The sequence below is a fragment of the Aspergillus tanneri genome (assembly GCF_003426965.1).
Source record: "Aspergillus tanneri strain NIH1004 chromosome Unknown AapTan_4_pilon_pilon_pilon, whole genome shotgun sequence".
In the NCBI taxonomy this organism is placed as follows: Eukaryota; Fungi; Ascomycota; class Eurotiomycetes; order Eurotiales; family Aspergillaceae; genus Aspergillus; species Aspergillus tanneri.
Genome location: NW_022984631.1, coordinates 4,274,066 through 4,499,170, shown reverse-complemented (window position 1 = coordinate 4,499,170; position 225,105 = coordinate 4,274,066). Strand labels below are relative to the sequence as shown.

The window sequence follows — 225,105 nt, the reverse complement described above, 5'->3', positions numbered from 1 at the left end:
ATTTATGCATTCACAGGAAAGTCACGAGTTTTAGAATGTTTGTAATGTTTACATATCCATGGATAACCGCAAAACCGCGGTTTTCCAAAGTGAAAACCACAACCGCCCACAGTGCGGTTTGCGGTTTTAAATCAGCCCCAAAACCGCAAATTTGCGGTTGTGGTTTTGGTTATCCGCGGTTGTCCATGGTTTTGCCGCAGTCTACTCCTCATAGAGGGGTTGGGCAGACAATCCTTCTGAATACACTCAATTCTCACCTCCATACCAATATCCCATATAATCAGACAATTAAGAGTCTCATTTGCTATACGTCTTTATATATATAGGTTATCTTATTCCACTATGTCAACCATTCAAGATAGCACCATTCGCCTCAACACCCAGGAGGACTGGATGCAGTGGCAGACGCAGTTTGAAGGCCTAGCTAGAGGCAAGGATATCTGGGATATTGTTACAGGTGAAGGAGAGGAGTTACCAAAGCCTAGAATGCCTAATAAAGAGGATTATCTTCCTCCACCTGCTAATAGTACTCGAAATGCCTCCACAGGGTCCCATGCGGAATATTAATTGGCCTGGACAATTTATCGAACCAAACTGGAGGAGTATAACAAACAGAAAGCAGAGTTAAATAAGATCAGGGAATGGATTCAAAAGACTGTATCACCACAAGTCTATGAATTCTGCTGCATTCCTTCTGATTCCTTGAACAACTGGTATGACAACCTAAAGAAGAATATTAGAGTTAATAAGTTTAGAGTTAAAGAACTGGCTCGAGAAGCTTATTTAAAGGCTATCAAGACTCCAAAGCCCAGGGACATTAACACCTGGATAAACAATTGGGAGTTAGCCATGCAGAAGGGGATAAAGGTAAAGATTGTAGTTGCTACTTTCTTAACTAATTAAATTAAAGACTTTCTAAATACAGTGCGATCTTTAAATCCTTACTAGATAGAATCTTATTAGATAAATAAGAAGCAAGATATTTAAAAAAAAAAAGCCTCTCCTTTAGAATAGTCGCGCAGGACTTCCGTGATAGTATAAATTAAATGGGATTACCTTAAGGCAAGATTGCCAAGGGATTATTCGGTCCCACCTTTGGAACTTAAGACAAAGGTAGTAATGCCTCTATCTCTGGAACTTATAGCAGAGATAGTAACAAAGATAAGGCACCTGCACCAGATACTAGGAGGTCCTGAAAGCGGAAGCAGAGGACCGAAAGCCGTGGATTACCGAAGGAGTTCAAGAGGAATAATCCGGGATTATCAAGACTGGTAAAGGCCTGCAGAGCTTGCGGATAATAGTATAATTAGAAGGATTATTTTTATTTATTCCCTAGAAAGGCCCTAGAAGGATATTAGGAGCGTTCTGAAGTTAGAAGGTTGGTAAATCTATTACTAAAGGATAATTAAAGCTTTGCCAAGCAGGTGGAAAAAAGAAATAAAGTAAAGAACTTAAAAATAACTAAAAAAGAACTAGCATCTTCTTTCTTTCTGTTAGGAGCGCTCGGAAGCGCGATAGCTAGATCCTTAGCTAAGATGCTTAGTCAGGTGCGAAGTGTTTATATTCGCACCCACGGGCCTGAACTCTTAAAGGCCAGCGATTAGTTCTGCAATATATATAGCTTTATCTTCTCTCCTATATAGACACTCCCTTTCGCACCGTAGCACCCTATTTAGCTTGTTACCAACCCCTATGCATAACAGTTCTAATTGCTTACCCTAATAGTAACCTGCTGAAAGGAGCACTATGGCGCCTCGACACGTGCAGCGTGCTGGCTCCCAAGTTAACTAAAACACCGAGAATTCTATTAACCCTGTCTTAGAGAATACCGCATCTATCCAAGCACAACCCGATGCTTCGACGAATCCTGGCCTAGCTAAAAAATAGTTAAGGAAACAGCTGTATTACAAGGCAATAGCCCTTAAAAGGGGCTACTAAGTCTATAACAACAAACAATTCTTTATTAAATAGTAAATTTACCGAACTCCGGGACCAGATATACTAATAAAAGCAGGAACTTAAGAGATTACACATGGAAAATAAAAGGAGGGTATTATAAAAGCTTATTAATTATAAAAAATATATCCAAGAAAACCAAAGTATAATAATTTTATAGCCAGAATCTAATATAAGTATATTTAATTATAAAATACTATAAAAACCACACCCCAGCCTATACTAAAGCCTATATATATATTAAAACTACTAGCACCCCCAGTATATATCTTAGAATATATAAAAAAAAAATATACAGGAATACTAGATATTTATCACATGCATAGAAACCTATTTTAAATAAAATTACTACTACTTTACTAATAATATAATAAAAGTAGTGGAAGGTACAGTATATTTATATATAATATTTATCTATTTATAAAGGTAACACAAGGAGGAAGTTACTAATAAACCTACCTAGGAGGACTTTTGTAAATTTTTACTACGCTAATTAAACAACCCTGTTAACCTGCAAAGAGATGCGAGCCAACGCTACTATAATACTAAATAATAGGATTATTAAAATATACAGGAATTCGCAGCTTACCTTAACTAATAGGAAGTTTAGCTCCTAGAAGTATACACAGAAAATTAACAAAAAAAATTACCTCTGGACAAGAGTTAAGCAAGACCTGCAACATGAAGCGCTTAAATACCCTAATAAACTAGAGATATATAAAAGCTATATTGCCTACCTTTAAATAATTAAAGATTCTATACCAGGTCGACGCAAGGAAATATTACAAGCGAAGAATAGGAGAAGCTAACACAGCTTAGCTATATAATACTAGATAATCAACCCCAGGCAACACGGAAAGATAACAATCTTCTAGTTAACAGGGCCTAGACAAGCTATAAAGAGGTAATAATCGTGCCTTTAAAAAAAACTCTAATAGGTCCTAAGGTTATAAATAATAGTAGTTATATAACCCTAATATTAAATACTATATTTATAAAAAAAAAAAGGGATATATTACACCTTAATATCCTAAATATACAAGAAGGGACGACAACCAGGTAAAAAACTAAGTGGCCCAGTAATACGAGTAGCTGCAGCTCTGGGCCTAAAGGAGGAAAAAATCTAAAAGATAATACTATTAAAACTATAATTAAGCTATAAACATAAAAGTACACTATTCCAACTTGTGTGTTAATTAACTTAGGGTGTTAGGCTTTTTTTATTAGCTAAAGGTTTATAGATATACACCTTCTAAAGCCTGTAATAAGCCTATAAAAAATAATAGTACTAGATAGTTACAATATTTATTACTATAAATACTACAGGCTAAGGGCAACCACCCAAGATTGCCACGGTGTTTGTAGAACAATTAAAAAAATATTTAATATAATTAATATAAACTATTATAATACAATTCTAGGATACCCTTGGTTAAAAAAAAAAGACAAACCCAAACATCGACTGGGAATTAGGAATATAGGAATACCGGAAAATACCTCTAAAAAAAAAAAAAAAAAAGTTAAAATAATTAACAAAGCAAAGGTAAATCACACTTTAAAAAAAAGAAAACAAGTCTACACAGTGTATATATCTACAACTAAAAATAACTAGGTTAAAATTTATATAAATTCTGTAATAGTTAGTAAAGGAGTATAAATACCTGCAATCTACAAGGAGTTTAAAAATTTCTTTTTAAAAAAAAAAAATATAGGGATTTTACCTGTGCATGCAAACTATAACTATATAATTAATATATAACCGGGAAAGGAACCTCTATACCAACTAATTTATCCCTTGTCTAAAAGTGAGCTCGCAGTACTGCATAAATATATTAAGGTAGTGCTAGAAAAGGAATAAATTTATTTTTAAAAAAGCCCAGCTAGCGCACTTATTATTTTTATACTAAAGTCTAACAAAACACTGCAACTCTATGTGGATTACTGCGGTTTAAATAAGATTACTATTAAAAATTATTACCTCTTACCACTTGTTAGTAAAACTATAGATTACTTAGCTAGTGCTAAAATATATATTAAACTTAATCTAAAAAATATATATTACTATATTTAAATTAAAAAAAAAAAAGAAATAAATAGAAAACTGTATTTTATATAAAAATATAGTTACTTTAAATATACTATTATATTATTTAGGCTAGCTAATACCCTAGCTATATCCTAGTCCTATATTAATTATATATTAAGCAACCTATTAGACTACTACTATATTATTTATCTAGATAATATTTTTATATATTTATAAAATAAAAGGAACATATTAAGCATATTATTATAGTTTTAAAAAACTATAATAATTTAGGCTATATACCAAGCTAAGCAAATGCTTATTTTATATAAAAAGTATAAAATACCTAGGATTTATTATTACACCTTCAGGCATTTAAATAAAGAAAAGCCGTGTGGCTACTATCCAGGCTTGGCCAAAAAGCTAATAACCGTGCGAGAGATTATAATATTCCTGGGATTTACTAATTTTTATAGATATTTTATTAAGGGTTATTCCTGCATTGCATTGCCGCTGACCCAGCTTACCTAAGGGGAGCAAGGGGAGAAGTAAAAGGTAATAGTTTTTAAACCAGCACCTTAAGCTGCCTAAGAATATAAAAATTATATTTAATAAACTAAAAAGTATATTTTTAAACACACTATTATTATTTTATTATAACCCTAGGAATAAAACCAGGGTAAAAACAAATGCGTCTGGTTTTGCTATAAGTATAATAATTTTTTTATTATAAAATAATAATAAATAGCATCCTATAGCATTTTTCTTATAAAAAATAACTAATTCTAAACACAGGTATAATACGCATGACTAAGAGTTATTAATAATTATTAAAGTATTTAAAGTTTAGCAATATTATTTTAAAGGGAGCAGGGAGCTAATAGTGGTAAAGTCTAACTATACTAATTTAAATAGTTTTATACAGCCCATATTAAAGCGGCTTAATAAATATTAGACAAGATAGGTTAAGTTACTAAGTATATTTAATTTTTATATTAAGCACTAATCTAGGGTAAAGAACCCTGTAGATACACCAAGTAAAAGGCCAGTGTAAGGGGCTAGAGCCCCTCAGCCTACTCGGGCCCTCAGCCCTCGTGTTTCCTTTCTCCTCGCCTGCCACATGATTAGTATATTGATTAGTACACTCTATCATGTGACTTCCCCCCTTACTTCGCAATCGTCTCATCGCTGTTTCCTCTTCTCTTTCCTCTTCGACGATTCCTTTTTGTATCCACCCTAGTTATTAGGTTATAGAGGTTTAGCCCTTGACATTAGGAATCGTCCTTGTCTGCCTGTCTGCCCGCTCGCCTGCCCGCTTGTCCGCCCGCTCGCCTGCCTGCCTGCTCGCCCGCCCGCTTGCCTGCCTGTCCGCCAGTCTATGGGAATATCTTTACGATGTCCGACCCGAATCCACTCCTCCTGCTTGTGCAGCAGCTCCAGCAAGAGCTCCAAAACCAGCGCCTTGATATTCAAAACCAGCGTAATGAAATACAGCAACTACGTGCGGACCTTGATGCTTCCCGAACAGATGTCCACCAGCTTCGTACGCAGCTTCTTTCCGTCCAGACACCCAGATCCCGCCTGCCAGATCCGCCTCGCTTTAACGGTAAACCATACACGCTTCGCACATGGCTCCCGTCAATTAAAGCAAAACTTCGATCAGACCAGCTCGTAGGAGCTGATGCTTTTGACTATGTATGGGATCGACTAGAACAGTCTCAGCAAGCTTCTGTCCTGCACCTCCGCCAATCTGCCGAAGAAAACCAGCTATGGGATCCTGAAGTTATTTTCTCTTTTTTCAGCGTCTATGCCATAACCCACGGGAACAGCAGGAGGCTATTCAGCGCTTTACTTCTATACAACAGAGGGATGACGAATCGCTTATCGCCTACCTTGCTCGTTTTGAACGACTTTCATATGAAGCCAATGTAAACTCATGGCCAGATATATCACGTGTTACCACGCTACACCGGGGGCTACGGCCTAATCTCCGTCGAATACTAGAAGACTCGAATAATTCTCTCTTTGATCTTCCCTATAATGAATATATTGAACTTGTCCAGAGTACCGATCGGCGTACCCGTCCTAGTCCAAAATCAGCCCCGAAACCAGCTTTGACCCCGAATACAGACCCAATGGATACTGATCCGGTCCGAGTCAACTCAGTTAAAATAAACCCCAATCCTGTTCATGTTGGCTCTGTGAGAGTAGCCCGAGCTGCTTCGCCTGTTTTATCTGATTCTTCTCATGAATCCACCACCTCTGACCGCCGCCGTTTCCGACTTGCGAATAATTTATGCCTTTACTGCGGTTCTAATGATCATTGGATCGCAGACTGCGATGCCCGCTCTACTTTGTCTGATACTTCCGAGAAACCTCCGAAAAAGCTTACAGCCCGCGCCAGCAACCCGCCTCGCTATTAGGCCTCCTTCGGAGGCCTTATATAGGAAGGGGGAGTAGTGTAAGGGGCTAGAGCCCCTCAGCCTACTCGGGCCCTCAGCCCTCGTGTTTCCTTTCTCCTCGCCTGCCACATGATTAGTATATTGATTAGTACACTCTATCATGTGACTTCCCCCCCTTACTTCGCAATCGTCTCATCGCTGTTTCCTCTTCTCTTTCCTCTTCGACGATTCCTTTTGTATCCACCCTAGTTATTAGGTTATAGAGGTTTAGCCCTTGACAGCCAGATTATCTACTAAGTATAAATAAAGTAAGTAATATATTACTATTTTTTATATTATAATTAAAGTTAAAATTAGCTATGGGTAAGAGTTATTAGGATAATATATATAATAAATTAAAAACTATATAGGCAGGAATAATAGCACTGGATACTAAAGGCAGGTTTAAATAATTAAATAAAATAAGCTTTAATATATATATCTTTATAAAAAGTATATATACCTATATAAATAAAAATATACCTGTAAATAAGGACTATACTGCTAGTATTACCAGAATTCTAGATATTTAAGTGCCACGGATCTATATTTATAAGGTTATTAAATCTAAATTAGCTTACTCCAGTATTAAAAAGTCCATGGTAAACTATTTATATAAATTGCACTAAAAAGAATTGTAAGGTATATAATATTAAGTAAAAAGTTAATTATAAGCTAGGGGATTATAGTAGTCCAGCCTAGGGAATTAGTAAAAATAGCCTACTTAGGTACCAAGGTCGCGTTTATATACCCAGAATTCCTATGGTAATATATAAAATTATAAAAGTAAATTATAATAATTTTTAAAAAGGACATTTTAAAGGAAAACACACCTTGGAAGCTATTAAATATAAATACTATTAGTATAATATACATAGTAATATACTAGATTATATAAAAATTTATAATATTTATTAAAAATTTAAGTATATAAACACATACTTTATAGCAAGCTAGAGCCTTTGCTAATACCAAAGCAGCCTGGGGAAGTTCTAACTCTTAATTTTATTACTAGACTACTACCCAGTTTACCGAGTATATTTATTAGCCCAGGGGGCACAGAGAGTTATAATATAATATTAATAGTTATAAATATTTTAATAAAGTTTGCACTTTATATTCCTTATAATAAAAATATATCTCGGTGCCAGAACTTATATATTTAGTTTATTAAAAGGTGGTACCTATGTTTGGTAATCCAAAGTAATAGGTATTAAACAGGGGCTTGCTGTTTACTAGTAGCTACTAGTTAATACTATATTATTACCTAGGATTAAAGTAAAACTATCTACTGCGTTTTATCTGCAAACAGATAGTTAAATAAAACACTAAAACTAAATATTAAAGTATTACCTGCGAGCCTATGTAAGTTTCTTGCAAGATAATTAGGTTAACTAGCTGCTAATAGCACAAGTTATATATAATACTGTGATTTATTTATTTATAAAAACAAGCCTATATAAAGCATTAATGGGCTTTATTCCTAGCCTAAAAATTAATATTAATTCTAATCCCACTGGCCATGCGCTAGCAGCGTTGGAGTGTATAATATAGCTTAAAAAAAAATAATCCTTAGTTAAGGATGCGCTTGAAAAGGCGTAAAAAGTTATAATAAAATAATATAATAAGTATTAGATTAACAAATAATTTAAGATTAGTAATTAAGTTATACTACAGGCAAAGAATATTTTTATAATATAACCTAATATAAAATTAAACTACTACTAGCTAGGTTTATTTTTTATTATTAATATATAAGGAAACTAATTATATAAGCTTTAACTATTACTAAAATATTATTATCTGTATCCTATTTTTTATATATTTTTGTTGGAGCTATACTATAAATAACCAGGTTAATAAAGCCGACCCCCCGCCAATACTAATTAACAGCGAAGAGGAGTGGGAAGTTAATTAAATTCTAAAGAAAAAACATAACAAAAGTAGTAATATAAGCTATTTAGTATAATAAAAGGGCTATCCACCTAATAATAATACCTAGGAACCAAGATTGCATGTTAAAAATACTAAAACCTTGGATATCTAGCTTACTAATATAATATCTATTACCTGATAATATATGCGCTACATGGCTAAGAGAAAATAGTATTTTATTTAACTAAAATAAAATAGTATAACAGCCTAATAATACTAACCTTCTACCCGAAGAAATAACTTAACCCTTAAAGGGGGAAAGGACCGCATTAATAAAACAACCCAGGCAACTGGGAGTTACAGGAATAGGAGCCATGGGTGAATATAATAAAGTATATTTAGGGACAAGTATAAATATACTACTATTTATATATAGTATTTAAGGTTTTTAAACTATATATCTATACTCCCTTACTAGCCTAGCCACTCTCTTCTGCGCAGCAGGGTAATAAAATTAGGGAAGTTTAATAAACATGCAATGTTTAGTAACTATAAAAATAGCTAAAAAACTAGTAGCAATCTCCAGAGTAATACAAGGGTGTTACTGGCCAGTATAATAAATATAGTTTAAATAACCTGGCAAGAAAACACACACTAATATAGTATCTTGCTCTAAATAAATAAAATAATAGTGGCACCAGGGACTACCCCCCTGGGCCAAAGGCAAACCATTCGTATTAATATAGACCGGCGCAGGGGTAGTCTATACCTGGACAACTAAAGCTGCTAATAAAAACAAAGGGGGCGATAAAACTTTCGTATAAATTAGTAATATTATCTTATATAAATACACCGGACTTACCAGACACGTCCGGAGAGGATAATTCGACTCCGTCCAGCTTGCCAAAGCAGGAGAGGATGGAAATCCCTCCTATTCTAGTAAAACCAAGCAGGGCGCAGGTGTGAAAACAATATCGTCTTTAGAGAATAAACAAGGACAAACTCTACAAAGAAGGCGACAGTGTCGTGGGGTGGATTCTTTTAATAGAGGTAATAAAGCTTTGCAGCAAGCCATCTGCAAAAATATCTATATTAGTAAGCTCAAAACATGCGAGAAAGCGCTGGAGAAGCTGTTACCTTTATTAGCTAAGGCAGAAAAGTGCGCACGTACCGCAAGAAGTTTAGTAGTTTAAAAAAAAAAAAGGAAAAAAAAAAGAAAAGAGAGAGAGGAAGCAAAAAGCTTAGATTTAATAAAAAACTAAGCTTAAACGGCGAAAAACTGCAGTAAATAAAGTAGAACTATTACTATAAAATAACTACCTGTAAAAATATACCTACACTTACCCAAGCTCCAAGATATTGTACCAAACATCGATTAACTATATAAACTATTATAAAAAGGACTTAAGGGATTAGAATTTATAATATATTACCTATTATAACGCATATACTCATACTACAGTCTTTAAGGCTTCGAGGGCGAAGCCTCTTGGAGGGGAAGATAGTATTAGGAGTGCTTGGAAGCGTGATAGCTAGATCCTTAGCTAAGATGCTTAGTTAGGTGCGAAGTGTTTATATTCGCACCCATGGGCCTAAACTCTTAAAAACCAGCGATTAGTTCTGCAATATACGTGGCTCTATCTTCTCTCCTATATAGACACTCCCTTTCGCACCGTAGCGCCCCATTCAGCTCGTTACCAACCCCCACGCATAACAAGACAACCATAAGATTATCTTTTATTCAGATGGATCCCAGCTGCAAAGTGGTTAAAATGGAGCAGGAATCTTCCTCCAAGAAAATAATCCTTAAAATCAAAAGGCTTGGGCATGGAATCTAGGTCACGAATATAAGGTCTACAACGTGGAGTTATTTACTATTTAAAAAGCATTAAAACAAGTATTTAAAACTATTTAAATTCCAACCTTAGATATCTACATCTTTTCTAATAGCCAAGCAGCCTTAAAAAGGCTCCAATCAGCGGATACCAACTACAAGCCACACCAAAGAATCTCTAAATGGGCAACTAGAATTAAGGATAAGAATATTAATATTCATATTTACTAGGTTCCAGGCCATCAAGGAATTTTTGGAAATGCTAAAGCTGACGAAGCAGCTAAGTATAGGATAGAATAGACAAGTAAATACCACAAGTGCCCTATCTTAGATAGCCATTTTAAACGAGAGCTCAAAGCAAAATGCCTTGATGATTGGGATAAAGCGTAGGAAAATACTAAGAAAAGTAATTAATACAGGGGCTTTAATTCCATAGCTTTATGGAAGCCAAGCCCCCTAAGGCTTTCCAAGCAGACCTGGTCAACTATTATCTAATTAAAGCTAGGGCACCGTCTTCCATAACTCTAAGCTGTCTATCGACATTTACCCAGCCCTCGGAATTTAACAAGCTTTTTGGGATGAACTCGTTATTCGGAATGGTGCCTGTAATAGCAATGTATGCATCTGCAGTAACTATCCGCCTAGTAGACAGCTTAACCTTCCAAGTCTGTGTGTCCGTTTCGTACTGCGCGTTGTTAACTGTGACCTTTGTCAAGACATTGATATCCATCCGCCGTAGAAGTGATAGCACCGTTTTCTGAACAGGCTCAGTCGCCCCGTCCAGGAACACCTTTGTCCGAGACACCAAAGTAACCTTCTTCGATCCTGCAGCTTCAACCAGTTCCCCGGCAATTTCGACTCCCAGGGGGCCCGCGCCACCGATAACAGTCCTCCTAGCGGATTTTAGCGTCTCCTGCGCCTCATGTATTGCGTTCCTCGTGTCCTCGAACGCGGTCGCCTTGAACGGGAGTTTCACACCCGCCTGTCCTAGCGTCGCAGGCGTCGTGCTGCCGGACGCGATAACGGGGTAATCAAAGACAAACAAAGCAGCAGTATCCTTGGTCGAACCTGCAGACGTAGCAACTGAAACCGACTTGGTCGAGTAGTCAATCTTGATCACCAGTCCCTTGACGGTGAAAGCGCCGGCGGGATATTTGCGGAACGTGTCTGGGATGGAGTGGATATATTTGCTTGGTGGCAGGCTCTCGGGCTTGACGAGGAACCGGGGAGCAGCGATGTTGAAGTAGTATTCATCCGAGGGGTTGATGAGGGTTACGGCGGCTCGGGGAGTTTGTCGAAGGAGTTTGTGGCTTACTGCGAGGCCTGCGTGGGAGCCGCCTAAAATTATCACGGAGACGCGTTTGGACATGGTGATGTGGTTTGATGTTCGTTGTTCGTCGGTAATGCAAGGAAGGTGCTTCGTTTGTTTATTCATGAAGTAGATAGGCTGTGTAGATCTCAACAGTAAATTTATTGGGGATCATTCCGCGGAGGGACATCAAGTTGGGGCTAATCTCGAGAAAACTTTTCGGAGGATCTCAGTAGACCAGAGGCTGCACAAATGTAGTGATAATCGCCAACCATTTAATTACCCTCCTTTCAAGGGTAGCTTTCAAAATGTCCTGAGCTATCCTCGAACCCTGTGATCCCCCGGCCCAAAGACAATAGTATGACTACTATCTGTGTAGAAATGCAAAGCACTAAAGAATATCCTGCCTACGACTGAATTTTCAAACCCAGGTGCCCAAATGAGCGACAAATACACTCCCTTTAAAGCCATAATAATAGGCTGAGGCCCGACCGGACTCACAGCCGCGCACGCCCTTCACCTGGCTGGTATCGACTTTGTTGTCCTTGAGCGCCGGCCCGCCATCGTTGAGACAAGGGCGCCAGTCTCATCGTCCACCCTCATACCTTCCGAGTTCTGCATCAATTTGGCATCTTAGACAACTTATTACCGCGCGGCGGGGAATTGTTTCATCATCTCTCTATTACTGCTGATGGATATGTCTTCAGTGAGGGGAATCGATATACCCGGATAAGTGAGAAGAGTCTTCTACAAAAACTGCACCGTACCACGTCCTCCTGGATTGGACATTGTGACCGATACATCTATTTTGTTTAGTCACGCCCATGGCCCAGTCGCCTTCCACCGCGTCGAATTAATCGAGATCATGTACAACGGCCTCCCTGCAACCGCTAAAGAAAAGGTCCTAACGGACAAGAAACTCACGGACATTACAACAACCTAGGATGGAGTCATCGTAACCCGCGGACGGCAGCACCTTCAACGGCTCAATCGTCATCGGCGCCGACGGCGTCTACAGCAAAACACGCCAAATAATGCGCGACCTTGCTCTTAAAGAGAACCCGACACGACCATGGGATTCCCAGCAGCCGTACACGGTGACATACCAGCTTCTTTTCGGGTCATTCCCGTCACCGTCACCAGCTGGTCAAGGGTACGATGTCCAGTCGAAGGGGAAGGCGATCACGAACTTTAGCGGGCCGGAGCGGCGGTGGTTCTTCCTGTATAAGAGGCTACCGAAACCAACGAGCGAGCGAGTGGATTATACAGATGAGGACACCGACGCTTTCGCAGTGGAGTTTGCAGAGTGTCCGCTGACAAGAACGGTGAAGGTCAAGGATGTCTGGCCGCGAATGTTAGGGGCCGGACTGACGAATCTGGATGAGGGGATTGTCAAGAATTGGAGCTTTGAGCGCATTGTACTTGGTGGTGATTCATGTCACAAGATGACCACGCATCTAGGGCTAAGGTTTAACCACGGTACCCAGGATGTGGTTGTGCTGTGTAATAGCCTCCGGAAGGCTATTCGGGCAGCACCCAGTGGGGTTCTCGATACTAAGATCCTTACCGCTCTCTTTGAGAGATACCAGGCTGTCCGGATGAGCTCTGTGCGCTCGCTTAAGGGGGATGTACGAGGATGCACGCGTGGCATAATGTCTGGTACTATCTTCTTTCGCAGTACCTGGCGGTTCCAAACGTGGTTGAGGACTTATTCATGCACTTTGTTATGGCACCGGAGTTTCGGAAGGGGCAGTTACTGGATTATGTAGCCAAGGAGGAGCGCATGAGGGGAAAGATTAGTTGAATATATCCTATGAGACCAATGCGGGAATGCACTACGCAGGGACGGACATGGACTTAGAGATGGACGAAGTTGTAGCTCTTTTCCAGGTCAACCTTTTTGCTGTCATGCACCTGTGACAGATTTTTGTGCCACCTCTTCGTTAGTCACCACGACGTTTTTGCCGTTGCGGCTGCTGCTACGTCATACGTCATTCTTCCATGGTGGTGAGTAGCAACTCAACGAAAGACCTCCATAGAACTCACTTCTGTACCGGAGATACAAGTTGGACTATGTGAAGGAATCGATTGGTCGGTGAGCAGGAGACTTACAATAATAGGGGAGGTTTGAACTTGGGCATGGTGAAGATAGGGCTTGTAGCTCGGCGTGGTCTAAAAAAACCTCGGCGTGGGCTAAAATTCTGCCCCGAGACTCACCGCTCTTTTTAGACCACGCTGAGCTTATGCCAAGAATAAACTCATCATGGCCTAAATAATTAGTCAGTATTCTTAGGCCACGATAAGATTTTTAAAAGATTTTTAGACCACGCTAAGCATATGCACTAGGGCTTAATTACTATAATTAATAAGGTGTAGCCCTAAGAATATTTTGTACTATATAATACAGGGTATCCACTCTGCATATACTCTGTATAGGTTGACCAAACCATAACAATGGCTGGTACCGAAGTTCGGGAAAGAGTGGTAGAATAGATCAACAATATCCCAATCCAGGTATGTGTATATATATTTATTATATACTAGGTATATACAAACCCTATACTAACATACCTAATTATCAGAACAAGGTGCAGGAATCTCATAGAGATGATTCTAGTAGTATAATTAGTACTAGGTCTACTCCGTCAGATCCAGGAGATATATACAGGAACAAGAATCTTTTACACAATATAATGGCCTACAGCGGGTTAGTGTATATCTAATATATATATAATATATACTAAGTCTATATTAGGAAGCAGCTACTTTAGATAGTGTTGTCGTTGCGCGAAATACTAGTTATAAAATTAAGGTTAAAAAGATTTAAGAATATCTTTTAATACCTAATATCCAGAATAGCAGAGAAGGTATTTTTTATTTTATTTATAACTGCAATCCATTTCCATCCTTAAGGAATCCAAATAATTTCTCTAAGAAAAAAAAAAATAATATTTTTACACGGCTTATATTAAAGGTATATAGAGTATATATCTGTTTTATATTATATTAATACTTTAAATAGATTTAGTTTGCAAAAAACCATACAGGGGCTGCAAAGCTCGTTAAAATAGATCTTCTAAACAAGCTTAATAATAACAAATAACACAAGGCTTGGCATAGATCTTATATATATGGTTCGGTAAAGGCCTGTAAGCGGGTCTATAATTATATGCTAAGTATATCACAGGTATATAACCAGGTTAATCTTAATTTACTTAATAAACAGCACTTACGTTACGCCGAACCCTTTTATCCTTAAGTAATTAATTAACTAATTAAAAAAGAAACTAAAGATGTCTTCTATGCTTTTATAAAATATTGTGGCAGGATAGGTCCTTGTAAATATAAGGTATAAAATTGTAAACACCACGTAATATTTTATTAAAATCAGGTATGCTTTAGGTAATATACTGTATATATTAAGTATATACTAATTAACCCAGAATTATTTTCTTGGTTGCCCCAAGAATTTAGATATTAACCTTGGTATTATGCTTATCCAGTTCAATAATTTGCTTAGATTAATAAGACTTATCTTCAAGTTCTTATGGAACATGGAACAGGCCTAAAAATAAAAGAATATAATTTTATTACTTAGCTAATATTCTAAAAAAAAATAGTGTAGTAAGTATATTTCTAGTTTTATATATTTATATACTAAATATAGGATTAATCTAGCTTAAGTATATACTTACTATACCGGCAGGCTTTACATTCCAAAGTGTAAGGTTAAATTTGACTTGTATATTCTAATATCCTGGTAACAGTTTCCTTTTTTAATTTTAATTTATTAATTAAATTATATTTATTTTCCACCACCTCCAACATGATTACCTAAAGATATTGCAGATAAGGTGGTCCAAATAATCTCCTAGTATAATATCCTTAACCTAACTGTAAATAAATATATTTACTCTATATATATAGCATATACTAAGTATCTACTTTATTTAGGACAGTTTATAATCTCTCCACAGTTTACTAATATATATAATTAATTTGGTCCCTTAACACTACATGTATTATATTAAAGTCTTAATATTCAAGATAAAGTTTAAGCTTTAATCCGAAAACAGAGACTCTTAACTTATCCTAAAGGAACTGATATTGCTGGTATAATAATAGCTACTGCTTTTAGGTATATGCTTAGCTAATACTAGGGGTATTATATAAATATACCTTTAACTAATTAAAAAAGAATAACCAGCAATAGATATATAATATTTATTTTTTTAATTATATATTTTCTTATTATATGCTGTAATATGCTCAGGCAAGGTGTTTATTAATATTAAGTATATTAAAATAAACCTTTATTTAAAATAGTTAATAGCAAGACAAATGTCTTTTAATTTCTGGGTGGAATTTATATATACAAGTATATATTAGTATATTTTTTTAATATTACTTACTAACTTGCAAGTACTAGAAATTAATACTTTATATATATTTTTTTAATCTGAAACACGCGATGCATATACTGTAATATTTTTAAAGCTATTTAAAATACTTGGAAATATGGCTTGCTTACCTATACAGTTTCCCTATATTTAACATGTAAGAATAAGATCTGGACTATAACTATTAATATTGTAAAAAGCAAGCACAGGTATATAATAAATAAATATATCCGTATTTACACCCTTTAAGTATATTAGGTCTTGGAGATTATTTGTATATACTAGATATATCAGAGTGTCTAAGCACCTTTTTTATATAATTATATTCTGCCAAACTCACTTAAAGTGTAATTTTTACTTAAAATATAAGGACCACCCTGCAAAGCACCTACTTAACAGCCTTTTAAAAACACTATCTAAACCTAATTTGCTTAAGTATATAGACTATATATGCAATATATATTCTAAGACTAAATTCTGGCTAGAGGAAAAAAAACAGCCGTGGATTTTAAGTACACTAACCCTAAAATAATTAAAAATATAGATTAAACACTGGACATATACTTGGAAACATACCAGAATTAGTAAAAATAGTTATTTTTAAGATAATTAAGGTATTGGCCAGAAGCAGTCACTCCTGGTAGCTATTTTAAAGTAAAGTATATCCAAGGTAGATATAAAGTATAGTTAATAATATACTAACTATATACTTAGATTACAAAGGTTTATATTTAAGGCCTTTACTTAGAATAAGATATAGATTAAGGAGGGTATTCCACCTTTATAAAAAATCCAAATAAATGTTTAAAGGCGCACTAAGATTATTTAAAAGCAAAGTATGTTAAACTAAAGGGCTGGAGCCTGTTTAATTTCTCTAGCTAATTACTATATTATCCCTATTACCCTTATTATCCCTACTGTCCCTATTGTCCCTATTATCCCTATTGTCCCTATTATCCCTATTGTCCCTATTGTCCCTATTGCCCCTATTGTCCCTATTACCCCTATAGTTTAATATAAACAGTGTATATACTGTTTATATACCAGGCTAATACTATATATAGATTAACAGCAAAAAAAGGCAGTAAACTACCAGCAGAAGAAGCCACACTTGCCATGGAATCCAGGGAATCTATATAATACACCTTTTTAAAATACAGATAAAGTGGCCATGCAGGATACTAATTCCCTATTAATATCTAGCCTTAATACATACTTATTTTATACTAGGTATATACCTGCAAGTTAACAACAACCACTTAGCACTGTAAAGTGTTGGTAAAGATAGTTTATTAAGACCCTGTTAGATTACCTGCTGTGTATATACCAAACATAGACCCTTTAAAAAGTTTAAAGGAGCTTGAGGGACTTAAGAACAAGAGATATAGTTAAGCAATTAAGGAGCTTGAGGAAGAGGTAAAGGGGAAAAAAAAAAAAAAAAAAAAACCCCTGCAAGTGCAGAGCATATACCTAGTAAATATATAGTATATTAAAAAAGCCATTTTAATTCCTTAAATAATAGCTAGACTAGTATTTGCTTTACTTATTCCTAGACTTTATAATTTATTTTTAAAAACCAACTTTATATACCCTACACAGTCTCTAGATAACTTGCAGATCCTTCTTGCGCGGCCGGCTGCTTCCGCTACGTGCTACAAGTTCTTAGAATGCTTAGTATAAGGGGGATATGCTATATTTACCCTTATAACTTTTTTAGTAAAGCAGCTTGCGCTTAGGGGCAGATAGTGGGTAGTATTTAAAGTATAGGGAGATTTCACTGCATATACTTAGTATATTATAAAAAGCTTAGTTCCAGGGGCAATGCCTTGTAACCAAGACCTTACCCAGCCTCTAGGAAATATTAGATACCAGGGAATATATAAGTAAATACCTGGATTATATATAGGACAATGAACTCAGTCCCAAACTGCTAAGCAAAGTGTTATTTTCCTGGCTAGTAGTTTTTAGTTATATACTATGTATATAATACAAATATATTTTACTTACGCCAGCTGCTTAAGGAAGTTATAGTAATCCTAAATAATACTATATATAGGACCCTTACTAGCATATATTAGCCCTATGCCCAATATATATATATATATATATATACAGAGGGGAGGATATACCCAGGCTCTTTTATATAACAGGCAGTTCTCTATCCTCTGCTAAGGATCTATTATTTTAAAGCGCTGTTAATTATTAGTATATACTTAAAAGAAGCTATATATCTACTAACTTTTTACCTGCAATGCGCTCAGCCTGGGGAATATTAGTATAAAAGGGATTAAAAGCTATAAATCCTTAGTATTTGCTAGACCTATACAAGGAATAAATAACTTACTGGCACCGGGATAGGCGTTCCAGATATGGCGGCGAAGCTATGGAATAGGTAGTATATACTAATAATATGCTAAAAAACACGACCTATAGTAATCTAAAAATAGATAGGCTGGCTATATATTTAGTTACCATTAACTATAATATTGTATCTGCGAGGTTGTTAGCCTATATTTAATATATACCAGGCATGTTAATTACTTACACTATGCTATTAATACCTAATAGTTTTAAACTAGGAGTTAGGGTATTTATAAATAATTAGTATATACTACATATCTGTGGGGGCCCTATACTCTTGTTGTCCGCGGTGGTCACAGGTGTGCGGGGGTCCGGGTGTGGGTGCTAAGTAGGGTTTAGATTTGGGATAGGACCTGCATATGTTAAGCATATATTATAAATATATTAAGTAGATACTTACCGTGGAAGTAACCGTAGTCGGGGTGGGGGTTCACCCCCCCCGTGACCTCTGGATTATTAAAGTTTTTACACGAAAGCTGTATTCTCTGCATATTAATAGTATATGCTAAGAACAAGGCCCCTAAATAAAAACTAAAATTATTAGTGTATTCTGACATGCAAAAAAAAAAAAAATTAGGTCACAGATTGGTAGTATATGCACTGGGTATACAGAAAAAAAAGGTTACATAAATAGTTGTAATTATATACTCTGGGCATACAGAAAGGAAAGGGGAGAAGGAAAGGTTTTAAGTCTTCTAGTTAAGATATATACATAGTATATGCCAAGAAGGGACATGTGATACTTACTTAAAAAGGGGAGTTTAAAAAGAGAAGAAGAGAGAAAGAATAAAGAAAAAAAAATTAGGTCTTCTAGTTCCAAAATAAATGCAAACGCGGCCAACATTTTTATTACCTAATTTGGGTGTAGGATCATTCACAGTGTGTTGCAAAATCTGCCTCTATTGTTTAATATAGTGAATATGTTGATTATATATATTAATAATGTAATGAATAATCTCACGCAGTTTAATATTTTAAGCATATGCTCAGCATATGCTCCGACCGGGGACTAACACTAGGGCCAAAAAGGTTAGCATGGTCAAGCTACGCTGAAGGGATTCAACATGGTCTAAAAGATACGGAAAATTTAATTTTAGACCACGCTGAGCCCATGCCAAGAAAAGGCTCACCGTGGTCTAAAAAGGCGGTGGCGGAGGTGGCAGAATTTTAGCCCACGCCGAGGTTTTTTTAGACCACGGCGAGCTGGCACCCGGTGAAGATAAATGAGTGTGGAGAAAAGATGCTCCTCGGAAGATCTGTGCCCCACTTCGGGAATGACGTGGAGATTTGACTGTTCCCTTGTTCGTTAGCAAAATGTCACATAATTGAAGCTTGGCTTCGGCGAATGATCTTTTCATCGCTTTAGAGGTCGTGTTCCTCTCCTCCTAGCGCTAGCTCCACTTCAAACAAACATATGGATCATCCTGGACCGTCCTCCCCTAGTCCGGAGACCTGAACTATGCCGTCGAGGGTCTGTGATAGATGCATCCGGTAACCCACTGTCCCCTGTTAGTCCAACATTATACAACTCGCCTATCCAGATCACGCACAACGTCTGGTAGCTCTTCCATTTCCCTCTAATGGATGCTAAGAACTAATGCATATTGTCAAGTACCACCAGCCGGTGGCGTCACACTTCAAGAGCCCGAGATCGTCCTTTCTCCGTTAGCCTCCCTCCCCACTCCTGCGGACCCTGCCTTTCCTGAGCAGTCTCTCCGTGGAGTTCCGCCGCAGGACGCTGACACTAGCCCTTCGTGTTCGAGCTACCTGCATTTCTCCTTACCCCAGGAGGAATACCTGTAGGTAACCTTTTCTCATTACCCCAGAGCTAAGCTAAGCTCCGCAACTCCTGCAGCATTGAGAGCTTCTTTGATATTGCCCAGGATGCGAATCCTATCTTTTCGAAAGAACGGTTTCTCCGCCGCTATCGGAGCTCGCTTTGCAGCCAAGATCTCATCTCGGCCATGGCCATCATTGGTGCAAAACTGACCCAGTTTGCCATGAACGATGACGGATCAAGTATAGATGCCGGGCTGGACTCACTCCTCAGCTCAAGCCTGCTAGAAGATGACCTGATTGGAGACGCTCCATCCCTTGATCAGTTCCGCAAAGCCTATGTACTGGCCTTCTACGAGTTCCATCAATTCCCAGGACACCACTCCTGGCTGCGTATTGGTAGGTTAACGCGCATGGCCTATCGTATCGGCCTAGACCGACTTGATCATATCCGCGCGCTCTATCCCGACTGGAGCACGGTTAGCAATGAAGATATCCAAGAATGGCGAGCGCTATGGTGGCGTATCTACCGACTCGACACATACTCCAATCTCGCCTCCGGAACACCGTATCTAATTGACGATGCGGCCATCAATATCTTCTTTAACGTCAGTCAAGCAAAGGCTGCCTCCCGGGGAATATTCCTGCCTCCTAACTCGGACGGTCTATCTGAACTCCTTCCTGCCATCACATCAGACCCGGAGACCTTGCTAAACAACATTCACAACATCACCGTCGCCACCATGCGCCAGGCCGGTCTGGTCATCCGCATGCACCTGCTGCGATGGCAAGAGGGGATAGTGGCACATGTCGCCAACGTCGAGCGACAGCTAACTACACTTCGTCTTGCCCTTCCGCGGGGCTGGCTCAACCCCCGACGCAATGCGTTCGCAAACAAGACGCCCATCGACCACCATGCAAGGCTAATCACTGTCTTCCATCTGCGGATGGCACAATTGCTCCTTTCAGTCGTGGACTGCGGTCAACGACGAGCAGATGACTGGCATTCAAGCTGGCAGCGCGTTCTTGAGACGTGTCAGGACATTGCCTCACTGGCTGGTCAATGGGATAGTACATTCTGCCTCACTGTGGACCCGGCAATCACGTTTACCATTTTCACGACGCTTATCTTCCTTGATCTTCATAGAAAGTCGAGGACAGTGCCACATAATAGTCTCTACTCTAGTATCGACCATGACGTCACTGTTCTTCATTTACAACTCAGGCATTTTGGAAACATCTGGACGCAGGCGAGGCTGCTTACCTGTAAGTTGCTGGAGTCTGCCCTAGTATAGAGCTACATGCTAATAGATCCAATACAGTGTCGTTCGAAAGCTTCAGTGAATCCGTGTCTGGGCCGCTTTCCTACAATCATCTTGCTTTGATCCTGTCGCGCTTCGAGGCGCCGCTGCATCCAAGGTGGTTGCAGTTTCTTTCATCAGCTCGGTCTGTTCTCGAGGCTTGTCAATAATATAAGCCTAATCAAATCGTCCATTGTCATATTTTTTCCAGTTGTCAGGCCAAAACACATTCTATGAAGTTCAAATTCTCACTGAATCGAAGAGGCGTTCAAGCCCGTTATCACTAATTCTGGTATCATTTTGAACATTTTGCATATCGAACCATAGAGATTTCGTGAAACAAGTTATATGAGAATAGATTTGCACTATCAGTTTATGCAACTTACGTAGTATTAAGCGCTATATTCAGCGAAAGGAATAATTCCTACCCCATAGCTTTAGTTACTGGGCGCCACTCGCCTATGGTAGATATGTGTTTGCGGCACCCAACCTCCAGTAGCCCCGGGGTCAATTGACAATTTCCTGAAGGTTCTTCCGTAATACAACAGGGGTACGTACCCTTTTCCAATAACCAATAACCCTTACGTCGCTCAACCATGGCATGGGCCATCATTCGTCGAGAGCAGATTGTTCCTCGGACCAACTTGGGTAGTAGGGAAGATCAACAAGTGGATACTGCATGGTGTTTCAAAGGTTAACGTCAAAGGTAGCCATAAGCATCACTGACAAAATTATGATCGACAATGAGCTGTTTAAACGGTGCAACATGACCTTGAGAGGATCCAAGGACAAAAAAAGGTTAAGCTAGCTCAATGGCTATCCTCGCAGCCACGCTGGTCAAGTCTTGTCCATCGCCACCACCAGCATCATTTTGGGCACGTCGTTGTTGCCGACTGTTTGGACTGTGGTGAGTCCATTGTGCATGTATCATCCATGTTTTTGGATTATACTCCTAGTAATTCCTATAGTGGATGCCGTTTTTGTCATCCTCTTTCCCCTGGACCCTGGGTGATGACGTGATCCACAGTATAAAGTAACTATATAACTAAACGAGAGCTCCCATGGAGATATCGCAAGACATCTCAAAGACTCTCAGGTCATAGAATATAACGCCGAGACTCCCCGGCCTCCAACTGTTCCATATATTAACACCCAAGGTCATATCAAAAAAAAAAAAAAAGGTCCAACTTTCTACCCTCGCCGGAGCTGCCAGCTTCGCTGTATCGCATTTTGTACGCGCCAGTTCTCGCATCCCACTCTGAAACTTTTTGAAAGCAGCTAACACACCATGTTTTAAAGGTTTGTCCGTGGTATCCCCAATGAGCGGCTCAGAGCTCGATCTTTCCAATGCGACAAAGTCGAATGGTCATCCTCTGAGTGAGTAGCACCACCTTCGCGCAGACCATCTCCACATACCAGATCAACGAGGAATACTATCCTAACGCATATCCAGCTCCGACCCCTCCATCTTTAACCTCTACCCCCTCAACCAGGACAAGATCCCAAGCATGAACCTGGAAACCGCGCGCGTCTAACCTAACTACATCCGATGAGGAGTACACATTCGACGGCGTTGATGTTCTCCCGGGGTAAGTAGGTAATTTTCCTACACTGGAACACTTATACCTAACAATGTAATACGCCAGATCCGGTTACGAATACAAGTACTTCGTCAGCCACATCTACGGCTAAGGCTACAAGCCGTAAGAGCGGGTCGGCCTAGAGTACTGCGACCCCGACTGGGGATGCGATGGCTGTTCTTGTTGCAATGATGTGTGCGCTAGGGGCAGATTTGATTGCTGGTGGGGGTATAGCTTGAATTAATATAAATCGTCCTGTCCGGGGATCCCGAGCCCTATCTTGTGGAAATACCAGGGATCACAGTATCTCAACCAACCGAGTCTCTTGCATTCCTATCGAGAGGACTTCGGTGCTCTACATCAAGGTACTCTGCTAACCAAAGGATTCAAGAGTATTTCCATGACATGTATGTAGCCTGTTCTATGGGTTTTATGGGTTTTATGGGTTTAGCCGTTGACGACCTCTCCACCACCCGGGATATGCATCCATCGCGCAGTCTAACTTTTTCTGCAGATCTCTCGACAAGAAATACACAAGGCCCTTTATATCGGCCTCTAACTCTCGAGTTGCGGCCTATAACCTCTTCCACAGATGCTCTGGATTTGTTTCATCCGCTCAAAATAAATCCCGTTTTTGGCCGCAAATTATGCGCCAGCTCTGTCTCATCAGACGATGGACGTGAGTATACTTCAGCATCAATAAATACCCTAGACCTTATAAATAGAGATCAGCAACAGAAATTAGCTCCCCCGGTGCCTTTGAGATGCCAGGTGAGAAAGTGGACGAAAACATCTTGCATGTGCTTGTACAGTTTAGGAGAGGGGCTGTCATCGTTGGAGTTATGCAAGACACGAGTGTGGTGAATACGGCTGCTGCGGTGATCGAGATTGTCCAAAGTGGCGAGAAGAGGGTGGACCAAAGTATGCATCTCTTAAATTATGTACTTTGCGTTGAAGGGGGCAAAGAGGTGGAGCTCTCAGTGAGGAACATGAGAAGTTTGTCTGGGCGTTTGAGGGGGGACTGACTGGGTTTTAGGTCAAAGGGAAGTTGAAAGAGATGGTCAAGGGTGCTTTCACCTTAGTGGATATGTATTAACAATATTAGAGGTCAACTATTGCTTGACCACCTACATGATACTACCTACGTAAGATGTATCAATGCGATCTGCAAGGCCTCGAAGCGGACAATGTTGTTGCTATACGATTTACACTTGATCAAAAGTGAACCCATGAGACTCACAATACTCTTTTGTCATACTATTATGTTTTGTTACTTATGTAACTCATTATTATACCAAGCGTAGTACCATTACTTGACTCTGTGTGTCAATATCCGATCAGCAGAGGTGCCAAACTTAAACAACCTTCTCACCAAGAGCTGGCCGGCGTTCAGGAAGTCCAGGCGAGAAGTATTAAGGCGATTGGTGGTAAAAAATACGGATAACTCATGAGAACGTTAAATCAACAAATTGATCATCTTATATGTTCTGGTACACAGCCACCCACCTATTCGATTTGACCATCGTAATGAACCTTGAAAGCTGCATGCTTGTTACTACACGCTCAACCAGGAATGTCAGTTCACTTACACATTGGGAAGGCATAATAGCTCGTCTCATCCTCCATCATATAGCTGTAGAAATGGAACGGCCGCGGGATCTTCTTTAGCTCTCCTTGAGGCCCAGGAGCACGACGCAGATTTTCCAGGCTGCCGACCACCCGCAGCATAGCAGTTAAAGCAACCTTGCTAGCGTTCTGGCCCAGGCAGGTATGTGGGCCAACACCATAGTGGATATAAGACTCCATGGGCCGGTCGAGATGGACCTCGTTCGGGTCGGGAAAGACGTGAGGGTCCCGATTGGCATCAACCTAACACTGTTGTATCAGCATCTTTAACATCGCACGGGCATTTCCAAAACGTACAAAGCTCACGAATATTTTATCACCAGGGTTGATGTTAATTTGGCGGCCTTGCTCCTCGAGAGTGACTTGGGTTGTCGACTCGCGATACGACCCGAATATTCCATTAATACGAATCGCTTCCATGCAGTAGCGTAGTAATTTGTCATCCGACTCAGGCGAGTCTTCCTTGGCAAAGCGATTGATAGATGGAAGATGCTTTCTGCCGTCGTCGGAAAGGTAGTAGTCCATGATCTGTGTAAAGACCTGCGCTTGGTTGGGGACCATGGCAACTGCGGTGGGCAGGATCTGGGACCAGGTAATCTCCGATGGCCCCAAGCCGGTTTCCAGCAACCGCCTTACCATATGAATCCCATACTCTCTCATTGGGTATTCATTGGAGCGGAAGCCGTCAAATAACGTTGACACGAGGCTGGTGGCACTAATTTTCTTGACATTGGCTTCGACTACCGCGCCAAGTTTCTGAGCAGCCTCTCGAGCCTTGTGTCGCAACATGAAGGATTTGGAAGGATCGACGTCAAAGAAAATTGCTGTGAATATAGCTGCCATGATCTGATACATCTCGTGCTCAGTGAAGATACTATGGGGGTGCTTTTGGCATTTGAGCGGAAGGGAGAAGACGCTCGCCGCGAAATGGACGTGTGCAAGATTTCCAACACTGGATCGCGAAATTAACCATTTGATGTAAAATTTCGAGGAATGATAGAGACTCACTCGCGGGTGATATCTACTTGATTCACATTGCCTAGGTTGCATGACTTTTCCGCCAATAACCTTCGGGTAGTAGCGATGTAGAATTCTTTGACGTGCTTGTTCCATTGGTCACGATAAAGCGACTGGCTCATAGTCTGGCGCTGGCTGCCATGGAAAGACGTGTCTCCGGAGAGCATAAAGTCGTATCCGCGCTGGCCAAATACGTACCCAGTTGCCTCGCCCCAAGTGACACGGAACATATCCTTATCACCGAGGATATAACGGACATTGGGATAGGCAAATATGTTGATCCGGGGAGGAATGAATGCAGGGCGATCCCATGAGTAATCTTGCTCCCGCCCCAAATCTGTCATAATAACTTTGTTCTCGCTAGGAATAGTCATTGGATAGTGAGCGTAGATCGAGTCTTGCTTGAACCAGTTGGGAAAGGCCCGTAACGCAAGCTTATAGAATACGCAGCCCTGGTTGATGTCCAAATCGTAGTGGGACTCTTTGTAGCCCCAGTTTGTCAAATTGTGGGAGTTGTAGTCAATCTAACGATGGGTTCAGCTTTCCTCCTTCCTAGGAGGCACAAGAGCCACTCACAGTATAAAATCTATCGCCTCGGACAAGAGCCACCGCATCAGACAATACAGCTCGTGAGACGGTGTAACTCGGGGCAATCCCGACCCCAGGTACCATTGGCTCCTTAGCCTCTTCTACCACTATACCGGGATAAAGTTCCACATGATCAGGGTGATCATAGAGATGACGAAGTCGATTCGCAATCTCAGGGTCAGAATTGATATCTTCAAAGGTTTGGTGAGGCTTTAGTCCAAAAAATTTGCGGAACTCGTTAAGTGAGGCAACTCTCCACCGTCTGGCCTGCTCTATCCCTAACATCTCCACTGACCGGAGCACTTTCGGGATATGTCGCGCTCCAAAGGAGCCGGAAACCTCCTCGATTGCATCGGTCAGGATAGCTACCAGCTCCTCATCTTTGAACTTACCATCCGCCTGGCGCTCCAGCTGAGCAAACGTGCGTTTTGAAGGATCTTTATCGAGACTCATCCCATATTTGTGCATGGCACTGGTGAGATCCTCCACGGATGCTTCCTCTCCCCGTTTGCCGACAATTTGTTGGTAGGCTTTTTCTGTCCAAGCCTCATCCCTCTGACTGATGGTTGAGTGCCATCGATAGGCAAGGTCGAATTCAACCGAGCACTGATTTCCGAGTCCAGAAGGGGTTGTCTCGTGATCCCCCATTCTTGCTCGGGGGTCCAAGCACCAGGTACTATTTACTCGATTGAGATTGATAATTGTACGCAGATAATCGTAGAGAGTAATATTGATGTATAGGCCACAGGTTATCAGTCGCCCCGTTTGAAATAGTTCGTTGTCATATTTCGCCCACGCTTTTTTAGCGTCATCCTCCGTAAGATGTTCGGTTTTTGGTTTAGTAAATCGACCGTTTTCATTGATAAGAACCAGCTGTTCAACCACATAATTATGGAATCGATTCAGCATTACCAGAATAACACCGCATGCAGCCGGCAGGGCCTGGAGTCGTGGTTCAGAAAAGCAGTCCGGCTTCAACCGTCCGCCTTCAAACGTCCGGATCATGTCCTGCTCTTCTTGAACGTCTCCATATAGAATAGACAGGTCCAAATACGATGAGGTCTTATTCTTATTTTCATCCCGTGGGTCGGTTTGAAAGATGTCTGGTATGGTCAGTTTATATAGAAGCTTCAATCATAATTGTAGAAACACACCGTGGATAATCAAGGAGGCCCAAGTAAAGAAAATGCTCGAGACTTTGTTTGGGTGCGGCCTGAACTGATCTCTGGCCATAACGCTATCAAAAAGTAGCCCTGGGTCTGGGAGATTAGGTGGCAGGGTAGATTGTGGACGAGTGGTACGAGCATATTCTGTGTTGGCAGCCCCTAACCAGGGAAGGGTGGGACTGTTGTAAGACCCATCCGCACTCCGGTAGGCATACTTATCACCGGCATATCTATCGCCCGTTAGAAATTCCGAGAATGAGTGCGATCGCAGAGCCATCAGACTAAGAGTTCTAAGCTTACGAAAGTGGAGGGTGAGGCAACGAGTCCCAAAGTTCTTCGAGAAACGAGTTGGTCAACTTCACCCGCGTCTTAGAGTCATCGGGGAGTCTACTGACAAGCTGCGAGGGATTTCAGTAATAGTCTGTGCAAGGCAATCAAGAGATAGGCACCTGAATGACATGTTCCATGAACATCGTCTTATCATCTATTAGTTGTCCGGTCCCCTTTGTCTTCTTAAGACGTAACAGAGTGTTGATATCTTTGATGCCCAGGCTTCGAAGATCTGCCCATAGCCCGCTATTGGTTTCATCCTCGATGTAGGTGCCATCGCCTGTCTCTGTGGGCAGCGGGCGACGAGAGGCATGAACCAATTGCCTATATTTCTTGAACGCATCTAACAAGCCCTCCTCGTGGTGCTTGTCGGTCACTGACAGTTTACCGCTATGGTCGCTTTTCTGCACACCATTTGTCACAGCCTGAGGGCGACTGCTCTCACCTCCACTGCCCGAGGAAAACTTCATCTTGGAAATTGAGTCTCCGTACCTTTCTGCAGAGTCTCAATGGTATTGGCAAGTTGTATTGCTGACAGTAAGATAATATATGAGAGGGGCTTCCGTGTGGTTTTTATTCCTTATGACCCACAATTCAGATTGAGGTGCTTACCTTGCGGTGGAAGCGTGCGTTGTTTCGCCGACAACAATCTAGTAGTGGAGGCGTCAGCTTTGCGTCATGGAGGGGGGCATACATACGACAAACAGAAACATATCCCTGATGTATGATTCGCCTCGAAGTATATCAGTGTAGTAATGGGCAACCAATGGTGTAGCCCCGTTTGGCTGTCAGAAGCTTAAAGGCTAGGAGACGACCGAACACGGAAAGTTCTAGACAAATAGCGATTAACGATGTTACCATATGCGAAAGTTTGAGATTGCCTTTATCCGGTTTGGACGGCCCCGTACCAGACTTGGACCGCTAGTAGAAGGATCGGAACATGACATCAGCTCTTGTGTTTTAAGTTCGATCCGTCGATTCCTTAAGCTTATTTTGCCCACAATGTAACAGCATATTTACACACCGTGGGACTTCAGGAGCTAATAGGCTTTTTTTAATAAAGTTGGTGTTGTATGCTATGTCATACTCATGGGGTCCCACCACGGGACGTTGAGGCTCCCGTTTCGGAAGACCAATCGCTCACTTGAAGTACCGATTTCGCTAACCGAACCATTTCCGCGGGATGTAACATGGTGATACCTGCGGATACACCACTAGCGGCAGGCTGAGCATTACATATAGCCCACGGTTCAGCAGTGCCTGGTTCAACGAAGCCTATAAAGTGCACGTCACATGCCTGTTCATGAAATGACACCCACCGTCCGTATAATGTGATCCTACGCAAAACACAGGGCTCACATCTCCACGGAGAATTGATAGGGAATATCGAAAGTTGCAAACAAGATGGCCAACCCTGAAACTAGCACTGGTCCCAAGGAGTTTGTCCTTTGTTTTGACGGGACTGGGAATAAATTCCATGGCGGCGTGTCCGATAGTAATGTCTTGAAGATTTTCAGGGTGAGTTTTCTGTCCCTCGATGGTCACGGACACTGCTTACCCAGCGTGAAAGATGCTGGACCGTAACGACGCCAGTCACTGCCATTACTATCAACCAGGTATAGGAACCTATGTGACCTCACCGTCACTCACGGACAAAGGAAGGCTGGAGAAAATAAAGTCGGCGTACATGAAGGCCAAGGACTCGGCCATCGGGTCCACTTTTGCAGAGCATGTCATGGGGGGATACAAATTTCTCATGAGATACTATTCACCCGGTGACAAGCTCTATTTTTTTGGGTTTAGCCGTGGCGCTTATGTTGCACGCTTTCTCGCTGAGATGTTGGACTATATTGGACTTTTGGAGAAGGGAAATGAAGAACTAGTGCGATTCGCATGGAAGACATTTTCCAAATGGCAGCGGCGGGGCAGAGATAAGAAACACAATAATGACGAATTTAAGTTTATGGCTGCATTTCGAGACACTTTTAGCCGGCCAATTACCCAGATAGAGTTTCTGGGTTTGTTTGATACTGTCAATAGCGTGCCCCGATTTGAAAACCCGTGGATGCAGCGCAGTCGATTCCCATACACGGCACGCACGTCTGCAAAATTTATCCGGCACGCAGTGAGCATTGATGAGCGACGAGCAAAGTTCCGGCAGGATCTCATATCAGAAGTCAAGCCAACCGAAGGCCACCAGCACTCATGGTTGCATCAGCACCTTAAAAAGCATGACTTGTATCTTAAACGTCATCACATAATGCACAAGGGGCAGGGTGCAGACACGAAAACTAGCGATGAGTCTGGGCAGCAGGCTTCTACAATCTACCGGCCTACCCAACGCATGCGTCGTACAAACAAGGGTAAGCCGCAACCAATCCGCCGACAGGCAGATAGTTCAGCAGTTGCAGCTGGCGCCTCTTCCAAGGAGAGCCAGTCAGACTATAGTTGGCAATCAGCTGGTTCTCTTCTTGAGTCTGGCATAGGCGAGGCCAAGACCACTTCCAATCACGGAGACTATGAGTATGTTGAGGACGCTCCGCAGGATATCGAGGAAGTTTGGTTTCCAGGAGGCCATGCGGATATTGGTGGTGGCTGGGCACTTGATAATGGGGAGCATTGGGCCCTGAGCCATGCTCCACTGGTCTGGATGGTGCAAGAGGCGCAGCGGGCAGGGCTTGTATTTAACCGAGGAAAGATGGAGCAGTTCGACTGTTGGGATGAATCTTTTGAATCTGATCTGTCGGCTCATGCTGTCCAGGAAAAACGCGGTAATCAGGAAACCGGCAGCGAGTGTGAAGCCAGCAGCAAAGAAGGCGAGGTTGACGAGTCGGGTTTTTGCCAAGCATTGCGTTCGTCTAGTACGGACGGAAAACTTCACGACTGCTTATCAATTGGAAAGGGAGTGCCAACTTCGTCGGTCTTAAGCTGGAAGATCATGGAATATATGCCTTTTCGACGAATGGATCTGCAGCCCGATGGATCGTGGAAGCCTATCCGGTGGCCACTTCCCTGTGGCGAGGTACGCGATATTCCCGCTGATGCCCAGATCCATGTCTCCGCTATTCGTCGAATGCAAGCGAATCCCGACTACCGGCCTGGCAATCTCATTATTGGGGGCGGCGGCAGAGGTGTCAAGAAGGCAGCAGCAAAGTATGGGATCGGCGAATGGGATATCTTCAAGTATTCTGGCTCTCCGGTTCGAGAGACATATATACGTAAGAATAACGGGGGTAACACGGCAGGGGCCGTCAGTGTTCATTAGTATTATTCTGTTTCAAAGTCTACTAAACCCGTGGGAGTGCTTATCATCTTCCTTTCATGGCTAGGTGATTTGCTTATACGATGAACACAAAAAAAATGGCAATCCTGACTTGTCCCTCAGCAAACTCTACGATCCCTTTCCACTTCGTGTTTAACATTAGTCAAGACTTGATAAATAAGATTATCGAGCAATTTCAACTAAATGTGCAAGTATAATGCGTGGCCAATTTCCCGGGCCTGAACAAAGGCAATGTATGAAAGGGCAGCTGGACTTGCGACTAGCCAGCAATGTCGTCCCTTGATTGACATAACGCTTTGAAACGTGCAAGCTGAATTGATCGCCCCTTTTTGGAGGTGGTGGGTTCGATTCCCATCGGCACCACATTTACTACCACAGTTGAATCACTTCCCACAATGATATCAAGTCTCGTACATCCCACCAACCCATATTAACCACACCGCAGAAGAGGTACTGATACAACCAATGTTGCAGGAGATTAAGTCCTGCATCCAGGGAGCCAAGAATCAACGGGTAGACAAATGCGCGGGCGACTTTAGCCGCCCATCATCCAATATAATTTGCCCCAAAAACATCCGCCCTATTCCTGTCTCCCCCGCGTTACTCGTACCTTCTGGTCTCTTACTTATCCCGGAACCATATCTACTAGCAACCTCACAGTAGAAAGCACCCCTAACACCTCGGTCAAACATCACCTGTACCATGATCACTATGGATCAGGGCATCAAGCAACCTACTCGGAATGGGTATCCAGCCTACTTAGAACCCTAAAAAGGGTCCAGGAAAGCATATAACCGAACAGACTAGGAGAAACCTAGTCGAACAGTACGGTCCAAAATAGAACCCCTACCGTATATCAAATCTACGGAGGAACCTGACACCGTAGTGGAGAAGCTTATCTCACATACTACTAAAGTGGTCGACGCTTGCACAACTACAGCGAATCCATCACCATACTCACGATGGTTCTCTCCAGAGCTAAAAACACAGCAGTGTGGGGTTAGCAACACGCGTTGGAAATGGCAAGACAGCTGTGCGCTGAGAGGATGCCAGAACCCTTTCTTGCTGGAGTTATTTAAAGAAATGCGTTAGAAATGCCGAGTGTCGACAAAGGCCATCGAGAAGGCGAAATCGACCTGCTGGAAAGAGTTTCTGGACAAAGCTGGAGAAGGTTATTTGTGGAAGGCAGCATCCTACGTGGGGCCTCGGGAGGCATATGTCAGCATTCCGGCATAAAAACAAGGGGTTCAAGAAATAGCAGACAATAGAGAGAAGTCTGTGCTATTTATGGATACATTCTTTTCCAGGATAGAAAGTCTGTTTGAAAAGACGTGGGAGAAATAGGTTTGGTTACATTGCTGCTTATCCTATGGTTGGCTGTGGGTTACACTTACATCATGTCCTCTGGCAGCCTAGTAAGTGTTACTCGTTCGGGAAGGAATTTCACTTCCTTCCATTTCTTCTTACGAAGTATCATATTTGCATTATATTACTACTCTTGCATCACTTAGGCTAACTTTCTATCACCTTTTTGCAAACATTTGTCTTTCTGCAGCATTTTTCTAGTTCATCGTTTAAGTAGATACACGTTTCTACATCACCGCGATCAAAATAGGTCAAAAGGAGCGCAACTGGCATCTAGGCTAGCAATTGGACTAAAGAATGCAGAGCTAAATGTTGAGATGCAATATCAGACGCGACAAACGTCACTTTTCGACCATAGCCTAATCCCCTCAGATCAGGATGCCCTCAAATTCCACCCAGCGGCTTCATTGCAACTACGATTTGGATATCCACATGAAACTGCAGCACTACAGAGAGACTTCTTGATTACATCGCCCTAAATAAGCCGAAGCACCTATTAGTCCTCAAAACTCTCGAGAAACCGACCCAATTGCTTGTTAAAGCCTTCGTAATCTTCAAACCCATCGCGATGGCTACGCGGTAGACGCCTACACGGAATTGTTCAACTGGCAGGCTGTGTTTAGCTTAATACGAGATCTATCTTATGCAGACGGCTATGAATGGAATTGCGCCATTTTTATGTGGTTGTGTTTCGGTCTCGCCTTCGGGCGTACGTGAATATCCATCAGTTGCATGAACTAGACGCGCACTCGCATTGGAAGCTGTTGCCAGTGGGGGATTGTTGAAGTATTGGTTTGGCTGCTTGTGATGATTATTTTTTTGCATTTGTTTTTTTTTTGCATTTGTTTTCTTTGCATTTGTTTTCTTTGCTTTCCTTATGTTTTAGGGCTCAAGATATGTTAATGATTAATTAGGCGTCTGGCGCAGTCGGAACGATGCACGATTGGGCGAAGCCAACCAGTGGCACAAACGGGAATGTGGGGCTTCACTAGGCGTGTACAAACAGATAAGGTTTATCACAACGTTGAAGCTAGTCGTCGAAGACAACGTCAAGGGATGGAAAAATACGAATTGGACTGGTAAAGGAAAGCAAGAATTGGTATGCATAGACATACCACAGAGTGTTTCTTATCACTTCGTTTCCGCTCACCCTTTTACGTCCCTATAACAGTAGGACATGGATTCTGAAGAATATCGTGTGACCAAAGAGTTTATGATAGAGACCAAGCTTATACTTAGTGGCGACCTTTTTTTTTTTTTTTATGGGGCGTATTATTCCAGAGCAACCGCCCATCTCCTTAGTCCATTTTTCATAGCAGGAACACTGTTATTACGTATTTCGCAGCTTTAAAAGTCAATTTTTACTATGCGCGGCATCATAACGTACATGGATTGTTATGCGTGGGGGTTGGTAACGAGCTGAATAGGGCGCTACGGTGCGAAAGGGAGTGTCTATATAGGAGAGAAGATAGAACCACGTATATTGCAGAACTAATCGCTGGCCTTCAAGAGTTCAGGCCCGCGGGTGCGAATATAAACACTTCGCACCTGACTAAGCATCTTAGCTAAGGGTCTAGCTATTGCGCTTCCGAGCGCTCCTAACAGTGTATTGGCTACAGTCGTTCAAAATGCAACGAGGAGAGGGGCGTACCCAAAGACTCCGAGAGAGCCTGCGCGGTGTCTATGAGCCTGCTTGCCAATGCACTAGCGTCTTCCACCCTCATGAGTCGATTGGAAGTTAGGATCTCAACCGTCAACTGCTCTTTTGTCGTAACGGAGCGAACTAGTACTTGATGGGAAAGGTCGATCTTCGCAGTCCAAGATGAATCGTTACATATGACTCCATCCAGAGAGAGAGGAATAGGCTTCTTGTTTCCATCGAGATGGTTTATCATAAAACCGAGCTTCGTCCGCTGTGGCCAGTCCGTGCTGTTGGCGACAATGTCGGGAAGATCCAAGTAACCATAGCGAGCCACTTGAGCAAATTGACCATGCAAAGATCGACACAGCCTGGACACTGTTTCTGTGCCGAGCAGGCGTACCCGGAATGGGTTGATATTGATGCAAGGTCCGAGCATTGACTCGACCCCCTCTAAAGGGATGTCGCGCGTGTTCATAACAACACCAAATACAACATTATCCGTCTGTGCCAGCTGTGATAGGATAATGCTGAGAGCTGCATTCATCAGAGTGGCCACAGTGAGGTCCTCTGGGCATGTAGGGAGTTTCCCACTAGCAGATTGTTTAATATCCTTCGGAATCTCGTCGTTGCAAATATTAAATAGAAGCGCTGGCGAGGTCATGGACGAGCCTTCGAGGTTTTTCCGCCAGAACTGGAATGCCTCCTGGTTTTTTTGACGATCGCAGGTGTATACGTAATCCGCGAATGGTGTAGCAAGCGGAAGCGTGGGTGCCGTTTTATGGCTATTGTTATAGTAGGATGAAATGCATTGGATCATAATAGGAAACGAGTAGCCATCATATTGGGCATGGGAGAGACGGACCATCAACGCATGCTCTACCTCTGAGCTGGAAATTAGTGTGAACTGGACAAGAGGCTTTCCCGATAGAGGCGACAAGCTAAGGTCAAGGTCCGATCTTGACTGGCAGAATGCTTGCAAACTGGCGTCAGTTTGGATATGACTGAAGGTGACATCAATCTCTTTCAGCACCACCTGAAAGAAGCTATCACCGACCTTTGTGAACACGGTCCGCAAACTAGTGTGTTGAGACACCACAACTTGGCAAGCAGCACGTAGTTGGTCTGGGTCAACCTTTCCATTCAACATGAAGCGAAATGACGAGAGAGTCCATTGAGTAATGAAAAAAACTTGGGATTCCGTGGCAGGGACGATGTCAGCTATTATATTCCCAGATCTAGCCTCGTCCAACTCTACTGGAAGTTTGAGCATAAGATTTTCAGCGTCCACGAGGGAGAAAGGTCTGTACTTGACCGTGACATCGATTGGTGGTCTCTTTGAAACGACATCAGCTAGATTGCTCAATGTCTGGTTTTCCAATATATCTGCCAATGACACGTCAAGTCCCTCCGACCGTGCGATGGCCGCCATTTTCATCGCATTAAGCGAATCACCCCCCAACCGAAAGAATCCATCGTTTACAGTAATAGTCGCATGTTGTAGACCAAGTACGGATGCCCATAGATGCTGCAACCGCCTCTCTGTCTCGCAATTTGGTTCTCGTCGGGCCTCTGCTGCCCGAACGTTTGCCAACATGTCCAGAGTCATTGTACCAAAGATTTCTCGTAATTTTCGTCGGTCCTTCTTTCCGGTGGCGGTCATCGGAATCCGGTCAATAGGGACGAACGCGCTTGGCATCATGTAAGTTGGTATTCGACTGCTGAGTTGCTTTTCCAATCCAGAGAGTATCCGTTGCACGGTAGTCTTCATGTCTCCGTCGCGTCTAGTGTATCTTTTGGCAGCCAGAAAGGCCACTAGTAATGGCCAATGGGCCTTTGTTGGTGTAACAGCATCGACAATAACGGACATCTGAGCGTTGTCGGCCAAGCTCTGCTCAATGTGATGTTCTACTTCGCCGAGCTCTATGCGATTCCCGCGGATCTTAACCTGCTCATCTTTGCGCCCAATAAAACAAATACTTCCGTCAGGTTCATACCGTCCCACGTCCCCTGTTTTATAGACTCTCTCAGGTGGATTGCTCTTCCGAAGCTGTTGAAGCCAGACGGGCGCCGGAATAAAGGACGCGGCTGTTGCCGCCGGGTTATTGATATATCCTCGACCGATACTGGGACTTTCGATCACCAGCTCACCCACCGCCCCCACAGGCACCAACTTGTTGTGGTCGTATTGATCCACTATCCAGAGCACAGACCCACTTCCATAGCCTATATTTGTATGGCTGGCCAATGGGTGTATGAAACTCCTCACTGAGGATACTGTTACAGTCTCGCAAGGACCGTAGGCGTTGATGAGATTCACCCGGTCAGCCCAAGTGGCAATGTGAAGCGGTGTCAGTGGTTCACCGCACAGAACCAAGTGGCGTAGGAAAGGGACATCGCTGGGTTTTAGCAGGCTGGTCAGCGACGGAGTCAAACTCGCCCAATTCACTTGTTTCCGGACCATAAACGCCGCGAGGTTATTGTGGCGGTCAAATTCGGACGGTATACAGATACATCCGCCGAACATTAAAGTATAAAGAATGTCGCGGTTACTGACATCGAAAACATAATTCGCAAATTGTAATACCCTTGACTGGCGATCCAACCCGAGCTGTTGTTGATTTGCCTCTGCCCTCAAGTAGAACGCACGGTGTTCAATAACAACGCCCTTTGGTTTGCCTGTCGATCCTGATGTGAATGCCACGTAGACTGGATTGTTTCTTGTTGCGGCTAAACCTATACGTTGCTGCTGAGAGCTATCGGGCTTTGAGCTAAATTCATCCTCTGACAATATTACCGTCCGTAGGCCAAGCCTCGCTGCTATTGCGGAAGTATTGGCCGAACAGACTATTAATCCTGCTAGAATATCCTCACACATGCTTGCCAGTCGAGAAATGGGGTAGGAAGGATCTAAAAATGAATAGGCTCCTCCGGCTCGCAGTACCCCAAGAAGAGCAACTACGGCGAATTTGGACTTTTCAAAGCACAATGGCACAATGGACTCAGGACCGACTCCCATAGTATGAAGATGTATAGCAAACTGGTACGATAACATGTCCAACTCGCTGTATGATATGATACCATCCCAGGAGTCCACAGCTGAACGATCAGGAATTTGGAGACACTGTTCGAGTATGGCATCATGGACACACATCCAGTCACGGGAAGGCAAGGCCGGATTCCACCTGCTCAATTGATCGATATCGTGAGTACTGCAAAGATTCAAATCACCCACTGGGACGTGAGGCTCGGCACAAAGTCGATCCACCGCAAGCTTAAATGTTTCAACCAAACTCAAAGCTTGCCTCTCACATATATGTAAAGTACTGAATTCTAGGGTGGCGATATGCTCTGAGTTACCCATCTCAACCTGCAGAACTATATCGATATCCTATATTCCGGCGTCAGCGGGGTCTTGCGATCTATAGCTTATCCACTTTAGGAGCAAGACTATAACCGGCACGAACCTCAAAAAGCTGAGAAGGTGATTTTGTTGCACTTAACTGCGCAACCTGCTTCTGTACTAGGGCGGTGTTATACTTCGTGTTGAACATGTCCTTCTGACAACACCATTCATCCCACGAATTGCCTCGGAAACAAAGACTGCAGGTGGCACGGTTGACCATGCTTGCAAATGATGCGGAGCTAGTCAATTCGAAGTCACAAATCCATACTTCGACCTCGCTGCCATCAGTTCTTGCGTAAAGAAAGGAAATATTTTCGGAAGCAATGTATAGTCCAAGGACCATGGCCCATGCCAGCTGAAGAAATGGTGACGGATCTCCAGACTGCTGACACATTGCATCTCCCAACGTTGAAACATGACGCTGTCGCTTCTGGGTCATTGGAGTAGAACTTAAACGTGGGAAGAGGCAGTATCCGCCTAGATGGCGATGTTCCTCGTCATGTAGATTCATGGTTCCGGTTGGAATATAGAACTATCCAAAGAATATTGAGTCTATAACTTGATATCAGCAAGCTCGGCCGTCATCCCAAATGATCTTTACTTCGGTTAGATAAACATTCACCTAACGAGAAGCAATAGTCTAATATACCTTGTTCCTCTCATAGTCTTGGCCATGAGAAGGTGGACCATGAATGAATGTGGACGATGCATGCGGACGGTATGCCTGTAAGCAGAATGTCTAAGCGTAATTCTATTTCCTAATGAGGTATTTACGGTTCATGTATCAGTAGCATCCAGCTATGGTAGCGGCTACCTCCGGTGCTTCTACTGCAGAAAGTAGAGCCGTACTACATTTTTTGACGAAAACGGGTAACTACGGGGTTAAGGTTGTGTGCATGGTCGATCTAACATGGACGAATAAAATCGCTCGAACTCCACCACATTCCATAATATGCAAGCCTCGACACAAAAAAGCAAAGTACGGAGGAAGTTTAGTTGTTTAAAAGTTCAGGACGTGACACAAGCAAGGGGACCACGGCAACAATATCTCTATCAGCCTTGTGGTAATTGATGTCAAGTAATTAGAGTATTAGTAATTAAACAAGAGAAAGCAACGGCAACACTGTAGTTGAAGCAATGATTTGGAAGCCACATGTCACTATCGCTTCCGAGTGGGGCACGAATGACGCCTGGTATGCATCTAGCTAGAGTTGCATTCGGTGCATATCCTGCGGACCAGGGGGGTGTCAGCAACCGCCCGCTGCGGATTGCGATTTCGGCGTTCACAGTGGAGAATCCGCAGCTTTAGTTAGATTCGATGCGGTTTGTATACGGAGTAATCCGCACAGCAGCTGGGGAATCATATTCTTACTAATCATAAATTGGGCTCGAAATCATCACATTTTATATAACAAGTAACTTTATCTTAACAAGTATATAAAAAAGGAGCCTTAGATAAATAATATACGCTAAAAAAATTAGCAATTTTCCATGTGGTTTGTCACGGACCTGACCTTGCTATATAGTACGCTGAGATTTGCGCCTTTTTGGCTGTGGCGTAGTGGTAAAGCTCAGCACCACTACGCAGTCGGTCTTAGGTCCTCACATGGTTGGAGAGAAAAAGAATACATTACAGGGAAAAATACACTATATATATGTGGGCGGTAACTCCGAATAATTAGAGATAGGTGGTGCGTGCACGGTTATAGTCAAAGTTGCTTTTCTTAGAAGAAAAAGCGTGTGAAGTGATGAAATAAGCTATGTAACTTAATCTAGCCATGGCTAGATTAGATTAAGCTGGATATATTTACATTTCTCTTATAGTAATGGAGGTTCAGTCATTAATTAGGTTGCGGTAGGTGTCACGATCCTCCCAATCGGGAACATTCGATGATTGAGAAACAGCTGCCCCAGGAGCAAAAGACTAGGATTCAAGGACAGCGTCCTTGAACTGTTCTCGCTTTATATAGTCAGGTCGTACAGCGCCGTCACAGTAGGTATAACTAAAGGTGATCATTAGTTAGCTATGGGTACAGCCAATCACTTCTCCGGAATTACCTATATTCTATCTAGCCTTATCACATCTAACACCTTTCACATCTGCAGCTGGTAATTCTCGTCCACAACAATAAGCAGTATACTCCCTCCCCTGGTCATTTTTATTGTCTTAATAATGGTATGCAGATTTATATAGATAGAAAAATATATTATTTTTTAAATAGTAATATAATTTTTATTTATATGTAGTTAATATGGTTTTTTAATGTTATAACTTTTTGGCTCATATAGTCATGCAAGAGCGATAATTATTTTTAAAATTTTGATGTGCGTTATTTAAATGGTAATACTGTGTATAGGATTTTTCAGACTTGCGGATTTGGTTGAAACCGCACCGCAGAATCCGTTCGGATTCCCGTGGATTCTGCGGATCCTGCCTCATGCTGTTCCTCCGTGCAACTCTACACAGTATGTGCATCCCTTGGCCGCACGCGTAATTGGTTGTGGGGCTAGTACCAGTCCATCCAGATCCCGTTCTTCCCCTTCTTTTAGTCTCGCGCCCAGGGTGTCCTTCCCCAGCTTCCTCTCATGCAGCTCAGGTTTTCTTCTGCGCAAATGTGCCGGTACGCAAACCGCGATGACTGCAACCGAAAGATCGCCGCTTGTCGAGAGTAATTCAGCTGTCAGCGAACCGGAAAATGGTGGACGGAATTCCGAAAGGTCTTTCGGATCGAATCAGCCTGTCGTTCTAATTATCCTTGCGACGTTTCTCGGTAGTAGCGATGCCCTCTCCTGCAATTAGGAGTCGACTGACAAGAAGACACAGGGGAGTTCCTTGCTAGTGCCGATGAATCACTCATGACTGCCATATACACCACTGTGGCCTCTGAGTTCCGTAGTCTCTCGCAAGGGTCATGGTTGCTGGTAGCATACAACTTTGGATACTGTATTTCCTCTCCCGTGGTCAGTTGTGTAACCATGAAGTTCTCCTAGCCCTTGGAGAGGAGACCACTGGATCACTAATTCCTGTCTGCTGTTGAGTAGTATGGCCTACTCGGAGATCTCTTTGGACGCAAGAATATTATCATTTGGTCTTTCTGTTTCTTTTTGGTAGGATGTATTGCCTGGTGCGATCTTTGTGCCCATGTCGAGCCAGAGAACCTGCTAACTTGTTGACAGTGGAGCCAGTACATCTATGATCCAATTAATCACGGCCAGGTTTCTGGCTGGACTAAGTGGCGCAGGCGTAGTCTCGTTAGTTGCGGTCATAATCACTGGTAAGGGATTCTATTTGAAGATTTCTGGACGACTCAATGTACTAACATGTTCACAGAACTTGTTCCTCCCAGTGATGTCGCGATCTTTCGGAGCTATGGGAACACGATCAACATAGTCGGACGCAGCCTGGGAGGGCCCATTGGAGGCTTTCTGTCCCAGGCGGTAGGATGGAGATGGTACGTGTTCCTGCAGATGTATATCGCCTACAGTTTCCTTGTTTCTAACTCACCATTCATTTTTGGAGGTCATTTTACGGTCAAGTTCCGTTGGTATTCATCTCCATTCTTATCATTGCTCGCCAAATGCCGTCTTCGCTCAACCAATCCAGAGAAGGCCTTGATTCCACCCGGGCAAAAATAAGGCAGATTGATTTCCTCGGCATCGTCGGTTTCACCGCTACGATCTTTCTATTTGTGATTGCGCTTCAAAATATTGACTGGGGTGGAAATCAACAACCACGTCTGTTTTATGTCCTGGGAGGCACTTTCTTGGGGTCTGCAATTGTCTTCCTTTCCCTGGAAGTATACTGGGCCAGGACACCGTTGATACCTGTGAATCTAATGAAAAGAATGTTTGGAAGCTATTGCATCTCGCAGCTACTGCTAATCACAGGTCGCAGTGCGGTAAGCCTCCCTCTTTTCAACCAAGTCCAACTTCCAGCCTAACCTAATGATATAGCTCATCCCTACCACGGTTCCCTATTTTATCCGAGTACATAATGCGAGCGACTTTACCGCATCCCTTGTTAACCTGGCCGCTATGGCGGGCGTGCCTATCGCATCCTACCTCAGTGGCATCTGGATCAAGCGGTAAGTTTTCCTTCCAGCTTCCTGTTCAGATACCGACAATCGTCCCTCCTAGTTTCATGAGCATTTTTCCTCTCATAAGCCTCTTTATTATAGCACTGGCCGTTACAAGACGATGGGGCTCATCTCCGCTTGTACGATAGCATTGGTATATCTGCTTGTTTTCTTCCGTTGGCGATACAGTTGTAGCCCGTGGGAGGTCTTATACCTTCTCCCATATGGCCTTGCAATGGGCGTCCTTTTTACAACCCAGTTCAGCGGCATGAACGCAGAAGTACCGACAGACCGTGTGGGGCAATGCATCGGCACGTATTATCTGTTCCAGCAACTTGGACGCATCCTAGGTCCAGTTTTCGGTCTTTCCTTGACGCAGCAGCTTTTTAAAGGCAGTCTGTGGAAGAGTCTGGGCCCAGTCCCCAAGAAACAAGAGGTAACATTGACGATCTCTCCATCGCACACACCCGGGATATAGATCCTAACTATTGGCTACAGCTCATCCAACGCATTTTGGACGATGCGCGATTCGCAATCACACTCCCTAAGCCGACACAGCAGACTGTCCGCTTGAGCTATCTGACCGGATTCCAAGTCGTACCCCGTATGTCTATTTTGGTGACTCTTACTTATGATGTGCTAATTATCCCTGCAGTCTTCGGTACACTGTGTACAGTTCTATCTTTTCCGCTGATGATACTTGATTGGGAGCGGTCATAGAGAAAACCGAAGGTGTAATCATCTCACCACGGCTTATCTAGTCACTACCATTAATATTTGCCGCCTCTTGCACTCAAGGTGGCGAATGTCCAAAGGATTGATTAGCGATGGCCCAGTGACTATATGCTAGAGAATCCAAACGCTAGACCATGGATTACATGGGTAGCTGTCAGTGGAACCATGATCTGAGGTTAAAGTTAGGACTTGTAGGAAACAGGAACGCCACTCAAAAGGGGTTAGTTTAGCACGCGTAATAAGCCACAAGCTGTCAAATAATAGGCTATAGTTCTTAGTCAATATTTTGAATAATCACACTAAGCACCCGGAGAGGGCGCTCCGACCTACGACTTGTTTTCAGTTTCAGTCTTTAAGTTAGGGTAATAAACAGATCAAATTGTATAGCGGGGTTTTCTTTGGCATAGAACCTGACAATATATGACGCGAAATCGTTTTGGAATTACCACCCCACTTCATGGATAGCCTGAAATTTTCATTGTATCAGCCACTGGATAGAGTTTATAGGAAAATCATCAGAGGAATGGTTCCGTTCAATTAATATCCATCTAAGGTCAACAGCATGGAGGATGTAAATGAGATAGCGAAGAGGACTTGCAAGTTTGTTGGATATGAAAATACAGTACGCTACTTATGTCTTTGACCTTTGTAAAGAAATCCATGGGACTATAGTACAGCAATTTCTTTCCCCACATGTCAAACAATGTGAGAGAAACCAAATAACTGCTGTAACAGACTGTAGAGCCTGGCACTAGATGATAAATGGAGGCGGGCTCCCTGGCGACTGCCTGAATTGTTCCCTACGCTTCCCTTTGCGGACCCTTTACAGAGCTCATCTGCTGTTTGCATAACCGTGCTTGAGCTAACCGGGTTATAGTAAGCGGACACCGAGTGTCCGATTTTTTGTCGCAGCATCACTAACAACTGTAAATTCCTCTATACTATCTACATTATCAAATGGAGGATAATTCTTATGATAGGAGAATTCTTCTGGCCCTTAATCGATTCAGGGGGGAGCAGAGCAAAAAATCGGATACTCGGTGTTCCCCGATTGTGGTACATTAGTTAGCAGCTAGTGGATGATATGGGCTAACCTGATCCAGCAACACCTTGCCTAGGTGGCGGGTTCTAGCAGCCGCCGAGCATTCGACAAGATCAATCCAGCCAATAATAAGTCTCAATCTCCATACCAAGAAACACTAGTCAAATAATATGGCTATACGTGGCAAGGATCATGTGATTAAGGAGGGGTCAAAAATGCTAACAAGAAGCGAAAGAACATAAAAGAAGAATAATCAGAATAACTATCAGAATAATCATTATAATCATCAATATAATCAAGTAGAGCCCAACCAGCTCAGATCATTCAAATAAGACCTTTTTACCAATCCTACTCTATTTCTTATTCGGGACTAACCGAATATTTGACATGTACTTTGGCTAATAAGGGACCCACAATAAGCCTCCAATCCATCCCCGAACTAGTTTAGATACCCACAGGCGCGGAAAATAAATGTTATGAGGAACCAATCAGAAAGGGCAACATTATACAAAACCCACATTAACAGGTAATTGACAAAAATATTAACTCGCGTTCCGTGGCGCACGGCCCGAAGTTCTCCACATTCCGCAAACAAAAGTAAGTTCTGTAACGACCTCGTCACTGTTGAGGCATGAAGGAGTCTGGGATTCAGTGGTAGCCGTAGCACACCTACCCATACCGCTTTGACGCTGAAAAGCGGTGTGGGTAGGTGTGCTACGGCTATGACGGTTACAATTCAGTTGCGCAACTGAAGGTTTTCGAAAGCTAATTTTAATTATCGTATTGACGTAATACGTTATAAAATTTTCTGTCGACCAAAGTGGGCCAATATTACCCATTATTCAGCATCCGCTCGGTCCGACTTTATTCCTTTGTTTTCACCTTTTTTCATCCAGCTCTCCCAGATAGATTCAGATAGTTAGAGACCTTAGAGACCTCATTTTCTTCAATGCATATCCATATCCTTATATAATCGGTGATACTAGCTCATACGCGTATTCAGCTGACCGACATTTTCGAAGTCTGACTTAGATGGATGTTTAATTATATTTTATATTACATTATTTTCATGAAATAGTTGTTATCCCACCATAGCGTAATTAAGTAGTATTTGTTGTGGAATTCAGGGGAAATGATGCGCAGGGAGCTATTCTATCAGCTACAGGCCAACTAGCCTAACTAGGAAGTAGATGTCCTTCGGTGGAAACACCAGGAATCACAGTATCCCAACCAACTGAGTCTCTTGCATTCCTATCTGGGTGCTCTCTTCCAGATCTTGGGTGCTTAACTAACTAAAGGATTCAGGGGTTAAATCAGTCGTCAGATACTCCGCACCGCCAAGTTGGGCGGATTATAGTGTTCTGTAATAGTATTTAAAGTAGGGTTGGTATTTGGGGGTGCAAAATCCGCAACCGCACAGCACCGAACTGCAGGTGCGGCTTCAGGCCCTACTCGACCCTTGCGGTTGCGGATTCTTGACCAAGGAGTTAGCTCTGGTCTACAGTAAAAGCGGGTAGACGCTACCTATATTCTCTTATCCGACCTCTGTCTTGTATTACCCTCCCTGATGTATACACCTATACTACCAAGATAGTAAAAAATAATAGCGCCTTGTAAAGGGCTAGAGCCCGTTTGACCTCTCGGGCCAATGTCCCTATTATCCCTGTTGTCCCTACTGTCCCCGTTGTCCCTATTGTCCCTACTGTCCCCGTTGTCCCTATTGTCCCTACTGTCCCTGTTGTCCCTATTGTCCCTACTGTCCCCGTTGTCCCTATTGTCCCTACTGTCCCTACTGTCCCTACTGTCCCTTTTGGCCCTGTTGGCCCTTTGGGCCATTGGCCCTCGATCCCTGTCACGTGACTCCCCATCTTGTTTGTTTACCGCTCATTTTCCTCTTCCTTTCTTCCCTCCTTCAACGATTCCTTCTTGTACATAACCTATCTGTAGGTTCTACGGGTTCAGCCCTTGACAATCTATCCACTAACCAAAGCCAGTTTGGTCCTAATATAATATATTCTCCTCGTTGTCTTTGCATATTTTAATTCCGACGATTACTAGCATCCGGAAGTATTGTTCGATACATGGAGAAAAGACAGTTACTAGTAAAAAAAGAAGAAATTAGTATAAATATTAATAAAAATAGAGATTTATACCGAGTAATTATATAACCCTGGCTGTGTATATAATAGTGCAAAAGCTCTTTACCATATCCCTGGATTATTCCCTTTTCTGCCTCAAGAAGAAGTGCTTGTAGAATCTGCTTTGTTTAAAGTTGCTGCTGCTGAGCGCCACGTACACGCTGTAGAAGACCAAGCTTTGTACAGACTCTTTGAAAAGTACAGGAGCTAATTAAAAAGCCTTCTTTATACAATACATAAAGAAGCTTTTTTTTTTCTAGTCCAACCTGGAAAAAGAGCACCTGAATGCAGCATGTAGATGGGATCCAAGCTTTTTGTCCTGTCCTGCCTTTTAGCACCCCATATTTGAAGACGATTCTCCAATATACTCTTGGCAACTTGAATACTGTGCCTTTTTTTAAGATAAGAAAGAATAGCATCAACTGTTTGTTCTGAATTATAGAGAGAAAGAATATCAGCCTTGTACAGCACAAGATTAATGGATTTGCGGCCCATGTTTATACCTGGAGAAGAAAGAAATGTCGTACGTAGTATAGTCCCATATAATATACCATATCATTATGCAACTAGATTAAGTAGGAAGGCGGTTAGAGGTGCGGTAGGAGGACTCAACGACAAAATTGATTTCTGGGGAGTGGCCTTAATGGCTTGCCGTACTCGTGGTTCCATCCCGCCCCTTTCCGGCCGTAAACATGGAATCGGTTGTTGTTTATAATTCTGCTATACATATAGTCTGCGCTTACATCATGCCTAGACGCAAGCGGTCCGTCGTAGAACCTGTTCCTGACGATTACCAATATTGCTCTCGCTGTAAAACAATCCGTGAGGTCCTTGACTTTTCACGCGTTGCTCCTTCAGGGGCGCAAGCTTCTAAACACTTCGCAACATGCTTTACTTGTCGTGTATGCCCAGCTTAAAGTAAAAGGAATACCACCGTCATAAGATGCTGCATGCACAGCTTCATGGAAGACCGATCCGCGAGTACATGTTCGACGACTTTGAATCCCCAGTATCACCGCTCGCGGATGCAGGCTTGCCCCAAGTGTCACTTATCCCCAATACTCTTCATTTTCTTCAACTCCGACCTACTAAACCAGCCTCTTAACTATCACGGTGGTGCATCGGCGTTTATCGGTGACTATGTTCGCTGGCGCTGTGGACCGTCCGCAGGAGATAATATTCGGAAACTCCAAGAAGAGGATATCCCGCGAATTAAACAATAGGCCAGACAAATAGGATCATGCTTCGCCCCCGAGAAAACTGAGCTTCTTCATCTAACTGGGGAAAATGGAACACGGTAAAGAACCGCTAGTTATAGAGGAACGGCCATTCAACCCTCAGCCACAGCTAAAATCCTCGGATTAGTGTTTGACAAGAAGATGAGGTGGAGGGAACATATACATCAAGTGTGTAAACGAGCTACAGGGGTGAATATGGCACTGGGAGGGACAAGATATCTCCGCCCAGGACAAATGAGGCAATTATAGAAAGCCTGCGTGATACCAATTGCGGAGTATGCCTCTACAGTCTGGCACAGCCCTCTAAGATGCGTTTGAGAGCACTCAACTCAATTTAAAGATCGACCTTGATTCAGATCCTGTCTACGTATAGAACAGTTGTGATAAAGTAATGATTTGCATCTTAGACGGTTGCCTAATGTGCGGGGTTCACACCCCCGAGTACTTCACCTCTTTTCCTGTATTCGAGAGAAGAGTGCGAGTCAGCCGTCCAAGCAAGTATGATAGTTATCGTGGTCTAGGATATCAATATATCATTCCCTATATTAGGCAACTGGTTTTGGTCCTAAACCAATTACCCGTTTGCGGGCACGAAGGTCGGGGGTAACCCGCGGGTAGTCAAACGTATCAAGCACCAATACATGCGTACATAAAAGTAATGAATCAGCAGGTGTATACATCTAACGTGGGCACCCGCCAAGGACCCGCGGGTTTATGGACTTGGGTTTTGGTTCTGACCCCATTATCCGTGAGCGGGTTTTGGCCAGGTCTAGGTATGATGGTCCGAGTTTAACAATGCAGCTATGGAGTAGTTAGCAGACATCGTGTTCGGACCTAATTAGTCTAAAAGGGCGGGGCAATAAACAGCGGCACACCTGCCTAATCCCACCTAAAATGGGTTAGCTATATTATTAAATACTCAGAATTCGTAGACTGTGGTCTACTCAATTAATTTCAAGTGGGATCGGGGCATATGACCTGCTTATATAACCAGGTTGGTGTTCAAATTTAGGTGGGCAATTGTAGTATTTACGCATTAGCTAACTCTGCCCACTGTCTCATTCCCAAACACAAGTTTTGATTAGTGTGGTCAGGCTGATTTCTTACACAATCATTTGGGTCTAGCTGATCCAACACCAGCCCGAAAAAAAAAATAATATTAATAAATCAAAAAGCCTTGAGCTCCATCATTCGGTGTTGTCCCACCCCTGCCACGATGGCTGAGAGAAAGTGTCAAGGAGCAGACTGTGCAAATGATGCGGGGACTTTACAGTGCCCGACATGTCTGAAAATAGGCTTGAATGATAGTTTTTTCTGCTCTCAGGATTGCTTCAAGAAGAACTGGGTTTGTTTACGTCTCTTCCGAGTAAGACATGAGGCTGACAGATCACATGGGGTAGAACCAACATAAGGCTCTACACAAATCAGCCCAAGGCAAGACACCAGATGGCATCATCCACAAAATCATCCCTCCCAAGGTGGTCACTAAACTTGATCCAGTTACCGGACTTTATAATCCTTTCCCGTCCTATTCCTTCACCGGCCCGGTCCGACCGGTCTATCCGCTCTCAGCAAAGCGCAGCGTCCCAAAGTCGATCAAGCACCCGGACTGGGCCCAGACCGGGATACCCAAGGGCGAACGACGCTTGAGCAGAACGAAGATTGACATTTTAGATGCCAAGGGTCAAGAGGCCATGCGCAAGGTCTGCCGACTAGCTCGAGAAGTACTGGACATCACGGCCGCAGAGCTCAAGCCGGGCATCACCACCGATTACCTGGACGAGGTCTGTCACAAAGCTTGTATTGAGCGGGATGTAAGCGCCACTCCCTTTAAATTGACATGGATGGTTCCTAATCTGACCAGTCGTATCCTTCGCCCTTGAACTATAATCTCTTTCCCAAATCGCTGTGCACGTCACCAAATGAAGTGGTGTGTCACGGAATCCCCGACCAGCGAGTCCTCCTCGATGGAGACATCCTTAATCTCGACATCTCGTTATATCACGACGGCTATCATGCGGATGTCAATGAAACATATTACGTAGGCGATCGAGCCAAGGCGGACCCCGATTCGGTCAGAGTAGTGGAAACGACACGGGAATGCTTGGACATGGCAATTGCTCTCATCAAGCCCGGCACACTAATCCGAGAGTTTGGCAAAGTCATCGAGCAACATGCCGAGTCAAGAAACTGCAGTGTTATCAAGACCTGGGGGGGCCAAGGTATCAACACCGAATTCCATCCCCCGCCGTGGATCCCTCATTATGCCCAGAGTAAGGCGGTGGGAACCTGCAAACCCGGAATGACTTTCACCATCGAGCCCATCTTGACGCTGGGAAGGCCTTGGGAAGTCTATTGGCCGGATGATTGGACCAATGCAACGGTTGATGGTAAATGGACGGCCCAATTCGGTGGGTGCTGAAACACTTTCACGCTTCGGGTCCAAGGCTAACAAACGTGTAGAACACACCTTACTTGTTACAGAAACAGGTGTTGAGGTCTTGACTGCTCGAAACAAAAATTCCCCAGGTGGTTCGATACCGATGCCGACTACTACAAATGGGATAGCAGAAGCTTAGGGTGCATCCATTGAATAGTTTGGCCTTAGGCATCGTTCAGACCTCGCTTATCATATACCATGACAAGTTTTAGGAGTGGGTGCCAACATGAGTGTGAAAGTGCAAAATCCGGAGCTTCTAGAACCAAGGGCGAAATTACGAATAGGTATCTGGTAGAGATTTGCCATTCGGACGTGTTTCTTACAACCCGGAAGGTATCGGTGGTTAAAGATGCCTGGGAAACACCATTACTGTTGACCAGAGGTCCTATCCTATGCCGTCCATCCTCCCCCCCTTAAATATAGCCTGGTGCCGCGTGGTAGGGAATCGGCCTAATCCTAAGTAACGTAATCCACAAGAAAGCGATCCACCCCAGTTGGCGAACCACTTTACAACTCCTTCATTTCTCCATCATTTCAATCATCTCAACTCCACAACCTACAACACCATGGATTCTCCGGCTCGGCATAAAGGTAGAAAGGTAGAATGGAACTAGCGATACAGATATTTCGGAAAGGCCAGTTTAAAAGTGTTTGAGCCACCGCTAAGGTATACGATGAAGCATCGCCTACGTGGACGCGTCGCTTATGCTGATTCTATTTCCTCGCTTCGAGTGCTCACTCAGAAGAAAAAACACTTCTAAATTCCATTATTTCGTCGGACGATATAGGACTTTCATTACCAAGAAATTATTATGTATAAAACCACCTCGATTTCTTAACTTCTTTTCTTATTATTATTTAAAATTACGTGTCTAAACCTTGCTTTCGCTTCTAAAGATAAAGCCGACCAGTGGATTGCGCGCAAAGCACGATGTGGTATTTGATTTCTTTTCAAGGGGAAGTGCTCGGCTATAGCCTGGTCTTAGGACTCAGCTGCGCAACCTACAATTTTGAAACTGGTAGCTTCTGAGAATCAGAAGAACAAATCCTGGCGGGCTTCACCTGAGAGGATCTGTGACGGTGCAAAACCTATAATCTCTTATTGTCTTGGCTGTTGGATCAAGTTCTAAGTGGGAGACCAGAGGAGAGTGTTGGCTTAGGGCACAATGAGAATGCCTGTCCACAAACTGGGCCTCGGTTGAACTGCCGAGTGTAGCGGTGGGCTTCTTTAGATTCCTCACATTTGCGTAACACGACTACTTGTTATGACGTGTATCCTTGAGAAAATAATAATACAGGTCCATGACCTAGTTAGCGAAATGATAAGGCCTACTAAATACTCGCAACAGAACAGCGAAGATATCTAATGCAGCGGCTGCCAGGCAAGGCATCCATACTTCCGATGGATTAGTAGCGTGGCTAAAGTAACGCTGCAGGCAATAAGAGACAAGGAAGGTTTTATCATAAGACTCATACACAAAGTCTGGAAACTTGCTCTCCGATGTGGTGTTGCTTGACAATTTCTTTCTCGTGGGGTGTTGGCTCCGAGGAGACAAGATGAAAGACTTTGTTCTAGGGGAGATGAGCAAGAGACATAGTCTTGCAAAAAATGAAGATTAAATTGCGATATATCTACTGTCCTTTGAGGGTGGTCTATTGATCTAGTGCTTTATGTTTACATGAAAAAGTGTGTTTTGAGATTTTATTCCGGCCTGAAGTGAAGCCTGATCATCACCAAAACCTTTGTTCTTACAGCGCAAAGGTCCCAACAAGCTCACTTCAGAACTATTTCGATGGCATTGGGCAGCTTCTAACAATAATCACAATAGGCGCATGGTCGTGAATGAAGTGTTTCTCGAGGCGGAATTTGGAAGACATTAACGCAGACAGACAAATTACGCCTTACTCGATATTCAAAGCACAATGGTTCGTGGGCAAGGTAATATATCATTTCTATATCCATATGGAAAGAGAGGATATAGTTAAACCCGTGGTAAGAAGAGAATTACCTGGCCCGAAGTGAACTAATTCCCAACCTAGATCCGCCAATGGGGCAACACTCAATTCTTGAACGCTGGAAAATTCGGTTTATTATTTTCATGAATGTTCACAACTTTCCCATCACTAACATATGTCTCTAGATTTATTGTTTCGGGAAATGTACACAGTAGTACTTTGTATTCATTCGTTCTAACAGTTGATAAGAAATGCAATCATATAGGACCATGCTCAAGATTTCCGTGACCATTCAGCTGATGCTCTCATCGGTCTCAAGACGATCCCTCTGCTGCTGTCCCAACCGGTGGCGAGGGAGCAGTGAGCCACCTTGATCATTGCTTGGACAATTGGCCTCATCGCCTTATGGCAGCCATCCGTGGTGGCTAATAGTGTCTTTGCTGCTCTATGTTTACGGTGCGTAGGTGGAGGTCTGCTGAGCTACGACAAGATGATTGCATTTTGAACCGTTGGTAAGGGATGAGTGAACTCGTTGACTCTCTGGACAATATAAAGATTCCGACAATTAGCCCACTACCGTCAACCACATGTCACTGAATAGGATTTCCATCGTTAGGTCACCGAGCAACACGCCGCGTGGCGGCAAAACTCCATGTCTAGAATGGTATCGAGGGGTTTTCTATCGCAAGTCTAGCATCCTTATAACACATGAATTGTGTTATTATCTCTAGAAATAGTCTAAGTATTTTCCTTTAGTATTTTTCTCCTAAATCATATCGTGACATGACGACAGAGCCCAATGCCAAACGGGGAAATTTATGGGTGGTCCGCGACTACGATGCTCAAGTTGAGTTTCTGTTTCGTGACGTGATGGCCTTTTATAAGGGAGCATCGGATCCCGACTTCCAAGAACTACAGTCAGAAGGGGAGCCTTTTATCAGTGAGATCCACGTGGAAGTCAGTACTGGTTGGATAGAGACATACGTTAACGAAAGGAAGATGGTCAACCTTGGTGACGATGGGAAGCCCCATTATCCAGTATTCAAGGAGCTCAGTATACCTCCACAGGCAGAAGTTTTTATCGAGGGTGAATAAAACCTACTTTTGTCAGGAATCAATTGACTGATTTGATTATTACCGTTCCAAGATGTTTCATTACCATTGACACGATGGAATTTGAATCTATGCAGCTTTTCCGCACGAACATAGGATAGTCAAGGAACACCACATCGGAGAGCATGTCTCCAAACCTCGTGTAGGAGCTTCATGGTGGAATCTTCCTGGACTCTGATTGCGTCTAGCGTTACTTTGGTCACGCCACTTAGTCCATGGCCGTCACTGTTTCTCGTCGGTCCGTTGCGATTATTTATAGGTCTCATCGTTTCGCTCACTTGATCGCGTATCTGCACGATCATAGCCTCAATGATGCACATCAAAACAAGTGGCCGTGTCGACGAGGAGGTGGGTAGTTGAAAGGAGCCGATGGCTAGGCTGGGTAGTTGAATGGGAAAGTGTTCATCAGAAATAGACACCCCCATCTTCAAGCGGATATCAGTCCAAGTTTTGATGTGCTGCAAGATTTGGTCATATGACTCGACAAGGCACAGATAGCCAGATAATACCAGCAGTTGTGAAGATTGGTCTAATTCTAGTGGGGCCGTCATAACCCCTGTATCCGGTCGAGAAAGGATGTCGATCAGAATTTCTGTAAATTGGTATGAGAGATTGAATGTGCGATCTACCGCAACTTTTTGATCGCGCTGAGGAGAGTCAGGGCCGCTCGTCCTCTGTCCTGTAACTTGCTCTACTTCAATAGCAGCGATTGACAGCTTATGTTGGTGAAGCTGCATGTTAATATCTGAGAGTTTACAAATCCAGGATGTCATGGCCGGGTCACCAATCGAGTTCTTAGGTGTAAGTCCCATATTGCAAGCGTCCCGAACGTCACAGTGGCTGGCCTGGGGCTGATGACCGCAGCCAGACCCTGTATTTTCACTGCCAGCATTTGGAGTAGTCCCTTCCTGGTATTCCAATCCAATGAGCTGAGTGTTGGTTTCGCCGCTGAGGCTCTTTGGAGTTGAATTTCTTGCCAGCGACAACCGGTGTCTGGGTTGGTTTAGAGGCACTTCCGAGTAGGGGGCCGATGGCATGGATGCAGAAGTGGTTAAAATATCGGAGTTTGGACCAGGGTCATGGTGCTCGCTCGCATGTTCCTGTTCGGCTCGCCCAGCACTAGCGCCACGACATCAAACTTCTTCTCGTCTTTGAGGATCAGGCTTTCCCCACCAGTATTTACGCATTGGCTAATTGAGATGGTATGTTCACCGGAAGGTAGTGAGGGGACCCAGTGTGAAGGGCTAAAGCCAAATTTATATTCAATCTAGCTAGGCCAATTGCAATCTATCAAAAGCTTGAAGAAACATGAAGAATATGGGAGTGCGTGATGAAAACAATGTTCGCGGACGCGTGCTTCACGCGACCATGACCAGGCCCTGGCCTGTTACAGTATCCCCTCCCTCCCCTTCAGGGGCTTAACAATTGTAATCGTATAGCTCCTGCGCGGGTGCGGCGCGGTGACGTGCGCTGGGACTGACGCTTGGGCTGGGGCTTGGACTGATGCGGGAGCTTACGCTGAGGCTCGGATTTGCGCTGTGGGTCGGATTTGGGCTGGGACTTGCGCCGTGACTTACGCTGGGAGGGTCCGTCGTAGAGATGTATGGGGCCGTTGTTTGTTCGCATATCCTCATACTTCTGTTCATAATCATCCAGTGCAGAACAGTTTTGTAGTACCCGGATATTGTGCCACGTGAGCTCTGCGTATCCAGTCCATTTTACAAGGGCTATTTGTGTCCCCTGTGTTTTTGCTGCCAGGGTTTCGTCAACTTGCCATTCGGAATGGCCATCCACTTTAATAGGGGGTGGCTGGGTGTCGGCAACGACCTATGATGGTAGCGGATCGGTGGCTGCTGGCCGTACCAACTAGGCTGACCGTTAGGAAGGGATTTTCCCATGGGAAATCGGGATGGGATTCCCTTCCCGTAAAATCGGGACAAATTTTTTGAAAAACTGGGGAAAGGGAATATCCCATTCCAAGTCCCTTCTAATGGGAGCCCCTTCCCGAAAGCCTTGGCACGGGGTGGGAATGAAAATGCAATTCCCAAGGGAACTATGGGACGGGACTGAAACTTGCCCGGGATCCCGTATCCCGTCCCAACGGTCAGCCTAGGTTATTCGCACAGCGAAAATGCGTTCTATATGTGAGAAAGGGTTTTCCATCAAGCAGTTGGCAGAGATGAGTTGTATGAGGCCGAAAGTAAAAGGGAAGGATCTCGTAGGTCTCGCAGAGTTAAAGAAATTCAACTGTTTTATAAGCTGTATGGCTGTTAAAGATAAGTACGCGTTTTTCTCCTTTTTTTGTACGATCTTTGGTCTCCTCGTGAAATTTTTGAAGCCATTCAAGCATGATTTCATCGATTATATAACCTTTATTTGGCCCTACCCGCGGTAACGTGGGAAGTAGTCCAATGTAACAGGCAATAAGTAATGTTACTATCCTGGATCAACCACCACTCCTTAATGGAGAGATTCTTTGGTTCACCCTTCAATACTTTACACTTGTTGATCATTACGTTCACGATTCTGTAATCTATGACGCTTATATCCAACGAGTACTGATATCATCGATGAGCCTAGAATGTTATAAAAATCTCTGTGACCAGAACTAGATATTCTCCAATTTCTTCCATCAGTCTGGATCGTTCTTTCACGACCTCTGCAAATTTATCGTGAACTCTTCCTAAACCAGTGCACACCTTCCCCTTCAGAACCCATCGTCATGGCCGATTATTTCCACAATTATCATCTCCGCAGACCCTTCTATGCCCATCTCACACAGTTGCATAAAGGTAATGGTGCCGGTGACTGGCATCGATGGTTAGTCGCCGCTGCTACACGCGAGGACATGAAAACATTTTTTAGAGGATTACAGAAGTATGCCCAAACTTGCAACGCAAAAATAACCGACGTGGAACCCATCAATCTGGCGTGGTGGACTTTCCAAGCTAGGGAAGGCTATGATGTAAGGGAGCTTGTTCGTCAAATCTACCGGCTCAACCCATCTTGGTACAACAACATCGAGGAACTGAACTCTAGTCGCGGTAAAATCAACGTGACAATTTTGAGCGATGCGGGGGGAAGAGACTGGCCGATACTTCCTCCCCAGGACGTTTGTCTTGATTGCTAAACCAGTGAACTGCCTAGTAACTATTATTACATGTATCCTTCAAACCATGTTCATTTGTATGATTTTTCTCTTGCTGCAGTAGATTTAAGCCTGCATGACGCTCCCGAGCGGGACTGTTCCCCATGGTACAGTGGAGTTGTCGGCGAGTCAGGACCGTCTGCGCCCCAATATTATTGACTTAATTGGTAGTAAGATTCTCTGGTGGTTAGTTAGTTGCATAAAATAGGTGAAATACCGAAGCTTCCCTAGCTAGCGAGGTAGCGTTTAATGTAAGATCATGACAAGAGGGAGGTTTACTAATACTAAAGTGACTAAATTTAGTTAACTACCGTACTTCACCGCCCAACGATCGGAACCACCAAACGATCGATTTTGTATATGTTATTGTTTGATTATTGGGGGGGTCTGAAGTGATTGTATTCAGAAGGATTGTCAGCCCAACCCCTCTATGAGGAGTATTGGGTATATATATTCACATGTCCCAATATGGACTAGCTTTATTCTGACAGTAACATGGAACCGGAGGATGTTGCTAAATAACTAGTAATGTTTTATGACTTGAAGGCATTACTGGAGAAAAAGTTAATAGAATTATACTATATAAAGCTGTCATTAATGGACTCAGAAATTACCGTAAGATGGACAAGTTAAAGGTACTTGGCAAAGAAGGAGGTGTTACTATTGATAATCTAGTTAACCGGCGAGGGACCACATTTCACGTTTTGTTACCTTGAGCGATTTTCGTAGTGTAGTTGGATAGATTGGTTGGTTACCGGGAGAAATTGAGGACAAATAAAGACTTCGGCCGAGTGTAGTGGATGATTAGGTTCAGCTCGTCGAGGAGATCTCGCACTGGGCTCCGTTGTTGCAATGTTCCAGATGAGTTCTGAGTGGACAGATCAAGCCTTGCACGACCAGTAAAATGAGTGACCTCGCATCTGACGGACGTACCAATGCCTGGCTAAGAGTGAATTAATATATAAATACTACGATTCTGTTTCTACTTTTAGCTCTTATACTACAGACTCCTTCCATCCACACCTTGCTCTTTTTAATCATTTTTATAATAGTCGCATCGGCAGGGTCGGAGCTTCGACAACCATGTAGCACGAGCATTATATTCTTTAGAATTACATTGGACCGTTGCAAGAGCAGAACTGCATTTCTCCTCTAAAATTAATATTTTTTTAACTATCTGCACGGTTAACTTTTCTTGGACAGTCCCCGAATAATTTTAGAGTTGCCTCGCCCTTGAGGGTCCAATGGACCCCGGCTTCGATCACATTTATCGCCACTCGGATATTTGTTTCCCGGGCAAACACCATGTTCCGGGCCTGAATAATGAAGAAGCGTGCTTCCAAACTAAGCCCTTCCGCTTTTGCGCTCTAGCTGCCGTAAAGCAAGTTTGATATACCCATCCAGGACAATCACCCCAATCCCCATCTCTGTAGGATGGCTGGCTGCACGAATGGACTGGTTTGCTCAAGAAATTCTAGTTTATGAAATGACTGTAGTAGTTCGGAGACGACGTATGTCCATTGCTTGGAAACTTTGGTGTAGGTGTATCTTTATGGCATGGCAAGATGATGTGCTTATATATGTAGCGGAATCGGTTCCATCCGCTGCACAGAGAGAGTTTTATTCGTTGAATTCTGGTGGGCTGCATAACGAAGTTCAATACATGCTTTGCTACTAGAATGGCACAGAATGGTGAATTACATTATTCTAAGGTAATGCCTCGATTATTGTTGGCCCAGGGGATCCTGTTACAGAGCCCAGGAGAATGTCCCACTCAGAAATATCCGGGCCCGACTATCTTCCCTATACAAGTGGTATAACAGCTGAACTAGAGTAACTAAAAAAGTATTATGTATGATATATAAGTATTTATCCCAGCTAATGTTATTTAAGATGGAGCCCTAAGATGATACTCCCCCGCAATTTTCCCTCCATGCCGATGCTGTGACCCACATGATACTATTACAAAACCATGCTGTATCTCTTCATCCAGTAGGAGGATGTATTGAGACATAATCCCTAACATACCTGTTCGCTACGACAACGGTAGGCGCTGCAGACGTTGCAGAATATCTCTGGAGGAAATACGGAGGTTACACTGGTGACTAGAGCCGCGGCAATAGAAGTAAGCTAAAGAATTAACTATGTACTGCTCCAGATACAATAGTTAATGAGGTTTGAGGGTCACGGGCGGGGTGAGAACGAAGGCAAGACGAGCGCAATCGCCCGGCCACTTTCAGTCCCTAGTATACTGTAATATAACGGGCATATGGGAGTTATTGTTAGGCATTCCTGGTGGCATCTGCTGCCTGCAATGCCTTCTTCACGCATTCCAACATGCTATGTTTTTCCACCATTCCAACTGAAATGCGCACTAGCGTCTCGCTCAAACCATGGCTCGAAGCCCAGGTCTTCTCCTGCTGAAGAACCAGCTGCACATAGGGATAGAGATAGGAATATCAGCTCCAAAAGACGGTCCCTTGTAGAAGGGCAGGCTATCAAAAAAGGCAGAAGCAGCAGCGACGGTGTAAAGTCAACTGTAGAGAAAGCCTCCATATCCTGGTGTGAAGTCCTCAGTTGCGGGTCGCATGACATATTGATAATTTGTCTTAGACCAGCACACCTTCGGATAGTAGACTGTAGCCAAGGTGCTCTTGGCATCACTCGTGTAAGGGCATAGGAAGTCAACCACAGCGGAGGCAGTGTTGTTTTGCTGTGTAAAACGCTCGAGGTAGCCCCGACTGTTGAGCTCGAGCCGCATCGCGTCCGCGAGATACAGGTTATTGGTATATTCGGCATTAAAGGCATTCTTCAATTCCGGGTAGTGTGGAAAGTTAGAGTTTAGGAAAATGCTGTGTTAACGTGTTAGTTCTCAAGCCTGCAAAGTTTAGTCCCCTGAAGGGGGATTTGGAGACTCACCTGCCCGCAAGAACATCGGCAAACCCGTTGAAATATTTTGAAAGCGAGGTCACAACAATATCTGCAACATCCATTACATCCACATTCGCAAAGCTTCCGATCGTATCATCCACTACAAAGATAAAATCATACTGGTTGGCCAGTTTCCGTACACGTTTCAGGTTTGAAGTCCGCAGCATTGGGTTATTCGGGCACTCGCACCATACCGACTGGATCTTCTGACCTTTGCGACTCTTTTCAACCAATAATCTCTCCAGTCATCAATATCGCCCTCGTTCCAGCGCTCAAAAACCGGTGCGGGACATTCATAGCCTCAATCATCTTGATGGTAAGCTCGTAGGGAAAGCCCAGCATCATAATATCAGAATTCCGCCATTTCGGTAGTGCATGATGAACGTGGTAAATAGCCGCCATTCCTGACGGGTAAAGAACACATCGTCGCTTTTTGTCGCGCTGTGCTCGTCCAGGATTAGTGGGAGCACGGTTTAGAAACTCGGCCACTCTCTTCCGGATTGTGTCATAGACTGGCAATTCAGCGGAGGGGCTGTTTTAAGGTGTTTTGAGACTCTCATGATTGTGAAGTCTTTCCTGAGGCAGAACTGGCCAACCGGGACGAGATCCCCGTGCCGGTGAGTCGCCAAAACGTCATTTTTACCTTGCGAAATTCGGCGGGGTGCACGACACCGTACAGTCGAGGAATAAAAAGAACGTCCTCGGCGCTGGATGCATCTTGGGCCTTGTTAAATTCCACCAGCACAAGCGATACATCTTTAGGGTTCGCAGCATTGGCCGAATGAACTCTTTGAGAAGTAATAAATATCTTGCAGTCCTCCGCCGTCTGATAGTCTGGAAATAACACCAACTCTTCAGATGGGGCTATAAATTCCCGTCCACATTTGGCAAAAAGCTATCTCTCAAGCTACATTAAGAAAAACCACAAAAAATAGGGTTTGCAGTCACATACTGCTTGGTTATATTTGTGTAAGTGCGATCTTGGATATCCATTTGAAGAGCGTTGGCAACACGAGGCTTTCCTGCTCCATAGTCGCGGACGTCGTCCCATGTAGGGAAATGGACGGATATCGCATGATCTCGGTCAGGGATTGGGTCACCAAGAGCTTTTAGCTGGGGAAGGGCAGACATTTTGCGGGAAGTAAGCAGTGGCGCAATGACAGACCTAAAAAAAAGGAGCTGGGATGACAGAGACAGAGAGGTGTGATTTGGCCCACGGACAGTGTACTTATGACTACTATTTATGCTGTGAGCGAGCCAGAATAATTGCGAGATTGCCACTATTTCCGCGCCCAGCAGACGCATTCTTTTATCTATGATTGCGGTATGCTCCGCCTCCAGTATAAGTCGTACAGCATTTTCGATTTTATTGTCCGAAACTGGGCTGTGAAATAGAACATCTGAATGGTAGACAGGCATGTCTAACACCTCATTCTGTTGTCGTCGCTATGCTCCAGCTTCCGGTATGGCATTGCGAGGGGTGCTAATCGTCAAAGGGATAGATTTATTTTGGACTGTGGCATTTAATTAACTCTTGGTGACTGTCAAGCTACATGAATTATCATTCCATGAGCACGCACCGACCAAGAATCACTACAGTATGCACGCCATTGTTCAGCAGACGCCAAGGGTTAGGGATTGAATAGGCGTTGTACGATCTTTCATGTTAGACCCCTTGGCGCTATCCACAGCTGAGTAATGTACTGCGGAGTAAATACTTTAGGTCATGTCGGCCAATCACCTTGAGGATCTTCTTGGCATCCAAAGTATTTGCTGAATCAGCTGTTCGTTTGCGGCAGGCAACCTTTTCATAACAAGCACCGCCCAACACTATTAAGCAGGTAGGTTATCCTGATGGGCCGGTTTACGTACCTTTGGTGACCCAATCTAGAACCGGTCGAGTCGATGGACGCTGTTTAACGTTAATGGCTTTACACAGGTCGTAAATTATAATACTTCCGGGGCGTTCCGAGTACTAGTGCACGGCCCTCCCAACTATGTACTCGGGGTAACTAGCGTACCCGAGGATAGGGGTCGATTAGAGATTTTCCGTATACATACCTGAAAGTACATTCCAGAAATTTGCCCATTGCTTCCGTCTTGAACAAGAATTCCTCAGCTTTGAGGTCGTCAATCGATTGCATTGACCACAAAGAAGCTAGCAGGACTGCGAGAATTATATATTCAGAGAAAAATCTGGGCATGAAATGAAGTCGAACTTTACAAATACAACAAATTTTATTCGTGAATCGTGTTAGTAAGCGAAAAATCTTAATTTATTCATATTCGTGCCCAACAGCTGCTTAAGTTATTCATCGTCGAAGAAAATTCTTCGTCTCTCTACACCTCTGCTTTCTCGCTTATATTGTATACTTACTATATTAACAGCTGCCCCATCCGTCTTCTATCTACTACCAGGACGGGTTGTTTGCAACCTTAATCTCGCCCCGCTATACTTGGATGAAGAAGAGCCCGCACGACCAACGCGATGAATGAGTCAGTCTCGTGGACAGTACAAGACTCTGGCGTAAGATCGTCTACCCTGACGGGTCTGGACAGCTTCCGCTCCATGCCATCGCGACGTGATATACTTATTCTTGCAGAGAATTGTGCGCATGTTTGCTTTTGGAGGATCAACACTTGTATTATCTATTTTTCTTTCCGCTCTGGGAAATTCAGAAAAGAGGATTGGTTTTTCATGTCGTGGACTCTAGTCGGCGACGTGGTTATTAGTTTATCCATCAGTGTGTATTCGACCGCGCGGGGCGCAGGCGGTTCTTGCTTGGGATCATTGTTGATGGCAATGAGTGGATATGTCTTCGCACCTGTGACAATTTCTGGTTGTTGCTCGGAGCTAGCGTCGTTGGAGTTTAGCCCCAGGTAAGTCCTGGCATATCCAACAGGTTCAGTCTCGCCCTGCAGCATTAACCGATTATCTCATCTCCCCTCCACAGTGGCGCAGATGTCGGTCCGTTCAAAGCCGTGGAAGAATCGGCCATGGCGCAATTAATGCCAGCTCACAATTACAACGTGATCCTCTCATGGTACTATATGCTGGGCTCCTGGGGAGCAATGATTGGGACGTTGTCGTGTGGCTGGTTGTTACAGTTGCTCGAGGATCAAGGCTGGGGAACAGTAGATGCATACCGCTGCGTTTTCTGGATATACGCAGCGATGGGACTAGTAAAGCTCACCTTATCGGTCATCCTTAGCCGAGAGTGTGAAAGCCATTTGACCCAAAATAAAATAGCTAACAGTGAGAATGAAGTACACGACCAAAGTGATAGAGAGACTGAACCACTTCTCCGCCCCAGCGATAACTCTCTCATCCATGCTGAGGAGCCACCCACCCTTATTCCTTCAATGAACGCAAGCACAAGAAACTTCGTATGGAAACTGTGCTTTGTCCTGATCCTGGACAGCATTGGAAGTGGTCTGTCTAATAATTCTTGGATGGCCTATTACTTCAACCAGAAGTTCCAGGTCGAACCTGGGATCCTAGGCTCCATTTTCTCCGGCTTCAATTTTCTGACGGCGCTGTCTAATGTGCTTGCGATTCCTTCCGTAAGACATATTGGGTTAATTAGAACCATGGTCTTAGGTCATACTGTGGCATCCACTGCGCTTCTTTTACTTCCTGTCCCCAGTCAACTCGCTGTCGCTACCATCCTGCTCCTACTTCGAGCAACCTTTATTGATTTCCATCAACCATCGCGACAGACCTTTATATCTCAATCAGTGGGGCCGAAAGAGCGAACTGCAATCCTGGGCACTGTGAATGTGATCCGGACCCTGGCTCAGAGCCCGGGGCCAGTGATCACTGGGTTCCTGGGGGATCGTGGCAAGCTATGGCTGTCATTCTCACTGGCGGAGGAATCAAGATAATGTACAATATTCTGCTGTGGGCTCTCTTTACTGATCCTGCCGAGCAAACCACTTGAATATTCCTCAACCGATTTTTGTAGTATGAAATTAACGATGTTTTTCTATATACGGTAATAAGGTTTAGTACTGTGCTGTTCCTAGTGGCTTAGGTTGGAAGGGGCCGTCGACGTCCTCCGAAGAATCTTCCTGTTGCTCGGCCTAGAGAGACTTCTGGTATATCTCGATATCCATGCGTTGTACTGGATCAGAATTGGATTTGTACTGCCAGAGATTGAGACATCCATCACTTGGCCGGGGGCGTGCTACCGGAAGTATTCCAACTTTCTAAGCGCCGTGGTGGGTCTGCCCATAGCGGGGGCGGGGCTCAAGGCCGGTAGCCTCCACTGCACATACCCGCGACTGGCTCTAAGCTCCCCAAATGTATCGATCCGAAATTGGAAATGGAATGCAGGGGGAAGGCACACCAATAGGCTCTATGTATATCCAATTAATGGTTCTGAACTACGTCACACGCTAATATCTGACATATGATGTATTCGTCCCTAGCAGGCAACCCACACCGCCTTCGCCTGTGTTGGTGCTTCCCTCCAAATGAGAATTTTACATCCAACTTTTCACTTTTTAAGCAGGCTTTTCAACGCCACAGTGGGACAAGATAATAAAGCTATTGAAAAAAGCATTATTAAGGCCTGCAAAGCATATTCGTCTTAAAAGGCGCAAAGATCGTGGTCATAATTCTAGGATAACGTTGCCAGTGCATACCTGCGGGATGATTTTTATTTTAGCAGAAGTGCGGACGGAGTTTACCACCATATCTCGATTTTGAAGGACTGAAAAGTATTGACTGGGAATGGACTGAACAAAGATACGGGGAGCAACAGACACCAGCAGTTGGACATCCAAAACACACTACGTAGTATGTCTACCGAAGTGATTGATTGATGCACTTGTTATAAATATGTCCGGGTAATAATTATCCTCTTTAGCTTACATGTTATAAGCCTTATAACACGGATGAACAATGGACACGGTTAGGCATCCCCCAATAATATCCGTGGTGCTTATTCGGGGTATTGTAATACCGAATGATCGGAGGGCTAGTATGCTAAGGCTTCCATTGTTTAGAGCGAATCAGTCAGATTATATTTTTACTTTCAAACCTAGTATTCTGTAGATGCATGCATACGTACTCTATACATGTGCGCAAACGGAGAGATTATTACCCGTCCCATCTCTCCTGACTCAGAGATGTGACTTACTTGGTACCTAAATAGATTAGCTGTTAGGTAGTTAGGTGGTAATTTCCAATTTCCATCCCGAACGAATCCCACTAAGTATTTTATTACGCCACCTAGGATAGTCTGGGTAGATAGACAATCGATTGACCAAAATTTTGATTTTTACCTCGGGAATAGAAAGAAAATCACAGGCCTACCTAGTACCTACTTAGTAGATTAGCAGGTAGGAGGATGGGTCTCGGTAAAATATCTATCTAGTGGGTACCAGGCGGTTGAAATTAGTTCCATTCATATTTTGTACGGAGTAGGGGGGTCGGAATCAAATCAAATCATGAGATGATAATGATGATAATGATCAGAGTGTGATTTACGCCTCTGAGTTAGTCAAAAGGATGGTGATTAAGATTTATTTGTCTGGATTATAACCTAGAATTAGTACTCTACGTCGTTGAGTAGGTTAAATGCATAGTTCAGTGCTGTTAGGTAGGTAGGCACTGTTGGATTGATAAGTCAAGGTAGCTTCTGACAAGGCAATACTTGTTAACTAATAGTACTCCGTACTTTCTAACTACCCGTGGTAGTACTGCAGGGGACGAGAAACCCACTTCGTAGTCACTGTTTGTTTGGGCTGCGGCGCAGGTGCGAGAGGGATGCCATCGAGACTAAGATTTAGTTTGATTGGTGTAGATTGAGAGAGGTACTTTGGTGATTGAGCACATATATCCGGAGACAAACCTTGAAATTGAACCTACCTAACAGAGCACAGACGACAGAGTAGGTAAAATACGGAGTAATATACGGAATACCTAACTGGCTATGATAAATTTATTCGGAACGGAAGACTGTCCATCCGGCGATCCCCTGAACATCAAACTAGTGGGGACAATTGGATCCACTGATATGACAAACTGCGTCTCATCCTCCCGGATGCACGTTAATATCTACTACAGTAAATAGTCGCTATACGCATATAATTCGGAACGCCTCGGATGCCTTACCGGGGAAGTACCTACACTGAATAGAGTACTAAGATATGCAGTTTTATACTGCTTGAGCCATCTAAATACACCTATCTTCTTTAGTAATGCAATTTAATAATATATAAGAAACTATTATAACTATATAATCATGTGGCCGTAAGGCTATTAAAAAACTACCGGGTATCTGTCTGTTACTGAGCTTGGAATTTCATGATGATGAAGGCCTTTTTGTGGCGTCTAAGAAACAATAGCCTCTTTATCTGCATTAGCTCGTTGCTCTTCAGAGAGACGGAGCTAATAGAGGCCTTCAAGGGCCTCGAAAACGGACATATTTGTAAAACCTCCTAGGTATCATTACCACCGCCTTCTTCTTTATTTACAGTAGAAATCTAGCCTAAAATAACGCTACTACTTTATATTGGAGGATGATTTTAGATTGAAGCTTAACTGAACGTCAGATTCCAGGCTGCAATAAGACAAAATCTCGAATAAGTGCTTTATTCTATTGCAATTCAGATGCCTCAAGCGCCTTCTTATTTGGTTTATTGGGACCGCAAAACGGCATAAATCACGACCTCGTTAAGGAGATTATGGAGGGTATTCGGAAGCTTCAACCGTCAAATTACATTCAAGAATCTATGGATATAAATTAGTTCTCAAACCCTTCTGATTAGGTGGGTTCCGATGATCTTTTGGATATTGTTGATATAATCACAATTAAAGATATCTTGAGGTGCGTAGGTGTTTAGAATATGGCGCATTGCAATCATGCCAGCCGCTGCATCCTCTGAAAGGCTTCCATCTTAACCATGTATCTTCCTATGCTTTACATTTCTGCGTAACTGGAAGCGATTAAGCCGTACATTACTAAAGGCAGTCATTGCTTTTTCTGATAGAGTATTGGCCAGTACTTTGCCTTCTCCTGTATAATGTCATGTGATATAGTTATCTTATTCTCTGCTCGCCGTATCCACCCAAAAGGATTGTTTCAGTCTCCGGCCATTGTTCTATGACGTCGTTCGTTCTTAATTTGATATTTCGCTTACTTTTTTATTCAACTTCCCATACAAATGTGCTTATACTGGAATCTCAAGAAGCTTATTCAGACTATATCCCTTACATTCAAATGCTAAACAGGCCAAAAATCCAATCTCGAACAGCTCATAAGACAGCTCTATGAGCTCATTATTTTCTGCACCCGCATTATTCTTACCAGACTCTGCAGAAGTGGTTCCGCGAGACATATAATCGCGGCTTAATCTTCCTCTATCTCTCGAATTCTCTCGTCTAAATACACATCCCGTGATACTGCACACAGAGTTTGTAGCGGTGTTTTGAGCATTTTATATGAAAAATCATATTGGCCACGTACTCATATGTCTATATAGGAGATATGCGTATATCGTATGAGCTTATGCCGAATATTCACTATATATATAAATTACAGTAGGGAGGGCATAATGTATATATTTATGATCTTTATGCTATTGTTCTTATTGTTTTTATTGTTCTTATTTTCCAGGTACCAAGATGAATATAAACTCCTCTAGAGACGAAGGATCAGGATACTTGTATAGTAGCATCTGCATCAACTGTTGAACTCGATAGCGGGTCCACATATACCGTCCACTCCATTCCAATTGAGCATGGACACTCCTAATCAAAATAACCTGGGTATTACCTCCTCCAGTATGTAAGTAGTGCTCTCCAGACTGTAAATAGGTAGTGTACGGCGTAGTATTCTAGAGCCTATTGTCGACTACTGTATGTAGAGGTTCCAGTTTACAACCCACCAACAACAAAAACGTAATCTGAGAGTGGGCCGGGCCGTATTGGTCGATCACAATTTGTCCTGCCTCGCTGCCGCCGTGTTAGTTGGTAGTCCACCACTCAGCCGCTGAGCCGGTGCGGTACCCAATGTCGCGGCGGGAATTTGCACGGCTTATGCAGTGCAGTGAGCTAAGAGAAGGAAGTATCCACGGGCCAATATTTTTGATCTAAGTGGTAATCCCTTGTTGGTTTTGGCCCCTCTTCCCTTCCAATCGTCCCTACGTATCAATATCACTGCCTCCCTGAGTGGCCAGGGTTCCAGAGCTTAGCAATTCAAGTAAAATCAAGGGTCCCCTAGGGAGGTAGTAGGTACGCATTTCGCATCGATAGTTGTCTTGTCTCGTACACCGCGGATTCTAGTTTCATCTGTACAATACCGTATAGTTCGACTTTCCATCACACGGCTAGCTGGAACGGGAAGAGTTCTGTAGAGAGGCTCTAAACTCAAAGTAGACAGTTTTTTTTAAAAAGAGAGGAAGGGTGGAAAGCTCCTCCGCAACTTACAAAGGCCGGTCCCAATCTAGGTCCATGCGCATTCGAACCTCTGTGGAAATCGAGGACTTTCCGTGATCATCGTGTACCGTGTGCATGGACTGGTTGGAAGGCCTGCGCTGTACGAAGTACATCTATTAGATTCTGACTTTAAACAACGAAGAGATCATTCTTCTGTATCGGGGATTGATCGACTCCTCACGAATAGCGTCACATCACATTCCCAGTACTGGTCGGTTGCATGATGTCGACTGAATTTAAGGACGGAGTAGGTATGCTAGCGAGCACTAGGCGCTAAGCGTCTCGACCGAAGTGATAGCGTTACCAATTCCGTTTCGCTTAGGTAGGAACGGAATATCGTAAGGTCCAGATTGTAGAAATGTGGTAATGGAAATAGGGGGTCCCAGTGTACTCGTATGAGGCACTAATGTAGTGCCAAACGGTTCCCTACGTCATCTACACAAGGACCTCTGCAACAACAGTGGTACGTCATGAGCGATGATATACAGACCAGCACTGGAGGTCAGTCAGTACTGCTGCTCTCTACTACCTACATAGTATATACTCTGCGCATACATTGAAAGTACTATCTAGTAGTCCGCCTACAGGATGGCGATCGACAGGCATCCAAGGCAGCAATTATCACATTCACAGTCCATCCAAATTATAAATTAATTATCACTACCCAATACTAACTGCCATACGAATGGATTCCCGTTATGCTTTCTGGGCAGAGTAAATCGACCCCTCTCACAATCCGCTTCCTGAGCTTTATAGCCGCTTTTGACACTGCAAGCATTTAATTATATATATGCTTGATATATATATGGGGTATGCAGAGCCTGCAGCCCCATTGGGGTAACTAAAGTAGTACTCTGCATGTAGGTAGGCACTGATGAGCCGGTGAGGTATTTACGTTGATGGATAGCATAGCCTACTGACCTACCCAGACAGAAATTTCCCTGCTGTTAGTTGCAGTGCTACGCACATGGTATTCCCATCAATCTCGTCCCAAAATTGCCACCGCAGTGCCGAATTCCCGGTTGATAATTGGTCCCAGACTTGGACCATTGCAGAAAAGATAGTGGATTGGACTTTTCTCCGCTAGAAGAAAACTAATTTTCCGGGTCAGAAGATGGAATGGATAAGAATAAGATAGACCTCGCTCCCCTGTTTCGCATTGATTGACAATGTGTAACATCGCGTTAAGACTCGAATCCTTTCTGTTTCCTCATGTAAGTCCTTCAAAGCTGGCAACCACTGTCCGGCGTAAAAATAGATATATCAGAGACAATATGAAACAGACCACGACTCTCCACCTCTACATCTCTTTCTGTGATACGCAGGGAAACAGTGACAATCCAAAGATCGCGTCAGAGACAAATAAAATCAGATCATAAACATATAATATAAATGAGTGAGTAGATATTAGTAAGTCGTGCATACAGAATCAGCCACCAGACGCGATAGAACACACCATGAATAGAGGGACTAGAGTGGAATAGATTTTTTGAATCTCCTCGAGTTCCAGGACTGGATCCGCGCAGCAGAGACTAGTTCCATCAGAACCGGTCTCTACGGTTAGAGGGGGAGCAAGTCCGTGAGCTGCCATTGGCTATTTGATATTCATTCGGTACGAGACTCTCAGTCCTTTGGTGTGCAATACTCTGAGGCCACCCTTCCCTTGTGGAATACTCGGTCGGCCTTACGATGTCTGATTTGAGGGCGGCTGCTTCGAATCAAGTCTGCAATGCGCAGGTTCGTCTACAATGCGTGGCTTCTCACGATGAGACTCGTAGTCTCTCCTTTAATGGTGCATAATTAATATGGGCGTTGCGGTAACACTCTTCAGCTAATTGATAATTCTATCTAAACTAGTACATATCCCACCACTCTTAAAGATCTGGGCCTTAGTAAAGAATGACTCCTCGGAGTCATCAATTTCCTCCTCACCACGGAGATCATCCAACTGTGTCTTCGCATTATGGAGAGGGGTTCGAAACTGAGCAAAACAGGGGCTATTTTTATTGTACACTTGATTTTATTCGATGATATTGATCCTGGTAACATAATACCCCTGCATCTCGTCATGACTACGATCATGGTCCCTCTCGGTGAGGCGAGTCGCCGTTGATATGGGATTGTATATGGACAGTTGTAGCCGGATCGTGACAACGTGCGTGCAGTGCAGATTGTATGTCGTACTTATATCCGTGCATCCACGTTCATTGAAGCAGTCTGTTCGATAATATTAAGCCAACTTAACATACATGCTGCGAAGAACCTGCTAAGTAATGGAAGCAATGCTTAGAGGCCTAGTTAAATCGTAGCAAGTAGACTGAAGAGGAGGTATGGATTTCACATTATGCACTGGTTGCTCGAAAAACATGAAGTGCTAACTCTACAGCGAAGAACCGTGACTTGGTAGAACCGTCTGCCATGAAATGGATGGGATGGAAATCCAGATGGAGAATTTCTCTCCAGGGTCACGCAATTCGGTGGTCAAGAACTAGTATGTTTGATGTGGGGAGTATTTCTAGCAGGGTTTGCAACAGATATACCATCCCTATGCGTTGATACTGCAGGATGACAAGATCTCAGGGAGGGAATGCGACATAGGACACTCTGGCTGATGGACGGGGTTCTCAGCCGTCAGGCCCGCCATCAGGGAACGAAGATGTAATGGACGACCAAGACTCCAGTGGCGACGAGATTAAGGAATCAGATGAAGAGAGGGACTAGCAGAGGGAGATGGGTCTAGAATTGCAAGAGATGAAGGATAAAGTGGAGAACGCGTCAGCCAACGCGACCTACGTAGGTATGGCGGTGGGATAGACAGTCTGTTGCATTCATTTCCCCATTCCTAGTCACATTGTCCTTCTTTCTACTCCAAGTTTACCGTAAGGAGTCGACGTGGACAATTGTCGCTACAGCTTCGTCAGAAATTAGGGTTGTGTCACACATCAGTTCACATGCCCATTAGCACAAAAGCAATCAAGGCATTAATACTGCCTCCTAGGTAGCAAGGTTTGTAGTATCCGATCCGCGACATATACACTCCACTAGCAGGGATGGCAGTAGTCAACAAAAAGATAAAGAAAGTTGCCGAACTGCAGATACCATGGCTCTGTCTCCGCGAGTGAACGGAAAGTAAATTGTAATATAGTATACGCTGGTGTAGGAGACGGCTCCGGCAGTGGTGCAGGTATCAAAGAGAAAGAGCTGTTCCTTCTGGCGGCAAAGATAGACTGGCAGGATGGGACTTTCCTTTGTTGTGACAATAGCGAGCCCTTGCTGGAGAAGTAAGACAAACCACAGGACACCAGTCACCACAAACAGTGCAATGATCTGACCGCTATTCCAATAGTATAGCGCGCCTCCGAAGTTGATGCCTATGACGAGAGTGGTACAAGCACCAATTTTGAGGTCACCCCTACCCAGTCGAACGTCACCAGCTTCTCCCGTCTGGTTACCCCTGGAGCAGGATTGTTAGGAGATAACGAACACATAGGTCGGTATCAGGATCGCGCTGAAAAGATAGGTTGATATAGAAGGCCCAGCACAAGGTATGTATATAGTTTGAAGCCGCAACCAATGACCGTGTCCACAACCTCCCAAACGCCCCCAGGTATACCGCTGTAATATTTAGAGTCAGTGAGATGCAATGAGGCGTGGATGGCCACTCGCGTCAAACTCATGTAGGCGGCCTCTCACAATTGGTTGTGTTCATTGAGATGAGTGCCAGCAATTATTCGCCCAACAATTTCCGCATGCACCTTCAGTACCGCGCCACACAGAGCGAAGGCAGCCATGAAGATAATAATGGAGCCGATGTAGAGACAATTGGCATCGAAAAGGACATAGAGCTTCCCCAGCAGTTGGGCCATGGCATCCCTCCGATCGTAGAACTGATGTGTGGACGGTAAGGATGATACAGGCACCTCACGGAGACGGAAAGACGAATCCAACCGGCAGACAGTGTAAATCGGCGACGGCATAGAATTGATTCATAGTCGCCTCAAGTGACCAAGTCGGCATGATCACTTTCCCAGATACTAAGCATATACGGGAACAACGTTGGCCACCATGGTACTGTCCAAGACATAGAGGAAGATGGTTGTCAAGGTACTAATGATTAATAGGAACCACTACATAGTTGTCAACTAGGTATTACTATAAGGAAGTATACTTGAGATCACATACGGAAGCGCCAGTTATGGTCCTAATATCCTCTGGAACATCATTGGGCTCTCTAGAGTGAGATTGAGCTCTCTTTTCGGTGTCAGAGTACAAGTCATGCTACACATACCGATTGAGGCTATGAGGGGGGATGGCCGCTGGGAAGCGGGGTCCGGCCTTTGCTTTTGGAGGTGTGCTCATGGGCCATTGTCCGAGTCTTTTAAGGAAAAGAGAAAGGAAGAGAGAAGGAAACCACAGCAGAAACAGGCGAGGTGGATGGATTAACCCCAGTGTGCGGACAAGTCAGTGAACGATAATGAAGAGCTATTTCTCTAGTGGAGGCTGAAAATATTTAGGGTACTTCGCTCTTCACAGTTTGAAGGATCTACCCCATGTCTCACCGACGTTCGTCGGGTTACCCACAATCCTGAATGTTGAACGGCGAAAATGCTTAGAAGCAAAACAAACAAACCCTGCTATACCTGAGATCAGGGGAACAAGTCGGATGTCATCCATTGTTGGCGTAGGGAAGAGCGTCAGGCTTCAGGTCTTCTGGAGTGCGAGCCGTAATGTTTCACCCTCAGTGTAGGCGTGGGATGGCCTCTGTCCAGCCGGCATTGGAAAAAAGGTGTGTCTTGGACTTATTGACAGACATCCAAGTTTTTTACGCTTCCGACTATAGCAGCTGTAATATAGTAGGTGGCTGTCGGAAGAAATAGTATATTTTGTTGGAAATAGGATGCCTAAGGCACCTTCGTATATCCTAGTCCGCAGCGAATGATATATCACACTCAGGGGCTAAGGGACACGTAGACATAAGGAAGCGTTGGTCTACACTCACTCTCGAAGATGGAGATACTTACCATGCGATACTAGATCACACGATAGTTTCAATATACTATCTAGTCACCGCTATCCTAGCACCTCACAACATACCGTCTTTCCCCTACACGCTTTAACATATTTAGTAATTAACGCGCGTATATGTAACTCGCTGGGAAATTAGACTATTCCAGCCTATGCTGATTATATTATTTCTTGTAAATATATATTACCCTGCGCGGCTGTTTTCCATTGATTTTCCAGCAGCTGTAGCGCAGTTTGCGTGCGTGATATAGAGGCTTATTAATAATAGTCTCGGGGCCTATTACCTGGCCGTTCTTGTATCTTAAGTCGATTGTTGTTGGCATCTAATAGTATACCTTGTTCCCTGCATGACAGCGCATCTGCCGTTTATTAAGCCTGCAGGTTCTTTTAAAATATTCCAGATTGCGATGGTTTGTTACAAGCCGGAATCGCGGTAGGCTAAACTCCGATTCCCACTCCACAAAATAATTAATAATCGTGAGCAGCCCCTCGTCGCGGACCCTGTACCTGCATTTAGCTAGTAAATTCTTTTTTGAATAGTACGTGCAGCGCCGTAGCGCGCTGTTATTGTTATACTGTGTTGTGGAATTCAGGGGAAGTGATGCACAGGAAGCTATTCTATCAGCAACAGGACAACTAGCCTAACTAGGAAGTAGATGTCCTTCAGTGGAAACACCAGGAATCACAGTATCTCGACCGAGTCTCTTGCAGTCATATCTGGGTGCTCAACTCTCTTAAAAGACTGAGGGGTAGAATGGATCGTCAGATACTTCCGCACCGCCAGGTCGGGCGAATTACAGTATTTCCGTAATATACTGCGACAAGATTCCTCCCGTTGCCCAGTTAAAGGTATCTGTTTCCAAGCCTGTATCACTACGCTGGCCTGGAGATTCTCTGTGTTAGAAATACTATAATCCGCCCGGCTTGGCGGTGCAGACTATTGTCAAATAATATGGCCGTTGGTGGAACAGAATCATGTGACCAGATCGGGGTAAAACCCCCACGGAGCACACAAAAAAAATGATAAATCAAGAATAACCAAGAAGAATAATCAAGAAGAGCCCAACCAGCTCAATTCATTCAAATAAGACCTTTTTACCAATCGTACTCTATTTCCTCTTCGGGACTAGCCGTATATTCGACAACTATTTGTCGAGGTTACCGCTTATCAAATAGGCCTAGCGCCATAGTAAGCGACCTCCCACACGGGTGAAAGCACTTTCATCTGAAATAGTCAAGAGGGTCAATCAATATGATCAAGGATTCATGAACCTGAATGTTGCTCATATCTATGAGCCCTGATAGTACTCCTTGTGGAATCAACCCCTGAATTCTTTAGTTACTTGAGCACCTAGATAGAAATGCAAGAGACTCGGTTGGTTGGGATACTGTGATTCCTGGTGTTTCCACCGAAGGACATCTACTTCCTAGTTAGGCTAGTTGGCCTGTAGCTGATAGAATAGCTCCCTGCGCATCACTTCCCTGAATTCCACAACACTCTGCAAGATACCAGCTAACTGGCTAACTAAGTAGATCAACAAGACCTGAATATCCGATAGCTAATTTAGGGTCAAAAAAAAAAAAAAAAAAAAAAAAAAAAAAAAGGGATGAGTGGTGTAGATGGGTCATTAGCCAATCCGATGTGAGCAATATTGTCGCTGATTGGCGCTGTCTATGAGGCCATTACCGAACCATGATTACCACTATTTCGAATGTCATAATACTAGTTCATGTAAAGTGCTCCACGATCTTTCAGCTGAGTCTTGCAAGTGGAGCCCGTTCATTGTAACACCTCGCCACTGTTTTTCAGCTGTACCCTGCAGATGTAGTGGATATGAATATATATCCCGCTACTAAGCCCGGCTGATTGCACCATTCTTCATGAATCCATAGAGAAATTCGTGAAATTATTTCCTCACGATGAAGTATCCTCAACCAAGCCGACTTGAACAAATTCACGTTTCCCTCGAAGAGGATGGATATGAGCCAGTGGCAACCTGCAAAGCAGAAAGAGCTGCATATATTGAAAATCAGGAGAGACTTCAATCAAGCCTCCTACAGTTGTGTCCCGCAGACTTATGGCCCAAGAATGCATATGCGGCCTGCTGTCCCCAACCGGTTCTCGTTACTAGCTGGCATCAGCAACAGTTGGCCGAATTGCACACAGCGTTAGTGCTGTCCATCACGGATATTGTTAACAGATGGTGGACGGACCCTGTGGCTCGATTTCCTGAGCGTATGCCCTTAGAAAGCAAGGAAGAAGACCTGCTTCAGGTATGTATGTGATCCTGGTCCAAGTTAGATATCATTAACACCACTTTCCGATAGTGGATGGATGCTCAAGTTCCCCATCTCCTGCCCTTATATAAGGAGTGCCTGGGTTCCTGGAGGCCGGACTTCTTAATCGAGCTGGACAACCGCCAAGGCGATCTCCCAACGCTGGAAAACTTTCGCATCAGCGAAATCAACGCAAGGTTTTCATTCAACGGCTTTATGTTTCTTGCCTACGGACAACAAGCGCTACAGAACATCGGTATCTGCGATGGAAGCAATGGCGTTATTGGAGCTGCGGATCCCACAAAGGTAAATTATAGCAGGAACCTAAAGCAGCTTCCTGCTTCTACTATAACTATTCGGGCGGATTAGCTACTAATCAGCGAATAGTTTCTTGATGGCTTACTGCGGCTCTTCCGCCCGGGAGTTCCCTTGCACATCCTCAAAGGTGAAGAAGCCGGCATGGATATCCATATGTTTGTGGATTTTATGCAGCGCTATAGGGGGCTCACACCTCGTTTTATCACTCCTTCAGATTTAAGATTATTGCCCGACTCCCAGACAAAGAGTGGCTATAGGCTTTGCTGCTTGGTGGGCAGCAACACACATACCGCACCTTCATATCCCACCTTGATAAACAGTGAGGGAGAAGTGCTGGAAGAAATTTTCCAAGTCGGTCTGGAATTGCATCAAAGAGAAATTCTTGCACTGCAGCCCGAAATGCTGCGTCAGATTAGCCTTAGGTGTTTCAACGATATGCGCACGGTCTTGCTCGTCCACGATAAGAGGATGCTCGGGATTGTAAAACAGGAACTTGACTCCTTGGTAGCAAGGGGAATTCTAAACCAGAGGCAGGCGCATAGTCTGGATAAAGGCATTCCAGAGACGATTCTTCCCGCGTCATTGGAGCTTAGACAATTGCTTCAACAATGCAGAGACTTCCCAGACCTGAAAGATGAGTACATTCTTAAGCCGATCCGGAGCGGCAAGGGCGATGGAATTGTCTTCGGCTGCGATGTGGGCCCTACTGAATGGATATCACGCCTCGAGAGTTTGAGCTGCATCCAGCCGATTGCAAAATGCAGCTCTTGCATTATCCAACGGAAGATTGATCATCATTTATACGATGTGATGTTGAGGGAACCCGGGATCAAGAACAAGTACCCCCTCATTGGAACATATCACTCGATCCACGGCCAATACCTCGGCCTCGGGGTATGGCGTAGTAGTCCGGATCGGGTATGTGCGATTAGCCATGGAGGCGCGTGGATGTGTTCAGTCATGAGCTGCGTCTAAATTTGTTCTAGTTCTATGTCCTCGCTCTGTGCCTTCGTTCCCTTTTTCTCTTACAGGCCCTTGTGTTTGGAAGTTCGCATATTTCTTTCGTGCTCCTCTATTCCATATGTCGCCTGCTGTAACGGATCTGATCTTGCTAATTATAGTACGCTGAGCTGTTTGACCAGATGATCATCGATTTACGCCTTTTTGGCTGTGGCGTAGTGGTAAAGCTCAGCGCCACCACATAATAAGACCATATTGGTGGTATCCGCAGAATTTCAATAGAATTGTGCCTAAGGTGGTACGGGTGTAGGTGTAGGATATTTAACCCCTTGGGATCACATTAGAAGTCTGATTTAGCTTTAATCAACCACATCAGGGTACATCCCTTGGCAGCCGATCATACGGGTGAGAGGCGACGGAGTGAGATGTTGTGGAAGTGGAATATCCAATTTATATAGTAGCCACATGCTAATGCATCCCGATAATAGTATCTGTGACGTTAATACCTTGACATGCATAGCATCTTGCCAGGATGAGGCAACATGCCACATTAAAAAGGTTCCAGTATAGATCCAATGGGTGTGGCCGTGGCCCAACGGGTTTTCCGGGCAGCGCTAGGCTATTCGCGTCATCATGTCATCCGGACCAGATTGTGGAAGTGCTCTCTTATCCGACTATGTGTGATGAGGCTGGAAACTAGCAATCACTCCTTGCTACACTTTTTACTAGCTGTGTGGAAGATCTACTGATCGCGTGACGTGGGCTGTAAGGTCAACGGACCCTACCAGTAACAGAGTGCGTCATTGACGGGGTGCCATCCTTAGGATTGTGAAAGGCTATCATGCTGAGATTCAGCTCGTTCCGACACTCTCTGCAGTTCGTGAAACGTATTGCCTTTGCACTATATAGTGGTTGCCCTGGTTCAGTTTTAGAACAACTTCAGGTATTTTTCTATCTCCTTCTTACATGCTCTGTCCGAGAGGATAGAAGCTCTTCCTATTCTACTGTTTTCCTAACGACTACCAATAATTAAAACTATACGGCTATATTTGACTTAGTGCTCTTCAAATTTTTCCCCCTTCCCTTGACCCGGTTGCGCTTTGAACTTCGCTCGCATAATGCAACGCTTTGTTCGCAATATCAAGAGCGCCAATTTAATGGGCTCGCGTGCTCGTACGATTGGACTATTTCCTTAACTCCTAGTTGCCATGGTGGTATCGATTTGACTGAAGAGTTTTCTGCTGACATTCCTCATTTGGTGACAAGTGGCCTCAGCCCTGCCAATCACCCCAGGCATTCCAGCGATATGGTAACGGTAACAAAATAGCTCATCCAATAGGCCCAACCCAGGGTGAACGCCGCAGGGTGGTAAGAAACGTAGCCGCCCACTGCAAAAATGCCGACGGATGACGCCAGAGAAATCATGGTAATATGCCACTTGGACAGCGAACGATGCAGGTCCGTCTCGGCTCCATGATTGATGTCGGTCTCCAAATTGGTGCTGGGTTCAAGGGTCTTTTTTTGGTCATCTTCTTACTCGAGTTGCCTGGAAGCGGATAGAGCGATAGTAGGAGAGGAAAGGAGAAAAGGTGTATCATACTGAGACGACCGGCATGATGCGCGCGTGGCAAGGATTCTCATGCGGCAAGAAGTGTGGAGTCGAGGCTTACATCAAACGTGGAGGTAATTGAAGTTTATGGAAGGCTTCCACCTTCCAATTGTAGAGCGTTATCGACTCGTCCTATATCAGTGGAGACATGGTTACCTCGTCGATATAACAGTTAAGATTGGGCAAGGGATCCGTGTCCGATTATTATCTGGATTTGTCCACTGATAATGGCAAATGGAAGGCCATAAACCCTGGACGGCAGTACTCTGTTCCGGAGTATTCTCGGGTTTGGCTACCGTGAGATGCTTGCTTTGATAAAATAAGAGTCTCCGTGCCATACCTATGAGTAAGCCGGATGGATTGCTCAGTACATTACACGTGCAGGTTATTATGAGTTCAGCCACATTCTTTGATGTAGTGCCTCTCTTTCTTATCCCTTAGATCACCTCCTACTACACTATTTCATATTATTTAACGATTATGCCGTTATAAGTGCCCTATCTATCGAAATTTGAAAGGCCGGATGGTGGCTAAAGTTAAGAGAACGTAAAGGAGCTAGGCACTTCTGCTAAGGGGAGGAGGCTCATATAGAATCAGTAACATTGAAGCCATCTCGACACGATCACTATAATTTAGGGAAAAGGGGTGCAGGAGAACACTACATCAATCATACGCATGTAGCCTACTAAAAAACCGTATTTAATAGTGTCTATATTGCCTTAATTACTATCTAATAAATGCACACATTCTTTCCCAGGAATAGGGGCAGGTCCTCGGGGAAAATGGCCCGCACGGTCCCAGGCGCTCGGATGTATATATTTCCATATCAGGATTTGAATGCAGTAGACAGCAAGATAATAGCTTCATAATTATAAAGAGATCGTGGTGAGAAAGATACATTTCTGCATTTTCATTACAGGACGTAGATATCTAGTAGATCAGCATCTGTTGATTAACTGAGCAGTTCAATCTGATGGATATCTTGGCATATATTTACGACAGACCAGATAGATATGTGATCATTGAGGACACTGATTATATTCAGCGTTAAATGTTGGATCGTGCTCATCATCGATGACTAAACCCGGATCTGCAGGCAAAGACAGAGGGCGTGTCTGTGAGCACTGCTGAAGCAACAAGATTATCAATATATAATGTCTGATAAGCTTAATCTGACCCTCAGAGAAAGTAATCTTTATACCTAGGAAATGTCTCAGGTTGGCTGCCACTTTAATATTAAATTTGAGTTGCATTGTATTTAGCAGCCTTTCAGCATCTGCTTTAGCTCTGCAATAATAATGAAGTCACCTACATGAGCAGCCACATATAGATGTTTGCAAGATTGGTGAATCCGAAGGCCAGGATTATATTGAAGTCCAAAGCCTTAGGATTATTACGGAGACGGTCATACCATACAAGCGCAGAAGGCGCAAGACTGCATAAGGCGTTATTTAGCTTGCAAACTGTAGTGTTATATTCACCCTTTTGGAAGTCGGTAGGTTAGCGCATGTATATCGGAATATTAACTTTGCTATTAAGGAATGCCGGCACCACGTCTGCCTGAGTAGTATGCTAATTTTAATAAGCTGCAACGGCGAATAAGATGTTCGTTGTTTGAGGATAGGCTACTAGTAAGTATGTCTCCTCATAGTAAGAATTTAACTAATTTTTCATGTACAACCTAACGTGCCTTGCATTTGAATGTACCGTTAATTAGGTCTTTTATATATTAGACCCAGTGTCCAGGAATAGGCTTCAAGCTTTTATAAAGGTATAGATTGCTTATTAATTAAATCCCATGCCTTAATCTTTTCTCGACAGGAAGCTTCAAGCTCGCAAGTATAGCTATCTATCTTTATTAAGTGGTTTTATTAGCTCCTGCCAAGTATTCGGGATCGGGGAAGGATTTGTTTTATAAGTGGATGTCGTAGCAGTAGAAGTAGGGGTAATCCTACAAATAGAATAAAGCCTTTCGCAGGTTAAACCCAGTCAGATTTTCTATTATCCTCCGCGGGAGAATCCCCCATGAGATACAGCACTTCTTGCGCGTGATTTTCAGCGTTAGGGTCTGGAGGTATGGTATGTGTTTGCACTTGCGGGATATTTATTTACATTGCGGAATTAAGAGTATGCGGTTGTTGTATAGGATATTCTCGTTAAGCCTGCTTGTTAAATAAGACGTAGCAATTTCGGATGAACTTATTTGTCTCCTTGATATAGTTAAACCTTGTAATTAGTCAGAGAATCGCTGCCGATGTAAACGCCTTGAGCGCCACGGCTAACAATTTACTAAAACCTTGATGCCCAAGGTCGTCATAGTCCCAGACACAACAACAAAAGGGTTAAATATTAGCACTCTGCGGAAGCTTACTAAAAAAATGCAGAATTATGTATCAAACGAGGTGAGGATTTAATATCCAGATTGGTAGACACCCTCCTGGAATTGAGCGTAGTAGACGTAGGAATATTATTAGTAATATAAACTGCGTGTTGCATGGTGTCCCACCTGTGTACTCCGAGCCCCTTGAATTGAGGAGAATCGGGCCTCACGAACAGCCAGCCACCCCAGTTGTTGGCGAAGGCGAGTCTGGGACCGTCGTCTTTCGCGATCTAAACCCGACTTAGAAAGAACTACTATCTAGCGTGGAAAAGTGATTACTATCAGGGTAGACCCACATCCTTGGCACTTTTATAATAAGTATATCAGTGTGCTAGATTCAGCAAAGACTATTCATCGTTTCTGGGGAGACCAGAGATAATTTTGGACGGCTGTGGAAGAGGGTGAATGAGGATTTCCCTAGCTCCAACCATAATATCTCGAATGATTGAATAACTTTAGAATTGTTATTTAATTAAATCTGATATAGAAATACATGGACTTGAGCGCCTAGCGGCTTGGCACCCTGCGGGGTATTTCCCCTGAGGACCTGCCCCTATTCGTAGAAAGAGTGTGCGTTCATCAGATAGCATTCAAGGGAGTTCAGATACTATCAAATACGGTCCTTAGGAGGCTACGGGGGGGTAGCTGATATAGTGTTCTTCTGTCCCCTTTCCCCTGAATCATAGTGATCGCTTCGAGATTGCTTCAAATCCATTGTTAACACAGAGCTACCTAGCTATGGCGGGCTGAGCTACTATTAGTCACAGCAAGATCTGCAAAAATTGGCTGACATTGCCACCACTAGTTAGTGCTAAGATCCCGTAGATCATATGCGCTGTAACCACATATTCCTCTGCAGCGGAAAAGTCAAATCCTGGTCCTCGGAAAAAGCTTGGGGTGCAATTGAGTACTTAATTCCAAGTTCTACTGCCTGAAATGTAGTTGCCGAGTCATTATTCCAATGACCAATCCTGACGAAACAGAGAAGCATTTAATTACCACCAGCCTCAGCTGCGTTACATAGCACGTACCACCAAGTCCTTAGATTTGACAAGAAAGGAGCCTAGGTTGGATTTTCGTACCTTACAGAAACTAGGTTCAATTAAGTTTTTGCATTCAGCTGAGTGGGGGATGTCTCAGAAATTTTGGCGATCTCTGCCAATGAGATTAGGGTATCGGCAACTTGTCATTTGTTAGTTAACGTATTCAACGGCCGAGTCGTCCACATGGTCGAGATATACGTGTAACACTAACGGATTATCCATCCATGGCTGGCGTGGTCAAAAAGCATCTCAATTACTGTGCGAACAATAGTGGATGCCTGTCAATCTCGAGCTGCCATAGCTTGCAATAGAACGTCTGCCTCGATGTTCTGTGTCTACACACTCAGCTTGGCCGGGACTTAGAATTCATCACATGCAGTATATTCCCGTATACCTTCCCCAATAAGTCGTTCGCAGCAGTATACCCACAGCTGCCATAGGTAACTCCAGCTGAAGGATCTACACTTCAGCACCTGTACTGGCGTCTCCATCCAGCCACTCAGTTTTATGCGTATAATTCTTTGAGCTTACCGTACAATTCTGCAGGATCCCTGAAGAGCAGTGGAATCTGAGTTATGCAGAACAAGCGACGTAGATGTTGCATCCACAATTGGTGTAACCTGTATGGAAGCCGAGAACATAAAAGCTTTACTCTTCCCGATATCTTGACTTGTACCGTCACTCTTTGTTTGCCCGACTAATCGAGCAACCCCGGTCTGCTTTGTCGTTGCCACCATGATTGCTCTTAATCAGATAAGTCTTTTCTATACAGTACTTACTGTCGTCACAGTCGTTATTGCGGCCATCCCTCGTACGGACTATGATGTCATTGTCGTTGGTGGTGGTCCGTCTGGTCTCAGCGCGGCTAGCGGCCTTTCCCGTGTCCTGAGAAGCGTCGCGTTGTTTGACTCGGGCGTGTACCGTAATGGTCCCACCCGGAACATGCATGATGTTATTGGGAGTGATGGTAAGTATCTCTGTCACATGGTTGGAACAGCCCAGCTTAAACCCAGTGCGTTCCAGGTGCTGTCCCCAGCGAATTCCGCAACAATGCCCGCAAAGGGATTTCCAGATACCAGAAGACCAGCTTCATTGACAAGAATGTGACCTCAATCGAGAACAATATGGACGGGACATTCATTGCCACAATTGATGGTGGGAAAACTTATACAGCGCGCAAGGTCATCTTGGGCACTGGGATCAAAGATGACATTCCAAATACACCCGGTCTCCAGAAGGCATTTGGCAAGGGGATCTACTGGTGTCCTTGGTGTGATGGTTACGAGCATCGTAATCAGACAATGGGTATCTTAGGCCCTATGAGTGAAATCTACGGCAGCATCCGAGAATTGCATTCGACGCTTAACAAAGACATTGTTGCTTATGTGAACGGAACCGACACTGCAGAGCAAAAAGCCAAACTGACGAAGGAGCACCCGAACTGGCAGAATGTCCTCAAGGCATATAACATTCGAGTGAACAACAAGCTCATTTTAAACATCACACGGACCCAGGATGGTGGTCAGCATCAGGATCCTGTGACCGGGCAGATGTTTGACAAGTTCCGCATTTTTTTCACCGATGGCAGCTATGAAGAGCGGGATGCATTTATCACCAACTTCCCAACGGAGCAGAGATCTCACCTACCCTCTCAAATGGGTCTACAAATGATAGGTCCAAAAATTAACACCACACGCCCGGGCTTGAGGACTAGCCTTGATGGGGTCTGGGGAGTTGGCGATGCCAATAGCGACGATAGCACCAACGTCCCGCATGCCATGGCCAGTGGAAAAAAAGCAGCTGTTTATTGTCATGGTGAGCTCCTTATTGAAGAGACAGTATATATGTACTGCTAATTAATGCACTCTAGTTGAATTGGCCCAGGAAGAACTTGACGCGGACGCCTCTGCTGTGCAAGGTAGATCGATGCTTTCGCGCAGGGCTATGGAAGAAGAGACTGAGAGAAAGATGGGTAGTGATATTGAGGATCTGTATGAGAGACTTCGTCGTGCTTAACATGTGCGCTATTCGTGGCGAGAGCAGAATGAACGATTGCATCCATAGCCCGTCGAACACAATGCGGTTGCGTTTGGGTTTACATTTTGAAGTTAGCAGCAGAATCCAGAAGGTTTTAATGCAGTGCAGCATCTATGAAACGAACTGGACATATGTAGTTTAATTGTAGATAGTAGCCACTTGACCTAGACAAACACAAAGCCCTCCAGCAGATCCAGACAAGGTGGAAGAAAGCTGAACTCCATCATCCAATAACTACTGTCACCTAATCAGATAAGCTTCATTCAAACATCTCGGGCCTCCATATAACGGGCATGACATGCCGCCTGCAAGGATGGATTGTTAATCATCACGTACTAGGCAAATGGCTGACGGAACTGCATCATCTCCCAATTGTCAGGTATTTAGATATATCCATACTGCCTATATGTTTATAAGCTTTAGCGCCTTGGAGCGCCGGGGACCATCTGGCTGCTTTAAGCTAGGACAAGATATTTAGCCAAATTAGAAGACTCGTTTCATTCGGTCCCCAGAGTAGGAGAACTGCAGGTAGCGAGCTGTGTCATCGCGGTGGTAGGCATTGAAGCTGCTGCTAATGGCGTCGAGCTTGATGCGATCGCCGTTCGAAGTGATGCTCTTCAAAGCATCCCGTCCCGCTCGGTCCAGCCTGGCGGCGGCGGCGCACGTAGAGAGTATGGGAGTCTATGCCCTAACTATTTGGTGAGCCGTAGTATTGGCATTTCAGGTCGTATTTAATATTGACATCTAGCTTTGCATACAGCCAAGGCAGTCAATAGGGTTTAAAGATATTCACAAAAAGCCGTTTGCATAAAACTAGAGCTTATAGCAAACGTTGTCTCTCTTGCAAACGAATGGTTTATTGACTAAGCTGGCCGAAAGATGAATTGGATCCGAAGACTGTGAAATGGCATGATGTTATTTAGCTCAGTATAAAAAACAGCTAACAAAATGTAACCTTTTGTGATGTTCGGGGATGCCCTTCCCCCCCCCCGCCCCGAAATGCAACTCTAGTGCGGAGAAAATGTAACAGAATATTAATATTTAAATGAGTTTAAGCACCAGATGAACTTGAAAAAAACAAAAAAAAAGAAAACCTATTTGCCAGAAAATTGTTAAATAATTAATCATCTGCTCAGATTTGGTAGTCGAAGCAAATATGAGGTTGTTATCTCTCATAACAAACGCTCTTTTGCCCATCACTGTGGTGTCTTTTCCGGTCCAGTCTACTGGCGACTGGGATCTGGTGCCTCTCCCACCACCATTGAACTGGGTGGCGGGTCCAAGATTGTTCCCAGCCAATGTTATTGAGGGTTATAACGCTGATTACCATAAGTACGACGCGAGCAGTTGGGAAAACTATGTTTTAGAAAAATGCAAGAAATTTCGTGATGGTACATCTACTGTATCATATTCTGGTACGGAACAATGCCAAACTTGGCTGAGAAAAATAAATACTGACATATACTGTTCATTGTAAATAGCGATCAACAGCGGCCAGCCGAAGGAACGTTACTGGTTTGGATACTGTTTCCGGGGGGGCCCTACTACTCCAGATGACTATGCGAGGGATTCTAGTGCTGATGGTGTGGAGGATACAAGAGCTCACTCAAACAAATCGCAATAAAATAACTGCGATATGCCGAAGATGCTGAAATATGACCCAATGCCTCCGAACTGCTAAAGGTAAGGAGTCATCAAGCCAACGATTTACAACAGAAGAACTTGATGTGTGATATTGTGAGGGACTTAATGGAGTTCGAGGGACTCGTGTATTTAAGAATTTCAACCCCGAATCCGAAGCCTCTTGCCCTACAAAAATCGATGGGAGACAACATCGTTATGTATTGCCGCGAAGATCTCGCTCCTACGCTTCCTTTCAGCGCTCATCCCTTTTTTTCCTGCTTATCTTACTACTATGCTGCGTTTAAGTGCCTCCTTTTTTTTTTACATCGCAATTATCTTATTATTTTCAACTTATCTTGCTTCTATGCTTTCTTTAATATATTTCATCATAACCTAACTTAGTATTCCTATCGCAGCTGGTGCTGCCCTTCTTGGTGCTGTGTGTGCAACTCGGTTGGTACGTTATAACGTGCTATCTAGGATGTACGATTACTACGGCCGTGACGCACCGAGAGCAACTATTGAATAACATGTCTATTCCAAGTATTTTTACCGCAGGAAACAGGTACTGTGCAGCGCAACAAAGACACTAGTGCTAATTTTGGACATATATTAATATAATTCTTAAATCATTACGAAAAGAAAACGAATCCCGAGGCGGTAGACGCTTCTATACTTCTGGCCGTTTCTGCCCCACCGCCTGTCGACCGACAAGCATGCAGACAAGTTGGTATGGTCTTACTAACAGTGTACGCGGGACGAGGTGGTTGTTGGCGACGAAACGATGCAGAGGTTGGATACACGGGCGAGATTAGGAATGAGGTTGAATCAGATTTTTCAATCACGTGTCCTAGTCACGCATTTGTACCTAACTGCCCCGACGGTTGGCCCAGCCGTCGGAATGGAACCTTTTGCGGCACTCGGCGTAGAGCAGAAAGATCTGGGTATGAATACTCTGTTCGCGAAGCACGATTCTCTATGCGGTCGTGTGCCGCATAGATGGGTACATTTAAATGGACCTTTGTACATTACCGTAGGTCATGAGCACTGCTTCACATGGCCATGGATTGTTGCATAGAAATGCGTGCAATTCACTGTAGACAAAAACGTCGAATCATATTCCGCATTCTCCGCCAGTGTTGTGGAACTCAGGGGAAATGGGGCGTAGGGAGCTATTCTATCAGCTACAGGCCAACTAGCCTAATTAGGAAGTAGATGTCATTCAGTGGAAACACCAGGAATCACAGTATCTCAACCAACTGAGTCTCTTGCATTCCTATCTAGGTGCTCAACTATCTAAAGGATTCAGGGGTTGAATCCATCGTCAGATACTCCGCACCGCCAAGTCGGGCGGATTATAGTGTTTCCGTAACAGGTAGGATGGCGGATTAACCAACAATGGCTAAAGAAAAATCGGGACGAAAATTACAGCGTGTATGGACTTCCCTAAGAGCAAGAAACCATGGTTGCATCGAACATGACTTTGCTAATTGGTCGCCAGATTTGGAATTGGAATCCGAGACCATAACTGACCACAGTTTGCAACAGGCATTTTCTTCTTGTTATCGCCCTTGCTGACAGGGCTTTGTTTGATATCGAGTCCCTAGAAGACCTCGCTGAACTTGACCTTTGTGGCTCAGGCAACTCTCAGATCCGCTACGGTGGAAGGAAGACGCTTTAAATAGACCAGTTTTTAAAAATGTGACTGGCGAAGGGCCACAGGAGGAAGCACTGCATAAGGAAAGACTTTGCCACTTCCTCCGCCATATTCTTATCACGGCCGGGTACTCAAAGACAGCCACAATCCATGATATTCACCGGGCGCTTGGTAAAATGGGGATAGGAAGCGCAGAAAGCCGCCCCTCTAAGACAAGACGACAAAATGAGTAAGAAATCACAACTAAGGCGGGTACTACTACTAAATGCAAGGATGTAAGTAACATCACCACATTAGAGGTCCTCCCTGTTAGTAGAGCCCGGAACAAAGCGCTCGCCCTGAATAAAGATTTGGTCCACAAAGCCGGGTTTGCTACCGATAACCTCGCTCTCTTCGATCTCGCTCATGTCAGGTCCAACATCCACGTCATTTAGTTCCCCGTCACTCGGCCCGATATCTTTTTTTGTACACTCATCTATCTTCACCCAATTAAAGACTGCTGTGATCCAAGTCCAAGCGGGATACATCCCAGCCAACAAGGTACCACCGTGATCAAGCCCCACGTATCGAACATATGTCACATTCGTGCCTGCGTCGCAATACTTATGATACAAGTTATCAGTGTCTTCGATTGGGGCCGTGATATTATCTTTGGTGCCCTGGAAAATGTAGAGCGGAAAGTTGGGAGACTGGCCCTTCTCTATGTGGTTTCCCATCGTGCCATTCGTATCAAGGATTTCTTTGAACTTATACAGAAACTCGTCCCCATGTTCGAACCACGAAGAAACATTTTCATTCGGCGGGATTTTCGGGGAATAGAGCTGGCACCTAGTGCAACGTTTCTGGGGGCCCAAGAAAAGGGATCTTTTATCAGGCCGGATATCATTGCGCATGTGCTCATCGACTTCGGGAAATGCCCTCATCACACCAAGCATGGCCCAGACATTGAGCGGTGACTGTGTGCCGTTAACGTTAATATAAGTATTCGTAATGTTGGGAGGAGGCCCGCCCATTGCCGCGCCGGCAATATTTAACTTGGGCGCATATTCGGCGTGCAACTCGGAGGCCCATTCTGTGGCTAATGCACCACCAGAGTAGCCGAACATGATTGCTCTGGCAGTACGCTTGATACCAGTAATGTCTTTGGAGTTGAGTGCCGCACGGATCGAGTCAAGAGTATGGTAGCCGCTCTGAGGGCCGACAGTGAAAGCGGCATTAGATCCCTCATAGTCAGGGATGTTCAGAATCGGCCTCCTCCCCAAGAGCCCTTTGTAACTCATGAGATATGGAAATACGAAGGACATTTGCACCTGGTTCCACATCGCAGCGGCGAATCCTGCACCTCTTTGCAGCCCGTACGAGGGAGAGCAGTTGACGTCGGGCGAGTCATAGGCAATCTGGTACGAGAGGACCCGGTTTGGGTTCGGATTTTCGGGAATGATTACCGTTGTCACAGACGTAGTTAGGTCGAAAGATGCATTTCGAGTTACAAACAACAGTTGATATGCAGTGAGTGGACTCTCAGCGCCAGGGATCAAAGATGGCAGGCTGACTTGTCGATGATCTAGGATGTCACCCTTTAGATTTCCAGGAATCATCTTTCGGCTTGTAAAATGGATCCTCATCTGGCAGAGTTGGATTAGCCACTGAGGTTAAAGCATGGAGGAGCCCTAGTACGAGGACTAGGAAGGGTGGCATTATGGCCAAGATAATAAGCAATCGAACAAATGAGAATTGAGGCGTTTACTGATTATTTGAAACAAACTTATATATAGAAAGACAATGAATGCTATTGTATTATTGTGGACTTGCAACCGGGAGAGGGATATAATGGAGGAACATCTATTTTTTAATCCAAGGGCTTATTTAACGAGAAAGGGCTGGAATGCAACACAAATTACATTCTTAGAAAGTGCAATATAATTAACATTCTTACAAACTCTCTATTTCTTTCCCAATCAGTTGGTATGCCCTACAACTATAGATTTTTATGCAGCTACTATGTTACACAGAATGTGATCCTACATTCCATGTTTATTCATTCTCCAGCATTGAACACGACACTGTGGCGTGCTTTCACGTCTAATTTATAGCATATCGATAAGCTAGAATCATTTGCTCCTAATAAAGGGAAAGGGGAGAGAAACAATATTTCAATATTTACACAAGTCACATTTCGCCGATAATTCCAATCGATGTATGTTGTGGATTCAGGGAAAGATAGTATTTGAAAGGAGACAAGACGTAGATTGAGCAGTATCTTACCTGAATAGTTACAGGAAAAGGGAGAACTCTCAGGGTTAAAACCCCCATGCTTGCCAAGGCGCTAGCTATACACCAGCTGTACGCCATATCTTCAACAATGTAGCCAAATGATGTTTCGAATCTGTCTGTGGAATTGCTCGAGCTATCTGTTCCTGCCTCGTACAGGGGCCCCAATATTATACCACAATTCTGATTTCTGGGTCGCTCAGTCCCATATTCTTGTTCAAGTTTTTGTTGCTTTACTCCAATTCCATGACACTGAGGTTGACCCAAGATGGTTATTTTGGCTGAAAATTTCTGTCTGTCCCTCGGGCAAGTTAGTCGTTTGTTTGTTTTTCATAGCGCAAGCCAGGGCGGCGTAGATATAAACTACTCTATACAAAAGTCTAGCCCGTGGTAAATAATATATAATCCCAGGCCATTACAATATTGGCCTAGAGTCAATGGTATAATCGGACTCGCAATATAAGGATTTAAGACCCAAGCAGAAACAAAAAGATGACAAGTCATGCCTAAATATTTAAAAATTTCACCAAACTTTCAAGTCTCTGTGTTAGAAAGCCATTCGTTATCGGTAAGACCTTATTTAATTATGCTAAGAATTCCCTATAAACCCTAGACGCATCTTTACTATAGTCGCAGAGAACTGATTTGGAAATATATCCGACTCCTGAGTTAAAAAGATTATCTTCTCCGGCTGGTTCAACTTCATATACATATTTTTTACAATTCAGATCCCTAAAGTGAGTGAGTAACTTTGTCAACTATTAAATCAGGAATGGCACATACTCAAAAAGCTCACAGGAAGCACCGTCATTAATATAAAGGGATCCCACACTTTCAACGCTGTTAAAAATTTTCTCAGCATTATGAGCCTCGCTACTGAAAATATTAAAACTTACAGAGGGGTTTTCAGTCTCCAACAGTTGCCATCAAGTTGTACTTCCTGCCTGTAGCCGCCTCCATCAGGCTTACTGTAAAGATAGCCCTAGGACAATCTTAGCCAAACTTATTAGCAGTGTCAAGGATTAATTTACCGCTTCGTCACAGAACCGCGCAAAGGCAGAAGGCAGCAGTGCTGTACCAAGAATAACAAATAAGAAAGTGCGCATTGTAAATTGTTTTCGGAAGATGCTCGTAGATAAGTTAGGATTAAGATTAAAATTATATCTGATAATGATATCTATGTAAGTAGGGAAGAGATTTACGAGCCAGAATTTATAGAGCAGTTGACTGAATATTAATTGACGCAACGACACGTCATTACTTCTGCACTCGGAAATGTATTGTTGCTCCATAAACGTCACATCACTCTTTTATTATTATCCATCGAGGCAAAATTATGGATATATCAGTCAGGTCATGATGCAATTAGGTGGGAACAAATAAAGGCTAGAACGTTGCTATACATATAATATAATACTTAGCCAAACTTAAATATTTAATGTCTCTCTCTCTTCTTTTTTTTGTTGTAGATATTTTCTGACTTAATGGACATGTTAGGACACTAGAATCTAGTCAAATTTACTCTGTTAATATATTTTATTCCAGAAATAATGCTCTGGACTTACACTCTTAGATTCTTCCTTGACTCTGCGCTAGTCCAGAGTTGACTACGCAGGTTGAATCCTACCAAGCAAGTTTACCTGTTCACGTTATATGGGATCGATATTAACCTTTTTGTAGATCATAGTCTGGGTGTCATCGACATGGTTATAAGAGTCTAATTAAAGTTAGCAGTATAAAAAAAATTACACTGATAATGAGGCTTGGTCTTAAATAGCAGTCATAATCAGTCCACAGCTTTCCGCACTTCCCGCAAGATTTTCAGCGCCTTTTTCTTGCTTGGCAAATAACAGTATCGCAATAAACTTAATTTAAATAGCTATATCTTCCTATATAGCATCCATTAGATACGGCGCGATTTGTTAACAACTGAATGTTTCACTGACATACTGACTTGCCTAACGTAGTATTGAATGATGTAATGTAGCAGCTCTTGTCATTTAACAGGTCAGTAAAATACAGGAAATATTGTCGGAAAATAACCTTTCTTATCTTCCCTAAAATAGGTTAAGTTAGTTTGGCACTAGGGTTAAAGTCTTCTAGCCATGTGTCCTGCAAGTTGTTTGACTCTGCTTTGTAGATCAAAGCAAGTGGTAGAGATGAGCCATCTGCGCAGATGCACGCACTAAGTGTGATGAACTGGCGGTTGCCATCCTGACTTGCCCCAATTAATTGTTGCCTTTGGAGCGCCTCGATAGAGATAACATGCTTGGTCGAGTGAGAGACGCCAGTTACAAACCCTTTTTTGTTATAATTATAAATATTTGAGGTGGTGACGTACTTTTTGGTATTTTTTTTTGGAGCTAGCTAAAAATCGTTCGTTCGCAGCGACAATACAAGTTAATGCATAGCAACATAACAGCGCATGAAAATCTCAAAAAAATCATATCTTACTAGGTTGAAGAAGTAGTGGATACCTCGAATTATCGGCGACCTTTCGCTGGTAATCTATGATGCGTAGATACACACTTCAAAGCCGGGACTGGTCTCGCTTGCAGAACTGGGATATCAGTGCCTTACAGTGCCCCCCACCGCCTTCGGCTAGGGGGTGCACCACACCGGTAGAACAATTCACACCGATAGAACAAAATTGATGCTATTCCCATTATCTATCGCCTTTCACCCTGAGTATCTACCCAAAAAACCTGATTATCTTGTAGCGCTGCCACTGCTGCGTCGGATGATATAGAATTCTCCCCTGTAGGCGCCCTGGGTGGTGGTTTACTATATAATTTTTTCCACTGTTTATCCAACTTTTTTTTCTCTTGTATAGCCTCTTTCTCCCTCCTAGCCTTTATTGATCGATTGGCATCTTTTGTACCGAGTATACCAGAGTCACTAAGCTTAGGAATCTCCCTCTTGGTAATTTGGCGCCTCCGAGGGACTTGTATCTCTCTTATTTGGCTGACTGTATCGCTTATTATAGCAAGCTCCTCTGCTATTCTTTTATGATGGTAAAACGCACGCTGTAGACCACGCTGGAGCTTAGGAGTAAGGCTCTTGGTATTAAAGATCTTCGAGAGCTTTCTCTGGTTTTTTCGAGGTCTTGGACACTCTTCGGAGGGGTGTTTTCCACGCTGGAAGAGGAGAGATTCGGAGGTGGTGTAGTCTCCCCATATGCGCGAAGATCGGGCATAGAGAGCTCTGGTACTGGAGGAAGTGCCTCTTGAAGCTTTTGAATAAATGTAGAGCCATCTGGAGGGAATATACCACGTTCCTTAAAAGAATTTCGGATAATTTACTGGTTAAAAGTCTTGTTTCGTACGTTAACAATATCCGCAAGAAAATCCGCTTTACTTGCGGGTAGCCCCCCCCACTGAGATATAAGGTTATTTTGCGTGCGAAAATGCTGTTTATAGGCAAGAAAAGGCTTGCCATTAAGAGGCTGGCAAATATGAGTTGTATGAGGCCGAAAACAAAAAGGAATACTTCTCGCAGAGTTATAAAAATTTAACAGTTTTATAGGACTCATGGCCGTCGAATATTAATACTCTTTTTTCGCCTTTTTTTATCCGATTTTTTGTTGCCTCATGAAATTTTTGAAGCCATCTAATAGCAAGTTAATTATTAATATACCCTTTCAAAGAAACACCAGTCCAGAAGTCTGGTAGATTAGGGTAATTATACTAACTTTCTATAAACCTTTCACCCTTGAAAATAAACAATGGCTGCATTATCCACCCATCAGCAGCAATACATTTAACCGCAGTAATATTTTTAGCATAATTAAACTCAGCGAGATCAGGGCATCTTCCCTTTGTACCAATAACCTTCCGAGCTTTTCCCTGGCCAGGTTGGAAGCCGCATTCGTCGAAGTTATATACTAGGTATAACGGGAGACCTTTAACCACATTTGCAAGCTGATTATACCAATGCTGTAGATATCCTATATTCTCCGCATTAAGTTGCTTTTTATCCTTTGTTTTCTGCACCACAGGTCCTAATTTTAGGTGCACCGGCAGTCTCTCCTTGAAGCGATAGGGCCATATTTTACTAACTTTATATTCCGATCCAGCGCGTGTAAGCGCTCGATTCGCCCACTCCGCAAGCATCTCAGGGGTAACAGGAAGATATAAATCACGCATACAAGTAATCCACTAAATTAGAGCTTCCTCCTGATACTTATCAAGGGCCTTATTTATAGGTGTGTGGGCGCTGCGAGCCTGTTTTCCCTGGCGGACTCGGCCACGCAGTTTACTGTATGGAACGCCATATTCCCGCGCGATTTTCGCTAAATTCGGTTTTTTTTGGACACGAGCCGCTTTATAGGCCTTAATTACACGTTGCTCAAGTTCTCCAGTCGATTTAGGCATACTGGGTGGATGGGAATAACCTCAAGAAGATAGATGGATGGAATTTTGTTCTATCGGTGTGAATTGTTCTACCGGTGGTGCACCCCCTAGCCGAAGGCGGTGGGGGGGCACTGTAAGGCACTGATATCTAATGGCGACTTAGCTTGGTTTTTGCTGACTTCACCGCAATATTTTTCACCATCTGGGGAGTGGGTGGGATTTCACGATTACTAAGCTTATTTATATGCTCGACAAGAACATCCTCTTGGGCGCTGCTGAGTTTCTGGCGCGATTTAGAATTCGCGTCCTGAATTGAGCCGGTTTTCCACTGTAGCGGCGCCACAGAGTGCTTTTGTCTATATCATATTTTCTAGCAGCGGCAGCATATTTAGGCGGATTCTGCGATTTCAGATCTGCAATTGCTTGTTCAATACGGCCATTGTGATCCATTTGTGGTTGAGATAAAAAGGAGGAGTTGTCGCGACGAAATTATTGTATCATGCGTCGTGTTGTACCACTAGTCCCAACACGTTTATCAGTTTCCCCTCCCTTGGCGCAGGCGTGCCCCCTCCTCCAAGGAGGATAACAGACCAGTTAAGTCCCACTTTCGACACCTACGGCAAGCCATTGATTCCACTCCACAATATCGCAAATTTTGATATTTTCTGCCGGCAGACCTCACCAGAAATATATTGACTTGCTTGGTTTCAACTTTTGCCTACTAGTCCTAAGCAGCGCGTAGAGGTGCAAGCCATGCTTAGGTGCCATACACATGGTCCGTACGGCTGGACCTGCTGGTGCTGGTGCTGATGTGCGAGCAACTGGGGCGGTAAAGGGTCTTGCCAAAACTCGCGATATTGCGGACTGGAATCAATGGCTTGCCCTACAGCACCGGAGCGCTGCGGCGCTGAATTTCCGTGTTCCGCCACAGCCTGCAGGGAATCGCACTAGAGAGGAAATAAAATTACAATCAATTCAGTACGTGGGGACCTGCTCCTTGATTTCATTTCATTTTCATTCCCTAGATAATCTACGCCCTGTCTGGACAATAGGACTCTATTGTTCGACCTCTCATAGGCACAAACAACATCCTGGAAAACACGCTGGCAACAGGCTTCAACTATCCTTATCTGGGCGCTCACCTGGAGCAATCATCAGTAGAGCAAAGGGGTATCCTTCCTCGTAGCCATAAGATAGAAGTGCACCAAAGAACTCTTTTTTAAAAAAAATTAGAAAATCAGCAAAATCGTATGCAGGTATAATCTAAATTGTGGATATATAGTAGTACACTCACCATAAAAGTCAACCTTGCCGTCCTTATTTGTGTCTGCCCATTTCATAAACTCATCTGCCGCCTTCTCCTTTCCATCAAATAATTTCTCGGCTATTTCCTTCTTGCTCAGACCCACTATATCAATCATTAGCGGTGTTAACAGAGTTTAAGATTATTAACATGCCAGACTTCTTTTGTTTCTGCAATCCATCATCCGCAGTTTAGTATAAACCCTTTTTAAGATGGAGTGGGTCTACGACGTTGTACATACCAAGGAATCCCAAATATCCATCAACGTGTATATAAACCGGCAGAATAAAATGCTTCCTATTAGTTAGTTAGCAAGAAAGAGGAAAGTAGAGATGAAAATCCTCAGAGTAGTATCTCACCCAGACAACTTTCTTTCAGTCTTGTCAGACATTTTGTAGTAAGTCACAGTCGATAAATGTTCCTTGATTTTAATTTGAATTATAATAAAGGGAGGATTTAGTTTGTCGAGAGCCAGGCTCCCAAGGCCTTCTTATAGCATTCTCATCAACAGTTTGGAATACTGTCGGCCTTCAGACAAGCTAGATTTATTGGACCATTGCTGAGACAAACAGATAGAAACCATTAAAACACGCAAACGGAAGCTGCACCTCTCTACTGTGCAACACTGTCTTGCATATGCACAGCGCTGCTCCTTTCTTGATATACTCTCGAGAGAAATAATCATTTGTTTACAGAACTGGTGACATCAAGATGTAGTAGTATTAAGCCGGAAATGGGGTGGCACTTGCATTATGGGTTCTAAATTGTGCAAATCCTTTTGGTACCATAAAGTGAATGGAATGCTTTATAACAGATCCAAAGCAGAAATATGTCACCAGCATACAGAGAATGCAACGTGTTTCAAGGGTTTGAAATACCACCTCACCACCAACCAATCACAAGTCATCGTCTCCAGTAACAGTGTCTTACTCGGGTATCTGGTATTAATGCGAAACTGGTAGCGGCATTCATTTTCAGGATCTGTACGTTTATAAATTGCCATGTTAATGGTCAATAGAAGATGGACAGATAAGACAATGAGAAATTACGGGCTTAAGATGGCCTGTAAAAATTTGAACAGAATTAGACCACCGACGAAGCAAGTTTGGATAAAAAAATAGTACCATTTCTAGCTAATAGGCAGGGACATTTTTATAACATATCACCAGCATAGAACTATTGACTATTGTCACCCTCAGCACAAGCTTGGTTGCCATTGTCTCTGTAGCCTAGCATTTTCGTATGGTTTGCCTGCTCCTAGGATTATCCAGACTTCTAAGAACCCTAGCCTAGTTCCTCAGACGGCTAACCATGTTCCTAAGAGCTTAGAACACGCTCCTTGCATATAGGATAATCTCTGGAGCGGAATAAACCTTTATGGAGCTTACGTCACCCCACTATATTTGTAGAGAAGTGGATATGGTAAGAAACAGAAATTCTTGGTCTATTTAATACTCTGAAAGAAAACAACTGCGCTTCTGCTTTTAGTATAGATGGTTTATTAGCTGCAGACTTCGTCTAGGAATGCGGACTGTGCGTAGGAGAGGCAACGAGTAAGGTTACAACCTATTTATTAATACAGAGTATAGCAGGCCAATATATTCCTTCTAAACCCATGTTAGAAAGCCCACCCCGTGATTTTAAGAAACCTATCCTCCTAGGTTATGTGACAAAAGGAATCCAATCGACAAGTTATTTTTAACCAATTGTCACATAGGCTTTCGAACAGTGAAGATTAAGAGGTTAGTGCAACCTTAGTCCTTACATAGTCCACAGGTAACATCAAGGCATCAGTGCCCATATCCAATGAGCTGGCTCGCCAACTTCAACGTAGACCAAAAGCGGGAGGTTCTTCGACTGGAACAGGTCCCGCACAAGTAGGTTGCCATAGATAGTGACATAAAATAATGGGGAGTGTTATAAAGTGTCCGGCCAACACACCGGGATTTTACCCCCGGTGGCAGTGAAGTCACCCATTGTGTATATCAAGAGGAACCCCCAAACTTGCACATCATCCCTTGGCACCTTTGTTTAGTACATGCAGTCCTCTAATTTGCTCGATGGGATAACTGGGGCAGATTCTTGTTCACTGCCTCGCTCTCCTAGATTAACCAATTTATCCTTGCAAATAGTGTCAAGGCCTAGGTTGAACCTTTCCTGAGGCACCAAGTCTGCTTTATCCACTGTTGATCCCGTAATGTAGAGATTTCCCACATTTCCTGTCCGATATAATTCTTTCTTCCTTCGTTCTCTACGTTTGATGTTTCGTTGGATCGCCACCTTAGAATCCATCCATTTTACCAAGGTGTATAGGACCGTCACAAATAGAGGAAATCAACTTATCATCCTCTATGTATTTAAAGGTTCAGTATCGTGGCTTAGATTAGGTTTCACCCTCACCAATCTGCGATGAGCAAAGGTAGAGAGTATTGAGGCAATAAAAAAAAGAGAAGTCAGTCGGACCATTCCTCACTTAAAGTTTTGCATCGCAAGTGGAGACAGGAAATTCCGAGGTTACTGCTAGCTACTCAACAAATGGCACTTCGCAGTCCACACATACGGACAAAGTGCCAGACGCCCCCGCTCCAACATGCTACCTTTGGGCCCTGAAAGGAAGATGTGCAACGAACCAAATTAAAGCCGTGGAAGACGGAAGTGCCAAGATTAAGGACTATATTATTATTGACCCTAAGCAGCCTAGTGGTGTTTGCCCTTATACGCCTACATCTGACACACCCACCTATCCCAGATTATCTGGCTTCCACTTGCTTTCTGATCTCTAATAGGCTCGAGGCTTGTCAAGAAAAATTGGTCACGATATATTTACCTTCCATCTAGATACCTTGGTTCGCTTTTGTTCCTGTTCTCTTTATCGATCAGTTATTTGTAATAGGTTTCAAATATCCTTCCACAAATGCAAAGGCTTGAGATATTTTATAGTCCCTTACAGATCCTATATTAAATACTAATAGTGTTTTTTTTTAGCAGCTATGTTTCCTAGAACTTGAGATTGTACTATAAATTTGCTTCCGCTTTTGTACTGCTATTGTCAGAAAACTGGGGATTTACGTAAAACAACAAGGCATTTAATAATACACGTGTGACAAGCGGTATGATTCCATTTCAGTTGTGTGCGTTACAAATTGGACTCATTAAGTTTATATGAACATGTCCACCAGCTATCAATGCATGATATTTCTTGCTAGTCCCCATGATGTAGAGTGACACAATATGCACTTAACTAGATTCATGACAAAATCTGACCCTATCTCGCCGTTAGAATCCAAAAGACGCGTGAACTGTTCATAATAAGCTAGTGTCCGTGCTTCTCAGGCAGTGTAGCTGATAACTAGATCTCGAAGCGAAGACTTCTGAGTCAGTTCATCTCGTCTGGTATGTATGTGCATAAGTAAAGTCAAGAAGATCAAGGATACGAGATGCATTATTGTCCTCCTGCGAGAAATTGCACAGGTCTCGGTGAGATTTCAGACATTGCTGTTGCAAAGGGCCAAAGGCTCAACCAGATACCATGTTGCAGATATGTATAATTTGGCGTGAAAGAGAAGCTCAGGATCCGAAGAGAGCGATGCAGTTTTGCCTGGGAATTTTAGTGACCGGAACCGTTCCCACAGCTGCTCGTAGAGAGAATCAGAAATTACCTCGACTTGAGGGGTAGATACAGCTCACTCCGCCAGGTCATCCCAGTACTTTATTGTCATGTTCTTCTTTTTCTTCCTGTCAGAAGCATTCCAACCATCCCCGAGGTTTGGTTTAGGGATTGGCTCGGACTTTTCAAGTATAGGCTCAGGCTCTTTAGGTGTAGGCTTAGATACTGGGCCTAACACGCGTGCGGCAAAACGACCCACCCTCCAAGAAGAGGCGTTCAATACTTCAGTCTTGTGTGTGATTGAATCTGTTCTGATTTTTCTCCGACAAATGTAAAGCAGCTTACATATAACTCGCATTTCAAATCTAAAACCTCACTCAGATTCGAAAATATGCCCTGTTCAACCAGACAGCAAAATTTTCAATTATGAGGATAAGAAAAGGAGACAGAGAAAGATAAAACATAATCTTCAGTGCATACGACTGTACAATTATTTCATGAGCAGACAGCGTAAGTGGAAAGTTAGCGGCGATTGTCTGGTTGGAGTTGCTGCCTATAGTCTTTGTTAACACAGTTGAAAGATGCAAGTAAAAGAAAATACTGTATGTGACAGATCACCGCAGAGTCTGAGGCCCCATGACAACTTGCATACAATTTGCATCAGGTTCAGCCAGCCTTCGAAACAGACCCATTCATCCGTAACCAAGTAGAAGAGGAGTATTCTTTGATCCACAGCACGCAGATTTTATAGCGCTACCTTCCGTCCCCTCTATTGTACTGTAGAATACACTTAAGATACACTAACTAATCGATGCATAGTGTGGCTGTACAGTATTAATTGATGTTTAACATTTATTCAAGCCACCCTTAAGGCTAATTATACTTGTCAATGTTCATTATCTGTAAGAGTATGAAAACCTGCCATTCTGGGGATGTGTTAAGATATTTCTTATAATGATGTTCAGGTCTTTCATCAAGTATTTGCCTGAATAGCTCATAACAAATGTTGCATATCAAGTGTAAACCCCTCAGAAGTTCAGAGCAAACTTTAGATCACTTGATAGCCACTAATTACTCATACCACTGGTGGGGAGGTTCTTTTAGTACATAGCATCCATATTTTGTGGCTGAACTAATTAGTAGCTGAGATGAAACACGCATGACTGTCATTACTTTTAGTGGAGGCTATCACACCTAATGCACTGCGCAACGGGCGATCTCGGCATCTTTTGAAGCTCCTATAATATCTAAGAAGAATATTTTCTCGTGCACATCTTAACCTATCGGGTCTAAACCGCGTGTCTACTTTCTGCTTACCTTGCAGGAGAGCTTATGGAGGATCATATTGATAGGTCAGTTCACATTTATCTTTCGCCCAGTATGAGGAAATGTTCGGGAATAGTCAAAGAGTGCAGGGAAGCGTCAGTTTTGAAGGAGCTGTGCATGTTGCCATAATTCTTCTAAATCCGTTTTTATATTAATCCCAAATATTATGTACCAGAGAGTCTGGTTAAAAAACATTCCAAAGTTTCGTAGCCGTAAGCTTCCATCATCCATGGCTACATAATTTGCTAATACCCTGTTGATATTAGCTTAAAGATGCATAGCGAACTTCTCCGAATAACTAGACAGACAACGTTTCCTTTTCGTGCGGCTGATCTGATGCAGGCCCTTGTGCTACAGCGGGGTTATGCCATATACCACCTAACTAGCGTTAAGAATCAAACTGCAGATATGCAAGTCGGTTCTCAATGCGAATGTGCTGGCACCTTTGCAACAACACCTCTTCCATCTACCTGCATATGCAGTGTGACCTTTCCAACTTATGCTCCCATACCAGATTCCTCCCGTCCGCAGTTGCCTTGTGTGTGAAGATTTCTAACCCGCTGAGCTGAACGTATCTTTAGAATATATTCCGTAGATAGTGGCAGAGAAGAGAGAACCAAATGCATATAAATATCGTTTGTTTTCCCATGGTAAATCTGAACTCGGACTACCAAAACAAGTTGAACTTTCGTACCACCAACAGAATCAACATAATTCTTAAGTTTTTCGAACTTTCCGTGACTCCAGCAACATGTCTCACCAGCCTATTGTTCTCGAGCTCATTGACTTAATTGACCGTAACAAATGGCAAGAGACGTTCGAGGAGGCAATTAAAAAAGCCCGCGAGGATCCTAACGCTGTGGACGATTTGAACAGCGAAAACATAAAAGACTTGAAAAGCTTCTTCAAGTTCATCGATTCCTATGTGACGTGGATACCCATGACTGCTGCGGATAGAGATATACCGTTAAAGAAGCTCTCCATTTTTTACTTTATCCTAGACAAGCAACCAGTAATAGACTTGCAGACGAGTGTTACTGAGAAAAAGGATGAGCGCACAGAGCTTTCAGACTGGGTCGTCAAGTTTGCCAACAGTCTTGGAACTCATATGGACAGTCCTGATTCTATTTCACCGAGCAGTATTAAAACATTCCGGAACAACAAAGACTACTCCCTACATGAGTATATTCCCGACAACTGGCAATCATTCAATGAATTCTTCGCCAGACGGGTGAAGAAGCAGTACAGACCAATTACCACCGAACAAAAAGCTATCGCTAGTCCTTGTGACGCAATATACGATGGCCGTTGGTCAATTGCGTCGAATGGAGAGGTGACATTTGCAAAGAAATCCCAATCTATCAACTTCAAGGGCATTACGTGGAAGATCAGTGAGCTCCTAGATGATAGCCAGTATAGAGATGAGTTCAATGGGGGCGATTTTATGCATGCATTTCTCTTGCCACATAATTACCATCGCGTGCATGCCCCAGTGGGTGGAAAGGTGGTTGAAGTGAAGACGATTCCAGGTAATGTCTACTTGGAGGTAGGATCGAAGAAGCATGAAGGAATCACCCCGATCCGACGAATGCCATCAGGAGATGGCAATGATGTCGATGCTCAGGACAACCCTGGCTATCAGTGGAATCAAGTTCGCGGGCTGATCGTGTTCGACACAAGCAAAGATACCGATCTGAATATCGGATATGTGGCACTATTTGCTGTAGGAATGGCACAAATTTCGTCAGTGGTAACTTCAGTCACAGCTGGCGATCAGGTTGGAAAAGGGGACGAGATTGGACTTATAAAATATGGGGGGTCGGACTACGTGCTAGTCTTTCAGAAGGACAAGATAGATTTCAGCAAAGCACAGCAAGTGTTTTACCCTATGGGTAAGTCGTTGAATATATATGGGAAGTAAATTGGCACAGGAAGTTTTTGCAACCATTTTGGTATGGTTATCGTATGATTTTCGGGTCTCTGGCAAATATTCAATTCAATTTAATTTAATTCAAAGTTCTGATACCTGTTGCAGCCCAACTTTGAGACGTTTAGCTATGCAGGCGCTTCACCAATGAAGCAAGAACTCGAGGTCCTTTAACGCCTGTTCTAGAAAGCAAGGCCGAATATGATAAACACCAAACCTAAGGAAACTGTTATGACCATTCGCTCAGGGGAGGGAGGGATACATACGTAGGGAGCTATAGTGCTCCTCTGCCAACCATTCCTTCCCCTGAATTCCACAACAACAACTAACAATCAAATAGTGGAAAAAAATATTAACATACAACAGCCGGGATTCGCTGGTGGTCACCCACCCAACTACTAACCAGCCGGCGTGTGGTTTGAACGCGGTCGCAAGTCGGGTGGGTGCCGCCCGGGTGAGCTAGCGGGTGAGGCCGCTTTACCGTCGGGTGAGCCGGGTGAGCTTGGGGTGAGTGCACAATAGATGGGGTGAGCCGCTCACCCTCTTCCTCACCCCCTCACCCAGCTGAAAACTCTAATACCCACTATTATGTTAGACCTGATCGAATATTGGCTACTTGATCAAGATCTTCAAACGCCGGCACTCTTGGCAGCTAGCATAGCCAACGAAAAACTTGCAATATATTGCTGCCTGGAGAGGCAGCATTGGCATAAGTTGATCAGGAGTCGGTTTTCGGAAGTAGTGTTGGTCCATTATGATAAACATTGCAAACACCGACGACGCCATTTGTTTTGATTCTCTACCCAATGGCCTCCTGGTGCTCAAGACTGCCACCTCGCCCCAATAGCTTTATAAATTAGCATTCAAGTGTTGTAATTCCTGTGATTCAGTCCTTTCTACAAATAAGGTGGCTGACGTTTAGGGTGATTAAATAGGAGAAAGCGGCCAATCCAGACTTAGGATCTTTAGATATTAATCTAAAGCAATATGTTTACATTGTTTGCTAATTTGCTTTTATTGGATGTGGTGGAATGTAGTTTTAAGCAAATAATTATGGCTGGCATATTATATATTTGTTTAAGAACAATGCGCTCGATGCTAGCCTTGTGTAGTTAATTTACTCAGTTAAGGCCGGTAGTCATCCCTCCAACAATAATTACCAGGAAGTCTTTATCCCCTATATCTTGATTTTTAGTAATCACTGAGGATAGCTTAGAGAGTAGAGAATTAGTAGGGTTTACTATATATATGGCGAGGTAAATCAGTAGTGATAACTGTAGAAAGGATTGCAGTTGGCTGGTTGGGCCCTTCCGTTTAGGCCAATAGTGCATAAAACACTGACTTCTGATTCATTGCTTCGGATAATAGGAAGGAAGCGACTTGCCAGAAATTGAAACTAAGAATATAGTATTAAACTTCATACATCTTTTATATACCATCAATCCATTGCCACTGCTAGAAAGAGCAAACGATGAAAGGCACACTTCTATTGTCCCTTTTTTCTAATATATTATTTTTCGTCGATTAGAAGCCGGGCACTACCAAGGAATTAGACTATTGCGCTACACATTCACTGCTATATATATGGGCTCATCCGTGAAGCAATGCATAAAATTCTCTAACACGATGCTCGGTAAAGAGCTTTAATTCTTACATACATCTCCACAGGCATGTCTTATGTATTCTCGACAATAATAGACCAATGGGAGACTACTTTTCCTCTTGCGTTGCCTCCCCTTCCAGCTCTCGAATTCGACGCTGAGCCGAGTCGAGCGACGTGGTCAGTGATTCAATCAGGGCCCCCTGTGACTGAATTTGTGTCACCTGGGCTATCTGAGCCCATAGATTAATCTGCTGTTGAACTTGGTGGAGGGCCTTCTGTTCGATCTGCTGCTGGAATTGTTGCAGCATCATTTGGACCTCGTTCAATACCTCCTGCTTCGATTCACTCTGAGAGAGCCGTTCCTGTTGTTCCAGTTCGGCCTTGAGTTGTGCCACCCGGTTTTGATACTGCAGGGAATGTTGCTGCTTCTGTGACCGCAGAAGATGATGCTGAGTCTGACGCCGGACTGGAATCATCGCTTGCGGCTGGCCCCTTGTACCCAGTGGTTGGTGTTGCTGGGGTCCCACGACGTTGCTTGTATGGTCTGACTGCCGGTATGGCGGGGTGGAGCCAGCAGGCAGCTTTGGAGGAGTTCCCAGAGACGAGACCTGCCCGGTTATGCTAGGTCCGCGATCAACTTGGTCTTGTCTGCCTTGCTGCAGTGCAGTGGCTTGGGTAGGAGGGTAGTTCATGTTTACTCCAATCAAGGGAAAATAAACAGCAAAAAGAGAGAGAAGTATTAAGAAAAATAGTGGTTTGATGTGGTTGAGAGAGGTGGTGGACTGCGATATCGCAGGCTGGGGCTTTTCTGGAGGAAAGTGAGGAAAATCTGGGAGAGAAGGAAAAGAGGGGAGGGGGCCGGGATTTTATAACTTCGATTTCGCTTAGTTAGGTTACGATAGCGATGACTCGCAATAACGGAACTAGCTTGCGATTGATGATTAATGCTGACAGAAATCAGAAGAAGAGTTGTTCAACAGGATGGTCAAAAGCTGTTTACCAGGTGGTCAAGAGTTGCTCAACAGTGTGGTCAAAAATTATTCAACAGGATGGTTAAAAGTTGTTCAACAAGGTGGTTAAGAGTTGCTTAACATAGATAAAAGATATTTAACAGGATGGCTCAAAAAGTGTTCACGAGGTGGTCAAAAGTTATTCTACAGGGTAGTCAAAAGCTATACAACAGGGTGGTCAAAAGCTGTACAACAGGGCTCAAGAGTTACTCAACACTGTGATCAAAAATTATCCAACACGATGGTTAAAAGTTGTTCGGCGGGGTGGACGAGAGTTGCTCAACTGTATGGGCAAAGTTGTTTAACAGGGTGGTCAAGTTCAACAGGGTGTCAAGAATTGCTCAGAGCATGGGCAAAAGTGTTCACGCATCTTCTATTTGTTTTATAATGGCAGCATGCACTACGCACTAACAGATGGGTAACTGCCATATTACCTTTGTCTGAAGGCATCAATGTGTGGAGTTGAAGGAGGGCGCCTCATGCTGGTCCTCTAGTCATCTGGATGAACACAGTACCAAGATAAAACTCGCCACCTCTTACACTAATTATATGGTGGCGCTGGTTTGCGAGGTTGAGAATGGCTTCCTAATGCTGCATTTCTAGAAAGCACCGGTATTAATGTGTTTGACCAACCCTTTTGGTAGATCAAGGTGGCACTTTACTAGCTGTACTCTAATTTAGATGTCTTCATAGGACAAGTTCGAGATCTTTAAAAGACCGAAAGTCATAGGGGGGAAGCTGCAATCTACATAGCTTTTTCATCAACTAACAATTTCACACCGACTCATGACTTAGAGCCACCATCACTCAAATGGATGTTAAGGAAGAACTCCACAATCATCTACATCTATGTCAATGGCAAGATGAGATTGAATTTCTCTGTTATATCTTATATACCATCATCACCCCACAGGACGTAAAATGTGGACTTTCAAGTCAGGCCCTGGACTTGTTGTGCTTTGTTGAAAACTTCATAAAGGCCTGTAATATTCCTGATAGAAAGCTAAAATCAATGCTTTCAGAAGACGAACAAGCCAATTTGAAACGCTCCCTTCGTAAGGCTAAAAAAATCCGACATTTAATTCGGGGACTAGATTTTCGGCCCGTAGATCTTGCGACGCATCAAAGCTCGGGTCTGGCTGGAACCCAATATGGACATCAAGCTGATAATATCGGTCGCTGCGGCCACTAAGTGCTGTTGTTGTACACAGCTTCCAACCTTGGGCTCAACATTACAGGGTAGAATACTCCAGATTTTTAAAAACAGGAAAAAGATGCACAGCAAGTGGTGTTTATATAGACTGCAATAAAATATGTCGACCAAAATGGGTCTATATTACTGATTATTCAGCATCCGCTCGGTCCGACCTTGTTCCTTTGTTGACCTTTTTTATTCAGTTCTCCCAGATAGATTCAGAGAGTCAGAGACCTTACTTTCAATATAGATGGATCCTTATCCATAGATCAGTGATACTAGCTCATACGCGTATTCAGCTGGCCGACAAAATAAATGGGGTGAGGCGGTACGACGGGTATCGTCACCTCAGGGTTCATTCAAAGGACGAATAGCCAATAGTAGCATGCCAAGGCAGATGCTACGGTGAGGCAGAACTACCAGCTTGGTATTATCGGGCGGTTGCAATTGCGGCCTTCCCGCCTCCCATCGTCCTCCAGTTTGTTGCGCTCTCCGCAACGAATACTCAAACTCTCTCTTTCACAGTTATCCTCGCTCCTTTGGTGTTACACCGCAAGGTCGTATTTTAATGCAGGCATGGCATCGCGCTTAAATCTCTGGAGAAACGTTCTCCGGCAAAAGCCCACCTCCAGAAAAGCCTCCAACATCTCATATATTTCTTTACCACTAGACATACCTATAGAGGAGGAGACACTACCTCATTATAAACATGAGCATTACTACCCAGTCACTATCGGAGACGTATACGAGACCAGATATCAAGTCGCGGGCAAAATTGGCTATGGGGCGTACTCAACCAGTTGGCTATGCCAGGATCTTCGGTGCGTACTTTATTATAACTAACTCTAGCAAGCTTCCTTTAACAAACCACTATGTTTAGGGACAATAAATATAAAGTACTGAAGGTGTCCACAGCGCTGCCAAAGTTCCCTACTGCAACAGATCGCGAGCTAAATATTTACGAGCATCTTACGAAAGTTCATTCTACTCACGGAGGCCAATCCCTAATCCGTGAGCTTTACGATTCTTTTGAACTTCAGGGGCTAGTCGGCAGACACTGCTGTCTAGTTCTGCAACCAATGCACATGACGCTTCTTGAAATGATAAAACTCAATCCACGGCCGTTTGATCCACCCCTGCTTAAAATGATAGTTAAGCGACTTCTTTTAGCTCTTGACTTTTTACATACTGAGGCTGGGGTAATTCATACAGGTACTCCGATTTCGTTTGCTATCGCGCAGGAGTCTAATTGCTAACTGGATCTAGATCTGAAGACCGACAACCTGATGCTCAGTCTAGAGGACAACACCATGCTAGTTGATTTCGCAAAAGCAGAAGCCGAGGATCCTAGCCCTCGGAAGCAGATAGACAAGTGTCGTATTATATACAAGAGTCGAAGCTTCCGCCGACCTGCTGGAAATAAGAGCTACGGACTCCCGATTCTATGCGACTTTGGTGAGGCGCGGATTGGCAAAAAACAAGAATCTGGCCCGTTTGTCCAACCACATATTTATAGAGCACCAGAAATTATATTTGAAATGCCGTGGGGGAATGCCGTTGACATTTGGAATCTGGCAGCTTTGGTAAATACAGTGCTTGCGTATTTGCCATGCCAAATTGCCTTACTGATTACTCGGGTAGATATGGGACCTTTTTGAAGGGGAGCATCTCTTTGGGGATATATTCGACACCAAAGGTGGCCACGATCCATTTAAACATCTGGCACTCATGGTTGGCTTGATTGGGCCACCACCGAGCGAATTCGTCAAACGTAGTGAGACGACAGAACAGTGCTTTGACTCTACCGGTAAGCGCCCTCTGTTGCGTTGGAAGTTTATTGTAGGCTTGGCCACAGGTATGGGGCTAATACACACGTAGGCTCCTGGGTTGCCCTTGAAGATGCAACTGTACCATCGGTCTCCCTGGAGAGTCTGGAGAGGCGACTCTCTGGACAAGAGAAAGAATCTTTTCTTCGGTTCATGAGGTCAATGCTCAAGTGGCTGCCAGAAGAACGGAAAACCGCAAATCAACTGCTCCAGGACCCATGGTTGCTATAGTATTCTAGTCAAGCCTATGTTTGCCTAGTTTTAGGCACCAACCTCTATCTCCTGTCCTTTATTTTTCTTTTTTCTTCCCGTCACTTGGACACGTTTGTAATAAATGAAATCTCTTGAAAGCCCAGGTTCAGCTTGGTCCCTAGATCCGTAAATCAGTCAGCTACTAATGTGGTTAAGAGCCTAACACTGTGGCTTTCATCCATTACATCAACTCCAAGGACGGAATTGTACTGGAATATATTTTGACTGACGTCCTACTTTTAGGCTACATAGCGAATCATTGTATGTGAAAGTCCATTATATAGCAAACCAACTAAGCTAAGAACCTGAGCTCAAAGAACTGGGGAATAATAGCACCCTCTGCCTGCTAAAGAAGCTTTTCAGACTTGAACAAAACTAGCGCGCTTTAAAAGAGGGTAACCTGTGCCGGCCTTCTAGATTTGTCAAGGAGTCGACCCCGCCCAGGTAGAAGCCAGTTTGGCTCCCTACAAGGTACCACACCTACTCAAATCCAGCAGAGCTGGACTCGGATGGTGGCTTTTGCTTGTAACGAAACTTTGAGGTCCCATCCTCATGAAGATGTCCCGTTCCTACCCTCTTCCCTTCTTCATCAAGAAACTGGACCGAGATAACCTTGAGCGGGTCGGTTGGATCCTTGTGCGATTTGTGGAGCTCTGTTCCTTGGATCGAGGCTTGCTTGATGCGGGAATCCTGCAATTAATCAGTTGAATGAACTCTACAGAGGATCAAGAACTATGGCTCACTCGTGACTCCTGTTCCTTACAGTATTTGTCGACAAGAGCCATGTGTGTCGAATCCTTGAAATCGCTCAGTTTGACCTTGCCGACATAAGATATAAAGCGGCGGGCGATAGTAGTCATAGTGCTCGGCTTCAACAATAAACAGAAAGGATTTTGAACAATGTGTACTAATAAGGGCCAGTATAAGCAGATAGAAACGAAAGAGGCGACGGAACCGTACTGTATATATAGAGAAGAGTGGGGTACTTCTACACCCTACGGTTGCATTACAGATGCTAGGTGCTTCAAATTACGCACCAATTAGACAGTCATGCACTCTCACAAATCATTTTGGTTCTTGAACCAAGGGGTTTGATGTATCTACAAAAGTTTTCGTTGGGGGAATGAGGGGTGCAATTGAGCGGTAAACGGCCTGCTGTCATTTGCCACAACTGATCTCCACAGTTCTAGGATCAGAAATTAGTAGAGCTCTTCCAGCCAATACCATGGTTACTATGCACTAAAAGTCGCTTCAGACAACCAGGTCGACAAAATGATTGGCGTGCTACGCACAAGGCTGAGTAAAGTGGCATGTACAGAGTCTAGGGAGGCATCCTTAAAATGGGGGTAAGATGATTGATTGGATCATAAGGTAGCTCCCTATGAGGTGTAACCGTGATGGTGTACGTACACATTTCTCTATAATTGACATATCACTAGCACCGGCGCGTAACCTAGAATAGGCCCCATTACGGTTAGCAAACTGGGCAAACGTGCGGCACGTCTGTCAAGTGTTTAAGCAACAAAATTATGTTGAGTATTTCGCAGATCCAGATTTTTTTCTACAGCTGTTGCAGCTCTCTGCGATAGTCTGGGATTCGCCAATCCACGGAATCTAGGATCGTTTCGTGATCCGGTCCTCAAGGTATGGGGAAGTGCAAGAAACTTCAAATTGCATCCTTATTGTATACAGTCCCCAGACTGTATGTCAAGCTTGCCGCTGGCAATTACTGGGGCCCTCTTAATGGCAGATTGCCTTGGTGAACGCCGACAGAGGCTAGAAGAGATTAAAAGCACATTAGCGCTTAGATGCTCCAATACGGGCCATTTCTATTAAAACCAAACGTGCTAAATTGGAAAATTATGACAGTCAAGAAGTGTGGCACTGCGAGGATGGGTTGTTTACACACTGTGACTTTGACACCACACCGAAACAATTGCGCTCAGGCCCTGCCAGGGCGAATTGTACTTGATATTCGATAACAGCGGAGCTGCTAAGCTCCGACCCCGTGAGTGCCTGAGGCAGATACGATATTGCAAGAGTCATGTGACTCATAACACCCCACCTTGGTGGGGATGACTGTCTCTTCAAAAGCTTCATCTGCTGGGAATGCTCAACAACCGGAGGCGTCTCGACAAACGTTTCGATCTGTTTATTGCTAGTACATATAAATACGCGTTTTGTTCTCGAAAAAAGAATTATACGCTACACCGAACCAGCCAGCGGTTTTTCTATGTCGAATCAATGTCCACATCCGATCCATCAATTATCCCCTTGTTATCAGATAACATCAGGGACTATGCGAAGGAAGCTTGGAAAGAAGCCCAACCAGTCGCCGAATCTTTACCCAAACCGAAACGCAGTACGATTGCACGGTTCTTTGCCACAGATGCTTGTGACGCTCCCATACATGCGGCTATTTTGGAATATCCACTGAAGGTGAGGGTCTTATATAAAGGGTTTATAGATATAGATTCTAACAGCTGATGTAGGTGCAGTTATACCAAAAGAATACTAGTCTGCCGAGGGAAATATCGACCTATAAAAGGGGAGGTCTTGTCGTGTTTCCTGGGAAGGCGCTTGTTGGCCAGACCTTTACAATAATGATTCCTCTTCACGTATGTGGGGAGGTCACAATTGAGGGATTGGCCTTAGATACAGATCATTACTACCATATTCCCAGGGAATGTAGTATCGACGTGCCCGGAGGTGCAAAATTAACAGTGCTGGTCATATCAGATTTTTCGTGATGAGTTACTGAGAATACAGTGCTATACTTATATGTTCCCTTCATCTAAAGAATTTGTATTAATACACCACCCGAATGTTTCATTTCAGTTTTATTTTATTGACGGTTTGCATGGTAGAAAGGATATATGAGATACTGCACAGTGCTTTACTTAGTGGTATCCCCTTACAGGTCATAGTAAGTGCTTTAATACCACACTCAAATACTCGAGCAAGGCTCTCATAATTCAACTCCACTCCACTGGCAGAATGCATCCTCAAATCCTCGGGCGGCATTTTGGTAATTGATCGAAGTTTGGCAAAAACTGTTCTCGAACCCACGGGCGATATCATCGTGATTTGGTATTCCCTGCGCGGTTTGATGAAATCTATCTCTAAGGCATTGAGGGACATCCTCAGAGCTTGAGTCTCCCACGGGATGATGGAAAACATTCTCAAATCCTCGAGCGACATTCTGGGAGCTGAACTCTCCTCCTGCACCTCGGTAAAAGGCATCCTCAAAGCCTTGAACTACAACGTTATATGGCGTACAGTGAAGTCCTTCACCATGTGTCTCGGTTCTGACTGATGAAATATTGCTTTGGTCTCTGCCGTCTGAAATATTCATGATAGCTGACGCATACGCAGGGGATTGCTGACTGTCTACTCCTGTCGTCGTCGCTCTCGTGTTAGTCGATGAACAATGAATTTCGAGGGACGAGGGTTGGCTTGAATTAGGTTCTCCGGTTGTTGACCCGGCAAAGGCGGTAATTTGCTGACTAGCAGCAAGGGGCAGCCTCCATGGACTAGTATCTAGGGTATTGTCAATACCAAAGGGACTAAGTAGAGTCATACATTGATAATTGTACCGTTAGGTATCCCCCGATGCATTTCTGAAACTAAGGGCGCCACACATGGTCCACAATCGACTGACTCACCCGGTGGTTGAAAAGAGTTGACTGATGGTTCCAATGACGGGACGTCCTGCGAACCTAATTGCCCTCTAGCCTCATAATGATTAAAAAGATTATTTCCGATTAACTGGATGTCGTTTGCTAACAAATCTGACCGGGGGCTGCGGCAACTGGAAGATACCGACTCCGAAGAGCCTATTCCACTATCTACCGCCGCTTCGGATGTATTTGTTGGGCCGGAGATGTTCATACGATCTGTGGTAAAAGTTAGTCCCTACTTCTGCGAGTCTAAATACGGCATGTATATTACCAATCTCATCGTTTCGGGCTCGGAAGTGGAAATCCTGTGCACATTCTCCTTGGCTATAAGTGAAGGAAAATGCACTAGACCTCTTTCTGGCTGTCTTGGCGGTCGTTGAATTGTCATGCCAACGGCGCTTTTGGCCTCTCCTTTGAAGAGGCGCTTTCTGCAGATGCTGCGGTACTAGCTGGGTTGTGCAAGAATGCTAGCCTGTGTCTGTGGGACGCGTATGCATTATACACAGCTTCAAAGGCTTTCTGCAATATAGATCGATATTTATGATTGCACATTAGTGCTTCATACTCATTTAACGCCTCGATCTCAATCTCTTCCATCTTGGCACGTTCGAAACTAGGGGTAACGTCGCGTTAATAGTCGACCTGTACGTTATTAGGTAGCCACTCACCTGTTCGCAGCGTAGGTAATAGGGAATTCTAATATAGCCTCTCGTCGCTCAAATAGTGACCACCGGCCCCCATATCGTTGAAGCTGGGAGCATCGCTTGCGCTTGCGACTTTTAGCATCCCCCCGTCAAATTATGGGAGCGGTATGCTTGATCTACAATGTTCCTGATAGCTTTAGTAAGGTATGCCCTTGATTTACTGTCTCCGGATTCAGGTTCGCCGAGACGGCGAGCCTTATTCTTCTCAGCTTCGCCTTGCAGTCGTTTTTTTTCTTCCTGAACAATGTCGTAGAGGATGAGGAGTATAACCCTACGGCGAACAGGATTCATCTTAGATGCGTTTTCAACTTCCTCGATGTCGCTTAAACAATACTCAACAAGCTCAGTGTCTGCGCGGAAAACCTTGAATCCCCAAAACTTAGACACTGGTTCTAAGATCCAGTCATAGAGGTGTTGTGGAATATCATCTCCGGTCCGACAGCTCCAATTCTTTGTAAGTTTCGCAAGATGAGAAATTTGCTCCGCTGAAAGGTGTTTTTGGTTTTGCTTTCCCAACTTTGGAACCATGCCTTAGTTGTGTTTGTTGGATCGCTCCGACTGTGTACTCTGGAAATCAACTTTGCACGGCACGAGGTGATCAAATTTTGAGAATCAGAGATCTGTCTTAGCATACAAGCAGCATCCTTATCATTATTAGTAGGTTAAGTAGCGGGAATTCTGCCATTTTAACTTACGAAATCGCCCGCAGACTGCACTGCTTCTGCTAGTTCTCTAATTTTAGTTGGTATCACAGATTGGGCCTGGTTTAAATAGTAAGTATGCTGTTTAAAGAAAGCCACCTCCCTGCATAACATACCGGTGAGCTATTACTATTGCCCATTATGTATAATTTAGGACGCTTGAAGGATGTGGACTACCTAAACATCGATGGTGAAGATTGTGAACGTATGGAATGATTAACCCCGCACTCAGTCACTCAGGGGGAGATGTTAGAACTTAGTTAACTAGCCCTTGTGGCTTAACTAATTAGCTCCCTCACTTAGTCTAGGTCGATTTGCGATCCCGTCATGGGATCAATCCAATAGCCAAGCGTCTACCACTGCACAAAGGGTTGGATGATCATGGGGGGAAGTTGGAGGGGGGATGCTTGGATCTAGCGGAAATAGTATCGCTGATACTGTATCAGCTTCCCTAAATGATATTTTTACATAGCCAAAGCTGTAGTTAGCTAACTTTTCGCATGATCTCTTACATTTTTATTTCAATCTCTCCTACGTCTACGAAATGCACATAGAGATGTAAATGTAAAATTAATTATCTCTTTTGTCAAGAGGGTAACTTATAACTACTTTATTCGTATAAGTAAGCTCCCCGTCGAATGTTATTACTTCTGGCGCTCGTCTAACCCAATGAACTCTACGGTTATCTCTGGCAGACTGTTCTCAGCTGCTTAAGATTAATGCGCTCTAGCGTTAGAATTTTTTGACTGTTAATTATATCGTTTGGAAGCCCCACGGTTAAGCAATATGATTTTATAGTTTTATATGCTATTGTTCGTCTACATTACTGATATAATGGTAAGAGTTAGGAGCCTCAATTACTAACCCATTTGTACTTAGAGTAGATATATGAAGGAATAGGCGGTCATCCATAAGTATCGCCCGAATTCTGATACTGATACCTCTGTACTGCCCCCATTGCCAGGCTGTGATTGGGCCATGTAGTGAGGGATTAGATGACCGTACTTCTTTACTATGACTCACCTGAAAAACGCCGGAATCATTTTTGGGCCAAGATCTCAGGGGTACGAAGTGATGGCGCTAGATCATCAACTCTTCTACTCTTACTGGAGCCTTGTCTGATGCCATTATGAGTCCGTGCATAATTTACGCCAAGATTCAGAAAATGGTATCCCGTAGGTTTTGCTGATTTTTTAGTGGTAATAAATACCCTGCACTCTGAGTGGTCAGTAGAGTCACCGCTTGTTAAATGTATTGTCAAATTTGTCGAAGTGAGTGCGTACACTCAAAATCATACGGGTGTGCCGATAAACAAACCTGCCGGCAGAAAAATGGTATCCGATAACACAGAATCCAGCATAGCAGCGCTTAACTAACGGTAGCAATTACTGGGAGCGGATGGTGACGCACGGGAAGTGTTTCGACGATCGCCTACGTACGATATGCGTCACCCACAGATACCAGCTCAATTAGCGGCTTATGATAGGCGCTGGTGCCTAGCGAGTCTTGTTTATGGTCCATCACTCTTAACAAATTGATGAGAATTTAGAGTCCGCACTATCCAACCTTGGTTCGAGGATTCGGTTTGACAAAGTTACACTGTGTAACTATTTTCGGTATTAGACATAATTGTAGTGTTCCGATTTTTTTCAGCTTGACTCGGTCTCTGTATGCGATAAATGGCTTAAACAACACCGTGACACAATGTCGACCTTGTTTTAGTTTAATCACGGTCAAAAAGATCTATATAGATATTGGTGATGACCGCGAGTCTGCTTTGGGTCTAAGAAGACCTAATGGCTCAAATCAGCGGAAGGTTTCTGTCAAAGCCCGAGGTATATTGTCTGTTTAGTAGCTCAGCTTATTCCCATAAAGAGCTATGAGTCCCCTCCTTGCATCTATATTATCTTTTTGGGGTTGCCTTGGCCTATCACGTAAGGCTGCTGACCCGTGTTCCCAAGGTTTGTTCATGCATTACTGATATAGAAGTAACAATCTAATCAAGTCACAGATCCTCTAGGCTCTCAGCTAAAGGATGGGCAGACTGAAGTGGATGGACGTCCTGTGTTTCGCAGACACTACATAAAGGAAAAAGTTGGGGATAGCCATTATAGTATAGTGCGTCAAGAGAGTTGGCGCTATTTCATCAATCTCACGCAGGAAGTGCAAACTACTGCATTCAAGCTAATAGATGTTGAAGAGAAGGTGCTTCTCGAGTCGGAGCGTGGTCGTCAGCTATTGGAGGATCATAAAATATGCAATCGTCTCGGGTGTATGAAATAAACGAAATACCGTTTTGTTTTACTACGTTTCTTCCAAGATAATTAGAGAATCCTGCGCCCGAGTCTCGATTGCATTTTTAGTTCTCTCTATACCCGACAAGCCATTTTCGTCCTTTTTTTAATCATGAATACTTTGGTAAGGGCAGGCCAAACCTATTATATCTTCCATACTGCATATATTGGGCCTCATATTAGGTCCTGCCTTTTGTTTTAAATTCAGGTTTTCATCATCTATGGCCAACAAGTCGCCACATGTGAGAGTACAGTTTCGTCTCTAGGATGCACCTACGCTAGATTGTCTAGACTTTCCCGGTTTTGAGAAGATTTGGACCGACAACTATCTAGTATTAAAGAGACAACACCCATGACGTATTGAAGAGTGCCAAGGAAGCCAGCCGCTTGCTTCTGTGAGTGATATACTAAGCGATCAGGGGTATGTGATGCAGTGCTCGAATTTCAAAGACCCGGAAAAGCCAGCTGTGTCGGAGGGACGGCCCCAGATTTACTTCACCTACGGTGGTGAATCTGTATACAAATTCAGCAGTCGCCTATCTTAGATGGCACATGTAAGTTGACCATGTCCTAGCTATGTACGCATGAAATTAATCAAGGCCCAGCACACATATCACTACATATGACTGCCTGAAAATACCAGTAAGGGGTAGTCATATAGTTTGGTCGGCATCGTGTCCAGCTCGAAGCTCAGGCTGAAATAATGTAACGTAGGAAGGGGCTTGGTACTCGTAAGGTATTCGATCGCCGGTGTTAGAGCTGGACCTCCGGAGGAATACGGATGGTAATACTAGGTGAATAGGGCCATACTATAAAAAAGCCATGAAAAGCAGTATGTAGGAGAAATAATTCTATTATTCTCAAATAACAACTACCTCCTTTCTCTCGTTCTATACAACATTCTCGAGGTGGCACCGAGAATGGCAACATCTGGCCCTAGTGGCATTCTTCTTGATACTGATTTATCTCGTTTTTCGCTTTTCTACTTTAGAATGCTCTAATTGCCGGTTTATATTCCAGGAAGTCGTCTGTTCTTTGCAGGTCAATATCCTTATTGTTGATAACGATACATCTCCTTGTTCCATGTTTCTTTTTGAAGCATCCTGTCAGTGGCAGTCATCCTGGGTGCTTGGAAGGGGTTGGAGGGCAAGTCGAAGACAGTGACAAAAACTGCGTGAAGCTGCTGAACGCAAGGTCAAAGAAGTGACAGGAGTTACTGGCTTATCATTCCTTGGAACTGCTCAGACAAAGTCATCGGATACTGTTGAAGTTGATGGGATACACCATTGGGTCCAGTTTACATATATTGCTACTGTTTATGGGCAGCCTGGCTGGAAGGAAAGAGAGTACGCCTAGAAGGAGATGGACGTCAGAATCGGGTGTGGGCAAAGAAGGATGATGTGCTGATGGATCGGAGTGTATTCTGTGGAAGTCATCTAGAGACTATCCTTGAGGCATTTGATGCCGTGGATAATAATTTTCACATTGGCCGCGTCGATTACAATCACCATGACATTCGTCCGCTAAGTAACAAGCGGCCCTAGCTAACGTTTCGCTCCATTTTATTGATACTTGAGTCTAGCAATATCAATCCTGTTCTGTCAAAAAGTCTCTTGAGACTGTAAATTGGTTATCACTGCCCCATTTGCGCTTATGTTTCTTACAACTTTCGCTAGGGTACTATGATGCGACAGTAGCGTCAGATCAAACTATACTACACTTTCAAGCAACGCTAATTTGCACTATGCATGTCCCCTATATTATAATAGACAAAGTATAATAGCTTCCATATTTACATTAAACTAACACAAGAGAATATACATAGGGTGGTGAAGGACATATTACTATAAGTTGTCTAATCTGTCTCAGGGTAATATTTTGCCCATTCGAAGGCGACGTTTCATATTGTGTATAACTAGCCGTGTCGTTAATTAGTCATCGAACTTTGGCCATGGAACACGGCAATGTTTCCGTGGGTACAGGGGGTCTGGCCTTCCATTTCAATTCCGCGCATCTGATGGAGCATTTGGGTTATATGTGCATCCGTGATGGAGAACCTCGGGAAGAAGATATCACAGAAGTTGAAAGGGTCTATAATGAAAACCCAAAGCATCATAAGGGATGTTTCCAGTATTGCAAAGGTGGGGTCGAATGTGAAAGATTCCTTAACTCCGGCAACCAGGTATATCGCTCCTACCCCAAGTTTAAAGACATCCAAAACTAATCTTTTGGATAGATTCGGAATATTGTCGAAGGTTTGTTAAATATGCGTTTTCCAGATATCAAAAAGCAGGGCCCTGCTATTGTTGAGTTCGCTGGCACGCGAGAACAAAAAGGAGAGTTTATGAGAGCACATCCATCATGTGAAGCCGTCTCTGTCTTCCGCCCACTGAGGGAGCCTGCGTGCTGGGATAATGGACTGTTTAAACTTTATACCTCTTCCCATCACCAGACCGAGGTACAGTTCCAGAATACTGATAGCAGGGATGCGCATGAAATTGTTGTTGGAACCGATGAGGTTTTGGTCATTTTCGGTGGGCTCCACGTCCAGCCGTCGCCGAACAGTGGGACACGGATGGTTTGGCAGGGTTTCTCAAAGCGTCCAATGCTAAGTGACATCTGGTCTCCTCTGGCCCTGCCATTTATGAAGGTCTAGCGCATTGTTTGCTATCTGATATTCGTTTAGGATGGTGGAATCGTTCGGTTGCCGGACGGTAGTGTGGGATCTCTAAGAAGAGTTAGCCATTAAATTCAATGTATAGCCGGACATTGTTACCGGTTGCTGCCTTGTAAAACTGCAATAGCCCGTAAACTCGGTTGTTAATTTCACAGCAAGACCTTGCAGATCAGCATATGCACCGTTCTTTAGAAGCCGGATAGTATTCCCTATCTCCGAATCATAGAAATGGGGAAATTTTGGTAAAACTGGAACCATCACTGCAGAGATTCCTGGTATGCCGACTTCCCGCTCAATCCTGCGAAGCTTTTGGCCACATTCAAACCAGCCACGGGCTTGAGATGTGTCAGGAAGCTGGTGCTCGCGGATAAAGGTTCTGCACAGGCCATGATTAGGAGGGCGCCTAGAATGGTACCATTTGTTGGGAGGTATTCCTGACGAGTGTTCCAGCCAATCCTCATAAGCTACTGATAGGAATCTCATAGCTAGTAGGCGCTGGAACAGCTCGCTTATGGTTGGATTTCGACCCCTGTTTGGCCTCTTCCGAAGGAAGGTAGTCCGCATGTCTTGTTGATCTTCATATAGGTTGATCTCGTCAATAAGGGATGTCTGATCCCTTTCGAAAAATGCTACTAGTTCCCCTATTTTGTCGGATGCGCCATTTAGTATGTCACAGGCTGTGACAGCTCGAGTGTATTTGGCCCCTCCAGCCATGGATATCCAATGGGATTTGGTCCTTAGTGAGGAGAAGAGGTGAAAAGTGAGCCTATGCAGGTGTGCCGTAGGAGTGGGGGAGAAAAAAGACTGGGAGATGGTCTTTGGAGAGGGAGTCGGGGAAGATGAAAGCTACTTCCGGTACGCTTGCTGCTTCCCATTTTCAGCCTCAGTACCTACCCTCCATGTCATACCAATTTATCCACTAATGAAACCGGTCACAAGGGCTGTGGAGTTCTATAAATCTAGCCAGTGGCAAGGCTAGACGCGAATTCAGGAGTAGATCACGCTGGCAGGTAGTATCAATTTTATGGTTCCGGCGCACTAGTACTGGGCTAGCCAGGCTAGAACTGTCTTGGAATAGTCTTCCTACAACATCACAGCCTGCAATAGGTTAAACATTACCACCCATTTGCCATTTTTGTATGCGAGCCGCAGTGATTCTCTACGCAATCCGATTCCCGGGTAAATGAATTTATGGCTAGCTTTTAATAGTGTGTTTATGATCACTTCTTGGAAGGTAGTATTTACGGAATTCCAGATGGGCCTATTATTTTCCAGTGGCAGCGTCGGTCCCATAGGACAGGCATTTGCCAGCATAAGATTTACTCTTTGATCTCCCTCTGAAGGGCTAACAGATTTTTACAGTGGGGGTGGCGCTTGTAAGATTACTATATTCCTCTTCTTTCCCATCTAATGCATGCGTCTATCCAGGCTAATGTGTAGCATCGCATATAGACGATGTTCCTAGAATTATAGGAATCCCTTCTTGCTATTATAAATACGGGGAAGGGCATCAGTCTTGTATTTACTTGTGTACGGGCTCAAATCCCCAGGCAATTTGTCAATCATGGATCCTATGCTTAGTGTGTCCTCTGATAATGCGTTTTATGTCGTGACTGTCATGACTATCTACGTGTAATTATTTTTGGGGGCAAAAGTTACAATTCTATCCAGGTGGAGTTATTCCCTTGTCTTTTTTGCCAAAAAGAACGTCGCCTAGGAATAATAGTATGTGAGCCATTTTTCTTCCAAAGATATGCCGCTGACTTCTCTAATGATTTCTGGGGCATTAAAAGAGCAGGTGCAAAAGGCTCGCTATATGGATCAACAGTTGGAATCCCTCCGACAGGAAATTGAGCAAGATATGAGTCGAATGTAGGTACTCCTGTAAAGTTATAATTTCCCGCTGACTTGGTACACAGCGAATGAACTTACGCATTTAGCTTGTAAGTAGCTAGAGGGTGAAAGCCTTAAGTTAGTTTCAGATACTATCATTCCTTGGAATTTTGATGTGAGATATGCTTACTGATCTATTAAAGGATCTTGGAAACAAAAGCCAATCCTAACCGTTCAAGATATAAATCAAGAAATTCTCAGGCGTCTACAAAAATTGAAACACTAGGAATAAGTGTCTAATCCAGTGTTGCGAATCGCAACCGAGACCCAAGGGTTCTTTCCAAGTGTAATCATAGAGGTGCATTGTGAACACACGGTTTGCTAGTAGATCCGATAGTATACACTATTTCCTTTCTTCCCCCCCCCGGGGCACGAGAGCAGGATTTAGACAACCACAACTTAAATAAAAGTTATGAAAGTGGGAATAACTTTCCTAAGAACGCTCTAGCATCATTATAATGGTATAGGAAGTTTGGTTTGTCTAATTAAACAAAACCCACCAGCAAATGAAACAAGAAGGACGAACACCAACGGCCCCCCAATACCCACAATTTCTAGTCTATATTGGTTAGGTGTAATGTAACCCGCTGGACCATTAACTATGTCACTCTATTCAGTCTAGCTCTATTAAAGGGAGAACCTATCATATATTGAATCCTCGTTAGATCCAGCATGGTTTATTTTAGTAGATGGAAGTTTTGTAGTGTTTTTGCAACATAGTTTCTACTAATATTCCTTTGCTCCCAGCTTGAATCTTCTTTTCCTTACTTTTCTTTCTCTTACCTCTTCTCTTTATCATACACACTCACTTATATCTATTCCATATTTTTCGTTTCAATAGTTCGTGATCGTACGTTTAAATAGTACTTCTTGGATTTTATATTGTTCAAAATCACGCAAGCAGAAAGATGGAACCAATTTTGAGTTACCCTGTGGCCTATACTAATGAAAACCAGCGCCCTCAACTACAATCATCTGACTCCTTCGATCCAAATCTCCTTGACACCCATACAATGGGCCTTACATTCAGAGAAATCACCATGAAAAATATCCAAAATTTGAAACAAGATACCTGCAGCTCGCTTGCAAAGTTTCTAATCAATATCATTGAACCAAGCAAGAAAAGCCAGCATCCATACAAGGGCGGATACTCTACAAAGCCAAGTTGGTGGCCGACTTGGGTTCCTCATAGAGCACCAGACAATTTAATTAAAAAGGTGAGAGTGATGCACTGGAATGCCCCTCCCTCCACTCCCCGTCTTTTTTTTTTTTTTTTTCATAAATAAACGAGGGGGAGTAAGAACCAGAGTAAAAGAAATCAGCTAATAATGACAGAACGGGTTGAGTTATTGGCCCATATTTTTGTAGAACCATACCTATGGCAATTAATAAAAGTGCCGCTCAAGGAGGAAATATTTGATTGCAAACGGCAGACAGGTTTCAAACTAAAGAGCGTGATTTTGGAAGATATATTCAACGTCACTTCCCAGTATCATGGAAATCGGCATAGTTATAATATAAATTGTACGTGGAAGTGTATGCCTTCATCCACTTTATAAACTGCTGACTGATATAAAAAGATGAGACCGCCGAACCTTCATCTATTCCTGTCTCACTAGGAATGGCTAACCCTGCTTGCGAGTTAGCCTTGTTGAGGGAGGAGGAAGGAGCTCCAAATGATATAGATTCTCTGGAACAAAGGAGTTATTTAACCTACGATGAAGGTATGTTGTAGTAATAGTTTATGTGTAGTGGCTAATCAATTACCAATAATTTAGGACCCATCAACTTCGAGCAAGTGTCTACTCCTCAGTTCTTACCCGACACATTGAGAGAGCAATTCTTTCTGCAATCCCAGCCTGAATTTCTATGCTCTTCTTGCTGTGATAACTTTCGCTCTTTCCTCTTTAATGGTCAGCACATAGTTTATGGGAACTTTCCTTTGTTATCATGCTGCTGCTGTGAAAATACAAGCGGTCTTGGGTTAATTGTGAGTGACCAAGTCTAAGTAGAATATATAACTAACAAGTCTCAAGATACCCGCTCCACAGGCAGCCAAGGTCATAGAGATTCGTGACCAGGGCAAGGAATTGACGCAGCCGTCGCAACGAAAAAGACATGTTGGAAATCGCCACAGCTCTGGACATTTCACAAGAGAATAAGGGCTGCTCACTCTTTAACAGAACTTATCATACGAATATCTATCATAAGTTATTATTCACACTTCTGCCAGCCGATACTTGTGGCACGCTTGCTAGGCACCTGATTAGCTGCTTTTTTTATAATGTAAGTCTGGAAGCGTCGTTGTTGGAAAGGATTACTTGTTCAGATGAGCCATTAAAGGCCGGTAAGAGCTCTTTATTAATATAATAATCGTGGACACTTTCTTATATTTTGACAGACTCTGTGGCAATATTGAAGTCGATATTTAATCAGGTCCCTTTTAGGGACTTGCATGCGTCGATACAAACTATCCGCCAATTATTCAAGGAGAAAGACTACATATTAATATGTATCATAATTGATTCGTGGAAATTAGCATTTGAAGGCCCAAGAAAAGGTATACAGTAATGTTGCAATATTGTCTCTGCGGTTAGCTGATTAAGTGCAATATAGCAAATATAGCTATTAAAAACAGAAAAAAGCGAGAGGATGGATGTGCTCGCTGTCATACACAAGTGTCGCCTGAATGGAGGATGGGCCCCAGCGGGAAACGAAACTACTGCAATGCATGTGGATTGAGTTGGTCCAAAAAAAGACAATCCTCCTCCAAGAATTTGGTATGAGTATCTGTGCCTGTTTATTAATGAAACGGGGCAGCCCTTCCACTACTGTTCCCTCCTGCCTAAAGAGTTGCTGCAATTTGTCGTCGTAGGTTGTGGCTTGCCAGTTTCTCGCAATCAAACAATAAGGTCGAAGATATTGCTATTATTTTAGTTTCTGAACTATATTGTAATTAACCTTGCCTTCTTAAAAGGACCGCACTCCCCCTTATTCCTATAGGATTAAAATACCGCTTATCTGTATCACGGAGCCTTGAAAAGTCCTGTACAATATGCATTAAATAAAAACTCGTAAGGATTTCCTCCGCAACATAGTGGTTCTTTGTGCCTTTGGATGCTCTGAAGAGTAATCTACATAGTGCACGTAATGAATTAATTATACAAGAATAATTAACAGCAACAGAAGAGGAGGGAGGACAATAGAAATGCAAACAAGCCAGAGGCCCATATAGTTGTCTGTACCAATTTGCATCCCCGCAATATTAGGTGCGATGTGTGATGGTGCAATTACTCCAAAAGAACCGTCCATGGGTTGGTCATCAGCATCATGCTGTAAGATCCCATGTGCCATACCTCCAACTGCAGGCTGATTTGAATGCTTGACATTCATTCCCTCCTGGATTAGGTCTTCAGCCATTGTCTTCTGATGCTCCGTTATATGCTGCAGCATGGACTGCAGCAACAAGGCTGTTTTCTCCAAATCTTGGAGGTGGTCATTGTAAACATCGGTTTCAGACTGCGACGAAGCTTATCCATTGGTATACAGGCCATCTTAGCGTCATAAACAAATATTCTGTACTCTCCTATCAGTGAGTATGAATAGGTATCAGTCTTAGAGACGGAATTTACCAGATTTTCTGCCATCCTGTCCTTGATAATTTCCAATGCTTGTGGAATTTCTCCAAACAAAGAAATAGAAGTCGCACCTGAAGTGGTTATCATTGTATATTATTTATATCTGTAAAGTGCGAGGTCACCTCATCTGCATACTGTCTTTGTCTGGACTTAGTAAAGCTTGGCGTTGCGGAACCAAAGGGGTTTGCAGTATTGATCTAATAATTGCCCTGGGAATGGCCTCCCTCAAGGTTATTTGATTAAATAAAACGACCTACTGGTGAAAATAGAACAAAACGGCACCGGATGGTCATTTACTGCAGCCTGTCTCCTGTCTACTCATTGGGATAACTTTGATTTTTCTGCGCATTAAGCGAGACAACTGGAGTTAATACTGTAGAACTTTGAATTGAATTGGTATGTTAGAAATTCAGAAGCATGAAATAAATAAAGTCCGCCCTTTCTTCCAATTAATATTAACTGTACAAGATTAAAATGGCTTATCCATCTTGATATGTTCACTGTATTTAGAGAGTCAATCTGATTGACGGTTAGTTGAATAAAAGATGAAGCTCGACCTAAGACTCACTTCTCCATTTTCGTAATCCAATCAACCCTTAACTCACTGCAATGACCAGCTTTGCATCCCTCGCAGAGTTGACTATTGTGTGGACCTTTGCTATCACCGAATGATGAAGGCTTTTCGACTACAACACCACTCCATTTTTTGATCCAGTATGTGGCTCTTTCCGCATATGATTCGTCCAGAAGTGGTCGGCTGAGGCTGCCGCATCTCTTGCAGCGTTGATGGTACACTCTTGCATTATATTTATGTCCGTGATACATGCGTATTGTGATGGCGATTTTCTTGCTTGACCATCCGTTGGAGCTACATGCGCGGTTGTGGCATATAAATCGGCCCATGATGTGGGTGTCGCGATTATCAGTGCAGCCTTTATCCTCATCGACATTGTAAAAGTTGAAAATGAGTCCTTCTCCTGCCAGCAAGCGTACTACATCATCGTGGAGTTTTGGATACATGGACCATCTCTTGACTGGTCTTCGTCCTCTGTGGGGCATGTCGAGTATGGTAGAAGTGTAGAAAAATGGGTTATGAGCTGGGCGTGAGATGAGAAAGTCAGAATCTCATTGAAGCGTCACTTTAACAAGCCTTAAAGAGCTAAGTGCGTATAGACATGAAGGGTGATTTTTCTGGACGGGGTTCTTATTAAAAAAAATCAAAGAGGGGAAACGCTTGCCCACGCCCATATTACATCTCGCTTAAGGTACACCTCAAGCTGATCATAATGCATGCTACGCCGCTCAGCTGAAGGCGGATGCATTGATTGGTAGCTATCCATAGTAGCATAACGCAAAATGTAAGGATTGTATATGCGGCGCAGCTTCTACCCCGCCCAACCAACAAACAACACAACATACAACCTGGATGATTATGTGGAGATCCCGTTCGTCGAGTCTGGTCTTTTGGCTAGGCCTTGCCGTACAGCTCTCAGTCGCTGTCCTCACCTCCCAGCGTACCTTGACGTGCTCTTAACTGGCCTATCGCAATGTACAGGCCGAGAATTGGGAGTGTGGCATTGTCCATATAGCTACCACCCTTACGGGATCTTTCCAGGGATCTATGCCTTGTATTATACATATGTGTAGTTAGCCTGAAAAGATTGAAGCTCTCCAGGATTTCTTTTTTTGGTGTGTTGGAGGCCACTCAGACCAGGGTGCAAAAAGAACGAGGCTATTACGTGTCACCAATCCAAGCGGGCGCTTTGGCCTGGTGTCCCCCATCTTTAACGCCAGTAACAAAAATCCGCTACAGTTATGGTATAGTGTAGCTCCTTGAAACGGTTGTGTGCTTCATAAGTGATGTTTACAAAGGCAATGTCTCTATCTGTATTGATATCTATATTTTTATTTTTAGGTACAGTAGTTGGGAATATATTATAGATTACACGAATTTCAGGCGTGGTATTGTTTTCTATAGGTCTTTTTTTTTAAATCTACTTCCGAATAATGATTCTTATATGGAAGTGACCTGCCCAATATAAACGTTAGTGACAGTAGGATGGTTGAGATATAGTTAACTGGCTCTAAAGGGCCATTTGTATGGGAATACAAATTCGTCGCTCGCTGGCTGAATACTGTGAGCGTGATGCATCTTTGACCTCCACTCCGGCCCGGATTATCTATATCTTAATGAATCGAAGTACTCCAGATATATGTAATGTATAAAACACTTTTAATGCAGCTAGTGCATTACCTGTACTGAAGAAAGAACATACACGCCACTGAAGATGAATCTAAAGGTGTAGATCATCGAGGAGATTTGCCAACCGACAATTAACTTGTGCCTGCGCTGCATGACTCATAACGCCCGCATCAGTTGGTCGACGATTTGGTATGTCCGACCGAGTACCTTTACTAACTCTAGACTGGCCGTTTTTCTTCCTGTCCTTTCCCCGAATTTTATTGACAGCTAAATCCGCGGCAATCATTCGTTGCGCAGCACTGGGTATATCGTCAAGCCACTGTCGTGTGAGAGCATCGTGTGATGAACCATTGCGAGTTTCTGTTCTGATAGTGTCGAGAAAAGTGCAAGAAGAAAACGAAGGACCTCTTGGGTCCAAGGTTTCACTGCTATCCAGAGGTGGTGTAATTTGACCATGTTCAAAATGAAGGCTGGGATGGGTAAAGGTCGGTGGGGCTTCAGGGGTATTTACATCGACCTCAGCGTCGCAATCCCATAATGGGGGAAGTACAAGAGGGGGGAAAGGAGTGTTGGGAGCAGAGATTATCCTCTCTCATGTCACTGACGGGTGCTCGTCGAATGCAGACCGCGTTAATATCCATTCTAAGAACAATGCCGGGGATTGACAGGGAAGCGCGTAAATTTGTAGATCAATGTTGGTCGCAAATCAATATGATCCTACTGGATTAGACGTGTAGTGGAACGAAATCGATCGCGCGCAGGAAGTCGATCGGTCAAACCGGACGTCATTAACACACAGTGTCAAAAATTTTAAAGTTCACAGTATACCCCACATCTGGTCCATGACACCTAAATTGCTTGATTCGTGTGCAGTAATGGAAATGGAGCTTTAACAAGCTCATTTACTAATATGTGTGATAGGCCTAGTAAGACATGGAGCTACGAGTCTGTCGCTCATTGGTCAGAATTGTTAGGCAAACGTCATGCTGTGTAATATAGAACCATGAGGTAATGGGCATGTGCTCTTGTTGGAACATCGGGAATTCGGGATATCCCTCTGCTCCGGATGCCGGTCTGCACTGTCTTAGTCAGCATCTGTTATGTAGTTATTTAGCCTAGTTCGTGGGTGCCTCCGTACCCCTGAATCCCAGACTCCTTCATGCTTCCAACAGCTCTGCTGGCTCACATGACCAGTATGGGGTGTTGGAAGCGATTGCTTGTTCTATTGAACGGGTGGCCGCAGGGTGGCCGCTACTAGTTAGTTAACTTACTAAAAGCTAGCTTACATAAATGATGACTAAGCGAGGTCGAAACAGGCAGGTGCCCATGCTTGGCGATATGCTCCAACATGGGGTGCCCGACCGCTCGAACGAGGGCGCCTCATCGGTGTGTAGTCAGAAACCAAAAAAGGGAGGAGGGGGTAATTGTCAGATTTTCGGGGTTATCCTAATTAGGAAATAGAATACGATTTTTGAAAGAGGTCTTAAATAAGCAGTTCTTGAGCTGATTGATTCTTGTTGTTCCGCTCTTTTTTTTGAGTGCACAGGCCATTTTCTGATTAATTATTCCTTTTATGATCTCTAGGTTTCGACCCCATATTATTTGACAGTAATGCTACGGTGAGAACTAATTCAGCCGCTTAGAGCTTTGTACTCCATACTCTGGACGATTTGCTTTGCGACGATGCCCGTTCCTTCGGTAATAGTACAGGAGACGAATATCGAGTTTCCTGACATTACTCCCAGCACCACGTCGGCTGGCCTGCATCAATGAAGCGAGACCGTCCCCCGAGAATTGGAGAGCCGGCGTGTCTTAAAACCGGTTTAGATTACCACTAGTTCCGGTCGACTATTGCGGAGTGGCCCAACTCTCCCCGACTCCAACAAAGCTCAGGGGCGCTGTTCTTGGTGCTCGCGACGACTTTGTTCTGTGACAAATCGCTATGGAGGTCATACTGACTTGCTTTTTGTGCAGACTGCCACTGAATCCTTCGCATACCCAACACTATGTGCTTCAGGAAACAGTTCAGAATGGGATCGGGGCCGGGAAGTTACTACTGCGAGACCGTATGAACGAGTTCAATTCCCGTAGCTACGATCTGCAGGCACTCACCGTTCACTGCGGGTGCTGGTCGATCGCTGAGCGAGCTCTACAGCTTAAAAGTTTCAGCCAGCATTGGCTTGATCGTTTCTCAAGATATCTGTTTAATCTCTCTCCCTTCCTTATTCAAATTCCTTTCGCCTACCAGGCTGGTGACCTAGATGCGGATCTCTTCGTGGTCATGGATGATAATGATGAGAGGGCTGTTAGTAGAGGTCAATTTCCGGTTCCTTTAGCCCCTGAGCTCACTCAGAGAATCTATGACTTCCTTGATCAAGAGGAGGACGTCGTCAATCTTAGCGAGGTTCTGCGCTATGGCCCCAGCCCACGTCGGTGGAAAGAACTTGGTCGCAAATACGACCTGGAAGATGGCGCAAACTGCGAAGTTAATGTGCGAACCATTGCCAAGAAAATCATGCGGAATCCGCCAGGTCGTTATCCCCGTACGGCAAACTATAGGACAATCTGGGATAATGTGCGAATGGTTGCAACGGCTATGGAACAAACCGTCAATCTTGTACAGGTTCCAAGACATATGTATGTGCCCTACGCCGCAGTCTTGGATCGCAGTCTACCAAAACTGGCCAAAAGATATGCGTTACCTACGAAGGATGTGTCTCAACTCACTTTCACGTTCGATGGGTCCATTCTGTCAGGCATTATCCTCAATGGGATACTCGTTGGCTATAAGGGCCAAACATGGAGTTCTGTCCGCGTGAACAGCATTAAAGGCCTCCATATAGCGGCTGTTGGTGGGCGATTTGTTGCTATTCAGGTCAAGGATTCGAATGGCTGGCAGCTACAGTGGCATGGCCTACCCCCAACAAATGGCACTTTCAGTCGCCTAGAGTGGAAGTCATCGAGGACGGAGCTTCTGATATCGTACGATGTGAGTTCTTCTTATTCTTCTTCTTTTTCCTTTTTTCTTTTCTTTTTATTTCTTTTCTTTTCTTTTTTTTTTTTTTTTCAGCAGACATTATCCCGTTTGATATTTTCAGCAAAAAAACTGACATTCTAGAAGGACAAGAAGATGATAGAGCTAGCCTGTCGAATCGATATAGACCAACATGTCCTTTTCCCGACGACCCAAGTACCTGTAGACCTGTCACTTACCCTGTCTTGCCTGTACGACCGCCACAAGCGAAGTCATGGTCTGTATCCACTATGGACTTTCACCACAGACTTTCGACAGGTCACTGCTGTCAATGCATACATGAACCCAGTTTGGGGACAATTTGCTGTGAGCGCGTTGGAGTTTGTCTGCAAAGATACAGTTCACCTACTTGGGCCGTCAATCACTTCTGACGTTAAACTCTCCTTTCTGTTGTTGCCCGACGAAACTATTACTACTGTCTCCGTCGGCAGTGCTCCGGACGATGGCAATCTGGCACTAACAGTGGGTTGACTATGGTCTGCAACGTCGTGGTGTGAACTGACCGTTTAGTTTACCACAAACAAAAACCGTTCCGTGACCTTTGGTGACCCGTCCGCTGAAATATCACATTCAGTGGCCAATGTGGCCGGAATTGCGATAGGAAAGGTAGGACGCTTAATACTTTTCTCTAGCGAACTTTACTGATGGAGGGAGTCTCTTCTGGATCACCACATGTCGGCCTTTGGAATTTTCCAAAGTCCCCAACGTCCAGTTGTGCATCCACTTCGAGACAAAGTGGCAGGAAATCACCAGTATTGGACTTCAACAGTGATACCCAGTATCCCCCCATTCATGGGCTTGCAGTCAACTGCGCCCCTTAATGCGATCTCTATGATACAAGCTTTCCAAGCCACGGCGCTAGGGCCTGTTACCGGTCTTCTGCTGTTCTACCGTGACCGTTGCCCCTCGGCTCTCGGCGAACTTACCATCAGATCTGCAACACATACCTTGGAACCTGGTGAAGATATCCAAGGAATCGCTATTTCATATCTTTCTGATGAAAGTGGCCACCGGATTTATTGTATTGAGCTTTTGGTAGGTGGTCGTTCAATCTGTTTCGGCCTTCGTAACCCACGGTGCTTTCTGGTCAGAACACAGCGAAAGGTGAGTCATACAACATGCAAAAAGGAATTAAAAATATAACTATCGGAATATATGCAGGACGCAAACTTTCTTCGCTGGACCTTCTCAGACCGTGCAAGTTTTCTCGCGCTTTCACCGACTGCTGTCTGAGGCAATGCACCCGGGATCTGGGGAAAGATGGAGCAAATATTTGCTACCCATTTAAAAAGTCTTCAATAAACAAATATATAAATATACAAACTTGGGAGGCGCAATACTCAGAGCATACAATCCTGCGGCCCCCTTTATTCCCCAACAAGAAAAGATAATAACAGTTAGCCAAAGAAGAAAAAGAAACATATGTTAACTGTGTGCGCTTTAGACTCAAGACATTTAGGCAGGAATATAATGCTATTCATGGCCACACACATGTCTATCCCATCGATCAACGTATGTATTATCCTAGGAGTCAATCAAGTGGGAGTAACCCAAGTCACGACTGTTGTTGTGGACAACGCTGGCGTAGTAGTCGACACGTAGACATATTTATCATGCACGATGCTAGAAAATTCTTCCCAGTGATTGCTTGGGTTTAACGCAAAGTGGCTTGGCGGGAAACATTTATACCACTCTTGATCCGATGACCGAGAAACCAACTGGCTCGGTCGTATTGACTAAATATGCCACTAGTGTCTCGTTGTTGCCAATCTTGTTAGGCCGTACAGTTCTTCCAGGTGGTATTTAGAGGAAGAAAGCCCATTTGAAGAATAAACCAGACAGTGTCACCAATAGAGCATTAGTGACTGCGGGTGGAACTTAGTAACATCATCCGGTATTACTCTAACGGCCCAGCTTGACCCTTTCCTGGCTGGACTGGCCCGCGCGGGAACAGTCTGGGAAGAGGTGGCTATGTCTGTCACACACTTTGACGATAGGGCATATGATGAGGCACTGGCTTTTGATTCTGAAGTTGATGTACTAATTGAAGATGGTGAAATGGCTAAAGTCGACCGGTTATGCCAAGGCGTCAACCACGATTTTGACCTCCAAGTAGTTTCAGACTTCTGAGGTGTTTGAAGAGTAACTGAACCCACTACTTTAGATATTGAAGAACATGTACCACTGAAAGTTGGTAAAATAGAACCAGATTGACTTTGCCTGGAGGTTTTACTCCAGGGATGCTTGGGAAAGCCAGGTAAGAATGAACTGAAAGCCGGTGGAATATGGTTCCTCTGGTTCCTGTGAGGCGAGGGCCGAAGAGGCGTAATACCAGTCGCGTAGCCGTAGGCGCCATAACACCTGGTCTTGGGTAGAGGATGAAGGCGTTGCACTTGGAGCGATCCTAAATACTAGCGTCTGTAGGGTGTACAATATCGATATCCATACAGAAGTAGATATCTTTCCTTGTTTAGCCTATACTTTTGTCCAAGTACGAGGTGCACATACCAGCCATTGGTGATTCACCGATATGTTGTTTCCATAGCCAGTATACTGTGTACAAACTACCAGCTTGTAGCCCTTCTGGCAGTTTAAACATAGGGACGCTGGCACCCGAGCCTCCACAGTAAGGATAGGAAACTAGAACTACATCTTGTAAGCAACAACATCTGCTCTTAATCAGGTTTGTATGGCATACAGTCTCCTCCGACACCACTTTGGAATTCCAAAACTTCGGACAGTGTTCTTGTATCTGGTGACCTCGGCTCCTGGGTACCGTACCAGCTCATGATACCCTTCTCTTTTAGTGCGTTAGATTCTCTCCTGAATATCGTGGCTTGATTATAGATCCCGGTAAGCTTTGAGGCGTGGCCAGCCCTCTGCTTGAGATGAGTCCTGCTGATTAATTGGGCAAAACGTCGTTGAAAGGGAATGATCCACCGCCCAGGTTCTGCTCGACTTAGAATTGTCCGCACCTATTAAGGCATTAAAAGACACGTGAATCCTAACAGCTGTTCCAAAACTTACTGAAGTTGCGGACGTATCCATGATGAAAGACATTGTTGTTCGTGTTGATAGCCTCAACTCCTTCAACCTATAAGTTTCGCTAGAATCAATAAGCCAATCACTATTGTATATGAAACTCGACGTACCCATACTTCAGCCCAACTTGGGCTGACACAGGTAGTTAAAAAAGATAGGCAGTGTAGAGAAAAGGTCGCATCACGAAGTACTTGAGAATAGTTATTTCAAAACGATAGGCAGACAAGGACACATTCAGGGTCATATATATATAGATTCCCTTAGCCTCGGTTTGAATCCGCCTGGTCCATGCGGCTTGCGGGCCTTTTTTGGGTCGCGGATTAGTGGCAAAACTACTTGTCTTAGTGTGCAATACATAAACTATATGTTCTTGCATTACAAAGCCTGGCACGGGCTGAACAACCATTGACCATATGACGCTCACAAAATAGACGTCTGCACAACTATTCCCTTACAGTAAAGTTACACCGGCTCTGTCGAAAACTGTGTCCAAAAAGTCTCTTTGGACTCAAAAGTTCTCTGCGAACAAGAGAAGTAGAGATATCTTTTACTGTGAGCGGTGGCAATTACAAACCAAGTGAAATACCAATTTTGTCACTAACTGGGGAGGAGTGAGTAGAAGTAAGTGAATCTGGTCTAATTATTAGATGGTAAACACGAAAACAAGCAGTTGACGAGATATAGAGGCCAGGCTACGTGTACACAGTGATGTACTATTTCACTTCTCATCTGCTTTAGATCTCACAAGCAATTAAAGAAACTCAATTTATTGTAATTTGTCACATAAGCATATATAAGCAATGTATTTAGAGTATAAAACACGAAATTGGATTTCTGTCGTTGTTTCAGCTCTAGTGTTTGAGCAACATTAGATCATGCCCCCGTCATCGCCACCGTTGGCTTTAAATCCCAAGAGTTGAAAGTAGCGCTGTTCAGAATTATGGAGCCTTGCTGTCACTTGGACCAGCATGTCCTCAATCATATGGAAGATTCGGAACATGTCCTCCTGGAATTGCAGCAGAGCTTGTTTGGACTCCTTCTGCCACTGGAGTTCGGCTCTCAGGTAACTGACATCATAAACAAGGTCCTCTAACTGTTGCTGAACGTCCATGGATGCTCGTTTCGATCGCTGCAGACGGGAAGGGAGCCTCTCAATGTTGGATGAGGTTCCGCCATGGCGGAGGATTTCATGATCCACGGGAGTGATTTCTTCGGCAATCGGATCAAGAGAGCGACGAGGGAATTGATTCATTGTTCATAGAGTCAGAAGAAACTAGAAATAAAGCTCGCTAGTTATTGTTGACTATTCCAGGGTATATTAGTTGGGGAATTGGTGTACTTTTGAAGACCTTCAGGGCGGGTATTTTCCGCTTGCGATCTGGTTTGGGGTCGCAAGTCTAAGACGTCGTGGAATTAGCCTGCTTCATTCCTGCAGAAGCTGCCGAGTAATTCTATGTTAGGACTTTGAGTCACACCACCGACTATGTATAGAGAGTAAGGCTTTGCATGACACTAGGTCAAGAGTATATGCGGTCTAGCTAATCCTGCAAGTGGCGCATGCGTCAATGTATGGCATCTCACTGAAGCTCGATACTATACTGGCTATTAACTCCAACAATCACTATGTTTTATGATAGGGCAGTCTCTAATATAGCCTATAAACCGACTACTTTCAGGTAGATCATGTACAGAGAAAGATTTCTTACTGTTACTATGTGATTGACCGACATAAACCGGCTGTAACTTTCTATACCTAACCACCAAAAGTACAAAGACGATAGGATATTGTGCCAAAGCTATGCCTTCACCTTTTAATACCAGTCAGACCCCGGATTTTTGTGAGTTTGCCGGTGGTGTGATTGAGCCATCGCGGCTATTACGGCTCTCATGTGACAAAGACGTGCCAGACTCGCTTAGGAAGCTTTCGGTGTCGGAACCCCAGCTGCAGTCCGAACAATGATCCTGAGATGTCTCGTGGAAGGCCATCTGCAGGTACCGTACCGTGGCTTCCCGCGCGTTTAACGTAGACTGAAGCGTGGAGATCAGCTCGCGTTGCCGCTCATTCTCAAGGAGAATTTGCTGAAGGTTCAACGGGCTGAAATCGTTGCTTTCAGTTTTAGTTATAGCCCGTAGCAAAGTCTCATTGACTGAGTATTGGCTCTCAACACGACCCTCCAATTCTTTAGCCTTTGTTCTTTCCTGTATCAGGTCTTGATGCAGTACCCATTGTTGTTCATTGAGATGGTTCAGGCTAGACTCGTGTTGCAGCCTCTTTTTCTCCAGTTCCGTGACAACTGTTTCGAGGTAGGCGCAATGGTCGAGTGCTCGCTTGTTCGCTGCTTGGTCCTCCCTGATCCTGAATTCCAGGTCTTCTTGCCTTCTTCTTGAGTTCTCCTCCCGCTCAAGGAGCTTCCCTGTAGAAATCCAGACGTCTTGGATCCATTGTCGGATGTGAGAATCCTTCTATCATTAGGTATGGTGAACCATCTTCTGGGAATAACTGACCTTACCTGATCTTGAGTCATCTTGTGTACGTGGATCTACCCACAGAATCGTGGTCCAAAAGGCTTTTAATGAGCTGTAAAGGACAAGGAGCGAAGCAGTGTGTAGTTTTAAAAAAAAAAAACTTTGGTAAGATGATTTATTGAAGTGCGTGCTAATTTGCCTAAGTGTTAATAGGCGGATACGGGCCTAGAGTCAGTATTCAAGTGGATTGTAGCCGTGAGAGGCCGGTGTGTCATGCATGCGGACCGAATTGGGGATGTGCGGGATCAAAAAGCTCGCACAGGTCTCCATTGCCGTAGTTAACTAAATCATGATATGCCAACGGGCGACTCCGAGCTGGGTTTGATTATTTCCAATTCGACCAACATCGCGACCCCGTTTGGGTACGACGCACAGGCTCCTATTAGCAAAGGAGTTCAATGCCCTAAGTTCGAATTCAAAGCGTCTATAGTCCCAAAACATCCCAACTGCACATCAGTTCCTCGAGCTAGGAGAGTTATTTCTCCACTCTTGTTAATTAGAGGACTTGACGTAGCATCCATCCTGAGTCGAAGAGGTAACAATGAGAAGATGAAGATCACTCAGAGATACCAGGACAGGTGAGCCGCGGATATTAGATGTTCCTTCTTCCAGCCGCCCATGTGATTATTCAATAATTATTGTATTAGAATTTTTTTTTTTTTTTTTTTTTTTTGCCCTAAGTGGATGATGGTAGTGACCCATGGCGATCATAAAACACTTGATCTGGATAGGAAAGTTAGTTTAGTTTTTAGGGGATTTTGCTAAGTCTGTTTCGTTATGCGAAGATGCGACCCAATGATTGACTAATTAGTTAACCAGATTTAATGGCTGGTTTTGCAGGAGTGTCTAACTCTGTAAGCTTTTGGATATTATTGTCTAGACATAAGGCTGTTCTAGCAAACCAAAAAGACAGAAATAATTACCAACTACATCCTTGCCGATTTCACAAAAAATTAAAAAAAGAGTTGATATTTCTAACAGTACATAAAACAAGCAAAATGATTTGGCTTGGGACAACCTACACTGGACAACAGGTCGCTCCCAACGAATAACCCGCGACGGTCCAACCATGGTACGCGAAATGAGGAATGCCACACACTATCTAAATGGTGGACTCCACATCCCATTACGCACAACAGCTAAAGCTGCACTAACCATCTTCCCCCCTCTTACCCGGAAGAAGTTAGCCAATACGATATTTGGCTCAACGAGGAGGAAAGGGAGGAGATTACAATAGGAATGTCTGTCTCCTCCCCTACCAAAATAGCGGAGTAAATGATATGTACTTCACTTAAATCTACTGTCAGGGGTTGGATGACCGGGCCGACCCGCTAAATGAGGCGGGATTTGGTCAGTTCCTGGAGTTAGAAGCTTAGGAGATTGGGTATGGCTTCGGGAGGAAGAATTAAATCCTTAATTTAAAGCAACAACTAACGATAATAGCTAATGATGCTAAAAGGCAATTGATGTGGTGCAATCAGCTAACAATTAGACGCTAGATGGGTAGAACGATTAATTAGTTTGTGGATGGGGAATGACGGAAAAACAGTAGCCCCTCTTACTGAATGTGTTAGGAGCTCGTATTCTTAAGGATATGCTTTCGGAGACTCGGCTGAAACTAAATGCGAAAGGTAGTGTATTCCATATTTTACTGAGGGTTAAGCAATTAAGTAATCATAGTGATCGTCCTAGATGTTATTTTTATATCCCTGGTATTACTGGGTTGAAGTTAAATGTAGAGAGTATGTGGGGTTTTCAAGCCTCTTTCTTCCATTAGAAATCAGAATCAAGCGGCTCATATTCTTATCCTTGGTGCCAGATATAGAAGCCTAAACAAAAAAAAAAAAAAAAAAAAAAATAAGAAAATTTGACACCTAGGGAGGTACAAGCTTAGGGCATTTGATTCATTGGGTTGTGTTGTCAGAAATCTAGGTTGCCTGGCTCCGTGAACGAGAAGAGACAGGGCGCTCGATACGTTTTGCCAAATTCCCAAATTTCTCCATGGCAAGCCGTTCACATTTCACGACCTCGTCTAGCATCTCAGCCAGCCCATCAACCCTACTAGACATATTATTAATCTTTTCGTGAAGACCATTAAATGCATCCAAAATGTCCTGAGTTTTTGCTGCAAAACCCTCCACAACGCTTAACCCACGCTCTACTCTTTCAGAAATAGTGCCAACATCTGAAATAATCTTTTGGATGGAAGTACCAAAATCGTTAACGTGAGAAGTTCGTGCCGTCGGCATGGAAGCCTCTCCAACACTGGGCGTTGAAAAATTGTCAATGTTGAAATGTTTATGGGCTGTTTCATCGAAACAGCCGGAGAAAATTTCCCGACACTCGCTAGACGATTTGCCCAGTTAGTATTAAAACATAAATAGGTAATCAACTATTGTCCCTACTTAGGTGTTGTAATGGTATGCGCGCTATCGTGACTGCATTGATTCGTCAACCACGTCCTGGGCACTGGCGATGGAAAAACAGACTTTGTTCCCCAACCCTTAACACTTGCCTCTCCACGGCCTAAACATGCATCTTCACGTCCGATGGCAGTAGCCAACGAAGGGCAGTTAAAATGTGAAGAAAACACAATGTCGCTGCCACTAACAAGGCTATTCAGGTAGACGTTTTCAGAATTGCTAAAAGTATTGCCAGACTCAATACTGAGGACTCCGTGAGGCGACAATATATCGTGATTTAAGTAGGGGTTCAGATCAAGGTCATCCAATGGTTGGTTTGGTGCGGACATATTCGGGATACGTGTTCTGACCGAAACGGAAATAACAGAGAAGAGGTGATCAGTCCTTCGCGCAAGTGAATTTTTAGCGTCAAATGGTGCTTTAAGGGCGCTTTATATATCCTTCACAAAACATAGTGGCTTATAGATTTCTTAGATTTATTTGACAGGGGTCTTCTACTCATTTGACAGGGGTTATTATGGGCTGATAAAGTCAGTGTTACATTCAACAAGATAACTGTTTTTAAATGACCTAGAGTGGAGCTACTAGTTAGAGCACGGGTGATCGCTTGGTGGTCCGGGCTGACTAACACGTTACTAAACGGATAGACATGGAAGCTCCCGAGACACCGATTTCCACGCTGAGACTAGTCACATTGACACGTTAGCGTGCTGATCGCCAACCCTGCTAATGATCTCCGGCACAAAGGGCCCCCACACCGGGTTTTGCTGGAGATGTCCTCCGCCGACAAGACTCGACCCAGACAAAGATTGCGTTCCCGTAACGGTATTGCAGCTCTCCTTGGAAGAGAGGGAGGGTGAGCCGCCATTTGGCTTAAATTAGCCAACTGACCAATGATAGGTTAATATAGCTCCCTGCTCACCCTGGGTGGTGGTATTGTTCTATGGCTGAAACACCCAGCAGCATCAAGGGTCAGGAGGCAAGGCGCTAGGAATGGACTCATTCGGAAAACAAGTGCCTACCTCTCTGCTTCAATTGCATGATGGATTTTAATGTTACGGAAGTATATAGCTGCTTTGTAAAGGGACCTGGATATAAAATTGTATAAAGCTCCGCCAGGGTTAGCTGGGGATAGGCATCTAGCATTCTCCCAAGATGCAGCGAACGGATGATATTGGCTGGCTTAGTATAGGCCTTAGCGAACGTGGGAGGTTTACTATTTTGGATCATGGCCGCTTAGACCATGTGGTATCCGAATTGGGAGATCCCGCAAACCAATATCCGGCGTTATGTGTATACATCGGCGCCAAAGCCAAGGACGCTTGTCTTCGACAGCTCTATCAGTACAACAACATAAAACGGCATGTTTCAGCGGCTGAGGTAAAGCTACGGTACGACATGGGTTCATTGGAGACCTCACGACCAGTGTTGTTCGCAGACGGTGGCCTGGAATATAAATCTTCTACGAGCTCCTCTATGATAGGATGCGTTAAGACGGAGCGCTCCATCTCGTGGGATTCTCCCTGTGCAGGGACAGTACTACGTAACATCTGGGCTCGCCTCATTTTCCTCTTCGCAGATGTTATTTGCCTCTTCGCAAGCGACTCTGCTGACCTTGCCGACGTGGCTGATTTTCTGCTTGAATGCCTACGTCTGCAGTCATCTTCATCATTACCGGTGGCGATTCGGCCGCGGATTATAATAGTGACAGAAGCCCCTTGGAGCGGGGAGAAGAATATATGGAACAAGTGGAGCAGTTCCATTGCAAACTGGACAAGAACAGTCCCGAGACCTTGTCGGAGTGCTTTTCTGCGATCCATTTTATGCGCCTGGAGCGAAGTCATCTATCAGAGTGTGCTCGCTATGAGCGCCTGCGCGTATTGATTACAGGGCAGTTGGATGACATGTACACTGTCCGGAAAGACCATGGAGCTATATTTAATGCGACCCATCTGGTAGCGCTTTTCCGGTTGGCACTTCAGCACACAGCTGAAGATATCTGCCGGTCTTTTGACTTTGTGAAGGCAACTAGAGAACAAAATGAAGTCCCCGTATCCTCGAGCATGGCCATAGCACACTACCTAGACATAGGAACAAAGGCAGGTGTCTACTATGAGGAGCTGGCCCCTTCGATCTCATCGGCCCTTGTCATGGATCACTATGTCCCAGGGATGTTAGGTATGAGTCAACGTCTCCTTGAGTTCGACCGATGGGCTGATGCAACAGCATAGCGCTAGAACCTCGGGCCGTTTTCCAGGCGCTTTATCGCTCTGTTGTCTTCGATGCGCTTCAAATTACCCCCGTGAATCAACCATATAGAACTATCGACGAGCTTGCGGGTATGGTTGAGCGCAACATGGTGGAGCAATTCCATAAACTCGAGAGTACCGGTCAATCATCCTTAGAGTTCCGACGCGAGCATCTAAGGGAATCCAGTGGAAGGCTCTGCCGGATACGATCAAACAAAATATGTCTCGTCTGCCTTCTCAGGGTTGCACAGCATCGCCTAGATTGCGGCCACGCAGTCTGTGACCTATGTGCTCAGTTATTTGGGTCACCTGCCGCAGGCCTGGAATATAGTTTCACAATCACGGCCTGCCTTTGTTGTCTGTACCAGAGGCCTCTAGTAATAGATGTCTTACCTCCAACGATGAACCCTACCATCCTAGCCATTGACGGTGGCGGAGTCCGAGGAGTTATTCCTTTGGAGTTCCTGAATCTTATTCAGGAGAACCTTGGTCTTTGTCCCCTTCAAGATCTTATCGATCTTGCGATTGGAACAAGTTCAGGTATGACTTAGTAAACCGGGAATTTTTTTAATCCATCATGCCCCCTTGCAACGAGAATGCAGGAATCGACCGCTGACCCGAACTAGGGGCCTGAGAGTATCCTCGGCTTGTTTAATATGCAGTGGGATATCAGGAAATGTGGGGCGGTCTTTGATCACATGGCACGTCGTATATTTCATGAAAGGCGAAGTTCGGCATTTGCGCGCGCATCACAGGCTATATTCGGAAGGCGTTCCTTTTTCGGAACCGTCCACAAATGGCTGTTATGGCTCCTTTATGACGGCTGTTATGATGGGAGTGTTTTCGACACGGCTCTAAAGGAAGTTTACACAAACAAACGCCTATTTGACAGCCTTCGCATGGGTGATTCTAGTACCACACACCCAAGACTAGAGTGGGTGTCGTTGCAACGAGCATTGCCAGAGAGACAAGGTCCTTTGTGTTTGGCAACTTCAACAGCACGGAGAGCGCCGGCCAAGAATGTGGTAAGTCTGGGACCCATACCTAACCAGCTTAGTAGTTCGTTTGGGCACTAATCGAAACGGAAGGGTATGAGATCGTCCGGCCAGCACATATAGACTCAGAGCCGTTCGTATGGGAAGCGTAAGTAGGTTTGGCCGTTTATTTTAGAACAACCCTAACGTGAATTGTCTTAGCGCGAGAGCTACCGCGGCCGCCCCTTTGTGAGATTAACCTTCCGCCATTCCTAAAGAGTAGTAGACTGACATTTTTATAAGTTTTTTCCCCAATCGATATTCGCGGAATTGGGTCCTTCCAAGACGGGGACTTAGGGATAATCTCGCTGCCGATATCGCACGGCGGTTAAGCCGCCAAATCTGGCCCTCCCGCAAACATCCCGCGCGACTTCTCTCTATGGGTACGGGTATTACGGATAGACCACGCGATAGACCACCACATTTTCGGCATGTCTTCCAGGATGGATTCCTGCGTCGAGGATTCGATGCTTGGATGTCCTCCATGGACACGGAAACAAAATGGCTGGAAATGATGGGCCAGCTTGAGGACGCCCACAAGGAAGACTATCTTCGGCTGAATATACCTCTTCGCGACGTACCTAGCGCTATCGATACGATCGAGGTGATGGAGGAATACCGGAATCTTGTAATTCTTTCCCCGGCAGTGCTCGGATGGCGCGGGAGGCGGCGACTGCGTTGCTTGTGTCACGGTTCTATTTTGTTCTTGAAATTTTGCCGGAAGATACTATGGCTCCGTTTTGGTGCTATGGGACCATACGCTGTAAGGGTCATGCTAAGCAGGTGGTCGATGCACTGGTGCAGCTGCATCCCCATGATTTGCATTACACAACCGACTCTGAAACCATAGGTCCACTTAAGGGACTAAGCGAACTCTGTTCAGATTGCGGAAGGTACTGCCGCCCGGTGTCTTTCCTCGTCGCCCATTCAGAGAAGGTGGTCAATATTTATCTACAGACAAAAGCTAAAAAGAGGTGGAAATTAAGCGGATTCCCCGGCACGATGGTATCGTTCGCTGCACGCCAGCACTTGGATGCACCATTTGGAAGCCCTGATCATGGTTGTTTGACCCTGCTCCCATGTAACAGCTGCGATGGACTTGGAGGACCCACTCATGGCACGAGGCGAAAACGATCTTCGGGGAGTCCCGGGGCAGTCGGTACAAGAAAATCCGCTGCTGTGAGGATCAGGAGCTAGCTGGAGCTAGTCCGTAGCTGCATTAGACGGAAATCAGTCAGAGCTAGCGTTGGGGATGCATTTCTTTGTAAGATCGCGTGACCACAGAATACCACAGCTGGTCTTATAAAGGTTCCTAGTGGTACAAATTGCAGTAACTCTCTCCCCATTCTTCTGCAAATCCCAAGTCGTATCTCGATTAAACTCCCCAGCCTTATATATTTTCCCTTCTCTCTCACAGACGTCAACAATGGGTGGTCCCGATCCTGATGGAGCTGAGCGTCGATCGTTCCAAAAAGGAGTCGCACTTTGCTAGGCAAAGCACATGACCTTGCAGCTCTTCGCCAAGCGAGGGTCTACCTTGTAATCGATCATCCGCGCGCTACGGTAGTCTACAATTCCGTCGAAGGAATACAATGGCCCCGTCTGATGAAAACTTCGTAAGTGCACCTCCTTACTGTTTGGTTATTTCAGCTGACAAGTTGTCAGGAGAGCAGATACCCAGACGTCCACCGGCTATCATTCACCGACATGGAGCGGGCAAGGGAGATTCCTGACACGGAAGAGTTAATGTGCCTGCTGGAGTACTGCAAATTCAGGTCCAAATTACTGAAAGGGATCAACAGACGGGTGAAGAAACGGCAAAACCCCTCTGCCCCCGATACATTTAGCCATATCCGTGACCACAGCAACGATTAGTTGAGCGAAGTATTACTTAGTCTGCGAACCCACTTTGGACCGCAGCTTAGTCACGCTTCCAGACTTGCAGGGAGGAGGAAAACAGGCGGCTCGGTTGATACCTAGGATTGCATGTAATGGGTGGTAGCCAACTGAGACACTTGGCCTCTCTTTTTTAGTGCGCAACCGATTGGATTGAGTCCGTTGAAACTATATGCTGTGTACACAGTATTTCCTTATCACTTCCATCTACAGGCCCATATAGGATGCCTTTTGGGTCTCAAGCTACTCTAATCTCAGGAGGCTTTTGACAGTATTATCACCTGGCATCTTCTTACTCGTAATGATCTTGCATGTAGAACATTAATTGCTATGGAATTATTCAACTCCGCAGAAGCATCTGATATTCATGTAAATAGAGCAGTTGGCCAATAATAGCCAGATAACTGGCATTGCAAGCCAGTCCCAAATGAGCTCGCAAAAATAAGAGGTATAAGACGCAGAAGACTGCTAAACAGTATATCCGATATTGCCCAAAGGAGACCAATATGGACGACCAACCCTCCAGGATAAGCAATCTAAACCGTGCGTCATGGAGGTCACAATGTCGTAATCGTCTTGCGCAGCACATCTGTAAGGTCACATCATTGTATACTCTGGGCTTAACTCATTGTCATTGACAGGGGAGAAGCTCGGACTGCGGCTGAAGCCCTCAGAGGTACGATTAAAGTCGACTGAAGAGTTGCAATACGCATGGGAGATCGATGATCCGGAGCTTGAACCCCTGTTCGATAAGCATTTAAGCAAACATTCCGCCGGGGTATACATGCAATTATGCCGCGAGGTCGGTCAATCCTTCCATGCAGTCCGATGCAATAATATTGATCAGGTATAAACTGTCTTCCATTTGCTTGTCTGTTATATTTTAATAACTAATTGGTTAGCGCCCGCCACCAGCTCCCCTATCTGTCCAATATGAACAAGTCATGGCTGAGAAGTTTCAGCTTATTCAGAAATTAGAGCAGGTAGAGAAGGACAAAGCAGCACTAGAATTAGCGAAGGCCGAGGCCGAGGATGAAATCCAGGTTCAGAAGTCTATTATTCGAGAAGCACAGATGACCATACATCTACATCAACAAGATATCCAGCACTGGATGACGGTGGCTGAATACTATCAATCAAGCTGCATGCAATGCTCTGAGGCGCTAGGGCAATTGATTGCTTTTGCGCAGGGCATTAGCACTGAACTTCCATCTCAACTCACACAATAGGAAGGGTTTTTTTTTTTTTTTTTTTTTTTTTGTCCATCATCATAGTAATGGAATGTTATTTAAAAGAAAACAGGAACATGGAGACGGTAGAGCGGAAATGTACTCCAGATGTGTAGGATGTCACGGCAAGGTCAAGATCAAGTCGTGGGCCCACGACCTCGAAGGGATCCCAGATCACCTGATTTCCAGCCCTAGCCCTATTTAATCACGTGACCACACATCCTACACCTCCCTCCCAGCAACACCTCTAGAGATAGCTCCTCAAGTTAGTTGTTTCAAATATGAGTCGCCCTATGTTCTGAATAGATCTTGTTTCATTCAATTTAGGGTTTAGGACCGTGACATAGGACTAGCCGAGAACGGGACATTATTACCAAAGTAGGTGCATTGTCGAGGAAATCTTATATATCCAACCTGCCTAACTAAAGAAGAGATATGTGGCAATTATTGGGATCGATATATTTCAACGAGCCTCTTTACTGCAGCCACTGCGACGTAGTAACTTTCCATCCCAGCTAGTTCAAACTTCCAAGGCCCAAAAGTGCGGGCTGCAATACCGGCCGCTGTGTACTTGGTAACAGGTGACGGGTTGCCATACCGTGCACATACCCGGTACGAATAGTTAGAGCTTGCTGGACACCTGTCAAGGCGTATGCGAAATGAAGCAAATCCAGTAGGCGTATAATGGTGAGAATAATTTTAGTCGCCCGCATGGTCCTTTGCTAGGTACAAGCGTAGAGTGAAAGTACGTCACACCCTCGCTGTAGTTCAGCTGCAGCTACCTCTGTTGGGCACATAATGGCCCGAATGACTTTACATCTGCGGCCCCATTCGTGTTGCGTGCCTAAATAGTGCCAGCCGGTTGTTATTTCTGGTGTTGCGTGCCGAATTGGTGACGCGCCACTATCTGTTGACAGCTGATGAGATATGCAGGACTCTGGGAATTAACATGGTCCAGCAAATGCCAGACGATGAAATATTTTTAATATTCCCCAGAATGAAATGGTGTTCGTTCCTCTCTCCAGTACAACATATAAAGACCGAGTCACAGCCGCAGTTTCCTCCTTTATACCAAAAACATCAGTCAATAAACGACAGACAAGAAAAAAGATAGGTATGATGCCAGTTATATATTACCTATTATATACTGATGGACCTCCTTTATTAGTAACAAGATTGTAATCTGTTTGACTTCACACTGACATGCCCAAGAGCAAGAAGCGTACCCGGGCTACTCGCCGGAGAAATACCCGGCAAGAGCCTCAACATGAAGAGGCTGCAGAGAACGAAGGGCAGCCCACAGGCACCAATAACGATGAGGACGTCGATATGGACCGGGAATTGAAAGATTTGGATTCAGACTTTGAAAAATTATCCGACGATGAAGCCCCAACCGCACAAAAACGTCGTCACAAGAAGGCCAGAATCGATGGTTGGGCACAGGAGATCATACAGGACCTCGTTAAAAAAAGGGGCGGACATTAAAAGGATACTTCAATCTGAAACGCCAGACTTTTCGAAAATTGAGCAGCTCTTCCAAAAACCAACCAGAGGATCAAAAAGGCCAATATTGAACACAATGTTTCCCCGGAACGAAATCTTCTACCTGAGAAGATGTATCGAATTACGTATGACTCATGGTCAGCTTACATGGACTCGGGTATGGTGGGGATGACCCCGAGAGTGGATGGAAAGCATATGATAAGCTGTATAAATCTTTCTACCTGATCAACCGTGGAAATTCTCTACCTGAAGACTGGAATATTCCCCAGATGTTACCATACAGCGATTTGGGGAACGACCGGAAAGCCTGGGGCAGCTTCCTGCTATGGATGATACAGACTCTGCAGTTGAATACTCGGATGACTCCGAATCTGATGAGTCAGACTCTGATGAGCTGTCTGGAATAAATGCACTGGAATCCAGGATGAGGAAGGAGTATACTGCGCTGGCGCGTGGAAGGGTACTTTACTGGTGGCCAGTCGGCACAGGGACCCAGATTTTTGTCCGGTATGGCTCAAAAAGGAACCCTATATACCGCGTACGCGCGGGATCTTCTGAGCCCTACGACCCGCAAACGGCAGAACTAGTCCTGTCCAACACTCGTGGGAACTCGAAGTCTACTCTTACCACGGATGGTATACTCCAAGAGGTATGGAAGTATTCCCGCGATGACGTTTCCGATATTATAGGCGTAGGTTGGAAGGTCGAGGACGACGACGAAGCCAATACCAATGCCCTGGCATTAATTCGACCGCAGCGATACGCAACCTACCCACAAAGGGTTCTGGTGAAATGGAAAGACGGGAATACTACGCTGGAGCGTCGAGGATTTGTTCGACGTATTGCCAACGGAAATAGCTTCAACGGAGATCGGATGATCTATCTAAAGGCAAAAGAGCTTGAAAACGCTTACTGGGGATACAATGTCGAGGAACATTGGGATCATGACTCAGACGACAGTCATGATGAATCATCAGATGAATCATCGAGTCGTACTTATAGTTCCCGCCCTAGGAAAGCTCCCTCCAAATCCAGAAGAGGCGTTCGTAATGTGGAGTCCGAATATGAAGAAAATGACACGGATTCAGACACTTCCCTGTCCAGTCTTGAGCAGGCACGGAAAACACGCAGGTCTAGCCGACGCACTAGGACCAGGAAGTCCAAGCCTCCAAATAAGAACGCGGCTATTGATGCTGAGATTCGCCTCCTGACGAAGGAGCTCAACCGGCTCCAAGTTAAACGTCAACGAGGTAGCCGTGAGGACCAGACTGTCTCCCGGAGTCGACGCCGGAAAAACCTTGGTTAGCAGTGCTATAGCTAGATATCGACCCAAACAAGTGACATATGATCGGGAGGGCTACTATTTTATTCACTGTCATGCTTCACATGTTCATTGTCGGTTTGCTTTACCACGCACAGAAGCAAGGAAGAAGCGAGCGCTGATGCCAGCCATCTTAGTGCAAACTTGACCGAGGTGGAGGGAAACACCGTTATATTTATTTTAGTTTTTATGTTTATGTTATTTTTGGGGATTCCTTTGCCTTTATTTTGCAGTAGTAGGTACTTCTTTGGATTTTTTTTTTTTTTTTTTTTTTTTGCGTCGCTCAACTTTGATACATTTAAAATGGAGGGAAAAACAAGATGAAGGCTTTCAAGGAAGCAATTGTTTTTAGGCAGGAGACAGTTTCAATTTCAATTCCGCATTTTATTTTTTGCACACAAGTACGTTCAATACATTGTAATCTTTCCACTTCCCCTGCTTGTCGATGTTGTCTGTGTACAATGCTGCTATGGCCCCGAATGAGAATGAGGCTTGGCAACGAGGTTGTGTAGAGTCGGTTAAGTTTGCGGGCGGTTCACGTGGGGGTGGCGCTGAAAATACTTCTCCCCTTCCTCCCCTTTCTCTCACTTCGTTTCTGGGCAAAAGAAGACAGACTTCTCACTTAACGTCTCCCAGTTGGACCAAACTTGATATCGGAAATTTATTCCGGCAAGCTGAAATGTCGGGCACAGGTCTTAGAGACTCTAAGTTGAATCCCACACTTTTATCAACGCAAGACCGACCTCGGAAGACGAAAAACGCATGATTGATCGACATGTCCGTATTCATGTTGGGAGATGGGTTTCTGAGCAGAGTAGACACGGCTCAGCCACGAGAGACTTGCCAACATCCCTGTCCAGATATTCCGCAGAGGCTTCCCAAGTTATGCCTTCCGACCAATACGATAAAGGTGTAGACAGGAGTCCCCAAATACCTATAATACAACATCAGCCGATCCGTCTACCACCATGTTCAGCATTGGTATCAAATGTCCGCATTTTTTTCAAAACTCAGGACAACAGCATTCGTCATGTCCTTGTCCTCCTGATCCAATTTCATCTTTGATTTGCAGTCCACCTAGCAGTCGCAATCCTCCATCCTCATTCCACCGAAAGTATCCTTCTAGCCCAGCGCCTTTAGCTGAGTCAACATTTGCTTTGTCATCTCACCTTAGTCCATCAGATTCTGTCTATGTTGGAAGATCAGTTGCTTCGCCTCTGCATTACACCCATTAATGCAGCCTATGGAATACCGTTCCCCAAGAGGACCTCAATAAGGGACGATACAAAAAGCAAAGTTTTAAAATTGATAGTGGTAAAAAGATAGTGACACTTTATAATTATGTAAATAGAATCTCAATAAGATGCAATAGCTAACTACAGTATTAGTAGATTTTCCCCTGGTGCCTGTAGCGCATGTGGTCATGGAACTCTAAAGATCACAGTCGGAAGCCTTAGATACTATATTAGAGCTTACGATAGCTATTGCTTCTGGAGTTGCAGTGCATAGCATACTGGAATTATTGATTTAAATCTTGGGTCTGGGCTGTTGGGAGTGGAATTGTAACAGTCCCAGAAGTGACCTTTCCACTTAAAGGGCCAGGTCTCTCCAACTTACCAGGGCACCCCAAAGATAGAGTCTTCCTTCACCTAGCACAATACAGTGGGGTGACCTTCTTGGCCTTTTATCTATATTGGTTTGGTATTCGACAAGTGAATTTCTCCGTCTAAAGTTCTACCTAATCTTGTCTGAGAATACGGCCAGGATAAGGTAGCACATGACGGCGATAGCCTCCATAAAACATAAATGAAAATTGTTAACATCCGACCAATATCCGTTCGTCTGGAAAAAGACCCTTCTAACATGACGCCATTGGCTGCCTTCCCTTTCTCTTTGTCCGCCACGGATGAAAACACAAGAAAAGAAACGTAAAACGAAAACAAATACAAATGCACTTTGGAAACCCAAACTTTACGGTCCCTTCAACGCCCTCCAGCCCGGGCGGCTTTATCCGCTGAACGAAATAGTGGTCGACGGTTCCATGGTTCAGCCATACAAGGCCCACCAGTGCTATGTGATTGGCGAAATTCTATGTCTGACCAAGTATGCCCATGATTGCAAGATCCATACTTGCTTGATTAGGTAGGAGATCATTTGAGCAACACACATAGTGGCACGCTACCCCTCAACAAATGATTTTTCAGCTACTGAGGTATCGAACTCGACCTTCTACCGGCCCCTCATTGGGTTTTCTTTTTTTTTTCGGCATGTGAATGTCTCCACAAAACAGTCTACTTAGTATTATCATCCGTGAGTATAAGGATGGCCTGTAAACTATTCTGATACTCTCTATAAGGAGAAATTTACTGGACACCTATTCTAGCTAATACCCCATCTTCAAGTAAAAGGCATTTCGAGTATAATGCTGATTGACCATTCCTTTCTGTTTTATTGCTCTATATTCGTGGTTTATATACTCCACGATGTCGCCTATGTTATAAGTACTTACCAAACTCACTTTCTATTAACTAGTTAAGGCAAAGGAGATCTTCTCCGGTATCTAGTGGGTCAGAAAAGTTTTAACCTTCCCAACGCCTAGTGCGAAAAATATATTGCCGATCAATAAAACAGGCCATTGCTTGATGATGTGCCTCATTTAGTCGATAAGTATCCGATAGCTCATGGACAATTTTTTTGCAGACCTCAGCCAAACAAGTCAAATTCCGCGTCAATTCATTTATACTTTTTTTTTTTTTTTTTTTTTTTTTTTCCTTTTTTACCCTTCACCCTATCTCAAAGTGGAGAAGGTGGACCGGGCCGTCGATTCCTAATAAAGCCGTCTTCAGTGGTTGAAACTTGCCGCCTGGAAGTACCGAGTGAAATATATTCCCTCCTTCATGCAAAATCACAAAATAGGACTTTTAAAATTTATTCCAAATGATATGGTTGTTTTCGCCTTTAGTATGCATATCCGATCGCTTCTTGTAAAGCTGATCTTCCAGCATACAGGGATAGCCCCCAGCAACAGATGCATCATGCATTAGTCCCACCAATGGGTGAGCTAGTGTAACTAGGCCAAACTTATTTTAACCCCTAATTTTACTCGACCCATGGGTCGTTATGGATGCTTCACGTTCAACTCTAATTCATTTCTGGGAAATGGCTTTTATTCGGCAGCTTTTTGTCAGCTTCTAACACCCGTAAGCAGTAAACAAATGTCGATCCGTATTACTAGAGACAGCCTAATTGGCTCGTAACGTCTCATAAAGGTAGCCGACAATTATCTAGGGTTTTCGCTCCTCAGTAAATCGGGACTCTGTATTCTAATACGCATAGCGTTGGAAATGTGTTCCGATAGCGAAGTAGTTCAACCGATGTGTAATTTTCAGGGTGGCAATGGTGGAGCCAGTTGAATATTGTTATTTGCCATTAAGTGCCGTCGCATCCGGAGACGGCATTGTTGAACTCAGAAATATCCTCCCATCCCCGGGGATTATAACTGTCATGGCTTGTTTCTTCTGTTCACACTGACAAGTCCTTCACTGAATCCGTCTCCCTGTTTGGCCCTTTGCACATCGGTATTTTAGTGAGTTATAGAACCTGTCCTTTGCTGCGGTTCTTTCGCTTTTACTGCCTCGATGTTATTGTACATTTCCGTCGCACTGGGCTCCACTTTTCTGTTTTTGGTCACCCTGCCATATGTCTGCTACGGTCGAAATATTTGTATGTTGTCTACACTCAGCGCAAGTCCGATATTTTCCATTGTACTTATCGCTCTTTGCTCATAGGGTCGTTTGCATGATGCTGATCTAGAAACCGACCGTACCGGACGGACCGTTCCGCTTGGTCTGCAGCAACAACTTCCATGAGTCTAAGAACATTTCCCAGGGCTCAGAGTCCAATAATGACCAACTTGATCGATTGTTGCTTTCGGCTTCCTGATAACTCGACATCCGGATAGGAGTGGAATATGTGATTGGCTTTGACTCAGTTTGGCTCCTTTGTCGGGGGTGAACCCAATTCTAGAAGTGGCTACTTTAACTGATTAATGGGAAAGTGTTGCTGCACGTACTACCTACCTGAAGGGTCATTATGTGTCTTATAAATAATGTCTGACGTATGCAGAAATTCGCTGGGATGTTTGGCTCTCTTTTCCTCTTCACTTCTTTGGTGCTGTAGACTAGAGAAATATTGACCGATATTATTCTCATCTTAGAATTTATCCTTTATATACAAAAATAGTAGAATGTCTTCTCCAGAGAGAAATATTCCATATATATACTAATGAATGATGTACATGTATCAATGGCTCCTGTTGTGAATCAGGAGTCGATTAATAACATTTAATGGTGTTCTCTCCGCGGTAAGAAGAAGGCGATAATTAATACTCTATCCCAGGCGTGGTCAAAACAAGCCGTGTAAAAGCTTCTCTTGCCCTCTTATAACTGTATACTACCTCGGACATATCACGTATGACTGACTACTGTTATATCTTATGCCTCCAGGAATTCAGGCTAGCAGGACATGTAGTTAATCATTGAATAATTGCATAAACTCAGATAATTACTTGATGACCTAAAACCCTTAATCACGTAATTGTCTTCTTTCATAATATCTTCACTCTATGCGAAGCTTAAGAAAGACAATGGATTTCCCCTACAATAGGCCTAAAATTCTCCTGTCTCTGCAGATTCTCCTGCTTTCTGTTCTGCTGGACTATCAGGCTCCAGAGTGCAGGGACTGAGAATAGCATGGCTAAGCGGAGACTCGCTATAACCGTCCTCACCAGAAGAGGTGCAGCATGGAAAGTCCACTGGTAGAATTTTTTTCAGGCGATATTGTTGTCCGAAGGTGTGTGTCGATCTGCTCAATAACCGAATCCAGATCAGTGGCAGTGTTTACTGTCTCTTGATTTAATAAGCACGTTGTCGTCCAGTTAAGGTGGCGGAATGTCTCAACTACTGCGGGGAAATCATTAGCAATAGTTGTAGCTAGAGCCACCAGTTGTCCTTCATTAACCCTGCTATTGTTGCTGCAAGACAGATTAGTCTCAAGGCATTCACGTCGAGATAGCTTGCTGAGATACATAAATACATACACTTCTCTCTCGACTGTTTTGGAACAAACCAGAAGAACCCCAAATGAAAGCCTAGATGCTACCAATAGCCACCTCCTAGCCTGCCTATTTTCCTTTCGAAAGCGAAGTTTCCTCAGATTCCGAGTGTTGTCATCAGTTCTTTCCCAGTCACAGTACAACTCCGCTAAAACAAAGTTGATTGCAAGTGTGTCAACCCGTTGGCTTCGTTTCTGTGGCGTCTTTTGGCCCCTTATTCGCTCAACCTTTAACAGGTGCACGCGTCTGATAACATGAAGATATTGAATAATCTGGAAAAGCCGTAGTCCAACTTCCTGGGCCATATTCAAAAGAGCCAGTGGAAATAGGGCGTGATGGCCATTTGGGGAACTACTCTCAGCTCCGCAATTCCCGGCCATATGGGAAAATAGTCCGTATTTTTCCCATGTCGGAAGAAAAACTCGAAGGAAACCAGATGCGCGGTCATCGATAAGGTCTTTAGGTTGCTGAATAGTATTACTACCAACGATGGGTGTAACATTGGTTGGACTCAATAAGTAGGCATTAGGACACTGGAACCGGAATATCTCTAATAATGATGGTTCCGGCAAGACGGGTTGACTCGCAGCCATTGTCAAAGATCTTGAAGCTTGAGCAGTTGTGATGGATTCATAAAGTTGTCTTTCGATACGAGTTAACAGGGAGTATAGTACGACTAAATACTGCTTAAGCGCCCGGTCTACGACTACATAAATTCGCACCATTTACAACATGCATTGGGAGTCTGAGCCTTCAGAACACAAGCCAAAACAAAATGCGAGGGGCACCAAAATTAGGGCTTAAGCCTTATGGAGCTATCGGAGCCTTGTTGACCACCCAGAACCAAGAAAATCTAGACATTGATCGCCGCGTTCCAGTTTCGGTCCGCAAGGAGGAGCCATCATGGTATGCGTACGAGGATTCGCTGCGAGCGCGACGCTAACCGTAGCTCTCCAAGAGAGATGCAGGTGCAGGACGGCAAAGGCTGGGCATCTGCGGCACCGTTTGGGGTCGCAGATGGCCAGAAACCGTGCCGCAGTCCCCATCTCTCTACGTTCTCGGATTCGAATAGAATAAAACACGCCCAATATTTGCTTTATAGGACCGAATTAATTGTTCCCGAATTGTCCTCAACTTCCATCTAATTACATCGTCATCTTAAGCTTTGGATTTCACATTGCGTTCTACATAGTTAGACGTCGCCAACAATGTCCATCGAAAAATTGCCCACGGAGCTGTTATGGATGATTATAGAGTACAGCCAGGCGGGCGGGAGCTTAGTGAACATCTCGCAAGCTAATCGGAGAATTCGAGCTCATTGTGCTCCTTACCTATTCCGCACACTCAAGATTTCCTTCTCATTGGCTGGATTTGAATGCTTACGTCAAGCATCCAAATCCTGCGTTGCCCAGTATGTGAAAGTGATCCGCTACGAGGTGCCGGAGCTCATAGACCCTTGTCAGTCGCCAAATACCCACAAATTTTAGAGATACTGATAGATAGGCAGACATTAAAGAATGGGATTATTTTTGCTCCTGTGTGTACACGCCATCTGAATACAACCGAGACCAGAGAGAGCTTTGCTGGAACTTCCGTGGCGGAAAAGTCTCATATAGCATGATATACCGCTATTTTGCTGGTCTATCCCGTGAGCAACAGCTTATACTTGGGGGTATCGATACTAAAACATTCTGTGAATGCATTCCTCGCTTTCTACACTTGCAGAGTATCGAGATTCCCTTTGTTAATAATACTATAAAGCCGTTTCGCTGGCTTGCGGGGCGTTTATTTGTCGACTGGAGAGATTCGTTTCCTGCACACTTCGAAACCATTATCGACACTATGGTAGCAGCTAAGCGCAACGGAATCCTTATCCGGAATTTCAAAATATCCGGATTCTACTCTAAGATGTCTGCCACAAACCCTGACCTATTTGCGAAGGCGGCGGAAGCACTAAATGAAGTTGAATATCTCCAACTCATTGATAGTTCTAGCCTTTTGAATTTTATGAGAAAAATCAATTTGCCTTCTCTCCGCCACCTGGAGCTACAAAACTGTTGGCTTTCGGTTAAAGACCTCGAGGAATTTTTCTGTGCACACGCAGGAACACTCCAGTCTCTCCATCTTCAAGAGACGTGGTTACCAACAGAGACAATCTATGATTGGGGTATTAGTTTGTGCTCGGGTACTGTAGGGACGATTGTGGAGGGATTATCCACTATTCGGGAGTCAGGGATTTTGAATAAGCTAACCATCAACAAGAAAAAAAATGTGGCCAGTACGAATATACGGAGTTGTTTGACGGAGTATTGGCTACACGTACTGTAAGTCAAGGTGTGGAATTAGAAAGGTGGTATTATTATTGATGTAAAGCAGACCCTGGGAAGTGTTGGTCCAACTGTAATTAATGGAGCAGTGCCTGCAATGTAAGGATAAGCATTGGACTTGTGGCATGGAAAGTAGGCCCAAAGTGTGACGGCGCTATACAACCTGAATATATAAAGCGAGAACAGTTCAAGGACGCTGTCCTTGAATGCTACCTGACACAATGCATGATGAGCTAGATCCGACTTCCTCTCTACATCCGGACTAGGATCATAATAGAACAGACAAGGTAGCTTAATCTCTATATAGGTTTACTTAATAACCACTTAACAATAGTTATATTGCACGGAGGAAATAATTACTTGTTAAATATTTTATTAATAAGCAGCCTCCCACTAAATATATATATAACAGGCAGATATACGGTACATATTCCTTAAAATCATAGAGATCGTCCTATATATTTAGCACCATGCCTCCATATATTACGTTATATGGAGTAGTTTACCTTTGACGAATATGGAAATTTAGATTGGTATCTCCACATTGTGCCGTTGCGTCGATATTTAACAATCTTCACCTCCACAAGTACCAACCCCGACTTTCACGCGATATAGGACAGAAGCTTAAGCATTACGGCTTGATGAAATAATGTTAAAAATAGTAGATGGAGCACTAATTGTTGCCTTGCACGCTGTAGATCTAGGTACAGTACACTGGATAGAAGGGGAATCCCCTATTTTGTAGCCAGCTATTCAGCATTGCTTAGACAATAGAAACAGACCCAGATCCATTTTATTGAAAGCTAAGGTCCGCTAGTTAGCTATTTTAGGGCGACCCCGATCTAGACCGGTGAGAGGCACACATACAGCAGCTGCGCTCGCTAATGGGGGCGGGAACTGCAGAGCCCCCATTCAGCCGATGCTTCACGATATCCACCGGCCCGACAGTGATGGGCTCGCGGAATTCTAGGCTCTACTATTTTGCGAACCTCTTAGGGGTCGCGCCTTAGTCATATTGCATGCCCCGGTGAAGGTAAAGCAGCAGGTGGATAACAGCATGAGCCTGGCTTGTATATAATCCTTGTGACCGTCCCCGTCGTACAGTCATCCTGTTTATATTATACCAAGTCACAAGATGGCCATCAATCAATTCAACATAGCCACTAAATCTGTCGAGAAGATTTACACAGCCGTAGTTGGTGGTGTAATCAGTATTCTCGTACTCTACAACATCTTTAGCCTCATGCACACTAGGTTTTCTGGATCACATCGCCTGGCCACGTTCATGTACCCAGTACCATTCAGAAGTATGTTCCGGATACCATCACCTCTTCATCTAATCCTCGCGATAGCCTATTTAGTGGGAAACGGCGTCTGCAACTTTATCGGCGTCCAGTCACTTTCAGAAGCAGGGTCACGTGCCGCTCGCCTATCTTTGATTAACCTCATTCCCATGTTCATCTCTGGGGGCTATGAGTTCGGCGCTCGTCTTCTTGGCGTGCCTCTTCAGACATACGGAGCCTTCCATCGAACTGTTGGCCTTGTCGCAGTTATTGAGGCCACCATACATGTTTTGATTATTGCACAAACAAGATCAATTTCAACATCTAATACCATGCAAGTCTATGGTGTCTTGGTATGATATCCCTATTCCTAGTATCTATCTCAGCACGACTGACTAACTGTAACAACATGCTGCGAGTATATTCCTTTCCCTCATAGTCTTGCCGTTGGTGAAGAAAAAGAATATATGAAGTCTTTCTGAGGATGCACCAAGGTTGTGCCCTTGTTGTGCTCTACGCGATTTGGCAACACACTCGTCACATACAGAATAGCAGCGCTTGGGCCTATCTTCTTGGATCTGCTGTCATTTTTGTTCTGTCAATTGGTGCGCAATTCATCCGTGTACTCTTCCGTAACATTGTTGTTGGGAGGAGATGCACAACACTTTCATTGAAAGCCTATGGGGAAAGTATTGCTCGTTTAACTCTGACTCTTCCTCGGCCCTGGGCTGTGCGAGCGGGGAGCGCGTTGGATTTGGCGCCCCATAATCGGCCTATTCTATTTGGCGCAGTCTCACCCTTTTACTATTAGCTGGTGGGAGGACAACGACATCGGCAAGGCGACTTCTGTCTCCCTCCTTCTACGGTCACGCTCCGGCTTCACCCGAAAGCTACTCGATCGCCTTGGGCAAGAACGAGAATACACGGTTTGGATCGATGGTCCGTTTGGTCCCGCATCAATCGGCCCATGCGGCTTTGGTGGGCAGATGGGAGACTACGGTCATGTATTTATGGTAGCGACAGGAATCGGGATTGCTACACAGCTGCCCTACATCAAGGAGCTGCTAGGAGAATATCGCAAGGCGCGCATCCGGACTCAGAGGATCTCCCTCATTTGGCAGCTAGATGAGGAAGGTGACTGGAGAGTGCTCACGACTGGTTACAAATGCTGTCAAGCAGGATGAGGGATCTGAGTATGTTATATAAGGGGGCCCTTGCTATTTTGTTTAGTTACTAACGTACAGTCTACGACACATTGGAGCCAGCATCAAAGGGAGACCCGCAACGCTTTGGGTATCATGACTTGATCAAAGTCCATAGCGGAAGGCCGAACTGGGAACTGCAACTGTCATCTGAGATAGAAAAGAGAAAGGCAGGATGCTCGTGGCAGGTAAATTTTGCAGCTACCAGTCAAAGATCCAACGCTAACCACATTGCAGTATCTGCTTGTCGCCCTGTCGAGATCAGATGTACTCTGGTAAGAGCGAATGCGGAAATGTATAGATCTCTTCGAGCAGGAATTCCAACCGTGGACCGGGAAAAGTAGGTGGTGGTCATATCTTACCCCGTAATCGGACTATCAGGTGGAAGTCTTGTATAGCATATCCTCCTGCGTCTTTTGCCACAGGAATATGCGCGGAACAGCAATAATGGCGAATTTGGCAACGTTCTGAAGAATATTCCATTATTATATTTATAGCATTTCAATAGAGATCCCATACAAGTTGCTCAACAACACCGTTCATCCCATCTCAAGCCCATTTAACCTCAACTACTACTAGTCATCTAACTAGCCGCAGGAAGCTGGCAATAGGGACAAGCCTATTAAGGTAAATAATTGTACCGTGGAGGTGGTAATGCCCCAAACGTCAAGCAACCTATACGGTCTCAAAAACGGATACATTGTTCTCTTCTCATCGGGGCATACTGGAGAAGATAGGAGCCCCGGTGAATTGTTGAAATAAACTGGTCTGAACAGTTTCAGGTATCAAATCCCCGCCCTCATTGAATCTTCCACACAACGCCGAACCACGAGGTTCTGCAGTTCAGACACTTGAAGGTTGTTACCCAAAACCCAGAGGTGAATTAGAACTATCCATTTTACCTTGGGGCTTGTTACTACGATCTTTCTTCAATAGAGCCAGTTGACAAACCCAGTGAATACGTCAGGTTCAATAGACTGGGGGTGGACAGTTCCTGTATTTTTCGATGTAACGATCTTTGAAGTGCTTATTGAAATATATTGAGCATTCACACAACAGCTCTATGTGTATGTCGACAGGAATGAGTTCTTTTCCCACTTCAATATGGGCTATTCCGCCAGCCAAAGTCCTGTTGTACTTTAGTTGAAAACATCTATTTTTAAAAAAAATTATTTGCACTTTCTATCTAGCGATTCCGACATTTTCGTGAGGTAATTGTATCCTGGGGGAAAAATAGACAGCCCACGAAGAGGCCCCTAAAAATTGGTGGGTCCTTTGTGGATAATGGATACTTGGACATTGGCTTCTGCGACCCCAAATGGTGACGGCACCTAGGGTAGGAGACTGTTCTCCAAAAATGGAAGGAGTCTACGATTTTGTACTGGTATGACTAAATACAGTTATGAATTTCTCAGTAGGTCGTTGATTCGTATGATTTCTACGCACTTCGAGGGCTATTATTGAAGCCATAGTACAGGCCAGGGACCAAAAAGAAGAACTCTTGGTCTACGCCTTAAGGATCGTTAGATAAGACTCTAAAATTCAACTAAGAGTTGTCCTACGAAATATACTTAGCACTTGGAATGCTGCGAATTATTTTGTAAGCGACAAGCATGCCGTACCATGATGGGGCCGCACCAAGAGTCCAAGACCAAGTACATCGCCGAGAAAATGGGAGCTAGTGGAGTAGATTTTGAAGTGGTGCGCACCTTGTTTGTTCAGCATTCACCTTTGGAACGACATACTACCAGGTCCGGTTTTAACCGGCAGGAAGAACGTAATCCTCCCGATGAATGGATAAAGGGTATATATGGCCACAGCTGAAGCCGCAGCCTAGCCTTGCGCCCTGGAAGCCTTACTACCTCTTGTACATAAACTTGGTCCGAGCCAATACGTCATTAACATTGCTGACCTGCAGACTACAAATTCAAATTATGTCAACGGCTAATAACACAAAACGATCCACTACCCTGCCTACATCCAGGAAGGATTTACACGCCTTGCAGTCTCTCAAACGCATTGATGAGAATGAGGACACTAGCAGTCTGAGTCATCTGCATGATCGGGCTGACAATATCCAAAGCAACAGTGACCAGCGCCACCCGCTTAATACCGGCCACGGCTCCTTCCAAGCGGCAGAACTTCACAGCAAGTACCCCCACCTTAATGTGAACAAGTCTCACTCGGCAGAATCGATACCTGCCAACAGAGGTCGTTTTCCGGTGAAGGTGGGTAGTTGTGACAGCGCTCGTGTGGATGGGCATACTTGGCCCAAATACCAACCATTCTGGGAGTCTGATCAAGCTGGCCTTTCCATCATTGCACATGACAATTCAATTGATCATAAAATCGTGGCGATAAAGAAGGCAAAGCAACAAGCCAACAAAAAGCAGCGTAGCCAGCTGCATAGCGTCAAGCATGACAATATTGTCCAGCTTCTGGATGTGTTTTCAACAGACTCCTCGCTTTATTTGGTATATGAGTCACTTGAAATCTCCTTACACAATGTCCAGGCGGCTTGTCGGGGAGAGCTTAATGAAGTAGAGATGTCAATTGTTGGCAAAGAGGTAAGCAAGTCACAAACAGGAATAAAAAGAACCTGAAGAAACTAACTGCATACAGGTACTGGGGGGGCTTAATTACATTCACAATGAACTCGGCCTTGCCCACGAACATGTGGATTCCAAGAACATTCTTCTCTCCTACAACACATGCCGCATAAAGCTAGGTATGTAACGCGAACAGATTGATTACAGCTTGGGGATAAGTTTTAACTTCAGATGTACTAGCAAACATTGGCAATTGTATTTTGGGTGGGGGGGAAGGAAAGAAATCTAACGATGTTAGGGCTGTAGGGGCTTTGTTGGTTGATCTGAAGGAGCCTGGAACGAGCGGCCGCAATCCCGGAACCTTGCAGCTGGCAAGACCCCAGGACGTCAGTGATCTGTGTAATGAATTTATCCAACAGTCTGCAACATTAAGTGCAGAGGCACTCCTGAAAGTAAGCATGCCTAAGTGCTCTTACCAAGCACTGCTAACAAAATTAGCACGACTTTCTTCTCAAGTTCCCAGGAGTTGGCCGCATGAGGATTTTCATATATCGAGCATTAGATTGCGCAACGAGAACTCGTATAAAGGATTTGCAAGTTAACGTTTAGTTATGATTGATTACTAGGTTTTAATAAACTTAAGGCATATTACAAGACACAGAAGATAAACATAGCTTCTATAGGAAACTGATGAGTGAGGGGAAAACACAAAGGACGGCTATAAGGGGACTGCCAGTGCTATCGGCCATTAAGGGTTAAGTAAGGCAATCAGCCACGATAATTACCGCTAAGATAAAGGTCTGCCATTTTACTTTGGAGATCAGCTGGTATACCAAGTCGAGGGCGGGAGAAAGACTGTGTGTCGGGGCCCAGGTCGAATCCTGCCTGAGGCACCAAGTTTGCTGTATTCACTGTTGATCCCACAACATTTCCCACACCTCCTGTATGATAGAATTCTTTCTTTCTTTCTTTCTTCTCTACGTTTCATGTTTCGTTCGATCGCCACCTTAGATATAATTCATTTATTTTACTTAGATGTACAGGGTCATCACACTGTGTTTGTCCAAAGGGGAACGAGGGATTAGGGCCTCTGCAAAAGACTGGGTGCAACACTAAATGTAGTAAGATTGGATGCGTAGGCTCTATGGTATAGCACCAGACACTCTAGACTTAGTGTCCCTGATCACATAGGTTAAGAGACCGTGAAGGTTCAAACAACACAGTCAAAGGACCCCCAAATTACGGCCATAGCAGGAGCAAGACCCCTATGGTCATCTATGTACAGTATTGTAAAGTTATTACTAGAAGGCGGCCGGTCACAGAGGGCCGTGGGCATACGAGGGCCGCGGGTCACAGAGGGCGGCCGGTCACAGAGGGCTGCGGGTCACAGAGGGCCGTGGGCATACGAGGGCCGCGGGTCACAGAGGGCTGCGGGTCACAGAGGGCTGTGGGCGTACGAGGGCCGCGGGTCACAGAGGGCGGCCGGTCACAGAGGGCTGCAGGTCATAGAGGGCCGTGGGTGAACGAGGGCTGCGGGTCACAGAGGGCGGCTGGTCACAGAGGGCTGCAGGGCACAGAGGGCCGTGGGTGAACGAGGGCTGCGGGTCACAGAGGGCTGCAGGGCACAGAGGGCCGTGGGCGAACGAGGGCTGCAGCTGACAGAGGGCGGCCGGTCACAGAGGGCCGTGGGTCACAGAAGGCGGCCGGTCACAGAGGGCAGCCGGTCACAGAGGGCGGCCGGTCACAGAGGGCTGCAGGTCTCAGAGGGCTGCAGGTCATAGAGCGCCGTGGGTGAGCGAGGGCCGCCGCTGACAGAGGGCGGCCGGTTACAGAGGGCCGTGGGTGGTCGAAATATTCATAGAGATTTAATTGGTCGCCAAAAACGGTCCGCAGTAAACTGGAGCATAACAAGCATTTCAGAGCTCTCTAGAAGTTAATGATTTCTTTTTCTTTTCTTCCACTATATGAAAAGCCCTCTGTTGCAGCCTAGCTACTGGGTTCCTTAAAAAGACGAAGAAATTGTTTCAGAATGAGTATCCATGGCGATAGCCCACAAGGACAATATATGAGAGAGCGCTATGAGCATTTCAGGGGTCATGCAAAGGTTGGACTTGAGCACCTAGAGTTTGAAACCCCATTGTACGGCTCAAGGGTTTATGATCAGAAAAATGTCAACAGACTAGTAAGGGTATTCGAGCTCGAACAATGTTTGCGGCTGGAACCCGCCCATCACATCGTGGCTATCATTGACAATGAGACCCTACAGCAAGCTGTGACTTTGAGTGATGTCACCGAGGAGCAACTAAGGGACGCATCTAATCTACCGTGGCTCTTCCTGCCAGAAGGCTATCGACTTTCCTGTCTATACGGTAAACACCGTATAGCGGCAGCAAAGAAATTTTTACTTCCAGGAGATAGGTGGTGGTCTGTCACTCTATACGGAGGTAGGTTTTTCATAGGAAATAATGTACAGCATACAATATACTCCTTGCTGACACATAGCAAGATCTCCCAGAGCATGTGAAGCAAAGATTAATAAGTGAGGCTCCTAATGCGAAGGAGTATGAATTTGGGGATATCTTCCGTAATCTCCGACATTACCAACTTGCTCATAACGACGGAGCCATAGGGGTTTGGAAATCGAGATTGTCTAAACGCAGAAGTGAAGATCTGGAACGTCTATCGCGTAGATGTCCGATGATAATCAGGTGCTTGGACCGGCTGCTGCCTTTTTCTGGTCTCTGGGCAGATATCAGCTTCACAGCGTTACGACGGTTGGACCGTGTGAAATGCCCAAACGTAAGTGTCCCGCTAGGTTACAGATCAGACAATAATTCAATTATCGCATGTTTAGGAAATCATCCACTATTTGGACCGCATTTATCGGATCTGGTCGTCCCTGTTTCCGGAAGGTTTAAGCCACCATGTCGATTCCACGTCGGTCCGATATGTGCAAAACCTAATGCCACAGCAATCAAGCGCAGATGGCAAATTCATCACTCACCTGATAGCTAAAGGCCGTTTGTTTCCCTCGTTAAAAGAGCCCGAGCAGCGGGATGGCTTGCTGCGGAAACTCGTTGCCATCCCAGGCAGAATATTGTCTCTATATTCACTAGCCCAAGATACACTCCTTTTGGAGTCCTGCGCCAATAGTCTTCAGTGTCTTGTCCCGGGAGGATTCAAGGACTTGAGATACGCTCTGCTAAGCAGATTTAGCGGGGGGGGGAACACTTGGCCTGTTCAAGTCGCAGAAAATGCTACTGAGCAAGTGACAGTGGGTTATAGTGGTAGTCCAGCTACGTATCAGGAGCTGCGAGCATCTTCAGCTTACGTGCAACTATGGTTGTTTGCAATACGATATATAGAGAGCCTGGCCGACACAAAGCGGCCAGGGCCCCCGACGAGAAAATTGATTTACAAATACCGCAGCCGGCTAAAATAGAGGCAAGGCGTCGTCTAGCCTTTTTGGCCTGTGGGCTGGGATTTGACTCCGATGAAATTCAATCTATCCGCTTGCAGAATACAATGAAAATTATCACAAGGGAGTTTCTTGTAGCGAACCGCCCGAGGGAGCTCTACAATTATCCTCAGGGATGGGAAGAAAACGGTACGAGGCGGGTGGTTGACATACTAAATCTTCCGCGTGTTAGAAGCGACTACGAGACCATTATCCCTCCATTCACCGTGGATAGGTATAGCGAGGCATCAAAGAATGGACAACGATGTGGGCTGCCTTCCCGAAGGGAGCACCGGGAAAACTGTGAATTCTTGTACGTCCCCCAGGTATACAGCCCAGATCAAGCCGTGGGGACCTATCCGTCTACGTTCGCTATTATGCGCGATATATTCTTCAGTTTCTTTGGGGCCAGATTATTTCCATCCGAGTTTGTCTCCCCTTGGTGGAGTACTTCCCCATCTTTGTCTGAACCGAATCTCTCCTCAGAGAATGATTACACACAGGTGGAAGAGGCAAACAACGCATCACCTACATCTTCAATCGACCTGGAGTCCCATCCACCAGGGACGCCAACACAACTAGATAAAGATCAAGGGCAACTATCTGTAGAGAATCAGAGCATGCCGCCAGATGTAGACATGGGCCAGGCCTTGATCCTACGGCCCCCGATGGCCCCGGGTTTCGAAGATGAAAATGGAGTCGCTCCACTGAATCTAAGAGTCTGCATGTCTCATCATAGGGGGGCAAAAGAGATCTTAAGCATGTGGAGCCAGTCTCACAATGGAAACCTAGCGGTGTTTTACTTTTTTAAGTCACGGGAATACTGCAAGTTTGATGTTCAGGACATCGAACTACGTTCACATCTGGAGTCCTTCGTATTCTCTATCGCTAACGACCACCACTTTGTCGCCATTGAGGACGGTGCACTCATAGCAGTTAGCCCAGTACAAGCTGTGGAGGATATAGGACCAGGCCAAGTAGTCCTTGTTTCGACGGATCTCGAGCATACAGAGCCACCAATGGTACACTTCTGGGATTATATGTGTTCTTTTGACCCAAAAACAGGGAAAAGGCATGCAGAAGAAGAAGGCTCAAGGCCTGAAAAAATGCGCAATCGTTCGACGCAGCACAGTGAATAGCCGTATTCTGTGCGAAGGGCACATAAAATGGCTCCGCTCATTTGCTGTTAAGATCTTGAATCTCATGATGTAGCGCTAATCTCAATTTCATCTACCATTATCAAGTACGATTTGTATGTTTTACAACAGCATGCTTAACTAGGCATTCCAAGCCCAGCTAAGCGGGTCCAGTAAAGGAAGCTTGGCTCTTGTTGTATAATTCCGTTGTTAGAAAAATTCTAACCGTCAATATTTGGCCTACACTACCAATAATCTTATTGTTCCGAGCGTAAAATATTTGTTGGCTCTTCCAGGGCCTAGCCGTTTACACTCCTGTATACCCTGATCAAAGCAGCCCATTTCTACGCGCGTGTATTGCCAAATCCATGAATAAAAATTCGAAACGCAGCACGGGTCCTTTCGATAATGCACCCTCGCCGCAGGCCGCAGACATTTCCAGGGTCGTACTATCCATGCAGGCCTGTTTGTCCAATCTTTGCTAAGACCAGGTGTAAAATAAAATCAGTCAGTAATATGAAATACAGTTCGCTACTGCCTTGTTACGAGACTCCGTCAACCGCTCCAAAATCAATGACGCTTTCCGGAGAATCTCTTAGCCTATGACAACATATTTTCTCTTCCGAGATTGTCTAATTAAGTTACAAGTAGCTCTAACAGGAAAGTCAGAAAAGTTTATATTTACACATAGTCATTTGGATTTGAAACGTGCGTCATTCTCCACCCTGCGTCATTTGCCGTGCTGCCTCTGGAGTGCAAACTAGCTTTATCTGTGATATACATAATATGTTCATCAACCATTTATACAATATGCAGAAGCTATGCTGTTAAGAATATATTTTTCCCCTCAAAGAGCCCCCAAGTCAACAATATTTGGACGATGCAACCACACAGATATATAAATTAGCGGAATCCTTCTTTTGACAGACGATACTTCGGACGGGTATGTGTCCTAGGGCCGGCCAATTTTCCTGCAATGAAGAGTGGGCTTGCCAGACCTAAACGGGCTCGCAGTATCGCATCTGTTTTCAGGAAAGTTTCTGGTGGGAAAAATGGGGGGAAGAATTACGTTAAATGTGGTTCTCCAATCAGGACCCGAAGGTCATTATGGCTCGTTGCTTCTTTCTACTGCTTGCCATTGCACTATTGTGTCGCGCTCTGATCCAACAATCCTACTTGGGATACCAACACTGGGGTATAAATAGCCTGGACTTTCTGCGCTAATTTCCATCTACTAATCCAGAAGTCTAGTCCTCCTGTTAGTACTGTGTACTTACTAGACTTCCCACTCACCCCTCCTAAAAAAGAAAGCTTTTGGGTGGCTCCTTATCGCCAGCGGAAAAATGCCCCGTCCTTATCATAGTACGCTCCATATATCTTGAAAAAGCTACACTTTAGACTTACAAGTGCCTAGAATTTTGCAATCGGAGTTCTGTTTCTTCCATGTAAGCGAGAAGAACAGACTCTTCACCGTTCATGCCGCATTGCTCCCGCTTTTTCCAAAATCGATATCCGAGTCACGAATAGTCCTCACAGGAAAGTCAAGAAGATCGAAAATGTGGATGAAACTACATTCGGTTGTTGTTGTGAGTTCGTATACACCGGCGACTACTCGCTTCCCGCCCCATTTCCACGGCCAGTGAGGACGCCGAATATAAATCCGACAACGATGAAGAACCATCTCGGAAGGCAGCAGAACAATGGACCCCAACTTATCTTACCGGAAATTTGTTTCATCCATCAAAGTTTCCTGCTTTCTGTCGTCTTGCATTAGAGAGGCTTGATGTAATCATTGTTCGCGAGGCTTGCCCGAATACAGATCCTGCGGAGGACTACACTAACCTCTTCCTGGCCCACGCTCCACGTTTACCGCTTTGCCTATAGGTCGGATTGGGTCTCATTATGTGCACTGTCACTCTACTGAATTGCAAACATACTGGCCAATTTTACTCTTTTCGAAGAGCGGACAGGAGATGTTGTGAGATTGCTGAGTTTTGTATTTGAGGAGAGCGAATATATGGACAATCTTCGACATTTGCTACGAGACTATGCAGTGTGGAATGTAGGAATACTTATGAGGGATGTTTGTTTTCTTCAACTTCTCGACAGGGTGCCATGCTTGGAGCGAGATATATTTCGCTCCATGTGGAAATAATACTAGATGGGACTAGCACTCTAAACGATTAGACAGCTACAGTATATCCAGTCTTCAGCCTCATTAAATTTAAACTTGGCAACCAATCTATTCCAACAGGCGCTCCAGAGCAATGTGGATCTGCGGGAAAACAGACGGTCCTCTCGAGGCCATTACGCCCTTCACGCCGGCCGCAGACCTTTTTGGGGTCGCACTATCCATATTTACCTTACCGAACGATCAGTATATTGTCTCGCAGCAGCAAAGTAATTTCCTCACTGCCATCTCGAGTCATGAAATCTATCGCGAGTACAGCATATCGGTCAGCTATCTTACAACCGAGGGATGTTCCATGAGAGCTGCAGCGACACATTCATGTCACAAACTCCTTACGTACATTACTGTAGTGGAGCGGAGTGGATCTCGGGCTCGTGCGAGACGCCATCCGCGGCCCTGTTAAGGTCTGCAGCTGGCGACCTGTGGTACTGCGGAACAGTTCATGTACGCTTTGCTGCGCATATATATTGACGTTAGAATCAGTACAGTGCAAAATCCTACCCCAAACAACGCAGACTTCCTCCATTTCTACATTATTCTGTCTCCACACAAATGGCTCCCGCAAAAAAGCTAGGTTCTCCAGTCGAATTACCAGACTGTAGGCGGACAGTTCTCCCCAAGAAGCTCTTGCCATCCGTGTCTTTCCATGATGATCCCGCACGGCCCGAGTTCGTTAAACATGGGTCCCCATATGACCAGGTGGATAGAGTCTTTTTTGGGCTGAACCCTCCTTGGAATAACGTCCATGCCATTGAATTCAAGGATGGGTTTCCTGTTGGCTTCCTCATTCACCAAAAGGTTGAATCAAAGAACATCCCCCTGGATCGCATCAGACAGGTTTCACATAAAAATGTGTTGAGCCTCGAGGAAGTATATTTTCTAAAAGGAAATATTTACTTTCTCTATAACCAGTGGGGAATCACTCTAAACGAGATCAGACAGCTATCTCCAGTCTTTAACCTCAGCGAGGTTGAGGTTGCTGTTATCTGCAAAGCTGTAAGGTCTCTTAGTGGATCTTATTCCTTACTCTTAAGCTAAACATTTGCAGATACTTCAAGGGGTTGATCTATATCCACGAGGATTTGGACACCTGTTATGGAGACCTTACATTGTCCAATGTTCTTATTACTGATCAGGGTGACGTGAAGATCGGTATTTAACCTTCACTTATCAGTACTGACTGAGGGCTAACACTTGTAGCGGGTATTGGCAATAGCCTACTTCAGAAACCCAATCCTCTGGGTAAAGCTAGAGACGTTCAGGCGGTCTGTCGTATGGCTCAGAATCTTCTTACGCCTGAGAAAGACGTCAACGTACGCGGCACAACAGGACTTCTTGCTCAAGATTTCGCTGGTGCTCCACCAACAGCAACGGCAAAGGGCCTTCTTCAGGTAAGATTGAGTAAAAACAAATTTGACTTTGCTGCTTATCAGTTCTCAAGCATCCATTCCTAGAAGTTAACGCGACACAATGGTGCCTCCGACCGCTTCATATCCTCTGTAGGATAGGGAAAGAGCGAAAGCATGAATTGGAGAGTAATGAGCCAGATACTTTTTCAGATAATTAGAACTCTTTCCTTATCTCAATGTTAAATTTATACCAGGCAACCAATCTCTTATGTTAGAATAAATTTACATGATGAATGTGGTTTCCATAACTTTATCTTATGATCCAAATCTAGCGTATATATTTATTCACTTGTTCAGCCCTGGCACGTAGCTTTCTACCGCATTCGTGAAAATTATAGGTACCTAAGCCTGTACCGTATTATTGTATACTGAAACCAAGGGGAAATGCTCACGGAGAAGCAAATAACTATCTCGGCGTTTCAGTTTACTTGGGAATATGGCTGCCATCCATTGGGCCAACTTCACGTCGATCACTTGGGTGATGGAGACAGTGCTCACCCATGGCTCACCCGTAATATCCCTTGCGAATATAAAGATTGAAACGGTCGACTTCTAAGTCCTAAGTCCAGACTCCTTCGGTGATTATTGAATGCTAATGGAAAATGGAACTCTCTCAGGCCTCAGATAAGGTAGAAAAAGTCACGTCTCTCCACCGAAGCGATACAACCTATACAATTGAAACACGCTATACACACATGCTTCTTGAGGATATTCCATGGTTCTACAATGTACTCGCTGGTGCTGCGCATTGGGCATTACTCGCTGGATACTTAGTAGTCCCTGGCACTTTTACTTCACTGCAGCGATCCCATTCTTTAAAGGAAGACTTGGAGAAGACAGAAGCTGGTCAGGTCATTCTCAATACCATTCAGAATCCTCCGTTGCTCGCGATTGCGTGCTTTTTCATGGTACTTGGTGCTGTGCTCATGGCCTGGCTTTCATGGGAGCGAAGAAGCAACTATATATGGCTTATTAACAAATTATTCGTGTAAGAGACACACCTTCGCAGAAAATTACAGCAATCACAGCTAATTATGTATTCTAAATAGTCCAACTTTTCTCAATGCGTTAGCTGGATTGATCACAACGCTCGTCAATGTCTATACTGCACGGGAGGGCGAGTGGTCAATCATGGCCGTTCTGACAACCATCGTCACGGGACTTTCTGTCTCCGGCTCCCTGGCGCTTCTCATCATCTACCAATTCGGGAAGCTTGAAAGTGTCAAGAAGGAACATGAAATGGAGATCAAGGCTGGCTTCCAGAGGGTCAGCCCAGGATTCCAAGGAAGCTCCTGACAGTATCCACCAATGTCTCGGCATGTAGGCAGGTGGCATTGGAAAGGACACTAGAGGCCGATGTACTAATAATGGCAGTAAATGCTAAACGCTCCGAAACTTTTTGATTTTTTTTTAGTGAGGGAAGGGGGTCAGTTCAACCGCTGCTTTCTGTCAGTTGTTTGTATCTTATCATGATTCGAATCACTTTAGTCCATATATGCACATTTTAGAAAGTCTGCACTCAATAGTTTCTATAGGTAGCCAATATAATGTTACACAGCTGAGCCATGTGTAAATCAGACGCAACGTGCCACAGTAGCATATGTCGATCAGGCCGTCATTTTTCCAGACTCTCAATTATTCAATACCGCTATGTCATGAGCAGGCAGCGCATGGGGAAGTCGCAATTTCCTAACTCCGCAGGTGGGCCTGCCGTACCTAAGTGGCACCGCAGCTGTTGTGAAGTAGCCGAGTGCGTTCCCAAATCGTTCCGCACCCTCTTAGTACCCTTAGAAAACAATGACCCTTAACAACTTTTGGAATCCAAAATCACTATTTTTCGTATGCAAACCAGTTTTCATGTTGCAGCCCGTTTTATTTTACCATAAAGTAAAAGCCGCCAGTCCTTTTACTTACACTAAGTTGCTCCAGTTCTGCACCCAGAATATTGCCCTATGACAGTGCTACTTTCTTTTTGATTAATAAATTTATACTCCAGTGTTGTCAATATTCTCTTTCTATCAAGATTCTGTCAAATAGCCTCTGGACAAGACGGGCTCGCAGCAAATCTTAATGCAGTAATGTCCTAGGCATTCCTGAAAGTAGCATTTTACCATATTTCTAGGCTAGTATAATAGCGTGGAGTTTAGGTGAATAAGCACCAGCCCACCACAATGTCCTGAATAATTAAGAACATACAAGTCATTTTGAGACTGACGGCTAGTCTTCGAAATTGAACAGTTGAATATTGTTACTTCCAAATTATGGATACGCGATGTTGTATACCTATAGTTCCTACGATTAGACGAAATGAAGCGCAAATACGTCGGCTATGCGGTTCTATATAGAAGTGTATGCATGTTTTCGCTACATGAAAAAGAGAAAATAAGGCTTCTATAAAATGTAAAATATATCTTTTGTGGTGAGTAGTAGCTTTAAATCTGTGGAATTTTTGACCTGAGCTCTATACTGCGGAGAAGTATAATTAATTTCCAGCTGTTGATGCAGCATGCTATGTACACTCCGAGTAGTTTGTTCTATTGCTTGCGTCTTCCTTAGGCTTTGCTTCGATATTAGCAAGTTCTGTCTTCAGGAAGTTGTAGACGTCAAGCAACCTGCTTGATGGGACCATCACTTCGAGCCCTTCAACTTGGTACAAGAAGGATGTATCCTGCAAATGTTTATATAGATAATGGACAATGGTCATTCTCCGCCTCCAGTCGCGGCTTTTAAAAGCAGTTAATAGTTGAAGGAATTCAATTGCGTACTAAGGGACGCATAAGTAACTAGAGATTTATATTGTACATATAGGAAGATAGGGTACTCACATTGAGGTCTGGTTTTGCAGCGGCTCCAGCTCATCTCGAAATGAGAATTTCGTGGAATCTTTGTTGTCTGTGTCGCTGTCGTAGAATATCTAACTCGGTAATGTTTAGCCTTTATTTAATCTCCCTGGTATAGTAATGGCATAGAAACTGCTTACCTTGACACAAAACTCATTAGTTAGCACTACCATAATGTGAACTTAAAGTTCCAGCTGGAAATTCGAGCAATGGAAAAATATTTTGACTAGGCTGGACTAAAAAAAGATTATTTTTGGCACTGTAGTCTTTAAGGAAAAACCGATCCAGAGAGGTCTAACTGAGAGCTCAGCAGGTATTTAAGCACTTTGGAAATAGTAGAGTAAATAATTGTTGTTAACCTTTGATTTGTGCCGGGGATTAGCAGGTTTTACCAGCTTAGAACATGGCTTGTGATCATCGTCTTCGGATACAGTGGGTCCCGACCTCGCTAAATGTGGCGGGTTACATATGTATAGTGGGTTAGGCCTGCCGTACCCAGATGGGCCCGCGGCACGTCGTACCGGTCACTAACGTAATTGAGATGGATGCGTCCTCAAATAGCTCCGCAGGCTATTCTTATGAAATCAAGCATGCATTAGAGAGCGATGAATAAAATGACTAAAATCAGACTTACGGATCAGTATTATGTTTAGTCGACTCACTAGTATAGTTTAACTGGTGACCCGACGTTCAGGCCAAGGCATTCATTTTCATCGTCATGGCCTCTAGCAGTAGGCAATGGAGGAGATAAAAGCTAACTTTTACTGCAGTAGGTTGGCGAATTGGAAGATTGTAGCTAGCTGATATGATGCCCCAGGATACAACTCTGTACAGTGTAGTGGAGGAATTCGGGGATTGGCACGTGACTTTTGTATGGATAGCGATTACCTTAAGTCCTCGTTCGAAGAGGTAATAGACAATCAACAACCTTCTCACAGACCACGGGACGCAGTTGCGTAAAGGGCATGTTGTCTTTTTCTCCTGCCAGGAACTTGTGGGCTCGGGGCCCACAACTTCTGAACTGTCTAAGATTGTCTCCTTGACCTACTCCTTCGGAGTTCTACCATTTCCCTCTCATTCAACAGATTTGCCAAAAGCTTACTCTTCTTGGCTTCAGTTCCCGAGTACCTCATGGAATTTGCCCTACTTTAATGTGTATAGCTATAGATAATTTTTACAAACCGCAACTGGATTAACTATTAGATCGAGCGAACTCCAATGCAAAGTAAATTCCTTAAGCTGCTTTGTCAAGCTAGAGAGTGATCAAGAGCTATAGCCCGGCCGCCTCATTCCACCAGATACTATGTATTAGAAGCGGCCCTATTGCCCTCTGCGTCTTCGTTTGCTTTATTTTCAAATGTCATGGCTTTAAAATATCCCTCCCGTGCCATTACCTCACAAACACTGTAAAATTTATCTGTTGGCTTCTTTACTTCAAATCCCTCTTCTAGACCTTCAATCATCCAGGACGTATTCTGGGTAGGCCCGACCATGTAAACGGCAATGGCTAATCTCTGTGCAAAACGGCGAGTTTTTAAAGCTACTAGTTTCTGTAAGAGTGCTTCTGCCAACTATAGGAAACATGAATCACTAAAAGTACAAGTATTAAAAGGTGAGACACTTACATCCATATCTGCCTGCTTTTCCATAGAATTGTCGGGTAAAGTCCGACAGGAACGTTTGTTTTGTAAATTATCACTGGGATTTGAAATCTGGTTCGAAAGGCGTTTAGTTTATGCTTATTCCTCGTTCATCTCAAATATATGTTCTTACCGGCAAACAAAGTTCGACGGTCCGCGCCATGAGGAGCAGTCACGATTTCTGTAGAAAGTTAAAGAGAGGATATGAAATGCTCTTCAAAGCTAGAGGCTTGGCTTTAGTAGCCTTAGTTTTGAACTTAGCGGTGAAGTCTATAAAACCTGGACGCAGTGTTGGCAGGTTGAGGTGTGGACTTAAGTATTTAAGCTCAAGCTATTTAGATTAATTTTCATATTAAGTTATATTGTCTACCGCAGTTGTAAGATCGTGGTGGCTTTAGTTTAACGAGAAAATTAAGAGCTTTTGCAATCAGAGTGAAAGGCAATAGTTCGCGTTAGACTACTAGGAAGATCACCAGCCAGTGCCATGCTTACCGGGACTAGGTTTGGTACTGTGTCTAGCATTTAGTTGGTTATCATTACCCTGTGATACAGTGGGCTTGCCGTACCGAAATGGAGTCGCAACTAGCTTACGCTTATAGTGGGGATGGTATAGTGGGGACAGGGCCGGGAAAGTGCGGTCCCAAATCGGCTCGCAGGTAGCTTTTGTACTAAGCCAAATTTCTCCCATCCATCATAGCTTCACGGTGAATCATAGATCAATGGGAGTTTGGCTGTGTCCTTAATAGGCTTAGACCATAATAGCAGAGTGAAATAGGTGGTTATCGTCTCCCTGCGTGCAGTTGCCATACTGAAATGGGGTCGCAACCAGCTCGATCATTTAATGGAGAGGGACAGGGGAGTGCGACCCCAAATCGGCTCGCAGATCAGCGCTTACGCAGCAAAAGGATGCCTTTTTTTTTTTTTTTTTTTTTGCACTTTTGAGAAGTTTTCACAAATATGGCTAAATATGGTATTCGGTTTCTTAGACTCGGAAGTTGATATCATTCTATAAGTAGCTGTACATCTCACATTAACTTAAGATCCGCCACATTACAAGTTTTTATTCTGTCAACGAAATAAGATTTATCAAAATTCACAACAATGTCTCGACACTTTGCGACTCGCTTGACTTATCAGACTGTACGCGGGTATCAGGGGCAAGCACAACCCTACCAAGCTAGCCTCTTATATAACGAAGTAAAAGATATCCCAAAGAGAGTGATCGTATGTTGCCCATCAAAACACAGCCACTTTTAATACTAACAGTGATTTCCTCAACAGAAGCCATCGGTAGAATCCTCACAAGAGCTACTTCGCTCTCTATTGCAAGGCTATAACCCTACCTTCCAACGTCATCCCCTAGGAATGGAAGCAGAGGCTCTTATAAAATTAAGCCCACGGCAGCAGATGTGTTACTACGATGGCAAAATGTTTGGTGGATACCTTGTCTTGCTCTTAGACCGTATTCTTGCAGACTGCTGCCGGCCGGCGTTCACAGCCTACCTCAACACATCCTTCGCACACTCGGTTCCACCAGATGCTCCTATCCGCCTATGTGCAAGACCAGAGAAAGTGGAAGGGCGCAAAATCTACCTTACAGCATCTATCCAGATTCCTGGGAGTAAGGCGGGTGATATGGTTGACGCAATAAAAGCGGATGCGTTATTTGTGCGGCCCCGAAATTAACTACAGTACAAACAACCTGTGACTTCAGGAAAACTTGCCATAATCTGGCACATGCTTGGAGGAGGGATTTCGATTGATTTTGGTTGTCAGACCTTCTAATTAGATTTGTCATGTTACTCATAATTCATGGATACCCTATCACCCTAGGGCACCCTAGCTATATTAACATCTACATAACAAAGGCTAGAAACCTGTGAAGAATATTGCCAACAGTTTTGCAAATTACCATTAAGGCTAAGCCTCTAGCCCAAATAATCTAGGTTTATTCACATTAACTAGACAAATCGCCGGCCGGCGCCGCCATAAGCAGTCATAACTTCCATTAAAAGTAAAAAAAAAGTAAAAGGCTCTCTAAAATCAGAGAATTCGCTTAGTAGCCTTAGCTTTGATTTTATCTCTGACTCTATAAAAATGAGCACAGTGTTGGCCGGCTGATGGAAATTACCCAGAATAGAGTCCTTTCGGTAATAATGTGACAAGATTAGAGTTCTCGGCTTATGCTACAGCAAGTCTAACCGTGGACTTACCCTACCCAGATGGGTTCGCAATGTGCCCTAGGCCCATCTGGTAAACGTCTGCGGCAGGTACTTTAGTGCTTCTCCTGTCATCACCAAACGGGCACGCAGATTAAATGCCGTCTTATAACCTGCAATAATGTAAATATCCCTCCCACAACATCATGAAGATAAATGTTCAAACTGTTATCCAGTTCTTTCTTCCTTTTCTTCATTTTTTTTTTTTTTCCCAGGTCGATGTTTTTATTTCGCCGCAGTAAATTAAGATTTGCCTCATAACCGGAATGAACTGCAACGCAGGAGAAAGACAGTGGTCCTATAAATTCTTTGATAGTTGTACTGACATCGGGACATGTATGTAGTATATACAGGCTTATACCAAATGCTAATTTAAAATATAGGTGTGTGCGCGAGTTTTCTACCGTGCTGGCTGTTTGGGAAGACCTTATCTCGGCTAAATGACCCCGAAGGAGATGATGATAATTACTGTCATGGATGCAATGGAAACGTATGCCTTTGTTCTATTAATTTTTATCTACAGTTAACTAATGCAAGTTTTAGTGCTGTCTACTCGTATGTCTTGGTTCCTGCTGCTTACACTGGGTGCTATTGGCGAGAAAGCGGCGCATAATACGCGAGCGACTTCATATAGTAGGTTCAGAATGCGGAGATTGTCTCGGTTCCTTTTGTTGTCCTTGTTGTGTTTTGATCCAGCAGGAGAGAGAGGTTCAGAAATACCAAGAACAAATAAAGAATGAGGGTTATCAATTCAATGAATACATGATGTACCGATAACTATGAATGCTGAATATCACCTGAAGTCTGCTGTGTCGACCAAATTATGCAAATAAAATGGGCTGTTATGCTACTAATTTCCGTTAGGAGACGAGAACGTGGTATGATGCATTGATTCTTCTATATAATTATCCTTAGACGAAGAGATGCAGATCCCAAAACAACTGTGCAATCTTCCAATTTGAAGTAATATATGGTATGTCATCAAATGTGACTAATGCCTAGCCTAGTAGCCCTAATAAAGGAAAGGCTATTATCCTGCTGTAAGTCCGTTATTCCCGACAAGTGTACAACTTGATATTACATAGTTTGAGTGCAAATATTGATCAAACACTACTACTTTTCATCAACCATAGGATCAGCTGGTGGGACATCTTGTAAAGCAGTAGGGTAGGAGATCTTTATCTTCCTCATTCAACAAATGCTTTTTCAGTGCTGGAATCTCCATAGTATTATCCTCACGGATATAGAGATCTAAGATTTAACGGGAAAATCCGGAACTCTTCCCGAAAGATTGCTAGAAGGCCAAGTTTCATGGTGTGTTATGATAAGCCTAACCAACGGCTTGCAGTACCCAAATGGGTCTGCAAGATGCCCCAGGCCTAAGTACTAAATACATGGCATAAGCAGGTGCTTCCGCCCACCTTATTACTAAATGGGTTCGCAGGTCACATGTGCAATAGTAGGATAGTGTTAAGTTCAAAATCCCAGAAGGCTAGCATAGAGGAGAACAGAATAAATAGCAGGACAAATGACAAAACTTCTAAACGCTCTTAAAACGATGTAAAGTTCCTGCCAGAAAATAAATTACATTTACCATATATATACAAAGCTCCACTCATATTTATCCACTGCTACCTTCGCGCCTTGCACAATGCATTTTAAGAGCCTAACTTTGAGTGTCCTCCTTCTGTTTACCAGTGTCTGTTCTGCAGACATAGCTGCGAGTTTAAGTCGCAAGCGTGGCAGCGCCATGGAAGCCCGTGAGAACTTTGGTTATCGATCTGTTGCTTACTTTGTAAATTGGGTCAGTGTTCTGTTTGCATATGATCACACTCCAGTTTTCACGACTGATTATCATTAAGGCAATTTATGGTCGCAACCATAACCCGCAGGACCTTCCTGTGGACAGGCTCACACACGTTCTATACGCATTTGCCAATATCGACAATGGAACAGGGGAGGTATATCTTTCGGACACCTACGCGGATATAGAAAAGCATTATCCGGACGACTCCTGGTCAGAGCCCGGAAATAATGTGTATGGATGTATAAAGCAGCTGTATCTGTTGAAGAAGAAGAACCGTAACCTTAAAGTGCTCCTTTCCATTGGGGATGGACCTATTCATCGAATTTTGCAGCACCAGCAAGTACAGATGCTGGCCGAAAAAATTTGCACAAACAGCTGTGAAGTTACTAGGTGACTTGGGCTTTGATGGGTTAGATATTGATTGGGAGGTATGGAATACCTTCTCCCTGGAAATATCTTGTGCTAACGAGAATAAACTATAGTATCCGGCAAATGATCAGCAAGCTGCAGATTTTGTTCTCCTCCTAAGGGAAGTGAGGAATGTAAGGTTTTTTTTTTTTTTTTTTTTTGTTCTAGAATTTATCCTTCAGCTTACAAACATCTGATCAGGAACTTAATTGTTACAGCTCTACACACGCAGGAGGAAAGAGGTTTCTTCTTACCACGGCATCTCCGGCAGGTACTTTTTCTATTTCTTTTTTTTTTTTTTCTTTTCCCCCTTAACACTTCATATATCTAACAGGCCCTGACGCATTGATTTTCTAGGCCCAAAGAATATCAACGCCTTGCATATCAAGGATATGGATCAGCAACTGGACTTCTGGAATCTCATGGCGTATGACTACGCAGGGAGTTTCTCAACCATCACAGGTCACCAGTCCAATGTGTATAATAGCATATCCAACCCCGGTCAACCTCTTTTAATACCAACCAAGCAGTTGATAGCTACCTTGCAGCTGGAGTCGCCGCTGATAAGATTGTTCTTGGCATTCCCCTTTATGGCCGGTCATTTACCGGCACTGACGGGATTGGTAGTCCATTTAGCGATGTTGGCCATGGCAGCTGGCAGAATGGAGTGTGGGATTACAAAGCCCTCCCGCAGCCAGGTTCCAAAGAGCATGTGGCGACAGATATCATTGCGAGCTACAGCTATGATCCAGCCATGAGGACATTGATCACATATGACAACCCACAGGTGGTACTGATGAAAGGGGAATATGTGAAAGCCAAAGGCCTGGGAGGTGCAATGTGGTGGGAAAGCAGTTCGGATAAGACGGGCAGTAATAGTTTAATTACCACGGTGTGTTTCTCCTGCCTGAGTCTTTTCCAGCGGAATCTTTCTAACAATGGTATTAGTTTGTCAGTGCTGTCGGGGGCGAAAACTTTTGAACAAAATAAGAACCAGTTGGAGTACCCTGCTTCGCAATATGATAATCTGCGCGGAGGAATGCAAGAGAAGGAGTAGTATATTATATGGGTTAAAGAAAGGCACTAGACCATCTAGTGCGGAGATTTGCATACCCATGTTTATATTGATTTCCGGTAGTGATTGTCACAGATATGTCTGTATTGGCCTAAGCCATATAAACGCTAGATAGCTGCCAATATATTTGTGTATTGCTACTACATTAATGCAATAATTATCTCGAAACTGTCTCGAAAAATTGTTGGCGCTAGCAATAATAATCCGGTAAATCTATTTAACGCCTACTTCGGCTCGCTATTTTATGGTGTAGATAAGTTGAGCTTCATCCCTGCCCTAATTGCAACAGAGGTAGAGAATTTCCAAAAACTGAGTGGAGAAGCTGTTCATTAACGGGTCCATGGATAAGTTTGGAATTGTACGATAAGGTGAGTATCAGAAAGAAACCTGATTGCTTTAGATCTTCCGTTATTTTGCACGATGACACTCCCAGAGACGTAGACATAGATCAGTGATATAGTGGTAGTAGTAGTAGTAGTAGTAGTATTCATACGCTGACCCCTCGCCTAAGGCGATATGCAGGATACCCCTATCACTGCTCTATATGTGCATCTATTTACAGCAAACTATTACTTCCCGACGAACTTGGAGCCTCGTCAAGGCCTGTGTTGGCCGATGCCTGGTGTTCTGTTCTGCGGCCCTCGTGGCGCGCGACTTCGAAATCTCTGAGATGCTTCTGCAAAGTCCAGTACTGCATTTAAAATGCTACTGCCTTGCGTGGCATCTTTTAACCTACCCTCCTTACCTTGCCCTGCTCCTCCCAGCATATCTGAAATATTATTAAATGCTCTTCCAATCTTCCCCGTAGCTCTTGTCGTAGCCCGCTCAGCCGCGGCAATCAATCAGTACATGGACCACAGTTTCGGTGCACCACATTCACACTGTTTGTTTCTCGGAAGCCGTGTCGCATACCATGCGTCGCAAGCCATGAGTGGCCTGTTCGGAGTTGCGTAAGCAGGTAGGCTCGATTCCGGGGAGCGAGCCATAGAGCCGGCGCGTGTGGTTTGAGGGTAGGGCTGCGTCAATGCGGCGGAGGTGCCCCCTTTCTTTGAGGCCCTCCATTCTCGTTCCCACTCCTCAGTGATTCTGTCTCGGATATGCGCTTTTTCGCGTGACAAGAGGCGTTGAAAGGGATGCCTTTTATCTGGACCAACTGCTTCCTTCGCCAGGCGGTCCCTGCATCATTTCCGGGATTGTCACAGTGTCCCGGAACCCACTGGAGCCGTAGGGGATTCCACGTGCTTTCAGCTCTCCAGCAGACTGATGAATAGCCTGGATAATTCGCTGACCAGACTTGTTCCATGCGTTTGCTATTACCTGTAATGCAGACATACTATCACTAAGGATTGTTGCCGGTTCCCGATTGGGGCTTAGGGTGTGTTGGTTCTTTTGAGCCAGTTGAAGGACCAAGCCGATTGCATAATATATTGCCATAAGCTCGGCGGCATATACCGACCAGCACTCCATTGAGCCGATGCAAATCTGTCGCGATCCTATGATCTGGAGACTCTGGTCCAGGGCTACTGCCGCCGCTCCTAGTTGGTTATGTTGCCCTGAGGCGTCTGAGAAAACAGTAATACTATTCGTCATTTCCCTAGCTAAGGCCTTGGCCTTGGCTTTCTCTCGGTCGTGCTCGATATCGATTTCGGTAAAGGCCGGTGTTCGCCATGGTGCTAGCGGTCTCGGGTCAATCGTCTCCAGAGCTTGTAGTCGGTCTAGGTCCATCGTCCGCATGGTTTCTGCTAGGGGAACCGGGGGTCGGGATTCCTATGTCCGCTTCGTATCCTAGCCCGTGCTATCACACCGTGGATTGGATGGTTTTCCGGAAGTGTACTAAGGCGGGCAACCACGATCTGTGCGCGTTGCTTTAGTCGCAAGTGGGTAGGAAGTGTATAGGATTCCACTTCTAGCGCTGCTGTTGAGGTTGTCCTGAAGGCTGAGAGCACCCGGATGAGAGCGGTCCTTTGGACTGTGCCCAGGAGCCGCAGGTGCGTTTTGTCCCTGAGTGGTTTGTGCCAGACTGTAGATGCGTAGTCTACTACTGGTGTCACGCATGCTTGGTAGAGTTGTCGCATTTGTTCTGGCCGGAGATGTCTTAGTCCCCCAATGCTATATTAACCTTGGTTGCTCGTTTAACTGCCTGTTGCACATGGTCTTTCCATCGCATCTCTTTGTCGAAGATAACTCCCAGGAGTTTCGCCGTGTCGGCGGGTTTGATAACCTTGCCATTTATAATAATCTGTCCTACACCATGTTCTCTCTTGTTCCGGGTTAGGTGGATTAGCTCCGTCTTTTCTGCAGCAAAGGAGGAGCCCGTTCGTCGGCCCATGCTTCAATCCGGGGGATATCTTCATCCTGGATCTTCTTTAGGTTCGCCTCTGCCGATGGGCCGGTTCGCCAGCGGAAATAGTCATCAATAAAGGCAGATGCTCCACCATTATAATCAACCGGTTGATCTACCAAGTCGGAGTTGAAGAAACCGAAGAGAATGGGTGACAGTGGAGATCCTTGTGCTAGACCTGCGTTCTCTAATGGTAGGATTGCTGTCTCGAAGTCATCGAATGTGACACTGGCTTTCCGGCTGTCCATAAAACTTTGAATCCATTGTCGAGCTTTGGATGGGATGCCTTTGGCTCGCAGCCGGGCGTCGAGGCTGGTCTTGTTTACTCCGTTAAATGCGCCTTTTAGATCAAATGCGACAAGCGTGACCACCTTTGATCGCAGCCATGCTCGATCGATAGCGTTGGCGAGCACTAGCAAGGCTTGTTCAGTGTTGCGTCCCGGTCTGCCTCCAAACTGTGTATCTGGAAGTAGTCCATGCTTCTCTGCCCAGTAGTAGGAAAGTCTTCGGGCCATAACAGCCTCTAGTAACTTTCCCAGGGTATTCAACAGTGAGATAGGCCGGTAGGCTCCAGGTGCTGAATAGTCTGGTTTACCTGGTTTGCGTAGCACTATAATACGCGCCCGTTTCCATTGGCTGGGGTAGTAGCCCAGTTCCACTGATTTGGTGAAGATCTTGGTAATTATCTCCTTCAGGTGCGTCCATAGGTGCTTCCATAGTAGTGTCGGGATTCTATCTTCGCCGGGGCGGTGGTGCCTTTGGCAACCTTAAGAGATCGATACACTTCTAGCTCGGTGATCGGTTCCCATGGCAGTTCTTCTACAGGAGCCGCTAGTTCTTCCTCCTCAGCGTCTGCCATTTTGGGAAAGAAGGCTTCCAGGAATGCTTTAGCCTTTTTTCTTGATTATCTGTTACTTCTTCGGTGTCCACCTTGAGCGTTGGGACACTTAAGTGGGCGTCTCGCGGGCGCATGTAGGTTGCTGCCTTCCATAGGTGGCCTTCACCTGCCTTGTCAAGGAACTCTCTCCAGTGAGTTGCTTTTGCTTTTTCAATAGTTCTTGTCCACTCTCGCCTTTTCTGTTGCATGTTCTGGAAGAGGATCTTGGTTATTGTGTGGCTAGGCCCTAGTGTGGCGCAGCCATCTTGCCATCTTCGGCGAACCTGGTTCACCTCAACCTGTTGGGTTTTAAGCTCTACCGTGAACCAGCGTTTGGAGTATGGTGATGGTCTCAGTATTGGGACTTGTTGGTCGAGGACAGTGGTTGTTGATTGAATTAGGTTGTCTAGCCTGGTCTAGGTCCCGGGGTGATAAAATCTGTGGTTGTGGGTTAAGGTTAACCAGGGAGAGTATGCTCTGGCCCACCTTCGTCCAGTCGGCTCGGTCATATGCTCTTTTTTAGGCCTGGGCTTTACAGTTTGTTCAGGCAATAGGCTCCATTCCGAGTATGTTCCACGGTGGTCTGATCCGTAGTGTTCATGGTAAAGTTGGCATTTGATCAACCTTGCTGTGTCATTGGTGAGCGTGAGGTCTAGGACCGATGTCTTCCCGGGGTTGTTAAGGGACCAAAATGTGGGCAGGCCTCGGGGCAGGCACCATTGTAGTTCGTGGGTTTGAAAGAAATTAATCAGCTCTTCCCGCAGATTCCGCGAAGCGGTGATGTACCGGGCGGTGGCTCCATGCCGGGTGGTGACGGTTAAAGTCACCCGCTAAGATAAGTTTGGTTGTTCGATTATTTTCATTGGAGTGTTGCTGGATGGTCGCTTGGATCTCATCTAGAACTTTTTGGGCGCTGTTGGCTTCGACCGGTTGGTAGAGTTCTATTGGTTGGATATATATTGAAAGAATGAGATATTGGGTTTCTGGGGTCCAGATCTTGATAGCCACGACATCCGGGTGGTTGCAGTGGATTTGGCGATGTGACGATGTAGAGACCCTCCTGTTCACATAGAGGAGGCTGCGGGATCGAGTTGATTCATCAGCGTATGTTGGTCGATAGAGTCGCCATGCGCTATGGTTAACATGGGTGTGATATGCGGTCATTGGTGGCTCCTGAATTAGGAGTATATCCAGATTCTGGCTTTGGTGGTCATTGATCAGGGCTTCCATCCCGGCCCTGGATTTCATAATGTTCAATTGTAGGATTCGGAGGTTCGATATTATTGGGATAACCTGGGGTTCATGGGTGTCTCGCACGCCCGGTCCCCTGTAGGGTGTTCTCCATTGCAGTCTGAGCATCTAGGTCTTATTCCTGGGAAACAGTGGCGCTGGTCATGTTGGCCCGCGCAATGTCCACACTTTACTTGTTCCTTGCATGACCAGATCAAGTGTCCGAATTGTTGGCAGCGGCGGCACCTTTTCTGGTCGACTCGGTATAGTTCAACACTCCCAATATATCTCTGGCCTACTAAGAGTCCGTTGTTAATGATCCATTCTGCTGCCTCTGGTGAGTTCAACCAGATACCCATCGAAGCGGATCTGCCCAGGGGTCTATCCTTCTTCTTCAGCCATGCAATATCTTCCACCAGGAAGCCTCTCCCAGTGAGTTCATTTTCTTCCATGATTTTCTCTATTCCTTTTCTCTTATTCCCTTCCAGATCAAAGTCTTCCGTCGGGACTCGGTGAACCACAATGCCAAATCGAGGTCTCACTACTTTAGTGCCGTTTCCCAGGTCCTCTAACCACTCGGTGTTGTTCCGGGCCACCTCGGCGGACTGAGCGTCTCGGAATCTAATGATATATCCTGTTTTCGTCGCGCCAATGCCTGCGACTTGCACTTCCTTGGTAGGTTCTGCGTTTAGCAAGGCAGCTCTGATATGTGTGTTCGCTGCCTCGGTAGGCAGGAATCTCGTAAACCGATCATTATCAATGTCTTCATCCAAGGTTGGTGCAGTGCTGATTCGAACACAATTGGGTTCCTTTCGGGGGCGTGGAACGGTTGTATTGGGATCGTGTAGGGGTGGGCCGGCTGCAACTGCGGCCCATGACTTAGGGGTAGATAGGGTCTGTACTTCGATTTGGGATCGAAGGGTCTGTATCGTAGCTTTGCGTTTTCATTCGCAGATCTTGTTGTCCCGTTTTAATCTCTTGGATTTCTGCTCTGGTCGATTCAATAGTAATGTTTTGGTGAGCGATGGTTTTCTTTAGGTTGATAATCAGCGCCCAGACCATCTGGTTGGTGACGGTTACTGGTGTCATCTGGACGTTGAAATCCAGAGGGGGATCGCGTGTTTTGTGTTTGTCTCCTTGTCCTGGCCCTCTGGGCTGGGCCAGCGTCGGCTCGTCATTACTCCTTGCAGAGTTTTCAGGCGTCCTTGGGTGTTTTCGGGATCACCCACGGGCGGAATCGCCATCGGGCCGTGTTTAGCTTCCGCTCGGCACACAACCACAACCACAAATTGGATATCCGGCGATCAATTCCAAAAGCTTCTCTTTGATACACTGTCTTTCTCCGCTATGGTACAGTCTCTCCTCCGGCAGATACACTCCGCAAAATACCTACCGTTGTCCGGCACTCGAGTCATCGGCAGATACCGCATAGGGCAGCGACATTCGAAATTGGCTTCCGCCTAAATCACTCTTTTGTTTTCTCGGAGTCCCACTGCCAAGACTAGAGTCCTGCACTCTAACCTTTTTTAGCAAGACCATTACAGAGAGAGAACAAGTAGTGGTATCATTCGCCCTCTTGGCCCGACATCATGCTCGTTCCAATACGCCTCTATGATACCAAGTGTAAAGAATTTCAATAGAAAATTTGACCATTCTCTACCATTAAACTACCTTTACTATACAAGCATCATCCCACCCAGATCCACCTTTTTAGAAAGATATTTGAAGAAATTAAAGAGGAGTTTATCTTATATACTGTAACCATCCAATGACCTTGTTAGCGTCAGAGATACACGTGATTATTAATATTTGGAGAGGTCCCTCTGCCCCCCAAGCTAACCAATCATGTCACCATAACTAATCAAAGAAGGTACCAAGGAGGAGTATAGTGCTCTGAAGTGCTGGCTGGAGGCCGGGTCGAGCCTTGATGCATAAATCATATTAAGTACATATTTAACCCAGCCGCAGTAAAAGGCTTAACATAGATCATCGTCTCCGAAAAAAAAAAAAAAACCTTCGAATGCCCGTTGGTTGCCGCCTGAGACAGGTTCGGAGTTTGACTTCATCTGCGTGGGATGATTGTGGATAGGCAAGGCAGTAGAGGCTTTGGCCGAAGTTTGCTGGGTTGGCTTCTTTGATAGGGAATTCACTGCTATTTACCAGTCACTGGGAGTGTTAGAGGAGGATATGGTATGTGGATGATCTGGACCCAACAAGGTGCAGCGGAGCTCTACACACTTTTACATCAGAGCTAAGGCGTCTTGGACCTTTCCTAGTAGTTACATGTATAAGCTGTCACGGATCCAGGTTAGGCAATCAGTGAAGTAAGGTCTGGTCAGTCATATGACCCTTTGTATAGACAGATCGCGTACGCGATAGCTTCATATTTTCTTTTCTTTTCTTCTCTTCAGCTTAGTCTCTTCGTGGTAGACTACTAAATCAACTCTTGGTTTAGCCAGACTCCCTTACCGGTACATAAGCAAAGTTGTTCATGCTGGTGAGGGTGTCTGGATGCTCTAGCCCCAGCACTTGCTTGCGGAGCTCCATCACCTGCACCCCCAGCTCTTCTGCTTCCTTCCATCGTCCCCGATCTGAGTATGTTAATGCTAGATTATCCATGCTGGTCAGAGTGTGTGGATGCTCTGGCCCCAGTGCTTGCTTGCTAAGCTCCATCACCTGCACCCCCAGCTCTTCTGCTTCCTTCCATCGCCCCTGACCTGAGTATGTTGTTGCCAGATTGTTCATGCTGGCCAGAGTGTCCGGATGCTCTGGCCCCCAGCACTCGCTTGCTAAGCTCCATCACCTGCATCCCCAGCTCTTCTGCTTCCTTCCATCGTCCCCGGTCTGAGTATGTTAATGCTAGATTATCCATGCTGGCCAGTGTGTCCGGATGCTCTGGCCCCAGAACTTGCTTGCTGAGCTCCATTACCTGCACCTCCAGCTCTTCTGCTTCCTCCCACCGTCCCTGATTCCGATATGTCGATGCCACGTTAGCCATGCTGGTCAGAGTGTGTGGATGCTCTGGCCCTAGCGCTTGCTTGCGGAGCTTTACCACCTGCACCTCCATCTCTTCTGCTTCCTTCCATCGCCCCTGATTCGAGTATGTGGATGCTAGGTTGGCCATGCTGGCCAGAGTGTGTGGATGCTCCGGCCCAAGTACTTGCTTGTAGAGCTCCACCACCTGCACCTCCAGCTCTTCTGCTTCCTTCCATCTGCCGTCACTATACAGGCACCTCCCAATATTCACAATAAGCTTAATGTATTTCTCCTGCTCCTTCTGGAAGTCAGCTTCTGCTATTAGAGAAAACGCATGCGGTAGATATTCCCGCCACAGCTTCCGATTGGTATAGTCATTGTTCGGGAAAGCCTCGCTCAATCGGTCTGCAGTTTTCAATATTTGCAGACTAAACTGTTGGCTCTTTCTCATCCAGTTCCGAGTTGCAAGATGGACTAGTCGGTGTAGATTTAAGAAACGATCCCCGCCTTCCTCACTAACAAAGGAGAACGCCTTGAGAAGGCCAATGGCATCAATTCTCTTCTTGATCGAGTTCGGCTGGGGAAGTAAGGACTGTGGAATATCACGAGGATTGATACAGGCCATGAATGATAGATAATCTGCTGCGAGTTCATTTGCTCGCTGAATCTGCTGAAAGGAGATGAACCAGGTTAAAGCCACTGGATTCTGGGTGTCTTTGTATCGCCTCTTATCCCCAAAGTCTTCACTCAGCAATTCAATCACATCTGGCTCCTGGTCCTGTAGAAGTATAATATAGTCAGAGAGGCCAATGCTATTTTCATTGATATACGCTGCCGCCTGGGTGATCGCCAGCGGGAGAAAGGCCAGCTGCTCAAGAAGAGTAATGGCCGTATTATAATCATTAAGTAAGATTTTTTCAACCAGTGAGTTTTGTAAAATTTTGACAGCAGTCTCTGTATCCGGCTCAGAGATTATTATTACATGAGAAGACACTAGTTTCACAGCTACCTTCCGGCTGCGTGTGGTGAAGAGAATATGGCCCTGCTCACTTTGAGGAAGAAAGTCCGTTAGTACCAGTTCATTAGTGTTGTTCTTGCCCCACATCTCCACATCATCTGCGTTATCAAAAAGAAGAAGCCACTTCCCAGCACTCTCCTGGCTGAGATAGGCCTTGACCTTTTCTTTTATCTCTTCCGGATTTATGTCAGTCATTCCTAGCTTTGAGGCAATGCTCATGTAGGCTTGTTCCACACTCTCATAGCTGGTACATTGAATCCAGAATATCGAGCACTCAGGGTCTTGATTTCGCATGCGGTATGCCAGTTCAAGTGCAATCTGGGTCTTCCCAACTCCACCTAGTCCGCAGATAGCAAATCTACCAGGCCCATTCTGTTGCATGATCAATCCTTCAGCTCTGGTGATTTCTTCTTCCCGACCTACGAATTGCGGGTTTCTTCCGAAGGGGACCATCCAAACTGGTTGCCTTGATTTATGTGATTTCTTCTTGTGGCAGTGAGTGGGAACCACTGACAGGAGAGCCTTCGCATAGGCAGCAGCAGCAAGGGCGGCATATCCTTGCCACTTTTTATTCTTATGGGAATCACAGTAGTCACAGATACCTCGAATAGCAAGTGATGGGAGTTCGTCCATAAGGCCGGCAGCCTCCATTTCAAAACAGAGTATGTCTAGATCTTGAGCAATAAAATCGCGAGTCTTGGCATCTTTTATGACCTGATCTCCGGAAGCGATCAAACCATAATGAAAATAAGGGTCATCCGTTATCCGCTCGGGACGGTTCACTAACTGGGTCAGATCACATGCCGAACAGTTGTGTTTGCTATCCTCATGATTGTATGTCGGTCGGAATAGCCAGTCGTCTTTTGGTCGCGAAAACTGTTCTCTCATCTCTTCACATTTGTGCAGTTCATTAATCAAGATTTTGCTAATCAGCCTTTTTCCTGTCATATAATAACTCTCTAATTGAGACACAGCCTTTAGCAACACTGGAGGAGGTTTATTAAGCGACCCGGTGTGTTGGAATCGTCCGTCACGAAGTGTCTTGCCGTAGTCATATTGGATAACACCACTTGAAGTGGCGGTTGGCTTGCTGATTACAACATCACCAAGGCGAATGTCAGCACTTTGGCTCGGGACTCCGCCTCCAATACCCACCATCAATCCGAACCGGATACTCCGAAAGGTAGAGACCATATGTGACGCCACAGCTGTAGCGGATATCGTCCCATAGACACCGCCAGGCAGACAGGCCACCACCACATTGTGGCCGCTGACACTGCCAAGTGTGTAGACATTGTGGTCGCTTTGTGGCTGGGGGAGCGGAGGGTGAACCTGGTCCAGCATGACCTTCGCGGCCGCCATTTCCAGCGACAAGGCGCAGATCCACGCGACCGTATAGTCGTCGTGTGTGAACATCATTTTATGTCATGCATAATAATAAGGTGAAACTTAGCGAGAAGAGATCAGGTACTCTTTGGTTAGAGAAGAAAGAGCACTTATTACGGTAGGTATTAGAACTGCAGGATAAAATTCTTTAAGGGCATGTCTAAATTCAAGGTCTGGAGTTGGAGGGGTAATCTGATACGTGTTCTTGTGAGGCTGTCGCGGTTCAAAAAGCCAATCATGGCTGGCCCCGAGAATATATAAATCAGTAAAAAGCAAACAGAGAAAGGCGTTAACAGCACTCAAGCAATAACCCCAGTTTCTCAAGATGATCTCCGAAAGTCCCATCAACAAGCCGAGACAGTTAAGTTGCTAGTCATAGTAATAAAAAAAAATAAAAAACTAGAAGCCTGAGGTGTTGTATAATTATCTTAGGGATTTCGAGAGATCTGGCATGCCCTCTTCGGAGTCGGAATAGACACCCACGACGCCTTGACTCTCAGAGGTTTATCATGATTAGTCAGAAATTTTAGGCATCAACAGATCAGGACGTTAGCCAACCAAGCCCGAACCCGTCAACCACAGAGGCAATATCGATTGTTTGCTGGGAGGAAACTATATTTCTTCAACAGTACTTCCAGCATGACGAAAATGACCCTCTGCGCTCTGTGTTCTTGCACCCACAACGTCAATGCACCATTCTAAAAATGCATCAAATCCTTGCTCTGGGTCCTCTTCATATACCTTCCAGTTGCGCTTAATAAAGGCTTTTAACTCTGCAAACATCTCTTCGATGGGGTTGAGGTCTGGTGAGTATGGGGGCAGGTACATCAACTTCACTCCAGCATCGCTACACATCTGTTCCAAGCGCTCAGTATGATGGAACGACGCATTGTCCATTATCAGCACAGATTTGGGCTCCGGCCACCTCCCACAGTGATGAAGCAGCTGCTCCACAAAATCTTCAAATATTGATGCATCAGTGGATCCCTGGAAGACACGCGCAAGAATAACACCGTCTTGTGCATATGCAGGCAGTATTTGATATCGTTGTCGCGATGAAACCGAGAGATCTGCACTGGTGTCACTCCAACGGGGGACCAAGCTGTGCGCCTAAATCCAATCCGCTTGTCACATCCCGACTCATCGACATAAACAAGGCGATACGAACGAAAATCGGACAGGCTGTGGAGATAGTAGTCCCGCAAATCTGCATTACGCTCTTGAGCGATCCGACGAGCTGCTTTCTTAGACCATCCCACTGATATAAGTGCCCTCCTAATACTGGCGGTGGTCACTAAAGTATCGAATTCATCCCACAAGAAAACTGCCATTTCATCTAGGTACAGATCCGGCTTTGCGAGGAGATGCTCACGAAGGGCGTCCAGCATAGGTGGGGTCACTGTTCGTGGTCGGCCGGCCTTGTTTGGAGGTGCCTTGACACTGCCGAAAAGTCGCAGGTTAGAGCGAATATATCGAATGCTGCGCTCACTGCAGCCAGCTACATCAGCCATTTGAGCAGTAGTTAATGACCTGCTTAAGATCATGTCGCGAATGAGCTCATGCTGAGATGCCGCCAGATTCGGGGCCATTTGGAACACATGAACAGCTTATTTGCAAGCCAGATTGTGGAACATGAAGTGAGCAGCTCTGCAGGAGATCATTTTGCTGTGAATTGGTTGCCTGTAATGCGATGTAACCGTAAACAATCGAAAGTTCCAGAATTAAACATTGCTGGTAACATTACAAACACATGTGGGACTGCCAAGGAACTAAAGTCTTAGAAGTGGGGCTACAAAACAATTGATGAGTGTTTGAGGCGGAAAGCGATTTCGAATGTCACTGTATTAATAAGTATTACTATTACAGTCTATATATAAAATACGGTTTGCTGTACAGCATTTTTCTGATTTCAGAAATCCGGAGTATTCTGCCCTGTAATGTTCAGCCCAAGCTTTGACAGTCCTCAGCACTGCGGATTTTCCTATCTTTATTAAAATAATCTCCCGCAAGAAGAATCGTTTCAAGCCTTCGTAAGATTAAAAAGAAATTGTCTATCCTGGTCTGTTAAACCCTTCATCTTCAATTCGGTTTCCTGAATAATTAGGGTCTTAAAGTTGTCAAGCAACCCTTTGTAGCATTCCTCTAGAATCTCTAGCCCGTCCCATTCATCAAGGAGATCCCAACTAAGCCAGAGGACATCTCACCGAAGACTGAGGTAGAACGAACCCTTCGCGGTTGTCGAGTGCTTAATAAATGCGTATTCTTTCAATGTATGCTCACGAGATTCTCAACAAATCCTAAGAGCCAGAGGAGGGGACACATCTCCAACAGCAGTTTGCCTTCGCTGTTCAAATCTCTCATAGAAAAGTCAGTTCGCAGAAGCGCAGCCTATGAGCTTGCAGGACGTAAATAATATAAGTCTGGGCATAATGCGTCACCAGAATAGCTGAAGTCTGTCGCCGCTTCGATTACTCGTGCTTCGGGCCATGTGTATTCCCAAATCATTAAGCGTATCTCTACCGGGAGTACTGGAAAGAACCAAATATGCTGTTGGCCCTTTACTAACTTATCCAGTGGTACATCACCCTGGAGGGATGTCGCACCGCTGTGTGAGTTAAATCTAAAGCCTTCTATAAGGTTTTCCAGCCATGGAGACAGATGGTAATCCCGCCCATATTGTTTATTTGGTACCGGTGATTCCCGGTTGTTTCCAGATACTGTTGCTATGTCTATATCAGCCGTGCAAGTTGATCATATAGTTAGCTCCTGTTCCCACAAATAATTGCTTCGTCCACATACAAAGATCCTGCATCGTACTATCGTACAAGCTGTTTGGTTGATAATTATAGAACAATTGGTGGGTGGATGATTGTAGTTTGTCTATATTGCTTGCAGTGCTGCAGAGTTATTATAGATAACGCTATCTTTTATAAGCGCTTAGCATGACATCCTTCAGCCTGGAAAAATGTGTCGGGCCTAGGTTTGTTCTTTAGTGCTGTGGGCGGCCAAGACGCTAAATGCGAACCCTTTTGGTGCCGCATTATTAATATCGTGATAGGGGTATCCTGAATATCGCCTTAGGCGAGGGGTCGGGGTATGAATCATCATCATCATTATTAATATCGATTGACGTTTTTCACCATGAATCTAGACTCGGCAGTGGAGTCGCTCATTCCCTGTTTAGATTGATCGTTTTAGATGTGCCATGCTAAAAGAATTACTAGCTCTACTAGTAAATGCACTGAGCTTTTCGATATGTCCCATTTGCTTGACGGTTAATTCCCCATTGTACTTTGTTGCAGTAGGAGAAAAGGGTTCAGAAATATCAAGAGATAAAGAACGAGGGTTATCAATTCAACGAACCCATTATGTACTGATAGTTATAGAATGCCGAATATCTCCCAGTTCTCACCAGCTGAGGCCTACTGTGTCCATTAAATTATGCAAAATACAATGGTGGTATACTACCAATTTATTTGGGAGAGACAGAGAATAGCGCATGGCACATTGATTCTATATTGGTAATGTTCACAGCAGAGGTACGAGGCCAAAACAACTATTTGATCCTACAGCTAGAAGTAATACATGATATATCAAAGGTAAATATTACCTAGTAGCTTTAATAAAGGCTCTGTGCGCTGTTGACGGTATGTTTGAATTTTTTCAATAACAGATAAAACCTTTATATTATCCAGCCGTAGGCCAGTTCAAGTGTAAACGCTACTCAAACACTAGCTTTTTATCAACCATAGGCTCTGCCTTTGAGACATCTTCCAAAGTAGCAGGGTACAGAAGCTCCTGGTTCGACCGTTCCTTTTTCGGCGCTGGATACTCCGTAGTATCGTCCTCATGGACCCATTTTCTTTTCCTTGATACACAGTTGCGACGTGGCTCCTCAATAGAATGAACATTATAAAAGTGGCGTCGAAGGTCCATGGTGGTGCTGTAGACTCTATTCTCACAACAAGGATGAGGGCACTGAATAGGGCCTTTCTTGTCGATCTCCGCCAAATGTTTGTTATCGATATGGTTTATCAAGGTAGCTTTCTCTCTCCATTGTTGGAATCGTTGCTCGGGTTCCTGGCTCTTGTCGCCTAGGCAAAAGGGGCAAAACCCAGGAGCTACCAGTGTATAGCGAAACCTTAACAGACCGCAACGCGGTTGAAGTTGGTCTAGATGGAAGCGACAATGCTCCCTCCAAGCTTCCTCAGTCTTGAACCACTTGGCACATAAATAACACCACTCAAGGAAAGTTTTGTTGGCTCGTCGATGTGCTCTTTTGCCATTTTTGTAACGCTGCTGGTACGGTGCAGCATTCAGCGATTTTCTTCTGCATTGCAGAATATGCTTAGAACGATTTTGTATATCAACACTATAAGTATTAGCCTACTGGATGTAGCTATTAATTCATGTGACAAACCTGGTAATTTCGATTGAACACACTGGGCATCGTCCATCCCTTGGTGATTCACCTGGGTAGTATGCAACCCTCTCCTTTGAGGTACAGATTCTTAACATATCGAGCATGCACTGTCGTCCAAGTTCACTGTTGATTGATATTTCAGTAAATAGGTTATCCCGTAAACGTTGTCTCTCTGGCATGTACTTGGAGTAGATGGAAAATCGGCAGGTTGAATCACGCTCTGTGAAATCCCTTCCAGCAATATAGTCATCATAAGAGGATTGCCACCAGTTATTGATGAATTCCTGTTTTTGTGCGGCGCTTCTTAGCGGCTTTGGTGTACAGCTTTTCCCTTTGAGATACAAGTTCGCTATGCTCTTTTGGCCTTCCGTCTATTGCTTTGGTCAAATTATCGATTCTTTGATATAAATCAATCATCTCTTTGTCATTTTCGATTTCGGCAAGAGCAGCTGCGTCGAGCTTCTGAGGCGCATTAGGATCGCGGTGGTGGGCCATGCTTTCTTCTATCTCCAGGCATTCGTAGTCGGGATCAATGTTCCAGTAGGTGGCTTGAATATCGGCGTTTGAATTTTGATTGGTATTTAAGGTATGTATCTGGATTCTGATGATCCAACGCCTGGCTTCGGGTTGCCTCAGATGCTTTTGCTGTAAGAGCGTTAATATTGCTAGAATACTGTAGTATTCAGGTAACATACAGTCAATTACACTTGCGACCCTGCCTCTAATCCCATGAATCCTGAGCGGATCTCGGAAGCATTCACGTTGCGCTAGGGATGTGAGGTCATGGTGTAAGGATGAAAATGTCAAGCCACGGACAGGGTCCGGTCCATCAGAAGTCACCATACGAAGTACTGGCAAATTCTTTGCATTATCTTCCCATTCAAGGGTCCATGATTCTCGCCCCTTTGGAGGAACTTTTGATAGTAACTCATCCACGGTGTGGATTCCTTAAAAAGCCCGATCTGCTAAACCCGCAACCATGACATAGAAGACAAAGTTCCTTCCAAGCACCTTTTGCTCTGTAATCCAAGTCTTCGGGCTATTATCTTTAGCTAATTATTGCGAGTCTTGGGGACAAAAACCTACATAACCTTCTCATCGCTATAGCGAAGTCCTTTAACAAACTCTGGATCTATAGTAACCCATCGTTTGATTTTGTTGTCCTTGTATTGGATATTGAAGCGAAGATGCTATAATAAAAGTAAGCATATACCTTCTTTTTTATACTCTAGGCTTTTTAGCTCACCTTGTAGTAGAGACATTCGTTGGTATTTTTCTATAGGAGCTGGACTCGACGATAGCACCAGCTCTGGCTCCAGAGGCCGAAAACAATGAGAGGGCAAAAGCATCTTGAAATCTTGAGCGCTCATGGATGTAGTCATGGTCATCATCTTGGAATAACCGCCTTAAAAGAAGATCAATGTCTTTTGCTGTAACATGGAACTTCTCTCTATGTTTTGTCTGAAGCCCATATCTTGGTGTCAATTCATTTCGAATATGCTTAAAAAGTCAGCGAGTGCCATTGGTAGACAGGAATCAATAACAAACATTATAAACATCTTTTCTTGACTGCAATTGGGAGCACTCTAGAAGTCTTTTTCTCCCATTCAGCAATAAAGCAAGAAAGGTTATAACGGACACTATGTTGAGAAGGCAAGTCTCCTTTGCGTAGACAAATATAACTCTCACAGAAGAGTTTTAGGACTTGAGCAGGAGGGTCCGGCTCTTGCTTTGCAAAGTACCTATCTTCAGGTTCATCTGTGGTCATCATCCATCTAATATAGGATTAATAATTGCTTGTAAGCCTAATCAAGTCACCGATTACCCACAATTTCCAATTCTCAACAGCATGGTTGTAACGTTCATCAGTAGCTGGGGCCCTCTTTTTTATGGGAAACCTCGTTTTCCTTATTTTTTTCTTCTCATACTGGTACTCTATAGTGAACCCCCGTTCTTCACCGAGTTTTCGGAGCTCCTCAACTTTTCTTTGTCTTTGCTCCTCGAGCGAGATAGACTTGTAATCACGTGACATGATTTTGTATAGAATAATATGGTCGATTGCCGAATAAAATCTTCCTGAGTTCTTTGGAAGGGAAAGAAAACAATGGTCAAGAAAGCAGGGTGCCCTCTATTTATTTTACAGTAGCAATTCCCCTCAACCCCTAAATCATTGTGCTCACCCACCTGCTCACCCAGCTCACCCAGCTCACCCGCGCTCCACAGATGGCTCACCCAGCTCACCTGCACTCATCTTCTGAGTTAGCGGCGCTCACCCATAAAGCGGCAACTAGTGCAGGGCTTAAGTATCAATTGACCGCGTTCATTATGCGGTTTAAGTACGGCTGAGCGGACGGGAAGCCCTGTTCTCCACACCCTGTGGTCGTATGTGCTAGAGTGTGTCCAGTATTCAATATTAGAAACGCTAGATGAAGTAGTTCATAAAGTGCAGGAGTAACAGTAGTTGGTCGACAGGCGGTGAGCAGAAAGGGCCAGAAGCATAGAAGCGTCTACCACCTCGGGATTCGTTTTCTTTTCCTAATGGCATATATCAGAGTATGATAGATATAGATAATCCTCCGGGTAAAAAAAAAGGTGAAAATGAAAAAGATACTGTTACCGAATACCGAAATACTACAGTACCTATGAACCTACTCTAGGCGTGAGAACTACGGGCGAGAGAACTAAAAACCAAAACCGCATGTGTCATTTCTCGAAGGATCCGCAGCCTTCACTTAATTGTGTACAGGACACAGGTCGGCTGATGATTAGATCGTGTAACTTTTGCTGGCTCTGGCAATAACTATGAGAGAGAATTTACGTAATTTGACGGATGCTGAGAAATTCTGAGTTTTCGTTAGTTAGCTATTAACAGCAATCTGAAGTAGGCACGAAGATAACACGCGGGCTCATCAAGCGTTACTTTTGTCTTTAAAACCGACCAAAAATTTGAAAACCTAAACCATGACAAACCCACCTCCTGACATGACGTAGAAGCAGGCTCATGAACGTCATATCTGTCTGGTTGCGCCCATTCTATGAGAGAATCACCAAGATACTTGGAATTCCTGACAAGATCGATAAAATCGAGGAGAAAATTCGATTGATCATCAGTTTTAGCATTGATGAAATGTCACCGATTGAATATGCCAAAAATGTCAACGTACCGACGTTTATCGCCCAGGTTCCTGATGAGGCTCTGACGAAGCCGAGAGATGTGCAGCAAATCTTCGACAATATCCCTGTTGCGGACAAGAAGTTCTTTTGGATAGAGGGCACTACGCGCCGGTGGGATGGTTATACCTACTTCCTAAGGCATCCGAAGCAGATGATTGAGTGGCTCGACAAGCAAATGAAGTAGCAATGTTATATTATTTTTCCAAATGTCTTTTTCATCAGTATCAAACAGAATACTATATCTCAAAAAAAGCTATGTCTGCATATAAAGAAAGAAATTCAATATCAATTAAAAGGTGCAAACCATTAAAGACTTCCATCTTACGCTAAGCAAGTGTACAGAGTACAGATAGTAGAATTATCCAACGTTCCTCCTATAGTATTCTATCTACCAGTCCGTTCGGGCGAATGCCATTCACAGACCCTGGGACAAAGTCACTATTATTGATTTCCAATCGATAAGCAGCTATCAACAATATTCTCAACGTATCTATGCCTGACTATCGATTCTTTCAATGGATCCTTATATATGGCAATAGCTCACCCAATTATTACAGTGTGTTTGCCAACTGTTTACCAGGTCACTTGCACATAAGGTCGAGAAAGGTGTACTTGGTCTTCGGCAAGCGCATTTCTTAGTCGACAAGTGCCCCCTTTCCCTGACGGGACTTCAGTTCAATCTCAAGTTATGTTGTATTAATCCTTTTGTGTTTGTACACATTAGGTACGCTCATTTTCACTCACACTGTGTACCTTCAGTTTGCACATCCTTTACTTTGACACCTGGTTAAGCACATATCTACTTCTACAGCCAACTTCTTTCAGAGGATCGTATGATCCGCTAAAATGCGGCATGCTAAATGACATGCCGCCTGACAGCCGACCATCGAACTGCGTGCAGAAGAATAGCATACAACACCTTACTGGCAAGCAGCGCGGTATCCTTTCCGTCGCCAAAAATTGTCTCTTAGGATTTTATGCGTGCAAAGTGTCAGAGGATAACATACTCAGCACTCACATTTCGTAGCTCTACGACTACCATGCCTAAAACAGAAAGGGACAAAGTATCAAGGGCCTACTTTGCATGTCAAGAAAAGAAAACAAGGGTTTGGGCCCGAGACTATTCCTGGAGACTAGTTAGTTATTGATGCAGGGATAGAATACAGGGAGCATCCCATGCGACATGTGCCCGGAACGTCAAATACACTTATTATATAATAAACAAACAGACCGACAAATGCCGAAACATTGCACTGAAGCGCAGGCTAGAGTTCCTCAAACAAGACCGGGTTTTACTGAGAAGAATTTCGAAGCCTTACAGGATGAGAAACAGCATCCTATTAACCTGGCAAGGAGCGAAGCATTCTTTGAGGAATTTTGTATACGTACGAACCAAAGCCTGGACCGACGGAAACCTCCGAGATCCCAGCGGGAGATTATGAAAAGAACGCAAATTGCACATGGCTCGGAACTTAGTGTTGGTCTTGAAGTGATGGATGCAAAACGTTTGATTGACAGTCCTTGCCACAGTCCTGCAGAGTCATAACCATCAGTCAGAGAAAGGAATGTATGAGTCTTAATCGGTCTCGCTGAATCCTTTCGCTGACCGATGTTGCTGTCGGAATGGACATCATTGGTCTACAACAGCTAACTGCCTGACGGCTCGCACCGCTTGTGGAAGAGGGGGGGGATATACACAGTCTAACAAGTCCCGTATGCTCCAAGATCTCTCCAAGTGCGACCCTACAGGTGTCTTCCAGGCCTGTAGCCTAGATATTTAAAGTCGACCAGTGCACCAGTGGAGAACCCCTCCTGAATAGCTAGAGCCAATAGTTTAGGCGCAATTGAAGATGCGTGTACGAACTGTAATTATGTATGTCTATTGATATTTACAATCCATCAATGCAAGAGTAATCCAAGCTCGGGTATCTCTACACAACATTCAATTATGCACCTGCAACGATGTCAATCCTCCATCCAGGACTATCTGCGAGCCCGTCGTGAACGTGGCCTCGAATCCCAGAAATGCGACGGCGCGGGCAATCTCTTCAGGCTTTCCAATGCGTCCCAACGGGGTCGAGGTGACACCCTCTTTCTCAAAGGCCGAGCGGTCCGCCTCGGACACGTTCGCCACGCCCATTGTGGGCGTCTGCACGAAACCTGGCGACACGGCATTGACACGGACGCGACGACTGGATAGTTCGGCGGCCAGGGTCTGCACAAGCGAGTGCACGGCGGCTTTGGCGGCGGAATAAAGCGCCATTCCAGGGATGCCAACCTGATTGGCGACGGAGGTGGTGAAGACGATTGCGCCACCGTCACGCACCATCGGGGCGAGTTTCTGCGTGACGAAGAAGGCACCGAACACGTTAGTGTCCATGGTTTTTTGGAAGGAGGCATCAGTGACGGCATCGAAGCGTTCCAGGGCGGCGTATCCGGCATTGATAAAGACCAGGTCAATCGGTGTGTCCGCGCCGAAGTATTCCTCTGTCGTAGGAACTAGTTGCGCAATGGCCTCGCTGGAGGTGATGTCGCAGGACACGACGCGACCGCGGTCGCCCAGCTGTTCCTGGGCATTGCGAATGGGATCGGGACTGCGGCCGGTAACGAGCACTTGTGCACCCTGATCGACTAGCAGTCGGGCTGTCGAGAGACCGATGCCGTGGCTGCCGCCGATGATGATCGCTTTTTTGCCAGAGTATGCTGCCATTGTGGGAGGAAATGGAGGATATAGCTGATCAAGAAGTGATTCAAGATGGTGAAAAGAGAGCAGGGATTTCAGCTCGGTCTGATAAGCTAGCTGGAAGCTGGATTGGACTCTGTCTGATGAATAGGAAAGTCCTCAAGACCGGACACGAAGCGAATTAATATATCTTTGATGATCTTGCCGTGACACTCTTGTTGTCGGTAGTATTCCTAACCAGTGAGTCAATACCAAGATATTTTCGTGCCATTTGTGATGCTTACTCATATACAAAGTGTTGTGGAACTCAGGGGAAATGGGGCGTAGGGAGCTATTCTATCAGCTACAGGCCAACTAGCCACATTAGGAAGTAGATGTCATTCAGTGGAAACACCAGGAATCACAGGATCTCAACCAACTGAGTCTCTTGCATTCCTATCTAGGTGCTCAACTCTAGATCTTTTGGGTGCTCTACTATCTAAAGGATTCAGGGGTTGAATCGATCGTCAGATACTCCGCACCGCCAAGTCGGGCGGATTATAGTGTTTCCGTAACACAAAGGAGGCTGATGCTGCTGGAAAATTCCATCGTATCCAGAATGTATGTGCGTGGGGTGTTTCATTCTAGTGTCTCCTTGGCATTGGCGATATCCACCTTAAGGTCCAAATGATCGTGTACGTCAAAAGTAAAAGGGTACAGGCTGAGACTTTCTAACGGAATAAAGTTTGGGATGGAGATATTATCTATAATAAAAACAGATAGCTAGTATAGACTATACAGAATGATGTCATTATTCATACTCTAGGCATATATATTACTAATATCTTCATTATTCTATATTTTTGACTTAGCCGAGCATTCGTGTGACGAGCACACACCTAGCGATGAAAGCTCCATTTCTACGCCAAGAAAGTATGCCGATCGTGAACGAAAGTAAAATACTACCCTGGGTATGGACACGCTGAGATATGTCCGTTGACTCTTATGACCCCATATTGCTTCCAGTAAGTTAGAACTTGGAATCAGCCTCGGTATATGCAGGACTCCATTAAGCATGTAGCTATATCATATAGATGATTGCTCTAATATGGAGTTTATCATCTTTCCCAAGAGTGAAAATACCTGCCATAAGGACCTTGAGTCTCATCGTTTGTTATAGAGTTAATTTCATGGGAACTTGAGAGAGGGGGGTGGGTGGATGAGCGTTTAAAGAATAACTAATTATAAATAAGTAGTAATCAATGGATGTTAGAGATGACATCAAGGGACCACTTTTGAGTCTACTACGCATGTTTATCGAGGTCGCAGCACGCGATTCAGACTACCAGAAGTCCTGACAGAATGAGGCATGGTGTAAAATCTGCTCATAATTAGGCCCTTGACCGATGCTGCATCGGGTACTGCTTACTATACATTATCCAGTATGGTAGGACCTCGGTGGTTCAGGGGTTGTATGGAATTATCAGGGCTCATTTCCCTGTACGCCAAGCCCATCTTCAAACCCATCCTTTTCTGTTATATTCCCATAATATCGCTCAGAGATGACTGTATTCTCTTATTCTAACATTATTATCTTATATTTTATAACCTGGAGGTGGGGTGTCCACAAGATTTTGCAGGGCGCACATCTTTCCGTGCTAATTCCGAAGAACCGAAGTAAAGCCGAAGAGCTGAAAACCAATGAAGTCAACTGCTTGAGAAATCGGAATCAAAGTGGGAGAAAAAAAAAAAAAAGGAGCGGGAAGTAAAGCATGATACTTATCTTGTGCCTGAAATTGTGCATTGATGCAGATGGGGGTTTGAGGATGTTGTGTACGCTCATATTAGCAACGGCGAACTCGCGGTCCATCAATACAACCATCCAAAGAGTAAGTAGTCTGGCGTGCTATGTAAATTTGTAGTTACAGTACGTAAAATAGTATGAGGCATTTATTTGCATTCTGCAAAATGACATGCTGAAGAATGGTCACGTCGGATTTGCACCTTAAACGTGTCCCGACAGGGAATTTCATAAATAGATATCCATATTGTGGTCCGCATCTGGCAATTATTAGCCGATTGACGGACTTGCACAACTAGTTGCATGATGTACCATCCTTGTATATTAAGGGCGGTGCAGAGTGAGATTCCTCCTAATCTTGCCTTCCGCATTTTGTGATTAACTTGTAGGGGGAATCTTCCAAAATCGTAGATGATTTCAGACATATATACTCGGTATAGAGAATGTGAAGGGAGGATACATTTGAAAAAATTAAGGTCCATACAGGGGCTCGCCTTTCGCTTGAGTTCAGACTCCGCACGATAAAAGATTCACCCGTCCGACATATATTGGTGGTGAAGGAAGCACTGTCTTATCTGTTATGGAAGATTTGACACATTGGAGTGTGACGTTCACATATTCGGGCCTGAACGAGCCTTGGTTGTCGGATCCACGATCAACTTCTTAGGTAGAATTAGTGATTCCGAAATCTTACATTCTTTTGTGGGGTTTAGTTGGTACCGTCGTCAATGATATGCATCTGCCTTGTATCAGTTTGTTCTTCACCTTGTGTGTATTTGGATCCATCCCATCACTTTTGCTAAAGTTTGGTATTCTTCACTTTCTGCATTTGGATACAAGTAGCGGCCATGAGAGAGAGGTCCTTTGTAATGGGGCCACGGCAAGTTCCCTTGTCATTTACAGACTTACCAGCGTGGCATTTCAGTGTCATCATCCAGTTTTGATTACAAAGATTTTTTGAACAATTGACGTCTGTTGGCATTGTAACGCCAGTGAGGTAGTAAAGAATATTGATTTGGGATAACATTTTCCTGGCCGCTAAGCTTGTCCCAGAACTCTTCACGAGACATTCAGTAAAGAGATATAGATGCTTTTCAATATATGACGTAGATATCCTAAGAACATTTAACTATTACTCTCAGAAAAAGTGATATGGCTTCTATCAGAATAAAGCTAGTCTATATTGGGACATTATGTGAAACAGTTATGACGTGATGATCCTGGAGATGAATGGTCAACATAAAACATAACACAATCCTGCTACACCTATAATTCTGACACTATCCAGCAAGCTGGGTTTATGTTAGGCGGGACATTTAACGTAACCGATAAGCGAGCGTTTCACCTCTATATCCCACATAGAACAGTCCTTTTAACAACCTGAATATCTCAATAGCAAAATGATTTATTGCCTATCGAGAGGCTCTATACATAATATATTGGTTTATAGTATAATGTAATATTAATAACAAAACTAAACCTTTTCTAGTTTGTCATTGCTGAGATATCTAAGGTTTAGAACCTTGTACAGTACCAAGAAGATGACTCTGGATTCTAGTACGCGGTTCTCTCCCGGGATGATGGACCCTGTCGGGCCCAGCTTACAGTTGTGCCGGATTAGCTGGAGAAAGCTATTGTGATATTCGGTTCCTGAGAGACATAGGTTTATACCAAAGGAGGTTATTATAAATGTAATGGGGCAGGTAGATGAGTCCTTTCTAATCCGCCTTCATTGTTGTCACCTATTATATGAGAAGTTCTATAGTAAATTTATACTAGATCCATCCGACTGTATAGTCATTATAGGATAAGACTTCTGGAGTTGTCACCGTATGTCCTCAGGAGCTGGCTCATTTATACCTCCAGCAAATGAGAATCGAACGTCCTCCGCGCCACCCAGCAGGATATTTACCCGGATGCTCTTCAACCATCTTTGATGACTCCATCCAAGTTTGTTACAAAAGCTTTTTGGCTATGCTGCCAGCCGGCCTGACCCGGGTTTCGGGCAACTGGACAGATTTTCAGAACCCTTGCCAAGTTGCTCAAGCTTTGTACGGGTATAACTACTCTCAGGGGCGGGGCTGCTGGGAAGATAAAGTGTATTCCAGTAGTGGAGCAACTCCCGTTAGGCCGGCAAGTAATGTGCAGTGCTCAGCAGCATCCAACACGAGGAAGCGGGCGTCTTGAAACGTATAGATCGGGTATCATCAATCTGCCGGGCGCCGAACGAAATATCTTGATGATCTACGCTCGCCCTCATAATTTTGACGTTGTCACGAAACCCGTGTAATTATTTGATCTTTTTCAGCATGGCAGGGTCCCAGGTAGCTGAGGCCCCGAACTATGGAACGTCACGGTCGATGCTGCAGCGAAGGGCCCCCCAACTTAGCTTAATGCTGTCCCCCGTCACCTCCCCACTGCTGAACAATATGTATTTCGTCTATGGCCACCAGTACAAGGCAAGGTGTTGCTGGAACACGAGGTGAATTTGGCTGATAGAGCTACTTCGCGGCTGACCAGAAGTAATCCAAGCTCATAAGTGGATTTGTATGTAAGGAACTCGAAGATGTGTTCACCGTGTGTATATTCCCCATTTCGAATATGTTGGCGGAGGGACTCACTATTGGACTGCCCGTTAAGGATACAAGGACTACAGTTCGGTATCTTTATAACTAACATAGCCTAAATTGAATGAAATCGGTTGTATGTTGTGTAACCCTTGCCGGGCATCATCCGTACCTGTTCTTCCAAGAGGCTCAATGGCATGATCATTAGGACAATGCCTTGCCGTATTGCTGGAAGTACTGCAATATTATGCTCTTGCCCAGCCAGTAAGTACGACAAGGATTAAGTCTTCTCTATCCACCGAGAGTATTTTGATAACTTGAATCTGCTCATCACGAAGGCCAAACTCTTGACAAGCGTATGACGCAAAAACTCAATACTTGGGGCCTTGCATAGCCAGAAAAATTATGTAAGGCAAAACTAGCAAAGATGAGCCGCGGTATGCAATTTATCCAAGGAAATGCACGTGTGTTGTAGAAATATCGCGTATTCTACGAAGTCAAATGCTCAAAAATTGATTGTAATTTGGGATGAAAGGTGCAAATACCATGCCTACAAAGTAACGGGGGATGCACCGAAAGGCCACCGAGAATTCTCACGCCTTTCCCAGAGAGCACTCTGCCCGATTAGGCATCTCGGGACTGAAAGGACCGACCGCCGTGTGGGCCTCACTCGCTGAGGTAACGTTTACGTCATTATCGCGGACTCTTTACTGGCAAGGCTTAACTAGTTAGGTCTGAACGAACTTACCACGCGACGGTGTTGGCGTTTGACCATGTTTGGATTCCCCTATCTGAACCTCTGCCTCTCCACCGATTGACAAAGTCCCTGTCAAAAAACTATTCAGATCGTGCCTAGATATCCAGGTAACTTTTTTGTGATATGAGTAGTATTGTTGGTTAGTATGATACTGTTGTTCTCACGCTCTCAGGCCTGTGCTTTGCTCGAATTCTTTGGCCCCCCTTCCTCCCGGGCTATTAGTGATATGCCAGTAGGCTAACTCAACGTCATCAGCTCCTGGGAAAGAAAGGAAAGATAATTCTGACTCCCTTTCGAGCGTTGCCGCCGCATTTGACTATTCCTGGACTATGGGCGGCATACCATTACGACATTGGTGCTATGATTGAGCAGCATCAGGTCTTGCCCGAAGGTGATTCCACCATGCGCCACGGTGCGCAAGGCGTTCCTTTCCAAAACTCGGCAGTCGAACCGTCAAGTCTTAGCACGTAGCTATCTTTGAACTGTGGCATGTGGAGCCAAACCTCTATTGAGAATATTCTTCGCATCGTATCTGTTAAAGCAGTGCGTGCTGCATCCTATCTTCGGCCAGGGCACTTGAGGCAGGAAAGCAAATTCCAAAATGCCAACATTTTTTTTGACTGACTTCAATATCGTCTGTGGGACAATGGGTGGTTTCTTCTTACTCTTTGGTCTGGTGTCTTACTTATTAAAGGAGAGGTTCTACCTATCTGAATCATGTCGGTGCCAAAATAATAGCTCTTCCGACGTTGAGCATACTAATATGGTACAGTGATCTCGATGCTGGCTGGCATTGTTTTGTCCCCCCACGCAGCCAATTTCATAAGGCCTCTAGATTATACACTCGGGTCGCAACAGTCTTTGGAGGAAGTTACAATGAATTTCACCAGACTCGTCTTGGGTGTGCAGTTGGTAACTGCGGGTATCCAATTGCCCAGAAACTACCTGCAAGATGAATGGAAGAGCCTGTTGTTACTTCTTGGGCCTGGCATGGCTGCCATGTGGATATGTAGCAGTCTTGTTATCTGGGGCTTGATTCCTAGTTTCCGGTTCCTCCATGCCCTTATAGTGGCAGCCTGTTTAACCCCAACTGATGCAGTCCTTTCAAATTCTATCATAAAAGGGAAGTTTGCTGATAAACATGTCCCTCGCGCACTGCAAAGAATCATCATCGCAGAGTCAGGAGCAAATGATGGCCTGGGCTATCTCTTCCTCTACTTTGGAATGTATCTACTGAAATACACTGGAACGGGTGGAGGTCCTGCGAAAGCTATTGGAACGTGGCTCTACGACACATGGGTATATGGTGTTATACTGGGCACTGTCTATGGCGTCACAGTCGGCTGGTTCTCAAGGAAGTTGCTCCAGTTCGCGGCAGAAAAACATTATGTGGACCGAGAGAGCTTCCTTGTCTTCGCTGTAACCCTTGGAGTAAGTATCGACCCGGACGAGAGTTTGCAGGCTTGGCTTTATGGCACGCTACTGACCAAGGGCAGCTTTTTACCTTGGGAACATGCGGTCTTATCGGAACAGACGATCTTCTGGCTTGCTTCATTGCTGGTTATGTCTTTTCACAGGAGTAGGCTTTCCTTGAGAACCCGTTACTGCTCCCTGCTAATATGACAAGTGACTGGTTCCGACTGGAGACAATGGACGACTCCCTGCAGCCGACTATCGACATGCTCCTCAACCTTTCCGTCTTTGTGTGGTTTGGTGCAGTATGCCCGTGGACCCTGTTTGTGCACAACCATATTATTCCCCTTCACCAGCTCTTCTTTCTGGGATTTTTGATACTCCTAGTCCGTCGGATGCCTGTTGTCTTCGCAATGTACAAATACATGCACCAGATAGAGCATGTCGCCCACGCAGCCTTCGTCGGGTTTTTTGGACCCATTGGTGTTGGTGCCATTTTTTTCCTATCGGCTAGTCGGGAATATCTATGCGGAATTACGGTCGACGGCAGGATGCGGCAGGATGCGGAGAGGGTTTCAGATGCGGTTAATATAGTAGTGTGGTTCTTGGTCGTTTCCAGCATAGTATATCATACCCCATGTCTTTCTACTCCCTTGAACGTATAAAGTTGCGTCCTTTTCTAACGAACAAATAGATAGTTCACGGCCTTTCTATCCCCCTGGTGGTAGCAGGATACCATCTTCCGGGAACCGTATCGAGTGCCTTCAGTACTAGTTTCGCAATCGAGCCAGATCCTGCCTCTCTTCCAGGTATTCAAGAGGCTGAAAGCTCTCGAACGCCTCAGTTATTTGCCAACAACCAAAATCATGGATGTGGCATCGACCGAAAATCGTTTCGGCACCTGTTCCGCCGGATTGGTCGATCGCTGATAAGAATCAGCTTTCCAGCCAGCCTTGTGCAGCCAAGGATGGGTCTGCCTGGGGAGCTCGAGAATCCAGGGGGCCCGGTCGCTGATGAGGCGGAGCGACGTAACCTGATAGCGGCCGAAAACCTAGTCTGACCGGTTCCAATTTTGTGTTTCGCAGGTCATCACAGGCACAGCGTAATGAGACGCTGACTTTCCTTTGTATTTACGCCTGCTGGCTATCTTTCTTATGTAGGATTTATGGGTTTTATATGGTGCTTGAGGACCTCGATTTCTTGCTTCATTGGTGAAGTGCCTGCATAGCTAAAAGTTGGACTGCAATAGGTTAATAGAACTTTGAAAAAAATTGAAAACGCAATCGATGCCTAGAATGATGCTGTATTCTAATGGTGCAATTTACATAACCAACAATTCGAATCGTCTTAGCAGGGACGGCCGATATTGGAGTAATTCGATATATCTGGGTTGCGATTTCATGGAGGGCTGACATCAGAGACGGGTAGAAGTTTTGTAACCACGTTATGAATTAGGTAGTCTTTGGGCAAGGTGCTCCGACGGGTGATGACTATCTGGGCCTGTTGTTTAAGTCAAAGATGTGTAGGTAGTATGTAGGATTTTACCTTTAATATTAGTGTTGCTGCTGCCTTGAATGCGGAAAGAATACGGATTAGGGCTGTATGTTGCACTGTTCGCAGCAGTCAGAGATATATTTTATCTTTAAGCGGATTATACCAAACTATTAATATGTAATCCACGACCAGAGTTACACAAACCTGGTAAAGCTGTCTTATCTGTTCGGGCCGTAGGTACCTGAGCTCTCCCAGTTTAATATTAACTTTAGTTATCTATTTAACTGCTTGTTATATATATGCCTTCTATTATATCTCCTGGTTAAATACTACACCCAAAAGCTTCGCTGTTTTGGAGGGTAGGATTACCTTGCTGTTGATAGTGATTAGTCCCTTGTTGTGCCTGCTTTTCTTGTTAAATAAATTTATTCTGTCTTCTCAGCAGGAAAACAGGAGCTTGTCCGCTGGGCCCCATGCTTAATCCGGGGCATATCTTTTTCCTAGAGCTTTTAAAAGTTTTCCACTGCCGACGGCCCTGCCTGCTAACGGAAGTAGTCGTTAATATACATGAACGCCCCGCTGTTATAGCTAGCCAGCTGGCCGACCAAGTCGGAATTAAAGAAAGCAAACAGGATTAGTGAAAAAGGGGACCCCTAAGTAAAGCCTGTATTTTTAATCGTGGCAGTCTCTGTTTTAAAATCGTTAAATGTGATATTGGCCTCCTGGTTACTTATAAAGCTGTGGATCCACCGCCTTGCCAGCGTCGGGATGCCTTTAACCCGCAGCCGGGTGTCAAGACTTGTCTTGTTAACTCTATTTAAGGTTCCTTTGAGGTTAAGTAAGACCAGTATAACTATCTTCGATCGCAGCTATTCCCGGTCGATAGCATTTGCTAGTACAAGGAGAGTTTGCTTAGCATTACACCATGGTTGGCAGAACTGTGTGTTTGGTAGAAGTCTATGTTTCTTGGCCCAAAATAATAGGCGTCTGGCTATAACAGGCTCTAGTAATTTTCTAAGTGTGTTAAGTAGCGAGATAGGGTAGTATATCCCGGGGACTATGCAGGCTTCTGCAGCACCACAATCCGCGCCTGTCTCCACCAGCATAGGTAATATCTTAAATCCACTAACTTGGTAAAAATAATCGTGACGAGTTTTAAAATATATAGCCTAAGGCACTTCTATACAAGGGTTGGAAGCCTGTTTTCTCTCGGAGTAGTTGTTTCTTTCGCCGGTTAACTAATTAGTATATCCCCAGTTCCGTAATAGATTCCCACGGGATCTCGTCTGCTGGTGGTACTAATTCTTCTTGAGCTTCTACTATCTTCGGGAGGAATAATTCTGTCAAGAGTATTGCTTTGTCCTTGTTATCAGTTAACTTATCCGTGCCTACTGTCAGTAGCGGGTTGGTCGAGAAGCTATTCCGGGGTTTCATGTACGTTGCTGCTTTCCACAGGTGACCTTCTCCGGCCTTGTCCAGGAATTCCCTCCAATGTATGGACTTTGCCATTTCAATAGCTCTAGTCCGCGCTCGGCGTTTCTGGCGCATATTCTCAAATAGGGCCATAGATGTAGAGTGGGCAGGTCCCATTGCTGCACAGCTATCTTGCCGTCTTCGGCGCGCTCGGTGGACTTCAAGCTGCTGTGATTTGAGTTCTGGTGTGAACCATCGCTTCAAGTACCAGGATGGCTTTTGCCCAAGAGACAGAGACATAACTACACTGCCAAAGCTGCCCGTGGTCTAAGCCTTAACAAGTCCTTGCAACTGTGTAAAGCAGCTTCACCAGGCCGGCTTGTTCAGGCCACTGCCCCGGTTTTCGGTTCACTTAACTCCCGATGCGCGACCTCCAGATATTAAGGCCCCCTGCAAAAAATTCTCACACCTAGTGTCTCCATGTTCGCTCTGTAAGCATGCATTATCAGCACCTCAGCTAGAACAATATCACATCCATCGCCCAGCCGCAGGTTCTCAGTGCGAGTGAGATAGTGAAGAATGGTAAAACCTCCCCAACTAGGATGACACCACTCTGGCTGTTAAACTTCAGGTACTTAGTGCGAGTAAGGTAGCTAATTCTGTCTGTTTGCACACCGACGCGCGTCCGTCCTCTCGGGCCTAAGTTTCGGTCCCAAGTATGAGTCGAGTAAACAGTCATTAGATGGTTTTTATAACCCTTTTCCTCTGATTTTTCTGGGCTGGGCGGGCTAGGCAACCACAGAAAACTCTGCGGCTCGGCGATTCTTTTCGCTTCCCTCCGCAAGATAGGAGGGTACTGACACCGGACACCACGAGAAGGTTGAAATCAATCGTCCCAACTGCTTGACGGCGGCGGTTACCCGGCGTGCTCGCCGGGGGCGGGTACTAATGGGTGGTTCGAAGTCGGCTTCCCTTTTGACGATTCTTCGATTACTTCTGCGCTACTGACAAGGCGCTCCTCATAGCCCTGTCGATACCAAGTTAACGTAATATTCTCTGGCGTTTCAAGAGACTTGTTACGTTTTGTTCATAACAAAATTTACAACGCTAGGCTGTTAGAGTTAGTTTTCATATCATGCATGCAGGATCGTGTTAAACGTGATATAAACAATTACCAATGTTGATCAATGGTATTATGCTAACAATATGTCCTAGCGTCCGCACTCCACCTTGAGAGTGAGGCCTGTTAAAAGAAGAGAGTTTTAAAACTGCTGCTTTTTACACACTCTCTCTTGACTCCGGCCTGCTGTGGAGGTCGACCTTTCAACCTTACTCCATTCTGTTAGAAACCCATTTCGAACGTTTCAACGGACTATTGAAATTTACAATACATTACAGTCTAATTTTTGACTCACAATCCTAAACCTCTGTCTGGAAATTCTTTGCGATAATTATGTTTTCTCCAGGAATATACAAGGACTAGGCATGCAGAAGTGGCTGAGCTGGCTCGACCCCGCAGCTGAAGTGCCCCTTACCAGTGTCAGCAGTCGACAAAAGTCTCTTCCAAGGCATCTAATTCTGATGTTTTAAATATATAAGCTATACACCTGTATCAGACTCTAAATAATAACCACCGACTCGTCAATGGAGCTTGACCCGAATTTCTATACGGTCGCATGGATTGCCCCGCTGGAGATAGAAGCAAGAGCAGCCTTGCATCTGTTGGATAACCGCCACCAGGGCCAATTTCCCTGGAGCTACGGCTATGACTATTTGTTCCATGCCGGTGATATTAACGGACATAATGTGATTATTGCCACCCTGCCAAGTGGTCAAGAATATGGCACCGGCTCAGCAGCAGCTCTCGCCAGTCAGATAAAAGCTTCCTTCCCAAACATACGGTTTGGGTTATTGGTTGGTGTTGCGGCCGGGCTTCCGAATCTCTCGCGAAGTCCACCATATGATATCCGTCTTGGTGATGTTCTCGTGGGACTTCCAGACGGGGAAAGTGCTGGCCTCGTCGCATATGACCTGGGGAAAGACACAAAGAATGGATTTCAATTATTGTGCTGTGGACATGTATTGGCTAGAACGGAAACTATTGTCAGGTCGGCAATTGGTTGCATTAAGATTGAGTCGCCGCATGACGCGGACATCTTTTTGCCATTCTACGAAAGTATTCGAGACAAACGACATGCAAATGGCACATTTCGTGATCCAGGACAAGATCAAGACGAACTCTATGCGGTTGACAAAGATGGAGTCGAACGCACTGTTAAACGAGAACAGCGACCAGACTCGAAACGCGTGCACGTATGGTATGGTCCGATTGGATCCGGAGAGAAACTGATGAAGAATGCTGTGAAAAGGAACGAGTTGCGTGACAGATACAACGTGATTGGTCTTGAAATGGAGGCCGCTGGCACGATGAACCAGATTCCGGTTGGAGTTATCCGAGGGGTGTGTGATTATGGAGATGAACATAAAAGCAAGGAATGGCAACCATATGCCGCGGCCATGGCAGCAGCTTATGCTAAAGCAGTCTTGTATCAGATCTTCCCAAAGAGTATGCCAGCACAACATATATCTATATTTGCGTAAGGCTAATGAAATTTGCTTCAGGGGCACATACCATATAAGCCCAGGCCTCTTCAACTGTCCCTTTTGAGAAGGATGACATGTTTGTTGGCCGAGAAGACATCATAATGGCCATCAACAAACACAGGCAACAAAGGTAAAGACGATATCATAAAAGAATAGCGCTTGTTGGCCTAGGAGGGGTGGGGTAAGTCAAATATGATAGTATGCTATGATATAATCATTTAAAACACGTTCCAGGAAGTCTCCAGATAGCGATCGAGTACACATACCGAATTCGAGAATCTGCACCTAACAAATAGACATTCTGGATCCACGCGAGTAATACCAGCCGATTTGAGCAAGGCTACCGAGAAATCGCGTCTGTAGCAGCGATCCCCGAAAGGAATGATCCAAAAACAAACAATTTTCAACTGGTTAATAAGTGGCTGGCGGATGAGAAGAATGGCCACTGGGTGATCGTATTAGACAATGCAGATGATCACAGCATTTTTTTTGATACCTCTAGTGGAAATACGCCCTTGATAACTTATCTTCCTCAGGTGCCACATGGATCAATTTTGATCACGTCACGGAATAAGATGGCAGCACGGAATCTGGTGGGGTCCTATGGCGATGTGATTCCAGTAGAACCACTGAGTGTCGATGATGCACTCACTCTACTCCAAACCCGCATTAATATGGACCAATCATCTGAAAATCAAGCACGAGGGCTAGTGGAGGCGCTTGAACGCATCCCTCTAGCAATTACACAAGCTGGCGCATATATTGCTAATCGCACGAATTACAGTGTCGACTTACTTAGAACTCTTCCAGGAAAGTGAGTCAAACCAAGAGTGTCTTCTGAAATATGACGGTGCCAAAGATCTCCGGCGAGATGGAAGCATCCAGCGTCCCGTCATCAGCACATGGCAGATCTCATTTGACCAGATCCGTCGTGCATTCCCAGCAGCTACAGATCTGCTGGCGCTTATGAGTATGTTTGACCGACAGGGGATTCCAGAGGATCTTGTCAACCGGGGAAAGAATCGATTGACCTTTGAGGATACTATTGCTCCGCTAGTGAGCTTTTCTCTGATCCGGACTGAGATTGGAGGGCGGTCGTTTGAGATGCACCGGCTTATACAATTGTCAATCCGAGAGTGGCTGAAGCGGCGGGGTCGGTTTCATGCATGGACAAAACAAGGTCGTGAAGTGATGGGGGAAATGTTTCCTAGTGGAGATTATGAAACATGGACAACTTGTCAGATGCTTCTTCCACATTTAAAGGAGCTGATGCAGTTCCTGGTGGAATCTGACAAGGATGATCTGTTGAACGACACGAGGATTGCTAGACGATGCGGTTGGTACATTTACCTTATGGGGAAGTACGAAGAGGCCGAAGTGATGTATCGACGGGCACTCACTGGATATGAGAAGGTGCTGGGAGCTGACCACCCCGACACACTGATGAGTATGTGGCATCTCTCATATTCTTGGAAGAAGCAAGGCCAAGATGTGGAGGCTTTGGAACTCCTCCGATCTTGTATTCGGCTTCAACGCGAAAAATTAGGCCTCAGCCATCCTCATACTATGTCTTCTTTGGCTATGCTTAATAACTGGCAGAGACCGAGAGTCCCTCTTCCGAGATCCGCCGATGATTCCCCCAGTGCGCCGCCCTTCAGGGGTGGAAGTACCCAACTCATCATTAATAAAAAAACCAAATATCACAAATATGATATTCACGCCAGGCTTTTCCGAAAGAAGTAGATATATACACAATCTGCTTATATTTGGCTGTCTGCCAACTACCAATACACTGTTCATAAGTTCTGTTTGTGATAACGTATTCCACGGCTGAGCGGTAAATACGACGGAATGGAAAACTTTTCGCAACCACAACAAGTTTGAAGCTTTACAACCACCAACACCATTAGATTAGACAATTCAAAGCATAAAATAAATGGCTATTTACTAGGGCAACTTCATATAGTATGTCCAATAGTCCCACAACCCCTGCGGCGTGGTGGAGGTCGCTGGCAAGGTACAGATATAGCCTCATCAACCTGCTCATTAAGCTCCATATCAAGCTGCTTAACACGATCCTCACCTTCCTGTGCTGCTAAAAGAGTATTATTACCTACAGTAGCACGCCTCTTTGCCTTATTTTTTATTTTCCGCTTATTCTGTTCCTGTACAGACTTTATTTGTTGTTGAAGGAGGTTTATATTTATTGCCATCCGCGCTTGCTTTTCAAGATGTTGAATATAAGACACAGGACTGCTAGAAAGAGCTCTTCTTTTTTTGGAGACTTCTTTATAGTTCACGAACCTTGTGATCAAGCCGACGGGTCTTTTGAGGCGTTTGAAAAGCAGAGGAAATTAAGCCTTTAACTAGTGTAGGTATTGGTGTAAGTAGTGGGAAGGATATCTTTTTAAAAACCCGGTCTTTATAAGTGGTTTAATACCAACCCCTGCAAAGCCATTGCATATATTGCCGATAACTCTTTATTTCAGTACGCTACCAGTTATTCCACAGTACATATCAATTAATGCACAGGATAGTGTAACATCAAGGAGGTTTTTAAGTATCATTAATAACAGACGAAATATTCTAATGGAGCTACCAGACCTTTTGCCTGTACAGTACTATTTAGTATAGGCTAGGATTTATAACTAAATTTATATGTAACGGATAGATATTTTTAACGCTTTTGCTCTAGTACTGGGGAGATTTCCTTAGATATCTATTGTTTTCTACCGTAGAATTTTTATTTTTATTTTTTTGACACCCAATATTTACCTAACAGATGAGATCTGGTGTGGTTAGCTTTAGACGGGGCAGTGGCAATGTGCAGGCAAATGAAATCATCTGTCCATCCAAGTGTATATATGCCAGTTACAAATATGATCAAGTGAAAATATGTCTATGATTAAAACCATACTACTCCATGCTTTCACTACACAGATTCATCCTTGATAAGATCCGCTGCTCGCTCGGCCACCGCATACAGGGTGCTGACCAGATGTCCGCACACCTGGAAGGGCAGCACGGACGCATCTACTACCCGCACGTTTGTGGTGCCGTACACGATCAGATGGCCATTTACCACGCCGCCCAGCGATCGGGGCATCATGGCGGCAGTGCCCACAGGGTGGAAGTTCGACCGATCTGTTCAATTCATTATTTCCTGTGCTTTTGTGACTTGGGAGTAGTACAGTATGCTTACAGTGCCCATCAAACATCCATTCCTTCCAATCTTCTACCGATGCGTCTCGAGGAACAACCGAGAACCCAGGGGTGGATTCCTCAGCCACCAGGTCGCGCAGCGGAGCAGTCTCAAATGTACGGCGGATGAACCTGTTAATGGCCACATGGCTCTGCAAGTCCCAATCCAGCATAAAGTAGTTCGGGTTGATCGTCGGCTTCTGCAGAGGATTCGACGAGCCAATGTGCACGTTACCCCGAGCAAAAGGAAGGAGGCCCCAGAACTGGGAGGACAGGGTAGCTGCGCCGCCGGGCGTGTATATGATCTCTGCGATAGGGGTACGATCCTTAAAGATCAGATCGTGCTGGATCTCGAATAGCCGCTCGAGATCCACAGTCTTCATGCTTCCCCTGCTAACCTTGGCTGTGTCCACAGCGTACTGCTTTAGATTGGCTCGGAGGGAATTGGCTACGGCAGTGGTCTCGTTCCCGAAGATGTCGTAAGCATTAGGGTACACCACCACAGCAGAGCCGTCAGTGATATTGGTGCGAGATGTCGCGGCCATGCCGCTGTTCATCTGGTCTTGGAGGTTCTCGCCAACAGTGGGCAGGTTAACACGGACAGGTATGTTGTACTTTTTTAGGATATCTGGGTTGCCAATGCCGGACAGCTCGAGAAGAGCGGGTGATTTCAACGATCCCGCGGAGATTATAACCTCCTTCTTCGCACTAATCACTCTGACAGTTCCATTGTGAGAGGTGATCTCCACACCACTGGCTGTGATGTCGCCCTTGTTTTTGTTCTTCCCCAGGCCCTCGCGCCAGACAATCCGGTTGGCAAAAGTGTTAACGAGAACGTGCAGATTTTCTCGAGACTGGTACGGCCAGTAGTACGCGCGGGCTGCGTCCTCGCGGACCTGACCCTCCGCATCAATCGTCGAAGGGTAGATACTGAACCCCCGCATCTTGCCCCCGTTGATGTCCTCCGTCCAGGGAACTCCCAGATTTTGATGCGTCTGGTTTAGCAAGGCCGTCAACTGGCTAGGCGAGGTGACCGAGTATGCCAGTTTAAGAGGACCGTCTTTTCCATTCCACGCGGGGTTAGGAGCCGCGCCCGCGGAAACTTGCATCGTGGTCGGCTGGGTCAAGTTCTCACTTTTCAGATAGTAGGGGAGAAGATTCCTCCATGTCCATCCTTCATTTCCAATCGCTTGCCACGCATCGATTTGCACGTCTTCCGCACGGGTATATGCCATGCCTGGGATTGATCATCAGATTCTTGCCATATTCATAGAATAAATATAACTGGGCTAGGCTTACCGTTAATAGCACTGGTACCGGCGAGGGCCTTGCCAGCGCGAAGAACCTGACGAGTATGGCCGCCATACGTCTGGTTCACGGACTCGTATTGCCAGTCGACCTGTGTACCGAAAGCAAGTCCATAGCCATCCACAGCGGTCACATTGGGATTATCGAGAACGGAATCACCCGCCTCAATGATCAGAACGTTCTCCTGTGGATTGTTCTCGGAAAGGCGATTAGCCACCGCCAGGCCGCTCGTGCCGCCCCCAATCACGATATAGTCGTATTGGGATGGAGCAGCTGCCGCCAGGGACAGTGTGGCTAGTAAAGTTAGACCGCGCAGCATGGTAGCCAGGGAGAGACCAGGGAAAAATGGTCGATTGGTCGGTTCTGGTGCCGGGGGATGTAGGTGTAGGTGCAACCTGACTTTTATATCTCATTGATAAGTCCGTCGAGGTGCTCTTAGTGTGTCATTTGAGCCTGTCCCTTGCGGCCCTCACTGTGGACTCCTTGCTGCGTTGCATAATCTTTTGTCAGCAGAAGGGAGAGAGGATTGATAGATTTTTTTTGGCCCACTTGGTGGAGTCGTCCGTCTGCAAAAATTTATTTGATATATACCTCACGAGGATAATGATCTACGTTGCGCATCCTGTAGGCTGTATGCCAAACAAACATGTGCTCTGGTAAATAATTTTTTTAGTCATATACCGTCTACATAATTATAGATAAAAGAGCCAAAAAATAAAAGACGTAAAAAAATATTGTAGACAGCATTGCCACAAAGCCAATTTTATCTAATCTTATCAAGTAACGGCATCCGACGGTCCACCATATCCGTTGTCTCGGCTTGCCGGGCAGGAATTAGTCTAAGGCGCTAAAAGCTAAGATTCGACGTATTAGTGCCAAGACTACCCAGGAGGAGAAGGAATATGGACTACGCATAACTTCATCACATAATATTCATGCTGCTCTTTTGATTTCAAACATTGCCAATGCTTCTTACCATATATATTATCCTAAGTGATTAAAAAATGTGCCTTAAAATTAGCTAAAAATTAATTCTTAAGTACTTGTAAATAACTAGTTTAGAGTTTTTTAATAATTTGATAACCTATTCCTGTTACTGTAAGAGGGCTTAACGAATAAGAAGTGATATGCAAGTGGCATACAGTTATTTAAATATTTTACATACTAGGGGTATTGTCAAATTCCAACCAGTCAGGTAACTTGCTAGGGGCGGGACCCACTTTCCGAGTGGATACGTCTCCTTGCCGCGTCGGATCATCGTCGGAGGGATTATTATTAAGTAACGGATTTTCAATGCTTAGGTTAACTTATGGATCACTGCACACCTAAGCAAGAACCTTCCATACGACCCAAAAATGGATACCAAGCGATCTGCAACCACGGGATGCAACGGGATGGCGCGGAATGTTCCGTTCCTAACCTTCAGTTATGGGTTATGTTATGGCTTGTCACGGGTTAAAGGCAGTATGGTTCTCAGACTAAGGCCTTCCCTGCTATATAGGGCGCTAGATGCGACCGATCTGCCGATCAGTCGTCTTGTACCTTTTTATATGGTCAAGTTGGTTTATCTCTCCTAGTGCAGAGACGACAAAACGGTCACATGGCCGCTGTAATATTCTAGGTTGCAAATCCTATTCCGCTAGGATATTATTAGTCCCATACTTAATATTCTGGGAGTAAATCTTGTTCTTGGGCCAACATTCACTGCATTAAATGTTATAAAATATACCTGCTTATCTACATAAATATAGTATTTTTAATTGTAATATCTAGCCCGGATTACTGCATCTAGTTTAAGGATTATTTTTTAAGTCTGGCTTAATCCTACAGTAGTATTAAGAATAATATGAATTGTCTAGTTCTCCTTGTCTAGGTCTCACAGAAGAAATAAATGTTGATAGTAATTATTACCTTTAGAATAACATACATACACTATAGCTCTTAAACCTCTGTGGGCATAATATTAATAAATAAAAGCCTCCCCCAAAAGCCCTTGGCTGATGTCATGCGCTTGTCGCCTACTTTGTAACTGTATAACTACCTACAACAGATACACACCCAACCCAACCCCATTGCACAAAATTACCTGCATCATATATAAATTAAATTGCCCTTCTTGCAAGGTACCTAAACTGGCAAATCTACCGTTTGAAATTGTGTGCAGGACACATATCCATCCTTCACATCGACCCAGGCACCACGGTCCAAGAACGTCCAAGTCTCATCTGCATTCACATGGGAATACACTTCTGGCTCATCCTGAACGATAACGCAGCCCGTGTACTGACCAAAGTCTGTGAGCTGGGCGCTTGTCGCAAAGATACCGCCGCGCTTGGCAAGGTCTGATTTGCCATAGAGTGACTCGATAGAGTGATGTTTGCGCCGAGAGACACTTCGGCTTTAGCGTGTTCACCAGACCAGTTGTTGGAGAGTTGGAGAATCACACTGTCAGTCCAAGGCCTGAAGAAAGGCCTAGGAGGGGGAATGGGTTAGCAGTGGTAAGGACGGTGAAGAGAAGTCCAATGGCATTTGTAAGCTTCATCGTGGCTGTATAGGTAGTATCGTCCCTTTTGCTGTAACTGGACTGGATAGTTGAGGAATTATGGTTGTTTTGCTGTGCTGAAACGATTTCTAACGATTTCTATTGAAGGAGCTATCCATCAACCCCCATTTATAACCCTTGGTGATTGCAACTGTTTCTGGGGAGTTTTGTGTCAATTATATCATAATTAAAGCATCAGAGCCTTAGTTCCATGGTGCAGAATATTATGATTACTCCTACCAGGGCTGTACTGCAACTGGGCACGAACTGAAAGCTACATAATCGATGACGTAAAGTCGATTGCCGAATTTCTGTTTACATAGATGTGAATGGGCTTTATGACTAGATTGGAACAAATCTTGATGACTGGGCTTGATTTTAGCCACTACGAGGACTCAATTTTTGTCGCTTATAGACCTTGTGTCTTTATCATGGCCACTGTTGCTTGCTACATTTATTACGCCCATGCATATGCGAGTGCTGTTTAATGGGGCTGTGGGAAAGGTCACAGAATACCTAATGAATTACCCATTACGTACAATGCCCTAATTATTTTACTTCCACTTATATATGCACGCGTCAGGATATTCCAGTGTAGGGCAGCTAGGGCTTTTCGTTCCTGATGTGACCGGAGTGGAAAATAGTCGTAAGAATGTTGTGATCGGAACTAGCAGAACAGAGATTAAATAAAAATTTACCATTGGTTTATTGGTTTCCGCATAAACAGCAGCTTATCATCTAATTAAAAAAAATAAAAAAATATATATAAAATATAGTATATACATATGTGCTATAGAACCAGGGTTACGTAGCACAGCGTATTAATATCAAACAAGCAAATCTAAATTTGGTGGAAGTTAAGTGTAATAGTCAGGTTCTTTTACTAGGTAATTTTAAACACATGTATGCTAGAAGTCATTTTGTAGGATTCTTTAAGGTTATTTTATACTTTTGATGACCCAGATCAGGCATTTCCGCATAATCCCGCAGCCAAAGCCGTTGAACTCTAACCAAATAGCCGGAGGCGCAGGAAGCATAAGTTGCTAGCTGCCTGACCTCTCTGTCGTCTTGGTCGAGAGAATTATTCAGCGATGCAGGCTGCTTTCCCTGAGGTCTTAAGGCCTTGCTAGTAGGTAGTTGTACCACGCGTCGCGTGATGCCACTAGCCCCATTACATTACCAGAGCTTGAACCAGTACAAAGCTTAAAATGGAAGTTCATACAGTAGTACGACATAACTTGGAATATCAAGGCAGATGATTGCTTGGAATAATTAATGTATACTTTCCCCTTGACAAACGTAGCAAGCCACGGCACGGAAGGGTATGGCAACCGGCTTAAGAACTCTGCATGGGCGTTGCCATCAACGCCTGTTCGCATTGATGCTCCTTCCAGTGTACGCTGATCAGCATAAAAAACACCCGATATATATGGTTAGCCCCGTTCCCGGCCGTTGACACGAAGAGTTCAGTATATTTACCTGTACCACTTCTAAGTGAAAAAAGCCTTCCGTCCGTAGAAAACTTGAATTTAACGGACCTTGATGATCTAGAGGCCATGACACGAGGCTCTGCGTTCCCATTCCGAAGGAGAGGTGCTTTTTTGGTGGAAGAAGGGCACCGGATCCCAGATCTTCGTGCCATATGGCACAGAGGATCACCCAATATATCGCATCCGGGCAGGGTCCTATGAGCCATATGATCCTATGTGTGTCCCCAAGATTCTGTCAGTCCAGAAGGCCGATCCTAAGACCAGCTTTAGGAATACCCGGCCGGACGAACCCCAGAAGGTTCCCCAAGCAACACAGCCGCGTGGTCGCGTGAAGCTGATCTCCGAAGGCGAAGACGGAAATTTAACAGAGGCGTGGAAGTTCACACGGGCGGATGTGGCTGGAATCCTCGGAATCGGATGGAAGATTGACGACGACGATGAAGAAAGTGTCGAGCCCCTGGACTGTATTTGGCCCGAGCCTTATGCCTGCTATCCCCAGACGCGGGCGTTGGTCAAATGGAAGGATGGTCAAGTTACCTTGGAAGACCGTTCGTTTATCCGCCGTATCACTCAGGGTTCTAATCTACAAGGAGACAGGGTGATCTACCAGAAGGCTATGGCAAGCGAGGTTCTATATCGACAGGAGGAAGGCCTTCCCTAAGAGCATCTTCTGCAGAAACTGGCTGCTGTCAAGGCTAAAGCGCCCATGCACACTCCCCAGGAGGACGAAGATGTCGATCCAGAAGTGGTCACGGTGGCCTCACAAACTCCAAGCCCTGACCAACGTTTTGCGTCCATGACGCGCAGCAGCGCAGCCCCTACCTCTCAGCGGGCACGATCGAGAGCCAGCGAGGTCCGATTTGTCCTACCATCCTCTACCCCTTCTCGAGCCGCTGCTCCCGTTGAAGATCCACGCGATGCCGAGCTTCGTTTCCTAAGAGAGAAGATAACACAGCTGGAAATGTCCGCTAAACAGCCGCATCCGCAGTATGACGCACGCTGCAGCGCAGCTCCTGCATGGGAGAATCGTAATAGATTCCAATCTGAAATATCCGAATACACCCCAGAGCCACCTCGACGTCGACAAGGCCGCGCGAGAAGGGGCCGTGGTCAGCCGGCGTGGAATCATTGGACCGGAGGATGGACGCCAGCTAACCAGACCTACTAATCTTTGTGGCGCTGACTACGTCTCAGTCGTCTACAGCCCATTAAGGGTCACCTTGTGGAAACATTTCACACTACAGAACTATCTTTTTGTTGCCTCTGCTTAAGATCGTGTTTCATGTTCTGTATTTCACATTCCAATGTCTTACCTCAACGTGAGATATTGTGTAATCCTGTCATTCTGCTGATCCAGGTTAGCCTAGATGGCCTTTTACAGACAGATAGTCATTACTTTGCGAATAGCTTGCACCAACGCTTCGTTTTGTTTCATTGTCCTCCTCCAGATAGCTAGAACAATCGTTCCGGTAGATAAATTCCGACATGTATTGTAGTAGGCTACTTTAGCCAGTCGTATTGTTGTTGATCCACACGTATGCTGGAGCGATGCCTCTCGATCGTTCGTTTGTGACAACCGGCAGCCTCAACTTTCTGTGAGCCTGAGAGGTTGTTGCTCACAATCATAGGTCATCTCCCTAAGACAGCAAAAATCGCTTGAGCAAGAGGAGATGCTAAAGCAGAGGTTAAAAGCACCACGAAGGCCACCAACCTGCAGTAATTGTGGTAAACAGGGTCACAATAGACTCAAGTGTCCTAGTTAATAACGTCATCTCAATTATACAATGAAATCCTTTTATTTTGTTGAGATATTACTCAATTTAAAAGGCCTCTTTGTATGGGGCGCACAGTTTGGTCGGGACCGCTAAGCTCGGTGGACCACCCAGCTCGGTGGCCGATTAAGTTATATATATAAGCTGGTAACGTATTTCACAAGCGAGCGTTCACACAAATCGAGCGTTCCACCCTCCCAATTTCAACGCATCAATCATTTGAAGCAATTTAACCACCCACCATGCCACCAAAAATGCATAAGAATTCAAATGCTTTAGATGAGAAGGATAAAAGGGTCCAACATGCAATATCAGCTTTTAAAAATCAAGAAATTTGCTATTACGCGAAGCAGCACGTGTTTATAATGTCTCCCACACAATTTTACGCCGTCGGCTCAAAGGCACTCTAAGTCGCAGAGATATTCGCGCTAATAGTCATAAATTGACTCAAAATGAAGAAGAATCGCTTGTACGATGGATCTTATTACTAGAACAACACCGAGCTCCTCCCCGACCATCTTATATACAAGAAATGGCCAATATTCTTCTTTCCAACCGTGATACTACACCTATTAAGACGGTTGGTGCAAACTGGGTCTACAACTTTGTTAAGCGGCGTAATAAGCTTAAGACGATATAATCACGATTCTCCTTAGTCAAAACGGACTCGGCGATTCTCATTTTATTTTTCCTCAAGATTGCATCTCCCGACGCGCCAAAGATCCCACTGGGCCCCCTGTGGAGCTTCGATCCCTTTGGCACGATCCTCTTCCTACCAAGTATTGTTTATCTTCTCTTGGTCCTGGAATGGGGCGCTGTCAGCTATGATTGGAGTAACTGGTGTATTATCTTCCTGTTCATCGTCTTTGGGCTATGTGCTTTTCCGGCAGCTAAAATCGCCTTTTAACTAAATATTGCACCGCTCCGGGTCCTGCTGATTGGCTTTGTTATTAATTAATTTTTTATGGGAGAGAAAGCGACGATTCCACCTCGTGTTAGCGGCCAGCGATCGGTGACAGCGATTTTATATTTATCCTGTGCACCTTTGGCCCCTTTACCAACAATGTGTACTTCATCCCAATTTATTTCCAAGCCATTAAGGGAACCACTGCAATGGACTCGGGAATCCACATGATTCCTCTTATCGTGGCGATTATAATTATTCTCCTTTTGACCGGGGTTACCAGCTCGAAGATTAATTACTACATGCCATTCTTTTATAACTGCTCCATCATCACCTCCATCGGCTACGGCCTGATTACCACATGGACAGTGGGTAGCTCCGCCAGAGCCTGGATCGGGTACCAGATCCTGGAGGGAATTGGGACCAGGTTAGCTTTGTAACTCCCACCCTGTACTGTCCAAGCAGTATGTCTCCTTTAATATGCATGTTGGCACCGTGAATTATATTCTCTAGGTCCTTCTGGATTAAGACACTGCGACCGGGAATTGCAACTGTCCTGATATTGGTATTTTTTGGGGCCGCGCTCTTTGTACGTGTCGGAAATAATCTTTTTAACTTGAAATTAACTATATATATGCAGGAGCTCAACATTCCAGGTCTCGATATAGCCAAAATTGTTTAGGGAGATGTCACTAGTTTACGGCAAAGTGTCCCTGCGGAATATCTGACGGAGGTTTTCGATGCGTACATAAGGGCCATGCGATGGCTATTCCAGATTTTGCTAATTCTCGCCTGTCTCTTCATACTTAGTTGCCTGGGGACAGAGCTGAAGAAATTCAAGGGATATAATAAAAAGACCCCTATTACTGAGAGTGAATCTTCCGTTGACGAGAAATAAGGGACTTGATTAGGTGTCTGACAAGTGTTGCCGGCCGAGGTGCTATTTATAAAGGGAAGGGAGGGAAGGGAGGGAATAGAATTATTGCATATTATTCCTGTATAATCATCGTTTAATTTGTACACTCCCCATGGTTCTTTTAAATTGTTTTTAAGTAACCAGTAAAATATTATTATAGTTATATCAGACCCTTTAGTAGCTATCTGTCTATTATCACTGAGTGCCAAAACCGACCGCTTGATAGCCAGCCCGTAGACCTCGCGCTCCACAGATCTATACAGCGTCTCCGCAATCTCGGAGACGGTCATCCCCTTCCTATCGGCCTGACCAGAGGTATCCGCTAATACCTAATAAACCTGACGCTTATAATACTCTCGCTACTTAATAACCTTAAACATTTTCTGCGGCAGGTCCCGCAACATGTCTCCATGCGCAGGATACCCAAGCTGGCAGTTCGGATTCGCCATGTCCCAGAGACTCTTTGTGAACAGGCCCAGGTCCTCAAAGACCGACTGCCCATGGCTGAGGATATTATCACCCGTGAATAAGGCATTTTCTTCCTCGAGCTCGAAACAAATATGGTCGTGAGCATGGCCCGGGGTGAAGACGGCGCGGACGGTAGCGCCTTTAACGCGGAAAATATCTCTGTCCACAATGGCCTTCTGGTTGTGATATGGATCACACTTGTTGATCCAAGCGGTGCATTCGGGCCGATGCGCGATGAGATCCGGCACCCCGCCTGTGTGGTCGCTGTGCCAGAGGGTAAAAAGCACGTGGGACAGGGTTATTTCCAGGCTGGCCAGGACTTGTCGGATGTGGTTGGTCCAGAAGGCTTCACCCTAAAAGTATTGATTAGGTGTCGCTGGTCATGATGGATGGAAGGGTACGAGACATTCCCACCTGGCCTGTATCTATTAGTAGCCTTGACTTCCCGGTGCCGACAATGTAGGTGTTCGTGCCTTGCAGGCGCATCAGACCGGCGTTTCCGCCGAGGATTCGGAGTGCGTGTCTGATTCCGTATAATTGTCTGATTATATGGGATATTGGTATGGAGGTGAGAATTGAATGTATTCAGAAGGATGTTCTGCCCAACCCCTCTATGAGGAGTATTGGGTATATATATTCACATGATGTCCCAATATGGGCTAGCTTTATTCTGACAATAATATGATCAATAAAATATTCCACTCTACGACGTACTGAACAGTCATATATAGATTGACGCCTACCAAGAAAACAAAATTCTTTTGCGGAAGTTAAGTTTGGTTCGCCGACTCAACCCAATATGTAATTGCTGCCTTGCCAACCTCTAAGGTGAGAAGGGAACTCGAGGCCGAAATAATAGTCGAATTCAGCGAGTTTCCAGTACAGGTAAATGTTTTCACAGTGTCTGGCAGCTTTGGATATTTCATGACGGGAACACCCGTCATATCAGTCCGCTAAACGCCAAGAAACGGGTGATATTTGTCACTCGGTGTAGCCTTAAAAATTGGGGTGGATGAAGGCTTAGCCCTCGTATTTATTCGACGTAATAGCCCAATTACTGAATCTGGTTAGAGGATCGAAATTATTTCGCCTCAGCTACCGCGTTTTGACAGGTTTACTTAAATTCACTAGCATAGTGTACAGTAATTATGAAACTTAAACAGCTTGTATCGTAACACTAACTAAGACTGCCGATTTCTCAACTGGCCCACCATCGAAGTGGACTGGCAGGCACCTCTAACTTCGGGTATTGTATAGGATACGAGGTGGTGGCTAAGCTCTGATCAACATGGTGGAGGGACTCAGATGACACTGTCTGAACTGGTTTGGTACAAAATAGTTGAAGCTGTTCGACAACATATCTTTTGTAAAGTATAACTTCAGGGGTCGGTGTAGCGAGGTAAGAAGCTCAAATCCGGCTTGGAGCGGGACCAGGAAATAGTGCACTGAAGGTACCAGGGTATGCTGACTGCTCATAAGAGTGTATAGCAAATGTTGTTACCTTGATCACATCATCGCGTTTCGAGGGCAGCGGAATGAACAGAAGGTTGCATACCAGGAAACCAGGAGGTAGACAGGAACTGTTTAGCCATCATGACGCTGTACAGGTAAGGGCCATACAATACATTTGTAATAGAATCTACTCCATCTACTGTAATGGGACATTGCATGACGGGTGTCCTGGAGCTACGGAAATAGAGTTTGTCACAGTGACAGACACACAAATCACTATAGTTAGTGTCCTGATCATGAAACAGCAGTAATGACTACTTAGATGCTGATTGTCTGAGTGGTACTTGTTCCCTTGTATGCCCACCTGTTTATCCAAGCTTTATCCAAGCTAAGCAATAAGAAGACTATTTGTGGAGCCTACCAATAACTTTGAATTGTTCAATAGGAAGAAGATTTTATAATGCCCCCACGTTGACCCCCGTGTCCTTCAAGCACCAGTCGTCTAGTTAGCGATTGTAGTAACCGCAGAATATTAAAATACTCACTAGCTAGACAAGTGCCTCGCCTGATCTTCGTTAGATAGGTACTAAACAAATGTTGCGCAGGCATATCCAACACTCGGTAAACAAATAAGGTACATGATGCTGACCTAGTAAACGAGAGCTCTGGTTAAACTACTCGTGGAGGACGGCAGTGGGTGTAACCTTCTTGTTGCACATGTGAGATGATCATTGTCAAATTCAACTACCGAGGTCTTGCCAATTTGCGGAGCCGATTGGGTCTTGTAAGATGTCCCCAACTCTGGAAATATCTCAAGGCCTCTTTGGTAGATCACAGATTTGAAGGACGGCAATAGGGATGTTGCTCCTATCTGCATATGTCGATAAAGAGTCAAATATGTGATCATCTGCGACAATCACCAAATGGTGCATTGCGTTGTTAGCCAGTAAACAGCGATTCCTATCAGTTAATTTTGGAGAAGCAAGATTGGAGAAGACAAGGGTAACAATGTCCAATATCCATAGTTCATAAGGAGGAGGCATACCTAATCCATCCGAACCTGATGATCTAACAACCCTATTTGGATAGCGCCATGTTCAACCCATATGCTCGTGGGTGCCACGACACAGAAAGACCATAGAGTTTGGGGGATTGCCGGGCGGGTGAATGGAAGTTGAGCGCTTAGCCAGAGTCATTGAAGATCATGTTCCAGATAGAGATGTGGATCCTGGAACTGTTTCCGGCTCTCATCAACTGGGTAATGTAGATCCCGCGCACATTTACATCTGATGTCCCGAGAACTTAAAATGACTAACTGGTAAGTTAGGTAACTATTGGGGCAAAATTAGGTAGGACGGTCAACATTTGTTCTCCGTTTTGTATTCTGGAGGAGGGCTACTCTGGTTCATTAAATGATCATCGAACTTTGCCTTGAATTATTAACCTAAATAACAAGAGTAGTGAAGATTTTTATAATAGGCCCTATTGCTTGAGTCTGGTTCTTATTTTTATTATGTATTAGTTTAGGAAATTTCTCCACTTCGTGCGTTCGCAGTCATTACCTAATATGCTACTGTGCCGGTCCCACCTGGTTGCATACTGCCCTGTAGATCACACTTGACTCCGTAAGGCAGATGGCTGCAGACCATACTATACATTGTAATATACAATTGCTCTGGCATCACTTGTTTTCTTCTTTTCAGTTGCAGAACATAATTTAAAGTTGAAAGACCATAAAAACACTGTGTAGTTGCTTATTCTCCCCTCACTCGACAACCACCTGTATATCGGTTGTCTTGTAAATATGACCATCCTTTTGTTGATGATAATTCACATGAGCCTGACTTTTATCCGCAGAGCGCCTTCTATCTCCCAGTGCATAACCATGAGTGGACGACACAGAACACCAAGACCAGGGTTCTGACTTGCCACTAGCTCCTGCAGCGTTACCCATAACAGGAGTTTGTACAGCATGCTTCAAGAGGTTTACCATGGCGAGTTCAATGTTGAGCTTTGCCAAATATACCACCGGGTGGAACTGGATATAGACAAGCTGGTTAGGAAGTGACATGAGGCCAATAATTAGTCCCTACTCAGATTAGCCAACATAGCCAGCCTGTGAGCTTGCTAGAAATACTCACGTCCAAGCAGATTGATAAGACTATCAAACGAGTATTGAATCGAAATAGTGGGGTGTACTTGGACAGACCGTGGCGCTCAATTAGTCGCTTTTTAACGCTCCGCGTAAACCAGACATTCAAAGTTGCATCTACAAGAAGAATAAGAATCTTGGAGATGCGATCCCAGTATTTGTTGATGGTTACAAATACTTCTGAGACAGGAGGGTCCAAATGAGCAGGGATCCAAATACAGAAGACTGCAATATTGATGAGGGTGATAATTGCAGCAGTCCACCATTTAATAGCAATTACTTTGCTTTTCTTTGCAGCAACGACCATGACCCGATTCACAAGAATTTGCATGAGAAAATGGATCTCGAAGGCCCACAAGAACAGAATGCTAAATAAAACCGGAATCCTGTGATAGATGATAGAGTTAGTGCATGTTCCAGGCTTATAAGACAACAGCGGAAAATATGCAGAGATTCGTTACCCTAATGGAATGACCTGCTCTAGAAAGAGCCAGGCAATCACACCAATGGCCAGGTTAACGAGTATCTCCCCCCATACCATAATCAAATACGGACTTCGAAGTGGTGATGGGTGAGCTCGCGTCTGTTTTATAGCATTCCACACTGTCAGAAACCCAAATCCCAAGGTGAATCCCGCAGCGAGTCCGGCTAGTTTAAAGTCGCTACTGCTAGTAGCCATATCGACAAGTATATATATATGTATAAAGGCAAATGAATACCAGATAGGATAACAATAGTAAGAGTATTAGAAGTTGCGCATGCAGAGGTTGAATAAAATGAGCCCTGAGCAGAAAAGGCAGAATTGAATTGGAGGAGAATCTATGATGTGTTTTTTTATCCCTTTGCTTTTTTCTATCTTTTCCTATTAATTCCATTCTCTACGAAGGGCCCTTCTTTGAGGGGTTGCTGGAGGAGTTTAGCTTTGGGGTTTCATGGGTCAGGGTTGTGAGCCAACCATTATTAAATTTGATAAATCCCGCGCTGTCTTCCCTGGCACTATCGATTAAGATTTAGAGTTTAATTTATTCCCATAGAAGCAGGGTTCCATACAATGGTTCCATCTCAAATTTGAAGCTACTGCCGTTCCCACCTGTCTCTCCAGTGCGCTAAAACACTAACGGAAGTTGATGGCAAGTTTGAATAATCTTCATGTAAAAATTTTCTACCCGTCTGAATCTTGTGAATCTTCGTTAAGGACTGGATAAACCGGAGACGAACAGTGCATGCAAACCCCTGGGCATGCGTAAGACCTTTTTCTTTTCTTTTTTATTTTTCCTTCTACGGCATAGTTCAGAGCAAGGAAATTTGTTGGAGCCCCACTGACGAGGGTCATAGGCTGGTTATCCATACAAATATTATTAAGCTTGTCAATCCATTCTCCATTCGGTTAGTACGGATCAGTATGGATATGGATGGAATACCTGCCCATACTTTACCATTCCTCATTAATTTTATTGTACTATTATTCAACCTTTTGAACTCAGCCAATTTTGAAGCTCTTTCTGTAAATTGTAAATAAAATTTAAATCTTATATCTATCTACTAACTGCTAAATTGCTATCACATTTAGACTAACATTGGAAACTTGGAGGTCCAAAACCAAAATTACAGTAATAGATCTGTAATGCCAAGAAATATCAACGATTATCTGTATTATGAAAACCAAGATACAAAGTAATGCCAAGCATTACGGGCGGTTATTAAATCCACACTAGGTATGGGTGGAAACGGGTATTAGTGTATGGAAAACTGTTATGAGCGCTCTGACGCGCGTTAGCTTCAGGTTACTGGTTGGGTGGCATGGTTCTACGGGTGAGATGCCGCGCTAGTCAATCACATGACCAATTTTACGGCTTCCAGAAAATAGTGCTCTACATCGGCCCCGGTTCGACCTCGCTTTCACTATTTATGTAAGCTA

At 44.5% G+C, this 225,105-nt stretch overlaps 52 protein-coding genes across 52 annotated transcripts; 30 read left to right on the top strand and 22 right to left on the bottom strand.

The window, feature by feature from the left end:
- Positions 1 to 5,377: 5,377 nt before the first annotated feature.
- ATNIH1004_006635 (uncharacterized protein) lies at positions 5,378 to 6,405 on the top strand (the record flags this gene model as incomplete). Its single annotated transcript, XM_033571262.1, has 2 exons — positions 5,378 to 5,764; positions 5,815 to 6,405. The coding sequence occupies 2 exons, from the start codon at positions 5,378 to 5,380 to the stop codon at positions 6,403 to 6,405; spliced, it is 978 nt and encodes a 325-aa protein (XP_033427294.1).
- Positions 6,406 to 10,619: 4,214 nt separating this feature from the next.
- Positions 10,620 to 11,501, bottom strand: ATNIH1004_006634 (uncharacterized protein; the record flags this gene model as incomplete). Its single annotated transcript, XM_033571261.1, has 1 exon — positions 10,620 to 11,501. One exon carries the CDS (start codon positions 11,499 to 11,501, stop codon positions 10,620 to 10,622), a length of 882 nt encoding a protein of 293 aa, XP_033427293.1.
- Positions 11,502 to 12,475: 974 nt separating this feature from the next.
- On the top strand, positions 12,476 to 13,245 carry ATNIH1004_006633 (uncharacterized protein; the record flags this gene model as incomplete). The annotated part of the gene is made up of 2 exons (XM_033571260.1): positions 12,476 to 13,069; positions 13,120 to 13,245. The coding sequence occupies 2 exons, from the start codon at positions 12,476 to 12,478 to the stop codon at positions 13,243 to 13,245; spliced, it is 720 nt and encodes a 239-aa protein (XP_033427292.1).
- A 6,541-nt stretch (positions 13,246 to 19,786) lies between these two features.
- On the top strand, positions 19,787 to 22,814 carry ATNIH1004_006632 (transcription factor domain-containing protein; the record flags this gene model as incomplete). The annotated part of the gene is made up of 5 exons (XM_033571259.1): positions 19,787 to 20,001; positions 20,058 to 21,244; positions 21,301 to 21,397; positions 22,579 to 22,656; positions 22,733 to 22,814. The coding sequence occupies 5 exons, from the start codon at positions 19,787 to 19,789 to the stop codon at positions 22,812 to 22,814; spliced, it is 1,659 nt and encodes a 552-aa protein (XP_033427291.1).
- A 1,551-nt stretch (positions 22,815 to 24,365) lies between these two features.
- ATNIH1004_006631 (peroxidase/cytochrome P450 family protein) lies at positions 24,366 to 28,056 on the bottom strand (the record flags this gene model as incomplete). Its single annotated transcript, XM_033571258.1, has 8 exons — positions 24,366 to 24,400; positions 24,449 to 24,728; positions 24,783 to 25,437; positions 25,494 to 26,026; positions 26,079 to 27,193; positions 27,245 to 27,486; positions 27,557 to 27,654; positions 27,706 to 28,056. 8 exons carry the CDS (start codon positions 28,054 to 28,056, stop codon positions 24,366 to 24,368), a joined length of 3,309 nt encoding a protein of 1,102 aa, XP_033427290.1.
- Positions 28,057 to 28,990: 934 nt separating this feature from the next.
- Positions 28,991 to 30,851, top strand: ATNIH1004_006630 (T6SS phospholipase effector Tle1-like catalytic domain-containing protein; the record flags this gene model as incomplete). The annotated part of the gene is made up of 2 exons (XM_033571257.1): positions 28,991 to 29,104; positions 29,157 to 30,851. 2 exons carry the CDS (start codon positions 28,991 to 28,993, stop codon positions 30,849 to 30,851), a joined length of 1,809 nt encoding a protein of 602 aa, XP_033427289.1.
- Positions 30,852 to 33,725: 2,874 nt separating this feature from the next.
- ATNIH1004_006629 (Nonribosomal peptide synthetases (NRPS)) lies at positions 33,726 to 37,718 on the bottom strand (the record flags this gene model as incomplete). The annotated part of the gene is made up of 3 exons (XM_033571256.1): positions 33,726 to 33,799; positions 33,886 to 37,264; positions 37,341 to 37,718. 3 exons carry the CDS (start codon positions 37,716 to 37,718, stop codon positions 33,726 to 33,728), a joined length of 3,831 nt encoding a protein of 1,276 aa, XP_033427288.1.
- Positions 37,719 to 39,914: 2,196 nt separating this feature from the next.
- ATNIH1004_006628 (uncharacterized protein) lies at positions 39,915 to 42,075 on the top strand (the record flags this gene model as incomplete). The annotated part of the gene is made up of 10 exons (XM_033571255.1): positions 39,915 to 40,050; positions 40,104 to 40,240; positions 40,322 to 40,404; positions 40,457 to 40,554; positions 40,611 to 40,763; positions 41,168 to 41,178; positions 41,234 to 41,364; positions 41,458 to 41,791; positions 41,854 to 41,959; positions 42,011 to 42,075. 10 exons carry the CDS (start codon positions 39,915 to 39,917, stop codon positions 42,073 to 42,075), a joined length of 1,254 nt encoding a protein of 417 aa, XP_033427287.1.
- Positions 42,076 to 47,724: 5,649 nt separating this feature from the next.
- Positions 47,725 to 49,087, top strand: MAP1_2 (Methionine aminopeptidase 1; the record flags this gene model as incomplete). Its single annotated transcript, XM_033571254.1, has 4 exons — positions 47,725 to 47,853; positions 47,909 to 48,322; positions 48,373 to 48,919; positions 48,972 to 49,087. The coding sequence occupies 4 exons, from the start codon at positions 47,725 to 47,727 to the stop codon at positions 49,085 to 49,087; spliced, it is 1,206 nt and encodes a 401-aa protein (XP_033427286.1).
- Positions 49,088 to 51,687: 2,600 nt separating this feature from the next.
- ATNIH1004_006626 (uncharacterized protein) lies at positions 51,688 to 51,999 on the top strand (the record flags this gene model as incomplete). The annotated part of the gene is made up of 1 exon (XM_033571253.1): positions 51,688 to 51,999. The coding sequence occupies one exon, from the start codon at positions 51,688 to 51,690 to the stop codon at positions 51,997 to 51,999; it is 312 nt and encodes a 103-aa protein (XP_033427285.1).
- Positions 52,000 to 52,118: 119 nt separating this feature from the next.
- Positions 52,119 to 53,054, bottom strand: ATNIH1004_006625 (uncharacterized protein; the record flags this gene model as incomplete). Its single annotated transcript, XM_033571252.1, has 1 exon — positions 52,119 to 53,054. The coding sequence occupies one exon, from the start codon at positions 53,052 to 53,054 to the stop codon at positions 52,119 to 52,121; it is 936 nt and encodes a 311-aa protein (XP_033427284.1).
- A 1,685-nt stretch (positions 53,055 to 54,739) lies between these two features.
- ATNIH1004_006624 (uncharacterized protein) lies at positions 54,740 to 55,147 on the top strand (the record flags this gene model as incomplete). Its single annotated transcript, XM_033571251.1, has 1 exon — positions 54,740 to 55,147. One exon carries the CDS (start codon positions 54,740 to 54,742, stop codon positions 55,145 to 55,147), a length of 408 nt encoding a protein of 135 aa, XP_033427283.1.
- Positions 55,148 to 57,447: 2,300 nt separating this feature from the next.
- On the bottom strand, positions 57,448 to 59,227 carry ATNIH1004_006623 (uncharacterized protein; the record flags this gene model as incomplete). Its single annotated transcript, XM_033571250.1, has 6 exons — positions 57,448 to 57,597; positions 57,789 to 58,017; positions 58,085 to 58,317; positions 58,388 to 58,628; positions 58,693 to 58,960; positions 59,020 to 59,227. The coding sequence occupies 6 exons, from the start codon at positions 59,225 to 59,227 to the stop codon at positions 57,448 to 57,450; spliced, it is 1,329 nt and encodes a 442-aa protein (XP_033427282.1).
- Positions 59,228 to 60,794: 1,567 nt separating this feature from the next.
- On the top strand, positions 60,795 to 61,981 carry ATNIH1004_006622 (uncharacterized protein; the record flags this gene model as incomplete). The annotated part of the gene is made up of 2 exons (XM_033571249.1): positions 60,795 to 60,976; positions 61,051 to 61,981. The coding sequence occupies 2 exons, from the start codon at positions 60,795 to 60,797 to the stop codon at positions 61,979 to 61,981; spliced, it is 1,113 nt and encodes a 370-aa protein (XP_033427281.1).
- A 7,542-nt stretch (positions 61,982 to 69,523) lies between these two features.
- Positions 69,524 to 70,519, bottom strand: ATNIH1004_006621 (uncharacterized protein; the record flags this gene model as incomplete). Its single annotated transcript, XM_033571248.1, has 3 exons — positions 69,524 to 69,583; positions 69,642 to 69,996; positions 70,236 to 70,519. The coding sequence occupies 3 exons, from the start codon at positions 70,517 to 70,519 to the stop codon at positions 69,524 to 69,526; spliced, it is 699 nt and encodes a 232-aa protein (XP_033427280.1).
- A 2,968-nt stretch (positions 70,520 to 73,487) lies between these two features.
- On the top strand, positions 73,488 to 75,367 carry ATNIH1004_006620 (uncharacterized protein; the record flags this gene model as incomplete). The annotated part of the gene is made up of 4 exons (XM_033571247.1): positions 73,488 to 73,841; positions 73,896 to 74,150; positions 74,232 to 75,080; positions 75,284 to 75,367. The coding sequence occupies 4 exons, from the start codon at positions 73,488 to 73,490 to the stop codon at positions 75,365 to 75,367; spliced, it is 1,542 nt and encodes a 513-aa protein (XP_033427279.1).
- Positions 75,368 to 80,889: 5,522 nt separating this feature from the next.
- Positions 80,890 to 82,170, top strand: ATNIH1004_006619 (NAD(P)/FAD-dependent oxidoreductase; the record flags this gene model as incomplete). The annotated part of the gene is made up of 3 exons (XM_033571246.1): positions 80,890 to 81,121; positions 81,178 to 81,969; positions 82,025 to 82,170. The coding sequence occupies 3 exons, from the start codon at positions 80,890 to 80,892 to the stop codon at positions 82,168 to 82,170; spliced, it is 1,170 nt and encodes a 389-aa protein (XP_033427278.1).
- Positions 82,171 to 85,764: 3,594 nt separating this feature from the next.
- On the bottom strand, positions 85,765 to 87,069 carry ATNIH1004_006618 (uncharacterized protein; the record flags this gene model as incomplete). The annotated part of the gene is made up of 1 exon (XM_033571245.1): positions 85,765 to 87,069. The coding sequence occupies one exon, from the start codon at positions 87,067 to 87,069 to the stop codon at positions 85,765 to 85,767; it is 1,305 nt and encodes a 434-aa protein (XP_033427277.1).
- A 6,141-nt stretch (positions 87,070 to 93,210) lies between these two features.
- On the bottom strand, positions 93,211 to 93,788 carry ATNIH1004_006617 (uncharacterized protein; the record flags this gene model as incomplete). Its single annotated transcript, XM_033571244.1, has 4 exons — positions 93,211 to 93,308; positions 93,389 to 93,502; positions 93,639 to 93,694; positions 93,757 to 93,788. 4 exons carry the CDS (start codon positions 93,786 to 93,788, stop codon positions 93,211 to 93,213), a joined length of 300 nt encoding a protein of 99 aa, XP_033427276.1.
- Positions 93,789 to 99,081: 5,293 nt separating this feature from the next.
- On the top strand, positions 99,082 to 100,251 carry ATNIH1004_006616 (phosphatidylserine decarboxylase; the record flags this gene model as incomplete). Its single annotated transcript, XM_033571243.1, has 1 exon — positions 99,082 to 100,251. One exon carries the CDS (start codon positions 99,082 to 99,084, stop codon positions 100,249 to 100,251), a length of 1,170 nt encoding a protein of 389 aa, XP_033427275.1.
- Positions 100,252 to 101,967: 1,716 nt separating this feature from the next.
- Positions 101,968 to 102,552, bottom strand: ATNIH1004_006615 (uncharacterized protein; the record flags this gene model as incomplete). The annotated part of the gene is made up of 1 exon (XM_033571242.1): positions 101,968 to 102,552. The coding sequence occupies one exon, from the start codon at positions 102,550 to 102,552 to the stop codon at positions 101,968 to 101,970; it is 585 nt and encodes a 194-aa protein (XP_033427274.1).
- A 2,222-nt stretch (positions 102,553 to 104,774) lies between these two features.
- Positions 104,775 to 106,122, top strand: ATNIH1004_006614 (serine/threonine-protein kinase; the record flags this gene model as incomplete). The annotated part of the gene is made up of 5 exons (XM_033571241.1): positions 104,775 to 104,886; positions 104,981 to 105,277; positions 105,332 to 105,648; positions 105,707 to 105,872; positions 105,944 to 106,122. 5 exons carry the CDS (start codon positions 104,775 to 104,777, stop codon positions 106,120 to 106,122), a joined length of 1,071 nt encoding a protein of 356 aa, XP_033427273.1.
- A 501-nt stretch (positions 106,123 to 106,623) lies between these two features.
- On the bottom strand, positions 106,624 to 107,003 carry ATNIH1004_006613 (uncharacterized protein; the record flags this gene model as incomplete). Its single annotated transcript, XM_033571240.1, has 2 exons — positions 106,624 to 106,833; positions 106,887 to 107,003. The coding sequence occupies 2 exons, from the start codon at positions 107,001 to 107,003 to the stop codon at positions 106,624 to 106,626; spliced, it is 327 nt and encodes a 108-aa protein (XP_033427272.1).
- Positions 107,004 to 109,111: 2,108 nt separating this feature from the next.
- Positions 109,112 to 111,055, bottom strand: ATNIH1004_006612 (uncharacterized protein; the record flags this gene model as incomplete). The annotated part of the gene is made up of 6 exons (XM_033571239.1): positions 109,112 to 109,683; positions 109,809 to 110,039; positions 110,095 to 110,272; positions 110,328 to 110,436; positions 110,492 to 110,592; positions 110,648 to 111,055. The coding sequence occupies 6 exons, from the start codon at positions 111,053 to 111,055 to the stop codon at positions 109,112 to 109,114; spliced, it is 1,599 nt and encodes a 532-aa protein (XP_033427271.1).
- Positions 111,056 to 115,473: 4,418 nt separating this feature from the next.
- ATNIH1004_006611 (uncharacterized protein) lies at positions 115,474 to 116,178 on the top strand (the record flags this gene model as incomplete). The annotated part of the gene is made up of 2 exons (XM_033571238.1): positions 115,474 to 115,704; positions 115,759 to 116,178. 2 exons carry the CDS (start codon positions 115,474 to 115,476, stop codon positions 116,176 to 116,178), a joined length of 651 nt encoding a protein of 216 aa, XP_033427270.1.
- Positions 116,179 to 116,250: 72 nt separating this feature from the next.
- ATNIH1004_006610 (uncharacterized protein) lies at positions 116,251 to 116,913 on the bottom strand (the record flags this gene model as incomplete). The annotated part of the gene is made up of 1 exon (XM_033571237.1): positions 116,251 to 116,913. The coding sequence occupies one exon, from the start codon at positions 116,911 to 116,913 to the stop codon at positions 116,251 to 116,253; it is 663 nt and encodes a 220-aa protein (XP_033427269.1).
- Positions 116,914 to 125,544: 8,631 nt separating this feature from the next.
- Positions 125,545 to 129,097, top strand: ATNIH1004_006609 (uncharacterized protein; the record flags this gene model as incomplete). Its single annotated transcript, XM_033571236.1, has 6 exons — positions 125,545 to 125,552; positions 125,908 to 126,922; positions 127,052 to 127,429; positions 127,478 to 127,573; positions 127,622 to 128,071; positions 128,882 to 129,097. 6 exons carry the CDS (start codon positions 125,545 to 125,547, stop codon positions 129,095 to 129,097), a joined length of 2,163 nt encoding a protein of 720 aa, XP_033427268.1.
- A 99-nt stretch (positions 129,098 to 129,196) lies between these two features.
- Positions 129,197 to 130,027, bottom strand: ATNIH1004_006608 (uncharacterized protein; the record flags this gene model as incomplete). Its single annotated transcript, XM_033571235.1, has 4 exons — positions 129,197 to 129,378; positions 129,476 to 129,613; positions 129,666 to 129,942; positions 129,995 to 130,027. The coding sequence occupies 4 exons, from the start codon at positions 130,025 to 130,027 to the stop codon at positions 129,197 to 129,199; spliced, it is 630 nt and encodes a 209-aa protein (XP_033427267.1).
- Positions 130,028 to 130,877: 850 nt separating this feature from the next.
- ATNIH1004_006607 (uncharacterized protein) lies at positions 130,878 to 131,261 on the bottom strand (the record flags this gene model as incomplete). The annotated part of the gene is made up of 1 exon (XM_033571234.1): positions 130,878 to 131,261. One exon carries the CDS (start codon positions 131,259 to 131,261, stop codon positions 130,878 to 130,880), a length of 384 nt encoding a protein of 127 aa, XP_033427266.1.
- Positions 131,262 to 131,830: 569 nt separating this feature from the next.
- Positions 131,831 to 132,534, bottom strand: ATNIH1004_006606 (uncharacterized protein; the record flags this gene model as incomplete). Its single annotated transcript, XM_033571233.1, has 2 exons — positions 131,831 to 132,469; positions 132,520 to 132,534. 2 exons carry the CDS (start codon positions 132,532 to 132,534, stop codon positions 131,831 to 131,833), a joined length of 654 nt encoding a protein of 217 aa, XP_033427265.1.
- Positions 132,535 to 134,463: 1,929 nt separating this feature from the next.
- ATNIH1004_006605 (uncharacterized protein) lies at positions 134,464 to 135,287 on the bottom strand (the record flags this gene model as incomplete). The annotated part of the gene is made up of 3 exons (XM_033571232.1): positions 134,464 to 134,881; positions 134,941 to 134,973; positions 135,025 to 135,287. The coding sequence occupies 3 exons, from the start codon at positions 135,285 to 135,287 to the stop codon at positions 134,464 to 134,466; spliced, it is 714 nt and encodes a 237-aa protein (XP_033427264.1).
- Positions 135,288 to 136,113: 826 nt separating this feature from the next.
- ATNIH1004_006604 (uncharacterized protein) lies at positions 136,114 to 137,841 on the top strand (the record flags this gene model as incomplete). The annotated part of the gene is made up of 4 exons (XM_033571231.1): positions 136,114 to 136,483; positions 136,618 to 137,136; positions 137,190 to 137,747; positions 137,834 to 137,841. The coding sequence occupies 4 exons, from the start codon at positions 136,114 to 136,116 to the stop codon at positions 137,839 to 137,841; spliced, it is 1,455 nt and encodes a 484-aa protein (XP_033427263.1).
- Positions 137,842 to 137,905: 64 nt separating this feature from the next.
- On the top strand, positions 137,906 to 140,116 carry ATNIH1004_006603 (uncharacterized protein; the record flags this gene model as incomplete). Its single annotated transcript, XM_033571230.1, has 5 exons — positions 137,906 to 138,232; positions 138,268 to 138,350; positions 138,404 to 138,430; positions 138,485 to 138,869; positions 139,907 to 140,116. 5 exons carry the CDS (start codon positions 137,906 to 137,908, stop codon positions 140,114 to 140,116), a joined length of 1,032 nt encoding a protein of 343 aa, XP_033427262.1.
- Positions 140,117 to 140,643: 527 nt separating this feature from the next.
- Positions 140,644 to 141,366, top strand: ATNIH1004_006602 (uncharacterized protein; the record flags this gene model as incomplete). Its single annotated transcript, XM_033571229.1, has 3 exons — positions 140,644 to 140,728; positions 140,779 to 140,984; positions 141,040 to 141,366. The coding sequence occupies 3 exons, from the start codon at positions 140,644 to 140,646 to the stop codon at positions 141,364 to 141,366; spliced, it is 618 nt and encodes a 205-aa protein (XP_033427261.1).
- A 1,203-nt stretch (positions 141,367 to 142,569) lies between these two features.
- ATNIH1004_006601 (uncharacterized protein) lies at positions 142,570 to 144,175 on the top strand (the record flags this gene model as incomplete). Its single annotated transcript, XM_033571228.1, has 2 exons — positions 142,570 to 142,798; positions 143,139 to 144,175. 2 exons carry the CDS (start codon positions 142,570 to 142,572, stop codon positions 144,173 to 144,175), a joined length of 1,266 nt encoding a protein of 421 aa, XP_033427260.1.
- Positions 144,176 to 150,078: 5,903 nt separating this feature from the next.
- ATNIH1004_006600 (uncharacterized protein) lies at positions 150,079 to 150,448 on the top strand (the record flags this gene model as incomplete). The annotated part of the gene is made up of 2 exons (XM_033571227.1): positions 150,079 to 150,209; positions 150,253 to 150,448. 2 exons carry the CDS (start codon positions 150,079 to 150,081, stop codon positions 150,446 to 150,448), a joined length of 327 nt encoding a protein of 108 aa, XP_033427259.1.
- Positions 150,449 to 152,765: 2,317 nt separating this feature from the next.
- Positions 152,766 to 154,394, top strand: ATNIH1004_006599 (ferric reductase family protein; the record flags this gene model as incomplete). The annotated part of the gene is made up of 5 exons (XM_033571226.1): positions 152,766 to 152,937; positions 152,983 to 153,266; positions 153,705 to 154,047; positions 154,158 to 154,303; positions 154,353 to 154,394. 5 exons carry the CDS (start codon positions 152,766 to 152,768, stop codon positions 154,392 to 154,394), a joined length of 987 nt encoding a protein of 328 aa, XP_033427258.1.
- Positions 154,395 to 156,049: 1,655 nt separating this feature from the next.
- ATNIH1004_006598 (uncharacterized protein) lies at positions 156,050 to 157,202 on the top strand (the record flags this gene model as incomplete). The annotated part of the gene is made up of 4 exons (XM_033571225.1): positions 156,050 to 156,682; positions 156,738 to 156,843; positions 156,971 to 157,116; positions 157,188 to 157,202. 4 exons carry the CDS (start codon positions 156,050 to 156,052, stop codon positions 157,200 to 157,202), a joined length of 900 nt encoding a protein of 299 aa, XP_033427257.1.
- Positions 157,203 to 158,693: 1,491 nt separating this feature from the next.
- ATNIH1004_006597 (uncharacterized protein) lies at positions 158,694 to 161,333 on the top strand (the record flags this gene model as incomplete). Its single annotated transcript, XM_033571224.1, has 6 exons — positions 158,694 to 159,108; positions 159,171 to 159,356; positions 159,414 to 159,463; positions 159,519 to 159,908; positions 159,956 to 161,065; positions 161,187 to 161,333. 6 exons carry the CDS (start codon positions 158,694 to 158,696, stop codon positions 161,331 to 161,333), a joined length of 2,298 nt encoding a protein of 765 aa, XP_033427256.1.
- Positions 161,334 to 163,524: 2,191 nt separating this feature from the next.
- ATNIH1004_006596 (uncharacterized protein) lies at positions 163,525 to 166,153 on the top strand (the record flags this gene model as incomplete). The annotated part of the gene is made up of 7 exons (XM_033571223.1): positions 163,525 to 163,713; positions 163,799 to 163,873; positions 163,932 to 164,444; positions 164,507 to 164,600; positions 164,649 to 164,839; positions 165,475 to 165,845; positions 165,907 to 166,153. The coding sequence occupies 7 exons, from the start codon at positions 163,525 to 163,527 to the stop codon at positions 166,151 to 166,153; spliced, it is 1,680 nt and encodes a 559-aa protein (XP_033427255.1).
- Positions 166,154 to 170,438: 4,285 nt separating this feature from the next.
- ATNIH1004_006595 (hotdog fold domain-containing protein) lies at positions 170,439 to 171,023 on the top strand (the record flags this gene model as incomplete). The annotated part of the gene is made up of 2 exons (XM_033571222.1): positions 170,439 to 170,561; positions 170,619 to 171,023. The coding sequence occupies 2 exons, from the start codon at positions 170,439 to 170,441 to the stop codon at positions 171,021 to 171,023; spliced, it is 528 nt and encodes a 175-aa protein (XP_033427254.1).
- A 2,184-nt stretch (positions 171,024 to 173,207) lies between these two features.
- CHIB1_3 (Endochitinase B1) lies at positions 173,208 to 174,752 on the top strand (the record flags this gene model as incomplete). Its single annotated transcript, XM_033571221.1, has 7 exons — positions 173,208 to 173,360; positions 173,419 to 173,703; positions 173,846 to 173,905; positions 173,973 to 174,042; positions 174,129 to 174,249; positions 174,309 to 174,663; positions 174,720 to 174,752. 7 exons carry the CDS (start codon positions 173,208 to 173,210, stop codon positions 174,750 to 174,752), a joined length of 1,077 nt encoding a protein of 358 aa, XP_033427253.1.
- Positions 174,753 to 189,367: 14,615 nt separating this feature from the next.
- Positions 189,368 to 189,940, bottom strand: ATNIH1004_006593 (uncharacterized protein; the record flags this gene model as incomplete). Its single annotated transcript, XM_033571220.1, has 2 exons — positions 189,368 to 189,742; positions 189,803 to 189,940. 2 exons carry the CDS (start codon positions 189,938 to 189,940, stop codon positions 189,368 to 189,370), a joined length of 513 nt encoding a protein of 170 aa, XP_033427252.1.
- Positions 189,941 to 192,098: 2,158 nt separating this feature from the next.
- Positions 192,099 to 192,455, top strand: ATNIH1004_006592 (uncharacterized protein; the record flags this gene model as incomplete). The annotated part of the gene is made up of 1 exon (XM_033571219.1): positions 192,099 to 192,455. The coding sequence occupies one exon, from the start codon at positions 192,099 to 192,101 to the stop codon at positions 192,453 to 192,455; it is 357 nt and encodes a 118-aa protein (XP_033427251.1).
- A 1,758-nt stretch (positions 192,456 to 194,213) lies between these two features.
- On the bottom strand, positions 194,214 to 194,981 carry ATNIH1004_006591 (SDR family NAD(P)-dependent oxidoreductase; the record flags this gene model as incomplete). Its single annotated transcript, XM_033571218.1, has 1 exon — positions 194,214 to 194,981. One exon carries the CDS (start codon positions 194,979 to 194,981, stop codon positions 194,214 to 194,216), a length of 768 nt encoding a protein of 255 aa, XP_033427250.1.
- A 5,953-nt stretch (positions 194,982 to 200,934) lies between these two features.
- On the top strand, positions 200,935 to 202,531 carry ATNIH1004_006590 (uncharacterized protein; the record flags this gene model as incomplete). The annotated part of the gene is made up of 4 exons (XM_033571217.1): positions 200,935 to 201,489; positions 201,555 to 201,637; positions 201,686 to 202,094; positions 202,166 to 202,531. 4 exons carry the CDS (start codon positions 200,935 to 200,937, stop codon positions 202,529 to 202,531), a joined length of 1,413 nt encoding a protein of 470 aa, XP_033427249.1.
- A 3,491-nt stretch (positions 202,532 to 206,022) lies between these two features.
- On the top strand, positions 206,023 to 208,616 carry ATNIH1004_006589 (uncharacterized protein; the record flags this gene model as incomplete). Its single annotated transcript, XM_033571216.1, has 3 exons — positions 206,023 to 206,944; positions 207,767 to 208,429; positions 208,582 to 208,616. The coding sequence occupies 3 exons, from the start codon at positions 206,023 to 206,025 to the stop codon at positions 208,614 to 208,616; spliced, it is 1,620 nt and encodes a 539-aa protein (XP_033427248.1).
- A 1,298-nt stretch (positions 208,617 to 209,914) lies between these two features.
- On the bottom strand, positions 209,915 to 211,810 carry ATNIH1004_006588 (GMC family oxidoreductase; the record flags this gene model as incomplete). Its single annotated transcript, XM_033571215.1, has 3 exons — positions 209,915 to 210,126; positions 210,185 to 211,420; positions 211,483 to 211,810. 3 exons carry the CDS (start codon positions 211,808 to 211,810, stop codon positions 209,915 to 209,917), a joined length of 1,776 nt encoding a protein of 591 aa, XP_033427247.1.
- Positions 211,811 to 213,618: 1,808 nt separating this feature from the next.
- ATNIH1004_006587 (uncharacterized protein) lies at positions 213,619 to 214,033 on the bottom strand (the record flags this gene model as incomplete). Its single annotated transcript, XM_033571214.1, has 2 exons — positions 213,619 to 213,883; positions 213,936 to 214,033. The coding sequence occupies 2 exons, from the start codon at positions 214,031 to 214,033 to the stop codon at positions 213,619 to 213,621; spliced, it is 363 nt and encodes a 120-aa protein (XP_033427246.1).
- Positions 214,034 to 215,737: 1,704 nt separating this feature from the next.
- On the top strand, positions 215,738 to 216,691 carry ATNIH1004_006586 (uncharacterized protein; the record flags this gene model as incomplete). Its single annotated transcript, XM_033571213.1, has 2 exons — positions 215,738 to 216,151; positions 216,200 to 216,691. The coding sequence occupies 2 exons, from the start codon at positions 215,738 to 215,740 to the stop codon at positions 216,689 to 216,691; spliced, it is 906 nt and encodes a 301-aa protein (XP_033427245.1).
- Positions 216,692 to 219,474: 2,783 nt separating this feature from the next.
- On the bottom strand, positions 219,475 to 220,069 carry LACTB2 (Beta-lactamase-like protein 2; the record flags this gene model as incomplete). Its single annotated transcript, XM_033571212.1, has 2 exons — positions 219,475 to 219,936; positions 219,998 to 220,069. The coding sequence occupies 2 exons, from the start codon at positions 220,067 to 220,069 to the stop codon at positions 219,475 to 219,477; spliced, it is 534 nt and encodes a 177-aa protein (XP_033427244.1).
- Positions 220,070 to 222,800: 2,731 nt separating this feature from the next.
- On the bottom strand, positions 222,801 to 223,866 carry ATNIH1004_006584 (uncharacterized protein; the record flags this gene model as incomplete). The annotated part of the gene is made up of 3 exons (XM_033571211.1): positions 222,801 to 223,124; positions 223,177 to 223,573; positions 223,649 to 223,866. 3 exons carry the CDS (start codon positions 223,864 to 223,866, stop codon positions 222,801 to 222,803), a joined length of 939 nt encoding a protein of 312 aa, XP_033427243.1.
- Positions 223,867 to 225,105: the final 1,239 nt, after the last annotated feature.